The sequence below is a fragment of the Anolis carolinensis genome, chromosome 4 (genome assembly GCF_035594765.1).
Source record: "Anolis carolinensis isolate JA03-04 chromosome 4, rAnoCar3.1.pri, whole genome shotgun sequence".
Classification (NCBI taxonomy): domain Eukaryota; kingdom Metazoa; phylum Chordata; class Lepidosauria; order Squamata; family Dactyloidae; genus Anolis; species Anolis carolinensis.
This window is the reverse complement of record NC_085844.1, coordinates 81,243,328-81,446,151: the sequence shown is the minus strand read 5'-3', so window position 1 is coordinate 81,446,151 and position 202,824 is coordinate 81,243,328. Positions and strand designations below refer to the sequence as shown.

Below are 202,824 nucleotides of genomic sequence, written 5' to 3'. Positions count from 1 at the left end.
CCCTTCGTCTAAGTCGTTAATAAAGATGTTGAACAGAACCGGGCCCAGGACGGAGCCCTGCGGCACTCCACTGCGGCACTCCATAGGAAAAAGCTTGCCAGAGAAAGGAGCTTTTTTTCAGCAAAGAACTGCTTGTCTGAAACCTGACAGAAAGACAGCAGAAGTGTTATTGTAAAGATTGCATTTACATAGGTTAGGAGGACTCCATTATTTGTTTGTTTTTCTGCAATTTAATTGGGACATACTGTACATTTCATGCCTAAAGCCTTTATCATTCTATCACGAAGGGAATTTATTTCTTCTGGGGCTATTTCAGTGAAAACAGACAAACAAATAAGACCACCCACCTGGTGGCAGCAGAAGAGTTCCTGGGAAGGGAACAGGGCTTTATTGCAAAGGACTGCATGCATTCTTTGAGATCAATCTCATCCTCCCTCACAAACAAGATGAGACTGGTCCATGACACCTTCCTCAAGGTGTAAATTGCACAAGATCACCCAGTAGGGGTCTTTGGCCAAGTGGGGATTTGAACTTGGTGCATCAATCAAACCAGTATGCCATACCGCACCACTATATTTCAGTCCCACTGTTACATGGCTGGGGAATGAAGTAGGGCGGCCATTATTGATAAGATCTCTGGGGAGGAAAGGATCAAGCCCCCACTTCCTGGATGAAAAACTTTTAATACAAATTGGGGAAATGGGAGGCTATATCTCCAACATTTATATCTTGGATCCTATGTTGTACAGAAATAAAGCATTTATTTATTTATTTACAGTATTTATTTACAATATTTATATTCCGCCCTTCCCACCCCGAAGGGGACTCAGGGCGGATTACAATGAACACATATATGGCAAACATTCAATGCCAACAGACAAACAACATACATTAGACAAACTCAGAGGCATTTTTAACATTTTTCCAGCTTCACGATTCCGGCCACAGGGGGAGCTGTTGCTTCACCGTCCAGTAGTGGCTGTACTTCCTCATTCCTTTCCTCGTGTTTTGCTGGCAGTTTTATGGTGTTGTAAATTAGCCTCCCGCATAAAGCGTCCCTAAATTTCCCTAATTGACAGGTGCAACTGTCTTTCGGGGCTGCATAGGTCAACAGCAAGCTGGGGCTATTAATGTTCGGAGGCTTAACCTGACCCGGGCTTCGAACTCATGACCTCTCGGTCAGTAGTGATTTATAGCAGCTGGTTACTAGCCAGCTGCGCCACAGCCCGGCCCCAGACAGCATTTTTAGAACATATTGTTCTGACTTGAATAATAACACTAAATTTCTACAACATCACTAGGCTAAAGAGTGGATTTAATCTGTATCTGAAAGTAACCGATTCTTTTTGGAAGAGACCCCCCCCCCTCCCCAAAGGCCATCTAGTCCAATCCTCTTCTGCATTCATGCAGGAAAAGCACCATCACAGTACCTCCAGCAGACAGGGCTGTAGCCAAGGGGGGGGGGGGTGGGTTAGGGGTTCAATCTCCCCCCAAATTTTTCAGATTTAAAAAAAAAACCTGGTTTACTCATGAATTTTAATTGGTTAATCAAATCCCTATGAGTGTCCACTGAGATTTATCCGTTTTGAGTGTCCACTGAAGTTTATCGATGGAGCCTGATTTCTAAGTTATTTTGCATTGTTGCGATTCGCTAAAAAAAAAACTTTCAACCCCCTTCCTCCAATTTATTTTCTGGCTTTGGTCCTGCTGACAGATGACCATCCAGCCTCTGAATAATAATAATAATAATAATAATAATAATAATAATAATAATAATAATAATAATAAGCCAGAAGACCCTGAAGAAGGAGACAGAAGGCCTGATCCTTGCAGCCCAGGATCAAGCCATCAGAACAAATGTAATTAAGGCCAAGATCGAAAAATCAGCTGATGACCCAAAATGCAGACTGTGCAAGGAAACCGACGAAACCATTGATCATATCCTCAGCTGCTGTAAGAAAATCGCACAGACAGACTACAAACAGAGGCACAACTATGTGGCCCAAATGATTTATTGGAACTTATGCCTCAAGTACCACCTCCCAGCAGCAAAGAACTGGTGGGATCACAAACCTGCAAAAGTATTGGAAAATGAGCACGCAAAGATACTGTGGGACTTCCAAATCCAGACTGACAAAGTTTTGGAACACAACACACCAGACATCACAGTTGTGGAGAAGAAAAAGGTTTGGATCATTGATGTTGCCATCCCAGGTGACAGTCGCATTGACGAAAAACAACAGGAAAAACTCAGCCGCTATCAGGACCTCAAGATTGAACTCTGGCAGAAACCAGTGCAGGTGGTCCCGGTGGTGATCGGTGCATTGGGTGCCGTGCCAAAAGATCTCAGCCGGCATTTGGAAACAATAGACATTGACAAAATCACGATCTGCCAACTGCAAAAGGCCACCCTACTGGGATCTGCACGCATCATCCGAAAATACATCACACAGTCCTAGACACTTGGGAAGTGTTCGACTTGTGATTTTGCGATACAAAATCCAGAATATCTATCTTGTTTGCTGTGTCATAATAAAATAATAATAATAATAATAATAATAATAATAATAATAATAATAATAATAATAATAAATCCTAGAGTTGGAAGGGACCCCAACTGCTGCTCTGAGGCCTCAGAGTGAAGCGGGAGCAGCCAGGAAGACACAGCTCCATCGTGTTCTTTGTTCCATCACTATCCTTTTCTTTCTTTTCTTTAATGTTCTAAATAATTTTATTAAGCATTTCCAAAGTAACTGCAGCACCTGAGTCATCTGGCTTCATTGAACAGCCTTCAAATTGCCGAGTGTTACACCCCTTTACAATAGACTTGGCATAGCAACATTGGTCACAGCAGGAAATGATAGTAAGAACAGGAGTAATCTGTTGAATCTTGACTAAAGAATGTAGAGTTCACAAAGGTATTGATCATTTACCTGGTTTATTAAGAGGGTTAGATACCATTTCTTGGCAGAAGAAGAAACACAAATATGCACATGCTTTTTCTCAGGTCAAGGACGATAGTAGACAGTTAAAGTAAAGACCCCTGCTTCAAACAGAAAGCATAGCTAATGTTGTTTGCTGTCTGGAATTTCCATTTCTGAGTGGTGTCCTTTATTGTCTTGATTTGGTGGTTTTTTAAAATACTGATAACTAATTTTTGTTCATTTTTCATGGTTTCCTCTTTTCTGTTGAAATTGTCCATGTGCTTGTGGCTTTCAATGGCTTCTCTGTGTAGTCTAACATGATGGTTGTTAGAGTGGTCCAGCATTTCTGTGTTCTCAAATAATATTCTATGTCCAGGCTGGTTCATCAAGTGCCCTGCTATAGCTGACTTCTCTGGTGGAGTTAGTCTGCAGTGCCTTTCATGTTCTTTGATTCGTGTTTGGGCGCTGCATTTGGTGATGCCTATGTAGACTTGTGCACAGCTGCATGGTATACGGTACACTCTTGCAGTGGTTAGAGGCTCCCTCTTATCCTTTGCTGAACATAGCATTTTCTTAATGGGTTTGTAAATTGTAGGTTTCTTCATCAGTTTCCCTATGCAGTCAGAGATTCCCGTGATGTATGGTAAAAATACCTTTCCTAGGTGGATCTTTGTCTTTACTCTCATGGCTTATTTTTGGTCTTGTAGCTCTTCTGATGTCTGTCATGGAGTACTCATTGGCCTGTTGAGCCCAGTTTAGGTGGTTCAGTTCACCTTGGAGGAGGTGATTTCTGAAGCCTTTAGTGATCTGAGTCTGTCTTCGAACAGAGCATTTTAGTCACTATCAAAGGGACTTTGACCAGGAATTTCCTGTAAATTTATGAAAATAAATCTTGAAGTCATTTAGTTATAGTTCAAGTTATAAAATCTTTTTGAAGTCATTCTGCCTCCTAAGTAACTAAAAATCACTTCTACAGGTAGCAATGTTTGTTGGGACAATAATACTTCTGGTTAGCAAGCATTTACAACACTCTACTCCAGTAAATACTCAAGAATCCAGGATGGTAGGGGTTACAAATATTCTGACTTTATTATAAATAAGAAATACTGTTTTATACATAGAACTGCCAAGTGTTGCATTTTTGTTGTTTTTGTTCACTGCTCCCAGACAGCAAGACCACAGATTTAAGGCAAAACCTTGAGTGAAGGCACACATAGAAGTGCTCACAGTTCAGAATAAAATGAGGGGAGTTCAAGAGGTCTCTTCCTCTGGCACCTGGTTGTATATTTCTGTGAGCAGCTGTTGCATCTTTTCGTTATGCAAAAAAAACCCCCAAAAAACATTGGACCTATACAAATGTGATAATGGCTTGTTAACACAGTATTCGTAATTAAGAGGATTCTTATAAAGGTCTTTTAATTTATTTATTTATTTATTTAAAATTTAAAAATCTGTTACTTATACCAGTTTTAAAGAGAAAAAAGGGGAAAATACTAGAAAGGTAGCAAAAGGGCCAAAAGAAAACAACTGAGTGCATTATTGTCATCCTCTTTTTTTCTTTTTGGGGGGAGAAAGGAGGGGACAGAGAGAAGATACTGTTAAGAGTGCAGACATCTGACTCGTAAGGTCAGATGAAAAATACTGAGGCCAAGTGTGACACATCACAGCAAAATGTTACTTCTAGTTGTATGAAGGCACCTTGGTATAATGTAAACTGATAAGTCATTTGGATAAAAGATGAGGAATGAAAATGCGGTCTTTCTTCCCTCTGGACCCGGAATATGGTCATCTTTAATTTTAAAAGAAAAGAAAAACAAGGCTCAAATGAATAGTTTTTGCAAAGTGGTACAGGCAGAAAGGCCACAGTTTTAAATCCACAGATCTGCTACTTGACATTGGATAGTGGTCTATTTCTCACTGGTGGTAAATACATGCAAGTTTGATACCACTTCCCGCTGCAAATGTTAGGCGTATACAATTGAATGCTCCTTCATCGCTCTCCATATAAAACGCTAGCATATTTGCAAGAACGCTCCCCCTGATAGAGGAGCATTTCATGTGGAAATACTTTTAAGTATGATGAAATGGTATTGCCCAGATACAGGTTTACCACACCAGTGTGAACTAGGCCAGGGTAATATTTCTCCTGTAGGTCCAACAAGAAGCCTTTCACTATTCATAAAACCACAACCAGTCCAAACATAATGTCTGTAAACCAGGAACAAAGTGGAAGTTAAGATAGCGTTTTGCCTCTGGACTAAAGACTCTCACTCGCTCTTCTCTCACTGCAAGTGATAGCCATAGTGGAAACTGCACATTTAATCCAGTACAGGTTCTCTGCTTACTACCTGCTGTTTTAAAAAGAAAAGTGTGAGAGGAGGGAGAGTAGTAAACACATTTAATTCCTGCATAATTCTCAGGGGCAAGATATGCAGAGAGGTCTAAAGAGTATTAGTTGTTTTTGGGCTACACCCTTCTGAAACCTTAAGGCATCAGTGCTGGCTTTAGAAGAGATGGCAACTTGTCTCTCAGAGGAATACATATGATAAACCACTTGATGTGGATACCAGAGAATAGTATTGACTACCATTATGGAGATGCAACGGGATAAATTTGGACAGAGAAATTACCCCATTTCCCTTACCCCACCCTGGAGAATAAACTGTGTGTGGAGTGTTGATTAAGAGGAAGCAAAGGGGAGAGAAACAGTGGCCACTCTGGAAACAATATCAAGCATATTTACAGAGCGAGGTAAGGGAAGAGAAATAGACTTTTCCTCACACTATAATCATGATTAAAAAAAAGACACAAAAAACCCACATTCACACAAAAATATAAATTTGAAATAATTAATAGCACCAGTGTGTGTCAGATAATAAATTTCTTCCCCTCTACGCAAACGTACAAAGTTGCATAGTGTTTAAGGGTAGGTATACACTGATTAAAAAGGCAGGGGGTGGAAGTATCAGGTCAGTCTAATGAGGAAACTGCAGAGGTAGATTGTTTCCTCTTGTTCAGGATTTGGGGAGGGTAGGAGGGAGGAGAGAGAGTATCATAAAAGAAACCATCTGCTCTCTACAAGGAAACTCATCCAATGTGGGGGAGGAAGGGGAATATTCAGTGGGGGAGTGATTCAAACTGAGCAACAAGAAATCAGTTTGCAAATACTGCAAACCCATGGAGTTATTTGTCCCTAGAATTAGTCCTGGCCATTCAAAAACATTCCTTAAAAATGGGTCAGCTAGTATTTGAAATTTCAGACAAGAGGCAGGTTTACAATATAATTCAACTCAATGAGCACTACACAGACCTCTTAGGTTTTACTTTCTATCACAGAATATAATGCCGATATCAAATTTCCCAGGCAAGCCTAACAGATAAAACTCTCTCTGGATGGCTGGTTTCAGTCAAAAATCATTTAAAAAATAATCTGAACTATCGGTTTATACTGCTTATCCAGCTACAAGATATCTCTTGGAGATACCTAGTGACCGGCTGGTAACAGGAACAGTTATGGCCCTAAGCAGGCTCTTCCCAGCTTGAAGGTATGATATCTGCTATTCTTTTCATAAGTTGAAAACGTGCCTGCTGTTACAGGCTAAGGCATAGCACCAAGGAGATCTAACACACTACTCCTTCCTCGTGACTCCTCGAAATGTTTCTGAGACATTGTCCTCTGAACCAGGATATACACAAACATATTGCACTCTAGAAATGCTCTTAAAATTTGGCAGCTGGCTACCAAAGGTATGATTTGATACTAATTTATGGATAAGGTTCGTTCAGTATTCTTGTTTCAAAGAATTGTGAAGTCTACTGGTATTTCTTACACCTGGCCATTAATATTTAATACTTTGGTAGCCAAACCATTTCCTTCATAGAAGAAAGAAGAAAGAGCTGTGGATGAGGGAGAAGGGGGAAAGGTTAAAAGACATCGGAGTGGAGAAGAGGAGGAAGACAAAGCTTGTGATTGCTCCCCAATGATATATCTATTTCCATGGCCATTTCTGTAATTCAGTCCACAGTATTTCACATTTTTGTGTAAATCAAAGGGAACTGTATACGGAGAGGGGAAGAAGGTGGAGTGTCTGAGCATAAAAGTGTGTTGATATTAGCATCTTGAAACTTTTTGATACCCTAGAGGCTGATACTTAATTTGCTTTTAACTCAAAAATGTGCATTTTCCCCCTTTGAACTGGGAGAGAAAGAACTGAGAGCTGTATGGGAGACAAGGTGGGGGTCCTGAAGGACATAACCTAGGAATTAAGGCACTCCACAGCCAAAAGAATTGCTCCACCAGTCATTGAGGGAATGTCCCCCTGCCCTTAGCACACCCTTAGGGTTTTTCAATGGACGGGGTGTTGAAACAGCCAGTTGGTAAGGTCTTCTTGATGTCCTCTAGATTGGCAATGTCTTTCCTGATGGTGCTAATGTCCCTGTTGTATTCACTGATGGCACTGGCTTGCTTTTCTGCTGCTTTCTCTAGATCAGACACTTTTTGATCCAGATCGTTGTCCCTCATCTGTTTTTTGGCAGCATTTAAGGTATCTTCAATATCATTCAGTTTACTTGAATCCACAGGCTCCACACTCCCTGCAAAGTGAAATGCATGAAATTAAAAGGGCATTTGATTAACTACACTCCAATACTGGAACTGAGGAAGAAGATTCAGTCTACAAAAGCACGTGCTTCAACCTTCTTTCTCTGAGTTAGTCTTAAAAGTATTCCAATATTTCTTTGCATATTGATCCAAACTAAATAGAAATAATTTCCACTTGTCAGGAAAATGAAGAACAATACAGATGGAATTTCTTAAAGCAAAATAAATGTACTGGCTTTATTTGTATTAAAAGAACATCTAATATTTGTATCTTGCTTTAAGAAACAAGAGAGATGTAATTCCTTTAACAGTCGAAACCCTATTAAATTTAAATCTGAAATGATGGACATTTTCATGGATTCATCATAACAGACGTTAATTAAGTTTTTCCTTAGCCTATAAAGCCCTTTGTCTAACATTATTTTCTAATGTATGAACATAATTTAGGAGGACATTCTCTTTATTTTTACACTATCAGAAAGCTCCTTAGCTTGTCCATCAGCTATTCATCTTGTTGTTTTGTGTCTTCAAGTCATTTTCGAACTATCATCCTAAAGTGAACCTATTGTGGGGGTTCTTTGGCCAATTTGTTCAAAGATACTTGGCTTTGCATTCCCCTGAACCTAGTGGGTTTCCTTGGCTGATTCAAACCCTATTCTCCAGTCATCCCTGAAACTCAACTACTACCGTAAGTTTCCGTAAGTCAGCATTAACAATTATATACCACTGTTTATATGTATATATCCTAGTCTACAAACATATCCATTAAAGTCACTGTATCTGCCAATACTACCAATTTTACATGTCCACCCATGCAAATCTATATTAGCCACTTGCAGCACAACAATGGTCTGCGGTCTTTCCTAGTTTACTGTTGTAGCATACAACTTCCACCATTCATGAAAAAGACTATGGGCCAAAACATTTGGAAAGTGCTAGCTAGAATAAGAGTGCACAAGCTGACTACGGTTGTCAAGGGAGAACTCTCTTTTTCACAAACTGAATAAGAAAATACATGCCTAACTTCTCGAGGAGGTCATTGATTGTGCTGAGTAAGCTGTTAACAGAGTTCTTTGCTTTCCTTGCATTGTCTTCTGCTTCCTGAGCTGCTTGTGAAGCCTGTGGAATAACAGAAGAGATATATCGTAACTCAGTGCATGTATATAACTCCATATCCAATTAAACACATAAGCCCGATACTTTGTTTTAGCATTAAATGCCCACTTCTAGTGCTGAATTGATTTAAATGGTCAAAATCATCACTTAATATATAGCACCATCACATCATACAAAGCCATTTCCACAGGAAGACCAGGGTGAAATTGAAGAATAGAGAAAAAGAAAAAAGTTGTTCTTGGAGCAGCATTTTCTGTTTCTTTCTGTTAAAGTAACACGTGTGTTGATAAGACAACTAAATGCAACTTATATTGGATGAGACTTTCATAAAGATATATACTTTAAAAAAAATAGGCAAATTTACTCACCATTCCTGCCATCATCATATCTTGATCCGCACTTTCCTGTTTCCTCTTTAGTTCTTTTTCAGCATCTTCCAGTTGCTGCAGCATGTCATCCACTTCTTTGTCCAAATCGGCAACAATAGAGAAGGTCTTGTCAGCATCAGCCTTGGTCTCAGCAGCATTCTAAAATGGGCAGAAACCAAAGTGTCAAAGATCAGAATGAGCCTAAAAACAAATTAAGTACCAATGCTCAAGTGATCCAGTCATAGATAAAATATGATCACTAGGCTTAGGCAACCCAACAGTCTAGCAAGACAGGTCTATATTTAAATGGAGTTACACTGAACTATTTCTTTCATTTTTACTAAAACCTCTTTGATTGGCTTTATTGGAAACTCAGTTTGAACATACAGAGACATACGAGTGAGACTGCCCTTTTCTATAAAATCACAGCAGCCCCTAACTATCTTAAAAACCTTCTTCTGCAAGGAGAGACAGGTATTACATTTATTATACTATTATTATTATTATTATTATTATTATTATTATTATTATTATTATTATTATTATTATTACTACTACTACTACTACTACTACTCGTACTCCGCCCCAGAAGACTTATGGATCCTGAGGGATTCCTGAGGTCCCCTGGGGATCTGTCTGCTACAGAGGCTGACGATCCTGTCGATGCCTTGGTCTCTTGCTAAAATAGCAAGATGTCCAGGGCAATAGACATGATCGCCCCCGAACGTCCCCTCTCGCTGCGTGGAACTGCCCCGGCCCCCTGGTTTACGGGGAGCTGGCGGAGATGAAATGTGAGAGAAGGAGACTAGAGTACTGCTGGCGGAGAACTCGTGATGTATCTGACTGAGCACGGTCTAGAGCCGCTATTAGAAGGTTTTCTCAACTGCCCGCATCCCGTCTGCAACAAATAGATCTTCAGAGTTGTTTCGGGTTGTTGGGGAGCTCCTCCACCCTCCTCAGGTTGGGGGGGGCACCTGACATCTCGGCAACTCGGTGTAGCGAGTTCGCTCACCATTTTGCAGACAAAGTCGCTCAGGTTCGTTCCGACCTTGATGCCGGCCTTGTTGCATTGCTAGGTGAGGTAACCGAGGCATCTGTCTGTCCGATCTTGTGGGATTTGTTTCAGCTTGTGCAGCCTGATGATGTGGACAAGATTCTTGGAGCGGTGAGGGCGACCACCTGTGCCCTTGACCCTTGCCCATCCTGGCTCTTAAAACAAGCCAGTGGTGGGTTAGTTGATTGGTTTGTGAGGATAATTAATGCCTCCTTAGGGCAGGGTAAATTTCTGTGGTGAGGCCAGTTTTGAAGAAAGCCTCTTTGGATTCGACCAACCTCTGTAATTACAGACCAATCTCTAACTTTCCATTTTTGGACAAGGTCTTGGAGCGGGTGGTTGCTTCCCAGCTCCAGGGATTCTTGGAAGATACGGATTTTCTAGACCAATCGCAGTCTGGCTTCAGGCCTGGGTTCAGTACCGAAACAGCTTTGGTCGCCTTGGTGGATGACCTCCACAGAGAGCTGGACAGGGGGAGTGTGACCCTGTTGGTTCTCTTGGACATCTCAGTGGCTTTCGATACCATAGACCATGGTATCCTTCTGGGATGGCTCTCCGAGTTGGGCCTTAGGGGTACTGCTCTGCAGTGGCTCCAGTCCTTCCTGGAGGGCCGTTCCCAGTTGGTGAAGCTGGGGGACTCCTGCTCGGACCCCTGGCCATTGACCTGTGGGGTTCCGCAAGGTTCCATTCTGTCCCCCATGCTTTTTAATATCTACATGAAACCGCTGGGTGAGGTCATCCGGAGTTTTGGAGTGCAGTGCCATCTCTACGCGGATGACACCCAACTCTACTACTCTTGTCCACCAAAATCCAAGGAAGCCCCTCAGATACTGGACCAGTGTCTGGCCGCTGTGTTGGCCTGGATGAGGGCGAACAAGCTGAGACTTAATCCTGACAAGACAGAGGTCCTCCAGGTCAGTCGTACGTCTGATCGGGGTATTGGGTGGCAACCTGTGCTTGACGGGGTCGCACTCCTCCTGAAGGCGCAGGTCTGCAGCTTGGGGGTCCTCCTGGACTCGGGGCTGACACTTGAGGCTCAGGTGTCGGCTGTGGCCGGGAGGGCCTTTGCACAATTAAAACTTGTGCGCCAGCTGCGACCATACCTCGAGAAGTCAGATCTGACCATGGTAGTCCACGCCTTAGTTACCTCTAGACTGGATTATTGCAATGCGCTCTAAGAGGGGCTGACTTTGAAGACGGCCCGGAAACTACAATTAGTACAACATCCGGCAGCCAGGTTTCTAACTGGAACAAACTACAGGGCGCGTTCAACGCCACTGTTTAAGGAGCTCCACTGGCTGCCGTTTATTTTCTGAGCCCAATTCAACGTGCATGTTATCACCTACAAAGCCCTAAACGGTTTGGGACCCACCTACCTTAGAGACCGCATCTCCCCCTATGAACCCGCACGATCTCTTCGCTCGTCAGGGGAGGCCCTCATCTCGCTTCCACCACCCTCGCAGTCGCGGTTGGTGGGGACAAGGGAGAAGGCCTTCTCCGTCGTGGCCCCTCGGCTTTGGAACTCACTCCCCAGGGAGATCAGGCAGGCCCCCACCCTCCTCTCCTTTCGGAAGAGTCTGAAAACGTGGCTCTTCCATAAGGCCTTTGATGACTGACCCTGGTAGGTTTGACCTATTTGCCCACTGAGCACAGACCCATATGTATGCCTCCTCAGTAATACACTCAGCACTTTAATGACTACGTCAGCTGGGTAACTACTCCTCCCTGATGACCTCGACATATTTTGCACTTTGCCCCAGATCCGTGAATTCAACTCATGCTTTTAATACCTATTTTGTATGCTGACTTTTTATGACTGTTTTTATCAATATTGCTGTTTTTATTGTTGATTGATTTGTTTTATTGCATTGTGTGCTTTTATATTGTTATGTCCGGGCATGGCCCCATGTAAGCCGCCCCCAGTCCCTTCGGGGAGATGGGGCAGAGTATAAGAATGAAGTTATTATATTATTATTACTTACTACTACTACTACTACTATTGTTATTCCAGAATTTACTAATCCTAAACTTGCATTCTATTTCTACTTTTGGAAGAAGACAACCTTGTCTATTGTGTGTTGCTGCCCAATACATGCAGAAGAAACATGTAATGCAGATTTTTCTAGGCTGTATCATGTTAAGCTGCAGACTGGAGGAATCAGTTCAGGAAAAGTTGTGTTGTGGAATTGTTTTGCTTATAGAGAGCTGCACTTAGTCTCTAGAGCCAGCACAGCAATAAACTAACCAACCCAAAGGTCTACATAATGCAGACAGTTATAAGCATCATATTTGTGACTGGATCAGAATTATGGGTGCAGGTTCACGGCTCCTGCCAAGACTCACTTTCTGAACAGAACTAGCAATTTTCTCAGCATCACCAGCTTTGTTCTTTGCTTCCCTGGCATCAGCAGCAGCGCTCCCCAATGCTGCTTCCGCTTGACGGGTCTTATTGTTGGCCTCCAAAATAGTACGGGTAATGGCAGGAATTTTCTTTAGAGCATCCTCAGCAGCAGTCTTGTTATCGTTCACACGCTTATCAAAATCTGGAAAGGAGGAAAAGTACAGTGTAAGAGCACAGCTCTTATGTATCAAACAAAAATTCATTTAGCTTAGCCTTATGTTGCTGATGAATGCTGCAAAAATGCCCATAAATGAGGTAAAATACTTTTCTTGGACTACAACTCCAATAATATCTCAGTCAGCATGGCTAGTAGCTAGCAGCCATGCTGGCTGGGGGATTCTGAAAATTGTATCCCTAAAATGCATTCTTGCAAGCTCTGTTCTTAAAATGATTTTAATTTATTTGGTGATCCCACAGCCAATAGCCACCAACAGACCTCCCCCCATACAAATTCAGACCTTGTTTGGTAGGAACTTTATTTTTACAGGAATAGGCACATTATCAAACAAATACACCTACCCACAAGATGAGAAGAACTGGATTTGCTAGTCAATTTGTTTTATTATCTTGATACGCATGGACACCGATAAGCTTAACTACCACTGAGGTAGGTAATAAGAGTGACTTGCACCTGGGTTCAGACTGAAGACTGGAGATATATGCTCAGGCAAGCCATGGTGGATCTCAAGATTTTCAGACAGAATGTCTTTCTCAGGTCTACCTGGAAATTCCTGCAACTTCCTGTGTATACTCTACCACACAGTCATGCTCCACAAGAAAATGTTCTGATCTCAAATGAATGAATGTTTCATTGTCCAAAGTGAATATCATCATTGGGAGTATCTGTGATCAGTCTGAATTCAGTTACAGAGCCCTTAAGCTGGCAGTGCTAATGACAAGTGCCTGGGATGTCTATTTGTGTTCTAGCCATCTCAACTGTCTAGTGAATTCTGGATCTCAGCACAATACACATAATGCAAGATACCTACATTAATTTACATGGGTACAGTTAAAAAAAACTATTTTAAAAACTGACCCCAAGCAAACAACTTTTTGCATAAACATAAACTTTCATTAGGAGCAGAGCCTGGCAAACTCCTACAGTCAGAATAATCAATGACTACGCCCACTGAAGGAATTCTGGAAGCAGTAGTGTAAGTCAGTAAAAATCTATCAAGACAATGCATACATTCTTGAAAGGCTAACAGTATTTCAGATGGTAGTACTGGAACAACATATTCCACTGAACCATCTCTCTCTTCCTGCCACCAAAGAGAAGCCTGAATCTGTTGAAGTCATCCTGTCATCCTACCAAATCATGCTCCCTACCATTCAAATTGTTGAGAATGTCATTGGCCTCCTGGAGCGTGTCCTTCCCCTTCTTGGCAGCTTCTTCAGCCAGAGCCTTTGCAGCATCTGCTCGAGCCAAGAGCTGATCAGCAGTCTAAGAAAATACATAGGTCTTACATGTTATTATCTAGTCACATTTCTGCTGCACAAAAATGTCAGGGTGAAGTTTATTTTAATGTCTGCTTCCAGTATACAGATTGCAACATTTTAAAGGTACAGAGTAGGTACCAAAAGCAGCACACATGGCATTTCTGGCAAGGTTCTCATTTTAATCTTATACGATACTTTAAACATTTGCAGTGCTTCTGAACAGAGCTCAGAAAAGTTACTTTTTGGACTATAACTTTAAGACTCCAAATTACTGCCGAGTTTCCCCGAAAATATGACAGTGTCTTATATTAATTTTTGCTCCCAAAGATGTGCTAGGTCTTATTTTCAGGGGATGTCTTATTTTTCAATGAAGAAGAATTCACATTTATTGTTGAACAAAAAAATGAACATTTATTAGATACTATACAGTAGTTGTCATCACAAACCAATATAACCAGACAAACTGTGAATCCTATCAAGAATTTCTTGTTACTACCTGTAAAGAACTGAGGGTGACAGGGAATGGAATCCTTTTGATCCCACCGCTGCCACCAAATTGTACAGATGCTGAGGTGACAGGGATGGAATCCCTTTTGAATCCCACCGCTGCCACCAAATATGTACAGAACTGATGTGGCAGGGAATGGAATCCTTTTGATCCCCTCCGCTTGCCACCAATATGTGCAGAGGTGAGGTGTCTGACAGGAATGTGTGACAGAGATGGAATCCCTCTGATCCTACACACACACACAGATACCACCAATTAATAAAGATGTTTTATGAGAGATGATGTTAATTAATTATTTGTTTGACTATCTTCTTCGCTGCCACCAATGGAGGAGACGTCAGGCAGATGGCACTGGTTCTTTTAAGCTGTCTCTATTTGTTTTACTTCAGATGTTGTTGTTGCTTAACTAAATATAAGAGTATGACAGAGGCTTGATTTGAATAAAATCAAAACAAGTTTATTGCAGGTACAGAGCTTGATGGTTTCATATAACTTGTTAAAGGCACTTCGTTTAATGGTTACAAACGGATATGAGGTGGTCAAACTTTCAAAATATTTCTTTCTCTGGATTACACTAAACCCTGATCCTCCTGGATCCCCTGGGATTAATTTTCCCTAATCCACAGGCTCTATAAATGACCCTAGACAAGTCACCTAACTTGCCTAGTCTGGTCCAACTTAGATCTGACTCAAATCCTTCTATTTGAGCCAACCTGATTCTCCTCACAAGAATCCGATCCTCCACTGTGACTAGAAAATCACAGACTGTCTAAAATAAATCCTTTTATTTTAGACCTGACTCAAACTCTTCTATTTGAGCCACCCTGATCCTCTACACAAGAATCAGTTCCTTCCCTATGAATGGAAATCACAGACTGCCTGGGTTTTTAAATATTCCCCCTTTTCCTTTCCAGGCGGCGGTTAGCTCCGCCCCTGTTGTTAGGGTAACCTGTTCTAGCATTCTAAGATGGCTACCTTCCCCCATACATCATCAACTCAAATACTCACCATTTTAAACTTAGCCAAACCTGACTGTTCAAACAAAATCAAATACACATGTCATCTATAAACAAAATATAATTATACACTTCTTCACACTACCATTATTTCCATGTACAACTGGTATGTACATTTACCAATTCTGCATGCTCTGGTGTTCTGTTTGGCAGGCTCCAGGCATGCTTCCAAACAAATACTTTGCTAGGTCTTACTTTTGGGTGAGGCCTTATATTTAGTAAGTCGGCAAAACCTCTACTAGGTCTTATTCTCCGGGGAATGTCTTATTTTTGGGGAAACGGGGTATGTCTATGATGAAAACACATGGTAGAAAGCAAAAGTGAAAGAGATCTGAAAGCCACTGACTTTAGCGGTGAACAAAAAAAAGTGAAGAAGCTGCTGATGAACAGGTATATTTATGTTTGAAAGAGAGGGGGCGGGGTTATTGCCAAAATTAGAATGTTAGAAGGTTTGAAAAGATCTATTAGGGCCTGCGCAGATGCATTATAACTCAGTTCTGTAATTTACATAGACCATGAAGAAGAAATCAACTTATGGCCTTCAAGAACACTTGCCAAATGTTGTAATCATCAAATAGGTTCCAGTTTTGGAAGAAATGCAGGACACAATTCAAAGAAATGCATTAACAAAATATAGACAGAAAGATCTATCTGCATGGCCATGAGATTTCTCTAGAGTATGTTTAACACAAGTTCTCAGAAGCATAAGAACAGTGGAATGAATCATTTCTGTTCAAACATTTGTTCAGAGTTTCCCACGTGGGTCACTTATTTGCAGAAATGTAACTGACCTGCTGTTCAGTTTTGCCTTTCTCCAAAAGGTTTTGTACCTCCAGCTCCTTCCCTTTCATGTCTTCTCTCAGATCTTCATAATCTTTCAGCTTTCTGGTGATTAGCTGGTCCAGATCTCTGGCTTCTTTCTTGATTTTATTTGCCTCATTCTGAGCAGGCAGAAAATGTGAAAAGAGAAATGAATATAAAATGTACATTGCACATTTTTAATTAACAGCAAATTACAAGACCTATATTTGACAGCTACTCTTTAAAGCTTTAAAGATCATAATGCCTAACCATACTCTAGAACAGGTGTGGGCAAACTAAGGCCCAGGGACTGGATGCGGCCTCCTGGGTGCTTACCTCAGGCTCTCTTGGCATAAGGACATGGTGGCCTACCACATTCTTATGCCAAAAAGATGAGGGAGGGAGGCACACAGCAGCCGAGAGCCATCTGGAATGCTCTTAGCTACTGCGTGACCCACCCTCCTCCCGGCATAAGGACGATGCGAGCGACCCCACCCTTATGCCAGGAGGACGGTTCAAGGAAGGCACACAGTGGTCGAGATCCCTCTGGAGCACTCTCAGCCACTGTCTGTCTCACCCTCCTCCTGGCATAATGCCAAGAGGACAGCCCGAGGATCAGGGGAGTAGGATCAGGGCAGTTGTTGTGTGTCTTGCCTTTCTCCCAGCATAAGGATGGAGTGAGCAGCCCCATTCTTATGCCGGGAGAACAACCTGAGGATGACCACTGCCCTGCCTCTTCCTGGCTCTCCCCACCCAGTGTGTGCCCTGCCCCTATCCCTCCTGGCCGGGCCTGCAATTTGGCCCCAAGGCAAAAAAGTTTGCCCATGCCTGCTCTAGAAGAAATTCAATTTTACATACCTCTAGTTTGTCAGTGTCTATAGATGGCAGACTGGTGAGATTAGCATAGATCTGCAGCGCTTTGTTCCCAGCTTCCTCTGCTTCCGCATGGACCTTGTTTGCCTGCCTTTCCAAATCTCGGGAGATGTTCTTTGCTTGGTTATACCTAAAGAACAAGAATACTCTCTGAATTCTGCCAATTATCATAGAATCATAGAATCATAGAATAGTAGAGTTGGAAGAGACCTCAAGGGCCATCTAGTCCAACCCCCCGCTAAGAAGCAGGAAATCGCATTCAAAGCACCCCCGACAGATGGCCATCCAGCCTCTGCTTAAAAGCCTCCAAAGAAGGAGCCTCCACCACGGCCCGGGGGAGAGAGTTCCACTGCCGAACAGCCCTCACAGTGAGGAAGTTCTTCCTGATGTTCAGGTGGAATCTCCTTTCCTGTAGTTTGAAGCCATTGTTCCGTGTCCTAGTCTGCAGGGCAGCAGAAAATAAGCTTGCTCCCTCCTCCCTATGACTTCCCCTCACATATTTGTACATGGCTATCATGTCTCCTCTCAGCCTTCTCTTCTGCAGGCTAAACATGCCCAGCTCTTTAAGCCTCTCCTCATAGGGCTTGTTCTCCAGACCCTTAATCATTTTAGTTGCCCTCCTCTGGACGCTTTCCAGCTTGTCAGCATCTCCCTTCATCTGCGGTGCCCAAAACTGGACACAGTATTCCAGGTGTGGTCTGACCAAGGCAGAATAGAGGGGGAGCATGACTTCCCTGGATCTAGACGTTATTCCCCTATTGATGCAGGCCAATAGGGGAATAACCTGCAGGAATGCACAACACATGGCTATCCAAGGCCTCTGGCCCAGAAAAAAATGAAGAGTTTAGCTTCCCCGAGTGCTCCTGAAGCAGGTCTCCAACACAACTATTGTAGTGATTTCGCACAAAACTGCTGACAGAAATAAAAGCCTGTTCCCTCCCTTGAATATACCTGTATATGTGTATGGCAAATATGTGGTTTGTGTGCCTATAAGGATTGAAAACATGCACACATCCGCATGTTGCACTGTACACATGTTGCAGTGTCCCTGTTTACCAATAACAGTAGGAAATATTGATGATGATGATGATGAGCATTATCTTTATTTCTATCCTACCTTTGTCCCCATAGGGACTCAAGGCAGCTAACAATAACATGCCCCTGGTCTATAAGTATAATTCTTAGTTTGGGTGCAAAGGGTTCAAGCTCTGCCCCCCAAAGGGTTGCTTGCACATGCTTGCTGCACTAACTGAAGACAGGTTACAGATTAATGGCAGAGTTTGCACTTTTGCACACCAAAGACCTCTTACGTAATCCCAGCCAATTCCTTTTCAAAACGAATCTGACTAGCAGATCTAAGAAAAAAACAGCACCTGATTTAAAGAGATGGGCCTCAACCAAAAGGAAACATCTATATTCACCTCCAAATTCAAATACAAATTCACCAACTATACTATTACAATTTTTTAAAATTGAAAAAAATAACACAGGTTGCTGGAGAGCTTTTCTTGCTGAGAAATACAGTGTTCCCTCACTACTTCGTGGTTCGCTTTTTGCGGATTCGCTGTTTCGCAGTTTTCCAATAAACTCTAAAAGAATATTATAAATCATAAAAAATTACAATTTACAGCCTAAGGAAGGGAGGAAGGAGAAGCCAAAGGGAGAGAAAAGGAGCCTAAGCGGCAAGAGGAGGAGGAGGAGGTGATTTATCAACACGTGATTTGTTGATAAAGACTTAAAATAGTGTATAACTACTAAAATAATATATAAATATATAGCGTCCTTACTTCGCGGATTTTCACTTATTGTGGCTGGTCCTGGAACCTAACCCCCACGATAAGTGAGGGAACACTGTAGTTCCTTCTTCTTCAATTGTTTAATTTAATGGAAAAATCTTGCTAGTAGAATTAAACATATAAGCCAGAAAAGTAAACTATACTTTTATTTTGCTACATGCCCCTTGAAATAATGATAAAATTATTTTAACTGCATGCTCAATTTAATGAAATTGAATTAAATTAAGAAACTAAATGCTTTTCAGGAATCACTTTTTGTAGGCCTCAACTGTCTTCTAGATCAGCAACAACAGAAATATATCCCACTTCATTACAAATACTGCAAACCACCTAAAGGAGACAAATCTAGAAGGTAAGATATTTTTTAAAAAGAGCAAGATCACAGCAGGTTATTTTGGAGTTAAAACATCCTCACTTTTATTTTCATTTCACACTTACTTTCTGTTAAGGTCATTGATGTCATCCATTGTCTGGTTCTCTCCTGACAGTGTGTCCAAGAGCAACTGGTATGCTTGTGAGGATGTATCATTTGCTTCCTTAGCTATACGGACAATGTCATCCGCTTCTTCTTTGTGTCTGTGGCAATAATTACAGAAGTAAAAGCAAGAGGTTAGAAAGCGATCACTATTTCCTTTTCTCTCCCTGAAAGCTATAGTTGGCATTAACACAAGGCACCAATCTATATATATAAAAGAGTGATGGCATCAGGGCAGCGGACAAAACAACAAAGGTACAAGCCCCCCAACCTCGAAATTTGACAACACAACCCATCATCCACGGCTCTAGGTTGATACAACAAAAAGAAAAGAAAAATAAAGTCCTAATTAGAGGGAGAGGAAGAATAGTTTTTATCCAATTGCTGCCAGTTAGAAGGCTAAGCTCTGCCCACTTGGTCTCCTAGCAACCTACTCAGCCCAGGGGACAGGCACATTTAAGCCTCACTTAGGCCTCTTTTACAGATTATCAGATTTTAACTGGATTATATGGCAATGCAGACTCAAGGCCCTTCCACACAGCTATATCACCCATTAAGAATCTTATATTATCTGCTTTGAACTGGATTATCTTGACTCCACACTGCCATATAATCCACTTCAGTGTGCATACTAAACATAAAGACAACCATACAACAGACATTCAATACCACCACGACCTCAACAATTTCTCACCAACACCACCAGACAAAGCCACAGCAACGCGTGGCCGGGCACAGCTAGTTCTAAATAAAGTTAACAACATGCCAAAATACCTTAGTTTCAAATATGCATTCTTGAATTGTCACTGATTACATAGTCTTAAAATTAAACTAGTCTTTTTGGCAAGTTGGCCACAAGGCGAATCCAATGAATTGGCATAGTTACTAGACATGGGCCCTAAATTTGTCTCATCTGTTTGTGTTTTCGTTTTGTACCATCCATTTGGAAGCCACGAAATGGGAAGGCCCCTCCTGAAACAAAAATCAACTCGATACGAAAGGCAGGTGGGAGCGGGTACTGGCTCCAAGCCTGCTTTTTGGACCAACGTAGGCCCAAACTTCTGGGCTGCAGGCAACCCGGCGCTTTGGGCCTATGGGTGAAGGCTTTGGGCTTACACACTCAGGCCTTGCAGGGCCTGCAGTTGAGCGCCGAGTAAGGAGCCAGGCGCTTTGGGCCTATGGGTGAAGGCCCCCCTCCCAAGAATGGGCCGAAAGAAAATGGATATTTCAGCACCAAAGGCAGAAGAACAAATATCTGCCCTCACGATTTCGGGAGGTGCAATCGAAACAGATTGGGGCCCTCACATGAAGCGGGACATGAAACGGATCAAAGTTTGCCCCAAAAGCACATGACTAATAGTTACATTTTACTATGTGCCAATGCACAAAAACAATCATTTGTGTCAGGGTGGGCAACGGTGAGGGGAAGGCTAAGGGGTCGCAATAGACCTACTTCAAATCCTGCAGGGCCACCCCCCCCCCAAAAAAAAACCCAAAAATCTCAAAATGCTGCCAATATCCTCTGGGGATTTTGACATTTTTAGGATGCTTGGTCCTTTTTAAAAGATAAGAATTGCTGAAAGTCACTGTCAGTTTATCTCCAATTAAATATACAATAAATGCATCCATGGGACCAAAATACTCCCCAAACCCCCTAAAAGGCCTTTTGGGGTTAAAAAAAACCTTTTTTAAAGAAAAAGATTGACAAAATAAATTTTTGAATGCAAGTGGGCACAAACACTGCTATGGGAGCCACTTGGGCTGCACTTTGTCCCATTAACCAACAAAAACTGCACAAAAAGGAAGCAACGAATCCAAAATAAAGATATATGTCTATAATTGTGTGTTTGCCTATGTGTTTAAGCACAAAACATTGAAACTTTGAGCTAGCTTGAAGCTCAAGGGCAGGGAATAGTCAAATTAATAATTTGTAACCCACTCAGGGAATTTTTTAACTGAAGGGTAAGGTATAAATGCTCTAAATAATAAGAAATAAATATTGTGTTATCAGATCAGGAGAAAATAAAGGATAGGCTAATAATATACACTCTTTGAATAGCTGAGTCATCCATGTTTGTCTGGATCACTGGGGTTAGAATAAAGTCATACTGCAGATTGGGGCTGTGTTCTTGATGCCCTCAGAGCAATTTTTTTCCTTTGAAATTTGGAGTTTATATTTGAATATATTTAGAGCACAAAACACATGTTTAATGGTTGACTTATGCAGCTTAGAGGTATTTCTAAGTCACAGTCTTAAGTTCTTCTTTTTAAAATAAATTTATATGGAAACAGGGTTCTTTCTTGTTTGGTATTCACCATGCATTTTAATGGGGAAAGCTTCCAATTATACAAGCATCTGCCCCAACCTTCATAACAAACATTTAGGTATGCACTGTGCATTCTGTACTGCAGTGGGCCATACCCATCTTCAAATAATTTGCAAGGAATACAATTCAGTAATAGGTATTTGCTTTGTAGCTGTTCCATTGATTGACACCCCCCCCCCCCCCAATAATTACGGCAACAGCGAGGGAAAGGAGAAATAGTAGGGAGTGGAAAAAGGCACAAGGAGAGGTGACAAATAGGTGATGGTGATTAAAACAATCTTAAACAGTTAGTAGTGGAGATGGTAAGGAGTTGGCAAAACTACAGCGTGTGGCTCAAAATCTGCTGGAAAGTGTACAACTGAGATAGAAGAACCACTGTCTTTGGTTTCTTGATAATGCCTTGAATGCACATGGACACTGTTACAAGTCAAGTCATTGTTGCAGGCTTTATGAGTCTCACCGTGTAGCTAGCTGGCGGGCTTCTTCCGCCAGGACTGTCATATTGTTGGGGTCTCCAGTTGATTGTGGTGGAGTAATAGACTAAAGAAAGAACCAAACACACTTTCAGGAGCCATATCTTACAATGTATTTATATATACGAGCAGCAAGCATTCACTGTCTATTTACCTATTGAAATATATCAGCTGTAACCAAAAGACATGAGGAACAAGAGTAAGTTTGCAAGTAAACTACACCATCTGTGACGGCGCGAGTGGCGCCATCTATATGTCAAACTATAAGTTTCAAGATTTGAATTGTTGTATCATGCCTGATTTTGCCCTTACCCTGTAAATGTAGTTGGATTGGTTATTTATATCTGTCAATCAATGTTGTTTGTACCTGTTATATTGCTCACTCAGCAAAACTGTTTGGCTCCACCTCTTCCTGGAGTAGGACTGTGTTTCCTCCTTTTCATTCCACTCTATCGGATGGACGTGAAAGAGAGGCTTGGCTCTGAAAGCCCTTCAAAAGTTACCTCTCAGCACCAATTCTGAGGTTCTTACCCTTGGGACTCACGCTTCATGTTCAGGGCCAACCTGAACAACGTTGAGGAGTCTCAAGCGCCTTCACATCAGTCCTTTGGCAACAGAGGAAGACTCTGATCTTCAGATATAGGTAATTGGACTGAGGCTGAGTTTGCTCCGGCATTCACAGCCAGAGAAAGAGGGATCTGGACAAGCTTCATGGACTTAAACAATCAAAGACTGTAATGTATGTTTTCTTTTACCCCCTTTGTGAAGAATAAACACAGTTTTTGAGTTAACTACAGTGTTTTGGTCCTTGGGAGTTCCAGTTTCCCTAAAGGAGGGCAAGAAGCAATCCCCTGGGGAAAGATGTCACGCCCATGCCTCTTTCACTAAGAGTTTACAGCCCCAGGCGCGACGGCACAGTGCTGAGAGAGAAGCCTTCTTTTCCAGAACTGCTGAAAGAAGCCTTCCAGAAGTGCTAAGAAGGGAAAAGAAGGAGCCAGGAAGGGCCTTGAATTTGCCAAGCCCATAGTCTCCTAAAGATAAAGAAGTCAAAAGAAGCCTGCCTTTGCCTCCAGAGGGAAGCCCAGCCTTCACAAAATTGAGACATTTGCAAGCTTTCCCGCTCTTTTTGCATCTCAAGCCACCAGCAAATTGCTACATTCAGCTCTTGTAGCTGCAGCAAGTTCAAGCCTTCTGCAAAGTGGATACATTTGCTAGAAGCCTAGCCTTTGCAAAATTGAGACATTTACAAGCTTTCCCGCTCTTTTGCATCTCAAGCCACCAGCAAATTGATACATCCAGCTCTTGCAGCTGCAGCAAGTTGAAGCCTTCTGCAAAGTGGATACATTTGCTAGAAGCCTAGCCTTTGCAAAACTGACACATTTGCTAAGTTTCCCGCCTTTTCTGTTTATCAAGCAAGCCAGCAAATCGCTACATTCAGCTCTTGCAACTGCAGCAAAATCCAGGTTTCTGCAAAGTAGATACATTTCTCCAGAAGTCAGCCTTTGCAGACCAACCAAGCCTCTTCCAGAACCCAGTTTGCAAAGCAATAAATTTCCAACCTTCTGCAGTTCCTGCCATTTCTTCAGAGCCTGCTGCAAGTTTATGAAAGCCCAAGCTTAACTTCTCAGTTAAGCAGCTGTTTTAATTGTCTTGTTTAAAATATTGCATTGCCCTTTTGTGTGCCTTTAATTGTATAGTTATATAGTATTGCATTTTGTACTGTTTGAAACTTGGGATAAGTTTCCTTTTGAATTTCACAGAATGTCAAGTCATAGCAATGAGATTTTGCAAACAAGGGTCAAATCTCCCCGCCCAGTCAGAGAAAGGCACCCCACAGAGAAAACAATGCTCTGCCTTTTGCAGCAGGAAGGCCAGCTTAGGCAGAGGTTTAACAGAGCTTGGCAAAACCTGCCAACCATAGCTGATGCAATAAAGGCATCCTTTTGCCCAAAGGAAAAGGAAATTCTTAGGCAAGAATTTGTAAAGGCCTTCAATAATGGGAGTGCTATTGCAGAAGAAATAATCTATGTACTGAACAAAATTAACACTCCAGAGTCTTTAGATAGGGCTAAGGAAATTTCTTTTAGCCTACAAGAAGAGAGGAGGCGCTACAGCGCGGTTCTATCTGAACCAGAGCCCAGTTCCTTATTCAAAGGTGCAGAAGAAAGGGTTCAAGGCTCCCCATGTGTAAGCCTTAGATCTAGTCTGCTCAAGATTCCATCTAATGATGCTAGCCATAAATCCAAGCATTCATCTAGGCATAGCAGTTCCTCCCAATCCACACACTCATTCATCAGTACGTCTTCCAAAGCAGCCCACTACAACAGAGAGGCTGTCCGTTTGAAAATTAGAAAAGAGGTTTTAGAAGCAGAGGCGTCTGCAGAAATGGCTAGGCAAGACCTTGCCTTCAATGAAGAGGAACTCCTCCTTCAACAGGCTAAAGCCAAGCAGAAACTGCTTCTAGCTCAGGCTAGGGCCCAACAAGAAGCTGACCTAGCGCAGGCTAGGGCCCAACAAGAAGCTGACCTAGCACAGGCCAGGGCCCAGAGAGAAATAGAGCTTGCAATGGCTGAAGCCAAGCAAGATGAGCTGCAACGGGATCTAGATCTGCTTCAAGTAAAAAGAGACACAGCACAAAAGATAGTCAGAGCTAACGTTCTAGCCAAAGCCCTATCACAGGAACTAACCCAAGAAAACCTTAGTTTCCTGCCAACACAAGAGCCTACAGCAAAGGTTTCAGCACATCTGCAACTGGAATCACCTGTAGTGCAGAGTCATATCTCCTTTCGCCACCTTGAAGATCGCTCACCTGTTCCAGTGTTCGCGACTTCAAGGCCAGCCCATTCCTCAGAAGTACAGCAAAGCACGGCCGGGAGAGTGCCATCTCTGTCAGAGTCCATTCCTGTACTTAGGCCTCAGAGATACCACTTGTCTACTTGGGAACAAAAGGATGACGTCTTTCAACAACATCCAGATGTCCATTCACATTGGCAAGGCATGGCCGGGAGTGAACCACCACATTCATCCCTGCATACCAAGTCAATTCTCCCATCGCTGAAGATGAAGGCTTCAGAGGTGCTGCCTGCCAGCAATCTGCTGAACCCAGCATCGCCTACCATCGCGAAAAGATGTGTTCAACCGAAGAACATTGAGTTTGTCACGCCACATCACACTCCTCAGATGTACCCTTACACACTGGAGTCTCAATTGGGTTCCCTCTTGAGAAATCCAAGAAGAGACATCAGAGACAAAGGCGTCCAGAAATTCACTGACCGACCGGATGACTACCTTCTGTGGAAAATCACCTTCATGAGGGCCATTCGAGATTTCAAGCTAGAAGCAGATGAAGAACTGTCCCTTCTTATGGCGTGGCTTGGACCCAGCTCAGCCGAGCAAGTAAAAAGACTTTATGCTGCTCATGTAGCAGACCCCCAAAGAGCTTTGTCCACAGCGTGGTCTCGCTTGGACCAGCGCTTCGGTGCGAGCACTGAGATAGAAGCATCCCTCATGGATCGACTCAACAGGTTCCCATCACTGAAGATGAAAGATTGCAAACAGCTTTGGGACTTTAGTGATCTTTTACTAGAGCTAGCTTCAGCCAAAGGAAATCCAGAGCTGCCAGGTTTAGCATGTTTGGACCAGCACACGTCTCAGAGTGCCATCCTCTGCAAACTTCCTTTTCCTCTTCGAGAAGCTTGGGGGAAACAGGTGTTCAAGTACAAAGAGGAGAATGCAAATGTATACCCGCCCTTCACCTTTTTGGTGGATTTCGTCACTAGAGCAGCCCGTGAGAGGAATGACCCTCAAACAGGTCTTCTCGCTTTGTACCAAGACCTAAAGCCTGAAAAGACCTCCAAAGAAGACAAAGCCCAGGGCAAAGATCTTAGAAGGAACCTGAGTGTCAAGATGACAGACGCAACTCCTGCAACTTCTGCTCAACCAGTCAGCAACAACACCATATCCTGTCCCATTCATCAAAGGCCACACAGCCTAGCTGAATGCAGAGTGTTCGCAAAGAAGCCTTACAAAGAACGACTCCAAATAGTTCAAAAGGCCAAGGTGTGCTTTAGATGCTGCAGCGCCACTATTCACTTCTCCAAAGACTGCAAAGAAAAGGTTAAATGCCAACACTGCAACAGCATCAAGCATTGCTCTGCAATGCACAACTTCGATTCCCCTCAATTCAAAGCAAAGTCAAATTCTCCTGCCAAAGAAGAAACCAAAGAAGACCAAAAGCCTACAGAACCTCAGGTAGCCCTCAAGGCTCCTGCGGTTGCCTGCACCAAGCTTTGTCAAAATAGCCACAAGCCAAGGATTTGCCACCCAATCTGCCTGGCAGAGGTGTATCCAGACAAGCAGCCGTGGAATAAGAAAAGGGTCTACGTCGCCTTGGATGCCCAAAGTGACGCATCTCTTGCAACCCCAGAGTTCTTCGACATGTTCAACCTTCATACTGAGACAATAGATTACACCATATCCACTTGTTCCGGAAAGAATAAGATGAATGGCAGAGTTGCAACAAAGTTCAAAATCTCGCCTGTCGGACAAAAGGTCAGGTACGATCTTCCTGACCTTATAGAATGCAGCCTGATTCCCAGGAACAAAGAACAGATAGCCACGAAGGAGGTGGTACAAGCCCATCCTCATCTCAAAGGTATTCAAGATCTAATACCAGCTTTGGACTTGGAAACAGACATCGTCATGCTTATCGGTGCAGATTGTCCCACACTGTTCCGTGTTAGCAACCAGATTGAAGGTCCTAAAGGATCACCCATGGCCCAGCAGTTGCCTTTAGGATGGACGGTGTTAGGCCCAGTCTGCCTGAACAAGATGTTCCAGCCTGTCACTAAAAGGCCTTCACTAATGCAAGGATGTGCCAGCCACATCTCAGTTTGCTGCCAGGGAGTAATGCCAGATTACTCTCCCATCATCGAAGTCACAGAGAGAGATGAGCAAACAGCCTTCTCTAAAAATGATCAGAAGTTTCTTGAGATGATGAACAACCAAGTCACTCAAGACCCTGAAGGTAATTGGATAGCACCTTTACCTTTCAAGCCGGAAAGACCATCTCTACCCAACAACAGAGATGTTGCCCTTCATCGTCTCCTGTCCTTAAGAAGAAGGATGCTAAAGGATCCGAAGGTAAAGACCCAGATCACCCAGTTTGTGGAAGACCTCTTCAGAAGCAACTACGCTGAACCAGCCAGCGTGTGTGTGGAGGGAGAAGAGCAGTGGCATTACATATCCACTTCAGAAAATCCGGCAGATGTGACATCCAGAGGAACATCAGCCGCAAAGTTGTCCAAGTCATCCTGGATCACTGGACCCAAATGTCTTCAAAATCCTTCCTTTCCAGAAAGCATTTCCGTGCTCAAAGACACTGAGTTGCCAGAAATTCAGTCCTGCAAATCTACCATCGATGGCCAAGACTTATCAAGGCAAGGTTTAAATCCAGCCAAGTTTGAAAGATTTTCAAAACGGACTAGACTTCAGGGAGCCATTACCAGGCTCATACATTACATCACTACAAAAAACTGGTGCAATTCAGCCCCAAGATCTTTCAAAAGCCTCAACAGTCATCCTGAGATCCACTCAAAGACAGTGTTTTTTAGAAGAAATAGCTTGTCTAGAAAGAAAAGCATCCTTGCCCAAAAATAGTTGTTTAAAGGACTTGAACCCCTTCCTGGACAATGAGGGTCTCCTTAGGGTTGGAGGTAGACTAAAAAGAGCAAAGATTAGATCCTGTGTTAAAAATCCTGTTATTTTGCCACACCATAGCCACATAGCTCTGCTGTTGACACAGCATTTCCACGCAAAGGTCAAACACCAAGGAAGGTCATTTACTGAGTCTGCCCTAAGAAACTATGGGTTTTGGATTGTTAGGTGCCAACGTAAAGGTTGGGGATTTGGTGTTACTTAAACCAAGATGCTCCTAGATCCCAATGGGCTAAGGGTATTGTGTCAAAATTATATCCTAGCTCTGACAATAGAGTGCACAAGGCCCAGGTTAAGGTCGTCTCTAACGAAAAGGTTTCTTTGTTTGACAGGCCTATTAGCGACATGGTTATGTTATTTTCACAAGACATACAGTCTTAGAGTTATTAGAGTTAAAGGTATTTAACTCCATTTTGTTTAGATTTCCGAAAGTCCGGAAATCTAGGCCGGGAGTGTGACGGCGCGAGTGGCGCCATCTATATGTCAAACTATAAGTTTCAAGATTTGAATTGTTGTATCATGCCTGATTTTGCCCTTACCCTGTAAATGTAGTTGGATTGGTTATTTATATCTGTCAATCAATGTTGTTTGTACCTGTTATATTGCTCACTCAGCAAAACTGTTTGGCTCCACCTCTTCCTGGAGTAGGACTGTGTTTCCTCCTTTTCATTCCACTCTTATCGGATGGACGTGAAAGAGAGGCTTGGCTCTGAAAGCCCTTCAAAAGTTACCTCTCAGCACCAATTCTGAGGTTCTTACCCTTGGGACTCACGCTTCATGTTCAGGGCCAACCTGAACAACGTTGAGGAGTCTCAAGCGCCTTCACATCAGTCCTTTGGCAACAGAGGAAGACTCTGGTCTTCAGATATAGGTCATTGGACTGAGGCTGAGTTTGCTCCGGCATTCACAGCCAGAGAAAGAGGGATCTGGACAAGCTTCATGGACTTAAACAATCAAAGACTGTAATGTATGTTTTCTTTTACCCCCTTTGTGAAGAATAAACCCAGTTTTTGAGTTAACTACAGTGTTTTGGTCCTTGGGAGTTCCAGTTTCCCTAAAGGAGGGCAAGAAGCAATCCCCTGGGGAAAGATGTCACGTCCATGCCTCTTTCACTAAGAGTTTACAGCCTCAGGCGCGACGGCACACCATCTTACTACATGTCCCTGAAATGTGCAGATATGAAGTATGCAATATAATGTTCCTCCCACACAAGCAAAAACTGGTAAGAACAAGGAAAGACAAGATGTGAGGACACATGAGGGAGAAGAGGTGGAGCTTAGAAACACAGTTGCTACACATTGGACAGCTGATGTGTGTCAGCTTTTCAAATGGCCAGTAGCTTATAGTATTTGACACTTGGCATGTTTAAACATGGGGGAGCAGGGCAGGAAAGGCTGAAACTCTACGGAGAGGGAGATTTGGGGGGGGGGGGGGAAGAGAAGGGATATATGTTAATTGCTGTAATATGTTTCATACATATGTCTGTGTTTGATTTTTTTATAGTTTTAATTGTTTTAATCTACAGTTGTATGTTTTTCATTTAAATATGTGATTTTTAAAATATATGTAAGGCATTGAATTTTGCCATTTATTATGTTGTAAACCGCTTTGAGTCCCCCCAGGGGTGAGAGAAGTGGTATAGAAATGCAGTTAATAATAATAATAATAATAATAATAATAATAATAATAATAATAATAATTATTATTATTATTATTATTATTATTTCAGCTCCACCAGGTACCCATAGTGGCAATGAGCAGCTCAAGGCCTCTAGGTTAAATCCAGCCCCAGAAGTATGAAATGAGAAGTAACAACCTAAGCATCAACTTCTAAGATGAAACAATGTGAAGCATATGTAGCAACAGGTCTTGGCAGCAGACAATTCATGCAGACAAAAAATGGATCCTGGCATTTTGCATGAATTCCACTCAAAAAGCACATTATAGGAAAGCTAATTTTTTGTCAGAAACAACTATTTGCAACTTTATACTCAACTTTTCAAATAGTAAATAGAAATTTGGAGAAGAGAAGGCAGGGGAACAGAAGAACTAGGGAAGGAAATAAATGCCACTGGTTTCAGTCAGATATATGCACCTTCAAATTAAACAAGCACTTTAGCCCTAACAATGTCAAAGTTTGTAAACTATCTTTAGCTTTAACAATATAATGCTTTATACATACTATACCTTGGTTAGCTTAACTTCAGCAGTTGCATTAGATATTGCATAATACTTTGAAACTCATTTTAAAAATGAAAGCTAATTTTCAATAAAAAGAGAACACAACTGCAATTCTGAGCTGTGAAATTTCAAACAGAACATTCAAAAAGCACTCACCACATTGGCAACAGCCATCCTTGCTCTCTGTAGCATATTGGAAGCTGTTTCAATGAGTTCTTGTGTGTTGTCAACCCGGGTTTGGGCCTGCCCTGCAAGGTTTTCTGTTTCATCCACTGTGTTTTGAATATTCCTCAACCTACCAAGCTGACTGGACAGGGTTCTGTTGATCTCATGCAGGCGATCCATCAAACCTTGATCTACATCTATAAAAGGGAAAATAACCAGGAGAAACCAAATGTTTTCTGATTGTCAAGGTGCATTCTATCACCGACCTGTTTCATTCATATGGAGAAGAATTATACAGAAAGTGGAGGATAGAGGTGTGAAAACATCAATAATTTAAGATCTGAAAATTGGAAAAAACTTGGAACAACTACTGAATAAAGTTAAGGAACAAGGAGCAATTGAAGAGATACAAGAGACTATTATGAAAACAAATACGACGACTGTGGACATTTTACATAACTTTAAATAATGAATACATCAATATTGTAATAAATTTTCTGCATTACGAAAATTGAGACTGTAGTCAAGAAGTCAGAAGACGACTAAGACTTGGAAGGGCAGCTTTGAAGAATCTAGAAAAAATATGCAAGTTATCGCATGTCTGTAAAAACTGGACAGTGAAAAAAGCTGACAGGAAGAAAATCATCTCATTTGAAATGTGGTGCTGGAGGAAAGTAGCATGGTTACCAGGGACTGCCAAAAAAGATCACCCCCCCCCCAAAAAAAAAAAGAGAATCCTACAGCAGACCAAGTCTGAATTCTCCCTAAAAATCAAAATGATTACACTGAGGCTATCATACTTTGGACATATATGAGATGACATGATTTACTGGAACAGGTGAAACTGTCTAGAATTTTGTTGGTGATCACATCATGGTAAACCTATTCAATCAATGGCTGAATGAGTAAACACCATTGTAAATCTAATGAATTCAACACATCTCCTAAACACAGGAATAATAAAAGGATGTAAACTAATGATTAGTGAAGTTCAAGAAAGGTGGTGAAATCAAGCAAATAACAGAGTATCTTGGAGATCTCTCATTCATAGTCTCGCCATACACCAATGTCGACTTGATAGCACATCACAACAACCAATCCAGGATAGATAGCCATCAATCAGATATGCTTTACCTATTGATTCCTATGACAGAGGGCTCAATTAGACACCAGGTGGGAGTAGTTTCCATCATAAAAGCATATCTTATTACTATTAATAGTACTACCATTACCACAAATATTACTCTCCAAAATTGAGGCACAGTTTTTCAAATGTTAAAAACTTCACATCTGTTGAAGTGTATTAAGAGCTCATAGAGAGGAGAAGAAGGCAACAGGAACAGCAGGAAGACATCACTTCCATTGCAGTAACCTACCTTTGATGCTTTGAGCATCTCGGAGCAAGTCCATGACATCCCTCTCTGCATCTTTCAGTCTGTCTTCAAAGGCCTGGTCTGTTATAGTTTCATCACCTGTTCCTATGTTGGCTATAAGGTTTTCCAGTTCCTGTAATCTCTCCCTTTGTTCTGCCACCTAAACAAAATGAGACAAAAGGTAAGGCTAAAAAGTGAATGAATGAATGGTAAGCATTTAGAAACTCCAGTAGGAGTCACTCAGTCCTCATGTATAAATCTCTCTCTACAAAAAGGGATTGTATATAAATAGAAGAATTCAACAGGATTATAGTATTTGTGCCTTCAAGATAGGTTTCTTATCAAGTCAGAAATCTCAAAGACATACTACTTCTATGTTTTAAATACTTTGCAATAAAATGTCCAGAAGCATTTTGACAATTTCAACTAAATATGTAGGAATTATAATGGGTGTGGAAACCAGTAAAATATAGATATAATCTATATACTGTAATGTTCATTTTTAGGACGCAGATAACTAAAAAACCTCTGGACGATATGACACCAAATTTGGCCACAATGCACCTATCAATCCAATGCATGAGCATCACTCACAAAAACAAAATAAGTGGCAAGGACTTAAAAACCCAAAATAAATAGAAGACGATACAGCGCATGCACTAAACATACTAAAAATACTGGCTCTGCCCCACTCCACACGAGGGAAAAACCACTGAGGGCATTCAAAAGAGGCGGGCGTGTTCCCTTCCCTCCTCTTTCTTCCTGGCAGCCTGGCCTCTTCCACCAGAGCCCAGAGGCCCTCGTTCAGCCTCTTCCTTGACCCCCTTCTTTCCTACTAAGAGGAGAGGACTGAAGAGAGGAGCCAGCCTGACAGACAGAGAGGGGGAGGGAGGAGGAGATCGCTGGGCCCAGTCCCTTGCCCTTGCCGCCCCGCTGTGGAGCTGGCCAAGCCGGTCTTCCCTGTGAGTCAAAAGAAGATTCCGAGGTGAGCCCTTCCTTCCTGGGTTTATTGCGGAGGGAAGCAGCCGGGGAGGGGAGGGCACAGGTGCCTCACCTGCAAGGGAAGGAGGAGGAGGAGCCACAAGAGAAGGATATGCTCATTCTAATGGATGTCTCCCAAAAAGAAGAAGACTCAAAAGCCTGGCTGTTTCCTACCTAGGGGAATCCTTTGTTGGCCCGCTTAAATAGCACTGAATACTTGGCTGCTTCCTACCTAGGGGAATCCTTTCTTGGCCAACTTGAATAGCACTGAATAGCCTTACAGCTTCAAAGTCTGGCTTTTACCTGCCAGGGGAATCCTTTGTTGGGAGGTGTTAGCTGGCCCTGTTTCATGTCTGGAATTCCTCTGTTTTCTGAGTGGTGTTCTTTATTTACTGTCCTGATTTCAGAGTTTTTAAATACTGGTACCGAGATTTTCAATAATAGAAAGAGGCACTGGGGTCGATCCCTGGAAGGGGACTATGGCCACTCCCAGAAGGAAAATAACATGATTCTCAATCCTTTATTTCCCACTGAACGAGACTGGGTCACAGCAACACATGGCCGGGTACAGTTAGTATAATATAATGTGGTAGAGCTTCTAGTGCTTTGCAGTACCTTACCTTATGGACAAATTACTCTTACTTTTTCATTTACCCCATTCCTTGTTTTCAAACCAGTCTATAACATTCCCAATTCCTTCCCTCCATCCCTAGATTGTGCAACTTTGCAGAATCTATTGATTTTAGAAAGGTATAAAATTCCCCAGTTTAAATATACAATCAGAAACCAATGGCTTCTCTCAGTTTCACTCTCACATGTGTGAAACAATTATTCTGGCCTATGTCAAATGGCTTGCAAAAATGGCTGACAAATGCTATATTGTAAATGCTGCTGACATTTAATAGCATGAGTTCCAAAAAGTATGCTAGGCAACATGCAAAAAAAGCCCAAAGCAGACTTAACACTGATATACAGCAAATCACAGACTGTAAATCTGGGGTCATATCTGAGGCCATGTGATTGGATCCATCGTTACCTACACTCATTTATTCGCTTTCTGGAAAATGCGTTCCCACTTTCATTTTCTAAAATGTTAGCAACTGTTCACATTTCATGTGCATCAAAGCAAGCTATCATTAACACAAATTAGTTACATAGTCTTGAAATTCTGATCTGCAAGCCTAGTTCAAACTTTGGAAACAACTTATCAATGCCAAGAAAGATGCCCATTATGCAAAATATGTTTTGAAAGGAGTTGCATTTTAACTCTACTGGATAAACAACTATAGAAGAAACAAGAACAAGCTTTGAAACAAAGATCAATTGGTCATAGATAAATAAAATACCTTCATATCACAAATTACTGCATAATAGTTGCATTTTTATCCCTTTTTTGAGGGAGAGGGTTAAATCATTATGCAAAAAACATGGTACAGAGCTCGTGGGTCCATTTCTCCATGGAAATAAAGCAGTTTTGAAATAGAAATACAAATGTAGTCAGCTGGGTCTTCTCCCTCCTGCCTCCTTGGAAGTAAGAGAGGGAAATCCACAGACCCAGCCGCCCCATTTATATTTATTTTAAAAACTGTCTTACCAAGGAGGCAGGAGGGATAAGAGAGAACCCCAGACACAGTCAGATCTAATGCTGTGACTAAGTGAGGAAAGGAAAGTTTTGGGACTCCATAAGTGGGGTGCGACTATTATATGGTGGCAACTATTATATGCTGAAAAATGGTATATTAAACATGCTAATTAAGATACTGGGATGAATAAAAAGATTCTGATGATTTGTGCAAAGGCCTGGTGGGTCAATATATATCTTTATGGACATGTGGTAATAGAGATTTAAACATCTGACTTGTTTTCAAGTATACAAAATCCTTCTACTTGGTCTGTTTTGTGACTCAGCATTACATCAACACACATAGTACCCTGAAGATTCCCCTATCTAAAAAAGCATATAAAACCAAAACACATAAATTCTCTCATAGGTCTGACCTTATCTTTCACCAGTCTATAACAGGCAGGACACTCTTGACAGCCAGGCCAGGATCGGTTATAAAAATAGTTCTCTTCACATTGGTCACAACGATTTCCCACAAATCCTTCTTTGCATTCACAACGACCATCATCTTTACACTGAAGAGAGCGAGAACCTTCAGGGTCACAGTCACAAGCTGAGGAAACAAAGTTTAAAAGTAATGATGGGGAAGAGAGACATAAGGAAAAAGTAGACCTGAATTATTCAGAGAACATTATGATACAATGAAAATCTACGAGCTAACATCTCTAAAGTGACACTCTCATCTATTAGATTTTTCTAAAGCATGTACTACTCGGCTTGTCACAGAGCCTGTATGGCATTTTACATAAAATAATTATTTCTTGTTATCTCATTGCTACTGCAAATGGTATGGTTGTGTAAATTTGAATGCCACCTGGGGACACAATCCAGATTGAACAAGTGAGACTCATTTAAGCCAATGGGTACATCTGTATATTAGAATCTTTTTTGTAAAGAATCTTGACATCTTTCTTTTTTGTTATCGCATCTTTTTTCCAGACATAGGGAATCAAGGCAGGTAATAGCAAAAATGACACAACACAATTAAAATCAGCACAATTGCATTAAATATGAATATAAAAATTAAAACAATTAAATCTTTTGTGTCATAGAGCATAAAAACATTAAAATACACTTAAAATTACATTTAAAAACTACAGTCTCCCAAAATGACACTTGCACTATCCATAGCAGCCTGCCCCTCATCATTCCTTAGTGCCTGATTTTGCAAGAGGCCTTTGCTGAACAAGCCAACAAGATCTTGATGCTATCATTACAGAGACCTTATGTATAGGACTGCTGACATTAAAGGACAAAACACACAACTCCCTATCACTGGTCTCCATATCACTGATAGTACTATGACTGATTTCCCTGTTTATGAAAGCATATAAGGACAAAAAAAAAATCTAAACCCTCTTACAGGTCCAAACACACACACACAACCTTTAATCCTGGGTCTTCATAAGTGCAAAGCTGTTTGGATGCTAGTGAGGGGGGATGTCCACTATTCCATATGCAATCCTACATTTTTGGGGATAATGTATTTGAAAAATATTCCATATTTGATGTGCCCTTTACTATGAAGACACAACTATGAAAACATACTAACAAGTATTACTATTGACTTCAGTAAATTTTACCCATCTAAGCTGTATGAGGGTATCTCTATGGATGGTTTACAAATTCATAAATTTGCAATATGCCACTGCCAGTAAGAAATACATAATTGTGTGTGTGCTTCCTAACAATCAAACCCAATTCAACATCTGTATAATTCCCATGGATTCAATTGGTATACTTTACTTGAGACTAATGTTTCCATGTAAGCCTATAAATGAGACTGTGGATGATGCTGTTCAAATTCTTATACCTGGTATCTTGTTTTCTATATGTAAGCACTTGTTGGTATGGAACTGCATTCAGTAATACAAATTCTAATTTACTATTCCATCTAATGCCTAAAATCTGAAGGAAGCTTGTCATGTCATATACGGTATTTCTTCAATTGTAAAGTAAAACGTACTCTAACTTCAGTACCACCAAAAATACATGATACATCTGTGATTCTGAGATGCATCCGATTTTTAAAGAAGTTTATCTAGGGGAAAAAATGAGTCTCAGAATTGAAGAAATACAGCATTAAAGAGATGAATCTATTTGTGTGAGGTCACACTAGTATTCATAATATCACACACACACATACAAAAAAAGCTTTGCTTAAAATATATTGGTATTCTTCTGGTTGTATTCGCACTCCTATTTATGCCTGCCAACATAGAAATGTATGATTACTTGCTTCAGTTTCTAACTTGGGGGAAAAAATCTTGCCTCTATCCTCCTGTCACCACAAGTGATTATACGAATAGCATCACTAAACAAGGCTCCAAAATATATTTCACAGAATGTCTAATCATTTCTCTCCTTTAAATGTTTGCCTTAACATACAAACAGTAGGAAAGGAAGTGATAACATAGCTTGGAGAGGGAAGAAGATGAACAGGCTAGGTATTCCTGAGCCCAGCCCTTGATCTGCCTGCTGTAATTTGCCAGGGCTTCATGTGCATCCATACTCTTCCAACTCAAGAGTTACGCTTAACGTATTCTTGAAATATTAGGGAAACAGATGGGAGGATTTAGATAAATAGGAATGTATGTCCAAATTTTACACACTTTGTATGTTCTCAAGCTTGGGTTAGCAGCTAAAGGCCACATTCCAGAAGAGATGCGTAGGAGTGTAACAGCCAGAAAACAGGTCAGTTCTGGGACAAAATTTAGAGCATGTGTTTATGACAAGAAGAAGCAGATGGTCTAGAAGTATATGCAATCAAATGCCCTAGAGGGAGAAAATAAGATTTGTACAACTGCAAAAACATTCTCACTGGACTTGAAACTCACACAACAGGAAGGAAACAGGCAAGGGGAGAAAAGAAGAAAAAGTATCCCGTGATGATCAAGTCCTTAAACAAACTAACAGTGACAAGTAAAGGAGCAGACTTTCCATACAAGAAGATTCTTAACACAGGGAGAAAAGCTCAGTAAACAAAGGGAAAAGATGATGGGCCAAAAACATTGTGTTCCCCATTCCCCCTTACGTTTGCAGCCTTCACGACCAAATCCAAAATGGTTGGCTTCACACCTCTCACAACGCTGGCCAGTGATGCCTGGCTGGCATTCGCACTGCCCAGTCTGTATGTCACAGTGGCCATTTGTGGAACCCAACGGATGGCAGTCACACCTGGCAGAGTAAGAATGACAATGCCATGCACACAGTTAGGGTATCAAGGTTTTATAGAGTGGATATGTTTGATTTGGGGATGCTTGAATAAGATTGATTTTCCCATAAGAGACTTGTAATAATACTATATTTAAAAACTTGAGTGCGGAATAAAAAGCAAGGGGAATTTGCCTGTAACATGCATGTGCATTCAGTCAAAAAGAACTTAAGCAAACACAAGACTAAAGACACCTACATTTCATGAATTAGATTAACTCCTTAACTCAGTCTTCTATTCAGTTATTTGAGGAGCAATGATGCCTATTCCTAAACAACAGAAGAATTAGCAATAATCTTAACAGTTACACTATCTAACCTAAAATGACTATAAAATACATGTTTGAATGTTTTAGCGCACTGCACATCTTAGAGAAATATAAATCATTGGCAAGAGCTTGCAAAATCTCTTTCATAAATGTATTATTAACATCTAAGTTTCTTCCCTAGCCTTCCTTTCAGTCTAAAGATAATATTTCAAAACATTACTGTCAAATTTACTATTTTCATATGTATCTAATGAAACAATGTCTTATTATAACTATGGGAACATAATATGCAATAATGCACCCTGGTGGCAAAATAACATTTTTGGAATGACAATAATAAGTTTGGGCCTGGTTCCTTTTCAGAGTTAAGTAAATAATATAAATTATTTACATTATCTTAAACGGGAGAGGGAGGGGAGATAAAAATGTAAAACAGTAGCCAACATATACATCTATCCAGTATGTTACTATCTTGATTATATAGTACTGTAAATGCATATACAGTGTTCCCCTGCTACTTTGCGGTTCGCTTATTGCGGACTTGCTGTTTCATGGGAAAAATATTTATTTACCAATTGCTGCTGCCCCCTTGCTTCGTGCCTGCCATATTGCTCTGGCTGCCTCTGCTCCTGCAGCCAGGGAAGAAGGAATGCAGCTCCGGCCCAGTGAATGACAGAGCAAGGGAGGGTGGGTGAGAGAGTGAGGGAGTGGGGGCAGGCGGCAGTGGCGGCAGGAGCCTGGAAGAGGCGGCCAGGCTCCTTCTGCTGCCACTCCAGCTGAGCCAAGCCAGGAAAGGTGGAGGACTTGGAAGAGGGGGGCGGGACTCGTGGAGGACCCCACCCCCTCTTTCGAGGCCTCCACATTTCCCGCCCCCCTCTTCCAAGTCCTCCACGTTTCCTGGCATGGCCTGGCTGGAGCAGCGGCAGAAGGAGTCTGGGCACCTCTTCCAGGCTCTTGCCGCCACTGCCCGCCTCCACTCTCTCACCCACCCTCCCTTGCTCGCTCATTCACCAGGCCGGAGAGGCGTTCTTTCCAGGCTGCAGGAGCAGAGGCAGCCAGAGCAACATGGCAGGCATGGAGCAAGGGGCCCACGGCGCTGGTGGAGAAGGCTTCACTGGCTTCCTGGGGCTTGCAAGGGAGAGAAAGGCCACCTAACTATTTTTAAAAAATTCATAAATATTAAAATAAAAACAGTGCCCCTACTTCGTGGATTTTCACTTATTGCGGGTGGTCCTGGAACATAACTCCCGCGATAAGTGAGGGAACACTATAGTACTGTACAAAGTAACATAACCAAAGCAAAGATTTCTGCCCTGTGGAGTTTAAATCTAAAAGTTCAATAATAGAGATAGAGGTAAATGTAACAGGAGAATATTACACATATGTGCAGTCACACTAAGGCTTATTTTCAGATGGGGACAAAAAGAAAGTGATTAAATCAAGCCTTTTAATACAAGGTGGGCTGGGACAGAGATTCTAAAGCAAAGATGGTGCCATGTGTTTATGCTAGGCGTAAGGGCAGCAAAGAGAACTGGAGGCATCCGTTTTGTGGACATGGCTCTGCTTGACATTCTGTTTGTAACTTTTCATAGTGAGCTTTAACGAAGTCCCTGACACTCCACATCTCAGACTACTATGCTGAGAGCAGAGTGACCAGCTCACCTCTCGCAACCACGTCCGCTCTGCAAGTTGTAAAAGCCAGGCTCACAGGAGCTGCAGTCCCGCTCTGTCACATGGGGGAGGCACTCACATTGGCCGGTCACTTGACTGCAGCTTGTCTGCACATTCATGGTTCCATAAGGATTACAGTTGCAAGCTGCAAGGCAAATAGAAATGTATAAGCACCCATTTCTGAGGAGCAAAGTTCCAGAGAACACTGCTGAGATGGTCATAGTTACTGGGAGCTTAGATGCTTTGTGCTTCCTACCTTCACGCTTCTCTGTTATGTCAGAAACAGAAACAACTAATATTTACCTTCATTTGGGTATGGGGGGGTCATGGGGTTAGAGGAACTACAAAAGCTTTATTTTAACATTTTATTATTCAAAAAGCCATTAATATAGACCTACTGGAATGCTTCAATAAAAACAACAACAACATGTAAGATATTGTCTAGACCACTGCTTCCTAAACTGTGGTTCCCGACCCCAAAATGAATTCCTCATTGCTGAATGTTGGGGGTCACAAAATATTTGGCAAAAATAAAACATTTCCAAACACTACCCATTTACACAAATCTGTTAGGAACAATGTGCAGTGTCTTAATGAACTCTCTATAAAATGCTTCAGCTGTTCTCCACAAAAAGAAAAATCACCCTGTTTAGCAAGTCTTGCAAATGCTAATTTGTTTTAATTAAATGCTTGATTTTCAAAATTTATTTTGTATACCTGGGTCATGTAAACAATTCTCTGGTGGAAAAGGGTAGCATATGGAAAAAGTTTAAGAAGCTCTGTGCTGCAGCAAAATTTACAGCTGACCATTTTCAATCAAGCAAATTAAATACAAATGAAGGCATTTTTCAAAATATTCTGAGAGAAGAGGATTAAGTGTGCCACATTGAAATGATGGCATCTGCAATATTATATCAATTATTGTATCACCTTTGTCAGCACTAAGGCAGGGTACTCACCACTACTAATAAAAAGGCGAATCCTGCTCAATGCAATATCTGTAGACTAGCTAGGTCTGAGAAACACTTCTAAGTTAATGAAGTATAGGAAATGGAAAAAGCTCACATTTCCCATCACGCATATGATATTCATATGACAAACTTCTGTGAAGCCAACTCTCCCAAGGACTGAAAGTGTGTGTAACCCCGAGGGCTGTAGCCATTTCATAGTCAGAAGACTCTGTTTTTCAATGCAGGAAAATGCACTCAAGAGACCTGTCATAACAGCTATAGTGGGAAGAGAGGAGAGGAAGAAGTAGGAGATGCCTCCAACTTAATATTCTGAACAGATCTTTCTTCTGGAAAAAAAGTCTGTCTCCTACAGGATGAAGGGGATGGCACTTGGACTGAGGTCTTGTTGGTTAACCCCATCAACTAGAACAGACCCATTTAATCAACACTTAATTGGTGACTCAATTCAATTGATCTACTCTAGTCAGAAGACTAGTTTGGCCTTGATATTCTAGACCACTGAACTGTAAAAAAGAGAATATGAAGCCAGGCAAACTTACCTTTGCATTTGTCCTCTGGATTCTGAGCTAAGGGATTCCCGTAGAATCCATCTTTGCACCTGTCACAATAGAAGCCAGCTGTATTGTAGATGCATTTCAGACATTCCCCTGTCAAGCGGTTGCAATTCCCAACAGCATTAGGGTCAATGTTGTCACTGCACTGGCAGAGGCGGCAAAACCTGGCAGGACCGTTTGTGCCAAGTGGGTCTCCAAAATAGCCATCGTCACACAGTTCACACCTTTTGCCTACAGGGGCAAAGAATTTATGGACATTAGAATGCAAGCAGAATGTGTTTCCTTTAAAACACAAGGAAATATCATGACGGATTCTATATAAATATACCTTCTATGTAAATATTCACTGTAACTCAGCAGTCCTCAAGTTACAAACATCTCCTAGTTACAAATGGGAATGTGGCAACAGGAAGAGAGAGAAAATCTACCCCTAGAAAGGAAAACTCAGTTCTGTATGAATTATCATGAAGGAAGGTGTCTCTACTGAAGCCTTATCACCAATCCTTGTTTCCACTAGAACCCCAAATTTTCAAAATCACAGGGACAGAAAGTGAGGTGAAATCTTCTGAACAGGGGCACAGACAACAAAACAAACGCCACAGGGGTATTAACCTTCCCTATGTTATCTGAAATCCAAAAAAAGCTTTTGGCAGGAGTTACACTTTAAAAATGTACCTGTTTCAGGTAAAGGGCAAATGTTTCCCCTGACGTTAAGTCCAGTCATGTCCGACTCTGGGGGTTGGGGCTCATCTCTATTTCTAAGCCAAAGAGCCGGCATTGTCTGCAGACACCTCCAAGGTCATGTGGCCGGCATGACTGCATGGAGCGCCGTTACCTTCCCATCAGAGCGGTACCTATTGATCTACTCACATTTGCATGTTTTCGAACTGCTAGGCTGGCAGAAGCTGGAGCTAACAGCGGGCGCTCACTCCACTCCCTGGATTTGAACCTGGGACCTTTCGGTCTGCAAGTTCAGCAGCTCAGTGCTTTAACACACTGAGCCACTGGAGGTCACCTGTTTCAACTTATATACAAATTCAACTAAAAAACAAACCTACAGAACCTAATTTGTTCATAACCAAGTGGCTGCCTATATATATAAAACCAAATATGCCCCATTTGGAATATGTTTTATATGCTCTAACCCACAAAAAACCATATATGCAACAGTCTAAGGTAAAGTTATCCTATAATCCAATTAGGGACGTTTGTTTTGTACTCCTAAGAGTGAACTCTGGAAATGGGTAACAACTTTGTAGCCTAAACACAGACTATGAAAAAGAACAAGAAAATATTGGCCTTATCAGGAAAGCCTCTTTTTTTTTTTTGCAGGAAAAAGCAGCTTTTAAAATGGAGTAATTGCATAATCAAGAAGCCAGAGTGTAAAACAACAGTAGGAGAAGAAAAATGCCATATAAGGCAGAGTGAAGAAAAGAGTGGACTCCCTGATGGGAAGAAATGGCTGGCTGGATCCTTGAACAAGGATAAACTGCAACATGCTGTTGGCTGTCTCACCTGTTTATTACATCTGCATCCTTTCCCCCCCTGGAGTCAGAGTGTTTCCTCTTTTGTATACAAGTGAAAAGCAAAATTGTTTTACAATAACTAGCCACCCTTTCCCTCCTTCCTCTCATTCATGAACCCACCACCTATGACTTCTGTTACTACTCCCGGTGAATCTTATACCTAAGATTGCCTCTAATTTTTGAAAATGCCAATTGCGCTTGGCTATTGGTTATTGGTTATCTGTTGTTGCTGAGTTCATGCTTTATGATTTTATATGTTTTTATGTATTAATTCATTGTAATTGAATGTATCTTATGTTGTTGTATTTTATTGTTGCACTAGCTTGGGTACCTGACAGTGCCCAGGTTATTTGAAAATGGCATTGTTTGTTTTTGGATATTAGGTAAATTTGGTTTGGTCATATGTTATGTTATTTCTTAGGGAAAAAAACCCAGTCTTTGCTTTTGTTTTTTTGTGAATGCTCCCATTAGAAAATGCATTAGGATGTGAGTGAACTACAATTCCCCAAAATATTGGGTCAGTCCTCCCCAAACTCCCCCAGTATTCACAGTTGGCCATGTTGGGTCTGTGTGCCAAGTTTGGTCCAGATCCGTCATCTGCTGGATCCAGTGTTATCTGGATAACGGTGAACTATAACTCTCTGGTACCAAGGTCAATCACCCGCAAAGCCTGACAGTATTTAAAGTTGGCCATTTTTGGTCTGTGTGCCAAGTTTGTTCCAGATCCATCACTTGCTGGGTTCAGTGTTCTCTGGATCCTTATAACTCTCTGATGCCAAGGTCAATCACCCCAAGTTGGCAGCATTGGGTTTGTGTGCCATTACGATGTAATGAAAACAACATGGAGAAGAGATGAAAAGAAAAGGGAAAACCAAATAGGAAAAGAAGACAAACTCTAAGACACCATTCAAAATCTTAAAACATAAAAAAGAATAGTTAAGAGATTGTTAACAGACAAGCAAACTCAAGGACATGACAAAAATGCATGGAATCACAGACTAAATTTATGCACATTTTAATAGTTCTTATCAGACTATACCTGACAGTAAATTCCAAAGATAAGGGACATTTGGTTGGAGGCAAGATAAAAAAGAAAAATATGTATGTTAACTAATCCAAAGCAAATCAGAAGTGTGGGAAGATCAAAGTGTATGACAGAAATGAAGAACTTGAAGCAAGGTTTAGCTAAGTGAACATAAAGGAACAAGAGAACCTAATTATGATCAAAAGTCCAAGATTAAGTGTTATAATCCAGAAATTTACACACACACACAAGTGCAAAGAAGAGGATTCTTAAAACCACAATTGGATAATGTCCAATCAATAGAAAATTGTGTACAAGATCCAGAAAATTGTGTACAAGATCAAGATAAAACAAACTACAACAGTAATAAGGACCAGTAGAAGGGTGCATCTACACACTGTAGACTGAATGCACTCCGACACTACTTGAATTGCTATGGCTCAATAGTATGAATTCATGGGATTTGTAATTTTATAAGGTCTTTTGCCTTCTCTGCTCAAAGGTGCTACTGCCTCACCAAATTATAGTTCCCATGATTCCATACCACTGAACCAAGACAATTCAAGTGGTGTCAAGATGCAACCAAAGGTATGTTTTTGTTTTCTTATGTTTTAGTACTTGTTTTAGAAAGAAATTAAAAGGACAGCATGAAATGTTCAGATTTAAAAAGTCCATCTTCAAAGGGAAGGGGAAGTTTCCCATTATCTTTTTATAATAATAATAATAATAATAATAATAATAATAATAATAATAATACTTTATTTATGACCCACCACCATCTCCCTGGGGGGACTTGAGGCGGCTCACATGGGGCAAAGCCCGAATAATACAATTGAGCAAAAAACCACAGAATAAATACAATTCAATATACAAAAGATAAAACAGTAATACAATAAAAACAAGAGTTTACAACAATTAAAATATCAGTCAACCAGGTACAGCTCTGTTGTCTGCATAAGTGGAGGAACTGCAGCAGCAAAATAGGAATAACATAATAAGTTAAAATACTTAAGTGATGAGGCCCTAATAAAATTCAGGATAGAATTCAAATGTCATCTGAGGCTGATCATCCAGTGACTGTCTAACCGAAGGCCAACCGAAACATCCAAGTCTTCAGCTGTTTCCTGACACAATATTCATTTCTAAGACTGTCAAATTTCTACAAAACCTCACAGACACTGAACTAATTAGTTATCAAAATTGTCATTTATCCATCAAATGAAATAAAAAAGAAAAGATGTTTTTTAAAAAACTGAACTTTTAATAGGAATGCAGGTATGTACCATATCTAGTCAGATTAAGAAACACAAAGAAATGACAAGCATACATCCGTAATAAATCCAGTATACAGATATGCCATGCTGTGTTCCTTGCACAACTCTGACAAGTTGTCTCATGGACACAGACCAAGTTGTGCAATTATTTGGAGGCTCCTAGGATGATTCATGAAGCAAGAATGGCAAATCCTTCTCCTTTGTCCAGGAAGTCATAAAGGCCAGAAAATATGAAGTCTGATTGTATGTAAGCTCTTTTGCCAGGTTCTAAAGCTGTTGCTGATAACAACCAAATGGGACAATTTCATATTTTTCATAATATTTTCCAATGCTTCCATAGGTACTTCCCTACCATGTTCCTAAAGCAGTGCTGGGTCATTTAAATGGCACTACTGGTTCTTGTAGTCAACAGATACCCAAGGGCACTTTAACACAGAAAATGAAGGAGCAGATTGGAATTAATAAAAGCATCCAGATCATTCTAGTGGATTGTGTTAAGTAAGGATAAGAAACATTTGGATTCTGGATGTTTTGAGCTACAGAATTTCGCCAATCCATTCTGCTAGTTACGCTGCCTTGGGCCTCTGGGAAAGGAGCTTATTTATTTACTTAAGGGCCAAAGACTCCCTTGCCTAGGGAATTGTCCAGTCATTTCCTCCTCATTCTCCTACCATGCCTTACAATTGCCCTCTGGCACGTGCCCGTGCACAAGAACAACTTCACCTAAAGCAACGTACCTGTAGTACCAGCTGGGCAATTAGTGCACACCACCTCCTTCGTTTTTGGTACGATGGCACAAGTTGACCCTCCTGGACATGGACACGGCTGGCAATCTGAAGAAGTTCCTGTAGTTGCATCTCCATAATAGCCATCACTGCACTTCTCGCAATGAGGACCTGCTGTGTTGTCTCTGCAGTTACAGGCTCCTGGTTTAGGTGAGGAAAAGAAGAGGTTTGTTCCCCAGCATGATGCAGCCATGTGGACACAACTGTTCTACAGAAATCATTCCTGATCCAATATAATTGTTAGCATGTGGTGTAATCAAGAAACATTACACATGCTTTGGGTACTGAGAGAGAGCAGAACTTTCCTAATGTGTTATATTCTTTGTTTTTCATATGACTTTTATTTCTCAGAAACGATACTAGATGACAGGGAGCACCTATATATTTAATGAAAAAAATAATTAATTATCAGGATGGGTAAGTCCTATGTATCTTGTGTCTGGAATCTTGGTTGCTTGGCTTCAGCCTCTTTAGGGTTGAAGAGATCTAGACCAGGAGGATGATGGAGACCAGACCAAGCACCCTCCTCTCTGTGCCACTGTGGCAGGTTGCCAGGAGAGGGAGCTACTGACTTGTTTTCTGCTGTGGATAGGTGCTATCAAGTGTAACAGAGAAGGGAAATGCTGCAACATCTACTGCAGGCCTTGTGTGATGGTAAGAGATGCAAGGAGATCTGGCATACAAACATCACATTTTGGTACTTAATAATCAGTTTCAAACAGATCTGACACAATCTGCACCACTCTTTCTTCCTTACCAGTTTCAGGGTTGCAGGTTTCACTATGCCCATTGCAGAAACATGGCACACATGGACTGTAAGGCCCTAGACTGGGAGTCTCTCTCCTGTAGCCATCAGCACATTGTTCACAGAACTGCCCCAAATATCCTGTAGGACAAGTACAACTTTCCACCCACGTTGCTGTGATTCCAGGCCCAGGCCGAGCACTCACAATAGTGACATCATCTAAATATCCAGCATCTGGAAGAAATGTAGAATATATGCATATTAATAAGTTGAAGAATAATCTTCATAACATTATCGGGAGAGCAGAATGCTTTGATCAAATAAAAATTAAACACAAAAGAATCCATACACACAGGGCTGTGTTTCCTCAGTACTTTGTGGTTCACTTTTTTGCGGATTCACTGTTTCGTGTTTTTTCAATAAACCCTAAAATATTATAAATCATAAAAAAATTACAATTTACAGCCTAAGGAAGGGAGGAGGAAGAAGCCGAAAGGAGAGAAAAGGAGCCCAAGTGGCAATGAGAGGAGAAGGAGGCCATTTATCAATACACGATTGGTTGATAGAGACTTAAAATAGTGTAAAACTACTAAAATAATGTATAAATATTAAAATAAATATAGTGTCCCTACTTCGCGGATTTTCACTTACTGCGAGTGGTCCTGGAACCTAATTCCCGTGATAAGTGTGGGAACATTGTATTAATAATTTCCAATTATCTCACTCTTCAATATGTTTCACCTCACCTCTCTAGGCTCCAGACTTTTTCCTAGAACAGTGATGGGCAACCTTTTGCGCTTGGTGTGTCAGAATTCGCCAAAAAACCTAGCATGACTTGGGTGGTGAGTCACTTTGAGAAAAAAACCCATAAATTCGCAATATGTATAGTTTAAATATCAAAAATGTATAATTGTAATACAGTAGAGTCTCACTTATCCAACATAAACGGGCCAGCAGAATGTTGGATAAGCAAAAATGTTGGATAATAAGGAGGGATTAAGAAAAATCCTATTAAACATCAAATTACGTTATGATTTTACAAATTAAGCACCAAAACATCATGTTTTACAACAAATCAACAGAAAAAACAATTCAATACACAGTAACATTATGTAGTAATTTACTGTATTTATGAATTTAGCACCAAAACATCGCAATGTATTAAAAATATTGATTACAAAAACATTGACTACTAAAAGGGAAATCACATTGGATAATACAGAACACTGGATAAGCGAAGGTTGGATAAGCGAGACTCTACTGCATATAACTGTATTTAATAAACCAAAAACTATTTACTACCATTAGGTGATTCATGGGAGGGTGACACAGAGGATCCTACTGACACCACTGTTGCCTAGAATCTAAGGGAATGCAACGCCACTGATTGCCACTACAATCACCGATCCCCCTCCCCCCACCCCTTTGTGAAAGCCCGGGCAGCCAACTGGCGCCCGAACACTGCTAAGCAAGCTCGCTGATAGGCCCACAAGGCAAAGCAGCCCCTGCCACCTGGCGCATGTGTATTGCTGTGACAGCAACAGCTGCGCGCAACCCATGTGCTCCGAGAGAAGGAGGGAGGGAGGGAGGGGAGAGGAGGAGGAAGTAGGTGGAGCCTTCAGGGCAGAAAGGAGGGCAGTGGAGCCTGACAGCTGCTGACTCCCCTTCCTTTTAGAGCGCATCTATCTACATGAGGCCTGGGCAAACTTGGGCCAAATTTCCTTCTGGATGCAGCCGCATGTGGCCATGTGTCAGCAAAAATGGCTAGGCGTGTCAGTGCTGACATGCGTGTCATAGGTTCGCCATCACTGTCCTAGAAGGTTAAGTGTGGGATGAGACAGAAAGAGTGATGATCAGCCTCTAAAATTTCATTTCCAAACTGCCAGAGCAAATTCTATTGTCACCTGCACCACTTATCCTATAACTATCAGGTCTGCCTCATGCACCTCAATGTTGTCAACTACTAATATCTAGCTTATTTTCCTCTCTTTTCCATAACATATTGGAAATCACCATAACAAGGAGTTATGCTCTGCTGGACAAACTTAAGGGTGAATGTTAAGAAGTTACAGGTTGTATTAACACTTGCCCAAAATGCTTGGGACCAAAAGTATTTTTAATTTTGGATTTTTTTTTTGTCAGATTTTGGAATACCAGTAATTGTATATGTATACACAGTGAGATATCTTGGAGATTAATCCCAAGTCCAAGCACAAAATTCATTTATGTTTCATTCACATAGTCTGAATGTAATTTTATCCACAATATTTTAAATAATTTTGTACATGAAACAAATTTTGTACACACTGAGCCACCAGAAAGCAAAGGTGTGACTATTTCAGGCACTCATATGGACGATTTTGGAGTATTCTGCATTTCAGAATTCCAAAGGATGCTCATCCTGTATTACATCCAAATTCAATAATGACTTGGTTTAAATGACTCATGATTGATAAAAAATATCCAGTGACAGTTTCTGTATATCCAGTGAATACTGAATTGTAAACGTTTTATAAAGATGTTTTGTTATTCCTTATTGATGGTATGCGATTACTGATGCTATGTGCTATATATGAATGTAATTTTTCAAAAAGGTTGTCTCACATATAGGAGGGCTTACAAATTGCTATATTATACTCAGAAATCTAAAAAATCACAATATTTAAGGTAAGAACAATTCTTCTTCCCGTTGAGCTTGGCTAACAATTACAAGAATCAGTATCTTCCTAAACAGTATATTGCTTTAGTCATTTATGTTGATCTTACATGGCTGCAGTACACTAGATAACTGCAGCTAGATGATTCTCAGCAACACTTAGCCATTGTGCCACGCATTCACTCTCATAAAGGTTGCCAATCCATGAGACCAGTGTTTGTTTAAGGGACTCACTGGAGAGCAGGAGAAGGTTACGTCCTGCCAACTGCTCTAAGAACAGAATTTTAGCTTGATTAGGAGATGACTGGGAAAGATGAGCAATTGGGCCACAGGGACACTGAAGGCACCTCTCACTCCAAACCATTTCCCCCTCCCCTGGCCTTTTTGCAGTCCAACACTCTTAACAGCCAGATTAGCAGGTTTTCCCCTGAGTGTCCTGTTGTTTCTGTTCTCTAGAGTGCTCCATTGTCTTCCACTCTGCCTTTTTGTTAAAAAGTGAAGTGCTTCAGGTCATGTGTGTCCTGCACATATGTCTGAATTGTTAATTCAGAAATGAAATCAGGGCACAGGGAAGTTAGAGACAGGGAGTCAGACATTGTACTTCCCCTCCCTATCTGTTTTAAAGATCACAGTATTTTGCTTCCCACTGTGTTAGCTACTGTTTAATCTTAACAATATACCGAAGGAAGCCATAATCATATGGAAAACAATTTCTTTCACAATTCCAAGTCCATTTCAAACATCTGTTGCACTGTTTGTTTTCTGAGCCTGGCCATGGCTTGTGTCAACATTCACATGATATGTATTTTATCTTTGCCTATACTGTGCAGAGAAGTAGACTGGCCTACAAATAGGAGAGGATGAATACTTCTTAAGAGGATTACTAAATAGCATACCAGGTTTGTAGGGAAATAGTGTCATATCTGCAGACAGGTCTGCATGGAATTCCCAGATACCAAAGCAGGCAAATATTGTGTTTTTGCATAGAGAAAGCTAACAGACATACAGGGATGACAACAAGCCAAACATCTTCCTTGTAAAAATCCAGTGTGGGTAAAGACTGCAGTTAATAATACCTTAACATTTATTTGCAAACAACGTTTGCATATGTCATTAGAAAATAAAGTGGAACTGTTCCTGCTGTTTGCAGATGGACTAGCAGAACTTTTGGTCTGACTTTGACTTTTTAATCCATTATTTATTAATATAATAAGCCTTTCCAGGAAAAAAAACCCCATGTAATCCAAGAAAAGGGGGGAATATTCTGTTCAGGCCTCCACTTGGCTTCTCCTCCACCTGATCTTGTCTCTGACAGCTATGTCTGAGTAATTGCTCTCAGGAAGGGTTCTGCTTCATGTATACAGTAATTTTATGGGGTTGTATGTTGATGTAAAAATATTTACCTTTTGGGTAGCAACTCTGACTCCAACTTCAGCCCTTAACACTTCTTCAAGTTAGCAATGAGAGGAATGTTAATTACACCACTATCTTTATCCATCACTTCTCCTTCAGTAAATACATTTTTCTTCAATATACTTAGCTTCCCAGTCCGTCCAAAATTCCATACATTTTAGACATAGTTAGCATAAAGAATTCTGCATTACACTAATGTGATATTGAGGACAACTTTCTGATCATTCTCAATTAATAAGCCATATATACTTCCTGTATCCTTAATAAAGAGCCAATATCTGTAGGAAATATATGAGTCACTGATTCAAGTCCCACCCATCATGGACCCATTAGGAGGCCACAGGGAAGTTACTAATCTCACACCTTAGCTTTTGACACACAAAAAATTGCACTGTTGTAGTTGCGTACCTCCATGTTAATCTCCTGAAGGAGAACCTATTACAGGGTTTTCTCAGGCTGAGAATGTGTGATTTGTTCAAAGTCACCCAGTGGGCTTCCATGGTCAAGTGGGGTATTGAACCTTGGTCATCAGAGCCATAGTTCTAACACAAACTACTACACCACACTGGCCACATATGGATAGTATTATTATTTTACATGGTTGCCATAAGGATCTCTGAGATAATCCTTAGGGAGTTCTATAAGGACCCAAAGGTGACATAAAAGTGCTAGTTTGATCAGCACTGTAGTCCACCCAAAACTCATGCCACGATGTGTTTACACTATTCTTTCACATATCACCAGAATATCCTTCACATAGAGTGACGTTGAATAGTTTCCAAGTCAGGATCTGTCCCCTAATACCTGCCTCCAATCCCATTCTATTTCTGAATTACAATAATATTGATGCCACCCATCTGCTGTAGCATGTCTTTCACTCAAAATTCTGGAAAGAAGAGTATCTGATTCCTGCTTTTCAAAAAAGAGACTGAAGTAATTGTAATCAATGGAATAATAAGAGGTGGATTCCAGAGAATTCAGACTGAATTTGATGGGGCATATAGCTTGCTTGCTCCCAATTTGCCCCTCTCTCATCAGATTTGGGGTCAGTCTTCTGAAACAAAAATCCTCAACTGTTTTTTTCCCCAAATTTAAGACAGAATTTGTTAACCAAGCACAGGACATGACTTACAATCCTGGCTTGCAAAAGCAATGACAAAGCAAGGTCCTTTTTTGAATGTCATGCTAAAAAAATACCCCAAAGCCATTTTCAGCTTGCCCTTTTAGTGCTTATATTCCAAAACTGAGAATAACTACAATGAATTACAAAATACAATGGCACCTGCTTTTTAAACAAGGATGATGATGATGATGATGATGATGATGATGATAATAATAATAATAATAATAATAATAATAATAATAATAATAATAATAATAATTTATTTATATACCTCCCCATCTCCCCTAGAGGACTCAGGGCAGTTTCCAACAAGGCAATACATTCAATTGCCAAAAAGAGACCATACAACAAAGTCAAACATCATATAACAAAAAATATAAGATCCATCTAAAAACAACCACAAAATTTAAAATCCAGTTTCAGTCTGCTCCATCAGACGGGTTTAAAATACCAACGGACAGAGTTTCAGAATTGCCGTGGATAAAAAATCAAGCATTTCCACAGGTAAGGCAGAAGTATCAGATTTTTTAAAAAAAATCCATCTGAAAAATTAAAAAGACTATTAAAGCAGAAATGTTTTGCCCCAGTGAAATGTCATAAGATTTGGGTGCAGGGTTCAGTTTCTCAGAGAAAAGTGTTTCATCATCTAAGTACGGGCACAGGGAAGGCTGCTCTAACTTGCTATTCATTCAGTTTCAGCTATTATTATCAACTTACTCCTCTCACTGTAAGTCCCACGAATCTTGATAGCTGTTAAATTGCGGAGCAGCTTCTGGAACTCAAATGGGGTAAGAGAAGGCCTCCAGGGATAATCTGTTGCTTCATGGAGCCTAATGGGAAGAGTATATCACATTTAAACTTCAAATGAATTTCCTTTTACAACTATCATGTACAGAACGTAACCTTTTGATGCCAGTGTGCTATAACACATAGCTTAAACATCTGATCTTATTCTGTTGTAGAACCACCTGCTGACAGAGTTCAGGGAAGGGGTCTGTATCATGCTTGTTTCTGTTTTCTCACACTCTCACTCTCCCCCTCCAGCCAAGGAACAACTTCCCAATCACCATTCTCTTCACTGTTCCAACTTTTCCCTTCCTGGCCTAAATACTGGAATCTGGCAATTTTTTAATGGGATTATTATTGCTAGAGACTGCTTTGTAGAGCTATAGGCTTCCTAGACATGGTTTTCAGAAAAATCTTCCAAAAGCTACTTGAGCCACAAGTATCACAGCAATGGCTAAACAGTCTGTCCATTACCTGACTCCTGAAAGCAATATCAGTAACAGTAAAGGGTTTCAAAGTCTGTTACCATGTGTGTTCACAGCAAGTTCAGCTTTGATTGATTCTGTGTTAAACGATGTTTGATTTTGTGTTTTCCTCCAACAATATATCCCTCTCAAAAAAAAAAAAACCAAACAAACAAACAAACCCACACATATACACCTCCTTACCTGAAAGTGTACTTCACTATGTTCTCACTGGGATAGGAGTTGCCTTGAGCTATTAGAGGGACTGATACTCTCAGTCCAGCACCTTCAAGAATAATATCCTCAGCAGAAAGGCGTGTGTCTCGCCTATCGATCCGAAAAGAGAATGTCAGGTTTTGACCATAACTCAAGATTTGATTTCCAAGGAACTTGCCTGAAAGGAGAAAACAAAAATTTATACCCCAATAATTGTAAAAGCAAACAATTAAATTGCAAGTAGATAGATAGATAGATAGATAGATAACACCCATGAATGAAAATAACTATTCTCATAACATACCTGGTGCAATGAAATAGATGGGAAAAGGTGTATCTGAGATTACAGATATTTCCTGAGTCTCAGAAATCCACTGGACAGAGATTTCAGAACCATCTCGCTGTTCTGCATGCCACTCTTCTTCTCCTGATTACCATAGGGGAAAAAAAAACAATTTTAAGATGGGGATGAATTGCTTCACTGTCAATGCAGCGTGAAAAAACACTAATAGTATTTTATATATTTGCATGCCAACCTAGCATGTAAAATCTATAAAATTAGAAAGTATTAGACTTGATTGGTTAAGCCACAATGTAAGGGCTCATGTACCATGATAAGCCAGGATTGTTGCATTAACTTGGGTTTACTGGAAATTGATGTAATGGTAGTGCATAGAGAGCTCATCTTGCTCTAATTTGTTCCTCCATTCTGATGGACTGATAAAAACAAAACAGAATGGGGAATCTTAGCATGATGACAAGTTATGAGTGGGCATCCTAGTTCCCAAACAAGTCAAAAGCCTGAGGTCTGGCTGTCACTCAGAGTTTTAATTTTTAATTTGTTTTATCCTTTTCTGCAAAGCCGAAGCAAATGACCTGTGTACAGCAGCAGGCTAATCATCTGAAGTTAACCATGCTTATATTATCTGCAAATATATTATACAGTAATTGTAAAATAGCTGCAGTATCAAAATCAAGCAAACAGCAACAACAATGTGGGTTTATAACCAGAAAGCAAACTAGTATCCCGATCCCAATGTTATGAAAACATTGGCATACCAAATCTAGGATAACTTTTGCATTATCATGCATAAGTCAAGGAGTCACAATGCTTGTTCTCAGTCCAAGAAGCCATAGCTTATATAATGGAGATAATAATGCAGGAATTAGAACCACAACACAGAACAGAAACAAGAAAGCTATTGTTTTTGTATTTCCACAAACTGCTATCATCTCCAAATACTAATTCTTGGAGCCAATATTATCTAATGCCCATATAAATGGTCACCTTTATAGAACATTTGCTGCCACCTAGCAGCAGTCATTTTCAAGTGACATGGAGACTGTATAATTGCATGTGATAACATTTATAATTAGATTGGGGAAGGTCTGAGAAAGAAAATATGGCTCCTACCAGATCCTCTCCATAGAACATTGGGCGGATAATGCTTCCTCTTCTTAGAAGTTTATGAGAGGAACATTGGAAAGACAAGCAAAGCTTAACTGCTTCTCTTTCATACAAAAATATATTTTAAAATGTTACTATGTGTTGTCGAAGGCTTTCATGGCCGGAATCACTGGGTTGTTGTGCATTTTCTGGGTTATATGACCATGTTCAATGTTACTATGCTTTCAATAAACTTGGAAGTGTCACTGAGGAACAAATACAGTTGTCAGGAGCAGGGAATGATCCAACATGTATGCCAATGAACCCTGAGCTATACTACTACAGAAACTTAAATCAAAAACCAGAATACTGCAACACTTCATCCATTTTATGATAACTTCCCCCCAGCCCCAAGAACATCTCATTAGGGCATATATTTACAAGGTATATCCTTCCAAGGGCTTAACCAGTTTAGTTAACTGGAAATTATTACTGTAGATTCAATTCTGCATATCCTAATCTTGTTTTGCTTTCATTTCTCAATTTACAATACCTAAAATACCTATAATTTCTTGACTTGCATGACCAGAACATGAAGTGTGTTACACCATTAGCATTGACATTAAATGTCGATAAATTATTGTAATGTTTTATGGTATAGATGGTATGCCTTAGGTCTTATTAAAAATTCTTGATCTTACCAATCTGGAAACTTGAGGTAATTCTGTAGATGCTATATCCATTTGCATTTGTACAAACAGAAGAATGCCCAAAACAGAAGCAAGGAGTACATCCCCTAAGGTTGCTGGAATCCAGGTTGAAAAAGCCAGGTTTACACCTAAAAAGGAAAGGGAAGACTGAAATGTCTAATCCAGATTATTTTTCTCGCACATTCCTCTTCTGCCTCTGCACTTCTATATTCGTATCATAAAAACAGGAAATACCCACAATACATCATATAACCACACTAGGCAATTATGGGAGAGAGCCCCACACTAGTTTCTTTCTGTCCATGTAAAACAATACATGGAGAGAAAGGTGCTTGAAAAGATGCTCTGAGAATGAAGTAACATAAAGTAAAAGTCCTGTTCACAAGGTGCAGCACATGGACAATGGATACTTACTTTATAGGAAAACCTGGATTCATATTCCTACTTAAAATGGCTCCTCATTGATTACTCTGTATATTGTATTTTATGACTGTTTTAACTGTTTTAACGTTTTAGTTCATTGTATAGCAGTGTAACAGCATCAATTGCCACTTGTAAGCTGCCCTGAGTCCCCCTCGGGTGAAAAGGGCGGGATATAAATAATCAAAATAAAATAAAATAAATACTGTGCTTGCTTTGCCTAATTTTAAGTTGGGCAAAAAAACAAAACCAAAAGCAAGGCAAATGTTGTGACTGCTATCAGCAATGAAGCCTTCTCTCAAATCATCAGGAAGTTTCTTGCCCATGTCTCCACATTACCAAGATGGTATTTTGTTTCAGGGTCCCAAATTTCTGCTACCAGTATCCCACAACACTGGGCAAATGTCTCTTATGAAAACTTCTATCAGGGTTATCTAGTTCAATTAAAAATCAGCAAGTTTATCAGCTGTTTGTGAGAAGGGGGCCAAAGTGGGATTTGTCCTCAACCAACTAGATGGCCTTGGATAAATCACCATCTCTCATCTTAACACGTTTTCTCATAATAACATAGTATTGGTCCAATCTGTGTAGATCCATGCACCTTGAAACAATGGGAAAATGTTAATAAGGGTCTATAAATCAACCAAGCTCCCATGTTTGAAAACCTGACATGAAATACGGCAACCTTACCTCTCACAATTGAACCCCTCCACACTGTCCTTACAAGTGCAACGTCCCGTTTCCATATTGCACTCATCTGTGCTGCCAGCAGGATCACAGGAGCACCGCCTGTGGAAAAGAAATGTAATCAGAATCACTGGGAAAATAAAGAAATCTAAATTCAGGACTCTACATTTGACACTGGATACCACTGCTCTCCCTTCGTTATGACCCATTGTGCCACCTAGCTTTTACCTGCAACCAGCTTCTGTGAGAGAATGGAAACCAGGCTGACATCTGTCACATTTGTCACCCATCACACCAGCTTTACAACTGCATCGTCCATAGTTGTCACACTGTGTGCTGAGGGAGCCTGTAAAAATAAAGTGAAATTGATACTGTTCAAAACATATGCTCAAAAAACTGCAACTTTTGCAGTTAAGATCACAATAATATATTATTTCTGTAATTCTACAGGATGAACATGATAATTCAGACTAAGCAATCTGAAGTCAAAAGTGCAAATATGTGGTTTATACACAAAGTTAATAGCTTTAACATTTCCAGTTTAGGCTGCAAGACTTAGGCCAGTTGCTGATTCATGCTGCATTAATACAATGTTTAAGTGCTCAGATACAGTGGTTTTGACAAAAATGCCACAAACATCTAAACAATTTGCTGGGTGCTTACCAGTCTTCTCAAACTCCATTTTATCACCAATGTCTTCCTGTTTTGCATTTCAGTTGGCAGCAGTAACAAAGACACAAAAAGATAGCCACCACAGTATTGACTTTCTTTGGTTCACCTTCTATTTTGTTGCATGGATTTCCTTGCTATTCTTCAGAAATTGTACAAAGCAACTCTTAATTTAGTCACAGGAGGCTGAGGCTTGGCTGCAGCAAACCCCTCCCCACAATAACCTTCAAAATTGCTCTCCATTACCTTATTATGGGCTATAACTTTGACAATAAAATGTGGCAACAAGGTTACAGAAGCCAAGAAATGCATAAAAATCTTTCATTTTCACTGAGGTAGCAGCTTGGCTTTATACCACAACAGTTTAAATGGGCATTCAAGTAACAAAATGCTTTATATCCAAACAAACACATTTCCTGATTGTAAGAGCTATTCAACAATGGAATATGCTGTCTCAGAATATAGTGCAGTCTCCTTCTCTGGAGGCTGGATGGCCTTTTTTGGGGAGTGCTTTGATTGTGTGTTCCTGCATGGCAGGGACCTAGTCTCTTCCAATTCTATGGTCTCTTCCAGTTCTATGATTCTATGAACCTTGATAACTAAATAAAGTGTAGACTGCCAGTACACTCTGTGGCGACATATGCCATTGTCTTCTCCACACCATTTTCATTTCCAGTTTGATGACTGGGAACCAGGCAGCAGCAGAATTGAAGCAGACATGCAGGTATACTATAGTCTTAAACAGCAATGAATTGATAAAAGGTTAACCAATGTACTGTTAATTCTCTACGCCCATGGATTCAGTGTGCATGGATTCAACCATCTATGGCTTGAAATGTTTGGTTTTTTTTTTTTTAAACCAAGCCTGTTTTCTGCCATTTTATATAAGGGACACCATTTTACTAGAAACAGCAGCATCCTCACCTTCAAGCTAAACAAAAGAAAAAAAACCCACAGTTTGAAGAAGGATTAAACAAAACAGAAGCATTTAGCAACAAAGACCTCACAAAAGCCTTTACCATATAAAGTCAGCATTCTTCTGTCTGGCCTATAATTATTTTGAAACAATTACTCAGACAAAAATACCACCTTATATCCACATGCACACACACACTTTAAATATGTTCTGGTTGGCTGTGTGCCATGGAATATACTGCAAGATTTTAATCCTCTTTATCAGGTCTTCTATATTTGCCTTTGAATTACTGAGCTATCAGCCTTCACGTTACATTGTTCAAAACCAGACATAAAGGAAAAACAGGAGTCTTATCACACCCCTACTCTGGTAGAGAAACAGCTCAAAATTTAGATGGCTTTCTAAGTTTGGATACCTCAATTGCGAAACAGAAATTATACTCTGGACTTGGTTGTCAAAAACCATGACTATTTTGTGTTAAAGTTCACAGATTCATATACACAAACTTTCTTACTCTCTCCCTCCCCTACACAAATGCAAACTGAGTTAATACCCAACTTTATCTACTTGCCACATTTCTAGAAGACAAAATAATTTAGGAAACAACACAGAAGGGATACACCTGCCCTGTATGACAAACACAGGATCAGTAAAAGGTTTAAACTGTCAGTGCCATAGCTTTCAAAATATGGTAACCCCTGCCCCTTACACTAGGTGATCTAGCCCTGTTAAATCTCTTTTCCATACATACCACATCTATTATGTTCAGAGCCATTTTGCTCCTACTTTTAATAATAATGACCTAAGAACAAAGCTTGGACAATTAGTTAAAATGTAATTTGTTCCAATTACTCATTGCTGTGTTCGACAGATAACCTATTATCATTACTTTAAAGATAACTTGCACTACTTCTTGCACTGATTATGTTTTATATAATTTCCCAGATGGAGAGGGGGAAACCCTTTAGGATTAACAAAAGAATGGCATGAAACCTTCCAATTTTTTCTCTCTTTTGAAATGTCCGTAAAATGTCTTTAAAAAAGCATTTGAAAGGAAAGAAACTATTACTCTTGATGGCCAGAACTTAAATTTCCTTTTTTCCATTACTACCAATAGTTATTTTATAATTCAATAATTCTGAACCCTGCTTACAGCTCACATCACATCACACACACTATTGTTTTAATTACACTTATTATCATCATTGTACAGAAGCTGCAGGTATGCTGACAATTCCCAATCTCTGCCTTTAAAATGATGATGACGAGGAGGAGAATGATGCCATATTGTACCTGGCATCTATGTCGCCTAACAACTAAAAAACACCCAGGATCCCTGCTACTTACCAACAGGATTGCAATTGCATGGTAGACACACTTCTTCACTGCCAAGACGGTAGAAATTCTCCCGGCACCTTTGACAGTTTGGTCCATCTGTGTTACCAAAGCAGCCGGTGCAGTGGCCCCCATGACCGGTGGAACGGTACAGCTCAGGATCAAAATAACACTCCTGTGATCGTCCATTGCAGTTACAGGCTACATACAAGGCAGAAAAATGTATTTGTTCAATAGGCAATAAGAAGATTTCCTTTAAATTCTTTCTATTTTTTTTCCACTCAGCACCAAATCAGCCTCCAAGGCAATAGGTCCTGAAACAAACACTAACAAGTCTCTAAAGTTTTAAGTCCAAAAATGCAGACCATTGACAAATAAATAAATGGGGCAAAAATGAAAAGAAGTCAGGATGTGGGTAAAGAAAGGCACCAGAAACATAGAAAATTAATTCTTTATGTTCAGAGATGACAAGTGAGAATTTGCTCCTTCACTATAACTTAACTATATAGAAAACAAAGATTCTATAGATATATATATATGCCTTAACTATATAGAAAACAAAGATTCATTCTATACAGTATTATACACAAAACAAGCAATCATTCTCCTTTAGAGTTCAGCATTTTTTTAAGTCAGAACACTGTGGTTTCCTTTCTTGTAGTTTATGGGGTCACCACAAATACCACAGAGTATCAGTAATGCTTTTGTATTGCAGAAGGTAAGCATTTAGTTATAGCTACTTCAGAAAACTTTGGTAGTTTATATAGGGGTAGAAGGATATATTTATTTTCAGCTAGGCAAGAACTGATAGGATAGCTTCCCCCACCAATTCCCATGTGAGCTGAAGCAAAGCTAAACAACTCTTCAATCAACCACTCTTTACCTATGTGCAAAGCAAAGCAAAATAACTTTGAATGCCTCAAGTTATTAACTCCCATTTTTAGTAACATTTTGGATGCATAAGCCAGAATTCTGATAAAGTTTCTCAGACCAGCAGGATGGAGGGTATTAATATTACTAATATTACTAATTATATTGAGAGCCCTTTGCCTAAATGTTAGCTTGGCGGGGGCGGAGGAGGGCGGGGGGGGGGGGGGGGGAGAGACCAAGAAAGAGGGAATGGTGACCAAAATAAAAGCCTGGGCTCAGGGCCATAGCCAGAAAGAAATTTGGGGGGGGGGGGGGGGGTTGAATCTTTTTTTTTAGCGAATCGTAAAGAGTAGTTCCGTAACACAAAATAATTTAGAAATCAGGCTCCATTGATAACTTCAATAGACACTCAAGACAAATAAACTTCAGTGGACACTCATGGGCATTTGGCTAATGAGTTAAAATTCATGAGTAAACCGTCTTTTTTTTTTTAACCTGAAAATCCCCCCCCCCCCCCCTTGGCTACAGCCTTGCCTGGGCTGAGCTCCCAAGCCAACCGTTAGGCCTACATTTCAGCCTCATGTCTTCCCAGTGTCATGAAATGCTTAGGAAAGCTACCAATACGTTGGCTGGGAGATTCTGGATATTATGGTCCAAAAAAGCAATATTCCAAGCTCCTTGTGTCATACTGTTCCCAATTCAGCCAGTCTGAGGGTAAAACCTGGGCAGGATATTGCAGAGGGAGTTACGCATGAACTAAAGCACAAACCAGGAATGGTTTTACAAAGCACACATGCCCTAAGAGGGTGTCCTCTGCTCTAGGAAGAAACAGCCATTTGCTTTGATAGAAAAGCTAGTTTATAGACAGTGTTGCAATGGGAAAATGCTGGTGGATATACTGAATTTTCCACCCGGCTGCCTTTCCAGCTGTGCTAAAGTTCCTTCCCTTCCCACAGCCCTCCCACACAGTTACACTGTTCTCTGGCATTCACACTGCAAGGAAGATAGCGGTGAGACCAGCCGCCCCCAGCTGCATCCTCTGATGGAGGGAAGTTTCAGCTTTCCTTAGTGCAGACAGATCTAATTGCTCATGTCTAGGACACTATGCAGAACAAAAGCCATCAGACATGAGTTCTGCCAGACTTTCAAGTCACGGGTTCACAAAAACAACGATTGGCTGGAGGATTCTGGTATTGAAAAAAAGTAACTTTTCCAAGCATGGGATCCATAGCAGGAAACAAATATGTATTCTACAAAAGTCCCTTCCTTCTCTCCATACAGGAGCACAATAGTGTATATCAAGGTCAGATGGGTTAAACTGTGCCTTCAAAAATATATTTATTTATTTAAAACATTTATATTCCACCCTTCTCACCCTGAAGGGGTGCTCAGGGCGGAGCACAACATATATATGGCAAACATTCAATGCTGGATCATAAAATTAAACCATAAATATATATAAACACTAAAATCAGTTATCTTCACATTAAAATCATTATTTAAAAATTGCAAGATTTGAGCAGTTGTATCATTGCAAAGGAAGGAAATTGGGAAGCACCAAGATTTTCTAAAACAATGATATAATTAACCATCAAAGTGGCAGGGAAGGAGCTCCCAGATGAATCACTAAAACACAAAAAGTAAGCATCTCATCCTGAACTAACTTAGCAAAGGAAAGTGAACTGTGCTGAATGGTGATATTATCTGTGATAGTCTGCTGTGATGTGAACACTTACCCACTATTCTCACAATTGTATGGAATTAAAAAGTAGCATACACTGATGAATTAAAGGCTCCTCTGCCAACCACACTGTAACAGTGCTAGAAGAAGTTCAGATAAAAATCAGTTGTGTATCCAGTAAGATAAAAAACAGCATGACAGCATACCCTATGAGTGTTTTTAAACTGTTTTGTTTCCATATAAGATTTATACCTGACCTTTCAGAGATACTGCCTCACAATCTCCACATCTGAGCTGTCTTTCCATTGCCTGGTACATGTCCCTACTCCACCCCATCAGCCACCTGTTTTGCGATATGTAAATGGAAGTACTTGCAGGCTGTAGCATGCTTCCTGCAACTGTCAGGGAAAATGGTGAATGGACATGGATGGTCATTTTAGCAGAAGTACTGTACCTTCTGTCTTCCTTCTGCTCCTCCCACCTGGCAAAAAACCATGCCAGATATCAACCTGATAGGCAAGTACTGAAAGCTCATTTTTTTCTGCACTTTCTGGAGTTTCTGGTCTGTATTTCAGAAGAGTGAACCCTTATTTTCTGCTTGTCCGTCAGAAGCAATTAAACGTAGCTGAAACCCAAGATTTTAATTTCTCCACTCTCCTGTTCCCTCCAGTTTTTGAAACCTTGAAAATCTTAAGGACAGGGTTATATGATGTAAAGAGTCAATACTGTGTGGTGGTTCTAGTGTTGAATGAGGACATTGTTGAGACCAGGGTTCCAATCCTGGCTCAGTATTGGAAAAACACTGGGTGACCCTGGGCAAGTCATATTCTCTCAGTGTCAGAGGAAGACAAACCCCTCCTGAACCAATTCTGCCAAGAAAACCCTGTGATAGAGTCACCTTGGGGTCGCTGTAAGTCAGAAATGACTTGAAGGCACACAACAAAGGAAAAGAGTGTTTCTGAAAGACAGCGGCATTCTTGCATTGTTGGCAATCTATCCTTCCATTATGAATACAGGCATGCTTTCTGCCATGAAAGAGCCAATCACAGAGCAAAAAAATACACCAGTATTATGTCAGTATATAAAATGAGATATGTTCTGCACAGACTATAGAGAGCTTCACTGTTGTCCTTTTGATTATATGTGATCCTGCCCAAAGATAAGGTAAGACATTTCAGTCCAATAAGTATTTCTAAATTGAGAGTACAGTGCTCCCTCACTTATTGCGGGGGTTACGTTCCAGGACCATCTGCATAAGTGAAAATCCGCAAAGTAAAAGGTAAAGGTAAAGGTTTCCCCTGACATTAAGTCTAGTTGTGTCTGACTCCGGGGGTTGGTGCTCATCTCCATTTCTAAGCTGAAGAACCGGCGTTGCCCATAGACACCTCCAAGGTCATGTGACCAGCATGACTACATGGAGCGCCGTTACCTTCCCGCCAGAGCGGTACCTATTGATCTACTCACATCTGCATGTTTTAGAACTGCTAGGTTGGCAGAAGCTGGAGCTAACAGCAGGCGCTCACTCCACTCCCCACATTCGAACCTGCACCCTTTCGGCCTGCAAGTTCAGCAGCTCAGCGCTTTAAGACACTGTGCCACTAGAGGTAGGGGCAATGTATTTATTTTAATATTTATACATTATTTTATGAGTTATACACTATTTTAAGTCTTTATCAACCAATCGTGTGTTGATAAATCGCTTGGGCTACTTTTCTCTCCCTTTGGCTTCTCTCTCCTCCCTTCCTTAGGCTGTAAATTGTAATTTTTTTATGACTTATAATAATCTTTTAGAGTTTATTGAAAAACCAGGAAACAGCGAAAAGTGAACCGCGAAGTACTGAGGGAACACTGTAATCAGTTCCTAAGAGCTAAACAAAATAATTCATCTTAAAAAGATGTTTTTGACAAGATTTTATGCCTTGTTTTTGGGGGAAGAGGTTTTCATATGTTTATTTCATAAAATTAATCCACAAGGAAGGCATGGAAGAAAGAATAATTGCACATAAGTATTTGTAGACAGTTGCCTTAAAACAGGCCTCCCACATTTACTATGGCTCTGTTCTACTACACAATAAGGATAGACATGGATAACCTTTAGCCCTACAGATGTTGGCCTACAATTTGAATCAGCACGGCCTATGGTAATAAATGGTGGAACTGCAGTTCCAAACCTAAGCAAGGCAGAGTTTCCTGCTCTGCAGAGAGAAATTGTCATGCTGCAGTCTTGAACTCAAGTGAACTCATGCGGAAGCCATCTGTGAGCACTTTATAGCATTATCAATCCTCCTCCCACATAAAAGGAGTCATTCTGGAACTTTTGAAATAGCACAGATGTAAGATGCTTTGGAGGAAGCAGTCCCGTGTCTTGTATCATACAGGATGTTGTAAAGTTCTGTCTACCAAGGCTAATTTTGATGGGCATATCTCTCATTAATGTCTCTTTGATTCATCTCTCCAGCCTTGTGAGTAGAGAAAGCTTTTCTAGCGCAGAGCTCACAGCAGTTCCATGAGAACAGAGGTGCCATGTACGTTTTAATTAAACCTTTCAATGCTTCACTCAGGATAAAGACAACAAATTCAAATTACTGTCCATTTTGTAAATAACCTCACACTCAATATTCAGGATGTTTCAAAGCCATAATCAGAATAGTGTAAATGTCACAATTTTACAAATATTGAGAACAAGCACGGGCTTCCTGATTTGTTTGTTTTTTAACCCAAAGACACTATTCTAGCAAAAACATCTGCAAAGGTGTGCTTTAAAATATGCAACTGATCTTAAATGAAGTGTCAGCAGCCACAGGGGATTTCCAATGAGAATTTCAGATATTTAGGAAAGACTTTAATTACTGGTCTAGCCCTTTGTCCCGCCTATATATATAAGCTTTGGACAGCATAGGGAAGGGTTAACACCACTGTGGTATTTGTTTTGCTGTCTGTGGCTCTGTTCAGAAGATTTCACCTCACTTTCTGTCCGTGTGATAACTGGATTTTGAAAAATTTGGTTTGTTATGAAAGTAAGGATTGGTCCATGATAACTCTTCTAAGAGTTAATTTCCCTTCTTAGGGATAGATTTCTCTTACTTCCTGTTGTCTCACTCCCACTCTTAACTGTGAATAATTTGTAAGCCGGATGTTCAAAAACTTGGGGACTGCTTTTAGTTGCCATGTTTTTGTATATTCGTTCAGTCACTTCGTGACCTCATGGACCAACCCACACCAGTTGCCATGTTATATGTGCAAAAGGAAAAGAGTCACAAATTTCTGCATTAGGCAACTAAGTAGAAATGCATGACCCCTCCTATTGTGATGACATTCTTACAATCTTCATGACTACTAGTAGTAATGAAGATTGCACTTTTTTATGCTTATGGTTGCAGGATTTGGTTTACCTTGACATACTTATCTATTTATTTTGGTATGTAGGACACAGGTTCTATTTGATAATTGGTTGAGCCTAGAGAGTTATAATAAATCAACAAGAAATGGAGAAGAAATACATTTTCCATTTTGCAATTTGGATAAATAGCTAGGTGAGCCAACAATAACTACAGATAATGAACCAGCAGTAGCTAGTGTGGTCTAGATTTGCAATCTTAAGAGCAGAATTACCCAACACACTTGAAGGGCCAAAGAAATTTCTACTGAATATTATGTGCCAAGAGATAACATGAAACAAAGATATTAGCAGTTGGTGTTTAAAATATATTAACCTGCTGCATTAATACAGAATGAGAGAGAAAGCAACTGGAGCCTATCATGAAGAAAAAGGAAGAGAACACACTGGAGAGTCTTAAAATTGACTACCACCCACTTGACAGTAGGAGGTGGTGAAATAACTGGCAGGAAGATTTTTCTTCTTAGACAGAGTCAGATTATTTAAGAACAACCCCAACGCAGACTTACGCAAACATTCACTAGCACTCTCTGCCGTTGCTCGTCGCCAAGGCCGGTCATTGTAAAAAGGGAGGCACTTTTCACAGTCAACCCCGAAGGTATTGTGTTTGCAATTGCAGGAAAGTTTTCCATATTCATTCTTCATACACTCACTTGCATGGCCATTGCACTTGCACCTGAAAGATAGAAACAAGCTTCAGGGGCCAGCACCATATATGGCTTGTGCTAAAGCAAGACCTTACGGTTCAAGCAACCACACACAGATTCTGATTTCAGGGATCCTTAGGCCCCAGCCAAGAGGGCATTCTGCTAAAGTGGACACCTGCAACAGCTGTTGAATATTTGTGTCCTTGAGTGCGGAAGTGCAAGTGAATGGCCTTCTTGGAAGATAAGGTCAAGCACTTTGAGGACCATGTATCCATACTCCAACATATTAGGTAGACGATTTGCTGGAAGACAAACTCTGCCAAGATTATCAGGACCAACAAATCAATTACTTGTCTTGCAGAAAATTGATAATATTTTACAGGAAAACACACAGGGAACGTCTCTGAGGAGAATGCTACTCCCCAAATATCAGACTTGAGAGGTGCACTGTTTCCCTCGGGCAAAAATTTGAAATGCAACAGAGACCACAAACCATTGCCCCTTCCTTTTTAGACCATGTGAGAACTAATGACACTGCAAGGCATAAACTTCATGAAATCACATGAGATTATCAGGCTGTGAGTAGGAAGCTGATGCATGGTATGCCTTGATGCGCAAGTTGTCATTTTGTCTCCTCCCAGTTCAAGGACACAATCCAGGGAGAAGGATAACAGAAATGCATATCTGGCTTCAAAGATGGTGTTGTAAGGAACAATTTGGCTTCCTGGAATATGGCCTGAAGTTTAATAAAGTTAGACTTCTGGCAGGAGATAGTCTACCTCTCTCCAGTTGCCAGGAGTGTTCTTGCTAAGATTCTCACAAGCCTGATCTTTAAAGTGTGATTTTTTTAAAAAAAATGTTTGCGGTAAGGAGAGAGTGTTCATGTAGTAAGAAATTTATCAGAAAAGAATATCCCAACTGTTATAGAGAGAACTGGGCAAAAATGTACATGAACCTAACAAAGAAAAAAGTAAAGTAAGCCACATGGGGAGATGATCTCTACAATAATGCACAAAGCATGGGAAACAACAAGAACTAAAGTTGTTAAGACATCAAGGCAAATATCACTGGCATTACTGGTGGTATGAGTTCCATGATTGGAATTTAGTAATAGAGAGGATACAACCTATTTCTGAAAAATAGACCAAAGAGGAAAGAAAAAGGAGTAGCACTATATACTTAGGACGTTTGTATCTGTGAGGAAGTCTATGATGTACGTTGACTTAAAAGCCAAATTGAGAGTATCTGGGTAAAAATTATAGAATCATAGAATCATAGAGTTGGAAGAGACTGCATGGGTCCAATCTCCTGTCATGTAGGAAAAAGCGGGAAAGAAACAACAGTGGTGTCATTGTGGGGTCTACTACAGACCTCCAAACCAGACCAAGGACCTGGAGAATGATGCCTTCAAAGAACAGATGACCACACATTCAAAAAGGAAAGATGTAGTAGTAACAGGAGATTTCATCTATCCAGATATTTGCTGGAAGACAAACACTGCCAAGATTATCAAGACCAATAAATCAATTACTTGTCTTGCAGACAACTTCATTGTCCAGAGTATAGAAGAGGCAACAAGGGGTTCAGAACTTTAAAAACACGCAGTAGTCACAAACCTTTGTGAAAAAACTATGACTCTCTTTATACAATCAGTGAACAGGATGGAGAGTGGAATATGCAGATCACCCAATGAACTGAATAGAAATGTAAGATGTTAGTTTCTTGAAATCAAACGGGTCAGTTGACGTAGCACACTACATTTTGGGAAAATTGATAATAATACAATAAAGAAAAACATACAATATTCACGAATTTCTCTGAGCAATTTAGAAGAGAACATCTTAACAATAAGTTTTCATGGCAGGAAATTGGAGTAGATGATTATAGAAGTCCTTTTAGCTCTACAATTCTATGATTCTATAAATAGATCTTGGGTCTTTTTGGCTCTATAGATTTGATAACAGCTGCTTTGTGATAACACCATTGTGGATAAACACACATTAAAATAACTTGCCACAGACAGAAGATGCCATAAAAATGCTGCCAGAGGCCCAAGCAAATAATTTTGTTTTTGTAAACTTCCATCACGTTGACTGACTTATGGAAAATAATTACTTACCATACATATTAATGTATAAGTTGACTTCACGTATTAGTCAAGGGAAGATTTGGTAGCCAAAACTATGGATTTTGATATGACCCTGGATGAGCATCCTTTTGCAGAGAAGGGAAAGCACCAATGCCAAGATATAGGGTAAGCTATCAAAAAGACAATTTTACTACTTACCTGCCACCTACAGCAAAGTCAGAAATTGCATAATAATAGGACTTGAGAACTTTGGGATCATTAAAAACTTCATCTCCAAAGGTGTTCAAGCGATTGAGTGTCACCCTGATATCAGTGGCAGTTACCCATTCCTAGAAGGAAAAACAGAAATGTAACAGACAAGCCACAGAAACTCTAAATATACACAAATATAGATATTTTAAGGAACCAGAGGCATTTGAAGGAAGTTTGAGCAAGTATGAAGTGTTAAGAACTACAGACATGAAGAAAATGAAGGAGAGGAAGGAGATTAGGGGAAAAATTCCTTGGAAGGGAGGAAAAAGATAAAGGTACACAGAGGTTTAAAGCACACAGTGTTACTTAAACATGGAATTTCCCTGATACTTAACTCATTCCCAGAATAACAGAGGAAAAGAGAGGAGTACTCTCATGCCCAAACAGAGAAAAGTGAAGGGAAAGCACAAGACTCTCATTAGGTTCATATTTTCTTTTAGCAAGTGAACTTGACCCAGTTTAGAACTCAACATCTAAACCGTACAGATAAATGCCTTCAAGATGTCTGCTGATTTATGGCAACCTCATGAATTCCACAAGGTTTTCTTAGGAAATATGAGATATGACCCATAACACCTGGTATTCTTTGGAAGTCCCAAATTTAGGTACTAGGTACAGGGAATCTCTCATTGCTAAACTATAATGTTATTAACTCACAGTCATTTATATAATAAGCTAGTGAATACATTTTATTATTTTATTAAGATTTGTATTCATTTTTTCTGGGGCAAAACAGAACCACTAGAAGAAGTTTTTTTTAAAAAAAAATCAAAATTACAAAGATAAATTTTAAATGCTAACAGGAGAACAGCAGGAAAAAAAACCAACATCAATAATGCTAGAAAAGAACCAGCAAAAACTAAGCAGAAGGCAGACCAAAGCCCTGTTTTTCAGATATATGGAGATGCTACCAGAAAAAGAGCATATGGATCTGACAAGACAGGAAGGTCCAAAAGATGGTTGCCACAACTGAGCACCTCTCATACTGTTCTCTAGAAGAAGGCTGTAATTACAAGATCACTTCAAATGACCTTTGTGGGTAGGGAGGATAAAGTAAGAAGAAACAGTATCTAGACTGCAAATCATTTAGGAGTCTAAAGTTGGTAGCAACCATTTCACTCTTGTCCAGAAGTGGACCAATAACCAGTACAACTGATGCTAACAGGATGTCCATTGCATCAATAACAAAAAAATGGCAATGAACTCCAACTAAACAGACTGCCATTTCTGGACTGTTTTCAAATGCAACCTTATCACTAAATGTGTCAAGCATGTTACACCAGCCTAATGCTATACGTGAGAAATCTGTAACTGTATAAGTTCACCATCCTTACAACCAAACAATGTCAACACACCAACAAAAGCTCAACAAAAGGACCTCCAGGGTACCTGTACTCAACTCATTTCTGTATCATGTCTGTGTCTCTACCTCACCCTCCATTATATTACTTAGATCGACATAACTGCTATACCATGCACGCTACACCAAAAAGCTAGTCATAGCCAGTTATGTATATATCTATACTGCATTGTCCAGTGCACAAGTCAGCAAGTTCATTCAGATTTCCTGTCAAATTATGGTTTGCACTGTCTCTTCTCCCTCTATACCCAAATGCAAACACCCTATCTCTTTATCTCTCTTGTCTGTTGTCCTAGTTTGAGGGAAAATAACAAATTACAGGGTTTTTTTTCCAAGGTGGGAAATTTCACTTGCCACACATACAGGGCAAGGGAGCCTGAGGACCCAACTGTGCTAAGGGATATAATTATGGTTTAGTTTTATATTTCAACCAATCCAGTAGAAAACCTATATTTCATTAAAGTAATCAGCCTACGAAATGCAGTAATACCCTGGAATTCCTAACTCCTACAACTATTTTCCTTCCTTTCAAATGATTTGCAATGTTATATAGAACTGAATTCAGGAGGTTTGGGAAGAAGACAAAAAACTGAAGCAAATGCTTCAATATGGATGGACTTGGGTTTGCTAGAATTTTCCAGTCACAGTCTATGTAGAACACGCATACTGTAGCATACCTATGCGAATACTTCATTTAAACTCCCATCTTACTGTTTGAATGGGTTTATCATCTCACAAGTGAAATGGGCATTAACTGATTTACTTCTTCAAAGCCAAGAGCCAAAACTGAAACTCTTCTTTCAATACTTGGAGTCTTCAATCAGATACATATTAAATAGTTATTTGCACAGCCTTTGTGTTCAAAGCACTCTCACACCACACACCCATTTAATGTAAAAGTAGCTTTAAACTATGTTGACTTCAATATGAAAAGGAAACAGGTGGGTCCAAAGACAAACACCATAACAATGCAGTGCAACAGCTTTATTTCCCTCAAAAGGAAGATGTCTCATTTCCTTACTAAAGAGGTGTGAGGCAATATAAATCTTGACTGGATAAAAATCAGCAATGATTTCCACCTCTACGGAACGGAACAACTTGCACAGTGAACCAAAAAAGAAGCCAAAGGAACAAATTCTCAAGAGTCCCTCACTTATTAATTACTCTTTCTTATGTAGCTGATTCTGTCCATCAGATTATTATTTCACAGTTCATGTTCATTTAAAGAGAGGAGACCAGAAGACTTGAGTATCTTAAACTGGGAATCTAGATCTGAGTCTGTTCCTAACCTGCCTGTCAGGCCTGAAACTACTTTAATTTTCTCACTCACACACCCCTTTCATGCTCTGCATGTATCTATACACATGCCTTCCTACATGCAGCCTTTCCCTATATTCAGTATTTCATCTCTCTCATTCTCACCATGGTTATTACCCCATTCCCACAGTATATACATCACACACATAAATGCAGCTCATCTCCACATTTACATAGCCTATCTCTTTTAACTATCCAGACTATATTTTCCTGGAGGACTGTTATGCAAGGAGATGAGGTTTAACTCTTATCATCCGAGTACTTCCTCCCATGTGAATTGCATTCCAACAGCTAACTGAAAGGTTGTTGAATGTGCTGTAGGGAGAATGATTTACACAGCGAGGACAATGTCCAGGGAGTGCTATCTAGCATCTTCATCATCACAAATGTCTTCCACTGGACTGCCAAGTGGTTTCCAAATAGATTTGGCACACCAGAAGTCAGGGGCAGAGGAGGGAAGGAGTGACTCCCGTGAGTAATAAACACCTTCATAGGCTGCCTACAGCCCACAGGTCAACCAGATGTGGACTAAGAAAAGCCCATGCATTTTGGGATCCAATCACTTGGTCATTCAGAGAAAGAAGGACGGATAAATGCAGTTCCCATTGTACTTACTGTAATGGGATTTGGGAAATAATAATAACAACAATAACAACAGCAGCAACAACAACAACTTTATTTATATCCTGCACCATCTCCTAATGCAGGACTTGGAGCGGATAACAACATAAAAGGCAAATATTCAATGCCAACAAGTACATACATTCAGACATAACAATAAAAAGCATTTAAAACCCAACCACATTCGATAATAAAAAAATCATAATAAATACAACAAAATCTGGATTCTCAAGAAGTGACACATGCCTACTAAAACCTCTGATCCAATTTCAGTTTTCCTTACCTGCAAGACAGGGCTGTTATCAAAGTTATAAGCACTGGGCCTCCCTTCCAAAGTTGAAAAGGCCACATTGCCTCCTGTCAATGGAGAGATGTCGCTGAATTCATCTGTGCAAAGTGCCTGCTGTTCATCTTCCCCAGTCCTGATAAAGCCTCGATTGGATTTCTGGTAGGTGTTCTCACAGGATCCACTGTAATACTGATAAGGCACCCATGGGCCATCTTCCCGGGTCCGTTTGTAAATGGCAAAGCTCTCTGGTCGGCTGGTGTGGAACTTCAGCCGTACATAGGTAATATCAAAGGCCTTTCCTATAAGGAAGAGGGAAATGTAGCCAATTAGACAAAAACAGCTAAGAGTACAAAGAGAGATGAAGATGTTTCTTCAGTTTTTCCAAAGCCATTAGAGGTTTAGATTCTTTAAAATGCTTGTTTTATGTTCTGTGAAAATATTATGGATAACTTAATTTTACGGACCTTCCAGAATCTCCTAATTAGCCAGTAACCTTTCAGGTTGGAGCTCAAATCCAAGCAAGGCATTTTCTAGACTCTGAGTCTGTTAAGCCAGAATGAACACTTATATTCGCCATACTGCAAATATGTGACCCTCCTTCGTGAAAGTGAAAACTAAAGAAATTTCTGAATATGAAGGAACATCTCCCTTTTCATTCTTGCCATATATTCAAGACCTCTGGGGAATTCTTTTCTGAAGGTTTCACTGCGGAAAATACAGAGGTTTACAAAAGGGAGGGCCTTCTCAGTGACGTCATCTTGGCATTAGTGTCAACTTTGCTGTCTTTTCAGTACCTAATTAAGATATTGCATTAGAAATTCTGAAATGTAAAATTTGACACTTAGTCTAAATTGATTGTGCTTTCACCAAGTTCCTCCTGGTGATTCTATGATATAGTATGCTTCTGCCAGAAGTTAACATAGGGCCAAGTTGGAGGGCCTAGCAAATTCCTAAAGAGGATACCTCTCTAGAAATTTTCTAGGTCCTCCAGTGGGACTCCATGGTAAGTTTGGTCAGAAGTCATTCATTTCAACAGAGTTCCTGTTGTCCATGGGTTCCTGCTTCCATGGTAATTCAGACACAGCAATATGGAGGTTGTACTGTAGATTTCATCAGCATTCATTTTTACATACTCAATTATTCTGTCTTAGAATTAATGCAGAGAAATATATCTAATACATTTGAACCCAAAGTTTCCTCCAGTTACATTTATACAGAGATGACTCCTTCTGTCCTCACGATAACTCTATGCTGGTTGATATGTAATATATTTGAGTAGTTCAAGTCTATTCAGAGAGCTTCATGTACCAAGCAGAGATTTAAGCTCACCATTCCCCAATCCTTATGTATAGAACTCTGCCCATACCAATTCTAAATCATGAACAGGGCATTTAAGTGTGGTATTTCTTCTGACAACACAGTAAGAACTGTGCAAATTTATTTTGTGAACTTGTATGTAAAATGAACTACTTAAAAGAAACAGGTACGTTCTAACGATGACCAATTTTATTCTGAATGCACTATATTTGTATATATTGGTCAGTTTGTTCACTGAGTGAAAATCTATTGAGACTCTACACTCAATACTCCAAAACAAAGACCAATTAATTTTATAATGTTACCAATTCATTTGAAAACAGTTCCTAAAATTATAGGAAACATGTCTGGATCTTGGATCTTAACTCATTCATCTTTTCCTCTGAATTTTAAGACCTTCAAATGAGTTGCAGAGAAAGGCTTGAAACCAAAATCTTTTACCTTATATATTTATTTTAATTCGTTCAAATATACATACATCAAAATCAAAATCTTAACACAGTATCAAACCATAAAAATTTGACAATTAAAAAAGTTAAAAGGGAAATTCATATTCTCTGGGTATTTTAAAATAAAGAAACCCTTCATTTACTTAGTTCAGATTATTGTGGGGAGTCTGAACACGCAACCTGGATATCTCAGTAACATTTCACTGAGTTGAATTACAAATTAAACCTTCAGAATGGCCTGTTTTTTATGGTTAAACCAAGCTATAAATAAGCCCTTTCCTCTTTGTGCATGCAGCCCCTTTGCTCCTTCCTTTGCAGTGTAAGTAATCAAACTAACACCAGGAAACCTATAATTAACTACAGTTTCTTGTTTCATGTAAGCCCATTTGAAGTTGAACTTCAAACCATAGATTAATACCATGGCTTATTTCCAGTTCAGGGAGAAAAACTCAAAGGCTTAATAATGCAAAAAAAAAAAGTGTGCATGTAGGCGATATGCTCCTTTGTGTATTAATTTAGTAATTAGAGAGATGATGGTCTTAACATGGCTACTCCTACGTTATAGCAGCTAAGCCTGAAATCTTATGCATACTTTGCTAAGAGAAATCCGAATTGTGTAGCCCTGTATATGACTTTTAACTGCCAGCAGTCCTTGCCTGCTTAGCCAATGGTGTGGAATGCTGGAGTCTGCAGTTCAACTTCCAGAAAGCTTTACCATTCCTATTCTTGATTCAGAAACTACAGAATGGGTCACTTATCCATGGACTTGATAGTCACAGTTTTACTACCTCACCTGCCACCTCCGAAGTATTTGTGAACCCCTCTAGATCCTCCAGTGCAATTCTATGGTCTGATTCTGGCCCAAGTACAGTCAAAATATAGGGTTTATTATCCAAGTTTTTGGGTGTCCATAGAAGCGTCTTGGAATGTATCTCCTGCAGATACACTCTCATGCTATATAGAAAGGGTCGCACTGTAAAGAACATAACCTAATCTCAAGCAGATTCTGTGGAATGACTTGCTGGAAGAACCCCGACAGCTAAATGAGCTGTAGGAATTTAAAACACATATGAAGATATATCCCTTCCAGCAGGCTTACCCAGCCAGTTTTAACCATGAATCTTAAGTCCACTATATTTTAATCATTGTTCTGTGCATTTTAATATATATATTTGTAGAAATGTGTTTTAGTGTGTGTATTTTATATAATGACTAAAAATGACTAGCTTGAGTACCCAGCAATGTCCAGGTACAGTAATTTGAAAGGGGCATTGTTTGTTTTTGGATATTAGGTAATATCAGTTTGGTCATATGTTATGCTATTTCTTAGGGGAAAAACCCTGTCTTTGCTTTTGTTTTTTTATGAATGCTCCCATAAGAAAATGCAGAAGGATGAACTACAATTCCCAAAAATCTTGGGTCAGCCCTCCCAAAACTCCCCCAGTATTCACAGTTGGCTATGTTGGGTCTGTTTGCCAAATTTGGTCCAGATCCATCACTTGCTGGGTTCAGTGTTCTCTTGATAAGGGTGAACTATAACCACCCCAAATTGGCAGCGTTGGGTCTGTGTGCCAAGTTGGGTCCAGATCCATTATTGGTAGAGTTCAGAGGGCTCACGGAATACAGGTGAGCTATTACTCTCAGAATTAAAGGTCAACCCTCCCCCCAAAAAATCCACCAGTATTCCCAGTTGGCCATTTTGAATGTGTGTGCCAAGTTTGGTCCAGATTCATCATCACATGGGTTCAGTGTTCTCTGCATATGGATGAACTATAATTCCTGGATGTCAAGGTGTGATGTCTCATGGGCCATGTAGTCCCCTTCCTAGTACTATTGTGGCAGACGAAGAGGAAAACTTGGGTTTCCCACCGTTTCAGCCAGAATTGGAGCCCTTGCACCTGCAAGATGTTTGCCCACAAGAAGTCAGCCAAACAAGCCTTGAGCAGAATTCTCCCCCGTTCTCTCGCAAGGATAATTATAATCGAGATAGAGGCGCTAGGGAGGCGAATCGCCGAAGCGCCAGAATCGCTGCCAGACAATTAGCTGATTAAGCCTGTTTCCCTTGGGAAATCTTAAGGAGTCATGCATCTGGACACAGTATGGGTTTCACTTCTTGTTCCCCAGGGAAAGTGTTCCTTGGCGGGAAAACAAGATCCTATATAGGTGTTTACCCGCAAGGAGATCCTTGCGGAGTCAATTCGTCAGCTTCTGGAGTGAGATCGTGTGTGGACTACGCTACTCCAGTTCCTTGTTCCCAGGACCTTGCCACGGACCTTGTTCTAGTTCCAAGCCTGCCTTGTACCCCGGACCTCGCCACGGACCCTGTTCTTGCTTATTGCATCTTGTTGCCTCGTATCAAGTCTTGTTTGCCAAGAATCTAGTTTGGTTTCCAGCCTTGTTGTCAAGCTCCATTGGACTAAAGGACCTTGTCATTTCCCCACACTTTGCTTGGCAAAGTGTGTGTTTCGGTTATTGGATTATAACTTTGGACTTTAATATCATATATTGGACATTATTTTCCTGGACTATATTTGACCTTCCCTGAAAGGTCTACTTCTGAACTATATTCTTCACCTGTTTTTATTGACTTTATATATTCCTTTAATAAAGATATTAGATAGAATCTGGCCTCTGCGCATGGTTATTGGTGCTCTGTAGCCTGGGTCCTGACACAAGGTCAATCAACCCCAAACTCCATCAGCATGCAAATTTTGCCGTGTTGGATCTGTGTGCGAAGTTAGTTCCAGGTCCATCGTTGGTGGGGTCCAGAGGGCTCTGCGGTTGCAGATGAACTATATATTCCAGTCCCTACAACTCCTATAAATCATGGTGAAATCTCTCCAAACCTCTGTCTCTAGTATGTTCAGTTGCTGATCAATTCCTCTGTCTACTGTATGCCATAGAAAAGGGTAGGAAAGGGTTAAGGGAGAGGCAGTGGCGGGGTCATGTAAATAGAGAGAAAGGAACATTGGGATGTGCTCGCTGTAACCTGCAATGTCCTGGGGGGGAGTGACTTGGTGGCTCCACAGCACTGGGAACTATAGCCTGTTTGCGGAGGATAGAGGCTGTCTGTGTAAGTGGACACCCCTGTCACATACACACAAACAGATTTTCACTTGTATTATGTGTATAGATTGTGTTTTTAGCTATGTTGTAACCCACCTTGAGCCACGAGGAGAGGTAGATAACAAATGACTTTATTATTATTACTATTACTATTCTTACTATCACTATTACGTAACTGAATCAAATATGTAGATATACTTGTTGGCTTCTTTAAGCACATAAAACACACTAAAAGCTTTCATTGGTTTTTTTTTTATAAGAGTCATCCACATAATTTGAGTCCTGGTATATGACCTGAACATGGAAAAGTGGATTTTTAGATAACTATCCCCATGACTGGTAACTTTCTAGTTAGGTCATTCTGATAGTTGTAATGCCCAAATTTAACCTTTCCAAGATCTAGGATTAGCTCTCTTGCCATTTAGATCCTTTATAGAAAAAGATGTGATTCTACTTTCACTTTCCTTAAGTTGATACAGCAAAGAGGAAATGCTGGGGCTGATCCAGAGAATTGTGGACTTGTGTTACAAATAGGACCATTGTTAGTTCTTACTTGATCATTAGTGAGAGAGGTGAAGCTCAACTTAACCATTCTGGGAATTACAAAGAGAATGAAAGAACAAGACTCTTCCTTCTCTTTGTCATTATTTTCTGTAGACTACCAACATTCATACAAAATAGTATTGAGATGTACACTTGAAATTTCACAAGTACCCAAATTTGTGGGCTAGCTCCTCCACATAATTGACATAAAATCTCCACCCCACCTTGCATAGATTTCCTCTCACAGTTATGAAGAGCTCCCCACATAATAATTCATTCCAAATACCGTCATACCCTAAACAAATCAATTAAATTTCATTTACTTTAAACATGAGAATTGCTGCTTCCAAAGAATGTGCGGAATTTCACGTTCTCACTTCATTGTTACCTAGCATTTTTTTAAACTTTCTTCCTTCAGGGAACATTCTTCCACAAACCATTTGTCTCATAAAAAATTGAAGCAAACAGCAGACAATCTTATAATGAATTTTGGGATTGCATTAACAGAAAGTTTCTACCATGCAGCCATTTTTACTAGTCCCTTAAATGATTTATATTTGAATGGGTAGCAAAAAAAGGGAAACAGACAGAACTTTTTGTATAACCCAAATTAACTTGAGCATTTTAAGTCCAACTGATTTAAAACTTTTCCCCACAAAACCAAGATAATTTTAAGAGTCATATGGAATGGGCATGAATTAGCCTACTCAAACATCTTGCTTGCTTGGTGGACTGGAGGTAGACTAATCCTCAAGCTATCTCAAATAGCTATGCCTCTCAGGCCAAGACCATTAAGAATGGGCATGGAGGTGAATTTCATATGTTATGTGTTTCCAGGAATTATCTCAAAAGAAGACTACTGGTGAGAAAACTTTCAGCAATAACTTATTCCAGCCCTGCGGTGAAGTATTTGCAAACAGCTCTTCCCAGAAATGTCAAATAAGGGAACATTAAAATTTTTGAGGAATACTGTTTGTCATAAAAGAGGCACATGATGCGGAGGTAGCTGGAATGGGAAGCACGAGGATGTGAAAGCAGCACATTAAAAAGGACTTAAGGATTCATTCCTTCAGCCACAGCATTCTGCTGAAGTCCCTTGATATGGACAAACAATTTTAACAGCTTCAAGATCTGCATGTTGGTGTGGGGTGTAAAAAAAAGAAAGAAAGAAAGAAAGAAAGAAAGAAAGAAAGAAAGAAAGAAAGAAAGAAAGAAAGAAAGAAAGAAAGAAAGGAAGAGAAAGCTTTTCTGAATTGGAAATGAAACAAGCAGCTCCGAAACTTCACTGTTTAGGAACACTAGCACTTCTGTTAGAGAGACACTTCATGGAATTTTCAGCCGGGACAAGCTAGACAGCCTTCCAGCCAAGTGTAGCAACAGGGGACAGTGCTTATTGTTTTCAAGTTTTACAATGATGAAGAAGCCTGAAATGGCTGTCATTCCTCAGCAGGGATGTAAAACTGGAAAATGTTTTTGTCAATGGCCTCCCTAAGGCTCAAGACAAATAGATTATGGGATACACAGCCCAGCTGGGTGCTCATCTACATGGTGGGCTCCTTAATTGTTATATCTTGGCGTCATGAAGAAGAATGGTCCTTCAGAGCAGCAAAGGAAGAATATGAGAGGGAGAGGGAGGGAGGGAGAGATATGCCCCCAGGTGGCAGAAACAGTTAACAAGAATTACAACTGTGGGAAGAGGTTTAAAAAAATTACCTTCCTCTCAAGACTTCTTGGCTGTGGGAAAAGTTCCCAGGTTGAGGTGTACAGCTGTGCAACAGCTGTTATTGTTTCACCTCAGTGGGCAGGATTGAATGCGCACACAATCTTGCTATAATCAACACATCCTGCAGCCAGGCAACAAAAATACATACAGAAGAATGGCTTTCACCCCAAACAACAGTGGATAGGGTGGCTGTTCTTTTTGCACTATTTTAACACAAAAGAACACACAGCTGTTAGTGGTATCAAAGCTTCATGGATTCCTCAGGCTTTGACCAGCAATTGCAGCTCCTATACTGCTACTTTCCAAGTTGTTTATTTTTTTATGCCCTTCATCCACTGAGGAAAAACAGAGACCTGTTGCTAGTTGAAGAACAACATATTCACAAATAACAGCAATGCCTATACTGACCGATGGATATTTCCAAGTTCTGAGTATTCTACTTCAACTCCAGATTACATTTTTCAAGCCCTCATTTCCAACAACAGCAGTAGTTATTGGTGTTTTTCACCTTAGCACTACTTGTAAATTAGTTTCCAGAACAGCATTCAATGAGGCATATCTTCATGCACTAGATGCAAGTCAATGACTACAGTAAATACATGAATTCCCCCATATCTGACTTAGGTTAACAATATAGCATACACAGGCTTTTTTGTTTCTTGAGTCACACTGAGCCTTTATCATTCATTTACACACAGAAGGAATAAAGGGTTGCCTGATGGCTGTAGGTTTTGAACCTACAGCCATCAGGCAACCCTTTATTCCTTCAGTGGAAGATGATCCTGGGAACATATTAGAGCCAGAATGGGAAACATGTGCTTTTCTACAAACCACTTGTCTGCAGCTCCCACCATCCCTCTCTACTGGTGATCCTAGCAATGCATGACAAAAGCTGGAAGTCACATCTAGATGCCAATGTTACCCATCTAGCTCAAGGGTGCATATCTAATTCACATGGAGATTTGTAAAAGGCCTGCCAGGTCTCTCTATCACTTTTCAGAAACATAATTCCCTGTAGTTGGCTATAGTATGGCCCTCAAAAGCTCCTCCACTAATACTGCAGGGTCCCCAAATGTGTTGTTATCTAAAAACAGTATAGAAAACTGATTTATGATATACAGAAAGTCCCCAATTTGCAAATGACTCATAGTTAAGAATGGGGGTGAGACAACAGGAAGTGAAAAAAAATCTGAGTCAAAGTATGGAAATCTTGAATTATTTCAATTTTTTATTATCTATTTTGAAGTTTTGTGATAATTATTTTTGTTTTCTTAATGTTCAACAGTAAACCTATCTTTGCAATTTCTTTCAGCAATTGCTCCCAAGTCTTTCTCATTTTCTGTTAGTAGTGTCATCTCCGTAATTTGTTGCTGATGTTCCTTCCTTTAATTTTCAGTTCTCCTTTTGCCAAATCTAATCCTGTTCTAAATATTATATATTCAGCATTCAAGTTAAACAGATTGTCCTCTTGACAATTGGAAACCATTCTGTTTCTCAATATTCAGCCTGACAATAGCCTCTTATTCCCTAATTTATGCACCAGGACAATAAAATGTTGTAGCACACCTGTTTCTTTAAGAATGTTCCATAATTTTTCAGGATCTATGAAAACAAAGGCTTTTCTATAATCTATAAAGCACAGAGTAATTTTCTTTTTAAATTATTTGTTGTGATCCATTAACCAACATGCTTCTTCATTTCCGGAATCCAACTTGGACATTGGTAAAATGTGCTGTAGAAATTTGAGCATCACTTCACTTGCATGGGAGATTAATTTAATGGTCCTGTGATTACTGCAATCCCCGGCATCCCCTTTCTTTGAGACTGGAATGGATATTGAGTATTGCCAATCTGTGAACCACTGTTTCGTTTTCCAATTTGTTGACATGTTTTAGTTAGAACCAGAACAAATTCTGTCTCTGTAGCCTGAAACAGTTCTATTGGTATGCCATCTGTTCCTGGTAATCAATGTCTCTTAACTGTCTTGATTGCAGCTTCCACCTCGCACTTTTAAAGTGTGGGTTCATCTTCAACTGGTTGTTTCTAGAATGATCGTCATTCTTCCATCTCTTTTATATAGTTCTTCAGTGTATTGTTTACATCAGTTTTTTATCTGTACTTAGTCGTGTAGTATGCTGGTCACACAGCATCCCACTCTTGGGGGACATGAAGCAATAAGGACATATACACACCTTCTCAGAGTTACCTCCCTTTGCAAAGCTTATTTAGAGGAAAAAGGACTGTCAAGGTGGTGCTTGGAAATAATATCATCTCTAACAATGTCATCTTTATTACATTATTTTTAAGGATAATGTAACCATTTGCAATATTATATATTACATAATTAACAATAAGGATAAAGTAAAGCATTTAAAAAGTATATTGCCCTAATGAAAACTCTTAGCATTGATATATTGGCTAGAGATGCTAGCTAGAACTTGCAGGTTGCCAGCATGTAGAGACAATATGAATAATCCCCTTTTAAGTAGGGAATTGTTTGGTTATAATTTGTAATTCTTAAAAGAAAAAGAAGAAAAGAAAGTTTAGATCTAGGTTAAATAACTGAATGAGGAGCATATTGAAATCCCAAGTACAGAAGTGACTTGGAATAATCTAATCCATGCACAAACTATTCAAATTTGCCAAAAGTCAAATTACATTTTTATTTAGATGAAATCCCATTTCACTCTCTATTGTAATGAATTCTGATAATAATGGAAGTCCTAGGGTGCTCAGGCATAAATTTGCTCATGGTCTCCATGTCTAGGAATCTGCAGAACATATGCTATGAACTAAAATACAAACACAGAAGGTGTGGGTACTAGCCAAGTTAGTTGTCTGCTGCATTCCCCTTGCATTCCATGCCGCCTCAAGGAATCTGGGAACTGTAACTCCAAAAGGTAACATGGCTATTCTTGTCATGATTTTTAAAACATGCCATCCAAATTTCAGTTTTATTTCACATTTATTTACCATCAAATTTCCTTCAGTGCCCTTGTATCTCACAACACTCATGATTTTAAAAGAAAAGTGATGGGAGATAATAAAACATTGAACTAGAATCAATACATGACACAAATTATATATGGTGGAGGCTCAATCATAAAGCACAGCAAGAAACAGAAACCTTTAAAACTACTGTTTCAAAACCAGAATGCAGGCTAGGGTTAGCCTTCGTCTTTGCTTTTTTTATTTAAAGGCCAACAAAATTAAGGTGGGGCAAAGAATTGGTTTTACACTTCAAAGATTTCTGAATATTTTGCTTTCAGAAGCAAAAAGGATGGGCTTCATGTTATAAACAATTCCACATCAAAAAAGAAGAAGTTTACAATGCATTTAAGCCCTTTGATTACTAGATGGCATATTCAAAATATCCAGGGCATACAAATCTGAAGGGAATGGACAGATAAAGAATTTAAAATGTCCTTTTCAGATAGGAGATATACTAAATAATACTTTGTGACTGTCTTCAAGAAGAGCACCAACATGTTCCCAATATCTACTCAATTCTCCTTTTGCTGGAAATAGAAAGTCACTTCCACAACTTAGGTGGAGAAAGATAAAGCAGTGCTTATGGAGGAGGATAGAAATGTGTGCTCTGTCCTTGTATTTGGAAAATGTGCATTCTTACCCACCCCTGCTACCCAATACCCCTGTTTCACAAGATTTCAGAAACAAGGAACGAAATGAATTAGTTATTTATGCAACCTCTTCTAATTCAACATCTAGGAACACCTCCACTCTAAAGACATGGAACGAACACTGAAGCTTTACATTTACTGAGTGTCAGTTTTGGTCTCAAGCTTTGCTGGTTTAAATCAAAGAGACCCTTGAATAATAAGATTGAAAACTCTGCTCAAGACCAGAGAAAAATGCCTCTGATATATTAATGTCTAGACCAGGGGTCCCCAAACTTTTTAAACAGGGGGCCAGTTCACAGTCCCTCAGACCGTTGGAGGGCCGGACTATAGTTGAAAAAAAACCTATAAACAAATTCCTATGCACACTACACATCTCTTATTTTGAAGTAAAAAAAAAAACCAAATGGGAAGAAATGCAGCCTCAATGTTAATCATAATCATAATCATATTAAAATAATAAAGAGGGTTGGAAGATACACCTTGGGCCATCTTGTCCAACCCTCTTCTACCTTTGTGCACCAAAAGCACAAGCAAAGCACCCCAGCCTCAATGTTGTTAATCATCATCATCATCATCATTATCATCATACATCACACAGTCCTAAATGCCGGGGAAGTGTTCAACTTGTGATTTTGTGATACGAAATCCAGTGTGTGTGTGTGTGTGTGTGTGTATGTATGTATGTGTGTGTGTGTATGTGTGTGTGTGTGTATATATATATATATTGTTTGCTGTGTTATACTGTGTCTTTGTGTCAATAATAATTATAATAATGATAAAAATAAAAAGGATTGGAAAAGACCCCTTGGACCATTTAGTTCAACCCCCTTTTGCCTTTGTGCACCAAAAGCACTGGCAAAGCACCCCTTAATAAATGATTAATTAAATAATAATTAAAATACCATTAGAAACACACAAAGCTTTGGAAGGTACGCAACAAGTGAAGAAGGAGGCGGGAAAGGTGGAGGAGGAGGGAGCCGCCGTCACGGGGGCCGGATAAATGGCTTTGATGGGCCGCATGTGGCCCCCGGGCCTTAGTTTGGGGACCCCTGGTCTAGACCCTCCAATACTTTGGGAGCTTTTGTGCTCTGAAGACAAGGGAGGGGATTTTCCTTTATTGACTTAAATGGTACAAATCCTGATTTCCCCCCTCTCTGTATTTATGGTTTCAAGGATACTGCACTTCCCTTAGCATTGTAGATATTAAAACTCTCATCCATTCGTTTGGAATTTCCAGCCTGCATAGTCAATAACCAAGGACAGTGAAAGCTGAAACCTCTGGAAGCCCAAAATGTGTGCTTGAAAAAGGTAGCAATTAAACGGCTTCTGGTCCACGGGTTTCAAACTGGCATTCCTCAACAGTTCTATCTGAAAGTTTCTAACATCTTTGCCACGAAGTAACTTTTAAAAGGAAGTGGGCACCAACAGCAATGTCTGCTAGACTGAAATGGTAGCGGGGGGGGGGGGGGGGGGGCGTTACAGAGGCTGCAAACCAAATTAATCCTGCTGCATAAATACCAGCAATGCTAAAGGAAGTACTGCAGCCTTGAATCTATAAATAAAGAGAGGGAAAAAGTATGCAGAGATGCCATTTAAGTCGATAAAGGAAAAAGTTCCCTCCCTTGTCCTCAGAGCACAAAAGCCCCCTTGTCCCTTTGCTCTTCAGAACGGATGGATAATTTATATCACCATATATCCCTGCCAGCTGGCACTCTGACTACAAGTGGCAGATTGTGAGAAGATTGACTCCGTGAGATAAACATGAGCTGGAATTCTGCCACTCTTGCTCCCTGCATCTTAAATTTTTCATAGTTTCTCTTCATATCCAGTGCAAATATCTTAATGAGGATGTTAGTTAACTTCTAGGGTAACAAAGGGAAGTTGAGATACTCAGTTGAGGTTGTAGCTAAACAGGATGTTTTTGTTTGTGGCTACACATGCTGTTTCTGTTTACTTGGTGCAATGCAACAAAATCTTGGTAAAAGTGTTCTTTGTAAAGACAATGTCTTTTCTCTCTAGATCACTGCAAAGTCTGCTGCACAGCTTCTACAACTTATAATGCTATTAGCAACCACATCACCAACTGGGGAGCAATATGACCTGTAGCCTAGTTTGTGGCAAACATGGATGGACAAATCTGCCAATTTCACTGTCTAGGACATTTGCTTTTCATCAAGGACTAGCTCATTCTGCCACACTCCAGGTCAGAGAGTTCCACTGCTGAACAGCTCTCACCATGAGGAAGGTCTTCCTAATGTTCAGGTGGAATCTCCTTTCCTGTAGTTTAAAGCCATTGTTCCACGTCCCAGTCTCCAGGGCAGCAGAAAACAAGCTTGCTCCCTCCTCCCTATGTCTTCCCCTCATTTGGCTCTAATAAGGAATACTCTTCCTCCAGCACCAACATTAGTGCCCCAAAATTAACAGTTCATCATGCAAGGTTGTTAGTAGGAATAACACAAATAGCACAAACTGACAGTAAAATAGAAAGATTATATTGTCCAAGGCTAAACTCCAAATGCCTAATGAAAGAAAAGTCACTTGAAAATTCATTCTCCTTAATTAGCTACCAATTCTTAGATGGCAGAAAGGAGTCACAAAGAATACAAGACAAACATTAAAAAGCACACTTATTTTAATATGGGGATATGCAAGTGATGTTCATGGGACTCTGTTTTATCCAGTTGGTATTCTGAGACCTAAAATTACATATGATAGAGGGAAGGTGTGTATGTGCATGTGCACAGTGCACACATAGATACTTAACGAACGTTACTCATGGAAGTTTCCACATACTGGTTGCCAATACATCAATATGTGCATCGGTAATTGCCAGCAGCCCAGTGCAAACAAAACGACAACTCTGGTCTAGTGGTTCTTCTGCATAGTTCTAATATACATGTTTAAATCAAGACTCCAGACAGATTAGGGGTGGGCAGTATAACCCTCCAGACGTTGGACAAAGGCAACTGCCAGCATTCCTCATCACAGGCTTTGCTTGTTTAGGTTATAATAATAATAATAATAATAAAATTTTATTTGTATTCTGCCCTATCTCCCCAAGGGGACACAGGGCAGATTCCAATATACAACAGCAAACATTCAGTGCCTCTGTAGAACGAACAAATACTGACATAAAATCCCAAAGAAACCCCACATATGAAAGTAACATTAAAACCTAACACCAAATTAAAGCCTAACTTCAATAAATTAAACCTAACATCAATAAATTAAACTATACGTAGTCAAACAAAATTATATAACAACATAAAATCTAAACAAACATCCACATTAATTTACAACAGCCAACTAGAGTTCATGAAATAGTGTGGGTTGGTTGTGTAGTCAAATGATGGTCACTGGGCTGGTGTGGACTAGAAATGTCCAAATACAATATAGTTCTCAGCCAGGGGCCCAATAGTGATCTAGCATTATCTAATCATTCTCCTCTCCATATGCTAGTGAACATAAGTAGTTCTTCAGCTGTTGTTTTTTGGTGTGTTTTTTTTTGAAGGAGAGGAGGGAGGGGAGCAGCTTTATTTCTTTAGGGAGTAAGTTCCAGAGGTGGGGGGCGACCACAGAGAAGGCCCTCTCTCACGTTCCCACCAGCTGTACTTGAGATGGGGGTGGGACCGAGAGCAGGGCCTCCTCCGCTGATCACAGTGCCCGGGCTGGTTTGTAAGAGGAGATGCATTCAGTCAAGTAGCCTGAACCCGAGTCATTTAGAGCTTTAAAGGTAATGACCTGCACTTTGTATTTAGCCCAGAAGTAGACCAGCAGCCAATGGAGCTGCTGCAACATGGGAGTGGCTCTCTCCCTGTATGGGACTCCTGTTAGTAATCTGGCTGCTGATCTCTGATCCAGTTGAAGCTTCCAAATTATCTTCAAAGGCAGCCCCATGTAGAGAGTGTTGCAGTAGTCCAAACGGGATGTGACGAAGGTGTGGACTACCATGACCATATCTGGTGTCTCAAGGTATGGGCACAGATGTTGCACAAGTTTTAATTGTGGAAAAGCACTCTTGGCCACTGATGACACCTGGGGTTCCAGGGTCAACGATGAGTCCAGGAGCACCCCCAGACTGTGCACCTGTGTCTTCAGAGGGAGTGTGACACCATCCAACACAGGCTGTAATCCACACCCTGATCCGCCTTCTAACTGACCAGGAGTACCTCTATCTTGTCTGGATTTAGTTTCAACTTATTAGCCTCATCCAGTCCATCACTGATGACAGGCACTGGTTTAGGGCCAGGACGGCATCCTTGGTAGTAGGTGGAAAGGAGTAATAGAGTTGGGTGTTGTCCACATAAACTTGACACCGAACTCCAAAACTCTGGATGATTTCTCCCTGCGGTTCCATGTAAATGTTGAACAACATGGGGGCCAGAACTAAATCCTGAGGGACCCCACAGGCCAACAGCCAGGGAGTTGAACAGGAGTCCCCCCAGCTCCGCCTTCTGGGTCTGACCCTCCACGAAGGACCAGAGCCACTGCAGAACAGTACCCCCAAGCCCCATCCCAGAGAGATGGTCCAGAAAGATACCATGGTTGATGGTATCGAAAGCCTCTGAGAGGTCCAGAAGAACTGGCTGGACAGACTTCCCCTGTCTAGCTCTTTTCATAGATCACCCACCAAGGCGACCAATGCCATCTCTGTCCTGTAGTCAGGCCTGACTGAGATGGATCCAGAAAATCGGTGTCTTCCAAGAATATTTGGGATTGTGAAGCCACCACCTTCTGCAGAACCTTGGCCAGGAAGGGGAGGTTTGACACTGGCCTATAGTTCTTAACTTGGGCAGGATCCAGTGTTGGTTTCTTCAAAAGAAGTCTTACTGCTGCCTCCTTGAAAATATTTGGCATTAGGCCTTGAGTCAAGAAGGCATTCACCAGCACCTTCACCCACCCTGCCAGTCCTCTCCTAGGTTGAAATGAGTTGGAATATAGTAGCATTCAGAAGGCTAAATCACTCACCCCTGGGTGAGATGTAAGAGGTCTGAACAGATGTGATTGTTGTATAAACCAGTGTTTCTCAACCTGTGGGTCCCCAGATATTTTGGCTTTCATCTCCCAGAAATCCTAACAGCTGGTAAACTGGCTGGGATTTCTGGGAGTTGTAGGCCAAAACACCCGAGGACCCATAGGTTAAGAACCACTGGCACAAACCATGTATTCAAATAGTTGTCATTTCAATTGTAAGAGTGGTGTAAATAAGAAGGCAACAGAAGGTTGCAAAACATCTCTACTCCCCACCCACCCCATTCTTCCTTCTCTCATATCCTGGAGATTCTCCCACCCCACAATCTCCAAAGTATCCCTATCTAATGGAGTTGCTGGAAGTGAAGGAGACAGAAGAACAGGATATATCCAAACACATAAACCCAGAGAGGGGCAAACAAGTTAGTGAACAGCTTGGAAATCAAGCCCTATGATTAACAACGGAGAGAGTCTGGCATCTAAATATTTGAAAGGATTTCAAAGGGAAGATGGATTTTAAAGAGAAGATGGAGCGATCCTGTCTTCTGTTGCTCCAGAGGAATAAGGCCTGAACCAATGGATTCAAATGACAAGACATGAGATACAAATTAAACATTAGGAAGTACTTTGTGACAGTAAGAGCAGTCTGGCAGTGATACAGATTGCCTTGGAAGGTGGTAGATTTTCCTTCTGTCTCTTAAAGACAGAATGAACCAGGACAAGGTTGGATTAGATCAGGGGTCCCCAAACTAAGGCCCGGGGGCCGGATGCGGCCCGTCGAAGCCATTTATCCGGCCCCCACGGCACAAGGACAGAAGGGGGTTGGGCTAAATGACCCAAGGGGTCACTTCTTCTCTTACAACCATTATTATTATCACTGTATTATTATTATTATTATTATTATTATTATTATTATTATTATTATTACTATTATTAACATTGAGGCTGGATGGCCATATGTCAGGGATGCTTTGCTTGTGCTTTTGGTGCACAGAGGCAGATGGGGGTTGGACTAAATGTCCCAAGGGGTCTCTTCCAACCCTCTTTATTATTATTTTATTATGACACAGCAAACAAGATAGATATGCTGGATTTCATATCACAAAATCACAAGTCGAACACTTCCCAAGTGTCTAGGACTGTGTGATGTATTTTCGGATGATGCGTGCAGATCCCAGTAGGGTGGCCTTTTGCAGTTGGCAGATCGTAATTTTGTCAATGTCTATTGTTTCCAAATGCCAGCTGAGATCTTTTGGCACGGCACCCAGTATGCCGATCACCACCAGGACCACCTGCACTGGTTTCTGCCAGAGTCTTTGAAGTTCAATCTTATTTTATTATTATTATTATTATTATTATTATTATTACTATTAACATTGAGGTTGGGTGGTCATCCATCAGGGGTGCTTTGCTTGTGCTTTTGGTGCACAAGGGCAGAAGGGAATTCGACTCAATGGCCCAAAGGGTCTCTTCCAACCCTCTTTTTTATTATTATTGTTGTTATTATTATTATTATTATTATTATTATTTATTGCTCAGTGGCCAACTATAGTCTGGCCCTCCAACGGTCCAAAGGATCGTTTAAAAAGTTTAAAACTGTTTAAAAAGTTCGGGGACCTCTGGATTAGATGGTCCTCGGGATCCCTTTCTACTCTATGAGACTTAAACTGGACTGTAGAAGGAAGAGAGATAAAGATGTAGGCTCTGGAAAAGTTTTGGAATCATGTCATAACATTTGGGGATATGACTGCTTACAAGACCACCTTCTAACTGGAATCCACTGAATCAATAAAAAGGTCTCTCTCCCTCTCCCCCTCTCTTTTAAGTAGGTCATATCACATCCTTTCATGCTCGGAAAAATGGTTTGTTCTCAGGCCCCTGTGAGCGTTTTTGCCTGCAGCAACAGGATGCATTGTACCTCTTTATGTTTCTTTATTTTTCTGGAAGAACAGCCTAAGTAGTTTGCCTCCTTCCTTTCATCTGCTGCCAATTATCAAAAATGTCCACCTACTCAGGCAGGAATCCCCTTGGGAGCCAAATCTATCTGGGAAATCAAGGATAATTTGGGGGTTCAAACAAGGTTCAAATAAAAAGTTATATTATTATTATTATTTCCTTTTTCTCTCCACAAGGAATCTCAAAGTGGTTTAAGTTGCATTTCAGTCATCCTCAAACCCCATACAAATTGAAGATCCTTCCAATTCTGGTGTCTGAGCACATACACACAACACTTATAATCAGAGCCAGTGGTACAACAGCATCATTACAACCACATTTGAGTTCATATGCCTACTTCAGCTCCACAAGTGTACCTTCAAATTTCAGGGAAATGAGCCGTGATGCCATTTTAATCATTAGTAGAGCTTAAGGTACATCACGCCTCTAGACATGTCAAAGCTGCAAACTAGGAGGAAGTTGATTCACATCTTACTTGTTCTGAGTTTCTGACTCAGATGGTAGTCACAGCAAGATATTATCCCTAAGGTTCACACCCTCTTTAATTCTGCAGGGTGGTTGGTGTGATCACTGAAACTATGTGTACTATATGGTTGAAATAGCCTACATTTAAGCAAATATGTCCTCTCTGATTTAATCTCCTGTTGACTGCTTTGCTGGCTCTCTTTCATTTCCTATTGCAATCCGCTCAGCTCAGCTATCCATATCACGTCTCCTAAAGAGCACTTTTGAACATCTCATTCTATACTAGTGACAGATACTCTTAACTATAACTTCCACAATCACTGACAGTTAGTACTGCTGAATGAGACTGATCTATATTATTTATTAAACTGGCTGCCTTTATTTTGTTTCATTCCATATTCCAGGTAGATAGACTCAATCACGAAAGCCATGGCCCAGAGTCTGCAAAACTCAAGCAGGGCAGTTGATAGACCTTCCTCTCATTCAAGTTCAGAAATTAACAATGGCAAGAAATCAGTCCCCTCAGATTCATATGGAAGCTAGGATTTTTTTTATTCAAAACTAATAATGAAATATATACAATTAAATAGAGACAATCCCTTAAGTCTATTTCTTATTTAGGGCTGCCTCTCAATCAAAGAAATACTAATTAGTTAACCACATGAGTCATGCTAAATTACTTATCTATGAATAAACAAACAAAACACATCCCAGCAAATTTTCCTTCAGTAGAGGAAATCTCCCAATCCATATCTACCACCAATAAGAAATTGTCTGCCAAAGAGTGATTTTAAGTATTTCTGCTACTACAAAAAAGAAATAAATTTTAAAACATTTGTTAACCTATTAGGGCACTTAAAAAAAACCCTGATAATCCAGTCTAAAGCCTTTTTCATGTTGACAAAATATGATGCTCTGCAAAAATGCTGAACAAGACACAGTATGAGCAACTTCTTAGATGCTTGGAAGAAATTGGTAGGCAAAATAGCCCCCCCCCCCCCCCCCCCACCATTCATAACAGCAGCAGAAATCCATGATCTAGGTATGAGTGACACAAAATGGGCAGAAACATTTCAACAGCTTCTCTGGAACATTTGTAAAACTATAATTGATCAAACATGCAGTTAACTTGTACATGAAGTACTGTTCCCAAAGAACGCCACCCACCCACAAAAGTTGATCAATACAAATTCACTGAGCATTTTCCACACTTTAATAAAGTTCTGTTTTCTAGCACCAATGCAGTACTAGATGCTTTAAATACATACTTTTTATCTGCTAACAAGGTAATAGAAAATGCAATGAACACAGATTCCATACATTAGTAACAGTATTTAACAGATAGCAAAAATTCACAAATGCAGAAATATAAATAGCTTGCTGGGGATGGAGGGAGGTGTGAGAGTAACTATTACACTTTAGTAAGAAGTTTTTGAATATCTAAGTAGAAGGAAATGCTGGATTTGAAGAGGTCAGGTCATCAGCAGTGGTCACTACTAGTTACTGGCAATAGCAACAAACATCATACAAAGGACATTTGTGCACCAAGCATATAAATGGAGTTCCAAATGATATCATTAAAGATACAAATGGCTGTAACATATCCTTATTTAATCGCTGGAACTCAACACTTATGCATCATAGGGTGATCAGATGAGCAGCTATTTCCAAGTGAACCAAAACATTCTTCAAACTAGTAAAAGCCAAAAGAAATTTCTCATCTGTTTCCAGGGACAACAATTTCTACCCCTTAAAGATCTAACTTCTGGGGCCTGTTCCTTCAAGATTGCAACTTTAATGGAATCCGACTACTAGAAATCAACAAAAGACACCCCCCCCCTCTTTCTTTTTTCTTTTTCTTCAATTTCTTTTATTCCCCCCCCTCTGTCTCCCCCTCTTTTTCCTTCTTTTCCTACTTTACTATACAAAGTATTGTTCCCCCACTTTTACTGTATTGTTTTTTGAAAATTGTAAATAAAATTTAAAAACAAAACAAAAAAAGACTGTGATGTGTCTACTGGTGCAATTGGACTCACACTAAAAAGATGTTCAGCTTCTGATATATTTGGATTGACAGAAAAACTGTACCATGTATATAATAGCACATGAATCAAGGAAAGCTAGAAATCTTAAAACAAGAAACACATAGTCATAGCTATACTTGATGTGAACAAGTCGAAGTGGACAGGAATGTGACATTTGCAATCAGATAGTGTTTTACTGTGGAAATGACAAGAAGACACAACATGTCATTAGTAGTGAGGCAAGATGTTGTAAAACCTCATCAGTAGAACTCTGAAGAAAAAACCTATCAATATAACTACAATCCAGGCAGATGAGGAAGAAATCAAAAGATTCTATGCAAGCATGCAAAGAAGAAATTGATCAGACAATAAAATAAGACATGTTGATAATCACAGGCAATTAGTATGTAAAAGTTTGAAACAGTAGAACCAAACGTTGTAGAATTTGGCCTCGGATCAGAAAATGAAACAAGATAGTGGGTTATCAAATGATAACAACAGTTTTCTCACCACAAACAAATTAGCAGGAAACAAAGATGACTTATGTTGATGCTATGAGAAGCCCGATATTGAAATCAAATGATCTATATAACTGGCAACAGTGGATGCTCCATTATCTCTGCAAAACAAAGACCAGGAACAGATCATGGAACAGACCATGGATGGTTTACAGCAAAAAATTCGCCAAATTACAACCTGAAAATATTTAAATACAAGGTAAAGAACAGATTTGCAACTCTAAGCCTAATTGACAGGAAATCAGAAGAACTTTGATTCAAGGAACAATCAAGGAGGAATGCAAAAAGATACTATATCTAGCCACTAGGTATATTGGGTATATTTGATCTGGTGATTTCAAAAAATGTGTCAATTTTCCCGTTAGCTCTAGTTTTTGAGATACTGAATGTAAGACTCTGAACGTTCTTGAAATTGAAATCAAGCTCACAACAACAATAGCTGGAAGCAAAGGATTTATTCTGGCTTTCCAAATCACTGAGAATAACAGCTCTGAAGGATTTCCTGCTCAAACACCCTGTAATACAATTGTTCTCAGCCTAGGGTCCCCCAGATGTTTTTGGCCTTCAGCTCCCAGAAATCCTAACAGCCGGTAAACTGGCTGGGATTTTTGGGAGTTGTAGACCAAAAACATCTGGGGACCACAGGTTGAGAACCACTGCTGCAATATAACAACCCAAGTCCCATCCACCTTCTGGTGGCCAAACACTGTGTCCACAGTCTGTTCACTGCAATTCCTAATTCCCTTCCTTCTTTATGGCACAGAACCAAAGAAGCCAGTCCCAGGGTGCTACGGTGATCCTGACACAGAACACACATCATATACCAGTTTTCATCTGGACAGCTCTAGAAAATATTAAGCTGAAGTGATCTATCCAGTGTAATTTTCTGAATCAGCACCCCAAATAAACCCAGGAACAGGACACCAAGAAAATGTTTTTGGTTGGACTGTGTAATCAATGCAAAGAACTAGAAGGCAGCAGAAAGTGCAGTAAAAAAAACCTTCTTTAAAAAAATCTAAGAAATTTAAGAGAAATTCAAACCAAGAGCAGGGGTACTATGTTATATTTATTTATTACAGTCAATGACCAGCAACAGAAAATGTACAAGCATCAGAATAGCGTAGAAATGTATACAATTAGATATTAAGAAACACAGTGAAGAACAAGGTTAAAACACAGTATTGAATATGGTAGTTAAAATGGTATAAAACATTTATATGCTAAAATGGCAAAGGTAAATGCTCAAGTAAATATTAAAACCTTCTAAAACTGTGGCAAGATCTTGCACCAGCAAGCTATCGCTGCTGCACAAAAGCTAGCAACTTTGGCAGTAATTTTGGGGTTTTGGTCTGCTAAAAGATAATCAACATAAAACCTTACAGATCTCCCTGGTAAACTTTCTAAAATTGGATTTATAAAGTGTTTACGAAGGTCTTGGTAAAAAGAGCAGTACAACAAGACATGCTCCACAGTTTCCACTGCCTCGGCCTCACAGGGACATAGGTGTTCACTGTATGGTACTTTGTTATATCTTCCCTCAAGTACAGCTGAAGGGAGTACATTGAATTTAGCCAAAGAGAAGGCCTTCCTATGTTTTGGGATAATAAGGTTATCTAAGTACTCTGCGGGAAGAAGCGCCCTCCCACTGTCCCTAAAGACTGGAAGTACAGAAGCTGCACCTAGGTAGCCCTGCAGCTCAGTGTCCCAGATACGCTGTCGTATGTTTTCTTTGGCTTTTGAGTAGCCCATAGTTAGGATGGTGTTTGCTGAGAATCCCAGGTTTAGGATTTTCTCATCAACTAGTCTTTTCCATCTTGAATGAAATCGATCAGTAAGGGTCAATGGGGCCAAACCTTTAGGGAAAAACATCAGCTTTAACCAAAAGTTTAGTTTATATATCCAGATCCGAGACTCGACAGAGATGTGACCCGTCTCTAGTAGCAAGATTACATTAGGCAAACAGCTTGGAAGACTAAGGATGCTTCTTAAGAATTTTGTCTAAATGGCTTCTAAAGTCTTGACACTTTTGAATGCACACAGTTGTGCTCCATATAACATTTGTGGCACGATCTTAGCATTAAAAACTTGAACTGCTAAAGGTACATGCTGGCCGCCTTTACCATAAAAAATGACATAAGTGAGTTGTAACTTCGCTGGACATTTGCTATAGTATGGGACACTTGGGCTTTCCAGGAACCGGTGGACTGGAAAATAACTCATTGATATTTATAGAGTTTGACTTGTTCTATTGGGTGCCCATTTATTTGCCAGCGGTGTGAACATCTTTTCCAAGTAAAGACTAGCACTTTTGATTTGTCATAATTAATTGCTAGCTGTTCAGTATTACAGTACACATTTAACGTTTTTAGAAGCCGCCTCAGCCCAACATATGTTAATTATAAAAGTACTGCATCATCTGCATAAAGTAAAACTGATATTGCTCTCCCATCCAATTTAGGGGGGTGAGGGTTTATTTCTGAGTGAGTTCACCAGAGAGTTAATATAAATATTAAGCAAAGTGGGAGCAAGAACACAACCTTGCTTTACTCCCGTAAATGAGGGTATTGGTCTAGTAAGATGGCCTTCGCGGTTACATCTCACTCGCAAAGGTGTTTTTTCATAGAGGCTGCGAATGAGAGTCAGCAGGCGCCTGTCTATGTTGGAGGTCTCAAGTTTGCTCCAAAGTCTGTTTCTTGAGATTGAGTCAAATGCAGACTTAAAATCTATAAAGGCTGAGTAAAGTGCTCCCCGGGAGGGAGAAGAATATTTTTCTACTAAATGTTGCAATATTAGGCCCTGATCAACAGTTGAGAGTCCGATCCTAAAACCAGCTTGTTCCTCTTCTAAGAAGTTTTCTTCCTCCAACCAGGTTAATAGTTTGTCTAGGAGATCACTAGCATACAATTTGCTGATGATGCTTAGAAGGCTAATTGGTCTGTAGTTGGCAGGATCTGATCTATTGCCTTTTTTATAAATGGGGATAATTATTGCAAGCCCCTAGTCAGATGGTATACAAGCAGACCGGTCAATGCATGTGAACAGCACTGCTAAGACTGGTGTCCACCATTCAGAGTTTGATTTTAGCAGTTCAGGTGGCACATGATCACTTCCTGGGGCTTTGCCTGGTTTAAGTTCAGAAATGAGTCTGCCAATTTCGGATGTTGAAACAGGGGGCCAGTTTGGTAGACCATTAAGATCTTGTGGTGTTAATAAATCGCCAGCTTGCCACCCTCCACTCATACTGCTGAAGAATTTTCCCCATGATTTCACAGGGATGTGGAAGTCTAATCCACGAGGATTGCTTTGCCAGCCCCCAGACACTATCTTCCAAAAGGCAGCTGTGTCATATGTTTGAGAAGCAACTATTAGTTTCTGCCAGTTTGATCTCAATGTCTGTTTCTTTTTTTTTCTTAATTAAGTTTTTGTATTTCTTCTTCAATAGCAGCCATTCTGCAGGTAGTGATGCAAAGTTTGACTTCCTGTACCCTTTGTACTTTTCGAGGAGCAACTTCTTCATTTCTAGGCACTCTTGGTCATACCAAGGTTTAGAAGAAAAATGGCAAGAGTGCTTTTTAGTGTGGTTATTACATTGCAGGCATTTTTGCAGTTGTCTGACGAAGTCCTGATATGAGCACAGTACATCTTCTGGTGTTTTTGCAGATAGGAGGGCATCTCTTAATTTGAGAGTGCTCTCTGAATGTAGAGCAGCGGTTGAGGTTTGCTCCAGATTGGTGGTTACAATTAAGATTATGGGATACTATTAAGTAGTCGATTGTTGATGCCCCCATGCCAGATGTGAAGGTGAATTCGCCATATTTGTCTCCTTCCACTCCCCCATTCAAGATAACAAAGTCTAAATTATTTGCCATCTGTAAAAGGCACAGGCCAGAGAAACTGCATATGTTGTCCTTGGATTGTCTCACAGGGACCAAATGCCCTGCTTCTGCTTCGGGGGGTATTCGCCAAAATGGTTGTAAATAGTATCGTCATTTGGGCCCAGTCTGGCATTAAAGTCTCCAGTCAAAATCACTGCGGCATCCGAGTACATGGCAGTCATTTTTTAATGAATTCTAATAGTTTAAGCCACCTGTTATTAATTGGTTGTTTTTGTCGTAGTGGGGGGGAAATAAACATTTATTAACAGCCAAGTAAATAGGCATGATTTAATGACCAGAGCCATTGCTATATTGGGCAAGAGATCAGTGCCAGAGATGATGACACGAAGTTTTGTAGAAATTAATATCCCAAGCCCTCCCTTAGGGCGACCTCCCCTTGCACTGGGCTCTGCTTTATGATCAATAGGGAGACACATTATATGCTCCTGACTAAATAAAAAGACAATGCACACAGATGAAATGGTAACACATTTCTTCAAGGAATAATCATTTGAAGATGAGGCCATGATTTGAAAAAGTGAGTTGAAAAAGCTCTCAGAACACTTTGGAACATAACAATTCCACTTCTAACAAAAATCTGCCTATAAATATGGAAAACAAAACAATGGTACATAGATTGGGGATGCATTCCAATCAGAGTTACAGCTGAATATCAACAAAACAAATGAATGCATCAAGATTTCCAATTTCTCTATATAGGGTTGTGAAATCTGGAAAGTGAAGACAGCTGACAGGAAGACAGTCAACACATTTGAAATGTGGTGCTGGAGGAATTTAACAGATACTATGAACTGTTAAAAAGACAAAAAGAAATAAGTCTGAGTGCAAATTAAGGATTAATACTAAACGAAACAGCTAAGCTGAAGCTACTGTACTTTGGAGATATTATGAGATGAGATGACTCATTGAAAAAGGCAACAACACTTGGTAAAGTGGAAGATAGAAGGAAAGAGGAAGACCACATTATGCATGGATTGTTTCAATCAATCAAGGAGGCCATTTTTATGAGTTTACAAGCAGGGCAACTGTTGACTGAGGCTCTTGGAAAGATCTCATTCACAGACCTGGCATAAGTCTCAGTTGTCTTACTAGCAAATCATGTTATTCTGTTTCCTATGTGTTAGCTGCTTAAGCTGCACAACTAAGAAGAAAAGTCCTAACTGCTGGCCAACAAACAGAGATAGCTTTATTGAAAGGGTGGAGTGTGTGTGTTGGATAGGAAAGACACAGCCTCATGCTTCTAGACAAGGAATCTTTATGGTTATCTGCAACATTCATCCTTGAGCAGGGAAGGATGCAGGAAATACCAGGACCCTCTGGGAAATTCAACAAAGCCTCTAAGACTCTGGAACTAAGCTAAACTCCCACAACTCCATTAGCTCATGCATTCTTCTAAAGTGGCCTGGAACAAACAAAGGTCCCATTGACTACAGCATGTAGGCGGTGGGGAGGCAGAACAAGGTTAACATATTATTCCGTGATAATTTAGTGTAGGGTTTGGGGTCACATTTTCTCACTGCTGCTTCTCACTACTTTACACTAAAAAGCAATTACTTTTCTGCCTCACTATATTCATGGAAATCACATATTGTCTCTTTTCCCAACAGCAACATTTAAAAACCCTAAAGCAACTACTCAGAAGGAACATAGGAAGCAACAGAAAGATCAACTAATCCTTGTACTGTTTGCAAATGACGTTTCTAGAAAGTCTACTATGTTTATCATCCAGTGACTGGAAAAATGATATGTAATCTATAACAAGGAAGCTTTATAACAAAAATAAACCCATCGATCACACACCAAACCCCAAAGAGAAATGTTTTCACTTCAATAGGTTTTGTGAGTAGACAGAAACTGATCAGGAATATGAAACAGGACAGGCAAAAAGGGAAATAATTACATTTGCATATGTATAAGGCATGGAGATTAAGTTTGTAGCATGGCTGTAAATGCATCCCATTAGTGACAGGCATCTTAATATAAAATAAAGGTCTCCCTGTTCTCTCTAAGACATTGTATATGTTTCCATAATACAGATATTATCTTCGTGGAAACTGAAATCTTTGAAGTGGTTTTGAGATAAGGAGCAGGAGAAAAAATGAAATGGTTCAACCATATTTGCAGATCTATATTACCAGAAAAGAAAAATATAAGTTATTTATTGTTTATGAATGATAGTGATACAATGTCCTAACAATGTTCTACAGGCTGCTTAGAAGAATGATCAAATTCAAGATCAGGACTATAAAATTTAATTGACTACAGAGAGAATAAAGAATAAAATTAATGTAGCACTGCCACTGTCTTGATAGTTAAAACTTTCAAAAATATAAAAGATTTAAGTGACTAAACATGACATCCTTAAAAAGCCTTAGGTAAAGGTAAAGGTTTTCCCCTGATATTAAGTCTAGTGATGTCCAACTCTGGGGGTTGGTGCTCATCTCCATTTCTAAGCCAAAGAGCTGGCATTGTCCGTAGACACCTCCAAGGTCATGTGGCTGGCATGGCTGCATGGAACAGCGTTACCTTCCCATCGGAGCGGTACCCATTGATTTACTCACATTTGCAAGTTTTCAAACTGCTAGGTTGGCAGAAGCTGGGACTGACAGCAGGAGCTCACCCCGCTCCCTCGATTTGAACTGCCAACCTTTCAGTCAGCAGCTCAGCAGTTTAACCCACTGCGCCACTGGAGGGCTTCTTAGAAAAAGTCTTAGAAAATGAATTTAAAAGGCCACAGAACAAGTGTGTGTATTTTGTGTAAGATGTTGTAATTTACACATTTTGTGTACCGCTATATGTAATTGAATTGAAAATTTCCAGGATTTTTCATCATTAGTTTATGCTAACTCAGGCTGCTGGAAGTTGCAGTCTAACAACCTCTGGGGATTGTGATCAAGGCATGAAGAATATGTGGTTTTCCAAATACTGGACTACAACTGCCAAGAGGCCTAGCCAGCATAGCCAATCTGGAAAGTCACACTATGCTAATTCCTGTTTTAAACAGTTGGGAAGTGCCAATCTAATCCTTTTTTACTTTGTACTTTCAGAAAGGGATATCTGCTGAAAAACAATGGCCAGTATGGTCACCTTTTAAAAAATAACAAATTCTATTTGCTGCCATTTTCTCTTATTTGCTATTACTACTGAGCCATTTTTCCTTTTAGCCAATGGGCAATTCCAGCAATTGGGAATGGCATAGTAAACAGGCCTTCACATAAATACTATAGCAATCAACTGTGTCACATGCTAACATCACTATGAACAAATGGAACTATGTAATTTCAAGTAATGTTAATACTCAAGGACAAAAGAGAAGAACTGCCTTACACTGCTTTCAAAGTTGCCCACAACAATCAGAAAATTGTTCTGGTTTTGGGTCACTAGGAGCCCCCGGTGGCGCAGCATGTTAAAGCGCTGAACTTGCAGACCAAAAGAATTACTAGCCCCCTTGTATATTCTGATAAACCATCCCATTACTGACATAACCCTATTCTGATACATTTCGTTAGAAATGCAGTGAGTCCCTGGTATGTGCTGAGATTTGGTTCCAGTACCCTCTGTGGGTTCACAAGTCCCATTATATACAACGGTGTAGTAAAGTGGGTGCCCTTACATAAACTGTCAAAATTGAGGTTTTGGGAAATGTAAAAATATTTTCAAGCTGTGAATGGTTGAATCTGTGGATATGGAAGACTGACTGTAAATCCCTCTCAGATTCCACAATGAGTTGTTGGTGGATGATTTTCAAGCAAATCTACAACAAAACAAAATGATGCTGTTCTTTCCCTCAATGTATTTTCCAGTGTTGATTTTACATGTGATTTGAGGATATGAGATAATTTTACTGAATCAATGTACCGATACTGTTCTATAAAATTTTTCCAAAAAGATAAGAATGTAGATGCATTGTTCCATTGAAAACACAATGAGATATATGTTAATTATAAGTTGCATCATGCTTTTTGAAGCTAACAGGCATCACCAGGTCACAATTAACCACACCTGAAATAAAAACAAAGTGTGTCTATAAATTTATTTATTATTTATTTACAGCATTTATATTCTGCCCTTCTCACCCCGAAGGGGACTCAGGGCGGATCACATTGCACACATAAAGGCAAACATTCAATGCCATAGCATAGAACAGAGACAGAGACAAGACGCAGGCACGGGCTGGCCTTGAACTCATGACCTCTTGGTCAGAGTGATTTGTTGCAGTTGGCTTGCTTTCCATCCTGCGCCACAGCCCGGCCCATAAATGTTATGTCATTCTTAATCCCAATCAAAAATTAAAGCCGGCGAGGGAAGCTCAGTGCCTACAGCAGTGGTTCTCACCCTGTGGGTCCCCAGATGTTTTGGCCACAAATCCTAACGGCTAATAAACTGGCGGAGATTTCTGGGAGTTATAGGCCAAAACACCTGGGGACTCACAGGTTGAGAACCACTGGCCTACAGGCATCACCACTTTCAAGGTGCAATTTTAAAGGTGCTGCAAGGAGTTGGTATGGCTGCCAAGATATGTCTGATCTTTCAGAGGGCATGCCTGTCTGTAAGCAATATCAGACGCAGCTGTTAGATACTATCCAAAAACCACTCCACAACAAGAAATTCCTCCTGTGCACGGACATAACCCTATTCTGCTACATTTCCAAGAGAAAGCTCACTGCCATCAAAGTAACCTTCTCCCTGTAATGAAGAACCCTATTGAACAGGATGGACCATACTAGGGTTGGACTCTTTGATATGTTGAGTACTCTGTAGCTCTGGACAGACTGCACTCATAACTTGGTCCACAAGTATGGTATCTTTCAAACCCCAGTAGTTTTAAGAAAAAGAACTGTTCCTTTAAGGAGCATCAGTTTCCTGGTTGCATAAGGTAAAAGGAATGTGTGCTTTAATTTAAAATGCATGAAAGAATTATCTTGAGTCACTAATATCACCTTGCAGTATCTAAAGCAAACACTTTGCTATGGAAAGACTAGACCTGACAGGCAACATGTCTGGAGTATTTCATTTTGAAAGCAAAGAAAGAATTATATTAATGCACCATCAATGCCCTCATTCCTGTTTCATCACTGGCATCAAAAGAACTTTTTACAAGGTCATAACACCTGAAGATACATGACCTGATTGAGCATTAAGCATGCACGCACCCAACTACATTATTGTCTCAATAAAAAAATCAATTCAACACAATTGTCAAGTAAGTTTGTCGACTACAAAACTGAATTGAAATCAGACACTTAAGAAACACAACTGTGAAGATACTTGTCACTGCTGAGTAAGGGACAACTTCACTACACGACAGAATAATAATTTCCAAGTTTATTCCCAATGACAGAGGGCCTTTAAAATGGATCAAAGGAAATGCATTTTGAAAGACGTTGGGGAGCAGATGTTTACTTCTTAAGCATGTTGTATAAACCATAGAGGCTACAATACACATGGCTAATATCATGTAGTGATGACATCTGTGACACTCCAGAAGATGCAGGACGGCAATTCCTATCATCCTGGTGCTCACTGTAGAACTCACTGTAGAACTGTGAGTGTACAGAAAGAAACTGCTTTGGGGACTGGAGACATCGTGTAGCACAATAATTCTCAATTTCTTCTTTTATACAGTGCCTTATATAGTGTTAATTTTAAAAAATACTACTGCTTTCATTTAAATATTTACATTCCCCTGCCCAAGATTATTTCTCTTCTCTGCTTTGAATTTGTTCCTGTTTGGGCTTTCATCTGGCTACCACTCCCAATGAATGTCAGATATTTTATCAACTTTCAACTTCTGGTCTTTTCATTAGTTGCTCATCCCTGGGAAAAAATTGTCCTCTGATGTTTTAACAGTTGAATACTTCCCACAGTTTAAGTGAATGATTTAAAGCTTGTTTCAATTCACAGAAGTTTTTAGAAAATGAGCTTGATTCACCTCCAACTTTTTGTCTTAATGTAGATGTTATTACGGAGTTTGAGCCTATGAACAAAGTTCTCTTAGCGTACAGTACCAAGTTTCAGGCAATCAATAAAAGTACATATATCTTGTCAGCATTCGCTTCTCTTGGTATAGCTCACTTCTCACCTCTCTCTTTTTTAAAATAATCTTTATTAAAAGTTTTCACAGTGGAAATGTAGTTAAAAGAATAGAGGAAAAAACACAAAAAATGGTGGATAAAAACGGGATCCGGATGCTTCAAGGTAAGTACAAGGAATGGGTCAGTGGGAAAGGAAAAAGAAAAATGGGAAAATAAAAATAAAAGAAGCTTCTCAGTTCTCTTGACTACAAGAGAAACTGCAGATTCAATGACTTCAGCAAGATTATATAGGTGCATATTGTCAATGAATTACTCTCCTGGGCAGCATTATTGAACTGCTTAATATGGCTGTCAAACAAGAATAATCCCAATTCACTAATCAAAACTATAATGCAGGCTTTGTTTTGAAAAACTTTTATATGACAAGTCCTGGTACAGTGTGAAGGGAGTCCAACATTTACTGCACAAAATGGAGCTGTGGTGGCGCAATGGCTTAAACCCTTGTACTGGCTGAACTGCTGACTTGAAGGTTGAGTTGCTGACCTGAAGGTTGGTGGTTCAAATCCGCAAAATGGGGTGAGCTCCTATCTGTCAGCTCTAGCTTGCGGGGACATGAGAGAAGCCTCCCAGCAACACATCCAAGTGTCCCCTGGGCAACGTCTCTGTAAATGGACAAATCTCTCACACTAGAAGCGACTTGCAGTATGTTCTCAAGTTGCTTCTAGCACAATAAAAAACTGTTATATATTTTTAAATAAAAAGATATTGTCATCACAGCTCAAAACTTAGATTAAGCAAGTTTCAACCAGATATGTATGTTTATGTATCTCCAAAATCCAGTCTACTTTATACAATAGCCTAAACAGTATAGCAGTCTGAAATCTGTCACTAAAATCTTACTTTGGAATTCTTGTGAATTTAAACAGGGTGCCAACTCAGAAGGCTAATGTTAAGGAAAGTCTCACTGATTCATATACTACATGTAAGAATGGTAACAATCTAAGCAGAGCGAGAGAGGGAGGATATAAGAACATAATCTCATAAATCCGTTGGATTCCTAGCCCAAATATCGGAACCAGCAGAGAAAGAATGATAGTCCCTAAAAAATGTCCCATATTTTCCACAGTAAATTGGAAAAGGGAATAGAGAAGGTAACTTGAAGCAGAATGTAAATAAGAGGATAATTTGGATGAAAGACAGCTTGTATCTCTAACTGATATTATGGTCTCAGGTATGCATACTGAATGCACCTCTCACCCAGTACCACCTTTGCCTCAGATTGATAAGAACAATGTACTTTTTTTTCTGGAAGCAGATCGGTGTAACTGATAGGGGAGCTTCTTTTTCAACTCAGGGTAAATTATATTATATTATAAGGTTGAAAAATTGCATCTTTTTAAAATTCATGTTATTGAGGGTAAAATAATAGAGAAAGAGAAAAAAGAAAAATAGTAGGTGCTGTCTTTCTTTTTACAATGAAAGTGGTGGAACAATTATGTTATAGAATAGTAGGAATAAGAGCAAAAAGAGAATGCACAAAAGAAAAGAAACAAAAAACAAAAAGAAAAAAGGAGGGAATAAAGTTCTTTTTTCCCCTTCTTTATATAAAACTAGTTATACCAAAAAAAAAAGGGGGGGCAAGGGAAAAAGAAATGGGGGAGGCAACAAGAGGAATGAAACGAACAAGAGTAGTTGCTGACTTCCAATCTCTTCCTCTTGGGATAGATTTCTGTATAATCTTCCTCCTTTACATAGTCCTCTCTTATCCATGTATGTTTAATCAAATGAACATTTGAACAAAAATGGCATCTTATAAGCAACAAGACATTAAATCAGAAAAGGAGACAAAAGAAAAATGTTGATAGGCTCGGATATATTTCCAGGGAGTATAAGTTAGTGTTAAGGAATCCACATTGGAAAGATAAAAACAGGGAAGCATTATTTGAATGTTTTATTCCTTATCAAAATACTACACAGTATTAATTATGACTTATTCATTTGTGGAAACAAATGTCTGCTTTGTAATGTAAATCCATCAGCAAATCCATCAGTTCAGTATCAAACATTCACATCTCATATATTTTATCAAATTGTTGAATGCCTTATCTCCTCAATACTGAAGAGAAAAAATATCAAACTCATATTTCCTATATATTTTCCTCAATTTTCTCTGTACTATAGAATGTAGTAACCTATGAATGTGAGAGCTGGCGATAAAGAAGGTTGAGCGAAGAGATGCTTTTGAACTGTGGTGTTAGAGGAAAATTCTGACAGTGCCTTAGACCACAAGAAGAGCAAACCAGTCAATACACCAGGAAATAATGTCTGGCTGCTCACTGGAGGGAAGGGTATTAGAGACAACGATGAAGTATCTTGGCCACATAATAAGAAGACAGGACAACTTGGAGAAGACAATGGTGGTGGGGAAAATGGAAGGAAGAGGGGCCGACCAAGGGCAAGATGGATGGATGTTATTATTGAAGTAACTAGTTTGACCTTGAAGGAGCCACAGCCAACAGGGAGCTCTGATGTGAACTGGCCCATGAGGTCACGATGAGTCGGAAGCAACTGAACGAATAAACAACATAGGATGTATTCAAGAATTAATAACTTCGCTCTTTGCTGTAAACCTCGTGGACCTAATTTTCTATATAGTCAATGTAAGGAGCCCCTTTTTTCAATATAGTACTACAAAGAAACACATCTCGCTTTCCTGTCAATGCATTGATCTACAACTTTCATCATTTCCAACAAATATTATCTGGGGTTGTAGAAAAACATACCTAGAGTGGACCAGTTTGGGTAAAACTAGTAAAATACATGACCAAACTCCTCAAAACAAAAGTACAGATGTAGATAATAGATTGCTAATACTGACACAAATTTACGTGGGACAGTACCAAAGTTTGCAATCTCATGTTATTACTTCTTCTGCACATTTTAAGATACTACCAACCTAAAATTATAGTGTTTTGTTTTCAGTATCAAATCTCTGTTGCAAAGACCCTGACTTGAACAACTGGCAATCAAGTCATACTAAGCTAGATAAGCAAAATGGACAGGACATATAAATTTTCAACCATGGTAAAGTAAAGCACATTGCAGCTCCATTTGTGCTGTGCCTCAATCTGCCTTGTGAAAATCCAGAGACACAAGTACTAAGTTCAGTTTGTGAGCATGGTTTTGGGGAATTTTTTTGGTTTTGGTTTTTTGTAAAATCCAGTAGACACATAGTCATAAAAAACTAGTAGTGCCATCTGTACAACGTTCAGACAGCAAGGACACAGAAAACAAGCCTCTGGTGATGGCTATGCATTTTGGAATTTTTTTCCCCACTGGGAAAATATTACCATGCAATGTCCGAATGTGTAAATCAGAATTATACTGTGAATGATCTTCAGATTTTCCTACATGAGTTACAACATTATAGTTTCAGATATTCTTAGCTGAGTTATCTTTTAGTGGACTGAGCCAAAATAACAACAGCTTATAGCATCTGAGCCAGAACTAAATTTCACTTTCTCATCTGACACCCTTTTTTAAAATTTATATTGACAAACACAGATGCTTGTGTTCAAGATTATTCTTCAGCTAATCTTCAACTGAACTTCAGGTGCAAAGCAAGAGCTTTCCTTTTATAAACTTATGCCAACTCCTAAAGGCTCTTAAGGAACATACTAATTCTACTTATTCTCTGGTCCATTTGCTAGCCACTAGACCAGATAACAAGGCTCAATCATCTTAAAACCACAAATAATTCTCAACCAAAGCCTCTTCTACCATTTCATGTTTGAAGAGTCCACTTCCTCTAAAAATTCTCACGCAGCTCATCTTCAAACAGATACATGGGAATGCAACTCAATCCTCTTCCCAGATACCTTTAGCAAGCAAACAAGGAACTCTGGAAAGAGGAAGAGCCCCAATAGGGGGGTAATATCCCCACTGCCTTGGAATGTGCAAAGCAAGCTTGTTTTAGTGCCTAATAGCAAGCCATTTAAAAGGTTTAAAGAGCTGGACAGACAACCAGAAGCAACTCTTACTCCAAAGGGGGTACACACATTCAGGATATGAGACAAGATATGGGAATGCCCATTCAGAGTATAGGACTGTTAGCCACAGCACATTGTTATGAATTATTAGAACAAATGAGCCCCTTTATACATTTATTTAAAAATCAAATACAAAGTATTTGACAACTGTGAGAAAGTAAAATGTAATGTCTATTTTCCAAGGCAACTCCTACAATCTCTTTCCTATTTTTAATATGTAATTTATTTTAAAAAATTTCAGTGTCAGGAGCGACTTGAGAAACTGCAAGTTGCTTCTGGTGTGAGAAAATGGCCGTCTACAAGGACATTCCCCAGCAGACGCCCAGGTGTTTGATGTTTTACCATCCTTGTGGGAGGCTTCTCTCATGTCCCTGCATGGGGAACTGAAACTGACAGAAGGAGCTCACCCACTCTCACCATATTCGAACCGCCGATCTGTCGGTCAGCAGTCCTGCCCACACATGGGTTTAACCCATTGTGCCACTGGGGGTTCCAACTATTTTATAATAATGTCTTAACTGGATGTCTTAATTGGACTGCTGTTTAATTTCTTTTAAACTTTTGTATTATGATTTGTTTTAGTTATTTTTTTAACCTGTGTGTAAATTGCTTTGAGTTCTATACAGGGAGAAAGATAGGACAAACAACACACTGAAAGAGATAATGTCCCACATCAACTTTCTTCCCACAATATACAAAGGACGCACAAAGTTTCTGAAGTGATTTCTTCTTGCCCTCCCCACCCCCAGCACCCAAAGTCAAATTTTGGTAGAAACAGAAAGAGGCAAATTAGAGGTGATATCATCCATAGCTATTGTGTTGGGGTATTAAACCTCTCCTCTTTTTTGCGTTTTGAGGCAAGGCTGTAGTTCAAGAATGAAGCCCTGGTTCACAAAACAAACCTGAACCAAGCTTTTGGCCTTCTGATAAAAATGAGTTGGATTGGGGCTTCTCAGTGACTTCTCTCCCTTCTTTTAGGGAGTGGCTTAAAGAACTGGGTCTTAGCCTGTAGAAGAGAAGGTTGAGAGGAGACATGGTAGCCATGTTTAAATATTTGAAAGGATGCCCTAAGGAAGAAGTAGGCTTGTGTTCTGCTGCCCTGGAGACTGGGAATTAGAAAATGGATTCAAATTACAGGAAAGGAGATTCCAACTGAAAATTAGGAAGAACTTCCTGACCGTAAGAGCTGTTCAACAGTAGGATTTTGCCTTGGAGTGTGACAGAGATTCCTTCTTTGCAGGCTTTTAAACATAAGTTGGATGGCCATCTGTCAAGGTGCTTTGATTGTGCTTTTCCTGCATGGCAAGGGGTTGGACTGGATGGTGCATGCAGTCTCTTCCGACTCTATGATTCTATGAATAGCTAGTTTATCAGAGAGGTTGCTGACACTAACTCATTGATGGCTGTTAAGCCAAACTAAGTAAGCTTAAATGCATGTTAAAACAAAGTATTCAGGGGTTCAAATGTAAAACTTAAAAACTAATTTTATGGTAATGTGCATGTAAGTTAATATTTTAAGGATATTGAAGGAGATAAATATTTAATCTTCACAGGTGCACAAACCATGGGTGGGACTCTTACATAGAAGGACAGCCAAAATCGCACTCATGATCAAATCTACTACATCTGTTTGCTGTCCTAGTGTTTGAACATCCAATGAAGCACAAATTGTCCTGTTATTTTACTTTTTATTTTTATTATCACATGTTGTTTTAGAATATCACAGCTGCAGCAAGGAAAAATTCTCTCACTGGAGAGGTCCCAGTGCGCCTTGCACTGAGGAACAGCATGGAAAGTACTATTATTGTTCATCACACCTCAGACAAATGGTCACATGTGCTTATTGCAAAATACTTCTTACCCTACCATGAACTTTTAAAAAAAAAAACCAAAGTTGTGTGGTGGGTGGTAAGGCAAGGAGAAGATCCTGCTTCTTGGCAGGGAAATGTTAATTCAAATTCCAAAAACAGCAGGCAACTTGATGAGCAAAAAAAAAAAGTTTTTGACACAGGTTTTACAGCTAACAGAATAAATACTTAGTATTTGAACAGTGGTTTTCACAGCATACACTCCCATAAGCAATCCTTAAAATGGATTGTCTGGATTGAATAATGTATTTAAAATGAGACAGAAATCATTATGGTGAATGGATAATTCTAACAATAATCCTTCACTAAATCATATTAAGACTCCACTGATATGGTGTTGACTATATGGGACAATCTTTTTAAAGAAAAATCTCCTTGATAATTTGCAGAACCAATGTTTGTATGTATGTATGTATGTATGTATATATGTGTGTGTGTGTATATATATATATATAAATATTAACAGCCAACAAATCAAAGAATTAAGTTTCCTTTGTTCTTTTTAAAAATATATAAATGCAGCTATGAATCAGGCTGAAAAGCTCTGTTTAAATAACATATGCCATTGTTCTAGTAGTTCTAGTAATGGGAACCATGGTACTACAAGGAAAACTTGAATAAAGCAGCAATTTAAGAAAAATACAGAAAACAACAACAAGAAGAACAGTAATAGTTATTATTTCTTTCCCACCTCTTCTCAATTACTCTGATGGAGAACAACAACATATTAAAACACAATACATTAAGACACAAACCCAGTTTCACCAAGGGATAGTTGATCACATACAGCTATTTTGCAGACAGAAAAACTACGGAGGGAGCACAAATTAAGCAGAACAGAATTCCATTCCAAACTGAGACCAAAAAAGGCAGAAGAAATGTTTTGCTTATGTGCCAACAATCTTTGAAAAGAAGCCCAAATGTTATAGTGATTCTGCCCTGAGGAATCAGCAATGTCACAACAGCTCACCCAACTTCTTCTACCTTGGCAGCCCTGCTTAACACGTATTTTTAACAAGATAAATAAAACTTTGCTCAAAGTATTTCTTCTAATGGCTGTACACAGAAGTAAAACAGAGTCACTGGCCCTTTCAAAGAGTAATTTCTAAAATTACTTCATGAGTACAGCTCCTTACACATACCACTGAAGTAATGCTGCATCTTCTCCATAAGTTGACTATGAACACACCACCCAATAAGCTTTTTCCATATTCTCTCTATCCAAAAGTTTCCCCCCTTTCCCCCCCAACATCAAAAGTAGAAGTGCAACAATAACCACAATATTTCATTCTGGACTTTACTTGGAGAATAGTTCAATTTGGCTTGGAATGATGCATATAAGATCTGATTTGACTTGGGCCTAAATCCTGCTTCAGAAATCTGGGACTTAATTCTTCCTAAGTTTTGGCTAAAGAACCACCTTAAAATGTAAATACAATTGAATCTTTAGCACTCTTTTATTTAATTAATTAGTAACTATTGTGAGACTCTGGAAGCTCTTGGAATTGAAATCAAGCTCATAACAACAATAGCTAGAAGCAAAGGATATATTCTGGCTTTCCAAATCACTGAAATAACAGCTCTTACGGATTTCCTGCTCAAATACCATGTAATATACAACCTAACTCCCATATGCCCTCTGATGGTCAAACACTGTGTCCATAGCCTGTTCACTGCAATTCCTAATTCCCTTCCCCCACCTCCCTTCTTTATGGCAAAGAACGGAAGCAGCCAGTCCCAGGGTGCTACGATGATCCTGACAACTATTTAATTACTTCGTTTTGGAATTGCAACTAAATTAATTGCTTTAGTTAAAATAAATGTAATTAAGTTCCCCATTTTCATTCTAAAATAAAGTGATAACTGATTTTAAGTAGTTTTTAATCTCTACGGGTGATATATTACTTTAATATCCCTTTCACAAAGCATTGTGACTGGAGAAGCGTTACCAACAGTGCTATGGATTTTGAAGAGGCCTAAAACCATTCACTGTGATTAAAAGCTAAAACTGCCATTTCTAACAAAGTATTTCTCTTCCACTTCATATCTGCAAATGTTTCATAAATTGAGAAGCTAAGGAGAAATACTTTTTTTTTTTTACTTTTTGCAGATTTGCTGTCTATCTCTTGGTATCCCCTAAATGACAACTCTATTTCAAGTCATAATTCTACAGTATCTTTCCAAATCAGCCTGCTTTTGTCCCAGATTCAGATTGCTAATGGAAAGTGACTGTGCTGATAGACCTCTTCCAAGGCAATCTCCATTTTCTTGCATTAGGAAGCCATGCAACGACACCCATTGTGCTCAGTGGGCCCCATGTCAGTGAGGTGGATAACTTTAAAGGAGCTAGCCATGGTGCTCAAGCTTCATTCACTACTGGTGAATACCAGTCCTCTGAAGTAATATTGCAAATCAACCGCTATTGTGCTCCAGAGTGTCACACCATGCTATTCAATCCCTTTTCACTATAAATATCTCAACTGAATCCAGCATGTTTAGTCTTTAAGCCATATGCTTTAACTGTCTCCTTCATCTTTTTGCTCAAATCACTGACATATTCATTATGCAGCCCACAAAACCACAAGCAATGTTCAACAGATTGTACAACACAGTTCATGCACCACATAATACATGCTATCATTCAAACAAAAACTAGCCCAACATTTGATCAAAAAAATCCGTTTTTAGCACACACACAACAATGGATGCAGATACAGTTCACTCTCCACAGATTCTGTACCCACAGCTTGGAAGTATTTTTTAATTCAATAAGAAAACCTTGATTTCACCATTTTATATAAAAGGCGATATTATATACACAATTGTATGTAATGGGACTTAAGCACCCATTGTATGCGTGCGTGTGTGTGTGTGTCCTGGAATCTAGATACCGAGTGCACACTGCATTGCATTTCCAATCCAGGTCTATCACAAATGCAAACAAGCCTTCTATTTTCTCTTGGATTATACAGACAGCTATATCAGATGAAACCAGTTTAAGAAAACACCTTGGATAAGCAATTTCTAACCTGATTTTTTTCTGCACTGCTATAGTAGAATGATGTGGGATCATTTCATTACGTTAACAAGTCAAAAGCAATGCATTCTGGATGCCTTGCACCATTTGGAAAAATAAACTAGGCTGACCATTCAAAATGGGATGGATGCCATCTTAATAAGGACATTGTCTCTTGAGCAATCCTTCTCAACTGAACGTGATACTTAGCTGAATGAACAAGATGCAAACCACTGAATTGAGTTTGGGCAGCAAGATGATATTTAGAAAGGATATTATGAGCAAAATGAGGATGAAATGATTAAACAATCAAGTCCCAGATATGGAGGAAGAGCATAGCTCCATCATGCCTAGGAACAGAAGCAAATAAAAGAGCTATGCTGTCAGATATCCAAAATATGTTGTTATATAGCACCTTAACTAAGGACTGCCAAATCTTGCCAACTCATGAAAGTAAGACTGCTTTTGTTGATGCAGCTACTTTGCAATTCTTGTAGGAATAAGTGTACACCTGACAAGGAAGAAAACAATCTCTGCCTAGCAATTGCTTCTATAGTATTTCTCCTCTTTCTTCCTAGTGAACTCACACATCCCACAAACCATGTACCATAGCTTTCAATAGAAATATGGAGTTCAGAGAAACATCAAATACATTAAAGTTGTGTTAATATTATTCCTGCATGGATCTTATTGGAACTATTTGTATAAAACTGAAATTCCTTTTAATGAACTTCTAACTTCAAATATGTTATTTTATATGCATCACCCATTTTCTTCCTCTCTCCTTTCCACCAGTCTTCCACTGTCTTTGTGATTATAACAGAATGCCCAGGAGTCAGGTTACTATTGACTTCTGCCTTTGTGTTATCTGTTGTAAGACTTTACTCTAGAATATGGAAAAGCACCAGACCTGTCTGATCTTCAAAACTAAGAAAGGTCATCCCTGGTTAGTACTTCTATATGAGACTGCCAGAAAATGCTAGGTACTATGAGATACGTATTTTAGAGGAAGAAACTAGGAAACCATCTCTGAGGACTTCTTGCCTAAGAAAACCCTATGAAATTCATGGAGTCACTGTAAGTTGACAGGTGAACTGAAAGCATGTATGTATGTGTGCATGCATGGAAATATCTAGAGTCAGTTTTATTCTCTTAACTGCTGTCTTAATATTATTTGTAACAATATTTGAACAAACCTATAAAATCCTAGTCCTAGCAAAAATCTTTAACTCTCGGCCCATTCACTCTGATCTCCCTAATCTTGTAGTTAGAAAATTCTTCACAATAAGACCTCAGAAGAGAGAGAAAGATCCAATTGGCACCAGTGTTTTCAGTTGTGCAATATATCTCAATGAGAATATTGAATCACTTAACACTATTATCAATGTTTGCATGCACATTTTTAAAAAAACGGGAAATGAGAATCAGGACTGAATGATCTCAAATACTGAACAAGTAAACAACTGACAGGGAAAGAAAAATACTGAAAGAAATTACTTATGGGGAAATAATGGAAATGTCACCCACCATCTACAGGAAGCTATACACAAAAATCCAGAATCATAAGCAAAATTATACAGGCCTATATTTTAATAATGATATGCAATGAGAATTAAAGAAACACAGTTATTGTTTTACTAATATGATGGAGAGAAACATTCACAGAGTACAAGGCAAAATTAGTGAGCAATTTTTAGGAACATTATTTCTAATACTGTATTTAAAGTGAATGACATCACTCCTGAAATACTACCCTCTGTCACACAACACTCAAAGTATTCCACACTGCTGCTTCAGGCATACATTCCTTTGCAGCGTCACAGCCTCAAGCACTAAGACCAGAACTGTAAGCCCAGTAGCTGGAGAGTAAAGGAAAACATAGCAAAGGCCACATTTGACTACTCATCAAGTTACAAAGGAAATGTGGTTCTAGGTATAACCCAGTCTGCCCTTCTGTTTACAGGATACTTAAAAGCACCCTCACGTCTTATTTTGATATTACAGAGTGAATGGCACTGAAAATACAGTCTAAATATACAACTATAAATAGCACAAAGAGATTATTGTGCCATATTTTCAATTTACAGTAAATCAGATGCCCAATATAACTACTGCATGAGTGGTATAATGTACAGGGCATTTGATTTATCGTAAAATGGAAATAGGGCAAAATATCCCCTCTGTGCTTTTTAGTAGCTGTATATATTTTACCTTTACAGGGTAATTTACTTTGTAGCACCAAAAAGTAACATCCAGTTAAACTGTGATAGAGCACTGCTTTAGACTATATGACACAAGTTTTTCATTGGTGTATTACAGGGCAATTATATTATGATTATATTATAAAATATGTTTTACTTTCAGTTTTTCTGACAAATTGAGGGAGAAGGGTTATGCTTAAAAGGTCTGTTCAAATTGCACTGTTGTACATCATGATATTACTATTATTACCCTGACAGACTGGGAAGGTGTGTTACCTTTATCTAACAGGAGCTGATTGTACACACCCATACTCTTCTTTGGCTTTGACACACACATACCGTATGTGAAGTTCCAGGTAACTCTAAGTCTAAACCATTACATTTTCTGAATCCCTCTCACAAGATTAGTAATAATATCCTGGCAATCCCTAAATTCAGCAGGAAGGGAGATTATGACTAATTTGGTCAGGACATTTATATCCAAAACAAATTGTTCTCCTTTTTCCCAGCTGGTCACTAGTCCAAACAGGATAACACACAAGCAAGCTAATAGAGTTATATATTTGTGAACCGAGAATAAAAAGTTTTTATTCCCACATGTAACAGGATCGCATTCAACTCTGTCCAGCAGACAGCATTTCAGAAATTACACTATGTCACGACCCAGGCTGCAGAGCACCAATAACCATACACAGAGGCCAGAATCTATCTAATATCTTTATTAAGGAAATATATAAAGTTAATAAAAGCAAGTGTATGAAATAGTCCAGAAGTAGACCTTTCAGAAAAGGTCAAAATTAGTCCAAAGAAACAATGTCCAATATGAAATATTAAGGTCCAAAGTTGTAATCCAATAACCGAAACACTCACTTTGCCAGGCAAAGTGAGGGGAGATGACAATGTCCTTTAGTCCATGAAACTTGAGCGAGGCTAGGGAGTAACTTGAAACAAGGCTTGATACAGGGCAACAAGGAACGAGGAGCAAGAACAAGATCCGTGGAATTACTTGGCAAAATCCGGAAAACAAGGCAAGGCTGAGTCCTGGAAAACAAGGCAAGGTCCGTGGAGATAAACAAGGCTGGAAACGGGAACGAAGGCTTGGAAACAGGAGCGAAGGCTTGGAATCAGGAACAAGGCTTGAAACAGGAACGAGGCTTGGAAACGGAGCGCGCTGTCCACACACAACTTACTCCAGTAGCTGACGAATTGACTCCGCAAGATCCCTTTGTGGGCAAAACACCTAAATAGGGTCTAGTTTTCCCACCAAAGAGCAGTTCTCTGGGGAACCAGAAACGAAAGCTAATCTCTGAGTCCAGATGCATGACTCCTTAAAGTTTCCCATGGAAAGCAGGCTTAATCAGCTGAATTCTTAGCAGCTATCCTAGCACTCCTGCGAGACGCTGCTTGAACTCCCCTCTGTTGTTTACAAAACTCGTGGCGAGAAAACACAGGAGATTTAGGCTCAGGGCTTGTTTGACAGACTTCTGGAAGACAAATCTCTTGCAGGTGCAAGGTTCCCAAATCTGGCTGGGAAGGTTCCAATTCTGACTGAGACGGTGAAAAACCCAAGTTCTCCTCTTCATCTGGCACTACAGTGCCAGAAACGGGACTACATGGCCCATGACTCATCACACTATCCCCCTCCTCAAGCCCCCTCTCAAACTGGGACTCTCTCCCCGAGGCACGAGGCCGCGGCTTGGCGGGATAGGTCTGATGGAAGCGGCGGGTTAGATCAGGAGCATGGACTGTGGAAGCGTCTTCCCAAGAGCGTTCCTCGGGGCCAAAACCCACCCAGTCAATGAGATATTGTAGGCGGCGGCGGTGAAAGCGAGAATCCAAAATGTCCTGAACCTCAAACTCCTCCTCCCCATTCATCAAAACAGGAGGGGGGGCCGGCCGGTCTGTATCAGGGCGCACACCATCCGCCGGAAGGAGCAGGGAGCGGTGGAACACTGGATGAATGCGCATTGAGCGCGGAAGTTGGAGTTTGAAAGTCACGGGGTTAAGTTGCGCCACCACTGGATAGGGGCCAATGAAACGGGCATCTAACTTCCGGCAAGGGCGATGGGAGGGCAAAAAGCGAGTGGACAGAAGAACCCGGTCTCCTACCTTGATTTCGGGGCCCGGCTGGCGATGTTTGTCCGCGTGACGTTTATAGTCCTCCTTGGCTTGGTCTAGTTGCTGGAGCAAGAGTTGTTGCACCGCTGTGAGTTCCTGCAGCCAGTCCTCTGCTGCGGGAACTTCTGAGGTTTCAATGACAGGGGGAAAGAAACGTGGATGGAAGCCGTAGTTTGCAAAGAACGGGGTTTCTTTAGTAGAAGCCTGGACCCCATTGTTGTAGGCAAACTCTGACAGCGATAACAGGGAAGCCCAATTGTCCTGCTGGTAGTTCACATAACAGCGAAGGTATTGTTCCAAAGTGGCATTGGTGCGCTCGGTTTGCCCATCTGTTTGGGGATGATGAGCCGAAGATAAACGAGAGTCTATGCCCAATAGTTTTTGTAGTGCTTTCCAGAAACGAGAGGTGAATTGGGACCCACGGTCTGTGACCAAACTCTTGGGCAATCCATGCAATCTGAAAACATGTTGGAGGAATAGATCTGCAGTCTCTTTGGCCGTGGGAAGGCCATCACAGGGAATGAAATGGGCTAACTTGGTGAAAAGGTCCACCACCACTAGGATCGTGGTGAATCCACAGGAAGGTGGTAGATCAGTGATAAAATCCGCAGAGATTATTTCCCATGGGTGGGATGGGGTAGGGAGGGGATGCAGAAGCCCTGAGGGCTTTTCTCTTCTTGTCTTGGAGCGCTGGCATACTGGGCAGGTGTTGACATATTTTTCCACATCCTTGCGGATCTTGGGCCACCAGAAATCTCTTAGGATCAAATGCATGGTTTTAAATAGCCCGAAATGCCCTGCTGGCTTGCAGTCATGACACAGACGAAGTGCTTTTTCCCTGCCCGGTCCTGGGGGGATGTAAACATGATTTCTATAGCAAAGTAGCCCATCCTTAAGCGAAAAGGGAAAATGTAGTCCTTGGCGAAGTTGGTCCTGTGCCCAGGCATCTGCTTGCTGACTAGCCCTGATTTCCTGGGCACAAAGGGGTCCTGGAGTAGGGGGAGTTGATTCAATGGGAGTGGATTTGGTGTTTCCCACTGTGAGCGTGGCAAAGTTCTCGGGTTGCAGCAGCTGGGACTCAAAGGCCTCCTTGCGCCCTGCAGCGTATTCCGGTTTCCGTGACAGAGCATCTGCTTGCTTGGTCTGGGCTGGGGTTACATAATGAATTTGGAAGTTAAAACGTTCAAAGAATAAAGCCCAGCGTTGTTGCCTCTGATTTAGCTTGCGGGCAGTTCTTAGATGCTCTAGATTCCGATGATCAGTATGGACTTCAATGGGAAATTTGGCCCCTTCTAACCAATGTCTCCAAGTTTCAAAGGCTGCCTTTATGGCCAATAGTTCCTTTTCCCAAATGGTGTAATTTCTCTCTGGTGCGGTCAATTGACGGGAATAAAAGGCACAAGGATGAAGATGATCTCCTACTGGTTGTAGGAGTACAGCCCCAATTGCCACATCGGAGGCGTCCGCCTGCACGACAAAAGGGGTTTCAGGATCTGGATGCTGAAGGATTGGCTGGGACGTGAATAATTTCTTTAGTTGTTGGAACCCTTTCTCTGCTTGATCTGTCCAGCGGAAAGGCTGTTTCCCACGGATGCAGCTGGTGATTGGGTCAGACCAGCGGGCAAAGTCTGGAATGAACTTGCGGTAGTAGTTCGCGAACCCCAAGAATCGTTGCACCTCTTTCTTGTTGGTTGGCGCCCGCCATTCCAATACTGCTGAAACCTTTGCCGGGTCCATGGAGAGCCCTAGTGGTGAGACGCGGTACCCCAGGAAATCTACCTCTTGTAGATCAAAAGCGCATTTTTCCAGCTTGGCATAAAGTCCATGATCCCGCAATCGTTGTAGCACCATTCTGACGTGGTTCTCATGTTCTGATTGTGATCTAGAAAACACCAAAAAATCGTCCAGGTAGATGATCAAGAACCGATCTAGATAATCCTGAAAGATGTCATTGACAAAATGCTGGAACGTTGCGGGAGCTCCACATAAACCATAATTCATAACTCGGGACTCGAATAATCCGAATTTAGTCTGGAAGGCGGTCTTCCACTCGTCCCCTTCTCTGATGCGAACTAGATTATAAGCCCCCCGAAGATCCAGCTTGGTGTAGACCTTGGCTCCTCGAAGTCGGTCTAATAGGTCCGAGATCAAAGGCAGGGGATAGCTGTTCCGCTTAGTGATATTGTTCAATGCTCTATAGTCCACCACCAAGCGTAAGTCCCCTGACTTCTTTTTCACAAACATCACTGGGGAAGCGGCTGGGGATTGAGAGGGTCTGATGAATCCCTTGCGAAGGTTTGACTCTATGAACTCCCTGAGAGCTTCTTGCTCCGGTTCAGTCAGGGAGTAGAGATGTCCTCGCGGGATCGGGGCCCCCTCCACCAAGTCAATGGCACAGTCATAAGGTCTATGTGGGGGTAATCTCTCGGCTTCTTTTTCATTGAATACATCCCAATATTCTGAGTACTTCTTGGGCAAGGTGATAATGGGTTCAGTGTCTGTGGCATGGCAGACCTTGGCTACAAGGCAATGGTTTTGGCAATATTTTGAAGCAAACTGCAGTTCTCTGTTGGACCAGGAGATGCTTGGGTCGTGAAGTGTCAGCCATGGAATTCCCAAAATCACAGGGAAATGGGGAACCTCGGTAACAAAGAAGGAAATCTCTTCCATATGTTCCCTTATCCACATTCTGGTGGGTTCCGACCACTGGCTTACGGGACCCGTCTTGAGGGGGCGGCCATCGATGGCTTGCACCACACGGGCATTCTTGAAGTCATGGTATTGTAATCCCAGAGAGTCGGCATACTCTCTATCAATGAAATTGTTTGTGGCTCCTGAGTCTATCATGGCATGGACCATGACGGGCCCTTTTTTTGCTGACCACAAGGTGACCACTAGAAGAAATAGGACCCCGGTTGGCGGCTCTTGAGTGGGTTTTTTGACCGGGTTGGCGAGCCTCTCTACGCCCGGTCGCTGGCTTCCCCCGCCGGCTGTGCGCCAGCCGCCTCAGACGTCTTCGTCTCCGTGGAGGACGCCGCCGCCAGACGGGCGGCGGGCTTCCCTTTGGCTGGGCACTCTCTGGCGAAGTGGCCCCCGTTTCCGCAGTACCAACAGAGATTTAGGCGTTGGCGGCGGGCCTTCTCGGCGGCATCTAATCTGGGACGCACATTGCCCAACTGCATCGGCACCTCCTCGCTCCCTCTGGGGTATGAGGCTGGTGGCGGGGGTCTCCATACTGGACGCGGCTGGACGCCGGTGGGAGCGGGAGGTTTCACCCCAGCTCTACCGCTCTGGCCTCGGACCCATTGTTTTCTGTTGGCAAGCATGACTTCAGCTCGTAAACATTGATCAATGAGTGCTTCAAGAGAGTGGGGAGGATCCACCTTGGAGATTTCTTCCAGCATCTCAATGTTGAGACCCTCCCAAAATTGTCCTCTGAGGGCTACATCGTTCCAGCCGGTATTGTGGGCCAGCACTCGGAACTTGGCTATGTACTGGGACATGGGTCTGTCCCCTTGGGAGAGGCGCCGGAGTTTGTGGCCGGCTGCCTCTAAATTGTCCTCGATTCCCCAGGTCGCCTTAAGGTGGTCCAAGAAATGTTGCGCTGACCTTAGATGTGGGGAGACTTGGTCGAACAGTGCCGTCGCCCAGTTGGCCGCTGGCCCGTCCAAGAGACTGTAAATCCACGCCACCTTGATGTCTTCTTGGGGAAACTCGGCAGCACGGGCCTCTAGATAAGCCTGGCATTGGCGACGGAAAACATGAACCTTAGAAGCTTCTCCAGAAAACTTGGTTGGCAACGCCAGGGCCGGGAGACGTATTCCGCGTTCCTTTAATCCCTTTATTTCTCCCTCCTGCGCATTGAGCTTATCACGGATGCGGTCCACTTCGTCCTTGTCGATGGTGTAGCTAAGTGGCTGGCCACCCGGCACGGTTCCGGTAGACATTCTGGCCTAGGTTAATTGGTGTTTAGGGTGGCGGAGTCAAACTGTCACGACCCAGGCTGCAGAGCACCAATAACCATACACAGAGGCCAGAATCTATCTAATATCTTTATTAAGGAAATATATAAAGTTAATAAAAGCAAGTGTATGAAATAGTCCAGAAGTAGACCTTTCAGGAAAGGTCAAAATTAGTCCAAAGAAACAATGTCCAATATGAAATATTAAGGTCCAAAGTTGTAATCCAATAACCGAAACACTCACTTTGCCAGGCAAAGTGAGGGGAGATGACAATGTCCTTTAGTCCATGAAACTTGAGCGAGGCTAGGGAGTAACTTGAAACAAGGCTTGATACAGGGCAACAAGGAACGAGGAGCAAGAACAAGATCCGTGGAATTACTTGGCAAAATCCGGAAAACAAGGCAAGGCTGAGTCCTGGAAAACAAGGCAAGGTCCGTGGAGATAAACAAGGCTGGAAACGGGAACGAAGGCTTGGAAACAGGAGCGAAGGCTTGGAATCAGGAACAAGGCTTGAAACAGGAACGAGGCTTGGAAACGGAGCGCGCTGTCCACACACAACTTACTCCAGTAGCTGACGAATTGACTCCGCAAGATCCCTTTGTGGGCAAAACACCTAAATAGGGTCTAGTTTTCCCACCAAAGAGCAGTTCTCTGGGGAACCAGAAACGAAAGCTAATCTCTGAGTCCAGATGCATGACTCCTTAAAGTTTCCCATGGAAAGCAGGCTTAATCAGCTGAATTCTTAGCAGCTATCCTAGCACTCCTGCGAGACGCTGCTTGAACTCCCCTCTGTTGTTTACAAAACTCGTGGCGAGAAAACACAGGAGATTTAGGCTCAGGGCTTGTTTGACAGACTTCTGGAAGACAAATCTCTTGCAGGTGCAAGGTTCCCAAATCTGGCTGGGAAGGTTCCAATTCTGACTGAGACGGTGAAAAACCCAAGTTCTCCTCTTCATCTGGCACTACAGTGCCAGAAACGGGACTACATGGCCCATGACTCATCACACACTATGTAACAATTTTTCTTAAAGTTTTCTGTTCCTGGTTTGAAAGTGTTATTTCCTGTTTAATTGTGCAGTACTTACTGTACTTTGTTTTTGTTGTGCCACAAACTATGTTGAATAAGTTGAGACTCTATGAGGTATTCATTGAAAAACTAGAGTGAAATGTGCTGCAGGATGTCTCACAAAAGCAAAGTTTTTGCAGTTTAATAAACCTTTTCTATGTTTGTATGATACAACCAACTAGGAAATGACATTTATAACCCAGGAACAAAAATGTGTTAAGTGTTATTATGTCAAGGTCATTTGCTGAAAACATTAAAGTTGCTAGTAACTCTATATGGCAAGTGCTAGAAACTAACCAAATTCTGAAAATTACCATTAATTTTGTATATATGTCTAGAGTATGTGTCCCACAAAAATGACCATCCTGCATAATTTCCAGACAATAGGTTTCACCTGTACTTTAAAGTTAGCACAAGTTCTGATCTGATCACTTACAGACAGCAAGGAAATACTAACTAAAAGATATGGATTTTCAAGAAATCAGTAAAATGACAACACAAAGTGCCTAGAACTATAAAAGCCTGTGTGCGTGTGCCATCAAGAGAAAGACAAATAACAGAAATGTATTGAGCAAGTAGATCTGTGTTCGGAAAAAACTGATTTTTATTCTGTGAAAAGAGAGCTTCTAGTGTTATGGCTGAAGATTTGCTCAGAAGTATCTGAAGATGAATGGAAAGCTGTAGTGACATTCCAGACTTACAATAGTCAAAGGCTTTGGTATCTTGTATATTTCATTGCTGATTTTCACAACTGACAGAAGGTGGTACATAAGCATTTAAAGTCAGTTCAGAGCTCAGTTTTTCTATAATGCAGAATTTTGCATTAAATTTAATTCAGACTTTTTAAATGCAGAATACACAAACCTTTGTCGTCATTTGGCCACATCTACACTGACCCCTAATGTGGATTGATGGCATCTCAAAAATATGGTGTTAAAATGGCACACAACAGGAACGCACTTCAGAGGCCTTAAATCGGGACAAGCAAAATCTCTGGGTAATCCAAATTAGGTCTTGTAACATGCAGTAGATACAAACCACACCACATGGTGAAACCGATTATGGTCTTGAAGCCACAGATCCTGGAATCAGATTTAAGTCAACCTCTTTCGTTAATATAACCAGCACCCAGGCCTGGATCAGTTCCAAGGCTTTACGTGAGACCAGGAGCACTTTGCTCTGTTTCAACCTCTGCTGCTTTCGTCCTGCTTTACTTGGACAGTGTAGATGGGCCATCTGACTTAGTAACCTCAGAGTAATTCTTGATTTCTGTAGTTTCAGCCATCTTATCCTCTCATTGAAGGCAGTTCCACATATTCCAATTGCTGCAGGAAACTATACAGATACTTCCTGCAGTAACGTATTCCTTTCTGAACTCTTACGAGATAAAATCAAATTAACCTGAACTCCCCTAGACAGGTACATTTGACATTTAAAATACCTGTTCATTCATGTACAACATTTACATATTATACAATTACTCTGGTAAACACCAGTGCTTCATCAACAATCATAGTATTTATTTATTTATTTATTTACTACAGTTGTATCCCACCCTTCTCACTCCGAAGGGGACTCAGAGTGGCTTACAAATTAAATTTACATATAATATTGCTAGCTGTGCCTGGCCACACGTTGCTGTGGCATTGTCTGGTGGTGTTGGTGAGAACTTGTTGAGGTAGTGGTGGTATTGACAGGCACAGTTAGGCCTCAGGCCTCTTCCACACTGCCTATAAGATACAGATTATCTGATTTTAACTGGATTATATGGCAGTGTAGACTCAAGGCCCTTCCACACAACTATATTATCCATTTATAATCTTATATTATCTGCTTTGAACTGGATTATCTTGAGTCCACACTGCCAGATAATTCACTTCAGTATGCATTTTATACAGCTGTGTAGAAGGGGCCCCATATAATCCAGTTCTAAGAAGATAATATAAGATTATAAATATACAGTAGAGTCTCACTTATCCAACATAAACAGGCCGGCATAACGTTGGATAAGTGAATATGTTGGATAATAAGAAGGAATTCAGGAAAAAGTCGATTAAACATCAAATAAGGTAACGATTATACAAATTAAGCACCAAACATCATGTTATACAACAAATTTGACAGAAAAAGTAGTTCAATGCTCAGTAATGCTATGTTGTAATTACTGTATTTACAAATTTAGCACCAAAATATCACAATGAATTTAAAACATTGACTACAAAAACATTGACTACTAAAAGGCAGACTGCGTTGGATAATCCAGAACACTGGATGTTGGATAAGTGAGATTCTACTGTAATATGAAATAATTACTGTGGTAATCCAGTCCAACCCAATTCTGCCATGGAGGACACAATCCAAGCATGCCCAACAGGTGGCCACCCAGCCTCTCAATAATAATAATAATAATAATAATAATAATAATAAGAAGAAGAAGAAGAAGAAGAAGAAGAAGAAGAAGAAGATGATCATACAATCATAAGGTTAGGAGACACCACTAAGGATCATCCAGTTCAACTTCCTTCTACCATGCAGGACGACACAAACCAAGCACTCCTGACAGATGGCCATCCAAGATCTGCACAGTAATAATACAAATCGAATCATAGAATCAGTTAGGAGAGACCCCTAAAGGCCATCCAGTCCAACCCAACTCTGCCATTGGATGATACAATCCAAGCAATCCCAACAGATGGCCAGCCAGCCTCTCAATAATAATAATAATAATAATAATAATAATAATAATAATAAGAAGAAGAAGAAGAAGATCATGCAATCCTAAGGTTAGCAGATACCCCTAAGGATCATCCAGTTCAACTTCCTTATATCATGCAGGACACAATCCAACTACTCCTGACAGATGGCCATCCAATATCTGCACAATAATAATACACATCGAATCATAGCATCAGACAGTTAGGAGACACCCCTAAAGGCCATCCAGTCCAACCCAATTCTGCCATGCAGGACACAATCCAAACACTCCCAACAGATGGCCACCCAGCCTCTCAATACTACTACTAATAATAATAACAACAACATCATCATACAATCCTAAGGTTTGGAGTGACCCCTAAGGATCATCCAGATCAACTTCCTTCTACCATGCAGGAGGACACAATCCAAGCACTCCTGACAGATGGCCATCCAGCCTCTACATAATAATGATGATGAAGATGAAGATGATGATGATGATGATGATAGAAGCATAGTATCCAAGAGTTTGGAGAGACTCCTAAGGGCCATCCAGCCCAACCCTTTCTACTATGCAGCAGGACACAATCCGAGCATTCACAACACATGGACAACGTATAAATACTATACAATACTACACAGGGACATAGACCCCCCTCTACCCTCACCACTTTCACAGTACACAAACAACCAAATGCATACTAAACATAAAGACAACCATACAACGGACATTCAATACCACCACTACCTCAGCAACACCACCAGACAATGCCACAGCAATGCGTGGCCGGGCACAGCTAGTGTAATATATAATATTAGTATTATTATATTGTATTATTAGTATTATATCATATCACAATATAGTATTATCAATATTATATGTATATACAATATATTATATTATTATATATTATTGTTAATTATATTGTGTGTGTGTGTGTGTGTGTGTGTGTGTATGTATGTGTATATATATATAAAATTAGCATAGCACGTTACTGGGTAGAGGGGCCTCCAGTTGGTGGCAAAGGAGACAAGATGGAACTGTCTTCCTGGCTCCCTCTTTGCTCAGTACACATCAAGTCTTACTCCCTCATTGCTTGGTGGATGGCACATTAATTTTAGTACAGAAAGAATTCCAAGCATTTAAATTAACTGAATTGGTAATTATGTATTTATGCTTTAAGAACACAATGGATATCTGTTCTTCATTATACAATAGATGCATCAAAAAGCTTGCATGTATATATGAATTTACTTCTCATCATGGTATGTATGGCAAGATTAATGAATTCCAGATGAGAGATCTGCCAAAGAATAAACACAGGAAAGGTCAGAATTTGCTTTTGAAAATTAGTATTTTGCTTTTCCCTTTACTGTGCTCTGAAAATGTTTAAAAGCCAGGCAGAAAGACATAGTAAGCAATCTGAAATTGGGATGAATTGATTATTTAGGAGTTTCATATGAAACAAACCTTTTTTGAAAGTCCAGAGAGAGGAGGAATGAAGAACCACTTGACAGCTAATTTTAAACATAGCACTTTTGCATTTGGAAGACAGCTCATAAATGAAACTGAGGGACAACTAGGATTGTGAATTCTCAAACTTGGTTGTTTGTGCATTCCCAAAGAGAAAAAAGGTCACATGATCATATGACCAACAAGAGTTCATCATTCACCGCAGTTTCAGCTCCACATTCCCATTCATCTTTGAGAGGCTGCCTCCTTCCAAAGTAAAGAAACATAAAGGTACATATTGTACCTGCCACCCTCGCTGCAGCCGCAGCCCAAGAGTCACGGAGTCACGTAATGAATACCAGCAGCCAGGCAGAAATGCTCACTGAAGCACTGGATTCCTTTCATGAACCGTCACTTGAACTGGAATTCCTGCCCTGCTGCCTACTCTGCAGAAAAATGTATAGCTCAGGGCCTTTCTTTTTCATTTCCCATCATTATGCAGACAGAAAAGGGTGCACAGAGAAGAGTGGGTATGGCTGAGGGTGCCTCAGGTGTTCTCTACTTACTTTTCCGTGCCTCAAGGGCAAGCAACAAATTAGTTACAACTTCCACAGAACGGCTCATATAGCATTAATAGAGTGAAGAGAGAAAATATATGGTCAAAAGAACTTCAGGAACCAGAGATAAACAGGATTTTAGTTGAATACAATTTTATCCATGAAACCCACAAGCTATACATTTTGACAGGGGTTGAGCCTATTAGATGCTAGCTGCCTGTGCTCCTCCCTTATTACTTCCATGAAGTCCGCTGGCGTTCACATGTATATGGTGAGGGTGGGGTTACCTTGGAGAAGTATTCCTCACTTCCCTGTGGGAGATCTGGATCCTGCGACTGCAGATGGCGTAGTGGACTAAGTGACTTGAAGGTTGGCTTGCTGACCTGAAAGCTGCCAGGTTCGAATCCCACCTGGGGAGAGTGTGGATGAGCTCCCTCTATCAGCTCCATCTCCATGCGGGGACATGAGAGAAGCCTCCCACAAGGATGGTAAAAACATCAAAACATCCGGGCGTCTCCTGGGCAACGTCCTTGCAGACGGCCAATTCTCTCACTCCAGAAGCAATTCCGGTTGCTCCTGACACACACAAAAAAAAGTGCCTCAGTTGGGAAGCTAAAGCTAATCTGACTGCTTTCCTTTGGAAAATCCTTCTGCTGGAACAGACAAATTGTACTAGCTGTGGCAGGGAGAGGAAAGAAGGATCGCTTTCCCACCCTCCCCTTTTCACTCTGCTAATGGTGGAAGTGTATGTGGCCCATTTGCTCAAAAGCATTTGCCGCAATGGCAGTAGCCTGAGTTATTACAGTTTGGAGTCATGTTGTTTACCTGGATTGGGGTTCCATGTGTATTTTTTCTAGAGTTGGCTCTGCCTTTCTGCCCTCTACCAGAAGACACATCAAGAATGATAACCATTCAAAATAGAGGCAGGTATAGATTAAAATGAGCTAGAACAAACTTCACATATGATTCTGAGTCCAGAACTATTTTTAGACACCAAAATAAGTGTGGTATCTCCAGTCAATAAACCTTTGGTCTCTCCTGCCTTCATAGGAATGAAAAAACAAACAAACAAACATATAATGATCAAGCATTTAGTAGATCATAATCCACATTAGGTAGGCTCCATTGAGGTTTCGTTAGTTTCAGAATGTGCTTGCCTGGACTAGGGACAGCTACGTTTCCTAACTGAATTCGGTGCTTATGAGTATAAGCCACAAAGCCCAAACAAACTTTGTAAGCTAAGCCACACAGTCCAAGAGAGTTAAATTTTAAAGGAAAATAGCAATGGCCCAAGTACTACTCCAAAAATTATTTATTTTCTTCAAAGGGTTTTGTTCCAGTGTTTTGGACTACAATTCCCGTAAGCAATAGTCAGAATAGCCAATAATAACGGATTAGAGAAATATTTGGCTATACCTGGTTGTCTACCCATGGATTGTCTGTGTCTTAGAATAGCAACTTCCAATAACAGCAACATTAGTTTGGTTTGTTTGTTTTTTGGAACAAGAGTGCAGATGATTTCAAAAGACAGATGTAGAACATACAGGAGAATATTACTCATCCTCGACTGAGCATGCCACCTACGTTTCAGAAACTACAATTCCAGACATTTACACACAAAGAAGAAAGCAAAACCAGGGGAATGACTTGCCAAGAGCTAATGCAAAACCCTTTCTAAAAGCATTCAGTATGTTGGATTTCCAGTCCAGAAAATCCCAGTGCAACTCCTGGGAATGCAGAAATACCTCAGGAAAAAACTTCGAGAGGTTGATAACAAGAAGACAAATCTATCATTCTATCACTATGTATGAAGCCTCCCTGGAGGTATTTAGGATTTCATTATTCAGCTTAATAATAGTCTGGTTAGAATAGCAGTCTGATTAGGATGCATGGTAAATTACTACCACAGTAGGAGAGCAGGGTAGCTTTTAGGATGAAAAATGTTCAAAAATATTTTAAAAATAAATAAAATGAGCGTTTTTCTCTAATGTCAGTAATTCCTGTTGAGAATCTTCCCAGTTTGAGATTGATTCTATGCAAAATTCATACATTAAATAAACATACATTTCCAAACAACAAAAATTTCTATTATGCCAAAAATGCATGTTGTCTAGGATAAATTACTAATAAATGGGTTTTATGAACAGGAAATGCAATTAAATTTTAGAAAGATAAAAAACCCAATTAAAATCACATCAGTAATAAGAAAAAGTATTCTTCAATGCAGCTTAAGTGCAAAAGGCTAGTGTGAATAAAAAAAATGCCAGCTGATGGAAGGACAAAAAAGAGAGAAATAAGATGACCTTCCTTACAAGGTTAATAAAAATCAATAATTTTTAAAGACATAAATCACATTTCAACGTTTTCTTAAAACTGGAATGAATACTATGTACACAACTTGCAATTATAGTCTATCAAATTTCAATAGTAGTTTATGGAGATGGGAAATAACCTGATCAGTCCTATTCTACATGGAGTGCAGATGCTCTAGCATACATGTTCTATCTCTTAAGGCAGCGTTTCTCAACCTGGGGGTCGAACCCTGGGGGGTTGCGAAGGGGGTGTCAGACGGGTCACCAAAGATCATCAGAAAGCATGTATTTCCCTTCGGCAGAGGAAGCTAAATAACTCTCCGCCTGTCCTTCTCTTTCTTTTTGGAAACATACAGCGAATCCTCCCACCAAAAGGTCTCCTCCTGCTGTGATTGGCCAGCCTCTCAGGGCTATTTCTAAGTGGAGAATGCCGAACTATCAATCCTACAGCATCATACCGTGTTTCCCAGAAAATAAGACAGTGTCTTATATTAATTTTTGGTTCCAAAGTTGCTCTAGGTCTTATTTTCAGAAGATGTCTTATTTGTCCATGAAGAAGAATTCACATTTATTGTTGAACAAAAAAATGAACATTTATTATATACTGTACAGTAGTTGTCATCACAAACCAGCATAACCAGACAAACTGTGAATCCGATCAAGAATTTCTTGTTACTACCATTATTTCCATGTACAACACTCTATGGTACATACATTTACCAATCCTGCATGCTCTGGTGTTCTGTTCAGCGGGCATGCTTCCAAACAAAACTTTTGCTAGGTCTTACTTTTGGGGGAGGACTTATATTTAGCAATTCAGCAAAACTTCTACTAGGTCTTATTTTTGGGGGGTGTTATTTTAGGGGAAACAGGGTATATCGGCCATTTAGTCGTTTCCACATCCCGCTTATAAGCATGCCACAGCATAAACATGTTTGTGACATTTAACAGATTTCACCAATCAGAATATTCTCTTTTTAAAAGAAGAAAATGGTATTTAGAGCTGTTTCACTAAAACATACACACAGAGAGAATTCTTCATGTATACTATCATGAGAGTTCTGTCAGTGTAAAGTGAGCAAATTAGAATCCTCCAAATTTTTCATATAAGAAGCTCAACAGTAGCCTAGTCTAGATGTCACGGTGTGCCATAGTCCACACACCCTCTGCTCGCTTGCTCACTCACTCACTCACCCCCTGCCCACCCCCTCCCCCCTGCTCACCTTTAATGCCCCCTCCTCCAGTTTGGGTACTGTCTCTAAAAGGTTTGCCATCACTGAACTATACCTTCTCTACATCCAGTTTCATGTCTAATACGTTGAACAAAAGTAAAGGGCTGTTGGTGTTGCTGTAACTGTAAACTGCCTTCAAGTCATTTCTGATCTATGGTGACTCTAAGACGACCCTATCACAGACTTTTCTTGGAAAGACTCTGAAGCTGAGTGTGTGTGCCTTGCCCAAGTATATGTGACATTAAAAGGCTCTTCGGCTTAGAAATAGAGATGAGCACCAACCCCCAGAGTTGGACATGACTACACTTAATATCAGGGGAAAACCTCTTCCTTTACTATCATCAGCCATAATGTACCACACACTTAAATACTTACTGTACTTATTGTACTTTAAGTATTGTACTCAATCAAAATTAAATTTCTACTTGAAATTTTAAAATGTGGAATACTTTGAGATATTTATACATGGTTAAGATTTTAAGATGATGTGATTTCATTTCTAAAAACATGAATGCACTAAAAACAATGATCTCACTGGTTTTGTGTTATCTGAACGGCGACAGATGTGCATCCAAAAGGACAGTTACCTAAAAGATAATGTATTACAACTTTGATTACAAATGTGACTTAAATTGCTTTCTTCCAATTGGCCAGTTTGACTAACACTGTCACATTTTGTTGTGAAGTTAATGCTTTTTTTAAAATGAAAAACTTTCTGCAGAGAAATATACTGGAGAAGAACAGTTAACACGTCACAACAGAGTAGCTTTGCAAAATACAGATACAACATTTCAATGTCCTCTTGCAAACTATTTCATATCTTCATTAGAGAAGCAGAAACAAGTTGCAAAATAGTTTTGTAAGATTTGTAAACAAACATTGAGTTTCCAATAGCAATTGTAATGCCAAAACCATAATAGTCCTGCAGCTGCATCACAGCTGGTCCAAGTAGCTTTTCCTCTGTTAGGCATCATGTATTACAACATGAACAAAAACTTCCTTCACAAAAATCTATATTTCAAAAGCAGCATTGCAGGTAGCCCCTAGCTTCCTCTCTATTCATCTGCTTTCCATTGACCTGTCAGTGAACCATTATATGACAGCCCTCTTTTTGGCAAGACTGGATTTCAGGAGGGCAAAACTGTACACTGAACAAAAAGGGACTATACAGCGTAAGCCCATGGCAAATTGCCCCTACTACTAAGCCGGTGTGTATGCAATCTTCTCTTACATTACAAATGAAGATAAATGGCAATGTTATCTTTACTTAGCAAATGAGAAATGAAATCTGGTAAGCCAACAGATCTCTAAAGGAGTGTGGCATTCAACCAACTCAGTTGCTCCCTAGAATTTTGCAATCTCTTCAAACAACAAAGATGTAAGTTGCTAATAGAGCAGCTACAAACCAGCTTTGAAGAACATGTTTTTATTAAACCCATACAACTATCACGTTGATGTAGTAATCTTCTCATTGCCTTACATATTTCAGCAAAACAATGTTCTTCTCATCAAGAGAGGGAAACATTTAAATATGACAATTTGTTTAAAGTCCACAGAGCATGTCTGCGTACATTATCTCAATGTAATTCAAGTTATTTAGAAGTCTGCAACCGTCCTAAGTTATGAAAAGTAGCCATCACTTTTTGTGTTTTGTGTAATTTCCACAGTACATTCTTGTTCTCATAGATTCATAGTATTCAAAGATTGGTAAACATCAGATTTCCAAACAATATGGGAAATGGTCTACTGCAGCATCCCAGATTGATGGCTAGCCAAATTCCATTTAAAATCCTTGAAATAACAGAAAATTCAGAGGTTTCCAAAGCTGTCTTTTCCACTTTCAAACAGCTGGTACCATAAAAGTTGCTGTTTGGTAAGTAATCCAAAATGGAGATATAAGTCCATAATAGTGTGGTATTTTATTCTGCAGCTCCTCATTTCTTTGTATCCCTCATGACTAGAACTGAATTATTTGCCTAATGCAACATTTTACCTTCAAGCTCACACAAAATCATAGAATCATAGAATAGTAGAGTTGGAAGAGACCTCATGGGCCATCCAGTCCAACCCCCTGCCAAGAAGCAGGAAATCTCATTAAAAGCACCCCCGACAGATGGCCATCCAGCCTCTGCTTAAAAGCCTCCAAAGAAGGAGCCTCCACCACAGTCTGGGGGAGAGAGTTCCACTGCCAAACAGATCTCACAGTGAGGAAGTTCTTCCTGATGTTCAGGTGGAATCTCCTTTCCTGTAGTTTGAAGCCATTGTTCCGCATCCTAGTCTGCAGGGCAGCAGGAAACAAGCTTGCTCCCTCCTCCCTATGACTTCCCCTCACATATTTGTACATGGCTATCATGTCTCCTCTTAGCCTTCTGATAATGTTCATAAACACCCTTTAACTACAGGATCAAAAAGTAGTGAATTAACTCCAGATGTCACAAAATTTTTGACATAGTTTCCTTAACAATGTCATTGACATGATAAACCTTTACCTGAACTTGCATGATGGAATCCACTCTCTTTCTCTCTCTATCATGCACACCACACAAAAATAGAAAAATCTAGCACAAAGCTACAGAAAACTAGGTAAGAGGTCCTAGCCTTGTCTTTCTCCTTACTTTCTAATTTTTGAGGAGGATGGTTTTTTTCCATTTTTGTTTAAAGAGGAACATTCCATCATGCAAGCTCCCACCTGTAGACAGGAGTGCTATAACACAGACACATGTTTGTATTGGTGATAACTAAATTGACGGAGAAATCATCACTTACTCACACAGACTGCTTGTCAACAGAAAAGTAGCAAAATGTTGTTGCTCTCAATGGGCAATCTTCTTCCCCACTGTAGGATCATCTACTACAGTCGTTACTATGCAAACATTCACAAGAAACAGTCATCGCTCACAACGCTGAGCACATCTGCACTAACCATTTAATGCCATTTCAAACCAGAATTGAAGAAAGTGTTTTTGCTGTGCAGATGTTTACACATGAGGTCTAGATGGTGATTACACAAACCACAGAGTACTAATGCACATTAAGAGCATTCTTTTGCATGCTGTTGTGGGAGTTTGTTGTCTGGCTGATGCAATTTTAATTAGCTTCAAACTACATTAAATGCTCAGTGTAGGTAGTGTTGCTGTTAGCCATATAAGGATTCAATAACATGCTAAAACTTACCAGCCCTCAAGAACCAGCATTTCATATTCAGTACATTGATTTTATTTTAAGAATGGGAGACAAAGAGTCTATAAAATAGGGTTGTTGTATGTTTTCCGGGCTGTATGGCCATGTTCCAGAAGTATTCTCTCCTGACGTTTTGCCCACATCTATGGCAGGCATCCTCAGAGGTACAGCCCGGAAAACATACAACAACCCTGTGATCCTGGCCATGAAAGCCTTCAACAACAGTCTGTAAAATAGTGAAGAGCGATGTGTAGTGTTTTATGCTCAGATATTATCTGCAAAACAAGGGACATATTTCTCCATTATTAAACTCTTCCTAGTGATCCGTGGGGAGTTAGTCACAAGGTAAAGGGTCATAGAGAGGGTTTCAGTCATGCATGACCATCCCACATTACTTAGATGAAAACAGGGGGAATAATGAAAGGACATGAAATGTAATTATTCCATGGAATTTTCTTCAGCAAGGCTACTGAAAAAGCCATTTGCCACTGCCATCTCCGAAATATATCTCACAGCACCTGATATTCCTTGGTGATTGTCTATCTAAGAAGTAACTAGGTCAATATCAGAAGGCAGAAATGCTGAGTTGTGGTTGGGGTCTAGGGGTGGGTGGGATGTGCTTACAAATCTTGTATGAAGTTCATCTATTTAATTATAATGCATACTTTTTAATTCCAGCTGCCTTCTAAAGGGCTCAAGGCAATACATATCCCTTCCACACCCCCATTTTACCACCAATAGGATTCTACAGGGCAAAGAAAATACCATCTTGACATCAGGCACTGGCCAAGGAACAAGCAGAAGCAGAATGCTCCTTTACCTTCATCCTTCAAGGAATCTTGCTCTAATTATTAATGACAATCTCATTCTGGCCTCTGCTACCTGACAGAAGACCAAGGGCTGCTGAATGGTTGCTCCAACTCCATCTCAGATAGATGGAACAAACCTGTTAACTAGTCGCTTCTTGGTTTTGACACTATTTAACAAACCTCCCATTTCTTAATCCTATGTACCACACTGCTCTTCCATTATGGAAAGCTAGCAAGTGCTCAGAACTCCTTACTTGCTTTATCTTCTAGCAAGAAATGCAAAAGTAGTGTCAATTATCCCCCTTATAGTACATAGGAGGCTACAGTTACCAAATCCACTTTGGGGGTAAAATTAGAAACTGAAATGTGGAACTCCCAATCTGTAGTCTTAAACACTGGAACTGCATTACCTGAATATCAGTGGAAATGGTCATGGTATTCTAATGACTGAACCATTGTGTTTTACATTTGCTAAGCAATAACAGAAAGGTGAGTACATTCAGTTCCCTGTATCCATGGACTGAACTATCCATGCCTTTAAAAAAATTAATCGAAAAAGCAAACTTTGATGTTACCATTTTATGCAAGGGACATCATTTTACTACACCACTAATCAGACATGAGCATCCACAGATTTTAATGATTCATGGCTGTCCTGCTAACAAACCCTAGTGCAGGTTTCTCAACCTGGGGGGTCGGGAACCCTGGGGGGGGGTCATGAGGGGGATGTTAGAGGGGTCGCCAAAGACCGTCAGAAAACACCTCTTTGGCAGAGAAGGCTGAAGATCTCTCCACCTGTCCTCTTCCTTTTTGGAAACAGACGGCAAATCCTCCCACCAAAAGCTCTCCTGCTGCTGCGATTGGCCAGTCTCTCAGCTGGCGTCTCACACTAGGGGTTAACAGTGCTCTCCAGATGTAGGTAAACTACATATCCCCTAAATCAATTCCTCCCAATCCCTGTGTCAGAGGGGTCACCAAAGACCAGTATTTTCTGTTGGTCATGGGGGTATTATGTGGGAAGTTTGGCCCAGTTCTATCATTGGTGGGGTTCAAGGGGCCCTTTGATTGTAGGTTAACTATAAATCCCAGCAACAACAACTCCCAAATGTCAAGATCGAATTTTTCCAAACTCCACTAGTGTTCACATTGGGCATATTGAGTATTCGTGGCAAGTTTGGTCCAGATTCATCATTGTTTGAGTCCACAATGCTCTCTGGGTGTTGGTGAACTATAGTATAAAACCCAAAGTCAACATCCACCATACCCTTCCAGTATTTTCTGTTGGTCATGGGAGTTCTGTGTGACAAGCTTAGTTCAGTTCTATTTTTAGTGGAATTCAGAATGCTCTTTGATTGTAAGTTAACTATAAATCCCAGCAACGACAAATTCCAAATCCCAAATCAGTCCCCCCCCCCAACCGCAGTAGTATTCAAATTGGAACGTACCAGGTATTTGGGCCAAATTTGGGCCAGTGAATGAAAATACATCCTGCATATCAGATATTTACATTATGATTCATAACAGTAGCAAAATTACAGTTATGAAGTAGCAATGAAAATAATTTTATGGTTGGGGTCACCACAACATGAGGAACTGCTTTTAATTACTCTGATTTTATCTGCTTGGATTTTAATGTATTTGTCCATTATTTTATTTTGTGTATTGTTGGAATGTTTTAAGTTTATGTTAAATATGTTGTTGTTGTTCAGGCTTGTCCCTGTTGTGAGCTGCCCCGAGTCCCTTTGGGGAGATGGGGCGGGATATAAAAATAATAATAATTATTAACTGTATAAAGGGGCCATGGCATTAGGAAAGTTGAGAACCACTGCCCTAGTAGGATACCAAGGGCTCAGTTACTTAAATCCACCAATTATCATAAGCAAGCACTTCCCATATAGTGTTAATGTCATCAGGTTTGCAATGATGGATACTGTTTGGCAAAGAATAATGTATCTAATGCAGCCTGTAACATCAATTCTGCTTTTGGTGTTTACTAAAACCTAAAATGTAGGACTACATATAACAGAGTATGCTTCCAGTATCTAATGGTTAAAATGCTTAAAATCACAAGTCTTTTCTCAAAAATGGCATGCTCTTTAACACAGCATAATACAAGCCTCTAGATGCATTTAATGCATAAAGCCTTAAAAATAATTCCTCCTAGAAGAATACACAGCACCTAAGGAGTCTGAGCATGAGAGAAAAGGGCCATGCAGGGTGTGAGAAAGTAGCCTTATGTACAGATGTATGTATAACCAGCCTGCTTAAAAAGCAGAGGAGCACTGATTCGTGTAATGTAATTTAATCAGTTAACTCATGCCTGCAGAGAGCGCTCAGGGTGGGTTGGGGGGGGGGGGGTCGTTTTCGAAAGCTCCAGACCTCTTGTGTGACCAAACTATCCAGCCTTCAAAAAACAGCAATAATCTCAATTCATCTATTCTGGTTATGCACTAAATTATAAAGCTCATATGACATATTACAAACACTGCCAGCAGTTAGTTGGTTAATTGTCTGTTTTACATTAATCTTATCTCTATTTAAAAGTTAAGCTTTTAGGCACCTGATATTTTAATTTGCTTTAAAAAAAATTAATGTATGATTTTAAAAAACAACAGTAAGCAGCTTCCATCTTGGAAGAGGCTTACTGCCACTGCCTCCTACATGGGAGGGGTTGCATCTTCCAATTCCTGCGAATGCCTTTATCTAGAAAACAGGTTTTATCTAGAAAACAAAGGATAAGCTGCATTCTTGTAAATTTTTGTATGCATATGTGAATGTGTGGGATTCGATGTTCAATGGAATGCCATATAGTTAGACAAGATTTCCTTAGTTGAGCAAAACATTAAAATAATCATGAACTCTAGTTATAAAAAAGAAATGCCACACTTACAGTGAACTGGATGGCCAGATAAATCACCCTGCAATTGGGCTCCACACACACAATTGTTCATTGAAATATCAATTATCAATACCAATACAATTCAGAATAGCTATTGCAGCTGCTTGCTTTGGTTTCTCTAACCTCTACAGGAACAAAGAAGTACCTCTACTTCTCCAAAGCCATTAAACAAAAAATGAATGACATTTAAATCACATCAGTGGTTAATACTGCACCACATTGTAACAAATTCTAACAAAGGAATTATTCTCCTAAAACGGGCACCTACTTCCTGTACTAAAGAGAGAGTTCAATAAAAGTGTGATGTGTGTGTATTTTAGTTAAAATGTGCTAGGGAGCACACTAGAAACCCCAAAAACAAGGTTTCTTAAGTTGATGTTGGGAGTTGGTCAGGGTTTGTCTTACCCCAGGTGCCAGGGCCTAGCAGGTGAGCCCAGTGACTGCAGCTATTACTATCCGTGAACTCAGTGACTACAGCAGTTTCATTCTTTGCTGGAAACTCTTCACAGGCCACCAGCCAATACTCATAGACTGGCACCAGTCCATAGGCCACAATTTGCTCAGCACTGCCTTAGAAGGCTTGATTTAGACACTAAGCCTGATTCTAGTATTCCCAGCTGTACACACATCTCTTTTCAGCAGGGTTGTGGAGCATGTGGCCCTCCAGATGCTTCCATTTGAAATTTACCTCATCACTTACCCTTATGGGATATTGGCAGGGGCTTGGGGGAGAAGCTCAAACCATCTGGAGGGCCAAAGGCTCCCCAGTTCTACAAGACAGGAACAAATAAAAAGTTGATGCAGTGCAAGATCTGTTGCAACAACAAGCCAGTGTAAGGCAGCCCTACAAAGCCAAAAAGTACTCAAAGGATTCTTGTAATGTGGAAACCACCAATTCATATAATTGTTTTATTTCCTCCAGGCATATTATTGGCCCTAAGTCATTCTAGTAAACAGCATGAACTGGGAAGACCTTATTTTAAAACTGTGCCTTGGAAAAAGTGGATAAGTAATCATTACCTAGGTATGCAAGCAGAGTAATCCATGCTTTATTACTGTGATAGAATCAGTAGTGAGCTAAAAGAGTTGCTCAGCTGTAAAGTGCATTTTGCTGCAGTGACAACAGATGTCAAATGGCAGAGCAGATATCATAAATTGTTCTCCAATTTAACTGATACATTCCAAACTCTAACAAGCTAAAGTAAACAGAGTCTCAAAGGGCCATTTTTTGGCATATCAGAGATTTTTAAAAATTGAACTGAGTTGTGAGCTGATTTTTGAAAAAAAATATCAAATTTAATACTGCAGGTGCTTCAGTGTACGGTATATACATAAATATGCTAGGGGAAGCTACACATACCTGAAGCTTTAAAGCAGCCCTATAGCCCTCCAGATATTTGGGACTCCAACTCCCAGAAGCCCTAGCCATCTTGTCCAATAATCGGAAATCCTGGGAGCTGAAGACTGAAAAACCTATAGGGCCACAGGTTGTACAGGACTGCTTTAAAGCCATAAACAAATAAAACTATACCTGCCACCTAAAACTACCCATTTATGTTGTTGTCCATTTCTTTCCTCAATCTGCCACACCTTTGAAATATGGGGATGGCTGACAGCATCTGAAGCTGACCAGAAAGGTAGCATAGCTCTGAGGATCACCTGCTATAAATTTACCATCTCATATAGTTTAAATTTGAAAAAAAAATGCTTATTGAAGTTCTAGATTTTTCTCCTCAACATTTGATAACTTATAAAATGTAAAATATATTGGACATTCCATAACCTATTGCAAAACATAACTTATTGAATTAGGTATTAGAACATCACTGTGCCCAGTCTATGGGCACATATCCTTTTGACAAATGTGAATCTCCACGAATATGTGGAGACCACCTTTGGAAAACAACTAGTCAAGAAAAGCATGATCTTGTTAGATCTCAACTCTTTTAACAAGTGATATTCACAAGCATTACTGTAATAGCACACAGGTAATTTCAACTGTTAAACTGAAGAACCATGTCTTTGTAGACATGCCACTACAAAAATATATTTGGTTAGCAGATGATGTTTGTTTCTTTGCAGTTGAAGTTGCCCAAAAGATATACACTCCCTTTAAACCTCTTAGTTAAAATGTGCACTCAGAGATAAAAACAAAGTCTTCTTTGAAAAATAACATATTAATTCACCATACAGACACATTTCTTAATAAAGTTCAGTTACAGATATGATATAGTTCTTCTCTTTGTTGAGAACACAGGGTATCACTCTTAATAGTCCATAGTCTTTGAGTATAGTTGTACTCACTGAAGTCCATAATATTGAAGTCTCTAAACTGACTTCTCCACTGAAGTCCAAACAGCAACTTGTATGCATTCACCTCCTCTGAGGTCTGATGCAAGACTTCTGCTCCTATTGAAGTCCAAACCAATACTTCTCTATTGAAGTCCAAATAGATACAGATAGAAGATGGAGTCCTGAGTTTGCACATGCTCAGTATAATCACATGTCTATAACTCCTCCCACATCAAAGAGTCAAATAAACATACACATAGAATACAGGTTACCAAATATATACATTAACAAATAAATAGTGAGTGGCTTGGGAGGTTGCTATTTCCAACAAAATAATCAGGAGATAGGGTTGTAATAAAGTTAAAGAACCCTACAATTAATTTTCAGCAGATTAAAAAAAAATTAGTCCAAAGCTACTGTTCATCTTTAGGAATTCCTCGTTTCACAGGATGGTATGCTTCTAAGATTTTGCCTGCTGTAACATATGCAAACAACAAAGATGTGATGTCTTTATCTTCATTATTTTTTCTATTTCCATGTAAATCTAGTTTTAATCCACTAAAACTCAGGTCACACCTCCCAAAATGAGAAAAAACAAATAGACAGATTCTTGTATTTTAATTTTAGTAGAGTTTATACAGTTTGAACTTTTCTGCTCTTCTTCGTGGAATATCTCTGCACACAGAAAGTCACCTTATAGGTCCTGAAAATGACTGGGATTAACATTTTAATCAAGACAGCTACAGCAGCGTATTTGTGATGAACCATGGGCCTTGTAGTCCTGCTCAGGACATTGTAATCCCTGATGAAGATGAAAACTTGGGTTTTTTACCTTCCCAGTCTGAACTGGATTCCTCTCAGCCAGATCCTTCCCAGGCAGATCTGGAAACCTTGCACCTGCAAGAAAGTTGTGCCCCAGAAGTATGTCAAACAACCCCAGAGCCTACTTCTCCCGTGTTCTTGCGCCGGGAGTTTTGTAAACAACAGAGAAGTTTGGATTCAGCTTCGCGCAGGAGTGCGAGGATAGCAGCTAAGAATGTTGCCAATTAACATTGGTTCTCGTGAGAATCTTTAAGGAGTTTAACATCTGGTCTCAGAGTTTAGCTTTCGTTTCTGATTCCCAGAGAACCGCTTTGGTGAGAAAGTTGGACTCTATATAGGTGTTTTGCCCGCGTAGCAACTTCGCGGAGTCAATTCGTCAGCCTACGGAGCGAGTTGTGTCTGGACAGCGCGCTCCGATTCAAGCCTCGCTTCAGCTCAAGCCTTGCCTTGCTATCCAGCCTTCGCCTTGCTTCCCAGCCTTTGTTTACCTACGGACCTTGCCTTGTTTCCCAGGACTAATCCTTGCCTTGTTTCACGGATTTTACCAAGTTATTCCACGGACCTTGTTCTTGTTCTTAGTTACCTTGTTCCACGTTCAAGCCTTGTTTCAAGTATCAAGTTATTTCCTAGCCACGCTCAAGTTTTATGGACTAAGGACCTTGTCATCTCCCCTCACTTTGCTTGGCAAAGTGAGTGTTTCGGTTATTGGATTACAACTTTGGACCTTAATATTTCTTATTGGACATTGCTTTTTTGGACTAATTCTGACCTTTCCTGAAGGGTCTAATTCTGGACTATTTTCTATACTTGTTTTTATTAACTTTATATATTCCTTCAATAAAGATATTAGTTAGATTCTGGCCTCTGTGTATGGTTATTGGTGCCTCTGCCGCCTGGGTCGTGACAGTTTGACTCCGCCACCCATAAGCACCAACTAACCGAGGCCAGGATGTCTACCGGAGCCGCGCCGGCTGGACAGCCGCTCAGCTACACCATCAGCAAGGACGAAGTGGACCGCATCCGTGACAGACTCAACGCGCAGGATGGAGAAATAAAAGGGTTGAGGGAGCGCGGAGTTCGCCTCCCGGCCATGGCGTTGCCTACCAAGTTTTCTGGAGAAGCTGCTAAGGTTCATGTTTTCCGCCGCCAATGTCAAGCTTATCTAGAGGCCCGTGATGCCGAGTTTCCCCAAGAAGACATCAAGGTGGCGTGGGTCTACAGTCTTCTAGACGGACCAGCGGCTAGCTGGGCGACGGCCCTGTTTGATCAAGCCTCCCCCCACCTAAGTTCAGCACAACGCTTCTTGGATCACCTTAAGGAGACCTGGGGAATCGAGGACAATTTGGAGGCAGCCGGTCACAAACTCCGGCGCCTCCTTCAAGGAGACAGACCCATGTCTCAGTACATAGCCGAGTTCCGCGTGCTGGCCCACAACACCGGCTGGAACGATGTAGCCCTCAGAGGACAATTTCGGGAGGGTCTCAACATTGAAATGCTGGAAGAAATCTCCAAGGTGGATCCTCCCCAGACCCTCGAGGCACTCATTGATCAATGTTTACGGGCTGAAGTCATGATTGCCAACAGGAAACAATGGGTTCGAGGCCAGGGCGGTAGAGCCGGGGCAAAACCCCCCGCTCCCGCCAGTGTTCAGCCACGTCCGGTGTGGAGACCCCCGCCGCCAACCCCATACCCCAGAGGAGGCGAGGAGGTGCCGATGCAGTTGGGCAATGTGCGTCCCAGACTAGATGCCGCCGAGAAGGCCCGTCGTCAACGCTTGAACCTCTGCTGGTACTGCGGGAACGGGGGCCACTTCGCCAGAGAGTGCCCAGCCAAAGGGAAGCCTGCCGCCCGTCTTGCGGCGGCGTCCTCCACGGAGTCGAAGGCGTCTGAGCCGACTGGCACACAGCCGGCGGGGGAAGCCAACGACCGGGTGTAGAGAGGCTCGCCAACCCGGTCAAAAAATCCATCCAAGAGCCGCCAACCGGGGTCCTGTTCCTTCTCGTGGTCACATTATGGTCAGCAAAAAGGGGACCCGTCATGATCCACGCCATGATAGACTCTGGAGCTACCAACAATTTCATCGATAGAGAGTATGCCGACTCTCTGGGATTACAATATCATGATTTCAAGAATGCCCGTGTGGTGCAAGCCATAGACGGCCGTCCCCTCAAGACGGGCCCCGTAAGCCAGTGGTCGGAACCCACCAGGATGTGGATAAGGGAACATATGGAAGAGATTTCCTTCTTTGTTACCGAGGTTCCCCATTTCCCTGTGATTTTGGGAATTCCATGGCTGACACTCCACGACCCTAACATCTCCTGGTCCAACAGAGAACTGCAGTTTGCTTCACCGTACTGCCAAAACCATTGCCTCGTAGCCAAGGTATGCCATGCCACAGACTCCGAGCCCATCATCACCTTGCCAAAGAAGTACTCCGAGTATTGGGATGTATTCAATGAGAAAGAAGCCGAAAAATTACCCCCACATAGACCTTATGACTGTGCCATTGACTTGGTGGAGGGGGCCCCGATCCCGCGAGGGCATCTCTACTCCCTGACTGAACCAGAGCAAGAAGCTCTCAGGGAATTCTTAGAGACAAACCTTCGCAAGGGGTTCATCAGACCCTCTCAATCCCCAGCCGCCTCCCCAGTGATGTTTGTGAAGAAGAAGTCAGGGGAATTACGCTTGGTGGTGGACTACAGAGCATTGAACAATATCACCAAGCGGAACAGCTATCCCCTGCCCTTAATCTCGGATCTACTGGACCGACTTCGAGGAGCCAAGGTCTACACCAAGCTGGATCTTCGGGGGGCTTATAATCTAGTTCGCATCAGAGAAGGGGACGAGTGGAAGACCGCCTTCCAGACTAAATTCGGATTATTCGAGTCCCGAGTTATGAATTTCGGTTTATGCGGAGCTCCCGCAACGTTCCAGCATTTTGTCAACGATATTTTTCAGGACTATCTAGACAGATTCTTGATAATCTACCTGGACGATTTTTTGGTGTTTTCCAGATCACAATCAGAACATGAGAACCACGTCAAAATGGTGTTGCAACGACTGCGGGATCATGGACTTTATGCCAAGCTAGAAAAATGCGCTTTTGATCTACAAGAGGTAGATTTCCTTGGCTACCGCATCTCGCCTCTAGGGCTTTCCATGGATCCAGCCAAAGTTTCAGCAGTATTGGAATGGCGGGCGCCAACTAACAAGAAAGAGGTGCAGCGTTTCTTGGGGTTCGCGAACTACTACCGCAAGTTCATTCCAGATTTTGCCCGCTGGTCCGACCCCATCACTAGCTGCATCCGTGGAAAGCAGCCTTTCCGCTGGACTGATCAAGCAGAGAAAGGGTTCCAGCAACTGAAGAAACTATTCACCTCCCAGCCAATTCTACAGCACCCAAATCCTGGAACCCCTTTTGTGGTGCAAGCGGACGCCTCTGATGTGGCAATTGGGGCTGTACTCTTACAACCGGTGGGAGATCACCTCCACCCCTGTGCCTTTTATTCTCGTCAACTAACCACACCAGAGAGGAATTACACCATTTGGGAAAAAGAACTACTGGCCATAAAGGCAGCCTTTGAAACTTGGAGACATTGGCTAGAAGGGGCCAAATTCCCCATTGAAGTCCACACTGATCATCGTAATCTAGAACATCTAAGAACTGCCCGCAAACTAAATCAGAGGCAGCAACGTTGGGCTTTATTCTTTGAACGTTTCAACTTCCAGATCCATTATGTGACCCCAGCTCAAACCAAGCAAGCAGACGCCCTGTCACGTAAACCGGAATACGCTGCAGGACGCAAGGAGACCTTTGAATCCCAACTGCTACAACCTGAGAACTTTGCCACGCTCACAGTGGGGAACACCAAATCCAGTCCCATTGGTTCAACTTCCCCTACTCCAGGACCCATCTGTGCTCAAGAAATCAGGGCTAGTCAGCAAGCAGATGCCTGGGCGCAGGACCAACTTCGCCAAGGTCTGCATTTTCCCTTTTCGCTTAAAGATGGGCTGCTCTGCTATAGAAATCATGTTTATATCCCACCCGGACCGGGCAGGGAAAAAGCGCTTCGTCTGTGTCATGACTGCAAACCAGCAGGACACTTCGGACTATTTAAAACCATGCATTTGATCCTAAGAGATTTTTGGTGGCCCAAGATCCGCAAGGATGTGGAAAAATATGTCAACACCTGCCCAGTATGCCAGCGCTCCAAGATACGAAGGGAGAAGCCCTCAGGGCTTTTGCACCCCCTTCCTACCCCATCTCGCCCATGGGAAATAATTTCCGCGGATTTCATCACTGACCTACCACCTTCCTGTGGATTCACCACGATCTTAGTGGTGGTGGACCTATTCACCAAGTTAGCCCATTTCATTCCCTGCGAAGGCCTCCCCACGGCCAAAGAAACTGCGGATCTATTTCTTCAGCATGTTTTCAGACTACATGGATTGCCCAAGAGTTTAGTCACAGACCGTGGATCTCAATTCACCTCTCGTTTTTGGAAGGCACTACAAAAACTACTGGGCATAGACTCTCGCTTATCTTCAGCTCATCATCCCCAAACAGATGGGCAAACGGAGCGCACCAATGCCACTTTGGAGCAGTATCTTCGCTGTTATGTAAACTACCAACAGGACAATTGGGCTTCTCTGTTACCACTGTCTGAGTTTGCCTACAATAATGGAGTTCAAGCTTCTACAAAAGAAACGCCGTTCTTTGCAAACTACGGTTTCCATCCACGTTTCTTTCCCCCTGTCATTGAAACTTCAGAAGTTCCCGCAGCAGAGGATTGGCTGCAGGAACTCACAGCGGTGCAACAACTTTTGCTCCAGCAACTGGACCAAGCCAAGGAGGACTATAAACGCCACGCTGACAAACACCGCCAGCCGGGCCCCGAAATCAAGGTAGGAGATCGGGTTTTTCTGTCCACTCGCTTTCTGCCCTCCCACCGCCCATGCCGGAAGTTAGATGCCCGCTTCATTGGCCCCTATCCAGTGGTGGCGCAATTAAACCCCGTGACTTTCAAACTCCAACTTCCGCGTTCAATGCGCATTCACCCAGTGTTTCACCGTTCCCTGCTCCTTCCGGCGGATGGTGTGCGTCCTGATACAGACCAACCGGCCCCCCCTCCTGTTTTGATGAATGGGGAGGAGGAGTTCGAGGTTGAGGACATTTTGGATTCTCGCTTTCATCGCCGCCGCCTACAATATCTCATTGACTGGGTGGGTTTTGGGCCTGAGGAACGCTCTTGGGAAGACGCCTCCACAGTCCATGCTCCTGATCTAACCCGTCGCTTCCATCTGACCTATCCCACCAAACCGCGACCTCGCGCCTCGGGGAGAGGACCCCAGTTTGGGAGGGGCCCTGAGGAGGGGGATAGTGTGATGAACCATGGGCCTTGTAGTCCTGCTCAGGACATTGTAATCCCTGATGAAGATGAAAACTTGGGTTTTTTACCTTCCCAGTCTGAACTGGATTCCTCTCAGCCAGATCCTTCCCAGGCAGATCTGGAAACCTTGCACCTGCAAGAAAGTTGTGCCCCAGAAGTATGTCAAACAACCCCAGAGCCTACTTCTCCCGTGTTCTTGCGCCGGGAGTTTTGTAAACAACAGAGAAGTTTGGATTCAGCTTCGCGCAGGAGTGCGAGGATAGCAGCTAAGAATGTTGCCAATTAACATTGGTTCTCGTGAGAATCTTTAAGGAGTTTAACATCTGGTCTCAGAGTTTAGCTTTCGTTTCTGATTCCCAGAGAACCGCTTTGGTGAGAAAGTTGGACTCTATATAGGTGTTTTGCCCGCGTAGCAACTTCGCGGAGTCAATTCGTCAGCCTACGGAGCGAGTTGTGTCTGGACAGCGCGCTCCGATTCAAGCCTCGCTTCAGCTCAAGCCTTGCCTTGCTATCCAGCCTTCGCCTTGCTTCCCAGCCTTTGTTTACCTACGGACCTTGCCTTGTTTCCCAGGACTAATCCTTGCCTTGTTTCACGGATTTTACCAAGTTATTCCACGGACCTTGTTCTTGTTCTTAGTTACCTTGTTCCACGTTCAAGCCTTGTTTCAAGTATCAAGTTATTTCCTAGCCACGCTCAAGTTTTATGGACTAAGGACCTTGTCATCTCCCCTCACTTTGCTTGGCAAAGTGAGTGTTTCGGTTATTGGATTACAACTTTGGACCTTAATATTTCTTATTGGACATTGCTTTTTTGGACTAATTCTGACCTTTCCTGAAGGGTCTAATTCTGGACTATTTTCTATACTTGTTTTTATTAACTTTATATATTCCTTCAATAAAGATATTAGTTAGATTCTGGCCTCTGTGTATGGTTATTGGTGCCTCTGCCGCCTGGGTCGTGACAGTATTGCTGAGTGGCAAATCGGAACTTGCAAGTTTTACTTTCTGTACCACAAATTCCAGAACACCACATCCAGCATGGCATTATTAAGAAAGATGTAATCCAAAAAACATTTATATTCTGAAAGCATTCTCTCTCTCTGATTTGCCAAATCCCATACAGAAAAATCCAGTGTTTGTATTATGCCCAGGCCAGAGTTAGACTGTCATTATACCAAATGGAACAAGTGGCAGTGACATTACCTTGATTTCAGCCACCATACTCATGTTTCTGCTGAAGCCTACAGCCCCTCAGTCCAGCACCTACAAAACTGTCCAAGTGCCAAGTGTGTATGAGCTATCCTACACTGTTGTTACAAGGATTATCAGGATCACATGTGTGAAATGCTATATCCAATCTAAATTACTTTCTTGACAATAATTATGTCAGTATTTTTCTATTTTCTACACCATACTAGTATAAAAAGTAATAATAACACTGGAAAATATAATTTGGGCTAAGATGTAATTTCATAATGGCCTTTCAAATGTGGCAGAACAAAACCACAGTATAGCAAACCCAGAATTGTACTGCTTTCAGCAAACCACAAGTGTACAAGTAACACTTGTCACCAACTATTTAAAACACTCAACAGGGCCAAAGAAGAACATTCAGCACCCCAACCGATACCTTGGTGGCATTCAGGCACTAAAGACATCTATTCAATACCACCACAATTTTGTAATGCACTGCAGCAAGCAGTTATTAGGGATCCAGGTGTTTTAGCTGAAGAACAGTACTCTTGTGACCAAGAATTTAATGCATTCAATTATTATTGTGCTGCAAATAGACATTCACCTAAAATCATAGAATCGTCTCCAAGCAATTGGAGAGGGTCGTTTTCATCAATTAGGGGAAAGCTGAAGCACCTGCCCTCCTTACCCTTTTGGGGTGATAGAAATGACTGACATAGGAAGGTCTTAGTAGGCAGAATACCAAAAATATTTCTGCTCTAGTAGCTTTTGTGGACTTGTAAACAAGGCTTTTTTGACTGATAAATTTAAGTGTTGTTATAGGATCCTGCCAAAATAAACTTTAACCGTAGAATTCAGGAAGCAGAAAGATGAATAGGAGAGAGCTCACACTCCAGTAGTCAGACTCCATCTCTAACTATGGTTAGGAAATTTATTCATTTTGTTTCAATTAAAGTGCCACTCCAGAATTCAGTACTTAACTATAGCCTAGTGTGATGCCTGTACTGACCTATAATTTTTGGCATGTAGTCTGATATTGATAACCACTCAGCAGTGAATAATCAGCAAAATCCAAGCCAATGAGCTGTTCTGAATTGTAGCTTTCCCAAACATTTAGAAGCTCAAACCATGCCGGGGTGTGATATCCAATTTGAGCCTTTGGGGATATCATGAAGTTTTATATCCACAATAAATTCTACCCATTCAAAACCTCTGAATAATTAGAGAAGCATGAAGAGCAAATAGCTAAATCCTACGGGTCCCCAAACTAAGGCCCACAGGCTGGATGCAGCCCTCCAAGGTAATTTACCTGCCCCCATCCTAAACTTTAGATTTACTGTCACCTTAAGTCCAAAACGACTTGAAGGCACACAACAACCCTGATTGACTTGACTACCTCATCAGGCAAAAGCAGGCCACACTTCCCATTGAAATACTGATAAGTTTATGTTGATTAAAACTGTTCTTTATTTTAAATATATTGTATTGTTCTTTCAATTTTTTGCACTACAAATAAGATAATGTGCAGTACGCATAGGGATTTGTCCGGCCCCCAACAGCCTGAGGGACTGTGAATTGGTCCTCTGTTTAAAAAGTTTGAGGACCCCTGCTATAAACAGAGGATGACAGCTAGAAAGCGTCTACACTGGCGACAAATCCCTCTATGGGAAGTTGGTCAGTGACTGCAAATAGCAGCTATTTTGTACTGCAAAATGCCTTACAATCCCTGACTTCTTCATCCCTTAAAATAAATGTTCAGCCATGTATAATATTCCAAAGTGTCTCCTGCAGTGGCACCAGTGCTGCAGGAAGAGATGTAGGAAGAAAGGAATTAGTGAAAACCCTAAGCGTTTAAAGGGTGCAGGGTGGAGATAAAGAGCTTTAGAGCAACTTTATATAACTATGCTGAACAACTGCTGGCCATTTAAAAAGACTGATCTCTCAACTACTCAAGTTGAAACCTGCAAAATGTAAATCAAGCCTTTGTGAGACTAACTAAAATAGAGTCCCCTCAGGGCTCCACAAATACCACAGTGAAGTCACTGAAATGCTCAGCAAGCAGTTTCCAGACCTTGATTTAACAGTCTCCAAAGGATTTCTGGATAAACTGCACAGCTGAGACTGTTCTGGGACAAGATATTTCTTCCAAATTATTTAATCTTTATTTCTATGATATTTTAAAAAAGATTTACCTTTAAATTACAGACTAGGTCTTGTAAAGTACAGAGGTTAATTCTATGTATTGTACACATCTACTGACAAAGTGAGCCCAAGTGGGTTCAATGGGATCTACTTCCATAAAAATATGTATATGATTGCAAAATACATGTCTCACTTTAATGTATCAAGTAAAAAGATGATCCGAACCTAGATTTCCACAAGTGCAAAGAATGATATTAGTTCCGTAGAGAGCTACAGCTTGGTCTCCAAGCCTCATGATTACAGACACGCAATTATACATGAGTTTGGTTTTTGGAGTTATAGTAGAGTCTCACTTATCCAAGCATCGCTTATCCAAGCCTCTGGATTATCCAAGCCATTTTTGTAGTCAATGTTTTCAATATATCGTGATATTTTGGTGCTAAATTCATAAATACAGTAATTACTACATAGCATTACTGCGTATTGAACTACTTTTTCTGTCAAATTTGTTGTATAACATGATGTTTTGGTGCTTAATTTGTAAAATCATAACCTAATTTGATGTTTAATAGGCTTTTCCTTAATCCTTCCTTATTATCCAAGATATTCGCTTATCCAAGCCTCTGCTGGCCCATTTAGCTTGGATAAGTGAGACTCTACTGTATATGTTTCAAGGCCAGTTCCTCCCCTTCTGCAACAGCTCAATCTCCTTCTGATCCCAAACCTACCCTTTCTTTCTTTCTTTTTTGCCCTGAAGCCACACTGTAGACAATGAAGGAGAATGGAGGAGTTTCTAAATGACCAGTTCCTTTCACTGTCTGAGGGGATCTGAACCCAAGAGGAGATTTACACAGCAACAGGACGAAAATATACAAAAGTAGAAGACAGAATGCAAAGGGGAAAGGAGGCTGAAACAACCTGATAAAGTTTTATTTCTAAAGGTGGTATAGAAAACAGGCTATACTAATCCAAATAAACCTGATCAGCAGAAGAGAGACTAAAAAGTACGAAGGGAAGCAGAACAGGGAGAAAATAATTATGAGTAGATTGACAGAACATACGAAGGTGATAAGAGCAAAAGTTTAAATTGATTTGAAAGAACGAGCCACATCTTTGGCAACAGCTCTGCAGTTTATTTTCAGTATACAAAAAAAAAGTTCCCATGCATTTATAAAAAGACATGCACACACATCATAGAAAGGATCAGTTAGTACCTTGTAACCAGACTTAACAGTCACTTTCAGTTTTGTATCATTATGTGACAGTCTACTCATTTGTTGGGAGGGGTTGACACTAGTTTAAGCCCTGCATTTCAAGATTCCTACCCCAATGTGATTATAAGTAGCTTAACCCTTCACAGCAGGGCTTGTTTAGAAGTTAAATTGAAAAATTAGAACTTAAAAGCTCCTCCACTCCAACAAAAAACAAAAAATCCTCTCAACTCAGGACCTATGACTTATGGAGAAAGGGGTCTTTAATTGCAAAGGAACCTTGAATGATTTTCACAAATCGTGGCTGAAGTTAGGTAATTAAAAAGAACAAACAAAAATAAAAATTATTAAAGTTTGTATTATGTTTAATAAGTGGTAAACAGCATGCACTTGTCATAATGTAAAAGTTGTGTTAAAAGCTTATTACTTGCTTATGATTAACCAAATTCAACTGCTATGTTACTTTTAATTTTTTCCTGAAATGAAAATGGTGAAAGAATTTGAACTTTTTGTCATGATCAAAGTTACCTGGAGAAAGAGGAGCACAATAATAAATATTAATACTTCATATAGTCTCTACTGATCATTACAAAGCCTAATGAAGCTAAGGAATTATTTCCAAATACATTCTCTTAACACCAGGCCTCAGAAACTCAAATTCTGACTTATTGTTTAGAAACTGAAAACTAATATAGGTCAAATGGATTAATTATTACTAAAGCTTTCATCCTTCTTATAAGGCTACACTCCTTAAAATAAAGTAAGCAATTTTGACTCTAAAAGGAATAACAGATAAAATGGAAAAAAATAGAAGAGGATATAAAGAAGTTTGGAGAAATAATAGGGCTGAAAATAAACTGGAGAAAATCAGAAGTTATTTTATTTAACTATACAAAACAAGAAGAGGAAGATTTCAAAAATCGGAGGAAGCTAAAAATAACTCTAAAAGAAAATATAAAGTATCTAGGAATAGTAGTAACTAAGGATTTATCGTTGGTACAAGTCGCAGTGGTCTGTGGGGAGCTGAACTGATTGTACTGCATATCCCATCATCCGTTGTTCTCCCTCTCTCAAACTCATTTTACTCTAAAAACATGCACGTACTGTAATGCAAAATTGTGTCAACATTTCAAGTTAATTGGTCAGCTACTTTTCGAGTTCTGCGTGCACAAATATACGCAGGCTGTACTTTTATACAGAAAGATTTCTCAGCCCATCAATATTTCAAGAAAAGCTGGCTGACACCTTGCATGTCAAACAATTCATCTCTCAATCTGATTGGTAGGAAGGACTTGTTTTTCACTTTCACTACTTAAACAGAGTGCAAATATGCTACCTATTCTATTTTATAGTAAGTTAAATGGGAGAAAACAAATATAGGTAGAACAAGTGAGAGTGTCAATCGTGACAGGCCTCTAGTTTTGGTTTTACATCTTTATAATAATGCCTATCATATATGTGAGGATCATATGTATTTGTGGGCAAATGTGTATTCATTTGGGTTCTTATCTGCTTAGATTACAAGAACTCTATGGTGAATTTTTCTACATAGTTTTGGAAGCAAAGAAGAGTCAAACAAAATGGAGGACTAGCAGCAGTCATGTGAAAGACTTAGCTTTGTGAGCACTGAAGTAAAATTTACAGCCAATCAAAAATGTCTTTAACTCTAACCTGACACAATAGCCACACTAATAGAAAGCTGTTTCCAGGCAACACTAAGCTCATTCAGAACAGATCTGCCTCCACTGGTCAGTTTTGACCAAGGCTAAAGCATCAACATAAGTTTTTATAGATACAGTTAAAAGGAGGAAGAGAAGTGCAGTTCAACTAAACATTTTTTACCTGTTCAGGATATTTTTCTCATGCCTTTTAATATGCAATCAAATGTTTATTATTGTGGAATATGTAAAGTCAAAACATGACAAGTTCATAAAATTAATCTTTATAGTCTAAATGTGTTGACACTAACATGGTAGTACTTCATAGCTATAAATAGCTCATAACAATATGATACACCCCTTTCTTCAAGTTAGTTTTGTTACAGTACATTTCAAGAGTACGTCAAGCATTTCAGAGAGAGAGATACACAGAAAATTATAAGCATTCCAAGAACAGACTGTACAATTTAGTTAAAGCTTTGATGCTTATCCAGCCAAAAACATGAAGACCACAAAGAAACTGTCTAAAATCCATGGCATGAATGTATACCTTAATAATCAGAAAAATAAACATAGACCCTGATAGACTCTGCAGTGAAAAAAAACCTTGAAAACTAAAGTTTTTTAATTCTCCAATAAAACCTTCAATGGGAAAGAATTCCATAAAGTAGATACCATAACAGAAATCAGCTTGGTTTACATCTCTGTTCTCATTACAGGTAGCATTTAGAACATTTCTGCATTAATTTAAAAGAATAAAGCAGTGCAGTTGGAAGAAGGCATTTCCAAAGTTAGGAGGCCATTCAGACCTTCAAAATTAAGAACCTGAAATAGCAACCAATGTAACCATACCAGAATTGGACATCGATTTGCTTGGCCAGCAAATGAAGCCACTTTGTTATTATATAAAACTTCTTCAAGGACAACCCCAAGTTCTTCTGTCATTACTTTATAGATTTCAAAGTACACACTTTAAATAAAGGAATATTAAATTGCATGCTATTTATATTCCATCTCCTGTTATAGTTCACAAACCATGAATTCCTTTAAAGTATATGTGATCAAAATTAAAGCTTGGAAGAGTCTGAATTTGGATTTATACATTTATTCCATGCTGAGTGAACTATATTTAAATAACTTCACAATTCAAATGTTTTTATTTTCAATTATTCTACAGTATCTTCACTCTTTTTATTCCCAAAACATTTCCAAGTCTCAAACATCTCTCACTCTATTAAGGATGTTTAGCAATGCTAACTAACTTTAAAAATCTTTAAAATAACCCACTGTCCTGCTAAAAATGCCCTGAAAAAGCAGTAGCAATAAACTTTTCATAAAGTATAACACCATTACAATACATTCAACAAAAACTTGCTAAATTACCACCAACTGTGAAGTTGCATTCTATTTCCATATACTCTTTCAAGCACTGAATAGAGTGTTCCTTGGCAAAACAAGTAAGTTTATTTCCATTGGATTGTTTGCTTCTGCTTCCCTACACTATAGTGTTTCTATACCATGCTCACTTGCTCTATATTTCATATGTAAACAGCAAGCAGCAAAACAAAGCAACAAGCCTTCTGTACTGTTCACATGTAAACGACAGTTTCCCATTCTTTGTATATTTTAGTTTCTGGAAAGCAGGAAGCCAAACATCCTTCTTTAAAACCTGTAATACACACAGACAAAAAAACAAACAAACAAAAAACAAAAAAGACCCACAAGGCAAATGTTGAATACATCACTACAGTTTTTTAGTTGTCATTTATGTTTATATATACTGTAAAAGTCCCCATATTTACACCTACCACATATTAGGTGTCCAAACACTGGATCACTTGCAGTTAGGAAGTGCCAAAAGCTCACCCTCTTTCCCCAAATAATTACTTTGTCATTAGAGACACCAGTTCTTTTTTTTCTTTTCTTTTTTGTTAACATTCGTATTCAGACTTCAAAATCTAAGCTCTACCCCACACACTGTTCAAAGCAAACCAAAGAAAAGCTAAATCCAGTGATAGTATAGAAATCAGCCTCTACAATTTATTACCACTCTGAGACAGCCCATTTCCTTTTTGCTTTACATGTCATGGGATTGTGAAACTACTTTGTAACCTATTTAAATTATGTTTGGCCACCCCAATGCAACAGTTTAACCCAGAGAGGGAAAAGTTCTTTGAAGTGTTATTTCAAGTCACCAGATATACAAAGGAACATGGAAATGTATACTGTGCACATTCTCCACTGATCCACTCCTTGCAAAGCTTTCAATCTTTGACTATAACTTTACGTTCTTTCCCTTTACTACATGACAACCTGTTGTTTAGTGGACTGAGTCAGTCAATATTTAATCTTGTAATCAATTTCTTGTACTCAGGAAGACACAGGAATACTCTTTCTTAAAATATCAAGTATTTCAAAATGAACACTGAAGGACAAGGAAAAAAAGATTAATTCTACATTTATGAGGAGTAATTGTCAGAATGATAAAGGAAGGAAATTGAGTCCTTGTATTGAAAAAGGAAGGATACATTTGACAGTACTACAGAAAGTGAAATAAGGAGGAAGCGCTTTGCGGAAAACATATAGAAACAAAAGAAAGACTGTTGTAAGGCATGCAAGAAATTACCAATAAAAAGATTATGAAAGGAAGGGCTACAACCAAGTCCCCTATCTCATCAAGTAAACCTACCAGTTCATTTGGGCACAGGGCTCCAATTACCTATAAACACATGCAGGTGGTATGGGAAGCTTTGTCTGCAGCTGTCCTTTTGACCAGAGAAGGATAAAAGGCAGGTGATCTTCAGTCTAAAGCAGTGGGAGGGATAGTGAAGCTTTTCAGATGTTGTCAGACTTTCTCACCATAGGCTATTCTGGTTCGAGATCTGCAGGGTTTGCAATTCTACAACATCTGAAGGGCCATACAGTTCCTACTCACCTTTTAATATGACGGTAAGAGCAGAAGGATCCATAAACATCAGGAACATATTAGAATGGCACAGATGAGGTCCCTAAACTCCAAATACTTCCACACGGCAACAATGCTGTACACAATCCCATGGGAGTACATACCACCAATATAGCGAAACTAAATGCTGAGTAAATAATGCACTGAATTGGGCTGAAAGTTGAAGACTACAACATCTGGTGACCCACAGGTTGAGAACCACTGGTCTAGGATAACCTCTCATCCAAGGCTAGCTGGTGGTTTCCATGCTAGTAAAAAAGCAACACAACGAAAAAGCAAATGTTTTGAATTTCATTCCAGACTTTAAAGGAATTCTCCAAAGCAGGGGTCCCCAAACTAAGGCCCGGGGGCCGGATGCGGCCCACCGAAGCCATTTATCCGGCCCCCACGGCACAAGGGCAAAAGGGGGTTGGGCTAAATGACCCAAGGGTTCTCTTCTGCTCTTACAACCATTATTATTATTATTATTATTATTATTATTATTATTATTATTATTAACATTAAGGCTGGGTGGCCATCTGTCAGGGGTGCTTTGCTTGTGCTTTTGGTGGACAAAGGCAGAAGGGGATTGGACTCAATGGCTCAAAGGGTCTCTTCCAACCCTCTTTATTATTATTATTATTTATTTATTTATTAACATTGAGGCTGGGTGGCCATCTGTCAGAGGTGCTTTGCTTGTGCTTTTGGTCCGCAGAGGCAGAAGGGGGTTGGACTAAATGGCACAAGGGGTCTCTTCTAACCCTCTTTATTATTATTATTATGATTATGATTATTATTATTATTATTATTAACATTGAGGCTGGGTGGCCATCTGTCAGGGGTGCTTTGCTTGTGCTTTCGGTGCACAAAGGCAGAAGGGGGTTGGACAAAATGGCCCAAGGGGTCTCTTCCAACCCTCTTTATTATTATTATTATTATTTATTAACATTGAGGCTGAGTGGCCATCTGTCAGGGGTGCTTTTGTTGTGCTTTCAGTGCACAAAGGCAGAAGGGGGTTGGACTCAATGGCCCAAAGGGTCTCTTCCAACCCTCTTTATTATTATTACTGCTGTTATTATTATTATTTTATTATGACACAGCAAACAAGATAGATATGCTGGATTTCGTATTACAAAATCACAAGTCGAACACTTCCCAAGTGTCTAGGACTGTGTGATGTATTTTCAGATGATGCGTGCAGATCCCAGTAGGGTGGTCTTTTGTAGCTGGCAGATCGTGATTATTATTATTATTATTATTATTATTATTATTATTATTAACATTAAGGCTGGGTGGCCACCTGTCAGGGGTGCTTTGCTTGTGCTTTCGGTGCACAAAGGCAGAAGGGGATTGGACTCAATGGTCCAAAAGGTCTCTTCCAACTCTCTTTTTATTATTATTGCTGTTATTATTTATTTATTTATTTATTTTTATTATTATTATTGTTCGGTGGCCCTCCAATGGTCTGAAGGATTGTGAACTGGCCCCCTGTATAAAAAGTTTGGGGACCCCTGCTCCAAAGTGTTTAACTCAGTTGAGGAATCAACATCAAAACCTTGAATAATTCCTCTATAATTTATATTAAATCCACTGCTAATTCACTGTCCCTATAACATTGAAATCCCAAGCTACCGAAGTTTACATCCCTAATTGGCCATGAAATTCTCTAGACTAAGTAAGTACCTAGGGCTCTTCCAGACAAGCCCTATGTTGCAGGATCTGATCCCAGGTTTTTTGTTTATCCCAGATTATCTGGCAGCTGACTCATATAATCCAGTTTAAAGCAGAAAACCTGAGATCAGATCCTGGGATAAAGGACCTATCTGGAAGGACCCTTTATCTATGTTTCAGGGCTATAATGAAGATAAAATGAGATAAATGTCACTCTCATGTGCCATCCTGAGCTCAATGGAGAAAGAATGAGATACAAATATGAACTGTGCTAAAGTGTGACATAGTATACTTTACATGCTCCTGAGCGGTCATTCTGAATAGAAACACAATGAAGATTGTAGTATCTGTCACAGCATCTTAATGTAAAGACTACATAGTATGGAGCCTTTTCTTAAAGGCAGAAGTAAATGTAGCCTCATAGCTCTTCTGCAAGATATCACTGACAACATCTACCTTGAATAGTTAAGTGTAAGGACAGAGAAATATAGCCAAACAATGTACACAAGCTCATTATATTATAGCAGGGGCCAGCTGCGGATATTGGGCAATCACCTATTATCTCCTAGGCCTAGAAATGACTACAGCTGCCATTTCATTGGTAATCTCTTCCACTGGACAAAACAAGTCAGAACATGCCCATATGAGTATCTTAACTAAGCAAGTGGCAGCTATTTCAATGCTTACAAGTTTTGCATATATGCAGCATATATGATACAGAAAAACTTTGGCTGGTTCCATATCTATCATGTCAGTGACAGGAAAAGGAACACACACCAACAACAATCTGAACAGTTGACCTTCTGTCAGACTGGGTGGTGTGGAAATAACGTCCTCCAAGCAAATCAAGATCACAGAAAGTTGCTGTGCAGACATCTAACGTTCAACTGGGCCCAGGCATGTAGCTTGGGGGCGGGGGGGTTGAAGGGCTTCAGCCCCCCCCCCCAAATTCTCAGGGTGGTCCACAAGAAGGTCTTACATTTATTATTTAAACTGATATGTTTATTCATATCATGATCTGATCACCATGCTCATTATATTCCATATGCACGGGGGTATTGGGATAATGATATGAAAGGTTTGCTAGAGTAAATCCTCTCTCACTCAGACTCACCCCCCCCCCCCAATCAAAATCCTGGCTACAGGCCATCTGGGCCAGTTCAAAGAGATGTGCATCAGATCAAACTTTGTTATTTGCTCTAAAGAACACTAACACAATAACTCCTTTATATATGGAAAATACAATTTTGCAGCCCTGGGAGGTGGGCGTGGAGGGTGAAACTATTTTGCAAAAGGAAAAAGGAGAGCAATGTGTACAGCCAGAGGAAATGTCAGAGGTGCTCATTGAGTTAAATTTCAGAAGACAGCAGTTTTTGAAAGAATTGTCTCTGATGAGAAGAAATAAAATCAGGGCAGTATGCCAGGGCTAGCTGTGGCAAAAAGCCTTTGAACTTGGTCAAGGGCTTCCTCTTTCTCATGAGTGCTATGTATATTCCTCACTCGAACCCCAGGACTTATGAAACATATAAAAAGCCATCCTGAACTCTTCTCTAGCTGTGTCAGAATCCTAAAGGGAGATGCAGGCAAGATGTTGATCCCCTCTGTCACAGAGACAGAGGACTCCCATGCTTAACTTAGGCCAAGATTTAGCACGGAAATCTGTTCCAGGACCACATAGCATGTTTGAGCATGCACACAACAAATTTTCCCTCAACAATGAATAACTGTTCCACACACATCTGGAATTGGCAAGCAAAGCTTCCAGGCAGGCATCCAAGAGAACAGTGCATAATTTATTACTGCAAGATATGATAATGTCCATTGTAGACAGCGGGTTTTTTTCATTGTACACAAATGTGAATAAGATGGTAATTGACAGTTTGCCATAACAGCACCTTAGAAGGCCCGTGCTCAGAGGCAATGCTCCCCGACAGAGATGCATCACCTTCACAACCTGGAAGCAACCTTCAAATAAATAACTAGACAGCCATCATCATCATTAATGATATGGTTGAAAAAGCATTACTGAAGAACTTTCCAAATTGTGTGTCGTGACACATTTGTGTGTTGGCTGCCATTTGTGCATTACACAAATGTAACAGGAAACCTCTGAGTCTATGTGAAATAAGCAATGTCACATATTTTCAAGAATATAAATGAAAAGTTTTAATGAAATATGCTGTGCCTCCATACATTTTGTTACCACAATTTATGTATGTGTCCATATCATCTATAACGTAATATCATAGCACTTAACCAGATACAGTGAAGTCATTTGCCCTTACACTTTACTACTCTGCTAAATACGCTTGTCCAGTGCGGAATACATCTCACCACATTAAAACATGAGACATGCTGCAATATCACAAGATGTCTACGCTCTACACTGCTGGAGAAATTATACTGTTTGGACGGTATTGCGCCACCTGACATCCATTGGGAAGTAGCAGCCAGTAATGAAAGGGCCAAGGCACTGACATCTCTGGCCCATCCTCTATTCGGGTATCAGCCAGCATGCCCATGCCTTAAATAAAGAAAATAGCTTCCTAAGATCTACAGAGATACTCACAGGAACACCTCAGCATGCGAGAGTCCAGAAATGGTAGGATAAAACCTGGAACGTCAATCCATGGCTGATACCGGATGAGAAACTCCCCCTGGCCAACTTGGAAGACATTGAACAGACTGCACTCTGGCTACAGAGCTAACCGTAAGAAATGGGGCTACAAAGTGGAGTCCACAACATGCGAGTGTGGAGAAGAGCAAATCACAGACCACCTCTTACAATGCAGTCTGAGCCCTGCCACATGCACAATGGAGGACCTTCTTAGAAAGACACCAGAGGCACTCCAAGTGGCCAGATTCTGGTCAAAGGACATTTAGTATAATGTTAATTTTTTGTTTGTGGGTTTTTAAAACATTATAACTGTAGTCTCAATTCGCTTCTGACATGATAAATATAAATGCCTATAAGGAGTTGGTTCAACCTCCAGTTTGATTGTGAAACTGAACTACTGTGTCGCGAAATGAAGCATGTCTAAAACGTGTCTCACCAGCATGAAATGTTTGGAAAACTCTGATCTAAGAGGTAAACATCCTTTGTGGAGGGCCACAGCAAACCACCCACAAAATATGCCCATATCCGTGGGAAAAGGAAACTTAAAATAGGTATGAAACATAGTGCATGCTTAATGAAATGTTTGAAAAGCTCTGCATTAGTGGCATCTCCAGCACTTCAGACTAAAAAGAACAAAACAAACAACCTGCAACTATAACACAGAAAGAAAGAAATTTTCTAAGCCAGGGTTCCCCAAACCAAGGCCCATGGGCCATATGTGGCCCTCCATGGTTATTTACCCGCCACTAAACTTTAGACTTACGATCACCCAAAGTCTGAAACGCCTTGAAGGCACACAAAAACAACAATCCTAATTAACCTGACTGTCTGATCAGCCAAAAGCAGGCCCACACTTCCCAATGAATTACTGATAAGTTTATGTTAGCCAAAAATTGTTCATAGAATCATAGAGTAATAGGAAAAGAAAGTACAAAAAACACAATCAAAGTACCCCTGACAGATGGCCACCCAGCCTCTATTTAAAGGTTTCCAAGGATGGTGCTTCTACCAGACTCAGAGGCAGAGAGTTTCATTGTTGAACAGCTCATACAGCTAGGAAGTTCTTCCTAATGGTCAGATGGAATCTTGTTTCTTTTATAAAAAAAAGTCATGCCAGACTAATCTTATCTCTTTTTTCGATAGAGTTTCAGGCTTGATAGATGTTTAAGAGCTGAAATGTTTAAATAGAGGCTGGATGGTGATATGTCAGGAATACTTAGATTGTGCATTTTCTGCATGGCAAGGGGTTGGACTAGATGACCCATGTAGTTTCTTCCAACTCTATTATTCTATGATCCTATGGGATCCTGTGGTCTGTAGCTTGTCATAGCAGTCTAGTGTTGGGAGAGGCCCCAAGGGCCATCCAGTCCAACCCCCCTGCCTTGCAGGAACAGAATCAAAGCACTCCTGTCAGATGGCCACCCAAGCAAAAACTCTGTCAGAGAATGGTGACTATCACACAGACTTCAATGGGAAGTATGGGCCCGTTTTTGGCTGATGAGATAGGCAAGTTAATAAGGATTGTTGTTGTGTGCCTTCAAGGTGTTTCAGACTTAGGGAAAAATAAGTCTGAAAGTTTAGGGCTGGTTAAATAACCTTGGAGGGCCACATCTGACCTGCGGATCATAGTTTGGGGACCCCTGACGTAGAAGATTTATTCCTTTCTGTGTTATAGTTGCAAGTTGTTTGTTTTGTACTCTTGAGTCTGAAGTGCTGGAGATGCCACTAATGAAGAGCTTTTCAAACATTTCATTTCATACCTAATTTGGCCATCCAGTCCAACCCGTTGCCTTGCAGGAACACAGCATTAAAGCACTCCTGACAGATGGCTATACAAGAAGAGCCCTCTGACAGAGAAGAGTGACTATCTCATAGAATTATAGACTAGAGTTGGGAGAGACCATACGGGCCATCTAGTCCAATCCCCTGCCATGCAGTAAAAGCACAATGAAAGTACCACAAACAGCTCTCCACAAACTACAAAACCCAGTCAATAGGGAGTCCAGGTGCTGTATATGGACCCTTCCACACAGCTATATATTGCAGAATATCAAGGCAGATCATCCACAATATCTGCTTTGATGTGGATGATCTGAATCCACACTGCCATATAATACAGTTCAATCTGGATTTTGTATGGCAGTGTGGAAGGGGCCTAGGAGACCACCCACGCTGCAGAATGATAGCAGTTGGACACCACTTTAAATGACCATAATTCTATCTATCCTATGGAATAGGATCCCACCTGAACATTAGGAAGAACTTTCTAACTGTGACAGCTGTTCAGCAGTGGAACTCTCTGCCCCAGAGTGTGGTGGAGACTCCTTTGGAGGCTTTTAAGCAGAAGCTGGATGGCCATTTGTCAGGGATGCCTTGAATGCGATTTCCTGCTTCTTGGCAGGGGGTTGGACTGGATGGCCCATGAAATCTCTTCCAACTCTATGATTCTATGATTTGGAGTTTGTGATAGCATCCTAGAGTTGGTCCATTCAGTCCAACCCCGTTTTGCAGGAACACAGAAACATAGCACTTCTGACAGATGACCATCTAAGCAAAAGCCCTCTGATGGAGAAAGGGAGACTATCTCATAGAGGTGGAAGGGACCACCTGGGCCATCTAGTCCAACCCCCTGCCTTGTAGGAAAAGCACAATCAAAGCCTCCCTGACAGATCTCGCCATACTAGAAACCCCGGTGAAGGGGGAGGACCTGCAGAGGCCTCCTTCCCACCCACCCCCACCCCGCTGCCTTTCCCTTCCTTCTCACCGAGGTGGAGTGTGAGGTTGATGGCGCTGGGGTACTGGACGCCGGCCAGCATGGTCTGACTCTGCCACCAGGTGGCGTCGGCCTGGTTGTTGTAGTCGGTGAGGAGGGCGGCGCCGTGGCTCAGGTGGGGCTGGGCGGCGTCGCACAGGTGGCACGACTTGGTGACCCCCGTGACGCCCGTCTGCACGCAGTACTCCTCGGGGGGGCGGCCGCACGTGTTGGTGGCCACCACCGTGGCGTTGAAGGCCGCGTTCACGAACTCCGGCATGCACCGCTGCGCCCGCCCGCCGCCGCCCTCCTCCTCCGTGCACTCGTCCATGGCGCCCGCGCAGCGCCTCGCCGCCACCAGAAGAAGCAACAACAGCAGCAGCTGAGGGAACGCCGCCACAGCCGGCCTCATCTTCCCCTTATCCGCCTGGCTGAGGGAAGGAGGGAGGGAGAGCGAGGAGAAGCGCCCCGAGTGTGGCCCGCCCGCGCGCCCGCCTCGCCTCACAGCAATTCCTTCCGAAGGCGTCGCGCGCAGCAACTAGGCATGCCACTCTCTCTGTGTGTCTTGCGCGCGCGCTCCCTCCCTCCCTCCTTCCTTCCCTCCCCGCCCTCGTCCCAAATGGGTGGGGGCGCCCGCAGTGCACGCTGGGAGAGGCGGAGGCGGAGAGCGCGAGGGAGGGAGGGAAGAGAGGGGTCCCGCGCGCTCCCAACTTGGCCGCCTCAAAGGGCTCTGAATGGGGAGGAGGCGTCATTCCCGCGTGGGAACGCGCTGAGGGAGGGAAGGAGGGGAGGAAGAAAGAAGGCCCTCAGGCCAGAGAAGAAGGGAGCAAATACAGAACTTCCTCCAACGACGCCAGAATTCTCTCTCTCTCCTCTTTCCTTTTAACCCTCTCTTTGCAGGTCATCTTTTACCCCAAGATGACTTTTCAGGTCAATGTCTCCTGATCAACAAAACCCTGAAATGACCATCATTGTGAAAAGGTTCTTCACATGCAATGGGCCCTGAATCATTTCTCCCTCTTTAAGCCAGTTCTTGTCCATCGTTTCCACAATTGGCAGAAGTTTCTTTCTGTTTTCTTCATAGTTCCTTTCTCATGATGATGGCTTACATCAAGATGTTTTCCGCTGTGAAAGTCCATTACTGATGATAGGCACAATTTAGGGTCAGGACAGCTTCCTTGGCTTTAGGTTGAAAGGAGTAGTAGAGTTGGGTGTTATCTGCAATCTGCATATACAGTAGAGTCTCACTTATCCAAGCCTTGCATATCCAAGCCTCTGGATAATCCAAGCCTTTTTTGTAGCCAATGTTTTCAATATATTGTGATATTTTGGTGCTAAATTCGTAAATGCAGTAATTACAACATAACATTACTGCATACTGAACTACTTTTTCTGTCAAATTTGTTGTATAACATGAAGTTTTGGTGCTTAATTTGTAAAATCATAACCTAATTTGATGCTTAATAGGCTTTTCCTTAATCCCTCCTTATTATCCAAGATATTCGCTTATCCAAGCTTCTGTCGGCCAGTTTAGCTTGGATAAGTGAGACTCTACTGTATGTGGCACCATACTTCAAAACTCAAGGTGCCCTCTCCCAGCTTTTTTTTTTTTTTTCCCTCTTGTCAGGAGCAACCGGAGTTGCTTCTGGAGTGAGAGAATTGGCCGTCTGCAAGGACGGTGCCCAGGGGACGCCCGCATATTTTGATGTTTTACCATCCTTGTGGGAGGCTTCTCTCATGTCCCCACATGGAGCTGAAGCTGATAGAGGGAGCTCATCCGCGCTCTCCCTGGGTTGGATTCGAACCTGGCAGCCTTCAGGTCAGCAACCCAACCTTCAAGTCACAAGGCTTTAACCCACTATACCTCTGGGGCTCCTTGAGCTGCCTTGAGCCACAAGAAGTTGGTAAGAAATAAAATTATTATTATTATTATTATTGACACAACAACTTAGTATGACACAGCAAACAAGATAGATAATGCTCGATTTCGTATCACAAAATCACAAATCGAACACTTCCCAAGCGTTTAGGACTGTGTGGTGAATTTTCAGATGATGCGTACAGATTCCACTAAGGTGGCCTTTTGCAGTTGACAGATCGTAATGTTGTTAATGTTTATTGTTTCCAAATACCGGCTGAGATCTTTTGGCACAGCACCCAGTGTATTATTATTATTATTATTATTATTATTATTATTATTATAGCAGAAGAAGAACAAACAAAGGAGGGGAACTATTTCTCTGAAGGGTTCTTTAATCTGAAAAGATTACAGAGAGGCTGCATCCACACAGATCAATTAATGCAGTTTACCCCGTGCTATGGAATCCCAGGATGTGTATTTTGGTTAGGCAGCAGCGCTTTTTGGCAGAGAAGCCTACAGACCTTGTGGAACTACAACTCTTATGAATCTGTAGTATTGACCCAGGGAAGTACAAGTGGGGTCAAACTTCATTCAGTATAGATGCATGTAGAGATTGATATAGAGAAAAGATATAGGGAACATCTTTTCTTCTCTAGGACTACGAAACTAAAATACGGGAACAGACAAAGCAAATTCAGAGAAGTAGCCTTTCCTCACAGAGCAGCACATAGTTGAAATTGTGGAATTTTTAGTGCCAGCAAATGTCAGGGAGACCACCAGCTTGGCTGGGCTTTTAAAGGGGATTAGAAACATTTGTGGAGGATAAGGCTATCAGTCGTTTCCAGTCACTGGCGATGTATGACTTCCAGCCTCAGAGGAAGTCACTTTCTCAGTACTGGTTACTTGGAAACAGGAGCAGGAAAGCGGTGGGTCCTTTCTGTGGGCTTCCTAAAGGCATTTTGGGGGCCCTTTTCATGTGAAAGAAATGCAACACTGAGGCCTGAGGGTTGATCCAGTGCTTTTGCCCTTAGGTTTGTCGTAAGGCCTGGAAAATTTTGCAGCCTTAGCCCGGAAATCAGTTTTGATTTCATGTCTCAGGAGGTTTTTAGATTTTCATCCAATGGCTATATGCCTTAGTAAGTCTAAAGCACTGTCCTTAAACTATGGTTCCCAACCCCAAATGGGTTCACCTTCACTTGGTGTTGGGGTCATGAAAAATTGACAACAGGGAAAAGTTTTCTGAACACCCACTTACACAAATATGTTCGCAACAAGGTACAATGTTTACAGTAGACTCTGCAGAAGATGCTTCAGCTGTACTCCACAAAAAAGAACCAGCCAGTTTAGCAAGTCTTGAAAATGCTGATTTATTATTAGTACTTATTTATTTTTAAACCTTAAAAAACTATTTTATAAATCTGGAATCATGTAAACATTTCTCAGTTGGAAAATGTTTAGGAAGCCTTGGTCTAGGATTATGACATAACCTTTATTGTATATACATGCAATTTTTGACAAATCCCATAGTTTAGAAAAATTCAGTAGAACTCTGAAAAGTATAAAATCACAGATTTCTGATTGTATAGAAAAGTACACTTTTTCCTGAAGGACATATAACCAGTTTTTGCTATTGCTGTTATTACGTCTGGAATGGGAAATGCATGGCCCTCCAGAAACCAGTGGACTGCAGCTTCTAACATTGTTTGACATCCGCTATGCAATTCAACATCTGGAACACCAAGTGTTTTCCATCTCTGCAGTAAATACTGAATGTGACTTCTTTCGAGAGGAGTACATTTTTCTTCCACACATGTGCTTTAAAAACCATTCTTTCTCATACATTTCACATGTGTAACACAGATAGTGTGTACTTTCTTTTAATTGCTGCAAATCCTCAAGAGATTTGAGGAATCTGGAATCACATTCAGTCCATGTGGAAGATGGTCTTATGGCACCAGTTCTAGAGGCAGCTGCTCTCATTTATATTAGGATTAAATTTGGAGCAACATATTTCCTGCTGGACCAGAATCCGTTTGTTTTTGTAACAGTTTCTCTGCTGCTTATCTCTGTTCTGGAGAAAGACTCATAATGGCTGCATGTTTAAGTTTAAGAAGCTTCTACGCAGGGATTTAAAACATTTTATTAAGTTTTTCTGGCCAACAGAAAACCCACAGGACAATGTTTTAGAAGATTTAGCTGCTTTCAAATGCATTTGAGCAATTTCCTGTGGTTAACCTCTTAGTACTTTGGAGTAGAATTGTTTGAGAAATAACAAGGCAGCTGAGAATAGAGAGCCTTATTTGCAGTGTGATATTTTGTGATCCTCGAAAGGAACCAGAAGTGTCTATTATATTTGTTGTATATCTGTTATAGATCTTATATGACAAATATTTGTAATGATTGTTTTATTTTTGTAAGAATGATATGTTTTGTGAAATTTCTCTTTATGTCTTTGATTTTAGATTTGTTTCTTTGAATAAAAATTTGTTATAAAAATGTAATAATTCTAACATACGTGCTATTTTATAACATTTCATTAGCAAAACAAAACAGATTCCTCCCTCCAAAAGTATACTGTCTCAATGACACCATTATATTTCACCTTGGCATCTTTTCTCTTCTACATCCCCCATAAACTGTAAGGAAATAGGAAGGAAATAAAGGGATTTGAGGGATGTAGTGCAGGTTCTGAGCAGCAACAAAAGTAGGTTATTTTAGTAACCAAATTTTGAATGGAGGCAACAAGGTTTGTCAGAATCACATTTGTGCTTGACAGATCCACTATGGGAAGCTGGTAGATCCAGTTTCTCTTTTTCCCCAATGCACAAATTTTATTTAATAAAAATTGAGCAATGGTAATGTTCTTAGTGCAACTCCTCTAGAAACTATCAGTAGTTCGGTGTGGCTTTTAATATGCAGCTACTGTATATTTTTTAGCTTGAAAGTTCTACTCCAGCATAAGCCATTGAAGCTTCAGTGGGACTCCCAACAATGAACTTTTAAAGGTAAATTTTAAAATATAAGCCACACATTACCCATAACATAAAAGGTATTATCCGCAACCTAAGAGATGTTTGTCTTGAAGCTTTAAAATATTGTCTTTATATTCATCAATATTTCTTCTTAACAGTAGCCATTTATTAATACAAACTGGATGTTGATTTTTCTTATCTCCACGGATTCCTGTAATGCTGTTCTTAGTAATCTGGTCACCTTGTGTTTGATAGTTATTTTTTTAAACATGTGGAAATTGAGATTGGGGAATGATGGTGATCAAAGACCTCCACCACCACCCCACAAAAAGGAAGATATAGTTCACCTCTTGGGAATTATAGTTTCCTAAGGACAGAGGGCTAGATGAACTGGATATGGCTCCTGTCCCCCCTCCCCTCCCTGAGTCTCCCAAGGACCAGCAGCCGTCCCAGACACCATCGTCCCAGAGCCCCAGCATGTGCGCTTTCACCTTCGGTTCAGCTGTTCAGTCCAAACTGGCCCACTGGAGCAGATCGCCACAGGGTCAGCGGAAACTGCACAATTGATTTTTCCCCTTCTCCCAGTCAGGAAATGAGCTGGAAGGACACAAAGTCCTATTCCTGCCCACTCCAGGAGCTGCTTAAAGAATGGAGGTTCACTTTTGACATTCAAAGAGCTCCCTGCTTCTGATCTCAAGCTGCTGTTTGTGTCCAGTGCAATGTGTCTTTGATTTTCAGTTACACCATCAGCAGTAGTCAGTGGCCAAATGTGTTCTACTATGTAAAACCAAATGCTTAATGTATGTACCAAGTTACATCCAGATTCCCTTTCTTGGTCTACTGTCCCTACCGAACCTCTGATGAAGCTGATATCTGTCTTTTCACTTACAATCTTGAAACATGGAGAAATTCCATTCTGAAAACAAAATGTTACACAATGTAATCATTACTTTAATAAATGAAAATGCATGACATATTCTTTTATGTTAGTTTTGTTTCTTTGTCCAGTTAGTATGCCCCTACAAACTAGGATGACTGTTGGTGAATCTGAAATAGGTCAGTTTACTCCAGCAATCCAGTGCTCTAATCCATAGAATTCAGTATGTTTCTGAACTCTATGAGTGAATAGGAACTAATTAGGATATTTATGGGAATAAATGAAAAATAGTACACTCAAAGCTACTATTGGACTAGGAGATGGGACTGTGCTGTGTCTCTGGTGACTACAGTCACTCCTACTAAAGTTTTCTTATATTTTCCTAACTCATCTGTGTTTCACAATATTTTTGTCACACAAGAAATAAAGTGGGGAACTTTTACCTCCCAGGTCTTTTGGCCTACAACTCTCTTCATCCCCAAGTACCACTGTCAATAGTAAATGAGTTGTTACCTTAAATTTCTAGATGACCAAAAGTTTCCCAGTCTTGCACTAGTGTGTAATAAAAAGTTACGAAACTGGATTTTTATATTGATTGCATTTCACGTTTTCATGTTTTCTTCTGATAAGCACTGCTTCCAGGAGTGAACAGCACATTTTCAAATGAACACTAAACATGGAATGTGTCTGTTGATATCGTGAGGGTCTGTCGGAGAGAAATGATTAAAAAGTTACCTTTCTGTCTTTCCTAATCAGCTCTTCCTCCTGGGCACGATCTGGTCTGAATCATGTCATTGTCATTGCTGCCCTGATCAGCCAGACACAGCCAGGGGCTATTTGTGATTTATTGTCCCTAAGAATGAGACCACTATCACCATGGGATCTCCCTGGGCTTTTTGAGATTCAGGAATGCAAACAGAGATTGGGTTTGCTCTTGTGTAAGACCTAGAGGACTTGCTGGAAAGGAAAGGCGAGCTTATTTTTACACAAGTCTTTGTTCAACTAACAATAACTGAGGTATAAATTGGTGTGGGAAGGAAGGAAATGCAGTCAATTTGTCAGTTCTTTGCAATTGTATCACATATGGCAATTATTCCCACTGGCAAATCTGAATTAATTTCATAGATTCACTAGTGTGAGGCAGTATGCTTAATATACTTCAATACTAGTGAAACATACGTGGTTTTTTTTAGTATTTTTGTTGTTTTTAAACTTTTCATAGATAGGAATTCAATTTTTTTATATTTCAGCTAACAATGATTCTGAATTACTACACTTTATAAGACAAATATCATTATTGTGGATAGATCTATGTTACTTGGGAAATGTTTTTTTAATCTCTATGTGTCCTTAAAAACACATCAATTGTTGTAGTAGAGCCTGTGAGTAACATTACAAACAGTAGTATGGGTGCCAGAAGGGGGAAAAGGGTTACTTGGGAGCAGGAATCTGATGATGCGCAGCAGAGAAAGAGGATCCGGGACTTACTTAGAGCACCTACAGATGAAGAGTCGTTTGAGGGATTCTCTGGGGATAATGGGTCAATGATTGAAGGAGAAGAAGGAGACACCATGGATTGGATTAAGATAAGAGTAGTGCAAGCTATTTGTGAGGCACCAACAACTAGTGATACCTTTATGGGGTTCTCTGGGAGTGAAGACTGGCAATCAGGGGATCCAACTGAGTCTTGGGGGGATCTAAGTCTTGACAGGAGATGGAGGACTTGGAGGGAAAGTCAAGGGAATTCACGTGAAGAGCTGGGAGCAGCTGCGGGGGATGGTGATGGGACAGAGGTCAGTTCATCTTCTGGTGGTGATTTGTAGATAAAAGTGGGTTCAGGGATGAGGAGTCTTTGCAGAAGGCAAGGTGTTGATGTGCGTTCGTGTGCTGGGTGCTGTGTATTGGGAAAGTTTCTTGTAGTCTTGCTGCTGCCTGTTTCATGTTCAGCATTGGACTCGGATCTGCAGTTTGGACCTGAACCGGTTTGGCTAAAGACGCTGCTTCTGCGGACACTGGAGCAACGCTGTTTTGGATTCCTCCTGCTTCAACCTTGGACTTCGGCTGAGGACGCTTCTTTTCTTGCAACTCCCTTTGTTAACCATCTGTGTACTGTGCCTTTTTGTTTTGCCTTAGAGCACTTTGTTTGACTTGTTGTTCTTTGCATCCAGTTAATCTGGATTACATTTCTGTTTACCTTTTGGACCAGGTCTGGTTTGGTTTTTTGAGTTTTGACCAGTGGAACTGCATTTGAGTATCCCTGCATCCTTTTCTTTTTGTTTCAATAAACTCTGTTTTGAAGTCACTTTTAAGTTGGCCCTTTAAGGCGTCTGTGATTCCAACATCCAAAATCAGGCAGCACCTTTCTTACAACTAACTAAATTGTCCAAGAAGCATGAAAGATTTTGAATTCTCCAGAATTCAAAATTAGTTTATAATCTTCGCTAGTGGGAGAAAAAAGATAGAAAAGTCCCAGAATTAGGTCAGTTGTTGCATCTATTATGTTGCCTGCAACAGAAATTGCAGACTGAATAAGCCAGTAGTAAATACAGTCTGCATTTTGCACAAGTCCATGCCCAGCCCTCTAGTCTGATCATGTCCATATTTGTATTCCTGTTGTTTGCTGGTTACTTAGTTTGATTTGATATAGTTCTAATGCTGCTTGTATATTTTGTTTTTTAAAATGGTGTTTTAAATGTATTGTTATAGGGTTAATGTTTTAACTGTGTTTTTAGAGGGCAAATTCTGTTGTATGTTCTGGGTCTGGGCCTGCTTGTAAGCTGCCCCAAGTCCCTTTGGGGAGATGGTTGGCAGGGTATAAAAATAAAATAATAATAATAATAATTATTATTATTATTATTATTGAGACCTTAAAAATCCATGGCCGTGATCCTACATTGCATTTGTACTAGCTATGAGTGATCCCTCAATATATTGTCACCTTGATGTGGTGAGAGGGTTTGTGTTCCAATGAACTTGTGAGTGAAGCCATTGGAGTCATGTGCTCCCAGGGTGTTCTCCCTGGGCAGCAAGACCACGAGGGAGGAACCAGATCAAGCACAATCTGAAGTCCTCAACAGTGGAGCAGGTGGATGATAACATGGTACATATTACAATGGCTACAGAGGCGGAAGAAGGCTGCAACAGATGAGAGGCCACCAGTCATCGGCTTAACTATAATCTGAATCTCTTTCTGTGAAGACTGTGTGTGGATTGAAAAGAAAACCAATAAAAGTCCCATGGTGATCAGCAAATAGCGATGGGGGCAGGACTGAAATCTGGAAGCCCCTAGCCATAGACTGGCACATGGGTGGTGAATATGGATTCAGTTATTTTACCTCAAGGTCAGAGGCAATTGAGTAGTCCAGTAGCTGTATCCACAACGGAGCAGCTCTATTTAGAAACATTGAGAAAACCATGGACATTACACAATGTAGTCTAGGATGATGTTATCTGCCTTGTGACGTACAGTATACATTATCCTGCTTAATCTACAGGAACCCAGTCCTGAAAGTACGTTTCTCTGGCCCTCCATCATCATCCTAAAGGGCTAACACTGCTAAAAGCACATTTACAGAAAGATGACAAGAATGAAAAGGTGGGGAAAGGAGGCATAAAAAGACTTTGTAAAAAAAAAAAAAAGCTCTTTGTCACAGGCTTGATTGCCTGAGCTGTGTAATTTGAATTTGCCAATAATGTTGCCTTCAAGTTGTTTCAGACTTATAAAGCAAACCTATCACATAATTTTCTTGTCCAGGTTTGTTCAAAAGGAATTTGCCTTTCCTTCCTCTGAGGCTGAGAAAATGTGATCCAGTGGGTTTCCACGGCTGAATAAGAATTCAAATCCTGGTCTCTAGGGTTGTAGTCCAATGCTCAAACCACTATAGCACACTGGCTTGCCTGTCAGTAGCAGATCACAAGATAAAGATGGGAAGCAGCAGTAGAAAGTCTTTTGGCATGGATTTCCTCTAGCAATCTCTTTTAAGTGCAAAGAACTCCAGCAAAAGTTTTCATTTCACTTTCTATGTACAGTGTAATGTTTAAAAAATACCCCTTGAACTCATTAATAGTTCAAACCTAGGGCCCTTCCACACAGCCCTATATTTCGGAATATCAAGGCAGAAAATCCTACATTATCTGAATGTGGACTCGGATAACCCAGTTCAAAGCAGATATTGTGGGATTTTTCTGCCTTGATATTCTGGGATATAGGGCTGTGTGGAAGGGCCCTTAGAGTACTTCGAATGCTGCATTAATGGCTTCCTTCTGAAATTCTGTGGTATCAGTTGGTGGGTCTGGGGAATCTTATTCCAAGGGATTTCCATCTAATACCAATGCATAAAGTTTTAATCCTTCCAGAAGGGCACTGACAACAGCCCTACCACAGAGACATTCCTCTCATTCTTCTGTTTGCGTCAGGGGATGCTGAGATGCTGCACGCCAAAGACCCAGATTACATTCAAAAGAATTGCTTCTCTTTTTCCGTGGTCTCATACATACAGTAATGTTACCTCTTTCTGCATATAAATGGAGGTGGACATATTATTTGATTCTTGCAGATTCTCATTCAAAAGTCTTCTTTTAAAAACTAGTTCAGAATCCTCTGTTTGGAAAAACTAATGTGTAACAGTAAAACCAGATTTTGAGAAAGGATAGGCAAACTATCAGTTTACAATTAATTTAAGGAAGGGCCCTTCCACACAGCCATATAACCCAGAATATCAAGGCAGAAAATCTTTGTACTGGGTTATCTGAGTCCACACTGCCATATATTTCAGTTCAAAGCAGATAATGTGGGATTTTATTCAGCTGTGTTGAAGGGGCTGAAGTTGCCTTAAGCAGCTGATTGTCGACATTATGAAAGGGGAGCAAGTCATTTGTTATTTGCTTTATCGTTGTTGTACTTTTATTGCCAATGACACAGATTTTATACTTCTTGTGCCAAAGTAAATTAGCTAGTTTTGGATGTTACACGTCTTGATTTTAGATGTGTGAGGAGTATCACTTAATGTTGTGCCTCAGGCAGAAAATGTGTCTTGGGTTCTTTCTAACTTCTGGGCCTTCACTGAAAGTTTGAAAAATTATTGTATTCATTTATGAAGCTGTTTAAGTAAATAAAAAGTAAAAATAAAATTCATACTAAAAAAAAGTGATGGTAGAGAAAAGACAGGAAAGGAGGGGAAAAGGTAATTGGGGTAGTAGATTTGTTATTGGTTAGTTGCATATTTACAGATATCTGACATGTTGCAAAGAAAGAACCAAGAAGATAAGGATTATAAGGTATGGGGAGTTCTTTTACAAAATTAAAATTACTACAACTAAGTTTTTTCCTCTAATCCTTTAACACACATTTCATAAAAGATTAAAGAATCTAACAATTTTATGTTTAAGCCCATTAATTGTATCTTCCTGTTTCTTCTCACTTTGTCTCTTGGTCTTAATATAATTATTCTTCACTTAAAGTTATTTTTAATTATTCATGGCAGATTACATCACGTAGTACATTTCTCTAATATTATCTACAGAAAAAGTTCTACAATTTTCCTTTAACCTGTTAGTAGATTAGTATTTATATAAAGAAGTCTTTATTATATATCATTTTATCATTATCATGTTTTCTCTCCTACATCAGACTTCCGGTATATATTTCTGTATAACCAATCTCTATATACATACAGACACACACAATGTCACACACACACAAACACATATATATATTCCATCATAATATTATTTTAATTAATTAAAACTGTTTCACAAAAATTCTTAAATATTAGGTGGATGCTTAATACACAATATATATATATACAGTAGAGTCTCGCTTATCCATCATAAACTGGTGGGCAGAATGATGGATAAGTGAAACTGATGGATAACAGGGTGGGTGCTCGCTCGCCCACACTCCCTCCATCACTCACTTACCAGGCTGGGTCCCAGCAGCGGCGACGGCAGCATGGGACCTGGCGGGGTGAGTAAGTGAGAGAGCGAGAGAAGGAGGACCTTTGCTACCCTCCTTCACTTGCCCACCCTCTGTCCCTCGTGACTTCACCAGGCTGGGTCCCGGCAGCACTGGGACCCAACTCGGTGAAGGAGCGAGGGAGGGCTCGCCCACCCTTTGTCCTCGCTCACTCACCCGGCTGGGTTCCAGCAGCACTGGGACCTGGCGGGGTGAGTGAGTGAGAGAGAGAGAATGAGCAAGGGAGGACATTTGCCATCGGATAATACAGAGTGTTGGTTAAGCGGAAGTCGAATAAGCGGAACTCTACTGTAAAACATTTGCAGCATTTTCCATCCACATATCTTGGGTACTCATTTTCCTGGTCCTTATCAATATTTATTTTATTGAAAGCCTAATTTCTATGCCTCAGCTGTTGCATATAATATATACCTACACACACACACTACATACAGCATTTCAAAAACTCTCCTGATCTAGCCAAAGTCACTCAATGTTATAATTTTTTTTTACAATCCATTTTTAAATGCTTTTCCATATATCTCTAGAATAGAATCATAGAATAGTAGAGTCTAAAAGACCAGGTGTCTCAATCTTTTCTTTCCAGAAGTTTTGTTCCTGATAACCTCTTCAAAGTTTGCCTCCAGAATCTGACACAGTTCTTTTTCCATCACTGTTTGCTGTTTTTCTTATTCTGCAGTTTCCGTCCATATCTTTCCCAGATTTTGGATATTTTCATAGGCACCTCTCCATCTATGTGGGGCCTCTGTAGATGAACTGGTTGTTGTTTAGGCTGCATGGGCTGTAAATTATCTTATAGCTCTTAGAAACATAGAACCATATAATTGGAAGAGACCTCATGGGCCATCCAGTCCAAGCCCCTGCCAAGAAGCTCTTGTGGCTCTTCTGATTGGAGATCATCTTGTTTTGATACTTCTTCCATTGATGTCTTCTGTATTAAGCTTCCAACTTTGCAATTCAGTATGCCTGTCGTGTGAGATATGTCTTGTAATCTAGCCAATTTGCTGTTTATTATGTCAAAAGTTTTATTCAAGATTTCATATTGGGGGAATCTTTAAAATGTATTCTTTGCTCCTGATTTGGAGGGTTACAATAATGACATTTAGTAAAACTCATATCCGAGAATGTGGAATGGGCTATTCATACCATATTGCTCAGAAGAATTTGCTATCTACTATATCAACCACACCTTCCCAAAACATGCCCTCTGAGGAAAATAGGCCTCCAGAAACATTTAGCTTGGATGGGATCCCACTTTTAAATATTGCAACATCCCCTCCCCCTCTTTTTCACATTTTATAAATATATGGCAATTTAAAAAATATGTAGGATAGATTTCTGTTTCCTTGTGTAGGAACCACTTTTCCAACATGAAGCAGAACTTAATTGCTGATCAAATTAATAGACTTTTAAAGTCGTTACACGCTTGCAATGTTTAATTATACATTCTAACATTACAAGTGTATAACAAATAGCTTTAAAGGTCTATTGTTTTGATCAGTAATTCAGTTCTGCTTCATGTTGGAAGAGAGGTTCCAGTTCATGTCCTGTTGTAATTACTTCCAAACCCTTTGAAGATATAAGGATGGAATATTGTTATAGGTATGGGACCACTTTGCTATTTTTTCCATTTGATGAGATTATAAAGGAAGGAACTGTTATTTTTAAATGCTGGAGCAGACATTGTCAGCAGTGGAAACAACTATATCATTGTTTTGAAAACAGTCAGTTTCCACTTCAAGTGTCAAGATCATATTGCTTGCCTTTTACATGCCAGAAAAAAATAGACATTGAAATGAACTTTGCTGGCACAATATGCCAAATAAATAGTTCAGAAGTGATTGTTTCCTTTTCTCAGAACTTGTCACAACTAAAACCAAACAGACAAATACTAGAATGTAGGCATTTTTATAACATAATGCTTAATTTCTTCTCTTAGTAAAATAGTAACCTAACTTCAAATAACTAATTATTTGCAGTTATTTCATTTCCCTAGTAATGAAAGTATAGCTATTATTGTTTTTATTAGTATCTTTGCCCCGCATAACTTTTTTTTTTTTTTGGTGTCAGGAGCGACTTGAGAAACTGCAAGTCGCTTCTGGTGTGAAAGAATTGGCCATCTACAAGGACGTTGCCCGGAGGCGCCCGATGTTTTGATGTTTTTACCATCCTTGTGGGAGGCTTCTCTCATGGAGCTGGAGCTGATAGAGGGAGCTCATCTGTGCTCTCCCTGGGTTGGATTCGAACTGGCAACCTTCAGGTCAGCAACCCAACCTTCAAGTCATCAGTCCTGCAGACACAAGGGTTTAACCCACTGCACCACCGGGGACTTCTACCCCACATAACTAGGACACAATAAATCAAAACGGTACTGTCCTATTATCTGGGTGGAGGCCACAAGGGGGTGCTATACAGAGAAGGATAGTCCATTTTACGAGGGAAAGAGGGTTGAAAGAGTTAAACCATTTTCCCCTGTTTTCCTGTTATTCCCCTCACCCATGTCGCATTCGTGGAAACAACCCTCATTTATGATATGGGGTGGGGGAATAACCAGCAAAAATGAGGGAAATGGTTTACCTTTATCAACTCCCCCACTGTAAAATGGACTATCCTTCCTGTTTAGGCCCCCTTTTGGAATCCACCTGGATAATGGAACAGTACCATCAAAACCACTACAATATACATGGAATTTTCAAAATCAACAAAAGATCATGGTTACATTGTAATTTATCTTGATTTTAAAATCTAAAATATCTATTAAATATTTTAAAAAGATTAAATGGTTTTAAGAGCAGTATAGCACATTATTTAATGCAACCAGTTCATGAAAATCTGTCAGAACAAATCTTTAATGCTGATGGAAGGAAGACAATTGAGCTTGTCTAGCCCACTGGTTCTTAAACTATGGGTCCATGTCTCAAATGGGGTCCCTTTAGCACAATTTGGCAACAGTTAAAGGTTTCTGAACCCCACCTAGTGGCTGTTTTATACATTTACACATTAGATGCAGTGTTTGATGTGGACTTTGCAGAAAATGCTTTAGTTGTATGTCACAAAAAGGAAAATCAGCCTGCTTAACAAACTTTGCAAATACTAATTTATTATCAGTAAATGTTTGATTTTATGTCACAAAAAGGAAAATCATCCTGCTTAACAAACTTTGCAAATACAGTAGAGTCTCACTTATCCAAGCTAAACGGGCCAGCTGTAATGCCTCTAGGCTGTGTGAGCACTGGAAACCAACACAGAGGCCAATAAACAATCTAATATCTTTATTAAGGCAATAAAAGAAACAAACAAAAATAAGCAGAGTATATAGTCCAGCAATAGTCCTTTAAGGAAAGGTCCATTATAGTCCAGTAATATAAAGTTCAATGTCCAGTATCAACTTTCCAAATCCAATAACTGAAACACACTCAAACTTCCAAGCAGTTTGAGTGGGGAATAAAGCAAGGTCTCTCAAGAAAGTTCCAGGTTCAATGTCCAATGCAGGGAATCAAGGCAAGGCAAGGCAAGGTTGGTCGTGGTGGAACCAAAATGCAGTCCAGTCTTGGCAGGGAAACGGAACACAACGCCCGGTCTACTTGAGAGTAGCGCGCCGTCAGGCTGCTGAGATTCACAGGAACAAAAGTCGATGTTAACTTTCCAACTGTCACGTTGACACCGTGACGGGTGGCCTGTGCCCAGAACTTTTATGGAAGTTGAAAAACTCCCCAAATCAGATGTCTGAGTCCACATTTTCCCAAGGGAAATGGACTGATGACAACAACTTGCCAGATGTAAGCCTCCCTGAATCTTCCCAAGAGAACCGGTTTAATTACAATCCTCTCTCTCCGCTAATCTCGCACTTCATCTCTGAATCTTCTTTTGGTGTGTTTTGAGAAACGACTTTCTATCAAACATAACACTGTCCGGGGAACCAGGCTCTGATTCAAGGGCTTCCGTAATTAGCTTTGGCACCAAACTGTCAACAGGGGACATCTGGAATGGAACAGAATCTTGCTCAGTTGAGAAAAAACCCATATCCTCCTCAGTTTGATCTAAGATGGCTGCGGGGTCATGGCTTAAGGGTCTCTGAGACATCACACCAGCAGCACCTTGGATAAGCGAATATCTTGGATAATAAGGAGAGATTAAGGAAAAGCCTATTAAACATCAAAATAGGTTATGATTTTACAAATGAAGCACCAAAACATCATGTCATACAACAAATTTGACAGAAAAAGTAGTTCAATATGCAGTAATGCTATGTTGTAATTACTGTATTTACGAATTTAGCACCAAAATATCATGATATATTAAAAACATTGACTGCAGAAATGGCTTGGATAATCCAGAAACTTGGATAAACGAGGCTTGGATAAGTGAGACTCTACTGTACTAATTTATTATCAGTAAATGTTTGATTTTAATATCTATTTTGGTACTGCTCCATTATCCAGGTGGAGGCCACAAGGGAGCACTAGAGAGAGAAGGGTGGAAGGTGGATTGAAGGAAGAAAACCATTCCCCCCTGTTTTCCTGTTATTTCCTCCACCCATGTTGCTGTTGTGGAAACAACTGTCGTTTATGAAATGGGAAATGGGGAGGGGAAAACTAGGGAAATTCAGGCAGCCTGTCTGATAAGGTCAGGCACAACCACATATTCAAATAGTGACACATGACGCAACTCCCCCACTCAACAACGTATTTACAGTCTTCACTTAAGATCCATCTACACTGCCATATAATCCAGTTTCTGAATCCAGTTTATCTGCTTTGAACTGGATTATGTGGCAGTGTAGACTCACATACTCCAGTAACCCCACTTCCTGTTATAAGCCCCGAGTAACCCCACTTCCTATTATAAGAGAGAAGAAACAGTCTTCTTCATGATGTTCAAAATGTTACAAGATGCTGTAACAACTTTCTTGTTTTAAAAGAAAAATGACCCAAACTCTCTAACCCCCTTCTTGGGGAAAGTATTCAATTCCCTTGATCAGCTCAGTTTTTTAAAAGCTAAAAATAGGGTGAAAGCTTCCACACCTCTTCTTCCAATCTCCAGATGTTAGCAAGTGTGTCAGACCTTTTCTTGTAATCCTATTAGTGATCATTATTCATTTAAATCAAAAGCTACCAGTTTCTCAAACCCAGAACTAAAACCCAGAGAACAAGGTTTATCCACACTGGCAAAAAAGAAAGGAAAATTTATTTCCAGCATTTTAAAGGCTCTAATCTAGAAACAAAACATATTAAACCATGCTTCCCTATATATCACATTCCTATTTAGGATTAGTCTTGATCTATAAGTGGCTGGCATTTCCCTATTTCTAGCCATTTCCAATATATTAATGTATTACAGCACATGCAAGGGAAACCCTTGCAGTTTTCCATTCAGAAATTACCTATGGCTTGAGTTTAGTCCCAAAAGTTTATGACATAATAAATGGGTTAGGCCTTAGCACACCACAAAGCCAACAAGATCCAAACCTCAGTAACCACTTCCCTTAGGGGAGGTGTGGCAATCTAATTATCTTTCCAATTGTCCTTCAGATGACAATTTGAATTATACTCTTTTTCCACATCCTCCAGTCTGCTGGTGTTAGCCAATGTGTCCTTGGCTTCTGTTGATTCCTGTTAATGATCTTGTTTATTAATACGTGCATTCATTAATCCATTTAAAATCATCCAGAGTCAAAGTCTGGGAGCTCAACTTGGTTAGATCATCTTTCCAGAAGTAGGAGTCAGTTCAGGGTCACTATTTTTAAGCAGCTTTGAAGTCCTGATATAAGTAACATCAGCTCTTTAAAAGAAAGAATTCCTCTTAGGATAATACTCATCTGGCAACTGTACTGACAAGATTCTCCCACTGAGCCTATCACACTTTTGATTACCTTCCTGAGATCATAATCATGGGAAAACCAATTTGGAAAGGAAAAACAGCAAATAGAGGGAAGAGTTGCTGTGCTCTTTCCAAATTAAAACAACTGTTCAAACAAACACTTGGCCTTCTGAAGCCTCTGTTTCAATCACCAGAATTACTTTTTTATGAAAATATCTAAGAACCCTGAGGCTAGGAAACAGCTTTTCAGGAGCTTTGGAAAGCTGTATACAAGCTTGAGCTAAATCAACTAGCAGTTGGTGCCAGATAACCCAAGTACTTACCAGGCATACATAGAGAATCCAATATATTTAAATTGCTTAGTATCCTGTGTACTTTTTTCCTCTTAAGCCTCCCTCTCTGAAAAAGGAAGTATAATTGAATTCAGCCATCAATCAAACACTTTGCATAATGGGTTGTGTGGGGATTTGTAAAAGGCACCATGATGTAATGGGTTGACTGGAAAGACACGTGTCAGCAGCTGATTGACTAAGCGTGCCAGGAACCAACATTCTGATTGGATACCGCCTCTGGCTTGCTGCTGAGAGAAACGCTTTGAGCAGGCATTTTACCTCAGAGAGCGAAAAGGTAACAGCTAGGGAATTAACGGCTGCTGACTCACTGAAGCCTGATCATTTATAAGGCAATGAGGCATATTTAAAGACTGTTTTAAAAGGACTGTTTATTCTCTCTGTTCTATTTAAGAAGCCAGAGAGACTACTGTATATATTGTTGCTCTGTTTGACCTATTGAACTGAAGTAAAGTTACTGTTACTTATTTCACAGACCTGAGTGGCGCATTAATACACTGCAGGCTAAACTTTGATTCAGAAGCCGTGGTAAAACTTCTATTTATTTATTTGCTGTGAGTGTTTCGGGCTGTATGATTCAGAGAAACCCAGTGATTCCGGCCATACACTGAGCATAGTGGTATTCCAGATTGGTCCAAAGAAGTGTGAGATGTCAAACTATATCTGTTTGGGTTTTTCCAGGGTTCTTCTAGTTGCTCTTATCTCTGGACCCACTTGTGTGTGTTAAGGCTGTTCATAGTGATTTCTTGGGTCTGCACTACTGCTTTTCCAAAGGTAACTGAAAATCCATGCATGGTTTGCTGGTCCTAAAGGACAACCCTTTTTCTCAGTAAAAAATTGGTATTTTTATAAAGTTATAGTGCAAAAGTGCCATTTCACTAATGGACTATAGTTCTGTAATTCTGGAACAGAGAAACAAGGGAGAGAGAAGCATTTTTTCTTTGTTTCAATACATCTTGGGATTTAAAAAAAAATACATTCAAAGATTAAATAAAATGTTTCCGGTAGTGCCAGGAATTGCCAAAGAAATAGTTTGGGACAACAGAAATGTTGTTTGGCTATTTTAATCAACTTAGTGAAGTACAGTGACAAACACTGCAAACTCTTACAACATTTATCCTTTCTGGGGAAGTCCTTCATATCATAGTTTGGCTGAATCTCAAGGTATCAAGAGCAGTGCATCTTTCCCCCAAAGTGCAGACTATGGGAAGTCCCTCCAAGGACCTTTCCCCCACATCCTTTGTTGTAAAAGAAAAAAGAAGGATCAGTGTATGTGTGGAGGCTCACTCTCCTTTAAATTTTATTTCACTGGTTTGACTGTTAGTCCCCATTCCTAAGCTAAAATTGTTCAAGTCATTTCCAACTTCTGGCAACCCGAAGACAAACCTATCAAAGGGCCCAAGGATGTGTGATTCACCCCAGAGTTTACAAGGCCAAGTGAGGAATTGAGCCCTAGTTTCCAGAGTCAAAGCTCAAACCACTACATGCAATTACTCTATCTTTTTGGTCCTTTCGTTTCTCTGTTGATTTATGTCAACATTTGGATCTGATCTTACATTTTTATCGGCTTATGAAACTTTTGTCAGTTTGCTTTTTTAAAAGACCAAGAATTAGATTTAAAATTTTACAAGATGATAAGAAAAGTGGAGGGATGAGTCTCCCTAATTTGAAAATATACTATCATTCTTGTTGTTTGACACAACTAAAGGATTGATTAACCTTGAGAAAGGTTATTACAACTAGAAGGCAAGAATCTGAATTTTGGAATACATGCCAAAAATACCTTTGGTATGATAAAATAAAAGCAGATTCAAATATTAGCTGCTACTGCAAAATGAACAACGTAGGTTAAAGACCAGAGAAAAGTTAATGATAGAATAGGTTACGACGGCTGACAATACTGTGGTTTGCTCTTAGACAAATTGCAGATCAGTTTAAAATGGACAAAAATTATTTGGATTTGTAACTGATAAACTAGAATTTGAAACCTTAGCTATTTTGGGGGTGACAATCAGATTGCTAAAATGTACAAACCGTTATTAACATTTGAAATGTAGGAAGAACAAGTGAAGGATTTCATGGTTAAGTGGGCAAACAGAATGGCACACAAATATAACTGGAACAATAGAAAAAGATTTGGACAAACAGTTTGAATTTTACCCTGCGTAATTGTAGAGATTTCATCTAGGACTGCAGATAGAGAAGTCCGTGCCCTGTGAACTTTTACTAAACCAGATCAGCCAGGACAGAGAACAAGTTGAAGGCAAAGCTACAGAGGTTTATTCAGTCTGGCCAAAAGGGATGCAAGTACCAACAAAAGCTTCAAAATGTACAAGCACAACTCAGTTGGAAATGACAAGACATGTTATGCAATTCTGATAGCTATTGAGACTTCCCGCTCCCTCCCTTGATTGGTTGAAAGGCGGGTCTGACTAGGATACACGCAGGGATTGGCTAGAGGTTCCCCTGACATCACACCGAGAAGGAGGGGGTTCCCATAATGGGAAGAGGAACAGCTTGTGATTGTTCAGTTTAAAGACCCAGTCCATTGTGGAGACGCCCACATGGAGGGCATGAAACAAGGGAAAGTGATGATGTGGGTATGCAAATGATATCTTGAATCACTTAAGTGTCCAGTTTCATTGCAACAAAGGTGCAAGGCTTAAGACGGCAAAGGTGACAGTTTCAAATAACCAGGGATTTGGCTGCCCATCCAGGAAACCAACATATTCATATTTTTTTAGTCTTTCCTTCCATGGGAATAGCAAGCCGCCAGCTTTAGTGAAATGGATAAACATCTTGGTGACAAAACCATCACCTGTCTTACCTTAATACACAAAGTTTTGGATTTTATCTGGCTTGGGAGATGGATAGGAGGACCCTTTGTTAACTATGTAGTCATCTCCATGGTTAGATAGGTGGTTAGACAGTGATATTTTAAGGGAGCAGAAATGTACGCATAGCATGTATTTAGTAGTGGGGACGTAGTGGTTAGAATGATTGTATTCGGTTTAGTTCTGTGATTGTAGTTTAGTTTTTTATATTAAGAAAAAAACTTTGTATTTTTTTTTGTTTTTTGTGGTGAGGTACTGGTTTCTTGCTTTGTGTATTTTATTTTTCTACCGTGTTTCCCCGAAAATAAGACAGTGTCTTATATTAATTTTTGCTCCCAAAAATGCACTAGGTCTTATTTTCAGGTGATGTCTTATTTTTCCATGAAGAAGAATTCACATTTATTGTTGAACAAAAAATGAACATTTATTATATACTGTACAGTAGTTGTCATTACAAACTAGCATAATCAGACAAACTGTGAATCTTATCAAGAATTTCTTGTTACTATCATTATTTCCATGTACAACAATATCTATGATACATACATTTACTGATCCTGCAAGCTCTGGTGTTCTGTTTGGTGGGTATGCTTCCAGACAAAAACTTTGCTAGGTCTTACTTTCGGGGGAGGCCTTATATTTATCAATTCAGCCAAACCTCTACTAGGTCTTATTTTCTGGGGATGTCTTATTTTCAGGGAAACAGGGTATATATGTTTTTATTGTATATTTTTCTTAAATAAACATTAATATTGAATTTTAGTTTACTTTTGAAGGCATTGACAAAAGCTTCAGACTCAAGGGGTTGACATAATTGTGATTTTAACTATGTTTTTAATCTTTGCATTGTATGGTTTTATCTGTTGTTAGCTGCCTTGAGTCTGCTTCAAAGAAAGGTATCTTAAATAATAGATAAATAAATAATAATTTAAATAAAACATTGAAAAATTACTAGAGTGTAACAAGTTGGAGCATTAATAAAGCAATAAGTGGAAATTAAGCTTACCTATCCTCTTTACTGGTCACATGGCCTTGGAGGTGTCTACGGACAACGTCGGCTCTTTGGCTTAGAAATGAAGATGAGCACCAACTCCCAGATTCGGACACGATTAGACTTAATGTCAGGGGGAAATCTTTACCTATACTCTTTGAGTAAGTAAGTGGGAAATTAACACACACACACAGTTACTGTTTGTGTTGGGATATGTGTTAGTTAAATGCATAACAAGGCACTAGAAGTCAGAGCAACAACAGTCACCTTTTGAATCAGTCTGTTAGTTCTCACGTATCCCAGCAGTGGTGATGAAGGCTTTTGCTTTTTTGCTATGCATAGTAGCAGTAGTTTGACTATCAAAAAGTGTGAGTTTTTAGAATAAATGTACAGTGGCCTAAGGACAAAAATCATAACAGCCACATTTACCCAATCCATATTTTTTTCTGTTCTGACTATCTCGAGATTCGTTGGAAAGGGATCTTGTAGTGCTTTTGAGAGAAAGAAGTTGGTGAATAAAAAGCGGATTTTATATGATAACTATATCCCATCTCCACTGTGCAATGCTCCTGCCCTCACTTGATCTCTTTATTGCCACACATACCTGTTCTAATCCAAAATTAAATCAGTTTGAAAAGCCACATGGGATCCCCATAATGTAGCAACATTGTCACAAGAGGGTGTTTCTACTATGTGCAAATATTTGCCATATTAGTTTATGCCTGGCCACATGACTGCAGCCGCTGTGGCTTTTTTTTTCTATAGGGATTCCTACAAGACATGCACATATTCACCATTCACTTAATCCCTATCAGTCCCAAATAAAACCCCAACCCCACAGTCTGCTTTCAGGATAAGACAAATCTGTTGGGATCCACATAAGATGCAATCTGGCCCTCTTTTGGGATCCACTTACCTTAATATTATATTGCAAAACTCTATTTTCACATATAGACACAGTGAGACTTGAATTGAATATAAAGCCTTTAAAGTGTTTCTGGAGAAGTACTTGTTAAATCGTCATGAAATGTACAACAGCAGGAGCTGCAACTACGTACATTGATAGTTTACTGTCCGTAAACTTCTTCTGGACTGGTTCAAAACTTTAAAACCGCATTCTGCTCATAATTTGCTGGATCATGCTGAAATCCTAAGAGCATAAAATTCCCTCCTCTTTTAACAGTTATTAATACACCCTAGCTTGCAATGCAGAGGATTTAATTACAGAAAAAAATTATTTCACTTAGCAGGTTTTAATCGAAGCAGATGCAGCTACCAATGGGATCAAATTTGACCTTGAGCTTACTTTGTTTTACAACTGCCTTTTGGCATTTGAGGGTATAAATGGCTGCAAATGCATTTTGGATCAGATACAAAAAACATTTCAAACTCATACGTTTTTTTGGGCCTTCCAAATATTTGTCACCAAAACAACCATAAGAAGAGATATGAAAGGCAAGTCCGAATAATTTCCTTATAGTTAATGGATGTTTTGACTATAAGGGAATTATTCAGACTTGGCTTTCATATTTCTCCATGTCAATGATAGGAGTTTTGTGAACGGCTGTTTAATAAAAGTTACTGATGGAGCTAGGGCAGAATTAGCTGGGCTCAATGATTACCATTGCCTTGGCTTCCAGGGATCAGCACAAGAGTGAGTCCAGCATCTGGGTTGATCTCTCGAACACCTTGATCCCCAACACATTATGTGAAAGTAATGTTCATTTCAACTTAATTTATTTCCATGTAACTTGGCTTGAGATTCAATTCCACACCTGGCACCAAAGCAAACCTTCTGGCTCATAGAGAAAGAAAAAGGAAGGTAATTGTACAGTACTTTTCCATGTAACTAATTTGGTTACAAGCCAGCTTCTAAGGAAGTTTGTTCTGCTTCACTCAGCTCAGAAGTGAGCAATTTGTGACTTTCCAAAATTTGCATTTCCTATAGCTCTCATCGGCTCTCACCATTAGTTAAATGAAACTGATGGGAGCTACAATCCAAATATATTTGGTGGTTCCCAGCCATCTCCTGACCAATTCAGATAAAACAATGGGCATGCTTCATGTTGGCAATTGCATGTTTGTCAGGTAGTCTGTCTTCTACCTGAAAGGAGCAGAAACCGAGGAGACAGTTGTCTAGTGAAATTATAGGGATTTGACATTCTTCCATTATTTTTTGTTTTAGATTCCTGTTAAAAACAATAGTTTAGTCCAATCTAACTTCCATGACATGGGTCATAGGTTGATTTGACGCTTTCGGATTGTGTGATTTTACTGTTTTTACTCACTCTGTATTAAACTGTTTTTCCTTAAGATGTTTTAAATGCTATGGGTTGACCATTTTTAACACTATGTTCATTTTCATATATTATGTTGTAAACTGCTTTGGGTCCCCTAGGGGAGGAAAGCGGTATATAAATGATGTAAGTAAATAAATAAATAAATGTGTATACTGTGTATTGTGTTTGTTTTGTTTCATGAATGTAAATTACTTTGAACTTTCTGGATAAAAGTGGTATGGCTTGTTGTGAATTTTTTGGACTGTAAGGCCATGTTCCAGAATGGCCCAGCATTTCTGTGTTCTCATATAATATTCTGTGTTCAAATAATAGTCTATGTCCAGGTTGGTTCATCAAGTGCTCTGCTATAACTATTAGTCTGCAGTGCCTTCCATGTTATTTGACTCATGTTTGGGCGCTGCGCTTGGTAGTCCCCATGTTAAAAAAAAGTTTCAACCCCCCCTCCCCATTTTTTTAAAATTATTTTTTTTGGCTATGGCCCTGCCCAGTGCCACTGAGAGGCATGATTGAAACTGGCCTCCTTCCTAGTTCCATCAGAGTCTCCTGATGGTAGAGGGACCTTATTCAACAAAGGCCCTTTCACACTAAATAATTATTACAATATGATCCTGCTAACTATCATGATCCAATCCTATGGAATCCTAAGATGTACTATGGCCTCCACAAACTACAAACCCCTGAGTTCCATAGGATGCAAGCATGGAAAATAAAGTGGAAACATAGTGCTATATTAGCTAAATGAGAAAGGTCCCCTGTCCTGGCAGCAGCCAGGAAAATAGGGTGGGGAAAACTGCGGACTGTTTTCAGGCTCCTTTTTGAAACCAGCATTAAAAGCCTAAGAGGTTCATGATCTTAATACAGTAGAGTCTCACTTATCCAACACTTGCTTATCCAACGTTCTGGATTATCCAACACATTTTTGTAGTCAATGTTTTCAATACATCATGATATTTTGGTACTAAATTCATAAATACAGTAATTACTACATAGCATTATTGCGTATTGAACTGCTTTATCTGTCAAATTTGTTGTATAGCATGATGTTTTGGTGCTTAATTTGTAAACTCATAACCTAATTTGATGTTTAATAGGCTTTTCCTTAATCCCTCCTTATTATCCAACATATTTGCTTATCCAACATTCTGCCGGCCCGTTTATGTTGGATAAGTGAGACTCTACTGTATCACCAATTTTTATCTCTCTTGTTCCCAGTGGAAAGAGATCTTCTGCTGGACCCTATAGTTTGGATTCTTCTCCTTCTCTGACCAGGGATGACTTAAACTGAGGGAGCGACTGAGGGAGGGGCTTTTGGGGGTCCTTGGGTAGTTTACTGGACACAGCATTCAAGCTGTTCAATTGGCTTAGGAAGTGATGAGGAGATAACAGCTGCAATAAATCACTATTGACTGAGAGGTCATGAGTTTGAAACCAGCCTGGGTCAGATTGAGAGCCCGACCATTAAATAGCCTAGCTCGTTGTTTACCTAAGCAACCCGAAAGACAGTTGCATCTGTCAAGTAGGAAAATTTAGGGACCACTTTATGCGGGGAGGCTAATTTAACTAATTTACTTCACCATAAAAACGCCCAGCAGCGTGCGTGCGGAAGAATGAGGAAGCACTCCATCAAGGACTCGGTATCACAGTGGATGATGAAGCAGCGGTTCCCCCTGTGGCCGGAATCGAGCATACCCTCATGAAGTCGGAAGCTGGAAAAATGTCAAATAGGCTCTGTGTCTCTGTCTGTATGTTGTATGTCTAATGGCATTGAATTTTTGCGATGTATATGTACATTGTGATTTGCCTGAGTCCCCTTCAGGGTGAGAAGGGCAAAATATAAATAGTGTAAATAAATAAATAAATAAATAAATAAATAAATAAATAAATAAATAAATAAATAAAATTTTGAGGCTGGAACACTTTCAGAGCTCATTTAGCTGGCCAGATTGTAAGCCTGTTACTCCCTTTTCCCCAAAACTCTTTACAGTTATTTGCTTTGCTACTACGTAACCATACTGGAAGTGGCGCTGGCATTTTGTCATCAGAAGCAAAACATGGAGGAATCGGAGCTATGTGAAAAGGCTTGTGCCATCCTTGAAGTCTAGACATTCAAAGAGCAGCATCCTAACCTATTGCCTCCATTATAATATGTTGGGTTAGTTTGACACTTCATTGTCACAGCAACCATGTAAAAACACAGGACACACAACACCAAAGTTGCAACTACCACTTCTTGGAACCATACATCACGGAGGTCTGACAGAATGAACATTGAAGCGCATTCCTGTAACTTTAATAGTTTGGAAAAGCAGGTGTTGCGTATTACCTGGTTGCCTGACAAGCAACATTTGCTGAAATTTCCCCCTTTTATGCAACCATTGAAAGTAAAGGAATGCTCTATAGTTTTGGTAACCTATCGAGAACACAGACTTGCCACATTTATTTGAGGCTTGCCATGTTTATATTTCCTTCCTTTCTTCATTTGTTGCACACACTTGCTTATCTACATACACATATATACTGAATGATAGGCATTACCATGCTTTGAACATGCTGATATTTGCTTTCATTGACTGGGACCTGTGGGGAAAGCTCTATTAGTTAAGAAATGTTTAACTAAGCTTGGCAGATTTATTATGCAGCTGCAACAAGGAGTAGTTTTGCCAACCCACCGTCAAGGTCATTCTCATGAGAGAAAAGAATGAAGGGTGGGCTAGGAGATGTTTTGATTTCAAAGCCAATGCGGGGAAAGCCTAGCACAAGAGGGAGTGATGTTGTATATGTCAGGGGACATCCCCAAGTCTCAGAGAGTTCACTGACTTTGCGGTTGTGCTTTAAACAGTGACCTACCTGCTACAGAAATAAAATGTACTAAGGCTTTCTCCCTTCTTTATCTCTATGCCAAGACAATCTTCACAAGGTCAGTTTTTAAATATCAAGTGGTTTTGACAGGAACCAGGCCAGGAAAAAAGAGGAACGGCCTTAAGGATTGTTGAATTCTAACATTGATATGTTGCTATCTGTTTTATTCAAACAAGAGGGGATAGGAATTAAAAAAAAATTAAAACAGCTCCCTCCCTTGTCTCTTTTAAGAACCAATTAAAAACCTTCCTGTTTAAACAGGCATTTAGCGGAGCAAATTAATCAGGAATGACAGGAACATCATATGTTATGGACTGGAGTACAGTGCAATATATGCCTCGATATGATGCTTCATGAACTTGAATGTATACTGTGGTTGTTTTTCTTAATCCATTTATCTTATTATGCTTATATTATTGATCTATTTTGATTATTGTTATGTGATTGTAATATGTTGTAAGCCGCTTTGGGTCCTGTGAGGGATATAAATAAAGAATTATATTATTATTATTATTATTATTATTATTATTATTATTATTATTATTATTATTATTATTATTTGAAACACAACAAGATGAGTCCACAGCAGACACTGCTGGCTGCTGTATTGGATCACACGTTGGACACTTCCCAAGTGTCTAGGACTGTGTGATGTATCGGCGAATAATGCGTGCAGATCCCAGTAAGGTGGCCTTCTGCAGCTGGCAGGTGGTAATTTTGTCAGTGCCGGTTATGTTTAGGTGCAGGCGGGAAAAGGGGAGCGTGCGGGAACAACCGTTGAGGAGAGGAGTTGGAGAGTGTGTTGGGCGCGTGCCGGTTTGTGTCTGGCGCATGCGCAAAGTGTTATTTCCTGTTGTTTGGGTTTCGTGGCTCCTGGTTCGGGTCCAGATGTTTAATTTTTTTTCTATGAACCTAGCGGCAAGGCCTCTGGATTCCGCTGCCAAGCTTCATGTTTCGGGGACGTGTAGTTTTGTTGTTTTGTCCTAGGCCAAAATTCCATTACCCTTTTATATATATGTATATATTTATGTAATCTTCTATTATCTGCTTAGAACTGTATTATATGAGGCCCCTTCAACACAGTTGTATAATCCACACTGAACTGGATTATATGGCAGTGTGGACTCAAGATAATCCAATTCAAAGCAGATACTGTAAATGATGCTGCCTTGACATTCTGGGTTATATAGGTGTGTGGAAGGGCCTTGAGTCTACACTGCCATATAATCCAGTTCAAATCAGATAATCTGTATTTTATAGGAAGTGTGGAAGAGGCCTGAGTGAAGAGCCCTGAGCTCCACTATTGCTGAGTGGGTTGCTAGGGCCTACCCTTCTAACTAGCATTTAGGGGGAAAATGGCTCTTTCTCATCCTCTAATTTGGACTTTATTTTTCTAGGGGTTTTTTTGTTTGAAAGACATATTTTGGATGACTATATCTTTTGTGATTGGGTTCAGGCATTTTGTTGTTTACTCCATAATAAAATGCATGTTACATTTATATATATATAGATTACAGGCAGTCCCTGAGTTACAAGCATACAACTTACAAATGACTCATAGTTACAAATGGGGATGAGACAACAGGAAGTAACAGAAATCTACCCCTCAGAAGGGAAATTCACTCATGAAAGAGTTATCATGGGAACAAGGGGTCTTCATTAAAGCTTTCTTACCAATCCTTGTTTCCACAACAAGCCATTTTTTTTTCAAAATTCAATTATCACAGGGACAGATATCTTCTGAACAGGGACAGAGATAGCAAAATTAACATCACAAGGGTGTTAACCCTTACCTAGGCTATCCAAAACGTATATATATATATATATCTCCAAAGCATGTGTGTGTGTGTGTGTGTGTGTGTGTGTGTGTGTGTGTGTGTGTGTATGATTGGCTGGAGTTGCACTTAAAAGTGTACCTGTTCCGACTTACATCCAAATTCAGTTTACGAACTATCCTACAGACGTTATCTTGTTCACAACTTGTGGAATGCCTGTACTTGAACTCAGTTTGTGGCAAGTTAAACATGCTGAGAACAAAGGGGGAACACAGGGAAAGAAGAGAGAAACATTCAGAAGCAGCTGAAAACTGGAATGACAGAAGGCACAATACATTCCCTCAGTACAGCCAAGGGTATAGTATATACTCATGTATAAGTCGACCTCAGGTATAAGTCGAGAGTAGGTTTTGGTGCTAAAATTATGGATTTTGATATGACACGTGGATAAGTTGGGGGTTGTTCCACAGAGAGAGAGAAACACCAAAGCCATTCCAGGGAGCAACCTCTGGCAGCCACCATCATTTCCACACCTAGCCTTTCAAAGAGGCTAGATGTGGTGCTACAGCAGAAAATTGGGGAGGGGGAGTATCTGTGCTTCTTGTAGGTTCTCCCAGAATGGAATAAGCTTTTACCTTTGGTTCTTCTTCTCATAAGAAAGAATGGTTCCCCTTTTTTTGTAACAATTTTTTTTAAGGTACAATACTTACTTTGATCTGTGGATAAGTCGATCTAGGTTTCTTAGGTAATCTTTTGACTAAAATTTCTAGATGTATACATGAGTATATAGGGTAAGTGCTTACATTTCTACATTATAAAAACACAGCTCTAAACCTTATTACCTATCTTATGCACCAGATAGAATAGAACCATTACCATACATGGATCTACTCTAATTGAGATAAAAAAAACAGGATTACTGCCATATTTTAATTATGTTAGATTAGCTACAAAAACAAAAAGGGGAGGAGTGAGTGATTAAATATAACTCAACTATATTATCACTCCTACAGTGATACTACCATTCCTTACCTGAAGGATCTTTCCTTCATTATGACCTTGCTGGTCTTTGAGATTTTCCAGGCTCTTTCTTTTGTCATGCCAGGATCTGACATGTGTTTGGCAGGGGGCTGAGAGAAGGTTTTATCCATAGTTCCATCTGGGCTCTGAAACTTCCTCCCCAGAGAAGCTAATCTATCCTCTCCTCCCTTTGATGTCCTTCTTCTGTCAATGGGTACAGGTCTTTGCCCTTTCAAGTTGGTTTGCTTTTTGCTGCTTCTTTTCAATAGGTTTTAATTAGCTATTTAATTTGCATACCATGATAATTTTTAGTATGATTACTCTATTGTGTTACATGTATTGCTGTTTTGTTGCTATGTGGAAAGGCAATATGAAAATTTAATAAAGAAAGACTTAGATTTCTTATAGATGTCGGTTAATGGAAGATGTTGATGCTGTTTCACGAAATGGTAGTTTAAAAGGAAACATCAAAACAAAGCATGTTAATTCTCACTTCTTCTCAGACTCATCAACCATTGTACATTGGACAGTTTATTTTAAAAATCTATGTATTATTAGGTCTCTCCATCTCAGAGGTGATTTTAGGATCCATCCAACCCAATTTTTCGGTTCTTTGAAAAGCAGCATAGCTATTCCACAGCAGAATGGTTTGTTGCTATAGGAATGGAATCGGATTTATGTTAGTACTGCCTAAGAAATAACATTGTAAAGCTGCCTTGAGTCCCCTTCGGGGCTGAGAAAGGCGGTGTATAAATATGGCAAATAAATAATAAATAAGCATCTAGTCCATGTGTGTTTGCATCACCTGGAAAGTCTAACACAGACTCAAATATGGTCAAAGTATTTTTGAGACAACGATACTAGCCTATTGTACAACAGCAGCTAGTTTTTATTATTTTGTATGAAACGGAGCCAGCTGTATTCCTAGCAACATCTGTATTTTCAATTACAAAGACTGGAATGAGGAAGAAGGGACAAAAACATGATTGACAGCTCCCTTGCGATGCATTACTACAATGCATAGCTAATAATTGTCTCACAGTGAGTCCAAATACTCAGTGTCTCAAAGATTCCCTCCAGATGAGAATATGAGACAGCAGGTGTTCCTCTGTTTTATTGTCCTACTTCTTAGAACATTGTAACATGACTGCCAATTTATTTAGATCCAAGAATAATGACTAAGGGTCTGTCCAACTATGACATTTTTAGAGAAACAAGGAAAAGCTGTCAGATTGCTTTGGATTTACTTTATAAGAACAGTAGTCTCATGTAGTATGTGTTAGCATGCAGTATATTCTCAGTTAACCAAACATCTGGTCAGAATTTCTTACTCTACAAGCCTTGCAAATCTGGTACATTTTCTTGGCTTCCTAGCAGAACTTCAATATGGTTAACTACTCCCTTTGGCTTTATGCAACATCTTTCTTCCTAACTTTCTCCAAATTAAAACTTGTCACATCATCTCCATACCCACAAGTTTTGCATTTCTTGCATTGTTGCTATTCACATATATAGCCTGTTTATTCATAACCATTAAAATTTGTTCCTGTCTGTCTGAGTGCAGTCATGGACCTAATCAATTTACTTCATACAACTGATGAAGCAAACTTAAGTCTATGAGGATTGAATGAAAAGTAATGCCTCCACCTTCATTACTTGGGTTTGGGTGGGAATATTTTAATAAATGAAACGCAGAAAGAATCCTTAGAATGTGCTCTTTAACTAGCACTATTAACTTTTCCACATAATCACCAGACAATTGGATACATTTCTGCCAACGATGAACCCGGGCTGTGGCGCAGCTGGCTAGTAACCATCTGCAATAAATCACTACTGACCGAGAGGTCATGAGTTCGAAGCCCAGGTCGGGTTAAGCCCCTGACCATTAAATAGCCTGGCTTTCTGTGTTACCTACGCAGCCCGAAAGACAGTTGCATCTGTCAAGTAGGAAATTTAGGTAGGCTTTATGCAGGAGGCTAATTTAACTAATTTACAACACCATAAAACTGCCAGCAACATGCCGGAAAGGAATGAGGAAGTACAGGCACTAGTGGACAGTGCAGCAACAGCTCCCCCTGTGGCCGGAATTGTGAAGCTGGAAATGTTAAATGCCTCTGTGTGTGTCTATGTTGTTTGTCTGATAGCATTGAATGTTTGCCATTGTAATCTGCCCTGAGTCCCCTTCGGGGTGAGAAGGGCAGAATCTATATATATAAAAGAGTGATGGCATCGCGGCACCGAGCAAAGCAACTAAACTACGGGCCCCCAACCTCGAAATTGGACAACACAACCCATCATCCACGCCTTAAGGTTGAAACAACACAAAATCACTTCACGCACCTCCACATGGAGAGAACCCACAACGCCCCATCGGGAGCCATGCCAGGGAGGGAAAAGAGAAGCCCTCATGGCCGCCGGCAACAGGGAAGGCAGGCAATGGGAAAAAGCTGTCCCCTGGGTCCTAGCGCCCGCCCATCATCCGAATCATTTATCTCCAACCTTCTAAAATATCCAACCCATTTTAATACTCTATATTTTAAATATATGCTATGAACCATGACAATCAACACAATCTCTCCCCTAATATTTTAACAAGCTTAAAATCACAACACCAAATAAAAAACAACACTCTTAAAACACGGGAATGCCAGACACTAAACAATCAGGGCCAGCTAACACCTCCCACGATCTGCCATGCAGGACACAATCCAAGCACTCCCAACAGATGGCCACCCAGCCTCTCAATAATAATAATAATAATAACAACAACAACAACAACATACAATCCAAAGGTTTGCACAGGCTGACTATTTCTGTGGCCCTTACATGTCACATCTCTTTTTATGTTTGGAACCTTTAGAGCAGGGGTCCTCAAACTTTTTAAGTGGAGGGCCGGTTCATGGTCCCTCAGATTGTTGAGGGGCCGAATTACATTTTAAAAAAACCGAACAAATTCCTATGCACACTGCACATATCTTATTTGTAGTGTAATCCTCCCCCCAAAAAACAACAATTATTTATTTATTTATATGTTACATTTATACCCCACCCTCTCTCACCCCGAAGGGAACTCAGAGCGGCTTACAAGTTGTATGTACATACAATATATTATATTATTAGCATAGTACAATATTAACATTATATATTAATATATTGTACTATACCACTATACCGTAATATTATTAGTAATATTACAGTACATTTAATATATAATATACAATTTATATTATTATATTATACAATATTATTATATTGTATTATTATTATTAGCCACCCTGAGTCCCCTATTGGATGAGAAGGACAGAGGTAGAAATACTGTAATAAATAAATAAATAAATAAGTTATTATCAATATTATATGTATACACAATATATTACATTATTACCATAGCACAATATTAGTAAATGAAAGAACAATACAATATTTAAAAATAAAAACAGTTTTAACCAACATACTGTAAATCTTTCAGGATTTCAATGGGAAGTGTGGGCCTGCTTCTGGCCAATGAGATAGTCAAGTTAAGTAGGACTGTTGTTGTTGTTGTTTTTGTTGTGTGCCTTCAAGTCATTTCAGACTTTGCGTGAGCCTAAGTCTAAAACTGAGGGCGGGGGCCAGGTAAATGACCTTGGAGGGCCGCATCCGGCCCCCGGGCCTTAGTTTGGGGATCCCTGCTTTAGAGTGTTTCCTTATCTTTTTCACATAGAAAGAAGATAGCTGTATACTCAGAGAGGCCTGACTATTTCTGTGGCCCTGACATGTCACATCTCTTTTTATGTTTGGAACCTTTACAGTGTTTGCTTATCTTTTTCACATAGAAAGAAGATAGCTGTATACTCAGAGAGGCCTGACTATTTATGTGGCCCTGACATGTCACATCTCTTCTTATGTTTGGAACCTTTACAGTGTTTGCTTATCTTTTTCACATAGAAAGAAGATAGCTGTATACTCAGAGGGGCCTGACTATTTCTGTGGCCCTGACATGTCACATCTCTTTTTATGTTTGGAACCTTTACAGTGTTCGCTTATCTTTTTCACATAGAAAGAAGATAGCTGTATACTAAGAGAGGCCTGACTATTTCTGTGGCCCTGACATGTCACATCTTTTTTTATGTTTGGAACCTTTACAGTGTTTGCTTATCTTTTTCACATAGAAAAAAGATAGCTGTATACTAAGAGAGGCCTGACTATTTCTGTGGCCTTACATGTCACATCTCTTTTTATGTTTGGAACCTTTACAGTGTTTGCTTATCTTTTTCACATAGAAAGAAGATAGCTGTATACTCAGAGAGGCCTGACTCTACTGTACATACTAAACATAAAGACAACCATACAACAGACATTCAATACCACCACTAACTCAAATTTCTCACCAACACCACCAGACAACGCCACAGCAACGCGTGGCCGGGCACAGCTAGTATAATATAAATACTGTAAATAAACAAGTTTTCTGAAGCCGTCACGGAAGAAGGTCGGCATTGTTTCCGCAACCAGTGTCTCACAATCAATCTGTCAACCTTTTGCTTGTGAAACTCGGTGGTTGCTGTCACAGGACGTCCAACTCTTTGTTTGTCATGCAAGTCAGATGTTCCCACCTCAACATCTTTAAACTTACTCACCCAACGACGCACAGTACTCACATCAACACAATCACCATAAACAGCTTGCATTCTCTGATTAATCTCCTTTGGGGTGACACCTTCTGCTGTCAAGAATTCAATGACTGCACGTTGCTTAAGTTGCATTGACCGACCGTCTGCGTAGCATTCCATACGTCGCACCTTAACAACACAACTGTTCAATGCTAAAGCTTCCCGCCAAATGGAACTGTAGATGAAAGTCTACTGAACAAGCCAGTACCTGCCGCATACCAGTACTGCCATCTGTTGAGGAGTTACGAAGGTAGCGGCATTACTTTTCATTCAACCCTCATACAAAAACATATCCTACTAACATATTTCTCTCATTTAGTCTCAAAAGTGTTACAAGATTTCTTTCCCTACTAAGCTAAACCGACATAGTTATGTCTTTGAATTCCAAAGTGGACAGTATATATTTAATATTGGATTTTAAATATATAGTGAATTATATACTACCTTTATCTTAGGAATGTATCACAATTGCCCTTATTGGGTAATATTTTTGGAGTGATAGGTTAACTTGCAGTAATGTGCTAAGAACCAGATTAAATTCTGCATCCATATAGCTGTAGAGCTGCTTTCACAAAATAAGTAGCTGCAGAAAGCCCATAGCCAGAATAGCATTATGACAGAGGGAAGTGTCTTTATCCCTTGGTTCCTGATGTGCTTCTGACTGGGATCTCTCTCGCACCCAACTCCAAAACATACACATGCACCTTGCAAGAGAAGAGAAGCCAGGTTGTTGTAAGGATCAAGTGGGATGTCTTCAAGAATACCAATGTTACTTGAACAGTATTGTAATGATTTAGTTAGGACTGTGGATAGAGTCCATGCCTGGCGAGTGTATGCTAAACCAGATAGGTTAGGACAGAGAAACCAACTTACCAGGTTGAAGACAAGCCACAGAGGTTTAATATGATTCAGCCAAAAATAATGCAAGCACAAGTAATCTGCCTCAAAAGTACAAGTATAACCATACAGAGAAATACAAGACATCTTACACAGTTATGACGGCTATTCAGACTTCTTGGTCCCACCTCTGATTGCCTAAAAATGAAACAGGCTAGGATCTACACTGGAATTGGCTAGGAGGGAGAATGGCAGCTGGGGATCAGTCAGAGTGAAGGACTAATCAGCTGCAGAGATGCCCCCTAAGAAGGCATAGTCCGGGAGGAAACAATGGCACAGATATGCTGATGAGCTTTTGATTAGCTCAAATGTCCAGTTCCATGCCAAACAAAGATATGGAGCCCAGGAATCAAAGGTGCAAAAATTTGGGGGGGGGGGGGGGGGGGGAAAGGGGCTGATCTTAGGTAATCAAGAACTTGGCTGTTAATAAAAATGTTAATGGCTGCACATACTCTTAAGTCCCTATTTCTGCGAGGGAGCAGCAGACTTTAAGACTCAGGTAAATTGCACAAACATCCCGAACTTATCTGGCTAGCAGAGGAGATCACCTATCTTTGCATACACACAATGAATCTGCTGATTACCTGGCTTGGGAAATAGCCAGGAGGATTTGCTCACTTTTCCATTCCCAGTAAATTATCTGAACAGGGTTACTGAGAGGTGGCTGTTTCTGGATTACATTTTGATATATTTTAAGAAGCACTTTATAAACACTTCATGTAAGAAATAGATACAGTACGCAGTTTAAAAGATACAAATTACACAAAAATCATCAAATTGATGCAGTTTATTAAGGGTTAGGTACAATATAGTTCTGTTGTCGAAGGCTTTAATGGCTGGGATCACAGGGTTGTTGTATGTTTTCCGGGCTGTATGGCCATGTTCCAGAAGTAATCTCTCCTGACGTTTTGCCCACATCTATGGCAGGCAGACCTCACAACCTCTGAGGATATCTGCCATAGATGTGGGCGAAACATCAGGAGAGATTACTTCTGGAACATGGCCATACAGCCCGGAAAACATACAACAATCCTACAATATAGTTCATGGAGTACATCTTGTGCTAGGTTTATTTCCAATTTTCTAAAGCTTAGAACCTGCGTAATGCCAGACTCTTGGGGAAAAAATAATATATTTATGTGTGGTCTCTTAGTGAACTATAAATAATTTTGGGGGAAGAGGTAGAAGTGGTACTCTTCTCCCCACTATCACCCCCCCCCCCCCCCAGGAACAGCCAGGAGCTTCCAGGTGCAGTAGCTTTCTTTTCTTGACCATTGACAGGATGCAGGGAAGTGTGAGGGCTTGTTCTGGCTTCTCTTATATATCTGGCAGAGAGCAAAGAGGCTCTGGCTCCAGAGTATGGTTGTTCCTTCTTTCCCAGGTGGCTCAAGGGAAGCCTGAGCTCAGCTTTGATCCAAATAAGTGGCCAGAACAACTAGGGGCCCTTTGAGACAGGCCCTATATCCCAAGATCTGATCCCAGGTTTTCTGCTTTAAATTGGATTATATGAGTCCGCACTGCCAGATAATCTGGGATAAACAGAAAACTTGGAATCAGATCCTGGGATATAGGGTCTGTCTCAAAGGGCCCAGAGTGTCTTTTGTGGCTATTTCCTTCCTTCCTCCATTTTCCTTTTCCAGCTTCTTGTTCCTTTTTTTCTTTCACCCTTTTTTCCCTTATTCACCTTCTTCCCTCTTCTTTCCTTATTCAATTGCTTTCTCTCATACACATCTTCTATTCTTTCTTTGCTTTTCCTTCCTTTTCATAGAATTGTAGACTCATCGAACAATAGAGTTGGAACAGACCACATGGGCCATCTAGTCAAAATCCCTGCCATGTAGGAAAAACACAATCAACGTACCCCCCAATAGATTGCCATCCAGCCTCTGTTTAAAAGCCTCCAAAGAGGGAATGTCCATCACACTCTGAGGCAATGAGTTCCACTGCTGAACAGCTCTTACAGTCAGGAAGTTCTTCCTAATGTTCAGTTGGAATCTTCTTCCTGTTGTTTGAACCTATTGCTCTGAGTCCTAGTTTCTAAAGCAGTGGAAAACAATACTGCTCCCTCTTCCTTATGCCATCCTTTCAAATATTTATAGATGGCCATCATGTCTACTCTCAATCTTGTCTTCTGCAGGCTAAATATGCCCAGCTCTTTAAGCCGCTTTTCATAGGGCACAGTTCACAGACATTTGATCATTTTAGTTGCCCTCCTTTGGTCATGTTCTTGCTTGTCAATGTCTCTCTTGAACTGTGGTGTCCAAAATTGGACATAGTATTTCAGGTGAGTCCGATCAAAGCAGAATAGAGGGTGCTTTCCTTGATCCAGTAGACACGATACTCCTTTTTGATGCAGCCCAAAATCCTTCTCCTCCGAGACATCTGGCATACATTAATCAAGGAGAGTACACTCAGTTTTATTTAAGAAACTTTCATCCTCCCCAACTTGTTCTACTCTCTCACCATCTGTTACTAGGTAAAGAACTTCAAATCAATTGTGCAATGCCAGATTCACAGAATTATGCCTGATCCTCCTCCTCCTAAATGTTACATTTCTCCAAGTATCAGAATTTTCCACATTTGAAGTGACCTCCTCATAGCCATACCCTGCATGTTCATTCGCTGTGCATTATGTATCTAGAACAGTCTGTCGAGCTGTGTCCAAGATCATGAGTTCTCTAATGTCTTTAAACATAGCAAGTTGGGCCTTCAGTTGCTGGATCTTCTCTTCCATCGAAGCAAGCTGTTTGAACTTGCTGCAGTGTAACTCACCAGCTGTTTTGGAAAGATGGACATCCTATAGCCTTTGCACGTGACTGCAATACTGTCTCTTCATTCCATATGCTGCTGACTTAGGTTTCCAAGTAGGACTTTTTACAGAATTCTGGTCCCCCTTCTTAAAACACCTCACTTACCTCCTTCTCTATATTTCTGGGAGATGATTGTTGTTTATACTGTTGCTTATAGTGATTCTGAGCAAAAGCTGCTTTCAGCCTCCCATGAAAGAACTGTATACAGGCAATCCTCAAGTTACAGAGAAGATAGGTTCTGTAGGTTTGTTCTTAAGTTGATTTATATAGAAGTCAGAACAGATACATTTTTAAGTGGAACTCCAGCCAAAAATTTCTTTTTTAAAAAAGCCTTGGATCGCATAAGGAAGGGCTAACATCCCTGTGGTGTTTGCTGTCTATGCTGTTTAGAAGATTTCACCTCACTTTCTGATCCTGTGACAATTGGATTTTGGGGAAAAAAATGAAAAAATTTGAAAGCTTTTGAAAAAATGGATTGTGGAAACAAGGATTGGGGATAAAGCTTCAATGGAGATGCCATTTCCCCATGTTAACTCTTCCAGGAGTGAATTCCTATGGGTAGATTTCTCTTACTTCCTGTTGTCTTGCTCCCCTTCTTAACTAAGAGTCATATGTAAGTTGCATGCTTGTAACTTGGGAACTGCCTGTATTCAGTGAAGAATATGAATACTATATATTACACAAAGCACTAGTAATGCTTTAAGCTGCTTCTCAGCAAACACATAACATGTAAAGGATAAGGTGTGCTTTAACTCTCAAAACGTTTGGGAACTCTGGTAGATACATTCCCCTGGACTGCATCTGTTTGTATTCAAAGATGAGTCTTTCTTTGACACTATCTTAACAAGGAGGGAAGCATCAGAGTCAGCTTGCAGCTGCCAGAGCTCCTAGGGGCTATTTCACATATTTTCAGATGGGAATATGTGAACCACGAACAGATTAAACATGCCTGCATCAGCAGGAAGATATGACTGATTACAACAGTCTGTTGATAGCAGATTCCAGACCAGAAGCCTGGAGGTTATTTTGGATTAATGGTTTCCGATTCAGGGTGACCATAAGGCCATCACAGGGTTGGGTTTTTTTTGTTCTGAGTTTTGCCTTTGCCTTCTTCCAGATTTTGATTTCCAGAATCCTCTAGACCAGAACTTTCCAAATGGTGTGTGTTAAGTGTGTTGGTTGCAGTGTATAGATGTAGCACAAATATAATGAGAAATTTCTAGTCTTGCCCCTTATCACATTGAGAAATTTCCCAGTCGTAGGACACTTCAGCCTCTTTTTGAGCATGGAGAGGCACTGAGCCCATCACAAGAGTTAAGCTACTTCTGGCCGTCATGCATAGCCCTCCATCGTTGAAAAGAGACAGAAGTGTCCTGAAAGGAGGAAACTCTGACAATTGATCTCATCACTTTGAGGAATTTCCTCCTCGTAGGACATTTCAGCCTCTTTTCAAGCATGGAGAGGCATGGAGCTCATCTCAGGTATGTACTTAGTTACTTAGGCGATCCCTCGTAGTTCCAGGATGATGGTCTTCCATTTTTGGGGTCTTGGGGGTGGGTTCTTAGGTGGCTGAAGAGACCTATTTTTGACCTGCATGTTCTACCGCAGTGAGGACATCAGTTACCAGGTGGAAGGTGGTCCCGGTCAGGGTTGGCTTGACGAGCCTTCCTCTTGGGACATGTTTCCCTTAAGCCCTCCATTCATGCCTCTTCAAACTCCGCAGCACTGCTGGTCACAGCTGACCTCCAATTAGAGTGTTCAAGGGCCAGGGCTTCCCAGTTCTCAGTGTCTATGCCACAGTTTTTAAGGTTGGCTTTGAGCCCATATTTAAATCTCTTTTCCTGCCCACCAACATTACATTTCCCGTTCCCGAGTTCGGAGTAGAGCAACTGCTTTGGGAGATGGTGATCGGGCATTCGGACAACGTGGCCAGTCCAGCGGAGTTGATGGCGTAGGAGCATCGCTTCAGTGCTGGTGGTCTTTGCTTCCTCAAGCACACTGACATTTGTCTGACTGTCTTCCCAAGAGATTTTCAGGATTTTTCTGAGGCAAGGCGATGGAAACGTTCCAGGAGTTCAGTGTGACATCTATAGACCGTCCACGTTTCGCAGGTGTAGAGCAGGGTTGGGAGGACAATGGCTTTATAAACAAGCACCTTGGTATCTCTACAGATGTCCCAATCATCAAACACTCTCTGCTTCATTTGGAAAAATGCTGCACTCGCAGAGCTCAAGCAGTGTTGTATTTCAGTGTTGATGTTGACTTTTGTGGAGAGGTGGCTGCCAAGGTAGCGGAAATGGTCAACTTTTTCTAATGTGACACCATTAAGCTGTATTCCTGGCATTGCAGAGGGGTTAGCTGGTGCCTGTTGGAAGAGCACTTTGGTTTTCTCAATGTTCAGTGAGAGGCCGAGCTTCTCGTATGCTTCTGCAAAGGTGTTTAGAGTGGCTTGTAGGTCTTCTTCTGAATGCGCACAGACAACGTTGTCATCGGCATATTGGAGTTCTATAATAGATGTTGTGGTGACCTTGGTTTTGGCTTTCAGTCTGCTGAGGTTAAATAGCTTGCCATCTGTCCGATAAATGATTTCCACTCTGGTGGCTTTGGGTAGGGCAAAAAACGGACCAAAAAACAGACAATAGCTATAGTCCAGAACATTACTTTTTCAACACCACCAAACCCTGGTCTATGTAGTAGCGAGTGGAATGGGTTATGAGTGAGTAGGAAAAGTACAGGCAGTCCCCAAGTTATGAACAAGATAGGTTCTGTAGGTTTGTTTGTAAATCAGATTTGTTTGTAAGTTGGAAAAGGTACATTTTCTTCAGTGTAACTCCAGCCAAATATATATATTTGTCCCTTGTACTCAATGGGATGAACCAATGGTCAAGCTATTCAACTAGAAATGGAGAAGAAAAGCACAGGATCGTATATTTTGGCAAATGGTGGATTTGCATGAAGCCCAAAGAAGTAAATCAATGACAAATTGGATAGGATAGGTACATGTATATGTATATATTTGTATGTATTGGACAGCATAGGGAAGGACATCCCTGTTGTGTTTGTTTTGCTGTAGTGCCCCTGTTCAGACGATTTCACCTCAGGCCCCTTCTACACTGGCATATAAAATCCAGATTATCTGCTTTGATAATCTGGATTATATGAAAGTGTAGAAGTTTGAAAAATTGGCTTGTTGTGGAAACAGGGATTGGTGAGAAAGCTTCAGTGGAGAGACCTTTTCCAGGGCTCTTCCACACAGCTGTATAAAATCCACATTGACCTGGATTATATGGCAGTGTGGACTCTGATAACCCAGTTCAAAGCAGATATTGTGGATTATTTCATCAGCCGGCCCAAGGCTGTGGAACAACCTGCCAGTAGAGCTCCGACAGCTAAATCAGCTGTCAGAATTTAAGACACAAGTGAAGACTGGCAAACCTACCAAGTCTTTAAACATAAACATTAATTTTAATGCATGTCCCTTTGACTTTGTTTAACCTCTGTTTTGTCTGTTTTAATATGCATTTCATAGAGATACATTTTGGTATGTAACTTTTAGGGAGGTACATTTTAGTGTATTTGTAGTTTTTTTTTTTTGCTGTGCTTATGTATTTTAATTGTTTTGTTTACCTGCCTCGAGCCATGAAAAGCAGGTAAGAAATTAAATTATCATCATTATCATTATCTGCCTTGATATTTGGGGTTATATGGCTGTGTGGAAGGGCCCTCACTTCCTATTGTCTCTTCCCATTCTTAACTATATTTATTTATATTCTGCTTTATCTCTCCATACGGAGACTCAAAGAGGCTCACAATCAAAACATTACAATTTCAAATACAGTAGAGTCTTGCTTATCCAACCAACGTTCTGTATTATCCAAGGCAGTCTGCCTTTTAGTAGTCAGTGTTTTTGTAGAACAAAAAGGAGAGGAGGGGGAGTAGCTTTATATGTCAAAAACAGTTACGTTGCAGAAGAAATGCAAGACTGTAATCTGGGAAACCAGCTAGAAAGCATCTGGATAAGAATCAAGGGAACCGGGACTCAAAAAGATCTTGTTGTGGGTGTCTACTACAGACCTCCGAGTCAGGATGAAGGACTTGATGAAGCCTTCTGTCAACAGCTGACCAAACAGGCACAAAGAAGAGATATAGTAGTCATGGGCGATTTCAATTATTCCGATATCTGCTGGAAAACAAACTCAGCCAAGAGTACAAAGTCCAACAAATTCCTCACTTGCCTTGCAGACAACTTTATGGTCCAGAAGGTAGAAGAGGCAACAAGAGGATCAGCAACTCTTGATCTAATCTTAACAAATGTGGAAGACCTGATCAATACAGTTGAAGTGGTTGGATCCTTAGGGGCAAGTGACCATGTGCTCCTGGAGTTTGCAATACAAAGGAATGCTGAAACTAAGACAAGTCAAAAACGCATTCTCGACTTTAAGAGAGCTGACTTCCAAAAAATGAAGGAATTACTGAGCGGCATTCCATGGACACCAATATTAAAAAACAAGGGAGTTAAGGATGGATGGGAGTTTTTCAAAAGTGAAATACTCAAGGCGCAAATGCAAACA

General features: G+C 40.3%; 1 protein-coding gene across 1 annotated transcript; it reads right to left on the bottom strand.

Annotated features, from left to right (window-relative positions):
* Positions 1 to 3,988: 3,988 nt before the first annotated feature.
* On the bottom strand, positions 3,989 to 160,849 carry lamc1 (laminin subunit gamma 1). Its single transcript, XM_062980722.1, has 28 exons — positions 160,274 to 160,849; positions 71,543 to 71,847; positions 67,908 to 68,038; positions 65,483 to 65,649; positions 59,038 to 59,226; positions 56,334 to 56,451; positions 56,109 to 56,207; positions 54,990 to 55,126; positions 53,206 to 53,328; positions 52,890 to 53,079; positions 52,153 to 52,265; positions 46,256 to 46,477; positions 45,451 to 45,639; positions 40,875 to 41,120; positions 39,356 to 39,509; positions 37,246 to 37,388; positions 34,586 to 34,764; positions 31,610 to 31,766; positions 30,225 to 30,430; positions 22,160 to 22,239; positions 19,336 to 19,473; positions 17,087 to 17,231; positions 16,219 to 16,368; positions 13,793 to 13,907; positions 12,406 to 12,605; positions 9,009 to 9,167; positions 8,540 to 8,643; positions 3,989 to 7,513 (listed from the first exon to the last, which is right to left on the bottom strand). The coding sequence occupies exons 1-28, from the start codon at positions 160,671 to 160,673 to the stop codon at positions 7,261 to 7,263; spliced, it is 4,812 nt and encodes a 1,603-aa protein (XP_062836792.1). The 5' UTR covers positions 160,674 to 160,849; the 3' UTR covers positions 3,989 to 7,260.
* Between the last annotated feature and the right edge of the window lie 41,975 nt (positions 160,850 to 202,824).

Coding starts and splice junctions, on each gene's coding strand:
- lamc1 (XM_062980722.1), bottom strand. CDS start 160,673: ATGAGGCCGGCTGTGGCGGCGTTCCCTCAGCTGCTGCTGTTGTTGCTT. Junction 59,227..65,482: donor GAGTGCTAGTGAATGTTTGC/GTAAGTCTGCGT, acceptor CCTTGTATGTAG/CCTGTAACTGCAATGGACGA. Junction 53,329..54,989: donor TACCTCAAGTTTCCAGATTG/GTAAGATCAAGA, acceptor TATGGTAATCAG/GAGAAGAAGAGTGGCATGCA.